The 288,358-nt window shown below is 44.7% G+C and overlaps 1 long non-coding RNA gene and 2 other non-coding genes across 4 annotated transcripts; 1 reads left to right on the top strand and 2 right to left on the bottom strand.

The window, feature by feature from the left end:
- Positions 1 to 34,198: 34,198 nt before the first annotated feature.
- LOC129640469 (U6 spliceosomal RNA) lies at positions 34,199 to 34,305 on the bottom strand. The gene has a single exon (XR_008708838.1). It is a non-coding gene; the product is annotated as a U6 spliceosomal RNA (small nuclear RNA).
- Positions 34,306 to 75,288: 40,983 nt separating this feature from the next.
- LOC129639382 (uncharacterized) lies at positions 75,289 to 277,648 on the top strand. Of its 2 annotated transcripts, none has more exons than XR_008708372.1 (4): positions 75,289 to 75,426; positions 85,035 to 85,153; positions 242,733 to 242,827; positions 277,590 to 277,648. It is a non-coding gene; the product is annotated as an uncharacterized LOC129639382 (long non-coding RNA). The 2 variants fall into 2 exon arrangements; XR_008708371.1 differs by lacking the exons at positions 242,733 to 242,827; positions 277,590 to 277,648 and adding exons at positions 168,756 to 168,934; positions 169,404 to 169,688.
- Positions 88,437 to 88,513, bottom strand: TRNAG-CCC (transfer RNA glycine (anticodon CCC)). Its single transcript has one exon. It is a non-coding gene; the product is annotated as a tRNA-Gly (tRNA).
- Positions 277,649 to 288,358: the final 10,710 nt, after the last annotated feature.

Genomic DNA, 288,358 nt, shown 5'->3' with positions numbered 1-288,358 from the left:
GCAGATATTTCACAGCTAGGTCATCCACTTGTTTTTCATAGCAGTTAAAACACTGATTTCAGATCATACATGAGGTTGAAAACTCAAACTAAGCCCTTTTCTACTGCCTTTTGAGTGCCTTCCTCTTTATAGTATTAAACCACACAGCTTCTGGGAGAAGAAAACTGTATTTGCAAAATTACAGAGTTTGGGTGTAGCACATTAAATCCGCGACAAAGAAAAAAAAATTAATCGTGTATTCGGAAGTTTGACGAAAAGCACTCTTGATGAAATAATGACCGCCTTCCCCATTTAGCTGAGCTTGTGCTCTGTTGACAAGTGTGTCAGAGGAGATGAAACACAGAGGAAGTGAATCGTTGTCGACTGATGTCTGGCAGCTTTGCCATAACTGAAAACGAGGCTGGGGACCCTCTTGCTGGCTTGCGTTGGATGCCTTCTTGCTGTGTCCTCACACGGTGAAGAGAGATGGCGAGAGAGAGAAAGCTCTCTGTTATCTCTTCTTATAAGGACACTAATCCCATGGAGGGGGGCCCATCCTCATGACCTGCTGTAACCCTGACCACCTCCCAAAGTCCTCCTTCTTTAAATACCAGTGCATGGGGGAGTTATGGCTTTCCCCTATGCATTTAGGACGCGTACAATTCAGTCCACGGCAATCCCTCTGCGTCTCAGTTTCTCAGACAGTAAAGAATAAGCCTGCAATGCAGGAGACCCGGGTTCAACTCCTGGGCTGTGAAGATCTGCTGGAGAAGGGGGTGGCAACCCACTCCAGTCTTCTTGCCTGAAAAATCCCGTGGACAGAGCAGGAGCCTGGCAGGCTATATACAGTCCACGGGGTCACAAAGAGTCAGACACGACTGAGCGACTAACACATACTCTATAGTAGGTAATTTCCGAAAACATCTAATCTGTGATTATTTTGTTTTATATGTATATATTTTAACAACACTTAAAAATTTTTATTTTATTTATTTGGCTGCACTGGGTCTTGGTTGAGGTACGTGGGATCTTTGATCTTCACTGCACCATGTCAGATGTTTAGTTGCACCAAGTGGGATCTTTTTTAGTTGAAGAACACAATCTTCATTGTCACATTCAGGGTCCAGTTCCTCAGCCAAGGATGCAACCCAGGCCCCCTGATTGGGACCTTGAAATCTTGGCTGTTGGACGATCAGGCAGGGCCCCTTGTGTTATATATTTAGATGGGTCTGACTTACCTTTCAGGGTGTCTTCATTCACGCACTCGCCAACCATGTGATACATCTCATCCCACATTCCCCTTCTACCTCCTGTGTAATTCCATTTATAAGCACCACACATTTAAAATTTAAATGGTACAACATTTTGAAAGGTAGGAATGTGACTCCTGACACGTTTCTGCTCATTAGTATAATACAGGAACCAGTTTTAGAGAAGAAACCACACAAGGATGTTGGTAACAGTGTTCAACATGCTGACATTTTGAAAAAAAAGAAAGGTTTGCAAGTTTCCGCTTAGTAGCTAATAACACTATCTTAATTGAATGTTACTTTTTTTCTGATGATTTCAGACTTTATATGTCAAGGTAAGAATAAGAAAATGGCAATTGCCATATCTTTCCTGTCTCACAACTGATAAACAGCTGGTTTAGCAAAAGAAAGAAAGTCGCTCAGTCGTGTCAGACTCTTTGTGACCCCATGGACTATACAGTCCATGGAATTCTCCAGGCCAGAATACTGGAGTGGGTAGCCGTTCCCTTCTCCAGGGGATCTTCCCAACCCAGAGGTCTAACCCAGGTCTCCCGCATTGCAGGTGGGTTCTTTACCAGCTGAGCCACCAGGGAAGCTCAAGAATACTGGAGTGGGTAGCCTATCCCTTCTCCAGCGGATCTGCCTGACCAAGGAATCGAACTGGGGTCTCCCCTATTGCAGGTGGGTTCTTTACCAACTGAGCTATCAGTGAAGCCCAAGGGAAAACAATAATACTTTCCCATAGTCTATAATAATGTGGAAAGGATGCAGCTGCAGTCAGTGGTGAGGTCTTCTTGGATGGTCAGAAAATACAACTTAGCTGTTGGCATTAGCATTCGGGAAGACAGATTTTATTTGGATAAGAAAAAAGACTAATATAAACCATTGGAATCTGTCACAAAAACATGCCATGTACAAGAGTGGTAAGCCATATTTTTGGATCTGAGATAAGACTGTTTGAATAGAACCCTCCATTTCTGACCACTCCTTGCCCCACCCCCCACCACCACCCCTGTCATGTGACTTGGGGAAATTCTCATCATAATGGTCATCATTGTTCATACATTAAATTCTATTTATTTACTTATTTATTGTTGGCTGTGCTGGGACTTTGTGCGGGCTTTTTCTCTAGTTGCGGTGAGCGGGGGGTACTCTCTAGTTGGGGTGCAGGGGCTTCTCATTGTGGGGGCTTCTCTTGTCTGGAGCGCAGGCTCTAGGAATCACTGACTTCGGTAGTTGTGACGTGTGAACTCAGTAGTCGTGGCCCCCCGCGCTCTAGAGCACAGGCTCAATAGTCGTGATGCACGGGCTTCGTGGGTCTGAGGCGTGTAGGATCTTCCCAGATGAGTGATGGAACCCCCGTCTTCTTCATTGGCAGGCGGATTCCTTAACACTGAGCCGCCAGGAAAGCCCCATTATTTATTACTGATCGCATTATTGATAACATTACTGGTTATCAGTTGCATTACTGATAAGATCCACCAGCTACCAGAAAGTGTTGGTAGGGTAGCAAATGAAAAAGGGAAAAACACATGTCTTTGAGTAATAAAAGCAATGCCAAGGAGCAAACATCGGCAGTAAACAGTTATAAAGTAACCATCAAGCCAACTTCAGTTTTTACACTGCATTGTGTCATCTAAAAGGAAACATGATTGCAAATTACTTTGTTAGGTTCTCACTGAATGACTTGGAGTCCTGAATATTCACCGGAAGGATTGATACTGAAGGTGCAACTCCAGTCCTTTGGCCACCTGATGTGAAGAACCGATTCATATGAAAAGACCCAGATGCTGGGAGATTGAAGGCGGGAGGAGAAGGGAACGACAGAGGATGAGATGGTTGGATGGCACCACCGACTCAATGGACATGAGTTTGAGCAAGCTCCGGGATTTAGTGATGGACAGGGAAGGCTGGCATGCTGTGCTCCATGGGGTCGCAAAGAGTCGGACACAACTGAGCGACTGGACGAACTGAACGGGCGTGTCATGCAGTTAGCCTTCTGAATGATGACCACTGGATGGTATGTGAAGGGCTCATTCACTTACAGCCCTTGCAGCCTGAAGACGATGTCATTATTTGCTACAAACGAAAAGGAAAGTTCATTCTTTCCCCCATCCTGAAGGCATACCTGTACCTTGTGAAGTAGAACGACTTCATCAAAATTACGTTGCGGTTCCAATCTGTGTGTTACCCGTAATAAATCCTGAGAAATGTGGTGTGTTATCCAGGATGCTGGTGGATTGTATGATGCGATCTTGACTTTGATGGATAGGTCCTTCTCGGAGATCATAATGTAATTTCCACTTTCATTTCCAGGACTTTAAAGATCTCTTGGGACTGCGGGTGATGAAGACCTAGAAGGTTGCTATAAATACTCTGGGTTTGGCTATGTACATTTTCATGGGTGAAAAAAACTTAGGGGCTTGAAGCAGAACACATCTTTTTAAAATATATATCTATTTCTTTGTTTGTCCATGGCAGATGTTAGTTGTGCCACGCAGGATCTGTAGTGGCTTGTGAACTTTTAGTTGTCATGTGTGAGACCAAGTTTCCTGACCAGGAATCAAACCCGGGTCCCTTGCATTGGGAGGTCAGAGCCTTAACCTCTAGACCACCAAGGGGTGTCCCAAAACAGCACCCACTTATCATGTCATAGTTTCTGTGGGTCAGGAGTCCTGCCACAGCTTCCCTGTGCCCTGAAACCCAGCATCTCTCACAAGGCGCTGTTTGCACGTGTGCCCTAAACTCAAGGTTTGACTGGGGAAGGATCTGCCGTCAAGCTCCTCCATGCATCCCGGGAGCTGTGGGACAGAGTTCTTCATCACTCAGCATTAGCTGGAGGCCACCATGGGCTTCCCTAATAGCTCAGTCTTTAAAGAATCTGCCTGCAATGCAGGAAACCTGGGTTTGATCCCCTAGTTGGGAAGATCCCCTGGAAGAGGAAATGGCAACCCAGTCCAGTATTCTTGCCAGGAGAATTTTATGGACAGAGGAGCCTGGCGGGCTATAGTCCATGGGGCAGCAAGAGTCAGACACAACTTGGCCACTTAACCACCAAGCACCACCCCCACCAAGGACCGGTTGGCATGGAGTTGAGTGTCTCCAGCATGGTGCCTTGCGCCATCAAAGCCAGAAAGAGAGTCTGCTAGTAAGACAGAAAGTGAAAGTGTTAGTCACTCAGTTTCGTGTTCGACTCCTTATGACCCCATGGACTGTAGCCCGCCAGGCTCTTCTGTCCATGGGATTCTCCAGGCAAGAATCCTGGAGTGGATAGCCATTCTCTTCTGCAAGGGATCTTCTCGACCCAGGGATCAAACCCGGGTCTCCTGCATTGGCAAGGTGGATTCTTCACCATCTGAGTCGCCAGGGAAGCCCAGTAAGATGGAAGTCAGAGTCATTTAAAAAGCTAGTTAGAGAGGAAACACTCATTGCCTTTGCAATATTCTGTTTGATGGATGTGTTTAGGTCCCAGCCCAGACCCCAGGAAAGGGTGCCCCCCAGAGACTTGAGTAGGAAGACACAGGATCATTCTGTGGGCGGTGGGGAGCACCTAAGAAGCCTGCCCTCCATAGACATCTACTCTCACTCACAAAATCCCCAAGTGACTGTAAAGACCAGCAAGATGAGGGAGCTGGCCAGGTTTCACGGCAGATAAGCAAGACTGCGTGGACTGGAACCCTTCTCCTTAGCAACCTGTATGAGATGTGCCTACAGGCCCCTGCCTTTTGCTCTCTGCGGGTCCAGCCAACACAGTCAGGCTAACTGCTGAGCGGAGATTCAGCCCTGCAAGTGACTCTGTCTGGTTTCCAGCACCAAGCTTACACCACGTAGAATAAATCAAGCAGGTCGCCCACGTTCCGTTTCAAGATCCCATGTCGTTTGCTGTGGGTGGTGGACCCCACCCGCCTTTGTGACCTTCAAAAAGCACCGTGGCGGCCCAAGGAGATGAGACTTTCCTTTAAAAATGGGCTTCTGTGTCCATTTTACAAACGCCCCGTCACGGCCTCACGCGACCACTTTGATATCTGACCCTCAGATCTCGCAAACCTGTTCAGCTGAGTGGTTTCGAGTGGTCTGAAATGACAGTGCTTTTAGCCTTTTATTGCTTTTATTTTTTTTTTCTTCTCCTAAAGCTGGAAAACCCTTTTATGATTGCTCTCCAGTCAAATAGTCACACTGGCCTGTGTTCTGAGGATGTGCTCTGCTTGCGTTGATTTGGAGTAAGATAATCCCGTGGCCTTAAACACGATTGCTTTTGGGAAAGTGACAAGTCCCCAGGAGCCACGAAGACTAAGCTTGCAGGTGGCCATGTCCACGATCCTGCCTGAATGTTGGTTGAAAGTTTCTATTTTCTTGGGTGAGAATTTCATACCCAGGAGGATTTAGCTCCATTTGGTGGGAAGCTGGCCAGTTAAGCTTTGTGTCCACTGGTTATTGGTGCTTTTTCTATCTGAACACAGTGGTGGAAAAGGCCACGTCGGAATGCACCTTTGTCTCAGTCGGGGATGATCCCTAGTTTTCCTTTCTGCTGTATTTCCCTGGAAGGGAAGCTGTACAAAATGATGGCTGTAAGGAATTTCTTAAATGAATTAACAGTGTGTGTATGTGCGTGCTTGGTCGCTCAGTCGTGTCCGACAAGTTGCATCCCGATGGACGGTAGCCCGCCAGGCTCCTCTGTCCGTGGGGTTCTCCAGGCAAGAACACTGGAGTGGGCACTGGAGTGGGTTGGCATGCCCTCCTCCAGGGGATCTTCTCTGCCTAGGGATCGAACCTGGGTCTCCTGCATTAGCAGGTGGGCTCTTTACCACTGAGCCACCTACGAATCCTCTAAGGATGAAGCCCTGCTGCACTCACAAGAATTCATTCTCCCGTGACCCGCTTTCAACCTCATTTTCCAAGTAATCAGATCCTTCCTGACAAACTGCAGTTTTTACTTCCCTTCTTTTTTGATTCAGGGAGTCCACTGAAATTTTTCATTTCATGTTGAAATGCAAGCAGATGCAATAAAAGTTGAGTCCATAAGGAAGGGTTTTCAGAATGACGCTAGTAACTTAAACCAGCGTTTTGCATTCTGGGCTACAGCCCACTTGGTTATGATAATTACCGTTATTTTAATACACCAGTGCAGGTGTTTGCTAAAATTTTCTTTAGGCTTTGTTTTGTTCTGTGTTGGATCTGCTGAGGGAGACTGACCTGGTAATATTCTTCCTCACGCTGCCTTGTCAGATATTAGAATGAAGATTATCTCAGCATTATAAAATGATTTATTGAGTGTTCTCTTCTCTGTTATCCATAAGAGTTTGAATAAAATTAATTACTTGTTCCTTGAATGCCTTAGAACACTCACTGATGAACCCATGTGAACCAGCGATTTCTTTCTGGAAATATTTGACTGGGAATTCGACTGACTCAGACAGTACAGAATCTGCCTGTCAATGCAGGAGACATGGATTTAATCTCCCTGGGTCAGGAAGATCCCCTAGAGGAGGGCATGGCAACCCGCTCCTGTATTCTTGCCTGGGAAATCTCATGGACAGTGGAGCCTGGTGGGCTACAGTCCATGGGGTTGCAAAGAGTCGGACACGACTGAGCGACTTCACTTTCACTTTTCACTTTCATGCATTGGAGAAGGAAATGGCAACCCACTCCAGTGTTCTTGCCTGGAGAATCCCAGGGACGGGGGAGCCTGGTGGGCTGCCGTCTATGGGGTCACACAGAGTCGGACACGACTGAAGTGACTTAGCATAGCATAGCATATGTCTACAATCAAATGCAGACGAATTCAATGATTCAAATGAATCATTGAATCATGTTATCCTCTAAGTAAAATTTTTATCTGCTGAGGCTTATCCTTTACTGGAAAAGATATATTAAAATCCTGCGTGGTAGTTACAGATTTGTCTATAACTCCATTTAGTTCTTTCAATGCTTTGTGTCTTTTAAGCCTTTGCTGTGTTTTTCTCACCGCTTGTTTATCTAGCAATGAGTCATTCTTAAAATGTGTTTTGCCCGAAATAAAACTGCACTAGGTCTGAGTGAACTCCGGGAGCTGGTGATGGACAGGGAGGCCTGGCGTGCTGCGATTCATGGGGTCGCAAAGAGTCTGACACGACTGAGGGACTGAACTGAACTGAGGTTTTGTGCGTTTGGAATTTGCAACAAGGTTTCTTTTCTTCCCCAGATTCCCCTCCCTCCCTTTGTGTATGTTTATTTTAGGCAGGAAACTCCTGTGAGTCATTCACCTGCTGCTGGACTTTTGGGCTGTTGTCTATGTTCGCCTCTCGTTAATCAAGCTGATCTGAGCATTCAGGTCTAAGTCTGGTGTGGACATACACTTGTATTTCTCTTGGATGAGTATTCTGGTTTAGGACGGCTGGTTGTATATTTGACTGTATAATCAATGGCTACCATTCTCTGCAGGAGGATTATCTCATGTCGGTCTGTGTATTCTGCTTATACAAGAGAAATATTTTGATTCCAACAACCTCTGACTCATGTCAGAATAAGGAAAATAAAGGAGCCAAGTCTTTGAAAGACAGACATGCCATTCCTGAGGGCAATGCTTTGGGGGCAGGGTACCCACAGGAGGTTTGCCTGCCGTGATGACCATGAGCTGAGAGTTGGGAAAGACCAGAGAAATCAGCCTGAATCTCATTCACGCTGCCCTATACAACTTGTCTCACTCACTTGATGACGCTCTGAGGCTCAGCTAACTCCCAGAGATGTATCAGAAGATGCTCAGCATCTCCGATAGTGGTCCAGCAGGCGTCAGCTCCTGAGGATTCATGACATCCCTTCCACGTGTGTGCGTGATAAGTCGCTTCAATGGTGTCGGACTCTCTCCGACCCCGTGGACTGTAGCCTACCAGGCTCCTCTGCCCTTCTCCAGGCAAGAACACTGGAGTGGGTTGCCCTTTCGTCCCCCAGGGCATCTTCCCGACCCAAGGATGGAACCCATGTCTCTTACATCTGCTTGTTGTGGCTTCTCTCACTGTGGAGCATGGCCACGTGCCAATCTGGTACACGTTCCCAGGATTTGTGGCACACGGGCTTTGTTCCTCCAAGGTGTGTGGAATCTTCATGCCCACGGGGATCAGACCCATGTTCCTGGCATTGACACGCGGAGTCTTAACCAACTGGATGGCCAATGAGGTCCTAGGGTCTGTTACCATTTTAAGAGCTGGTTTTCAAGAGGGTTTCAGTAAGTCAGAATGTTATTAACACATGTTTTCAGTTAATAGATTTTATCTTTTAGAACTGTTTTAATTTTGCGGAAAACTTGGGCCAACCATATAGAGGTTTTCCTTCCCTGTTTTTAGGAGTTTTTTGTGGCTATGAACATCCTCAGTCCATGGGGCACATCTGTGCAGTTGGTAAACTAGTATTGATACATTTTGATTAGCGAACCCTCCTAGTTTAATTTCTGTTCTTTTTGGGGAGGGGGATTGTACAGTTCTGTGGGGTTGGGAGAAGGAAATGGCAACCCAGTCCAGTGTTCTTGCCTGGAGAATCCCAGGGACGGAGGAGACTGGTGGGCTGCCGTCTATGGGGTTGCACAGAGGCGGACACGACTGAAGCGACTTAGCAGCAGCAGCAGCAGCAGGTTTGGGAGAATGCATAGGATCATATCGGAGAAGGCAATGGCACCCCACTCCAGTACTCTTGCCTGGCAAAGCCCATGGACGCAGGAGCCTGGTAGGCTGCAGTCCATGAGGTCGCCGAGAGTCAGACATGAGTGACTTCACTTTCACTTTTCACTTTCATGCGTTGGAGAAGGAAATGGCAACCCACTCCAGTGTTCTTGCCTGGAGAATCCCAGGGATGGGGTAGCCTGGTAGAAGGCCGTCTATGGGGTTGCACAGAGTCGGACACAACCGAAGCGACCTAGCAGCAGCAGCAGCATAGGATCATGTATTCAACATTTGTCATCCCTGTATTTAGTCACCCAGTCACGTCCAGCTCTTTGCCACACCATGAACTGGAACCCCCCAGGCTCCTCTGTCCATGGGATTTCCCGGACAAGAATACTGGGGTGGGTAGCCATTCCCTTCTCCAGGGGATCGTCCCAACTCAGGAATGGAACCCACGTGTGCTGTATTGTCAGACGGGTTCTTTACTACTGCGCCACCAGGGCACCCCATCTCCACCACTGCAGAATACAAATATCCGTTAACGAAGGAGACTTGTGAGAAGCTGACTATATAAACTAAGACACGTCGAGGGATCACCCTGTACACAGATGGATAAAAAAGATGGATTAAAAAGAAATCCCATTATCACAAGCCCCTAGCTTTGTTTTCAGTGACTGTGTCAGATTCAAAGGGAAAGGTGTCCTTTTTGTAACACGCAGCAACATTTTAGGTAGAAAATATGCTTATCTGTGTGAAAGTTCCAGGAGAAAGAGAAATTTATGTTCGGAGGACAGGGCTGGCAATGTTTGTGAAGCTGACTTCACAGGAGAAGACGATTCGATTTCTTACGCCTTTAATTTTAGGGGCATAAGCTCCATTAACTTTGAAGGTTATCCTCTACTAAGTGATGGCAAGATTGTTGAGAACCGAAAGAAAAGGGAAGAGTGTTTATAGTTGCCTTGGACGCAAAGGAAAACGCTTTGTGTTTAAATCAGCACCTTCTTTTTCCTACCTTTTTTTAAAAGAGCATATTACCAGGTGTTTCTTCTCTTGTTCTTCTGGACGTTTCTGCTAATACCAACATCTGTTCTGATGTTTGGTATTTTCTGAAAGATGTAATATAGTCTGAATTTTTTCTACGTCAAGATGTTATGGTCTTAGGCAATTGAAATATTCTTTCAATGTTTCTCTGTTTCCTTTTTTTTTAATAACATAGCTGCATTTATGTAAGAATGTGTTGCGATATTGGATGGCAAAGTTCAGCAATGCAGAACTGAAAGTTTTGCAACAACCTGATAATTTGACAGCCGGTACTGCATATGTTGATGCTAAGGCTGAACCTCCAGTACTTTGGCCTCCTCATGCAAAGTGTTGACTCATTGGAAAAGACTCTGATGCTGGGAGGGATAGGGGGCAGGAGGAGAAGGGGACGACAGAGGATGAGATGCCTGGATGGCATCACTGACTCGATGAACGTGAGTCTGAGTGAACTCCGGGAGCTGGTGAGGGACAGGGAGGCCTGGCGTGCTGCGATTCATGGGGTCGCAAAGAGTCGGACACGACTGAGAGACTGATCTGATCTGATCTTATCTGAGTGCATATGTTTGGAGAAGGCAATGGCACCCCACTCCAGTACAATTGTCAAGAAAATCCCATGGATGGAGGAGCCTGGTAGGCTGCAGTCCATGAGGTCGCTAAGAGTCTGACACGACTGAGCGACTTCACTTTCACTTTCCACTTTCATGCATTGGAGAAGGAAATGGCAACCCACTCCAGTGTTCTTGCCTGGAGAATCCCAGGGACGGGGGAGCCTGGTGGGCTGCCGTCTATGGGGTCGCACAGAGTTGAACACGACTGACGCGACTTAGCAGCAGCCGTGCATGTTTCAGTGGTGCCCTCTCAGCTCCTCCTGCCCTCTTGTTCCCATCCTGTGTCAATAAATCCAGGCTCTACACCTGCACCTCCACGGCTGCCCTGCCAGTACCATCTTTCTAAATTCCATTTATATATATGCATTAATGTGTTTGTCTTTCTCCTTATCTTACTTCACTCTGTATAAATAGGCCCTAGGTTCACCCCGCCTCATTAGAACTGACTCATACGTGTTCCTTCACGCTTCAGTCGTGTCTGACTCTTCAACACCATGGACTGTACCCTGGCCAGACTCCCCTGTCCCTGGGATTCTCCAGGCAGGAATACTGGAGTGGGTGGCCATTTCCTTCTCCTTCCCGACCCGGGGATGGAACCTTCATCTCCTGTGTCTTCTATTTTGGCAGGTGGGTTCTTTACCACTAGCCCCACCTGGGAAGCCCTGTTCTTTTTCCTGGGTGAGTAATATTCCCTTGTGTATATGTACCACTACTTCCTTATCCACTCATCTGTCGATGGAACATCTAGGTTGCTTCCATGTCCTAGCTATTGTCAATAGTTCTGCAGTGAACACTGGGGTACCTGTGTCTTTACATTTTCTACAAGAAGAGAAACACTTTGTGTTTAATTAGCATCTTTGTTCCATATCATTTTAGGAGAACATGTTATCAATATTTTCATCCCTTGTTCTTCTATATGTTTCTCCTAATACTAATATCTCTTCTGATGTTTAGTATTTTCTGGAAACTGTAATATACTCTGATTTTTACACTTTAAGATTTTATGATCTTACACAATTCAAATATCCTTTAAAAGATTATTTTATTGTTGATGGACTATAGTTGATTTACAGTGCCACGATACTCTCTGCTGTACAGCCAAGTGTCTCATTTATACATATGCTGCTGCTAAGTTGCTTCAGTTGTGTCTGATTCTGCGGCCCCATAGACGGCAGCCCACCAGGCTCCCCTGTCCCTGGGATTCTCCAGGCAAGAACACTGGAGTGGGTTGCCATTGCCTTCTCCAATGCATGAAAGTGAAGAGTGAAAGTGAAGTCGCTCAGTCGTGTCTGACTCTCAGCGACCCCATGGATTGCAGACTCCTCCATCCATGGGATTTGCCAGGCAAGAGTACTGGAGTGGGCTGCCATTTCCCTCTCCATATATACATATACCTGCTCTTTTTTTAGATTCTTTTCTGATATAGGTCATTAGACAGTTTTGAGTAGAGTTCCCTGTGCTGTATAGTAGGTCCTAGATTTTTATTTATTAATATTTTTGGCCACACCATTTGACTTACAGAATACATGTTCTCTAACCAGGGATTGAACCCATGCATCCTGCAGTGGAAGCTTGGAGTCTTAACTGCTGGACTGCCAGGGAACTTTCCAAGTATCCCTTTATGTCCAAAAATTATTTTAGTGATTCCTTGAATTTTTTTCCCTTGGAGTGATATGTGTGTGTGTGTGTGTGTGTGTGTGTGTTTCTGTGTGTGTATACATGGGCTTCCCCAGTGGTGTTTATGGTAAAGAACCCACCTGCCAATGCAGGAGACCTCAGAGTTGCAGGTTCGATCCTTGGCTGGGGAAGATCCCCTGGAGGAGGAAGTAACAACTCACTCCAGTATTCTTGCCTGGAGAATCCCATGGACAGAGGAGCCTGGTGGGCTACAGTCCATGGGAATGAAAAGAATTGGGCACAAGTGAAGCGACTTAGCATGTGCGCACATACACACGTATATATTAATAAACATTTATTTATTTATAATAACAGGGTTCCCTTGTGGCTCAGTTAGTAAACAATCCACCTGGAATGTGGGTACTAGGTTCTATCCCTGGTTTGGGAAGACTCCCCTGGAGGAGGGCATGGCAACCCACTCCAGTATTCTTGCCTGGAGAATCCCCATGGACAGAGGAGCCTGGCAGGCTGTAGTCCATGGGGTCGCTAAGAGTCGGACAGGACTGAGTGACTTCACTTTCACTTTTCACTTTCATGCACTGGAGAAGGAAATGGCAACCCACTCCAATATTCTTGCCTGGAGAATCCCCTTGGACAGAGGAGCCCGGCGGGCTACAGTCCATGGAGTCGCAAAGAGTTGGACGTGACTGAGCCACTAAGCAAACCTTTATAATAATGGGTCTCAATACTCTGTGTCCCCCATCACCTGGCAGCTTCTGGAAGCAAGTTTCATTGTCATGTCTGGGAGGAGCTTGTTACTGACATTTAGTGGGTAGAGACCCAGCTAGCTCTCAGCATCCCAAAATGCCAGGACAACCCCACGAGAAAGCATCATGTAACATCAGCATCAATCATGTTGATGAGACACCCTGCTTTAGAAACTTCTCTTTCTACAATAACCCTTCTGTTGGCCCATTTGACTTGTATGAGAAGTCAGCAGATATTGTCAGGTTGGGCAATCTATATCAACAGGTCTCCTATCTACTATTCTGATGAGATGGAAAAGTGAAGTCGCTCAGTCATGTCTTAACTCTTTGTGACCCCATGGACTGTAGCCCACCAGGCTTGTCCATCCATGGAATTTTCCAGGCAAGAGTCCTGGAGTGGATTGCCATTTCTTCTCCAGGGGATCTTCCTGACCCAGGGATCGAACCCATCCATGTCTCCCGCATTGCAGGCAGACACTTTACCATCTGAGCCACCTGGGAAGCCCAATGAGATGGATGAAAACAGATGATGGCATGAAAGAGGAAGAATAGGATTTATCAAGAACTGAATTATACACCCAGACAACATGTACCAACGTAAGAGTAGGAGAAGCCAGTGTGAACAGCAGGAAATGTACTGGAAAATGTTCACTGCACCAAGAATATATGTTCCAGGGACTTCCCTGGTGGAGCAGTAGCTAGGACTCAATGCTCTTACTGCAGTAACCCTGGGTTTCATCCCTGGTTGGGGAACTAAGATCCCACAAGCCGAGTGTTGCAGCCCCACCCCCAAAAAATGTGTTTCAAGGACGTTTTAAAAATGAAGAATGTGGCAACACACTCCAGTATCCTTGCCTGGAGAATCCCACGGACAGAGGAACCTAGTAGGCTGCAGTCCATGGAGTCGCAAAGAGTTGAACACAATTGAAGCGACTTTGCACGCACACGATTTGAAAAAGCAGACTGTGTCATTGGCAGTTCTCTTTAAAACCCACAAAAGGCTCCACTTTCAATAACTGACCATTTTCCAGAGTTGTTTTTTCATGCTCAAGTCTCCACAAACCCCCTTTCATCATTCTTATAAAACACCTTGACTTTTCTTTCCGGTGTTCACCATTTGAAATTCCGCTTGTGTTTGTAAGTCTTGGCTGTCCTCCTCCTCCAGGAAGCGTCCTGAGGACACGAGTATTTTTGCATGTGTGTGCTTGGTTTTTTTTTTGGTTTATTTGTTTTTGTTTTTTTGCTAACTCATGCTGGGAACCTGGTACCCAGAAAGTTCATCCTCCTTTTTTGTCCAGTGACCTTCGGTATCACTTGTCACGGTCCTTAGAAAGTGGGGAGATTGGGAAGGACATCAAATCAGTTGGTCCTAAAGGAAATCAACCCTGAATTGGAACGACTGATGCTGAAACTCCAATCCTTTGGCCACCTGACTGAAAGAACTGACTCTCTGGAAAAGATCCTGATGCTGGGAGGGATTGGGGGCAGGAGGAGAAGGGGACAACAGAGGATGAGATGGCTGGATGGCATCACAGACTCGATGGACGTGAGTTTGAGTGAACTCCGGGAGTTGGTGATGGACAGGGAGGCCTGGCATGCTGTGATTCATGGGGTCGCAAAGAGTCGGACACGACTGAGTGACTGAACTGAACTGAACAGATATCTTCTGTATTCTTTTGCTTGAGTTTGGGCAGACTCCAAGAGATAGTGATGGACAGGGAAGCCTGGCGCGATGCAATCCATGGCGTCACAGACATTCGGAGATGACTTAGCAACTGAGCAAGGAGGAGTCAGTGATAGAAGCAAATGGATGCGAGTGAGAGCAAGAAAAGATGGGCAGAAATAAGATCAACTTCATGGTAGAAAATGCTTGATGGGATCCCATGATTATAATGTCTTGACTGAAGGAATTTACACCTCACTGGACAGGTGACAGGAGTTGAAACTCTTAGGCAGGAATAAGAAACTGTAAATGCAGAAAGTAGAAAAATTCACCCAGAAATGAGCACCCTTCTTCTTTTGGTACATTTTTTTCCAACGTGTTATCAATATGTTTGTGTAGTTGGGCTTGTACTGTTGATCCAGTTTTGTAGCCTGCATTTTCCATTTAACTTTATAATGTTAAGCTTCCCCTCTGTGGACTTTTAGTGGCCAAAATTTGTCCAGAAAGGAAGTCTTGTGTCCTTCAGGAAGCGCATTCTCAAAAAGGAAAAAAAAAATTCTATTCTTCACAAGATTATGGGGGAAAAATGCCTCTGATGGTTCATTCTGTCTCTGAGTAACTCTTTATTAAACATGCAAATAAATTTTGGAGTGTGTTGGGAGTCTGGTTTCTATAAGGGATAATGGCTAGTGTAAATAAGAGATGTAAAATGTAAAAAGGGAGAAGGCAATGGCACCCCACTCCAGTACTCTTGCCTGGAAAATCCCATGGACGGAAGAGCCTGGTGGGCTGCAGTCCATGGGGTCGCTAGAGTCGGACACGACTGAGCGACTTCACTTTCACTGTTCACTTTCATGCACTGGAGAAGGCAATGGAAACCCACTCTAGTGTTCTTGCCTGGAGAATCCCGGGGACGGGGGAGCCTGGTGGGTTGCCGTCTATGGGGTTGCACAGAGTCGGACACGACTGAAGCGACTTAGCAGCAAAATATGAAAAAGAGAGAGAGAGAATAAAAACAATGTTTGTGAAACAGGGAATACTCTTCCATGGAGATAGATTTTGTTGCTGTGACCTAAACTCAGGGTGTGTATTATTCCTTGCTTTAGTCTATTGTCGTACATATTAGATGCCTCTTTGAGAAAATCTCTTCCCTTGCATGCCTGCTGGAAGATGCATGATGTGTATCAAGAATGAAGTTCAGGGACTCCCCTTGGTGTTCCAGTGGTTAAGACACCACACGAATTCCAGTGCATCAAGAATGGGTTCAGTCCCTGGTCAGGGAACTAAGATCTCACGTGTCTCAGTTGCAAAGTTGTGTCTGACTGTTTGGCAACAACATGGACTGTAGCCCGCCAGACTCCTCTGTCCATGGGATTCTCCAGGCAAGAGTACTGGACCGGGTTGCTATTTCCTAGTCTGGGGGAACTTCTCGACCCAGAGGTCAAACTCACGTCTCCTGCATTGGTAGGAGAATTCTTTACCGCTGACCACCTGGGAATCTGTGGCAGGAAAAAAAAAAAAGAAGTTCAATCCCTAGAAGCACCTACTGGCTTGTTTTGCCTTTTTTTTTTTCCTTTGAATTTCAGTGTGCTTTGATTTTGAAGGGTCTCTCACTAAAACCCTGACTGTCCCTACATCATAATTTGTTACTGTTGTCCAGTTGCTTAGCCATGTCTGACTCTTTTCAACCCCATGGACCGCAACAGACCAGGCTTCCCTGTCCATCACCAACTCCTGGAGTTTACCCAAACTCATGTCCATCGAGTCAGTGATGCCATCCAACCATCTCATCCTCTGTCGTCCCCTTCTCCTCCTGCCCTGTCTTTCCCAGCATCAGGGTCTTTTCCAAGGAGTCGGCTCTTCGAATCAGGTGGCCAAAGGATTGGATATGGGCTTCCCTGGTAGCTCAGCTGGTAGAGAATCCACCTGCAATGCGGGAGACCTGGGTTCGATCCCTGGGTTGGGAAGATCCCCTAGAGTAGGGAGTCACAAAGAGTCGGACAGAACTGAGCGACTTTCACGTTCACTTTCAATACTTTGGCATCATAACTCTTAGTAGGTGTTTTGATAACTGTATTGGACCATGAAGCATTCTGTTCACTCCATTAGTTTATAATATTTTAGCAGCATTTTATTTGGAAAAAAAGAATCTCCCGGTTTTGGGGTTTTTTTTTTGAAGTTTTGAATGAGGATTCTTTATTTCTTTCTTTGTCTTAAAAAGTGACAGAGCAACTCACTCCAGTATTCTTGCCTGGAGAACCCCATGGACAGAGGAGCCTGGCAGGCTACAGTCCATGGGATTGCAAAGAGTCGGACACGACAGAGTGACTAACACTTTCACTTTCACTGATTCCTGAGTCTCGCTTCTTCACATCTGAAGCTCTTTCGATCTAGTTTTCTTTCTCAAGTGCATTTCTAAATCTCTCCCACCTTTTGGGACTATACTCATCTTAAAGTCGTATGATTGTTTTCTCTTAATTTCCCAAGTTAGACATTCTTCACAGCTGTTTTAACCGGCCTTGGATTATTATTATTTTTTGAGGGGAGGGGGCTCTGCGGGGTCTTCGTTGTGTCTCCGGGGCTTCCTCTAGCTGCACGCTGGCTTTTCTAGTTGTGGCCCACGGCATGTGGGAACTTTAGTTCCTTGGCCAGGGATTGAACCTGGGCAGTCATTAACCAGCTGGTTTCATTTTCCACATCAACGTCTGCTACTGCCTGCAAGAGAAGTGTCCATCGGGGTGACTGCCTTTTCCCGTCTCTGAGATCCTCTCGTAGTCCCGTCAGGAGGGTCCAGCGATGGACGTGCCTGTGTGACGTGCCTCGAGCTCTTTAATCTCCAAGGGGTTCAGGACTGGGTTCCCTGAGCGTGTGACCTGCACTTAGAAAGACAGATGTCTATAAGGACTTTGTGCTTGGCTTAACGTTTTCCTGCCACTGTCTTGAAATTCTTTTAGAGGGATGGGATGGGGAGGGAGGTGGGAGTGAGGTCAGGATAGGGAATACATGTATACCTGTGACAGATTCATGTTGATGTATGGCAAAACCAATACAATATTGTAAAGTAATTAGCCTCCAATTAAAATAAATAAATTTATATTAAAATAAAATTATTTAAAATTTTTAAATTTTATTTATTTTTTAATTTTTAAAAAAAATTATTTTTAAATTTTTTTAAAAACAATTATTTATTTTTAAATTTTTTGGCCACACCTTGCACCAGCTGTGATCTTAGTTCTCCGACCAGGGGTCAAACCCATTCCCCCTGTAGTGGAAGAAGTACAGTGTCCTTTAACCACTGGACAGCCAGGGAAGTGCCTGTCTTAAAATTCTTATAATTTTAGACAAGGGCCCCCATGTTTTTATTTTTCATGTGGTTTCTCATTCAGTCTGCTGACGGCCCACCCGTGTTACCAACAGTCCAAAGTATATAAACCACAGTGCATCACATATGGCATGTGACGTCTATAGTCTTCCCTCTTTTCTTAATATGTCTTCAAGTCTTCCTCCAAATTTCCTACTTCCTCTACCATTCAGTATTCTTCCCCAAATTATTGTTAATCATTTGAACCATGAAATGTATAGATTTATAATACACAATATAATTAAGAGAGTATTTTTTAAATGGATTATCAATAGGTAATGATTTATATTGTTGTTCAGTCACTCAGTCGTGTCCAACTCTTTGCAATCCCATGGACTGCAGCATACCAGTCATATATATGGGTATATGTATAATTTATAAATAACTGTATAAATTTATATGTAATTTATAAATTAAATATAAATAAATTTATATGTAATTTATATATAATTTATGTGTAATTTATAAATAATTCTATATATCATATTAACATATAACATGTGACTTAATTATACAGTCAATTGTATATTAATTATTAATTTACAGTAACATATAGTATATTATGCATATTGCTAAGTTAATATGAAATATGTTATAATTAATATACTGCTGTTGCTGCTGCTAAGTCGCTTCAGTCATGTGCGACTCTGTGTGACCCCATAGACATCAGCCCACCAGGCTCCGCTGTCCCTGGGATTCTCCAGGCAAGAACACTGGAGTGGGTTGCCATTTCCTTCTCCAGTGCATGAAAGTGAAAAGTGAAAGCAAAGTCGCTCAGTCGTGTCCGACTCTTCGCAACCCCATGGACTGCAGCCCACCAGGCTCCTCCGTCCATGAGATTTTCCAGGCAAGAGTACTGGAGTGGGGTGCCATTGCCTTCTCTGAATTAATATACTAATATTATATAATCGATGTGTGTCAATAGTAATGTGTAAATATATCATATTACTATTAATATATTATATAATTATAGGATTATAGATAGAACCCCATGGACAGAGGAGCCTGGCAGGCTACAGCCTATGGGATGGCAAGAGTTGGACACAACTTAGAGAATAAACCACCACCATAACTGTGTATATAACTTTATATAATTTTAATGTTCTTGATATTTATCTGGCATTGCAACATGCTTTAATAGACTAATTTGCTCCTTCCTTGGAACTTCATGTCTTTCCTCTGCTTGAAATCCAGGAGGAATCATTCCTCATTTCCTTGGATATAAAGCTGCAAACTCCTTCATATGGTAGTCAAGCCCTGGTTGACCTTTCCTCCTGCCGATAGGGTGTGTTAGTCGCTCAGTCGTGTCAGACTCTCTGTGACCCCGTGGACTGTAGCCCACCAGGCTCCTCCGTCCATGGGATTATCCAGGCAAGAATACTGGAGTGGGTTGCCATCTCCTCCTTCAGGGCATCTTCCCGACTCAGGGATCAAACCCTTGTCACTTTCGTCTCCTGCATTGGAAGACAGATTCTTAACCACTGCACCAACCTGGAAGCCAATGGGTTGCTATCAAATTTCTATACAGTTATCCACCTCTGACCATTTTCACTTGCTGTGCTGCCTGGGAAAGACATTTCCCCCTGACTTTTTTTTTTTTTTTTTTAATCCTGTGTAATTCCTCCCCATCCTCAGAGTCTCTCTCTAGCCTTCTGGGAAGCCTTCACTCTTGCTATCTTCTGGGTTGATTACCTGCCTCCTCACGGAGCCCTTTGGAGAAGGCAATGGCAACCCATTCCCGTAATCTTGCCTGGAAAAACCCCACGGACAGAGGAGCCTGGCGGGCTACAGTTCGTGGGGTCGCAAGAGTCAGACATGACTTAGCGACTAAACCATCATAGAGCCCTGTGCAGTGCTGGGCTTACCCCTCCCTCTGTACCACGTTTATAGCAGCTCTGCCCTTGTATCTATGAGACCACATGTTCAATCCTGCAGAAACGATTTCTTGTCGAATTCTTGAGTCTTTGCCGCTCAGCACAGGAACTGAGAGAGGTGGAGAGTGGATATGTGTTTATGAGAAACTCTCTTGGATCCTATTTTTTTTTTTTAATGTTTTGGCCATGCAGCATGGCTTGTGGAATGTCAGTTCCTCAACCAGGCATTGAACCTTTGCCCTCTGCAGTGGAAGCCCAGAGTCTCAACCGGTGGAGCACGAAGGAAGTTGCATCCCTTGGGCGCAATTGAACGTCTTTCTAGACTGCTACTATCATTGCTGTGAATTCAGGTCATTCAGACCTCAACACTGTCTACTTCCAAACCCATAAAAAAAATTCCTCTTTGTCTGCATCGACACTTATATTCTGGAATCTGGAAAAACTGGAGTAGACGATTTCATTTGCAAAGCAGAAATAGAGACCCAGACGCAGAGAACAAATGCATGCCAATGGAGAAGGGATGTGGAATGGATTGGGACGTTGGGATTGAGGCAGAGACACTACTCATACTGTATATAAAAGAAGTAGCTACTGAGAACCGGCTGTCTAGCACATGAAACTGTGCTGAATGCTCTGTGGTAACCTGAATGGGAAAGAGATGTAGAAAAGGGGATATATGCATAGGTATAGCTGATGCGTGTGAGACCTGGGGCTTCCCTGGTGGCTCAGCTGGTAAAGAATCCGCCTGCAATGCAAGAGTTTGCCTGCAGTATAGGAGACCTGAGTTCAATCCCCGAGTCACAAAGATCCCCTGGAGAAGGGAATGGCAACCCACTCCAGTATTCTTGCCTGGAGAGTCAGGGGAGCCTGGTGGGCTACAGTCCGTGGGGTTGCAGAGTCAGACACCAGTGAGGGACTAGCATAGCATGACTGATTCACTCTTCCGTGCAGTAGAAATTACCACAACATTGTGAATCACCTGTATTATACTCTACTTTTAAAAAAAATGTTTTAAATCCTCTTTGTCTAGATAAACACTGACAGAAATTCTGTATAACAATTAAGGACCTACCTCCCACGAAATAATACCAAAAAAATCATCTATTCAGCTTCTGAAATACCAATAAAGCATCCCCTACTCTCAAAGACCCTTTACAAAATGCTCTTCTGTACCCATTAATATATTAAACGGAACAGAACCTGAAGGAGCCACAGTCCTCATAAGTCATATGTTTTCGCGATTTACATCCAAATCCTTGAGTTCCGAATGAACAACCCTTGAAGGAGGCCTGTTCACACGAATAAAATCTGCACTGTAGCTCCAGCCACGCTCTGGAAGGGCTACGTCACATTGGCGCTTTTCAACACTGCTGGGATTTAATTTCTGTAGTATCATCGTAGAGAGAGCGCGCTAATGGCTTTTTAATTATTCTCAGCTTCCGAGAATAAACGGGAGGGAGACCAGTTCCCAGACAAAGGAAGAAAACACTGGGAGCTGAGCAGAGATGATTATGCAGCAGTGCCCTAGAGACAGTATTTCAGAACGGTCCTCTGCCGCCCATCCACCAGACGGTAGAACTCAGCCATGGTCCTTTCCCCAGCCTTCAGACCTCATCCTCGAAGGCTGGCGATCCTGGGAAGTCATGGAGAATTTAGGAAGCTTTCGTCACATTTTCAGCAAAGCTGCTTGCGGCTGGGGATGACAGAATCGTAGTAGCAGCCATTTGTCATGTCTCTTTGTAGAAGTCAGAGACAGCATAGCTCTGACACAATGGCTTAAAAAAAAAAATCCGCAAATAAACATTGTTGGGAATAAAATGTTATAAACCTTGTGTGATAATTTGGAGCATTTTTTATCTAGTTTGCTTTTCTTCATCGAAAAATCATTGCATTGCCTCGTTGGTTTAATTTCTGCTGTATTGCAAAGTGATTCTGTTTATTTATCTATATCTATCTATATTGGAGAAGGAAATGGCAACCCACTCCACTATGCCTGGAGAATCCCCATGGACAGAGGATCCTGGCAGGGCTACAGTCCATGTGGTCACAGAGTTGGACATGACTAAGCAACTAACACACGTATATCCATCTGTCTGCACTTTCTTCTTAATGTTCTTTTCCATCGTGGTGTATCCCAGGAGATTGAATACAGTTCCCTGCGCTCTCCAGTAGGGCCTTGTTGTTTATCCATTCCACATATAATAGTTTGCAGCTGCTAACCTTGAACTCCGAGTCCATCCCTTCTCCCCCTCCTCTTCCCGTTGGCAACCACAAGTCTGATCTTTATGGCCGTGAGCCTGTTTGTGCTTCACAGATAAGTTCCTTTGGGTCATATTTCAGATTCCACATATGAGTAAAATCGTACAGTATTTGTCTTTCTCTGTCTGCCTCATTTCACTTTGTACGATAATCTCTAGGTCCATCCATGTGGCTGCCAGTGGCGTGATTGCATTCTTTTTTTTTTTTTTTTTTTATGGCTGAGTAGAAGGTTTTAAGCTTATCTTTTACGGAGAGAAGGCTGGCCATACTTCTGTCTGGTAGCACCGATTACCCTGTACCTGCGCCCTTCAACTCTAAAAGTGGAGGTTGAGTAAAACATGCATTTCAAAGGTAGCTGTACTTAATGTGTGATCCATTTTAGTTATAGAGTTCAAAGCTTGTTTGAGCACCCATTCCCCTGGAGAACATGTAACTTGGACGTTCACAAAGCAAAGGCGTGCAACATCTCACTTCCCCAGTGGCTCAGATGGTAAAGAATCTGCCTGCAGCGCAGGAGACGTGGGTTTGATCCCTGGGTTGGTAAGATCCCCTGCAGGAGGCAATGGCAACCCACTCCAGTATTCTTGCTTGAAGAATCCCATGGACAGAGGAGCTTGGCGGGCTGCATACAGTCCATGGGGTCTCAAAAGAGTTGGATATGAATGAAGTGACTAACACCCTCACTGTCTCACCATTTACTGAATCTTTGTAGCAGGCTAGGCTGAGCGACTTCACTTTCACTCTTCACTTTCATGCATTGAAGGAGGAAATGGCAACCCACTCCAGAATTCTTGCCTGGAGAATCCCAGGGACGGGGGAGCCTGGTGGGCTGCCGTCTATGGGGTCGCACAGAGTCCGACCCGACTGAAGCGACTTACCAGCAGCAGGGACTAGAAATATGCTTCCGAAAGGGCTGGTCTGAGGGGCCTTAGAGACAAGGAGAGATCCAATTTTGTTTCGATAAAAGTCAAGACAAAGAACAGACGGAGGGAGAACTCCCCCGTGTTCCAGCAATGGAGTCTCTGTACCTCTGCTGCAGGGGACCCGGATTCAATACCTGGTCCAGGAACCAAGATCCCAGAAGCTGCCAAGTGCAGTAAAAATAAATGAATAAATGTCAGTTTAAAAAACAAAAAAGGAACAAGGGAGGACCAAAGAGATACATTTTAGAAACAAGGAAGGATGATGTAAAGTCAAACTGTTGCTCTCATTCTGATGGATACAGCACATGAAGAAAATAATTAGCCTCTCTTCCAGCCATCCTCACTTCCCAGTAAAAAAACTTTGTAAAGAGAACCATCGGCGGATTCAGGCATGTGCTGCTTTTTTGTTAAATAAAGCAGTAGAGGCCAAGACCCAAAGTGTTAGTTTAATAAGAGAGGAAACGAACGGTTGCCTTGGCCAAGAAGTTCATTTGGGTTCTTTCCACGCGATGTTGCCTCAAAGCTTCTTGGCCAACCCGATGGTTCAGCCGGCTGCAGTGTGATGAAGCTTCTGTTTTTGAATGCAGTTTCTCTTAAATCCTGTGTTGCTACCCAAGGCTGAAAGTTGTCTTCAGGACCAGCTTAGCCTGCAGTTACACATATTTGCAGGACCTTCCTAAAAATTGTCCGAAAGTGTCAGTTTTCTGACTAAAAGTACTAAGACTTTTATTCCCTGCAAATGTCAATTCAATATCAGCAACGCAGGGAAAGGCTTAGAGTTATGTCGCTTCATACCCTTGAATTACAGCCTCGAGGAAACAGTTGGTCCACAAGTGAAAATAACTATTTCCAGGGAAAGGAAAAGAAAATGGAACACAGACAGTTAGAAGCTTCTTTCAACACACAGTGATTGTTTTATTCAACCCCCTTGTAAAGCAGACACATGACTTTGCCAACAAAGGTTTGTCTGGTCAAAGCTTCAGTTTTTCCAGTGGTCATGTATGGATGTGAGAGTTGGACTATGAAGAAAGCTGAGCACAGAAGAATTGATGCTTTTGAACTGTGGTGTTGGAGAAGACTCTTGAGAGTCCCTTGGACTGCAAGGAGATCCAACCAGTCCATTCTAAAGGAGATCCGTCCTGGGTCTTCTTTGGAAGGACTGATGCTGAGGCTGAAACTCCAACAGTTTGGCCACCTGATGTGAAGAGCTGACTCATTTGAAAAGCCCTGATGCTGGGAAGGATTGAAGGCAGGAGGAGAAGGGGGTGACAGAGGATGAGATGGTTGGATGGCATCCTTGACTCAATGGACATGGGTTTGAGTAAACTCCGGGAGTTGGTGATGGACAGGGAGGCCTGGCGTGCGGTCTATGGGGTCACAAAGAGTCGGACATGACTGAGCAACTGAACTGAACTGAACTGAATATTTAAAAGGTGCATGTATGTTTATCTGTTCATACTGTCTGTCCCAGACTGTGAACAAAAATTTCTCCTAGTTTTATCTCTTGTCAAAAGCTCAATGCTTCATTTTTTTTTTTAAGCCATTAAGCAGGTCTCCTTGGCTTCAGATATGGTGAATAGAATTACTGATACTACAATGCTATATTTAAAATAGATAATCGACAAGGACATAGCGTATAGCACAGGGAACTCTGCTCACTATTCTATAATAACCTAAATAGGAGAAGAATTTGAAAAATAGCAGATGCAATCATTGTGTATGTATAACTGAGTGTCTTTGCTGTTACCTGAAACTAACACAATATTGTTAATCAACTACAGTCTAGTATAAAATAATTTTTTAAAAAAACTGCTGGTACTGGAAGATATTCACATAAATGTGGTCTCAGACATGATCTTGAGGGGACTTCCCTGGCAGTCCAGTGGTTAGAACTCAGCGCGTTCTCTGCCATGGCCCAGGTTCAATTCCTGATTCTGACCTTGAAGGGACTTCCCTGGCAGTCTGATGGTTAGAACTGAGTGCTTTCTCTGCTGTAGCCCAGGTTCAGTTCCTGGTCGGGGAACTAAGACCACACAAGCCCTGTGTTTCGATGGGGGGAAATGCTATTTTTGTTCCCTGTTCAATGCTTCCTAACACATTCCATCACTTGGGAGTGATGACGGTATGGATACAGTGAACATAGAATGAGGTTGGAAATACTTGTTTGCTCTGCAGAGCGTCTTCCTTCCGTTGCGTTTGGTCTGTTTCCACCTGGACACCTTGGGCGTCGCCTCTTCTCTGGGGCCAGCCCTGTCGTTTTCTGTCGCAGTCTGTCTCTCGCCTCCTTTCCAGTGCGCGCCTGTGCAAGAAGCTGTTGGAGGACGGCTTCAGTAGGGCGACCCTGTGCTGGAAAATGGCATAAACGTGCAAGGCAGGCCGCCCAGCCATCGCTGGGCCGACAGCAAGAGAGGCCCTAGAAAGAGGCTGAAAGACCAGAAGCATCGGCAACTCTTGCTATAAAAACGTCTCAAGAGGCCGTGAAATTAATCCTCTCTGAGCCCAATGGGAAGAGAGGAAGACTGAAATCAGTTGCTATCGTTTCATGGGGACTCCGAGGACCTCCGGCAGCAGGGTCCTTTATGTCAGCAGAGAAAAGAATTCAGTGACGGCAAAACGGTACATGAGACGTGGTTTATTAGAAAAGGATGCTTCTGAGGCTTACAAGCAGGCAGGCAAGAAATGCTGCACCCTGAGAACTTACCTGGCTACAAGTTTTATAATCAAAGAAAAGCGGGGAGGGGGAGAAGACCACCTTTTCCCTCATTCCTGAGTAGATGTCATGCCTCCCTCATCAGCTCCTCCTCCAGCTTGAGCAGGAGAGTTTTCTTGTCCCTGCATGGTCCAGCTAGGTCTGCAAATTTTTGCTTTTTAGATGTTCAGAGAGCATGTTCTAGGGACCATTGACTTTACTGAGTGCCCTGGACAAGATGTGGGTCTCATGCCACCACGGTTTTATTGTTTGGGGGCAGGTCTCATGCTCTGTCATGGGCTTTTGTTGCTAAGCAAGCCTGCTTGGTTTTGTGGTGAAGCAAACCTGTTTTGTCGAGTTATCAGTAATTCACAGTTCAGTTCAGTCGCTCAGTCGTGTTCCACTCTTTACGACCCCATGGACTGCTGCATGCCAGGCCTCCCTGTCCATCACCATCTCCTGGAGTTTGCTCAAACTCATGTCCATCGAGTTGGTGATGCCATCCAGCCATTTTGTCCTCTGTCGTCCCCTTCTCCTCCTGCCTTCAATCTTTTTCAGCATTGGGGTCTTTTCCAATGAGTCAGTTCTTTGCATCAGGTGGCCAGAGTATTGGAGTTTCAGCTTCAACATCTGTCCTTCCAGTGAATATTTAGGACTGATTTCCTTTAGGATGGACTGATTGGATCTCCTTGCTGTCCAAGGGACTCTCAAGAGTCTTCTCCAACACCACAATTCAAAGGCATCAATTATTCAGCGCTCAGCTTTGTTTATGTCACAGGGCCTCCTGTTTTTTGCTTTTTTAAGTTAATAGTCCACTAGTGGGATTAACTATTGAATCACCTATTTTGTCCGTTTATTCTGTCCCTCTCAAGATGGTTCACTCCTTCAGGTTACCACACTCCAATCCTTCCCCACTACACTCTAAATCACACAGCATCCTAGCCACTGTGGGATTTGAAAATGGTCCCATGGCATTGGTTTGTGTGGAGGCGCAAAGTGCAAGACATTAAGGGTGTGATGCCCTTAAAGGGTGGTGTGAGTTTTAAGGGAATTGCTCAGGAATCTAAGGGAATATTTGCCTCTTCCAGCAATGCTTAAAAATGAAGTTATGGGACTTCCCTGGCAGTCCTGTGGTTAAGACTTCGCCTTCCACTACAGGGGGTGTGGGTTTAATCCCTGGTCTCATGTGGGACCTCATGTCCCACATGCTTTGAGGCCAAAAAATCAAAACATAAAATAGAAGCAGTATTGTAACAAATTGAATACAAACTTTTAAAATGGTCTACATTAACACAAATCTAAAAAGAGAAAGATTTTACAAACAGGGAGCTCATATTCTTTGCTCACTACACAACTTCTGCTATTTTAAAAATTCAGATTATGAATCTTCCATGGTTTATTTATTTATTTATTTATTTATTTTCAGAAATCCAAGATAGTCAATAATGCAGGAAAGGGGCCGAGATCCATGGGAGTTAATGGCTATATTTTCACTAAACTTTATAATTAAATGTACTGGTTTTATGTCAGTGGATTCTATATTATGCACCGTTTACTTGCCATTGACTTATAAGCATTTTATAGTTTAACGATAAAATTAAACGGCTGTTCTCATGTAAATGGATTCAAGGCAGGTCTTTCCCTTACCCACATCCCATGATTTTGGTTGTCTAGAATTCAACTTCGATTTTTGGCCGCCAGTCGCATAATTAGAATTTCAGAATATGCAAGCTTCCTCTGCAAAGTCATGCCTTTCCAGGTTTCTTCTCTAGTCCCCTCTGCTCTTCTTCATTTATTGAAATTCCAGTTATATGCATACACACACACACAGGAGTTTAGTTGCTTTACAATGTTGATACTATCTACTGTACAACAAAATGAACCAGCCATACGTATATACATATCCCCTCTGTTTTGGATTTCCTTCTCACTTAGATCACCCCACAGCCTTGAGTAGACTTCCCGGTCCTATCCAGGAGGTTCTCATTAGTCATCTATTTTATACATAATGGTGTATACACCGGATGTCCCTGGAGGCTCAGCTAGTAAAGAATCCACCTGCCCGTGGAGGAGATGTGTGTTTGATCTGTGGGTAGCATTACCGCTAAATCAGATGGTAAAGAATCTGCATGGAATACAGGAGACCCAGGTTCGATCCCTGGGCTGGGAAGAGCCCCTGGAGAAGGGAATGGCAAGTATTCTTGCCTGGGAAATCCCTTGGGCAGAGGAGCCTGGTGGGCTACAGTCCATGGGATCAGAAAGAGTCAGACAAGACTTAGCGACTAAACAACAACAGCCATGTGTATATATGTCGAGTCCAGTCTCCCAGTGCCTCCTACCCCTCAAATTCCAGCTGCATTTTAAGTCACAGAGCCATTCATTACTGGGCCATTCTTGGTTACTGCGATTCCTCTCCTGTGTGCTAACAGAGTTCCTACTCTTTGGAACTTATTCTGCTTTCTGACTTTTCATAAAGTCTGTTTTGCATTTATACTGTAAGGCCTTAAGATCTTAGAGTGGGCTCCATATCTTAACTATTAATTTTTTAATCCTCCTAGTACCCAGTAAAATGTATCCTGTTGATTTAATTAAATAGTAGCCAACCACATGGAACATGGCTGCTTGGGAGGCATAGAATAAAAATGAAATCTAGATAAATGAATACAATGAACTAATAAATAAATTAACACATTTATTTATTCATCCATTTTTTGCCCTTTTACACTTGCCTCTATATTTGCAAATGATAATGTGATTATGCATTTTTAGCAGTGGGATTACAGTACACATTTTTTTCCATTGAAAAATGGCATTTAATTAACAGTTAAAAGAAGATATATCCTTCATGGAGTCTAAGAATTGAAATAATGCTCATTGCTGAGACCAGAAAAAGCATTCCTATAAAAGTTAAATATTAATCACTGGAGGACATTGGTAGAAAACAATCTGTATCATAATTCCAGACACTTGTAATTAAATCCCATTTTTTAAATGCACAAGGAAAATGGAATACAGAGAGAATGGCAGCTGTTGAGTCATACACTATTCATCACCATAAACTACTTAAGTCTAAGATTCATGTCCCCCTACAGATATAACTCACCGGAAGATACATGACTGAGATTAAAATTCCGTCTTTTCCTTGCTTCCCCAAAATGAAGAAGAAATCAAACTCAATTGCACCTTGGACATTTAATAACAAATAGCAATAGCAAATATTTATTTTATCCAGACACTCATTCGTCTGGGAAAATGAGTATGAACACCGATAAAGAACGATGTGAATTATGGAAACAAAGGAAAACGAGACCGCAGAGAGACAGATCGTTTGACGTGATTTATGCCTGCTTGCTATTCCAATAAGGTAGACAGCTACTTGGGCTTCCCTAGTGGCTCAGACAGTAAAGAATCTCCCTGTAATGAAGGAGACCCAGGTTCCTTCCCTGGGTCGGGAAGACCCCCTGGAGAAGGGATAGGCTACCCACTCCAGTATTCTTGGGCTTCCTCTGTGGCTCAGCTGGTAAAGAATCCGCCCGCAATTTGGGAGACCTGGGTTCGATCCCTGAGTCGGGAAGATCCTCTGGAAAAGGGGAAAGGCTACCCACTCCAGTATTCTGGCCTGGAGAATTCCATGGACTGTATAGTCTATGGGGTTGCAAAGAGTCGGACACGACTGAGGGAGTTGCACTTCACTTCATGACCTTGCAGCCTTGGTATCGCTCCCACGGTTATGTTATGTTACAAAGCAAAAGGGGCTCTGTGGATGCAACTACGGTTACTCATCACCTGGCCTTTGTATTTCAGTTTGGCTGTGCTAGAGCTTTGTGTCCTGTGGGATGGTTAGCTGCAGCATGTGAACTCTTGTTCCGGCTTACAGGATCTAGTTGCCCTGACCAGGGATTGAACCCGGGACCCCCTTGCATCGGGACCATGGAGTCTTAACCACTGGGTCACCAGGGAATCTGTCATCTGACCTTAAGTAGGGCGATTGTCCTGATTTATCAAGGTGGGCCCAGTGGAATCTCCGGAGCAGTTAGAAGTGGACAAGAGTGGGAGATGTGATGGAAACAGATGCCATGGGGAGCTGAAGCATGAGAAGGACATGTGGTGCTGTTGCTGGTGTGATGATGGAGCAGGCAACGTGGTGAAGATACGAGTCAGTCTCTAGAAACTCAGAGCAACTCCACAGTACAGCCAGCAGGGAAACCAGGAGCTCAGTCCTACAACCACAAGGAACTGAATTCTGCCAACCACCACAATGGAGCCAGAAGCCGTTCTTTCTCAGAGTCTCTGCATAAAAGCCCGGGTCGGCCAATACCTTTGTAGCCCCGTGATGAAGTGCACAGGTGAGTAAAATATTGAGTGAGAAGCAGGGGACATGTGATTTCCATGAAGCAAGTAGAAGATGAAAAGAAATTTAAAGAACTCTTCGGAGGGAAGAAGCAGGCCAAGACTCCAAAGAGGCTGAGTCTGAATCCACAGGAGGAAAGAAAAGAATACAGAAGGCAGAGGTGAACAGAATCAAGGGGGAATGCTGGAGAGGGCCAACTGGATTGGAGGATTAGCAAGTTCAGGGTGACTTTTTTATTTTGTTATGTATCTGTCTGCACTGGGTCTTTGTTGAGGCAGGCAGGATCTTCCATCAAGTCATACGAACTCTTGGTTGTAGTATGAAGGATCTCCCTTGGGCCTCCTGCATTGGGAGCTTGGAGTCATAGCCACTGGACCACCAGGGAAGTCCCTATGGTGAGCTTTGAGATGCATTTTGTCAGAGCTTTAGAGAGAGGCTCTAAAGGACCAGGGATTAAGTAGGGACGAGGTGGTGATGATAGGTAGGCATTGAAAGCATGTTCTTCTTCCCATTGGGATGATGTAAGAAGCGGGGTTCAGCAGGACAAACACATGATAAAGAAACTTTTTCAATTCTTTCTGAATAAGGGAGAAGCTTCTGTTTGAATGTCGACAACAGGAATTGATGGGAAGAGGCAGGGCAGGAAGCGCGGGTGGAATCTGGCCACTTTCCCATCGTTCAGTATGGTCTCGTGTGTTCTTTCACTGAGGCATCCAGATGCTCTCTAGGCTGACTTCAAGTCCGTTCTTGAAGTCTTGAATAACTGTCCTCACGCAGTTAAGTACTGTCTGTGTCTCCTTTGCTTTCTGAGTCTTCAGATCAAGACTTGGCTCTTCCCAGTGGGTGGCCAAAGTATTGGAGCTTCAGCTTCAGCATCAGTCCCTACAATGAATATGCAGGGTTGATGTCCTTTAGGGCCACTTGAGTACTGACTGTTAATAGTTGTCAGACAGTTAATACACTTTGTTAATATTGGGGAATGTGTATTATGGAACTAACATATCTTTTGTATTCTTTTGCCATCAAGAAATAAGACAGCATTAGGAATACAGACTTTTATCGATTCCACCAAGTATGCTAAGTAATTTCAAGAAATGGGTTTGCCTCTTGAAAGCGAGTACGTTGCCAACAGAGGCAGGAAGTTATCCTTTGGCCGTAGCCCTAGCTGTGAGACAAAATGGAAAGCTTCTGAAATAGGGCAGTAAAATTGACTAAGATCATGGCATCTGGTCCCATCACTTCATGGGAAATAGATGGGGAAACAGTGGAAACAGTGTCAGACTTTATGTTTCTGGGCTCCAAAATCACTGCAGATGGTGACTGCAGCCATGAAATTAAAAGACGCTTACTCCTTGGAAGGAAAGTTATGACCAACCTAGATAGCATATTCAAAAGCAGAGACATTACTTTGCCAACAAAGGTCCATCTGGTCAAGGCTATGGGTTTTCCAGTATTCGTGTATGGATGTGAGAGTTGGACTGTGAAGAAAGCTGAGCGCCAAAGAATTGATGCTTTTGAACTGTGGTGTTGGAGATGACTCTTGAGAGTCCCTTGGACTGCAAGGAGATCCAACCAGTCCATCCCAAAGGAGATCAGTCTTGGGTGTTCTTTGGAAGGAATGGTGCTAAAGCTGAAACTCCAGTACTCTGGCCACCTCATGCGAAGAGTTGACTCATTGGGAAAGACTCTGATGCTGGGAGGGGTTGGGGGCAGGAGGAAAAGGGGACGACAGAGGATGAGATGGCTGGATGGCATCACAGACTCGATGGACGTGAGTTTGAGTGAACTCCGGGAGTTGGTGATGGACAGGGAGGCCTGGCATGCTGTGATTCATGGGGTCGCAAAGAGTCGGACACGACTGAGTGACTGAACTGAACTGAACAGATATCTTCTGTATTCTTTTGCCATCAAGAAAGAAGACAGCATTAGGAACACAGACTTTTATAGATTCCACCAAGTATACTAAGTAATTTCAAGAAATGGGTTTACCTCTTGAAAGTGAGTACGTTGCCAATAGAGGCAGGAAGTTATCCTTTGGTGGTAGCCCTTGAAAAGCTGTGAGACGAAATGGAAAGCTTCTGAAATAGGGCAATAAAATTGATAAGAACTAAGGAAAGTTGACAAGTCACTTCAGGTTTGCATAGCCTATCACAAAGATCATTTTTAATCTTATGAGAGGTATTTTACAGCAGGGTTGATCACTGACTGCATATACTCCAAAATACACACAAAATAACTTTTTTTTTGTGGGAAGGTCAATCAGTAAACATAGATACTAAGGAATGCATACAATTAAGAACAAAAAGTGAATGAAAGACATCACCATATTGACTGAAAAGAGACTGGGAATTGGAGATATAGTTCAAAAGTTGCCCAGTCTTTGAAACAATAATGCTTCAAGAAAGCTGCAGTGAAAAATACTTGTAAGCATTTCTCTCCTGGCCTGATCGTACACGTGGTTTCAGCTTTTGCAAAACCAGAGATCCCAGAAACCATAATATAGGAATTCACGTAACTTTAGGAGTTTTCACTGGGCCGAGTCATTAGGGGACGTTGGTCTGGTCACACAAACGTGCTGTGGACTCAGTCGTTACTGAGAGATTCAGTACCTAAAGTACGTTGGAAAACATGCCACGTTGATGAGAGCGCATATCATCAATCCTTTCAAGTTAGCTATGTCATTTCTGTTTGCAGAACAGAATGACTCCTCGTTATTTCTCTCTTATTGTTAATTTTTATTGAAGTGTAGTTGTGTTATTTTCTGCTGTACAGCCGAGTGAGTCAGCCGTCCGTATCCATGTATCCCCTGTTTTTGTTTTTGTTTTGGATTTCCTTCCCGTTTAAGCCAGCACAGAGCGTGTATCTGTTCAGCGAGAGTTCCCTGTGCCACACAGTGGGTCCTCAGCAGTTATCCAGAGTGTGTGTGTGTCAACCCCAATCTCCCAATTCCTCCCACCCGCTCTTCCCCCTCGTGGTGTCCACGTGTGTGTTCCCCACCTCCCTGTCTCTATTTCTGCATAGCACATAGGATCATCAGAACAATTTTTCTAGTTTCCATGTATATGCATTAATATACGATAATTGTTTTTCTTTCTGACCGACTTCACTCTGTATGACAGTCTCTAGGGTCCATCTTGAGTCAAATGATGCTCTATATTTAAAAAAAAAATTAGAAATTAACATGAAATCCACCCACGTACCAGTATGTCCTTTAGTCTGCAAGCTCAGGAAGGTATGTTTCCTTCAACCATTCCTTAATAGCAACAACTAAAGCAGGTAGAGCAACTTTTCCTCTCCTTCCACATATTTTAATTTTTGTTTTTGGTTAATGTCTCCATAAGCATCTACTGCATAACCCTAGGCATATGACCTTTGACACATTGAAAAACCTGTTTGTGAAAGAGAAGTGAAAAAGTAAAAGTCTCTCAGTCGTGTCCACCTCTTTGCAACTCCATGGACTATACAGTCCATGGAATTCTCCAGGCCAGAATACTGGAGTGGGTAGCCTTTCCCTTCTCCAGGAGATCTTCCCAACCCAGGGATCGAATCCGGGTCTCCCTCATTACAGGCAGATTCTTTACCAGCTGAGCCACAAGGAAAGCCCAAGAATACTGGAGTGTGTAACCTATCCCTTCGCTAGTGGATCTTCCTGACCCAGGGATCGAACCCAGGTCTCTCGCATTGTGGGCAGATTCTTTACCAGCTGAGCCACAAGGGAAGCCCTTGATATATGGAAAAAACCTGGCTAATAAAGCTATAAACTGATACCTCTTTAGGGATTTGCACTACAAAGTGTCAACTTGTAATACATGAACCCTGCACACCACCTTGGACCCTCAACATCAAAAAACCACAGCAGAAGATGATGACCTTTTGCACCAAAGGATTATAAATACCAGCAGGATTAACCAGGCGATCTTCATTTGCATCATCTGCTCACCATGTCACGATCCATACACAGCGAGTGCGTTTTGCATGTGAACACGTTCATCTCAAAATGCTAGTGTTTCGGGTATGGTAAAAGCAAACCTTGCCTGACATCTTTTGCTACTCAGCTTCTTTTGAGATATATATTTGTTTTCAGTAACAATGCTGAGATCCGATGGTGTAAAAAAAAATTATGCGGTTGCTATTATAATTTGAAAACCTTTTGGGGGGAAATGTTTCAGGCTGTAACTTTTTTTTTTTTTAGTATAACGTTTCAGGAATTTCCATACCATGCTTGCCCAGGGGCCATGCTAATCTGCTTTGTATTGTTCCAATTTTAGTATATGTGCTGCTGAACCAACCACCATGCTGTACTTTTGAGAGAGTATTACATGACGTTTAAACGAGATGGTCAAAGCACGGTTTATCCTCTGACAACAGATCCTATAATCTGTGTCCAACTGAGTTCCATCTTCTCCTGAAGACATCTTGTCCACGTCTATAATCCCGCAAGCGTTATATTGGTTCAGTCACCACAGTACCCAATCTCAACACAACTGGGCAGGAAAAAACATCCCCGTTGGGATGGAACTTTCTGCATGAAACAAATCACGCTGTGTCCACTAAGAAAAGGAGATGGAGATGGGAAATTGAAAGAAACTGACACGGCAACGCACTCCTAGATTTTTGTCTCTCTCTCATCTCACCTTCCTGGCAGTGATCACAAAACGTGATGTTCTTAAATACAAGTCAGCGCAGTTTCTCAAGGAGATAGAAAGTGGGATTCATTATTGACGACTTTCTCCCTTTGTCTCCCTTATAAAGTCTCCACTGTCACTCCAGAGCTTTCCTGAAATGCAGGATCTGAGGCATTTAATTAATGAAGATGATTCATTTCCACCCTTCCCTAAATATTGCTAATACCGGATGGTAGAGGGCATTGCCAAGATTGAGCCGTGGCCATTTTGCACAGTTCAGCATCTCTTTGTATAAGTGAATTATATTAATTCAGAGGTGAATGATCCTTTGTTGTTGTTGCTATTGTTTTAAATAATTCATTTATTTTAATTGGAGAATAATTACAATATTGTGATGATTTTTTTTTGTCATGCATCAACATGCATCGGCCACAGGGATACCTGTGTTCCCTCCATCCTGAACCCCCCTCCCACCTCCCTCCCTACGCCATCCCTCTAGGTTGTCCCAGAGCACCAGCTTTGGGTACCCCACTTTGTGCATCAAACTTGCCCTGGTCATCTATTTTGCATATGGTAATATACGTGTTCAAAGATAGTCTCTCAAATCATCCCAACCCTTGCCCTGAAGTAAGGGACCTCAGGATCAGTTCAGTTCAGTTCAGTCGCTCAGTCGCGTCTGACTCTTTGTGACCCCATGAATCACAGCACGCCAGGCCTCCCTGTCCATCACCATCTCCTGGAGTTAACTCAAACTCACGTCCATCGAGTCGGTGATGCCATCCAGCCATCTCATCCTCTGTTGTCCCCTTCTCCTCCTGCCTCCAATCCCTCCCAGCATCAGGGGTCCTCATGTTTTATTTTTGCCATTGTGGTACAGGCATGCTGAATTTTCCTTCCCCCCAAGTGTTGGTGTTCAGTTGCTCAGTCATGTCCGAGTCTTGGGAACCCCGGGGACTGCCGCCCACCAGGCTTCCCTGTCCTTCACTACCCCTCTGAGTCTGCTCAAACTCATGTCCGTTGATGATGATATCCAACCATCTCATCCTCTGTCGCCCTCTTTTCCTTTTGCCTTCTGTCTTTCCCAGCATCAGGGTAGGTGTTATAAATATTCCTGCATGTGGCTTCTCTTCTACTTCTGGAGAGAGAAGTCCGTGCCTTTGGAGGTAGATTTGCCCAGGTGACTAGTTCAGACTTCTCGTGATGGAACACAAGGGAGAGGTGATAGACAGGCACCCCTTCTGGGCTGAGCTCATCACCTCTGCCTGCTGCTACTGAGCCTCATTTGGGGACAGATGCATCGTAAGATCGCAGAGCCTCCATCAGTCAGGTCTGCGAGTCGCAAGGATGAGCTGAACCTGTCTGCAGCCACACTGGGGAGAGAGAATGAGGAAGAAGTAAGCGTTTGGCACCAGTGAGATTTTAAGATTTTTTTTTTAAATATGACCCATTTTAGAAGTCTTTATTAATTTTGTTACAATATTTCTTCTGTGGGTTGTTTTTCTTTTAATTCTTTGGCTGCAAGGTAAGTGAGATCTTAGTGCCGTGACCAGGGATCAAACTCATACTCCTTGAACTGGAAAGCAAAGTCTTAACCACTGGATCACCAGGGACGTCCCTACATGTGTGAGATGTTAGAGTGGTTAGACGCTGCCCTGTGACCTAGCTGACTGGGACTGCAGTATCTTTGGGGGGAATTGTGAAGGAAGGGAACAGTCTCTAATGCTTTCTGTGGACGATAAGTTTAAGGTCAGCATTTAGTTGCATTGAACTTGCAGGGTGTAAGTGGACATTCCAAAATCTCTGGCTGGTCTCAGAGGTTACCACCCATTAGAAATCCGATTTGGGGAACTTCCCTCGCGGTCCAGTGGTTGGGACTTCGTCTTCCAGTGGAGGAGGTGCCAGTTCGATCCCTGGTCAGAGAACTAAGGTCACACATGCCTCACAGACCAGAAACATAAAAAGAGTTGCAATGTTGTAACACATTCAATAAAAACTTTAAAAACAGTCTGTATATTTTTTAAAGATTAAAAAAAATTTTAATCTTTAAAATTTTAATCTTTAAAAAAAATAAATTCTGTTTTAAAGCATCTTTTCTTGGGAGGTTATCAAAGCTCTTGACATTAAATGAAGTAGCTGAGTCCTGTCTTGTTTAATATATGACCACAATGGGTTTCATCATATCACAAACCCTGAGATCTCTGGGAATGGTACACAGTTCCTGGTTATGTCTGAGCAAGAAGGAACTATAGTTAAAAGCATCTTGAGGAAACTTCCCTGGTGCTCCAATAGTTAAGTCTTCACCTTCCAATGTATGGGCGCATGTTTGATCCCCGGTCAGGGAGCTAAGATCCAATAGGCTTGCATGGTGAAGCCAAAAAAAAGAAAAGAAAAAAATCTTGAGCATTTATAAACACTCCCAATATCACTAGATTAAAAAATAAATGGCAGTCAGAGCTGACGCTCCAAAATCAATACACAGAAATGTCATCTTTTTTGGAGTGAAGCTATTTTGACATGTTGAATTCCGTTATTAAACACAGCTCTCATTTCAGTACACACGGTTGAGGACTCAGGTAAAATTAGCATCGTGACCAAAAGGGGAAAATGAAGACAGGCTTGATGGAAAGATGAAAGAGTTGATCTCAGTAGAAAAATAGAAGAAAATATGAATTTATGCAGAGAATATCCTCCAAGTGGTGTCTTTTATCTCCCAAGAGAGGAAAAAAAAAAAAAAGCTTTCAGCTAGTATATTTATAGGTACAATTATAAATGTAGTCTGATCCTCTTTTGAATTTTAAGGAGTCCAGTAGACAAAAATCTGACAACAAACACAATAGAAATAAGCCCAAGCTGCATAGTTTGGGGCAGATAAAACGTTTTCCCACAAAACATCCAGTAACAAACAGCATACGCTTTGAACTAATTTTTGCTACTATTTTAAAGCGAGCTGTAGATCTCACTGTCAACTGTTTTTCTTACATTCCTGTTTTGTGATAACAATGTCTACTGACGGCATTTGTTTCACAGCGTGGCGTTGTACCCATCTCATTTTAAAATAATAGTCATTTTAAAAAGATAAAGGAAAAAAAAGTATAAAATCAGCTAGCATTGTGTCATCTGGACAAAGAAACTGGCTTTCTTTTTCAAGAAATCTCATTTGACATGAAGAGAACTATTTCTTTGAACAGAAATGCAGGTTGAGAAAGTGTGAATTATTTGTGTCAAACTCAGGAAAAAAGTTTAGCTGACTCAAAGCTTTTGTTGATGTAAATTAAATGATTGCATCACCTTGGAGAGAGAGACAGTTTAATGATCCCTTAAAGAATGCTAGTTCTGCATAGTTCTGCAAAGAATGGGCTTCCCTGGTGGCTCACAGGGTAAAGCATCTGCCTGCAATGTGGGAGACCCGGGTTCGATCCCTGAGTTGGGAAGATCCCCCTGGAGAAGGAAATGGCAACCCACTCAAGTATTCTTGCCTGGAGAATCCCATGGACAGAGCAGCCTGGGAGGCTGCAGTCCACAGAGTCGAAAAGAGTCGGACACGACTGAGCAACTTCACTTCACAAGAATGCTAAGATGATGACATAAGATACAATTTGTGTTTCCTGTCATTCCACTTCACCTCATGACCCAGTGTCTGTGCCTTGACTGCTGGTTTAATCACTCAGTCGTGTCTGACTCTTTGTGACCCCATGGACTGTAGCCCGCGAGGCTCCTCTCTGTCCAAGGGATTCTCCAGGCAAGAAGACTGGAATGGATTGCCATTCCATCCTCCAGGGGATCTTCCCGACCCAGGGATCAAACCCAGGTCTCCTGCATTTCAGGCCTATTCTTTACCAGTTGAGGCACCTGGAAAGTCCATAAACAGCTCAGAGGCCCTCGAAAGCCATGTCTTCATGTCATGGAATCTGCTTTTCTGGTCTTTATTCTTTCCTACGTTCCCTCAGAGTCCTGTTTCAACGAGGATGATGAGAGGGTGGGGTTAGAAACAGCTTTCGTGATGAATGTTCTGCCGATTCCACGACACAATAGGACTTCTCCCGGATGGGATTTGCCAGTCTTTGGAACTCTTTGAATGTTTAACGGGGGCGCTGCAACTGACAAGCAACTTGGTTCCAACTTGACATCTGGCGAGTGATGCCCTGGTTCCCCATTGCTGGGAAGTAGACCTTGGGGATGGAGGAGGCAGCAAAAATGATCCAAAGAGATTTCTCCCTTGAATTTTTAAAAAATATTGATTTATTTGGCCGTGCCAGGTCTTATATGCAGCACATAGGGTCTTTGAGCATGGCAGCGTGTAAACTCTTGAGTTGTGGCATATGGAGTCTAGTTCCCTTTGCGTGCATGCTAAGTCGCTTGAGTTGTGTCTGACTCTTTGTGACCCTGTGGACTCTAGCCCGAGAGGCTCCTCTGTCCAGTGGGACTTCCCAGGCAAGAATACTGGAGTGGGTTGCCGCTTCCTTCTCCAGGGGATCTTCCCGACCCAGGGATCGAACCCTTAGGTCTTACCATCTCCTGCCTTGGCAGGCAGGTTCTTTACCACTAGCGTCAGCCAGCTGGGGATCAAACCGGGCCCCCTGGTCATTTGTAGCTCTGCGTCTTAGCCACTGGACCAGTAGGGAAGTCCTCTCTTTCTTGTTTTTACTTAAAGGAACGTCTCTGTGGGTTAGACACTGCTCTCTGTAACCCGAAGGCAGAGAGGTGAACAAGTCAATGGGGAAATAGAAAAGAAAACAATGGCTGTGCGGACAAGGGCCTTGACGAAGAATGAAGGACGTGTTGGTTGACATCATTCATTGACACCCCTATTGAATACGGGTGGGTGGTACATGGGAACAGACAAAAAAGAGGAGTCAAATGCCCTGCAAACAGGTATGCGGAACACCTGGGAATATGCACCTTCAGTGTCCAGAAGCTGTCCGTGTCTCTTTCATGTAACATCGCTTGGGCTTCAAAGTTTTTCTAAAGGGCTTGATTTAACCAGTAAAAACATAACATTTAAATCTAACTCCTTTCAACACTGAGTGAATTCCAATTGCCTAACTCCTCCATCTAACTTGTGTTCAGTCGCCAAGTCATGTCCTTCTCTTTGCAACCCCGTGGGCTGTAGCCCAACAGGCTCCTCTATCTGTGGAATTCTCCAGGCAAGAATACTGGAGTGGGTTGTCCTTCCCTCCTCCAAGAGATCTTCCCAACACAGGGATCGAACCTGCATCTCCTGCTTGGCAGCTGGATTCTTTACCACGGCAGCCCCCTGAGAAGACCTGTCTTACTTAGGTTCCTCAAAACAGCACTTTCTTTCATAGGAATGTTGGTCTTTTTCCATCTCTTTTCAAACGTCCTAACCATCAGTATGCTAAACATCTCATCTTCCTCTCCTGCTTGGTCTCTTCGAAGGAGAATGCTGCGACTTTACCGAATTGATTTCACTGAGCATTTGATAAAGATCTGACATTTGATAAAGATCTATTCTACACAAAAAGCTGATAAAAGTCTTAAGACTTGGCTAGTTGTTGCCCTGCCTCCACCCCGCCCCAGATTTACGTTAATCATCTTCAACAGTCTTCATTTACCCTAGTAAAGATTAAGGGATAAAATCAATATCATGAGGTAGGCTTGAAAGTCAAGTGGATTTTGAATGTGTTCAAAGCATGAATGGGCTTCCCTGGTGGCTCAGATGCTAAAGCGTCTGCCTCCAATGCGGGAGACCCAGGTTCAGTCCCCGGCTCGGGAAGATCCCCTGGAGAAGGAAATGGCAACCCACTCCGGTATTCTTGCCTAGAAAATTCCATGGGCGGAGGAGCCTGCTGGGCTACAGTCCATGGGGTTGCAAAGAGTCGGACATGACTGAGCGACTTCACTTTCTCTCTTTTCTCTTTTAAAGCATGAATATGATGGTTATCAGAAATAACTTAAGTGGCTGCTGGTTTGAATAGCTCCACTAAAAGTCCCAAAGTATGCGTATATGTGAAATAATGACAATTTGCTCTCTTGAAAATTTATTTTATTTATTTATTTGGCTGCTCCAAGTCTTAGTTGGGGCATGCAGGACCTTTTTAGTTGCAGCATGTGAGATCTGTCCTTTATCGAGCCCATCTTTGCATGAAATGTTCCCTTGGTATCTCTAATTTTCTTGAAGAGATCTCTGGTCTTTCCCATTCTATTGTTTTCCTCTATTTCTTTGCACTGTTCACTTAAAAAGGCTTTCTCATCTCTCCTTGCTATTCTCTGGAAGTCTGCATTCAATGGGGTTTATCTTTCCCTTGCGCCTTTGCCTCTTGCTTCTCCTCATTTCTCAGCTATTTGTAAGGCCTCCTCAGACAACCATTTCAACATTTTGCATTTCTTTTTCTTGGGGATGATTTTGGCTACCGCCTCCTGTACAATGTTACGAATCTTTGTCCATAGTTCTTCAGGCACTTTGTCTACCAGATCTAATCCCTTGAATCTATTTGTCGCCTGCACTATGTAATCACCCATAAGGGATTTGATTTACGTCATACCTGAATGGTGTAGTGGTTTTCCATACCGTCTTCAATTTGAGCCTGAATTTTGCAAAAAGGAGCTCATGATCTGAGCCACAGTCAGCAACCTCAGATATGCAGATGTACCCCTCTAATGGCAGAAAGCAAAGAGGAACTAAAGAGCCTCTTGGTGAAAGTGAGAGGAGAGTGAAGGAGCTGGCTTAAAACTCAACTTGCAGAAAGCTAAGATCATGGCATCTGGTCCCATCACTTCATGGCAAACAGAAGGGGAGAAAGTGAGAAGAGTGACGGGTTTTATTTTCTTGGACTTCAAAATCACTGCAGATGGTGACTGCAGCCATGAAATTAAAAGACGCTTGCTCCTTGGAAGAAAAGCAATGACAAACCTAGACAGTGTATGAAAAAGCAGAGACATCACTTTGCCAACAAAGGTCCATCTAGTCCAAGATATGTTTTTTTCCAGCAGTCATGTATGGATATGATGAGAGCTGGACCATAAACAAGGTTGAGTGCCAAAGAATTGATGCCTTCAAACTGTGATGCTGGAGAAAATTCTTGAGAGTCCATTGGACAGCAAGTAGATCAAGCCAGTCAATCATAAAGGAAATCAACACTGACTATAGCAAGGACTGACGCTGAAGCTGAAGCTCCAATGCTTTGGCCACCTGATGCGAAGAACTGACTTCGTTAGAAAAGACCCTGATGCTGGGAAAGATTGAAGGCAGGAGGAGAAGGGAACGACAGAGGATGAGATGGTTGGATGGCATCACCGACTCAATGGACATGAGTTTGGGTGAACTCCAGGAGTTGGTGGTGGACAGGGAGGCCTGGCGTGCTGCAGTCCATGGGGTCGCAAAGAGTCGGAAGTAACTGAGCAACTGAAAAACGATGTGGGATCTAATTCCCCGCCCAGGGATTGAACCCTGGCCCTTTGAGTTGGGAGCCCAAAGTCTTAGCCACTGAAGCACCAGGGAAGTCCCCAAAATAATGCCAGATCTGTGGGGAAAACAGCTCATAGCTCTTGGATTGTCCATGGCTGGGGGGTGGGGTGGGGTTGGGGGTTTCGTCAGCAGCTTCATTCCTAGGAAGCACAGAACTCAACCACAGGGCTCACCCGGGAACCTAAGATTTGAGGCTACAATTATGCAAATCCATCTATTGTTGACCCAAGCACAGGCTATTGATTGTTGCCCTTGGACTTTGCCTGTGAATCCTGAAGACGGCCTTCCTGTCTCTGGATATCTACCTCTATTCCACGCTTGTCCTCCTAAGCCCTTTCAATCTAATTGCTTTGCTTGTACTATAATCTGACATCAGAGAATAATAGCTCGCGTACAAATTGCCCCACTTCTCGGGAAACCTGCGCTACTATATAATTGAAAACATTTCAAGTCTCTTGCAAAGCTGTTATGAAGCACTTGGGTTTGAACTATTTTTGTCTATTACTTGGGCTGGCACTTCTCTTTAAGAGCTTCCTATATCCCCAACAGAAAGAGGGGTCGTTTTGCAGGAACCAAGAGGGCAGCTACCTGCAGTGTTGAGTGGGCACGCCAAAGGGGCTTCTTCCCTGGTGAAAATGGAAGATGAGCTTTAGAAGCAGCTTCCCTGGTGCCTGGTGCTGGTGTTTTGTTGCTCAGTTGTGTGCGACACTTGAGACCACCTGGGCTGTAGCCCGCCAGGCTTCTCTGTCCATGGGATTCTCCAGGCAAGAATACTGCAGTGGTTTGCCATTCCCTTGTCCAGGGGATCTTTCCCCAACCCAGGGATCGAACCTGGGTCTCCTGCAATACAGGACAATTCTTTACATACGGAGCCACCAAGGAAGGCCTTCACTGATGCCTGCTGCTGCTGCTGCTAAGTCCCTTCAGTCGTGTCCGACTCCGTGTGACCCCACAGACGGCAGCCCACCAGGCCCCCCCCGTCCCTGGGATTCTCCAGGCAAGAACACTGGAGTGGGTTGCCATTTCCTTCTCCAATGCATGAAAGTGAAAACTGAAAGTGAAGTTGCTCAGTCGTGTCCAACTCTTCGCGACCCCATGAACTGCAGCCTACCAGGCTCCTCTGCCCATGGGATTTTCCAGGCAAGAGTACTGGAGTGGGGTGCCATTGCCTTCTCACTGATGCCTAGAATTGGTCAAAAGCGGTCAGAAATGGATGCCGAAAGCTCAGCTTTTCTGTACACCAGTGCCAAATCAAACGTCAGAGACAGAGTTTTGGTTGAAGGAGAGAAAAGAGTGGCTTTTATTGTTTGGGCAGGCAACGGGGGATACAGTGGATTCCTGCCTTGAAAAAGCTATGTGTGCCTACTTGGAGAGGACAGTGACAAGTTTTATCATAATGAAGGAGGAAACAGACAGAACAGGCTGTCTTGAAAGCAGGAACCCATCTTGGGCCAGACTGTGGATTTGAGCTCTATGCCCAGTGTCTGTGGAAGCAACATACCAACTGGAAAACCAAGCCCCTGAATGAAACAGCCCCAGGGCTCATATCTAGACTCTCAGTCGCCTAAAAGAATACCCTAATTGTGTAACCAAATAGAATCATACATTCTATTCTGCTTATTGGGGTATGACCACAGGCCTATTGATAACTGTCCACTGTTATCTACCTAGGCTTAAGGCATATGAATCACGGGTTAACTTTGAGTGTATCTTTCTTTTCCTTTGTTCAGACTAGTTTCAGGGAGTTTGGGGAGATGGATTTGGGCACGTACACTTACGGTGTATCAGGTTTCCACAAAAAAAGCGCGCGGTCCTTGGCTAAGAGGAGACTCTGCCTTGGGCCCGCTGGTGTAATCAACTGCACTCCACGATCTGCGTTGTCCTTCTGAGTGAGGTTGTTTCCCGGAACGCGTGGCTGCAGCAGAAATGGTTCATAGACGGCGTGATCAGCTGCTGGACCTTCCTTTGATGGGTTGCTGGTGAGCTAACTAGGAGTCAGCATCATCAACCTTCAGTTCCAGCTGGTCTGGGGTCTACACGCGTGTGGACAGAATACCACCAGTAGTCGTCAACCTGTCCCACCTTGAAGGGTTTCAGTATCTGCAAAAGAGCTCAAAGGTATTGTCATGTGTATCCCTTGATGGGGAACCAGGATGATGCGTCAAGGCTGCTCTTGGCTTTTTGTTCCTTCTTGGTCTCCCATCCCTTCCCTTCCCTAATTAGCCATGGCTTCCATCTGCCCTTTGCAACTCAGAGAAACTCAGGTAGGTTCAATCTTGGGCGATGAGCAGTGGCCCGAAGCCAGATCTTGATTCCCCTGCCCAGGGAATCAAACCTGGGCAGCCTGGATGAAAACGAGGAATCCTAGCCACCAGACCAGCAAGGGCTTAGAGGCTCGAAGCTGTTTCTCCCTGGATCTCTGCTCCCCCGTGAAAAATGCGTTTATTACCGAGGCTGAAACTGTCAGTGCAGGTGAAATGTTGCTTCTTCGAGACGTAGCACAGCAACAAGTGGGAGACCACACAGAGAAGCAGTGGGTTTAGTTGAGAGCAAGGCAGAGCGGCACACGCCTAGAGAGAAAGGGTGTGGGCATCCACCCTCGTGAACGAGAGTGCAAAGAGGTGGTTACATCGTTTATTTATATAGGTCAGTTCTTCCGGGTCTTTGTCTTCCTTCCAGCCAAGTATCTGGTTTCTCTGTCCACACCCGACCCACCCTGGGACCCTCCCCTGGGTGCCCACACACCCCCCAGCTGAGATGGATCTTGCAGTGAAGACTTCTGGGAAGGGCATGACTCATCATGGGCTGGCCTTGGCCCCTAACTTTTGACTCACAAGGAGCCTTTCCTCATGTGTGTAGTGTCTCCTTTGTCCCCAAAGGGGAGGGGAACGGAGACCCCTTAATCCTTTATTTAATCACACAACATTTTGCCCCTTTGTCTTTGCCATGACTCTTATGTTGAGGTGTTTGCAAGAGACAAAGGCTGGCTATTTACCCTGCTTGTGTTGTTACTTCCACTTCCGAGGGGCCATTAGGAGCCTAACTGTATATGCCCCAACAGGAGCCCAGGTATCTCTTGTCTCAGTAAATGCAAACAGCAGGCTGTCTGTAAATGCCTAACCTGGAGCCCGTCTGTCTCCTACATGAATGAAAGCTGTTTGCTATAATCAAAGAAATTTGGGGGGGACCCAGAAAGGCCTGGTGCCCAGGAACCCCTCAGGGTGCTTCTCGGACTCAAAACGTGCCTTGGGACCCAGACCAAGGACTACGCCCTTGTGAGGCAGGAGATAGGTGGACCCCAGTATGAGCATCTGGAATCTCCCCCCGTGGACAGATACTCCAGAAGAGGAAGGAGGAGAAGCCAAACCATGCCCACAAAGGAGATGTTGTTCAGTTGCTCAGTCATGTCTGGCTCTTTGCGACCCCATGGACTGCAGCACGCCAGGCTTCCCTGTCCGTCACCAACTCCTGGAGCTTGCTCAAACTCATGTCCATCGAGTCGGTGATGCCATCCAACCATCTCATCCTCTGTTGCCCCCTTCTCCTCCTGCCCTCAATATTTTCTTTTCCACTTCTTTGCTTTGGGTGGCCAGAGTATTGGAGTTTCAGCATCAGTCCTTCCGATGAATCTTCAGGGTTAATTTCCTTTAGGATGGACTGGTTGGATCTCCTTACAGTCCAGGGGACTCTCACAGGTCTTCTCCACTACCACAATTTGAAAGCATCAATTCTTCTGTGCTCAGCCTTCTTTATGGTCCAGCTCTCATGTCTCTGCATGCCTGTTTTCTTGTTGAAGGCTAATCCAGGCAGAGCCGGCCACAGCTGTTCTCCAGGGGATATGCCAAGATCAAAAGTTGGAAAGTAAGAGATGTTTGTAAAACGTCTTAACATCGTTCCTTTCATCTCGTAACCCTCACCTTCTCCTGAAATTTCTCTCTCTCCTGTCAGTCACCAGAGTTTATCATCCTCTGATGCAAGCCAGCCCTTCTTTTCTGTATTTGCCAACTCCATAAACCCTGAGCGATCACCCCTCTTCTGTAAGCCCTGAGTGATCACCCCCTCTTGGACACCTGCTCTGGGGAAGTGATGACTGCTAGTAATCAACAGTTGTTCTTTTCTCTTGTCAGTTGCTTTGTCTTTATCAGACTTCCCTGGTGGTCCAGTGGTTAAGGCTCTGAGCCTCTGTTGTGGGGGGTGTTTGGTTTAATCCCCAGTTTTTATATAAAAACTGCCCGTCATGTTTTCCCACCCAGATCCTCGCCCTCTGCAGCATCGGTACCATCCTCAGTCCTTATTTTTACCCTACCCAAGATGATATCATCCTTCATTTTTTATTTTCTCTCTTCACCACTGCACATCTGGGTACTTTCCCTGTAGCTGAGCTCTCGAGCATCCCGATGGTGAAAAGCTAAGCTGAAGGTCTTCCTTGATCTAGCATTTCAAGAGCTTGCTGTTGTTTGTGCGTTTGCTTGGTCATGTCTGACTCTTTGCAACCTTGTGGACTATAGCCACCCCTCCCTCCACCCCGCCCCCTGCCACAGGCGCCTCTGTCCTTGGGATTTCCCAGGCAAGAATACCAGAGTGGGTTGCCCTTTCCTTCTCCAGGGGATCTTCCCCAAGCCAGGTTTTGAGCTTGCATCTCCCACACTGGCAGGTGTATTCTTTACCACAGAGCCACCTGAGAAACCATTTTAAGAGCCACTGTCTTTCTAATTATACTTTCCTAGGGGCAAACCTGGATAGATGTGTGAATAAAGGCAAATTGACTGCAACTTGCTGCACAAGTCTGATGAGTAATCCAGGTAAATTTGGGATTTATCTATTGAACAAAAACTACCTTTAGTTAATGGAGAAGATATTCACTTGGCATGTAATTGTCCTCTGATTTCCAATATTGTAAACTTCCTGCTGATCTGCTTTTTATGGTAACAGCGAGTGTTGTTTAAGTCTTCACATGTATTAAAAGCGAAACACAGGAGTTATTATGCTCCTACTGTGATAAAGAAGACAGACAGTCCTTTGGGGTGGAGATCAGGTTCCCTGTGTGATGATGTAAGCAAACCAGTACACAAGGTCTAATTTGTTGGAAACGCCAGTGGATGGGTTCATTCAAGACTGGGGCTGAGATGAGTGTTTTTGAGTACTCAGGGGCGGGGAGGCTCAAATTACACCACAGTCAAAGCTAAAAATATTTACAGTTTCTGTTCCTCAGAAGGCAACACTGAAGGAGTGAAGTGAAAGTCGCTCAGTAGTGTCTGACTCTTTGCAGCCCCGTGGACTATACAGTCCATGGGATTCTCCAGGCCAGAATACTGGAGTGGGTAGCCTTTCCTTTCTCCAGGGCATCTTACCAACCCAGGGATCAAACCCAGGTCTCCTGCATTGCAGGTGGATTCTTTACCAGCTGAGCCACCAGGGAAGCCCCTTACAGGAAGCTGACTTAAAAGAGTGAGAAATATATAAATTAATATATATATAATATGTGTATGTATATACATATATATATATGTGCTGGATGTATAAACAATATATGTCAGTATCAAAAATGTAGAACACTCTATTGAAATATGGGCCTGAATAGATACTTTTCTTTTTTTTTTTTTTTGACTATACCACCTGGAATCTTAAGTTCTGTAACCAGAGATTGACCTGTGTCCCATGCAGTGGAAGCACAGAGTCTTAACCACTGGACTCCCAGGGAAGTTCTTGAATAGACAGTTTCCAAACAGACTGTTTAGGGAATCCCTTCAGCTGTCCAGTACTTAGGACTCAGCACTTCCACTGACTGCCATGGACCTGGGGTTCAATCCCTGGTCAGGAAAGTAAGATCCCCAAAGCTGCACAGTACACCCCAAAATAAAAGCAATAATAATAAAATTAAGAAGAGTGTCTAAGAAACTCACTCAGTCATGTCTGACTCTTTGCAATCCCATGGACTATACAGTCCATGGCATTCTCTAGGCCAAAATCCTGGAGTGGGTAGCCATTCCCTTCTCCAGGGGAATCTTCCCAACCCAGGAATCAAACCCAGGACTCCCTGATTGCAGGCAGATTCTTTACCAGCTGGGCCACAAGGGAAGCTCAAAGAGTATCTAAATAACCAATAAACATTAAAAACTTCTGAAGTTTGTTAGTCATCAGGAGAAGGCAGATTGAAAACATGGTGTGATGGCACTGTATTACCACCAGAATCTAAAACAAAGAAAAAATAGACAACATCAACTGCTGGCGAAGGTGTGGAGCAACAAGAACTCTCTCACGGTGTACCAATTGGTCAGGAAGGAAAACTGCTCAGCCGTCCCCTCTAAAGGAAAATGTATACCCTAAACTGAGCAATTGCATGCATAGCAATCCACGTTTCATCCTCACTGACGTGGAAAAGAATTTTTCTAACAGCACTATTTATAATCCCCTCAAGAGCCCCTGGAGAAGAGATAGGCTACCCTCTCCAGTACTCTTGGGCTTACCTGGTGGCTCAGCTGGTAAAGAATCCACCTACAATGCAGGAGACCTGGGTTCGATCTCTGCATTGGGAAGATCCCCTGGAGGAGGGAAAGGGTACCCACTCTAATATTCTGGCCTGGAGAATTCTATGCAGTGTATAGTCCACGGGGTCGCAAAGAGTGGGACAAGACTGAGCGACTTGCACTTTTAAAGAAGAAACCCACTCAAATGCCCATCCATAGTAAATGAAATAAGCAAAGCTTCAGGAGATATCAATGAAGGAAGAGTCTTAAGGGCTAAGTGATGATGAGTTGAATTTCATCCCTGGAGTGGTCTGAGTGGGCAGCGGCTCCTGTTAGCATCATGCACGTTCCTTTAGTATAAAATAAGTATATCTTTTTGAGCTTGCATGTTTATCTTCCTGCTTATTCATCGGTATACATATATATTTATTTTCCCTAGGCTTCCCTGGTGGCTCAGATGGTAAAGAGTCCACCTGCAATGCAGGAGACCTGGGTTTAATCCCTGGGTTGGGAAGATCCCCTGCAGAAGGAATAGGCTACCCACTCCAGTATTCTTGGGCTTCCCTGGTGGCTCAGCTGGTAAAGAATCCTCTTGCAAATGCGGAAGACCTGGCTTTGATCCCTGCGTAGGGAAGATCCCCTGGAGGAGGAAATGACAACCCACTCCAGTGTTCTTGCCTGGACAATCCCATGGACAGAGGAGCCTGGCAGGCTACATACATACAGTCCACGAGGTCACAAAGAGTCGGACCCCACTGAGCGACTGAAAGTACAATGCATATTCTATGTACCAAACCCAGTGCCTGAACTGTCTTGAGTGCGTGTCTGCTGGGATGAAAGTGTTGTAAAGCAATTTCTCAGATGGTGGAAGCATAGCCTGCTGCTTTTTTCCCTTGGTGCTATATTCAAAGTGTCCTTTAAACACTTTAGAAGGAGATTTAATGACAAGAGAGAGGATCTGCCAGTGAAGTCGCTCACACTTATGTTGCCTAATTGGCTTTCGCAACGGCACAAGATGAATGAGTTGTGGGGAATGACAACTGAAGGTCTCTCGTCCCCGTATTAAGAGACGCTGTAAGCTGGTGGTAAGAGGCGTCTCAGATAGTGAAGCCCTTGGCTGGTGTCCTTGACCTCTATTTACTGCTTCCACGAGGCGAACTCTTCAGTGAAGGACCCTTGTCTCTGGAAGCGTCCCACTGTCTGGAGGCAAGCCAGCTGTCTTTGAGAGGAGGAGCTGATAAGGATCATTGTTTATTAAATAATAATAATAGTATACTAATTCGGAGCTTTGAAACTGTCTCTCCTGGAGTTGTGGAAGCCCGCAGTCCTGGTACACAAAAGCTACTTATCAAGGCATCCTTGCAGAGAATACATGTGCTTAATTTGAGGCGTAAAAATTCCTCTTTTTAAAAAATGTGTTTTTTCATTTTCTGGCCGTACTGCAAGGCATGTGGGATCTTAGTTCTGTGACCAGGGCTCAAATTCACACCCTTGTGTTGGAAGTATGGACTGTTAACCCCTGGACCACCAGGGAAATTCTGTTTAAAAAAAAAAAAAAGCCTTTTTTTTTTTTTTAAGACAGATTTATATATTCAACAGTACGTGAACTGAAAAATTCCAGATGTGCAAGCTGGATTTAGAAAAGACAGAGGAAACAGAGATCAGATTGCCAACATCCATTGGATCATAGAAATATGTATGTGTGTGTGTGTGTGTGTGTGGTTTTATTTATTTATTGGCTGTGCCGGGTCTTCATGCTGCCCGCGCTTTCTCTCGTTGCAGTGAACAGGGGCTGCTAATTGTGGTGGGTGGGCTGCTCAGTGAGTGGATTGCTCAGAGCAAGGCCTTTCGAGTACACTGGCTTCAGTAGTTGTGGGTCCCGGGCCCTGGAGCAGAGGCTCAGGTAATATTTGTGGTGCTCAGGCTTAGTTGCTCCACAGCATGTAGGATCTTCCCAAGCCAGGGATTGAACCCATGTCTTCTGCATTGGCAGGCAGATTTTTTACCACCGGGGATGTCCTTAAAAATGCCTTAAAAAAAAAAATAAAAGAGAGAGAGAGAAAAGAAATCCTTAAATAGAAAGCTTGTGTATAATGTGAGATATAACCGCAGAAGCTGGAGATGATGGCCTATTTCTTATAATAGGTTGATTCCTCTTTCTGGGATTTCCAGTCTCTCCACCTCCTCTGATGTGGTCAGCGTTGTGTGATGTCTCTTTCAAACATCTCCCTTGAATGTGCATTTCAAGGTCTCACCTGCAGGGGAGATCAACAGCAACACTTTGTTATTCTCCTGATCTTCCCTGAATGGAAAGTTGGCACAAGCTTAAGCTGGGGCCCAGGTTGTAAATTGTTGTTCAGTCGCTCAGTCGTGTCCAACTCTTTGTGACCCCATGAACTGCAGCACACCAGGCCTCCCTGTCCTTCACCAACTCCCAGAGTTTGCTCAAACTCATGTCCATTGAGTCGGTGATGCCATCCAACCATCTCATCCTCTGTCCTCCCCTTCTCCTCCTGCCCTCAGTCTTTCCCAGCATCAGGGTCTTCTCCAGTGAGTTGACTCTTCGCATCAGGTGGCCAAAGCACTGGAGCTTCAGCCTCAGCCCCTGTCCTTCCAAATGAAACATCAGGTAGTCAAGTCTGATGCCGGCTTGTTTCTGGAGAGGTTGGTTTGACTTTTGGTCCCAGGCAACGAGGTGAATCCATGTAACTCGGTTACTTAACTTGCATGAAGGAGGTGCTCTGCAGGACTTTCCTGGTGGCCCAGTGGTTAAGGCTCCACACCTCCTCTGCAGAGGGTGTGGGTTTGACTCCTGGTCAGGGAACTCAGATCCCACATGCCGCACAGTACAGCCAAGATGAAACAGAGGAAGCACTTTGATGAAGAGTTGACTCGACCATTGACATCAGGCCACTGACCATTTTCAAGTCCTCCTCTCCCCGTCCCCTTCTGTCCACCGCACCTGGGCAGGCTGATGACGGGGTGTACACTCTGCAGGCAACAACCCGTGTTCAGGACCCCTCACCGCAGGCTCACCCCCTAACCTCCTAAAAGCTGTCCTGCCTTTTCCCTGCTCCCCCTTCAAGCCTTCCTGTATCTCCTCTTGGGAGCTTGCCCTGTCCTCCCTAGCAAAGCCTCGCCATGTGAGCAATTAACCTTTTCATGCATTCCTTTTTTTTTTTTAATTTATTTTCTTTTTCGACTGTGGTGGGCCTTTGTTGGCATGCACAGGCTTTCTCTAGCTGCGAGCAGGTGCCACTCTCCAGTTGCTGTAGGCGGGCTTCTCACTGCGGAGGCGTCTCTTGGTGTCGAGCACAGGTGCCAGTCTCTTGGGCTTCAGTAGTCCTGGTGCACAGTCTTAGTTACCCCATGGCATGTGGCATCTTCCCGGACCAGGAATCAAACCAATGTCCCCCTTGCATCAGCAGATGGATTCTTAACCACCGAGCCATCAAGGAAGTCCTTCGTGCGTTCTCAATGCACGTAGCGTCATCCGTCATTACCACTAAACCAGCATGTAGGGGAAAGGGTATCCAACCACCCCGTGGAATGATTCTAGCAGTCACTTTCAGACCCAAAGAAGACCATGGAGGAGCCCAGTATCATTTTGCAGAACAAGCAGAATGTTACTACTCTGAGCCAAATAAGGGACTCGCCCATCGATATCTTGAATAACTTGCTTTTTATCGACTTTCCAGTGGCGATGCGTTTTATTTACCGCCCTTTCCTTAGTCAGATGACCTCAACGTGGAATGTTTCAGCCTGAAGTGACCCTCTTTGCTTACGAGCTCCTTGGTGTCTTATTTGTCAGTCTCTTAAACAGTTAATCGGGCTTCCGAGGTGGCAGTGGTGGTAAAGAAGCCTCCTGCCCATGCACGAGGCGAAAGAGATGTGGCTTCGATCCCTGGGTCGGGAAGATCCCCTGGAGGAGGGCATGTCAATGACAGGGTAACAGGCAGGAAGGCCAGGGGTCTCCAAACAGAGGAAATAGGCTGAAAGCGTCAGACATTTTTGTCTCTCTCTCTTAAGTGGCAGGAGGAAACAAACGTGTTGTATTTTTTCCCCTTCTCTGTACAAATTTAAAGAGAGGGTTCTCTTAAAATTGTGTTGCCAGGACGACAGCTGGTTCCACCTCAACTTAACTTGTCTCAAACCTTGAGCTCAGCGATGCGATTTTCTTCTGGAAATGTGTGTCTGAAGCTATGTTAAAGAACTACGTATTTACCCTAGACTCTTGTCTTAAGTCAGTTCTGCCTAAGACTCAGAACCGACTTGACAAACCAGTATGTTTTACTTCTACATGGTTCTCCTAATCTATGTTCACGAAACGATATATTTGCTTGGAAATCTGCCTTTCTTCAAGATTCATGTCAATCGTTTTATGGCCCGGAATGACTCACCTGCTGCCAATGTTATCCCCAAATGCATGTTGTGGGTGAGGGGCCTGGTGCCATTCTCTGAGTTTTGAGACATTTCCTTGCTTTAATTAGCAGACTTCTAGTAGCTAAAGACTAGCAAGGAGGCACTCTCTCTGCCGCCTTCTGATGTCTACGTCAGAAGCTTTCTCTCTTTTTTATACTTTAATAAAACTTTATGACACAAAAGCTCTGAGCGATCAAGCCTCATCTCTGACCCTGGACTGAATTCTTCTTGTCTGGAGGCCAAGAATCCCGGCGTCTTTCATGGTTCAGCAACAACCTTTTAGCAACCCACTCCAGTATTCTTGCCTGGAGAATCCCATGGGCAGAGGAGCCTGGTGGGCTGCAGTCCATGGGGTTGCAAAGAGTCGGACACGACTGAAGTGACTTAGCACACATGCACGCAAAGAGTTAATTACAGTTAAGGTAACGCATTGCAGTGTTTTGGGCATGGCGGTTATCTCCCCCTTGTGTGGTGATGCCTGGCACAATGCCTGCTCTCCAGTCTGAAAACAGCTCTCTTTTGAGCTCCCACAGCAATCATGTGAAGGGACTCATACAGCTCTTCATTTCACACCAAGCATTTTTTTTTTAATTAAAAAAATTTTTTGCACCAATTATTTTTAAGGTTGTATTTTAAAAAGTACCTTGCTCTTCCACTGTCTCCTACAGATGTTTCTTTGGGTTGGATCCCTGGGTTGGGAAGATCCCCTGGAGAAGGGAAAGGCTGCCCACTCCAGTATTCTGCCTAGAGAATTCCATGGACTGTATAGCCCATGGGGTTGCAAAGAGTCGGACATGACTGAGCAACTTCCATTTTCATTGTACTCATATATTAAAATGGAATACATATTTCTTTGTTTACTAATACTGGCTAAAAGAGAGAATGGGCCTTGATTATAGCATAGCCAAGTGTGTTATGGACTTAAGGGCAATGCTAACCTCTTATTTATAGAACTATTGATGTGTCCCGGCCATTTGGCCAAACTGGTGGCATGTAGTCATTCAAATGACTATCATAGCAACATTATAAAGTATATATACCATTAACAAAATATTTTTATCAGAGTATAGTTGATTTAGAATGTTGTATGGTTTCAGGTGTACAGCAAAGTGAATCTCTTATACATATATTGACTCTGTTTTACATTTTTTTCTCCTATAGGTCATTACAGAGTACTGAGTAGAGTTTCCTGTGCTGTTCAGGAGATCCTTATCAGTTTTCTCTTTTGTATGTGGTAATGTGTATATGTCTATCCTGGGACTTTCCAGCTGGTGTTAGTGGTAAAGAATTCACGTGTAAATGCAGGAGACACAAGAGATGTGTGTTCAATCCCTGCGTTGGGAAGATCCCCTGGAGGAGGAAATGGCAACCCACTCCAGTATTCTTGCCTGGACAAGTCCATGAGCAGAGGAGCCTGGCAGGCTACAGTCCATGAGGCTGCAAAGAGTTGGATATACAATCTCCCAATTTATCCCTGCCCACTCTTTACCCTCCGGTAACCATAAGTCTCTCTTCTATATGTGTGACTCTGTTTCTATCTTGTAGAGGGGTTCACTTGTACCTTTTTTTTTAGATTCCATATATATGTGATATCATGTATTTGTCTTTCTCTGTCTGACTTATTTCACTCAGTATGGCAATCTCTAGGTCCACCCATGTTGCTGCAAATGGCATTATTTCATTCTTTTTCATGGCTGAGTAATATTCCATCGTCTGTATGGACCACATCTGCATGCCCATTCTTTTTTTTTTTTCTTTTTAATTTATTTTTTTATTGAAGGATAATTGCTTTGCAGAATTTTGCTGTTTTCTGTCAAACCTCAACATGAACCAGCCATAGGTATACACATATCCCCTCCCTTTTGAACCTCCTTCCCATCTCCCTCCCCACACCCCAGGTTGACACAGAGCCCCTGTTTGAGTTTTCGGAGCCAAACATCAAATTCCCGTTGGCTATCTATTTTACATATGGTGATGTAAGTTTCCATGTTACTGTCTCCATACATCTCACCCTCTCCTCCCCTCTCCCCATGTCCATAAGTCTGTTCTCTATGTCTGTTTCTCCACTGCTGCCCTGCAAATAAATTCTTCAGTACCATTTTTCTAGATTCTGTATATGTGCATTAGAATACGGTATTTATCTTTCTCTTTCTGACTCCCTTCATTCTGTATAATAGGTTCTAGGTTCATCCACGTCATCAGAACTGACTCAAATGTGTTCCTTTTTATGGCTGAGTAATATTCCATGGTGTATATGTACCACAACTTCTTTATCCATTCATCTGTCGATGGACATCTAGGTTGCTTCCATGTTCTAGCTATTGTAAATAGCGCTGAAATGAACAATGGGGTACATGTGTCTTTTTCAATTTTGGCTTCCTCAGGGTCTATGCCAAGGAGTGGGATTGTTGGGTCATATGGTGGTTTTATTCCTAGTTTTTTAAGGAATCTCCATACCATCTTCTCTAGTGGCTGTATCAATTTACATTCCTCCCAACAGTTCAAGAGCATTCCCTTTTCACACCAGTCTGACGTATTATTAAGACTCTAAGCTGGCTTCCAAAACCCTCCTCCTAGAATCTATACCGTTTTCTCTTCTGTGTACACACGCTCTGTGACTTTCTTCCAATCAACAGAATACAACGCAGGACACGTACGCTTGCTGCCTCTTCTGTGATTATGCTAGATCGGGCTGAGACTCTTTGCGACCCCAAGGACCGTAGCCCGGCAGGCTCCTCTGTCCATGGGATTCTCCAGGCAGGAATACTGGAGTGGGTTGCCATTTCCTCCTCTAGGGGATCTTCCCGACCCAGGGATCAAAGCAGCATCTCTTATGTCTCCTGCATTGGCGGGCAGGTTCTTTACCACTAGCGCCACCTGGGAAGACCTAAAAACAGATTGTAGGTCCCCTGTTGCTCACCGCCTCTCTCCTTTGCTGCTTCTATAAGTAAGCTGCCATGTTCCAGGGAGAAGGCGATGGCACCCCACTCCAGTACTCTTGCCTGGAAAATCCCGTGGATGGAGGAGCCTGGTAGGCTGCAGTCCATGGGGTTGCAAAGAGTCGGACACGAGTGAGCAACTTCCCTTTAACTTTTCACTTTCATACATTGGAGAAGGAAATGGCAACCCACTCCAGTGTTCTTGCCTGGAGAATCCCAGGGACGGGGGAGCCTGGTGGGCTGCTGTCTATGGGGTCACACAGAGTCGGACACGACTGAAGTGACTTAGCAGCAGCCATGTTCCAGGGACCCACTGGAAAGAAACAGGGCCTCAGTGCTCAGCCTCACAAGGAACTGAATTCTTTCAGCCGCCATGGGAGCTTAGAAGTCGGTTCTTCCCTGAGTTGATCCTCAGATGAAAGCTCAGCTGTGGCCGACCCCTTGGGAGCAGCCTTGAGGGGAAGACCCACCCAAGCAGTGCCCGGATTCCTGATCCACAGGAACCGGGACATAATAATAAATGTGCCCAGGGTTAAGTCGCTAAGCTTGTGTTAATTTGCTGAACAGATATAGATAGCTAATGCCGGAGGGTTGGCATATTTAGAAAACTACATGATTCCTAAAGAGTCTTTTATCATTTCTATCAACTTCATGGCTGATCCTTTTTTTTTCTTTCTTCCCTCTCCATTCATCTTGGGCTTCCCAGGTGGCACAGTGGTCAAGAATCAACCTGCCAATGCAGGAGACGTGGGTTTGATCCCAGGGGTTGGGAAGATCCCCTGGAGAAGGAAATGGCAACCCACTCCAGTATTCTTGCCTGGGAAATCCTACAGACAGAGGAGCCTGGAGGGCTATAGTCCATGGGGTCGCAAAGACTTGGACGTGACTGAAAGAGTCAGATGCGACTGAGCAACTGAGCACGCATACACACACACACACACACACACTTCACCTTAAAACATTGGTTCTTCAGTGCACTTGATTCTAAGAATAAACTGGGGGGTGCTTGTGACGTGTACCGAATTCTAATCTTTTAGAACTCAATGAATTTGGCTCGGAGTCTGGAATTGCAGTGTGATTTCTGGGGTTTTCTTTTGTTCAGACAATGTTGCAAAGCACTGTCGTAGATTCGGGCAGTTGGTCTTGATCTTGGTTGAAGGCAGGATTTCTATAGCACTTGGAGTGCTTTGTCTCTGGTAAAGTGTGGGACCCGGGATCACTTTTATCTTAGAGGCGAGCTTGGTGATTTTTTTTTATAATATGTCTGCACCAGATCTTAGTTAGGGCACGTGGAATATTTTAGTTGCGACATGTGGGATATAGTTCCCTGATCGGGTATTGAACCCCGACCCTTTGTGTTGGGATTGTAGCATCTTAGCCACTGGATCCCCAGAGAAGACACTGCCCAGGTTATTTGTGCAGCCAAATTTGAGAACTGTTGACAAACTTGTTGTCAACAACAGGCAAAAACTCTATCAAAGATGCTTGCTAGTTAACCTGATGGGGATGGGGACTGGAGAAAATTACTGTTGTAGCAAATACATACTTTCCTACAAGACTGACTTCCTCAAAACAAGACCAATCCCTCCTTTTTCAAGTCCATCTTGTTAAAGGGACTCCTTTGGCAGGTAAAACATAATTGCACAATGTTTGCTTGCAAGATTTTGAGTATCCAAGTGAAAAAAAACTGAAGCTGTCAATACAGAAAGTGGAATACTTTTTCTTATAGTGTCTAGATTCTTCTAGAAACTTGAAGGGGATATGTGAAGAATACATATCCAGAGTTGGCTACATAATTTATAGTGTGTGTGTGTGTGTGTGTGTGTTCAGTTGTATTTGACTCTTTGCAACCCCATGGACTGTAGCCTGGCGGGCTACAGTCCAGAGGGTTGCACAGACAAGAATACTAGAGTGGGTTTCCATTCCCTTCTCCAGGGCATCTTCCCAACCCAGGGATTGAACCTGGGTCTCCTGCATTGTAGGGAGATTCTTTACTGTCTGAGCCACCAGAGTCTTGCTATACATCATTTGTGGAACCCTTTTCAAGAAGCAGGGAAAATAATGCTTTTAGAGGCTTGAGATAGAAAGCTTTTTCTTTTGTTCCACAGTCTCTGTCTTTTTGACTTGTCATGGTGTTTTGTATTTGCTATTTAATGTTGCTCTAAGTACAGGAAAATTATTAGCACGAATATTACCATTCATTTTCATGTTGTACAGTGCCAGTTTTTACACAAATGTTAATAGCATTTAACTTACATACAGAAGCACTGAAATTGCTCAGTGTATATTTCATAGCTGGGGCATGCATATGTATTTTTTTCTTATGAGAATGGTAGAAAAACTGCATGTCCCTATAGCAGCTGTTTTTATATTGTTTCTTTCTCTTTATGTATTTGTTTGGCTGGTGTCAGTTGCGGCACGTGGGATCTCTGTTGCGTCGCGTGGGGTGTTTCATTGTGGAGCGGGGATTCTCCGGTCCTGCTGCTCAGGATTAGGAGTTCCAGGCTTAGTTGCTACATGGCATGGGGGATCTTAGTTCCCCAACCCAGGATCAAACCCTCATCCCCTCTATTGCATGGTGGATTCTTAACCCCTGGACCACCAGAGAAGTCCCTGTTTTGCTTCTTTCTTTGTGCACATCCAACCAACACTCTACCACTATTTCACTGATAAGTAGAAAGGATACAGGGCTTCCCTGGTGGCTTAGCAGCAAAGAATCCGACTGCAATGCAGGAGACCCAGCTTCGGTCCCGGGGTCGGGAAGATCCCCTGGAGAAGGGAACGGCAACCCACTCCAGTCTTCTGGCCTGGGACATCCCATGGACAGAGGAGCCTGGTGGGCTATACAGGCCATGGGGTCGTAAAGAGTCAGACACGACTTAGCGACCAAACCACCACCACCACCACCAGCAGCAGGAAGGACACAGAGACAGGAATTCTGGGCCAGCCTCTCTGTATCTTTCCTTCTGGGTCATCGTTTTCAGCCTGAGCGACTGGCCAGTACAAGACAGGATGGCATAGATGGGTTCCTTCATTGCCTCTTAGAATCTTTTCTTAGAATCTTGTTTCTTAGAATTTCTTAGAATTGTTTCTTAGAATCTCACTGCTTGCTTTGTTATTTGAAGCAAGTTGTAGATGGATAGCATGGCAGGGTTGTTAGTCTCCCCTAACTCATGGAAACCATGGCCTGAAGGGCTGTTAGCCTCCGTCTGCCTCCCCTTACTCAATTGCAAACATCCCCTGCCCACCTTGCCATCACTGTGCTTCTCACCTGTCTCACATGGTCAATCCGGTGGAAATCTCTACTCACCATATATCACGTGAACAAAGCCATGATGAACATGGACCACACGGTGTGTGTTTCATCTCCTCCCATTGCATTTTACTTACAAGACGCAAGTGCGCAGATGACAGTAAGAATTTCAGCGTGGGTGGGACAAATTGAGACAAATCAAGTAGCATTGATGTGCACACACTACCGTGTGTAGAATAGACAGCTAGTGGGAAGCTGCAGGGAAGTCAGCTCAGTACTCTGTGATGACCTGGGGTGGGGTGAGGTGTGACTCAAGAGGGAGGCATATATGTATACTTATAGCTGATTCCCTGGGTTTCAGTTGGTAAAGATTTGGCCTGCAAGCAGGAGACCCCGCTTCAATTCCTGGGTCAGGAAGAGCCGCTGGAGAAGGGATAGGCTACCCTCTCCAGTACTCTTGGGCTTACCTGGTGGCTCAGCTGGTAAAGAATCCGTCATCAATGCGGAAGACCTGGGTTTGATCCCTGGATTGGGAAGGTCCCCTGGAGAAGGGGAAGGCTGCCCACTCCAGTATTCTGGCCTGGAGAATTCCATGGACTGTACAGTCCATGGGGTCACAAAGAGTCAGACATGACTGAGCGCCTTTCACTTTCACTATAGCTGATTTACTTCATGGTACAGCAGAAATGGATACAACATTGTAAAGCAATTATACTCCAATTCACACAGCCAGGGAGTCGGCCCCAAGGCTGATGTCGCTGTCATGAGAACCGGAAAACAAAGAACTGGAGATGGAAGCAAAGATGGACATGGCCATTAACAGGGAAGACTGGCTTCTGGACTTTAAGACTGCAGAGTCGAGTGGATGGTGGCTACATGGGTCCTGTCAGCACTTTCGCTGTTACGGTTACAGAGCGCAGGTTGAATCAGTGGATATTTGGGACAAAATGCAAAGCGTTTTGCGTGACAGCGAAGATGGAGACTAAGGGAAAGAAGCCGTGTAAACACAGCTAGAGAAGGCGTTTAGTTCTGGTTTTCTCTAGGTCTACCTGGAAGGAGGGCAGGTGTCTGGTTCTCCAGCAACAGCTTTGTAATAATACCTGGGAGCTTGACGACTTCTATTGTTGTTCAGTTGCTCAGTCGTGTCCGACTCCTTGCGACCGCATGGAGTGCAGCACCAACCCCCAGAGCTTGCTCAAACTCATGTCCATCGAATTGGTGATGCCATCCGACTGTCTCATCCTATGTCATCCCCTTCTCCTCCTGCCCTCAACCTTCCCCAGCATCAGGGTCTTTTCCAATGAGTCAGCTCTTTGCATCAGGTGGCCCAAGTATTGGAGCTTCAGCTTCAGTCCTTCCAATCAATATTGACCACGTCTGGCACTGCATAATCAAGCAACCCCCTTCCCTTTCTTTCTATGCTTCAGAGCCCTGCCAATCCTGAGACTTTTTTTTTTTTTTTAATGCATCATTGCCCAGAACAGTGTATCCATTTGGGCACCCTACCTGATCTTGGCCCATGCACCCAGCGGAACAGACTGTGGACCTTTTCTTGATGCATCTGTGGTCAGCACATACATGCTTCCCACAGGAGTCTTTGAGCCAAGGATGGTGGAGGACAGCTGACAGTCACCCCAGGCCCCTGATCTATGAAAGCGGCACCCTCCTTTGATGCCATTTGGAAATACCGCAAAGTGAAGAAGGAATTACCTTAGGATGTGTCTGGTTTACAGGGGCACAGAATAACTCAGGACCCAGCAGAGATGCTCTGACGGCTGGATGCTCAGATGCTGAGGGTGGTCCCTGGGGAGGGGCTGCTCTGTCTGCTGGGACTCTGCACTTTGCCTGCCGCCAAACACACACTAAACAAGATCCTCACTTTTTGCTCCTTGAAGATTGAAAAGCTTGTTTGGATTTCTTTGGGCTGGCAGAAACAGATACTAGAGTCGGCCCTTTGTAAAAGCACGGTGGCATGAAGCATCCTTTGGAGGACTCACCTGGTGGTCCCATGGCTAAGACTCTGAGCTTCCCTTGAAGGGGGCCCAGGTTTGATCCTTGGTCAGGGAACTAGGATCCTCCATGCCACATGGCATGGGCAAAAATAAAAATAAAAATTTGATAAAGAAAGAAAGCAAAAATAAAAGAAGAAAGAGCGAACTTTAGAAAAAGCCAGGAAAAGGGGAGATATTGGTGTCTAATTAACTCACATCATTTTGTTCAAATAATGTCAACCATTTAGATACTGACCCTAAGCTATTAAGGGGATGAGATGCTTGAACGGCATCACCGACTCAATGGATGTGAGTTTGAATAAGCTCTGGGAGTTGGTGATGGACAGGGAGGCCTGGCGTGCTGCAGTCCATGGGGTCGCAAAGAGTCAGACATGACTGAGCCACTGAACTAAACTGAAGCTATTAAGAGCTTTTCCTCTCTCTTGTATCTTGATGCTTATGTAAATTTGGTTAAGAGTAAACTCGCTCTGAGGCTATTATATGAGAGAACATTTGATAATCCTGCAAACTCCCTTCGCACGTCTGACCTTCTTTTATTGCCTGGTCTTTAAAAAACCCAGGTCATTGTATTCCATTAGCGATTGCTTTTGTTATTTTGAACTCCTAGTAATTAGATTTTCTTCATTAACCTGGATGTCTTAGACCTTCTGTTTGTTTTTTCCTTCAACTATGAATTCTGCCTTTACTCCTGCCCAGAAAAGAAAATGCAAACTACTCGGAAGCAAGCACCTCGGTTTAATTTTCTTTCCTGATTTCATTTTTGGGGAAGAAAAACTTTTCGGCTCCCCTCTTAAATTCGTTGCCTGGAAGTGTGTGAATTAAACTATCTGAAGAAAGAGGAACAGGAAAAAAGGTGCACAATTTTTACACATGATTGTGTGCATAGAAAAAGTAGTGACATGAAAAGAAACAGTTCAACTCAGGGGCTTACATACCCTTTTAAAGATGGCTTGGGCTTCAAGGGATGACAAAACATGGAGACTAGGAATGGGTCAAGCTGTGGTGTTGGATAAGACTCTTGAGAGTCCCTTGGACTGCAAGGAGATCCAACCAGTCCATCCTAAAGGAGATCAGTCCTGGGTGTTCATTGGAAGGACTCATGATGAAGCTGAAGCTCCAATCCTTTGGCCACCTCATGCGAAGAGCCGACTCACTGGAAAAGACCCTGATGCTGGGAAAGATTGAGGGCAGGAGGAGAAGGGGACGACAGAGGATGAGATGGTTGGATGGCATCATCAACTCAATGGACATGAGTTTGAGCAAACTCCAGGAGATAGTGTAGGACAGGGAGGCCTGGCGTGCTGCAGTCCATGGGGTCTCAAAGAGTCAGACACAGCTTAGCAATTAAACAGCAAAGGATATAGGTGGGGAAAGAATGCAAGATACAGGCTGTTTTAGGAAGGTCTGCTGAGACAGACTCATCTTGTGGTCCACTCTCCTCTTGGGTGAGACGAGTTGGCCCTCTCTTTCTAGGGGGAAGGGGTGATGAATTTCCTAAAAAGAAGATGTATGCCCACTCCTCTGCAGATAAGGAGGGGGAAGATAAATGTTTCTGTACCTCTATGAGCCAACATGCAAATGTGTTGGCTCCCAATTGCTTTAGCTCAAAGTGATCCTTAGGCTTTATCTGGGTGCTGCCATATTCTGAATCCCTTAACTTAAAAACAAAAACAAAAACAAACTATTCATTATTTATTAATTTGGCTGTGCCAGATCTTAGTTGCAGCATGTTTGATCTCTTAGTTGTGGCCTGTGGGATCTAGCTCCTCAACCAGGGATGGAACTCGTGCCCCCCGCTCTGGGAGCACCGAGTCTTAACCCACAGGACCACAAGGGAAGCCCCCACATTATTGTAAAAATTCACCAGCATCATTCTCTGTGGACAAAGGTCTCTTTATAGCCCACTGACTCACTGCCCCAGTGATGTGCTGTACTTAGTCACTCAGTCATGTCCAACTCTTTTGACCCCATGGACTGCAGCCCTCCAGGTTCCTCTGTCCTTGGGGATTCTCCAGGCCAGAATCCTGGAGCGGGTAGCCCTTCCCTTCTCCAGGGGATCTTCCCAACCCAGGGATTGAACTGAGGTCTCCCACACTGCAGGCGGAGTCTTTACTTCCTGGGGAAGCCTGTGTCCCAGAGATAGTGTTGATTAATCCGGAACCTCAGAAACCTTAGCTTTTCAGTGAGTAACAACATCACTGTTATAAATCGTATTTTCATGTTTTTATCTCCCATTCATTAACTCTTCAAATATTTCTGGCTTACAATATGTGCTTTCCCTGTGAGTGTTTTGGCTTCTCTGTTAAATGTTCGCCACGGTTTATCAACCTGCTGGCTCAGACGGTAATGAATGCAATGCAGGAGACCCGGGTTCTGTTCCTGGGTTGGGCAGATCCCCTGGAGGAGGGCATGGCAACCCACTCCAGTGTTCTCACCTGGAGGATCCCATGGACAAAGGAGCCTGACAGGCTACCGTCCATGGGGTCTCAAAGAGTCAGACATGATTAGCAATCAACACTTTCATGGTTTATAAAACTTGAAAAATGATAGAAGGGTTGGTTTTGTCTGTGTAGGCATACAAGCCTTCATGGTATTCTCCTTTCTACGCTTTCTCCCTTCCTTCCTTCTGTCTCCTTCCTCCTCCCTCCATCTCTGTCTTCCTTCTATGATCACAGCATGAGGCCCATAAACCAGATATCTCTACGTCCATTGTGGTTTGGGTACCATATTGAGAAGCCTAAGGTCCCCTAGCCAGGGCATTCTGCTCTCTTCCATGGTTAAAACTTCCATCTAAATCTTCCATCTAAATAAAGAAAGCTGAACGCCGAAGAATTGATGCTTTTGAACTGTGGTGCTGGAGAAGACTTTTGAGAGTCCTTTGGACAGCAAGGAGATCCAGCCAGTTCATCCTAAAGGAGATCAATCCTGAATATTCATTGGAAGGACTGATGTTGAAACTGAAGCTTCAATACTTTGGCCACCTGATGCGAACTGACTCACTGGAAAAGACCCTGAATGCTGGGAAAGATTGAAGGCAGGAGGAGAAGGGGACGACAGAGGATGAGATGGTTGGATGGCATCACCGACTCAATGGACTTGAGTTTCAACAAACTCCAAGAGCTGGTGATAGACAGGGAGGCATGGCGTGCTGCAGTCCATGGGGTCGCAAAGAGTCAGACACGACCGAGCGACCGAACTGAACTGAAATCTTGGTGTACTACCAAGCTCTCTGCTTCAAGAGTGTCAACTTCTTTTGCTGTCTGAGTATACAGTGGGTGCAAATACGTCTTTCGTATGTCCTGTGCCAGTCTGACTTACGTATGCCATGACTAAGAATGAAGGAATGCACGCTTTCTGCAGTTGTGTGCATAGCACATAGTAGGTACTGAAATGTTTCTGCACTGGATACGTGTGGTATTGAATGGCTCAGGATTTCAGGTCTTCACGTAAATAGTGCATTTCTTCCTAATTGCAGAAGGGAGGGGACACTGCTCCATACCTGGTGCCTTCTTCGGTGGTGGGTGTACCACCTCCTATTTCTCTTGCGTCCCACTTACTGCCTGCCTCCCTCCCTCTTCCCTGAGAAGCAGACTGACTTGTCTGAGTCTTTAGGAACATGCTTTAACCAGCTTCCATCTTTACCGCTTTGTCGTGGGAGTCAGCCGCCAAGAGGAAGGAGACATTCTTCTCTGTTTTGATGTGTTGCATGTCTCAAGGGGATAGTCATAGAGGGAAGCCTAGTTCAGACCAATGTTGGCTGGAACCCAGTGGCTGAGTTTATACTAAGGGCTCAATACTTAATTGTCACCAGACAAAAGCAGTCCATCCGAAAGGAAATCAACCCTGAAAGGACTCCTGCTGAAGCTGAAACTCCAATCCTTTGGCCACCTGATGCAAAGAGCCGACTCATCGGAAAAGACCCTGATGCTGGGAAAGACTGAGGGCAGGAGGAGAAGGGGACGACAGAGGAGGAGATGGTTGGATGGTATCACCGACGCTATGGACGTGAGTCTGAGTAAACTCCAGGAGACAGTGGAGGACAGGGAAGCCTGACATGTTGTAGTTCACGGGGTCGCAAACAGTCGGACGTGACTTAGCAAGTGAACCTGAAAAGCCCTGTGATCTACCCTAGCAGTGACAATAAAGGTAACATTTTGGTTTCAGTTGCCCCTTTTTTTTTTGTCTGGTATGGCTGTGTCAGGTCCTTAGCTGCAGAAGCACTCGGGAGCTCTCTTGCGTCATGCAGCATCGTTCAGATTCTCTGGTTGTGGCCCTCGGGCTCAGTAGCAATCTGCGGGCTTAGTTGCTCTGAAGCATGTGAGATCTTAGTTCCCGGACCAGGGATCAAACCCATCACACCCCCTGCATTCCAAGGCGGATCCTTCACCACTATACCACCAGGGAATCCGACTGTTTTTTTTTTCTTAATGACTTCAGAACTTGGATGGGAAAGTATGTGTGGTGTTGACTACTGCCCTTTGACACTCAAAGAAGAAGTGTGGTTTCATTTCATTTTCCTAGAGAATCTTCTAGTAGGTACCCTGTAGGCATAGCAAAGCATACTTTTCATCCACAGAACGATACATGTGTATGTAACGACACAAAGTTACGTTTTGTGTGTTGGTACCCACAAGGAGGCCTGGGAAACCGTGTATTTCGTTCCTAATAGTCTAATGCTCATATTAGAAAGCTTATCCAGTGGAACAATTATCCACACCAGTGCCGGACGTGAAACTCTCACCTGTGTCTTACTTAGAATGGAAGTTCTCGGTTTCATTTTTCTTCCATCATAAGAGAGTCAAACAAACTGCAATCTGACGGTAGCTCTCTACTCTTTTCACCTTGCTACATTTATTATGCATGCGTCACGTCCTGAAGATTCAGTAAGCCTCAGACTTAAGAGTAAATTATATAAACCTTCATGAGTGACAGAAAGCTTTGTGTGTATAGGTCAAAACGTCAGGTATCTAAATAAAACATGACACTCAAATTGCATTTACATCGAGGGCCATAGGCCAGTCGCTCGGGATGGAAACATGATTTGCTTAATAGAATCAGCTGTGACGATGAATACGCTTTATAATCTGCAGCTCCTGCTGTTTTGTGGGGAGCGACTGTTGGAAAATGTTTAAAATTAGGCAAGTATAGGTTCGAAGAATCGATGCTTTTGAACTGTGGTGTTGGAGGAGACTCTTGAGAGTCCCTTGGACTGCAAGGAGATACAATCAGTCCATCCTAAAGGAAATCAGTCCTGAATATTCATTGGAAGGACTGATGCTGAAGCTGAAACTCCAACTGTGGCCACCTGATGTGAAGAACTGACTCCTTGGAAAAGACCCTGATGCTGGGAAAGGTTGAGGGCAGGAGGAGAAGGGGATGACAGAGGATGAGATGGTTGGATGGCATCACCGACTCGATGGACATGAGTTTGAGCAAAGTCCCAGAGATGGTGATGGACAGGGAGGCCTGGTGTGCTGCAGTCCATGGGGTCGCAGAGTCAGACACGCCTGAGCAGCTGAACTGAACTGATGGGTTTGAAAATTTCCAAATGTTGCAACTCTGGAGGATTTACTACCAGGTTAATAATTCTGAGTGTTGATGAGATTATAGAGGTTGAGGATTATAGGATTTGATTTCTCTTAATACCCGAGAAGTGATTGGCCTTCTTATTAAGATTCTGGAAAATAATTTGCAAATACGATCTTACAGGGCAGAAAGTTAATTGCTTCCTCTCTTTTAAAGAATCTCTCTTGTATACACATTTCTCTGTACAAATATACTTCAGGTTTGTATTTCCTTTAATAGAGACACTGTAGAGACTTCCCTGGTGGTCTAGTGGTTAAGACTCCATGCTTCCAATGGGGCAGGGGGCCATGGGTTCAGCCCCTAGTCAGGCAAGTAATATCTCACATGCTGAGCAGTGCAGTCAAAGAAAAAAAAAAAGGGAGACGCTATAGGACTTTAATTGTTGGAAATGGTCTTGTAAAGCAAAGGAGAAAACAAAATACGGGCGTAGCTTGCACTGGCGAACTACATACCCCAAATCATATGTATGAAGATAAATTCCCAAAGCTGAATTCTAAGTAAATCAGCTCTCTCTGATCTTTGCTAACAGAGATTAAATGCTAAGGAGGAGTGAGAAGAAAATGGTGATCGAGGTTTCACAGGAGTTTTATTTTTAATTTTGGTATTAAAATGAAGTTCCCAGGGCTTTCTTTCCCAGTGGTTCAGTAGTTGAGGCTATGCACTTCCGATGTAGGGATCAAGCATTTGATTCCTGGTTAGGGAACTGAGATTCCACATGCCACAAGGTACGGGTCAAAAAATAAAAATAAAAATGGCAGTAAGAATGATAGTAATTAAAAAAAAAAAGATCCTAAAATATATTTAAAAAAAACTTAAGTTCCCAGTTATTCTCATGCTAAAGTAACACAAAATTTGTTTCTATTTTTTCCTACCAAGAACACATTTAATTGGGCAGAAGTGGATAAAATTGTCAGAGGCTGGTGTGCAGTTTATTGGCACTCATACAGGGCCAAGGTTAGTCTTCCATACCTTAAGAAAATGAAGTGGCTTGATCATTTTCACTAAACAAGTATTATCCGGCAGATAGTTTATACATAGTGACTTTCTGACAAATAATGACTAGCTGTTCTCAGAGAATTATAAGTAAACTAATGTCAATTATTCACCTATCAACCTGTCTATTCATCATCCATCCATCCATCCATATATCAAATGAGTATCTAGCGTCTGAAATAATGGAAACTTACAGACATGGTTGCCATGTTCTTTATTATTTCCCCACTCATTTCCATCCTGCCTCTACACTGCCCCCCCCAAAAATCTGGATCCTCAATTTGGTTTTTATGTTTTGTCTATTTGTCTTTAAAGTGATGCTGTGAATTGGGTATCCAGAAACAACACATAGACTTCTTTTGCATGATTTACAATTTGAAATAAATGTTATTATATTGTGCATATTCTTCTGGTTTTTACCATCCCCTGCTATTTTTGTTAGAGACTGTTGTCTGTTCATCTATCTGTGGTTGGCTCATTTGATCTCCTACACAAGTCTTTCATTGCATGAATATCCAACCTATGATTTTGTTTTTATCCCCTGAATGGAAAATTGAGTTGCTTCCACTCTTCTCCTTTGATAGGAAATGCCATAAGGAACCTTCCTGAACATGTCATTTTTAAGACAGATATGAGTGTTTCTTTAACTTGTATAATTAGGAATGAATTTTTTAGCTCAGAGGGCAGGTATATACCTATAATGGTCTCCACTGTAGAGTTTGCACAAACTCCGGGCATTAGAGATCGGCACACTTTTTAATACTTGACAATCTTATGGTTATAGAATGGGTTTCCCTGGTGGCTCAGTGGTAATGAATCCGCCTGCCATGAAGCAGCTGCCGGAGACTTGGGTTCGATCCCTGGGTGGGGAAGATCCCCTGGAGGAGAGCGTGGCAACCCACTCCTGTATTCTTGCCTGGAGAATCCCATGGACAGAGGAACCTGGTGGGGTATAGTACACGGGGTGACAAAGAGTTAGACACAACTGAGTGACTTAGCATATGAAAGCACATGGTTATGTACAACTTTACTGTTGTTTTAATTTTCATTTCTCTGACTACCGGTGCAGTTGAATACCTTTTCATATGTTTTTAACCATTTATCTCTCCTTTTCTAAGAATTTACTGTTCCTATTCTTTGCTCATCTCTCTTCTTTGGTTTTTGTTTTTATCAAAATTTGCACACACATGGACAAAGATATATATATATATGTATAGTTGATACAAAACATTTTATGTAACATGTATTTTACAGTGTGTGCCCATAATATAGATTTGTATGTTTCCTAATTACATATTACTGCTACAAAACAGTCATCAGTTTTGTTCACAAAAATCCAGTAGATGGTATATATTTGTGTGTTTGGATTATTATTGGTTGTCCAGTTATGACAGGTATTTCCCCAGTGGCTCAGAGGTAAAGAATCCACCTGCCAATGCAGGAGACACAGTACATTTGGGTTCAATCTCTGGATGGGGAAGATCCCCTGGAGGAGGAAATGGCAACTCACTCCAGTATTCTTGCCTGGAGAATCCCCTGGACAGAGGAGCCTGGCAGGCTACAGTCCGTGGGGTTGCAGAGTCAGACACGACTGAACGACTGAACAACAAAGCTATTGCTAAAGAATTTTGTTGTAGTTTTGACGTTATCAACGTGTTAATCATTTTCTTCTTGATTTGCATCCTTTCTTCAGGTGATGAAAACTCTTGCTATTCAAAGTCATAACATTTTAATATACGTACTTCTAGAAGTTTTCGAGTGTTGCTTTTCACATTGGGGTACAACGGATTGCATTTTCTTTCAGAGTAACGCTCCTTCAAAACGTCCGGCTTCTGAAGTCTTTAATAATCCTACACTCAGATAGTTAAGATGCGAGAAACATTGGAGGAGCTGAGGAATGGAAAATCAAATGGACTTGGCATGCTCAGGCTTCATCACTGACCCACATAAAGATGATCACTGTGACTCTGAATTATCACCGGCAGCCTGAACAGGAGCAGATGTACACGTGAGGCAGAGTTGACCACAAGGAGAGCATTTTGATATCAGCAGCCTGCCATTTTGCCAGCAGTTAGCACTCCACAGGGCTTCCCAGGTGATTCTAGCGGTAAAGAACTCACCAGCCAATGCAGTAGATCCGGTTTTGGTCCCCAGGTCGGGAAGATCCCCTGGAGGAGGAAATGGCAACCCACTCCAGTATTAGCTAGTTCAGTCCCTCAGTCGTGTCCAACTCTTTATGACCCCATGGACCGCAGCACACCAGGCCTCCCTTTTTATCACCAACTCCTGGAGTCCACCCAAACCCATGTCCATTGAGTCGGTGATGCCATCCAACCATCTCATCCTCTGTCATCCCCTTCTCCTCCTGCCTTCAATCTTTCCCAGCATCAGGGTCTTTGCAAATGAGTCAGCTCTCTGCATCAGGTGGCCAAAGGATTGGAGTTTCAGCTTCAACATCAGTCTCTCCAGTGAACACCCAGGACTGGTCTCCTTTACGATGGACTGGTTGGATCTCCTTGCAGTCTAAGGGACTCTCAAGAGTCTTCTCCAACACCACAGTTCAAAAGCATCAATTCTTCAGCGCTTAGCTTTCTTTATAGTCTAACTCTCACATCCATACATGACCACTGGAAAAACCATAGCCTTGACTAGATGGACCTTTGTTGGCAAAGTAATGTCTCTGCTTTTTAATATGCTGTCTAGGTTGACCGTAACCTTCCTTCCAAGGAGCAAGCATCTTTTAATTATATTTCCAGCCTTTTCCACATGCATATCCCTCCTGCTTAAGGGTCTAGGATGTTTATGCTTCAGCCTCCCTGGGATCTTTCTTAAGTCACTTTCCTTTCATTCCAGCAGGAGATACCATCACATACGATATCTCACTCCCCAAGCTCATCAGCTCCTGCAGAGCTGGGCTGAGCTGAGCACAGGCCCCCGTGAAATAAGCGCGGTTTCTTTCTCTTGGCTATTCTGCACACTGACATTTTTGTTTCATAAATTATTCCGTATCATCATTCTGAATCAATTTAGTAGGGCCTGATCGATGCTGCCTAAATAGATAAAAATTGTATTTTTCAGCCAGTTCAGACAGTATTGATCCGAGAGCAGAGGTGATCGTATTGATCAAAGGAGGCGCTACCCTTTTCCCCCATCTCAGTCGCCGGTCAGAACCAGATGGAAGTATCTTGTGATTCAGAATGATCGTTGCAGATAATTCTTACAATGACTCGTAAGAAACCCAGGTCACCTTACCCATGAGATGGCTTGAAGCCAGTCTGGAAAGTCAGAGCAAGTGCAAACGATCGCAGTTATCATTGTTCCAGACCTAGCCTTGGTTCTGTTTTGCAGTTGCGGGGTGCATTAGCTGCAGGTGTTTGTGTAAGGTTACAATGGTGGAGGGTGTCGAAATATGCCAGTGTAGGTTCCTGGATATGGAGGTGCAAGCAAGCTCCTGAGAACTAGCACACTGCTGCCAGCTTTAAAAAGACAACAACAACAACAACAAAAAAACAAAGGCCAACGTGAGTTATGAGTCAGGTTTTATTTGGGGGCAAAATGAGGACTATAGCCCGGGATAGAGCACCCTAGATAGCTCTGAGAGACTGCTCCAAAGAGGCAAAGGGGAAGGTCAGTAGATATGCAATTTTAGTGAAGGGATAGTACATGCAATCAAGCACATATTTTCTTTTTGCCCAGAAGGTTTCTGCTAGTCTTCTGAGGGTAATTGCTCGTCCTGAGGAGCAGACATCACCATGAAGGATTTTAGTGCATTTCTAGATAGGAGGAGATGCAAGAATTGCATGCATAAAATCAGCTTCTGAAAATGTCTAACTCTCTGAAGACCTGTCTTGCTACTTTTTCCCAGAACACAGATGCCTCCTGTCTCCTTTCCACCCGGAGCTGCTTGCAGGGGGTGTTGAAAAGTCAGCAGCCGCAGCACCTGATGTAATCCTTGTAGAGGCAGATGGCAGGGGCCTTGTTGTTCAGTTGCTCCCTTGTGTCAGACTCTTTGCGACCCCGTGGACTGCAGCACACCAGGCCTCCCTGTCCATTGCCAACTCCCGGAGCTTGCTCAAACTCATGCCCATAGAGTCGGTGATGCCATCCAACCATCTCATCCTCAGTCGTCCCCTTCTCCTCCTGCCTTCAATCTTTCCCAGTGTCAGGGTCTTTTCCAATGAGTTGGTTCTCCGCATCAGGTGGCCAAAGGCATTTGTGATTGACAGAGCCTGATACAGCACAGAGACTCAGGTCAGGTTCCCCACAGGCTGACCCGGGATGAGGAATCTCAGGATCCCAAGGAAGGGAAGCCAGCCACAGGAGGAGAAGGCAGGGCAGGAAGGAGGGGAGACAAAAGCGCGTGATTTCTGCCAAGTCCCAGCTTCAACCTGATCTCTGTAGCATGCTTGGATGTAAACAGCATCTTAGGGGATTTTTTTGTATGTGTTTGCCTAAAGGCCAGGGAGCTGGGCATGTGGATTTACCCCTCTTCAGTCATCGCCTACATAGTTTGGGGCTTGAGGATATATTGGGGGTGGAGGTGCCACGTGGGAAGGGCATTTGGACCCCTAACACGTCTCTCGGTTCCAGTAGCCCAAAGACAGGAGACCTCCTGATGGAGACACTCCAGGAAAAGAGCCAAGAGGTGTGAGGTGTGCACACAGAGGTAGCATGAAGGATCCGCTGGGAACAGGGCAGAGCATCAATCACATTGGCTAGAATGGTCACTCGGGGATTGTCCAACTGAAAATGCAATAACCTACAGCCTCTGCGCTGATGTGGTCCGTAGCAAATCAAAGCCTTCAAACAGAAAGGGAGAACGGGATGGAGGGAAGGCGGAAGGAAAGAGAAAGAGGAAGACTGAAAAAAAGAAAAAGAGAAAGAAAGGGACAGAGGGAGGGAAAGAGGATTGAGGGGGAAAATAAAAAAGAAAGAAGCAAAGAAATAGACCAGAAATCCATCTTCATCTCAAATCTGTGTCGCAAGGAAAATAATATTATTATTGTTGATGGTTTTCTCAGCAATCATCCTTGAAGGAAATTGCCTAGTCAAAGAAAGTCCTTTTAAAAACAGATTCTAGCAGACATGTGTGCTTGATGATGTCTGGAATTTGAAGGAGGAAAGTGAGTTGATTAGAAAAGACAGATAGGACTTAATTTCGGGGGGAATTATTGCAGAGATTTATGTCATGGATGAAATGGTTGTAACTTGGAAGGGCTAGTTGCTCAGTTGGGTCCAACTCTTTGTGACCCTAGGCTTCCCTTGTGGCTCAGCTGGTAAAGAATCCATGTGCAATGCAAGAGACCTGGGTTCGATCCCTGGGTTGGGACGATCCCCTGGAGAAGGGAAAGGCTACCCACTCCAGTATTCTGGCCTGTAGAGTCCATGGGGTCACAAAGAGTTGGACACGACTGAGTGACTTTCACTTTCACCTTGTAACACCATGCACTGTAGCCCTTCAGGATCCTCTGTCCATGGGGTTCTCCAGGTGAGAATACTGGAGTGGGTTGCCATTTCCTCCTCCAGGGGATTCTCCCGACCCAGGGATCGAACCCAGGTCTACTGTATTGCCAGAAAAATGCTGAATAAGAACATTTTGCTGATTATAATGTAATCAGTATTCCACTAGACAGGTTGACCCAGAAGATAATAATATTCTGTGGAATGTGCTCCAAAAGCAATGATAATGTTTCACTTTGAAAAGAATTCAGAAGCCCTGTACTTTCCCCGATAAAAACTTTTAACAGTTGATTATTCAGTCATTTCCCCAGATGGATTTTTACCTTGGTGCTCTTTTATAATCAATTATTAGTATTATTGCAAAACTGAAATGGATCTAGCAATTAGATATAAGTGCTATTGCATTTCTGCAGATTTATTACCTATTCATTCATTGCTTATCAGCATTTGGCACTGCAGGGCAGTAAAGTGGAAAATAACAGGTCAGGGACTGAATCCTGTCCACCGCGGGCTTTTGTAAATAAATTTTATTGGCATACTCTTTCCTTGATGATCATCTCTGCTCACTTTTGTACACCACATCAGAGATATGTAGTCGTAACAAAGACCTTATGACCCACTAAGACTAAATTATTGCCATCTCCCCCTTTATAGGTAAAGTTTGCTGACTCCTGCCTGAGGGTATGGGCAAGTTTCAAGACCTTCAGCAGCCCCTTCCTTCCTCAACTGCTTTTTTCAATATCCTGGGAAAGTATAAAAGATCAGAATTGATTCTGAGAAAGACAGCATGTTCTATTGCCTAATCTTTTCTTTGCATGCATGTGTCAGTTCAGTCATGTCTGACTCTTTGCGACCCTGAGGACTGTAGCCACTGGGCTCCTCTGACCTTGGGATTCTCCAGGCAAGAATACTGGAGTGGGTTGTCATTTCCTTCTCCAGGGGATCTTCCCGACCCAGGAATCGAACCCAGGTCTCCTGCATTGCAGGCAGATTCTTTACCGACTGAGCTACAAGGGAAGCCCCAAAACTTGGAAGAATACATTTTCTAATAAAAATCTGTGTTTTTATTTTAATAATTTTTCTTAGCGTATGGTTGCTTTAGGATATTGTGTGAGTTCCTACTGTACAGCAAAGGGAATCAGCCCCATGTATACAAATATCCACTGTTTTTTTAAGATTTCCTTCCCATTTAGGTCCTCACAGAGTGTTGAATAGAGGGCATGTATGCATGCTAAGTTGCTTCAGTCATGTCTGACTCTTTACAATCCCATGAACTGTAGCCCACCAGGCTCCTCTGTCCATGGAATCCTCCAAGCAAGAATACTAGAGCGGGTTGCCATGCTCTCCTCCAGCGGATCTTTCCAACCCAGGGAGGAACCTGTGTCTCTTCCATCTCCTGCATTGGCAGGCAGGTTCTCTGCCACTAGGGCCACCTGGAGGCCCCCTGGAAGGAATAGAGACTCTTGTGCTATGCAGTAGGCTCTCATTAGTTATCTGATTTACACACAGCCGTGTATATATGTCAATCCCAATGTCCCGATTCATCTCATGCCCCCCAACCCCCCAAAAGTGTCTGCTTTTAAAATCGACAAACTTGTAAAAAAAAAAATTAAATCTCAGGATAGAATGCACTCTCCCCAGTCAGTAGGTGGTCAGATTGAGTCTTGAACAGAAATCAACACTTATTGACCATCTTCATGGTGAAAGAGAAATTTACACATCACCCCAGAAGCGTGTTTTAATATTGGGATTTATAAGATGATATATATGCCTGGTCTTTGGCGGTCGTTTCCTGCCACAGAGCTCCTAAGACCCTTGGAATTTCCTGAGGAGAGCCCTCAAGGTGTTTTCATGTTAATAGGGTAACTTTTGCAATGCACCAGAGGCTGGGGGCTGGTTGCCATGGGAACCAACCCGGATGAGCCAAGGGTCTGAACTTTCAGTCCCATCCCCCTCCTGACCTCCGAGGAGGGGCGAGGGGGCGGGAGGTTGACTTAATCCCCAGTGGTCAATGGTCTTGTCAATCATGCCTACATAATGGAGCCTCCAGGAAAGAAAAAAAAGAAAACAAAAAAATCAGGGGATGGGTGCATTTCCGGGTAGGTGACCATGTGGACAATTGGGGACAATGGCAGCCTGCAAAGAGTCCTATCCTCTCAGACCCTGCCCTGTGTGCCTCTCCCAGGTGGCTGTTCCAGAGTTGTATCTTTCGTAATGCGCCAGTGATCTAGTAAGTAAAAGTTTTCTCTTGAATTCTGTGAGCTGCTCCAGGAAATTAATCACACCCGGGGTGTGGTTTGTGGGAAATTCTGATACAGAGCGGGTTGGTCAGAATCTCCAGTGAAACTCTGGACTTGTGATTGGCTTCTGAAGTTTACGGAGCTTGGGGCAATCTTGTAGATGTGTGTGTGTGTGTGTGTGTGTGTGTGTGTGTGTGTGTGTGTCTGTGTGTCTGTGTGTCTGTGTGTGTTAAATTGCTTCAGTCTTGTAGGACTGAGCCTTTAACCTGTGGATCTGACTGTATCTCCAGGTAGTGTCAGAATTGAGTTGAGTTGTAGGACATCCAGCCTGTGTCCGAGAATTACTTGATAAATGTGGGAACAGCCCACACACATTGGAATTGGTGTCCATAATCGCACAAAAATTCTTTCCAACCCAGGGATCGAACCCAGGTCTCCAGCATTGCAGGTGGATTCTTTACCAGCTGAGCCACAAGGGGAAGCCCCAAAACAATTCTCTGGGTTATTAAATAGTAACATTGTTATTTCAAAAGGCTTGCTTAATTTTTCTAACACAGCTGTGTTTGTGAGGGATATTTTATGCGTTGGATACAAAGCTAGCTTTAAAGCTCATGCTCTTTTCAATATTTCACCTATAAAAATTATCAAGTAGTAACCCTGATGCTGGGAAAGACTGAAGTCAAGAGGAGAAGGGGACGACAGAGGATGAGATGGTTGGATGGCATCACCGACTCGATGGACATGAGTTTGAGTCTCCGGGAGTTGGTGATGGATAGGGAGGCCTGGTGTGCTGCCGTCCATGGGGTTGCAAAGAGTCAGACGCAACTGAGTGACTGAACTGAACTGAAATGAATTTGGTAAATAACTGAACAAATAGTACATCATCGACACACAGGACCTCCATTTGGAACACTGTATATTACCAGAACATTTTATTTCCAGACAAATATACCGGCAAATAATAAGTTCTAGGTTAATTGAAGTAATTTTAGAGTGCCAGTCTCCATTACACCTGTGTCTATTAGGTGGCCATTCATATTCATAAGCAAATAATTGAAGGGTTTTAAATAGACATTTGATTATGGGGTATATTTTCACAAGTGCCTCAATTAGGTCAGGAGCTTGCCTCATGTCCTTAAAGTAGGGTTAATAAGAAGATTTCATAGAACAGCGGTTCTCTAATGTTCTGTTCAAGGTTACCTTTGTGAGGTTTGTTGGTGTTCAGTTGCTAAGTCATGTCCGACTCTTTGCAAGCCCATGGACTGCAGCAGCCAGGCTCTTCTGTCCTCCACTGTCTCCTGGAGTTTGCTCTAATTCATATCCATTGAGGCAGTGGTGCTGTCTAACCATCTCATCCTCTGCCGCCCTCGTCTCCTTTTGCCTTCAGTCTTTCCCAGCAACAGGGTCTTTTCCAATGAATCGGGTCTTCACATCTGGTGGCCAAAGCAGCGGAGCTTCAGCTTCAGCATCAGTCCTTCCAATGAATAGTCAGAGTTGATTTCGTTTAGGATTGACTGTTTTGATCTTGCAGTCCGAGGGACTCTCAAGAGTCTTCTCCGGCAGCACAGTGTGTGAGATAGGCAGACGTCTAAATCCACAGGAGAATATGGTTGATCTGACTTCTTTCTTCATCATAGGATTTTTCAGAGCCTTTGTCCACTTATTGTTGTCTGTGAATGTTCAGAAGACATGAAATGCACAGGTCTTCTAGGGCTGCTCTTTGGCAAGGTCTGAAGACATGTTTGGTTATGACAGTTGGACAGAGGTGGTCGTATGGTCATCCCGTGGGTAGAGGTCAGGGGTGTTGCTAAATATCCTACGGTGCCCACGACCAGCCCCCATGTCAAAGAATTGTCCAGCCCCAGATATCAAGGGGTTGGAAAGTGCCAATGGTTGGGAAATCCTGGATTGGACTGTTGTTAATTTATTTGGCTGCACTGAGTCTGGCTGCAGTATGTGGGGTCTTTTATTTGTGGCATGCAAACTCTTAGCTGCAGAAGGTTGCTTCTAGTTCCCGGACTAGGGATCGAACCCTGGCCCCCTATATTGGGAGCACAGAGTCTTAGCCACTGGACCACCAGGAAAGTTCCCAGGATTGGGATTTGAAGAAGCTATAGCTTTGGTCCTTCCCTGGTGGTGCAGTGGTAGAGAATCTGCCTGCAAGGCAGGAGACGTGGGTTCAATCCCTGGGTTGGGAAGATCCCCTGGAGAAGGAAATGGCAACCCACTCCAGTATTCTTGCTTGAGAAATCCCATGTAAAAAGAAGCCTGGCGGGCTACAGTCCATGGGGTTGCAAAGAGTCAAGGTTGTCTTAGCAACTAAAAAACAAGTAGCTCTGTCTTACCCTCCTAGTTTATGACGTTGGCCTCGAGGCATTTTGCTGAACTCTGGGGCTGTAAAAAGTGCTGCCTGAAGGCTTAAACCAATGGGGTGGGACTGTGAGCCTGGAGTTTGAGGAATATCTCGGTGATGAATCTGTAATTTGATGAAGCAAAGATGCATGGGAGTTGACGATTCCCCTGTGAAATAACATACAATCACTGCCTGCCAGGAGGCATTATTTCCAAGGACATTTGGTCAACCAGAGTAGATTGGGTCCAACAGTAATCTGTTGGGTTGGTAGGAGTATTCTATTCAGAGAGAATAGAGAATGCCAATCGCAAAGTTATAACGGTCTGATGCATATTTCAGTTGGGGCTTCCCTGGTGGCTCAGACTGTAAAGAATCGACCTGCAATGCAGGAGACCAGGGTTCGATCCCTGGGTCAGGAAGATCCCCCGGAGAAGGAAATGGCTACCCACTGCAGTATTCTTGCCTGGAGAATCCCATGGACAGAAGAGCCTGGAGGGTAATATTTTAGTTACCTGTCTGTTTACTGGCCAGAGTGGTTTAGCAGGAGTAGCAGAGGGAAGTGGTAGGTGGTGCTCAAAGTGGAAGAAGGAGACGTTTTTATGCACTGATTTATTTTTGATTGCACTGGGTCTTGCTGCTTGAGAGCTTTTGCTAGTTGTGGTTAATGGGGGCCGCTCTTTGTTGCAGTTCCTGGGCTCGAGAGCACACAGGCTTCAGTAGTTGTGGTACATGGGCTTAGTTGCTCCGCGGCATGTGAAATCTTCCCGAACCAGGGACCAAGGATCGGACTCGTGTCCTCTGCATTGGCAGGTGGATTCTTAACCGCTGGGCCACCAGGGAAGTCCAAAGATGGGGCCATTTTATCACAGATCCCCAAAGCCATGCGTGGGAGCGTGCATATGTTCGAGAAACACAACTGACACGTTGTCTTTTAAATCATCTTTTAAACTCGTTTCGTGAAAGTCGCTCAGTCGTGCCTGACTCTTTGGCCGGAACACTGGAGTGGGTAGCCATTCCCTTCTCTGGGGCCTCTTCCCGTCCCAGGGATTGAACCCAGGTCTGCCACATTGCAGGCGGATTCTTTACCAGCTGAGCCACCAGGGAAGCCCTAAACCATTTTGGTTAACATAAAAGACATTTTTATAAATATATTTACAAATTATTTCTCAAAATATATTAAAAATATTATTTATGGTCAGCATATGGTCAGATTATTTTTGTTTAAATGCTTCCCAGGTGGTACTAATGGTAAAGAGCCTGCCGGCCAATGCAGGAGACACAGGAGATGCAAGTTCCATCTCTGGGTCGGGAAGATCCCCTGGAGGAGGAAATGGCAACCCACTCCAGTATTCTTGCCTGGAGAAGCCCATGGACGGAGGAGCCTGGTGGGCTACAGTCCACGGGGTCACAAAGAGTCGGACACGACTGAGTGACTGAGTACCCACACACATGAAATATTTAAATATATATATATATATAATTTAGTTTTCAATTCAGGTGAAAAAAACATTTCTTCTTTCCTTGCCAATTTCTTCTTTGTGTGCATGCTCAGTCGTGTCTGACTCTTTGCGACTCCATGGACTGTAGCCCTCCAGGCTCCTGTGTCCATGGGATTCTCCAGGCAAGAATCCTGGAGTGGGTTACCATGCCCTCCTCCAGGGGATCTTCCCGACCCAGGGATCAAACCCGTGTCTCCTGCGTCTCCCGCATCGGCAGGTGCATACGTTCCTGTTAACGAACAGATAAGCCCATTGCCCGGCAAGATAAAACTACACACACACAAATAGCTGAAACCCCATTCTCTGTGTTGTAATTTGCTCTGGGGAACAATGGAATCTTAGGAGCAAGGCTGCTGGTAGCAGTTGTAACCTTGGGTCGTCTAATCAGAGTGCAAATGCACTTTCCCACAAGGATCCCACAAAGGGGATAGGTTTCCTGACCCCTTGACAGTCACAGAACACACAGATACATTGCTTTGGTCAGTTATTTCCACTTCTGAGTGGGGCGTGCTTTCGTATTCATCACCCCCACCCCAGCAAAGAGGGAGAAATAGACAAGCTGAAATGGCTTTTCCAAATCAAGCAGTGCGTGCCATCTACAGGTAAAGAGCTTAACTGAATCTTAAGATTCCAGGCTTCTGTCTGGAGTTACTGAGGTGGATTATTTTGCCCCACTCCACACAGCCCTGTGTGTAGCCAACTTATTGATCTCATGCTAAATAGAAAAAAAGAGAAGCTGTATTTAATACAAACATGATAGTTTTAGAAACTCCTAAATCTGTTGTGTTGCATTGATAGGAAAGTGATTGAATTTGTCTATCCGATGTGCTAGGGGGAATGGAATTTATTGATGGGTCTAAGGTTCGGTTAGGGGGCTTCCCAGGCACTCAGTGGTAAATATTCATCTGTGGTGGGTTCAATTCCTGGTTTGGGACAATGCCCTGGAACACGAAATGGCAACCCACCCCAGTATTCTTGCCTGGGAAATCCCATGGGCAGAGGAGCCTGACAGGTTCTGACAAAGAGTTGGACAGGACTGAGTATTAAACAACGACAAAGGTTACATCCATGTGGACAAGGGTGAAAAAGAATGAGTTTTCTGTCCCTTTTCAGTTCAGTTCAACTTAGTCGCTCAGTCGTGTCTGACTCTGCGACCCCATGGACCGCAGCACGCCAGGCCTCCCTGTCCATCACCAACTCCTGGAGTTTACTCAAACTCATGTCCATTGAGTCGGTGATGCCATCCAACCATCTCACCCTCTGTCATCCCTTCCTCCCTCTGGCCTTCACTTTTCCACCCCCTCAAGATAATAGATCATGGACGTATCAGGAATATTTTTCTGGGTAGATCGGGGAGAGTAATCCATTCTGGAATGGTGCCTGTAGTGTGGCAAAGAGAGCTTGTGTTCGTTGAATTAATCCATTGAATAGTTTGAACAGCAGCATCATCAGATTGACTCAGAAATAATATGACAAAGACACTTCTCAATGTATTCATCAATACTTTCAAGTTTAAGGGCGCATACAGCCTGATTGAAATACTACACTTTCTTTTTTTTTGCTGCACTATGCAACATGGAGGATCTTACTTTACCAACCTGGGGTCAAACCCGTGCCCCCTACATAGGAAGTGGGGAGTGTTTATTTAGGGTGAGCTGGGTCTTGGTTACTGTGGGTGGGTTTTCTCCACTTGTGGTTGAAGGGCTTCTCATTGTGGCATCTTGCTCCAGATGACCTAAAGCCCGTGCTTTGCAACAAGAGCTGCTGCTGCTGCTAAGTCGTGGACACGACTGAGGCGACTTAGCAGCAGCAGCAGCAACCCCAGCCTCCTCGTTTCTCTCTCCCTCTCTCTTCTCTGGTAACCATACATGTGTTCTCTATGTCTGTGAGTCTCTTTCTATTTCCTAAATAGGTGCATTTGTGCCATATTTTAGATTCCACATGGAAGTGGTGTCATATGGAATTTTCTCTCTCTGACTTCGCTTAGCATGATTATCTCCAGGCGTATCCATGTGGCTATCTCAATAGTGTTTCCTACCATACCTAAAACACTCAGGGTTCAGCCACTGAGTAAGGTGTAGAAATGTGACCGTCTGCCCATCCCCATTGCGTGTTGCCCAGTCTTTCAGTTGTGTCTGACGCTCTGTGACCCTGTGGACTGTAGCCCACCAGGCTCCCCTGTCCAGGGCATCCTCCAGGCACGAACTGGAGTGGATGGCCATTTGCCTTCTCCAGGGGACCTTCCCGACTCAGAGATTGAACGTGCGTCTCCTGTGTCTCCTACATTGCAAGTGAGCTGAGCCATCGGGGAAGCCCTGTCTCCATTGAGGAGCAGACATTTCTGTGTCCCCCTGCCACACCGCATTCCCCTGCACCTGCCTTATTTCCTAATGCTTCCCATGGGGGAGCTGCCTGCCTCTGGGGCAGGGTCACAGTGTGTTCGAGTTTGGGAACCTGCACCACCGTATTCACACCCTCTCCTTGTGGGGCACACACAGGCTGCGTATTCTTTGTACTTTAGGTTTGGTGGGAGGACCCAGCCATATGAAACTCAAGCAGGGATTGGTAGGACACCCACTGGTCTTTAATCGCACCTTTACTAGAAAGGTACCCCGGGTTGATTCCTGGGTCAGGAAGATCTGCTGGAGAAGGGATAGGCTACCCCCTCCAGTATTCTTGGGCTTCCCTTGTGGCTCAGCTGGTAAAGAATCCGCCTGCAGTATGGCAGATCTGGGTTCGATCCCTGGGTTGGGAAGATGACCTGGAGAAGGGATAGACTACCCACTCCAGTATACTTGAGCCTCTCTTGTGGCTCAGCTGGTAAAGAATCCACTTGCAGTGTGGGACACCTGGGTTGGGAAGATCCCCTGGAGAAGGGAATGGCTACCCACTCCAGGATTGTGGCTTGGAGAATTCCATAGACTGTATAGTCCATGGAGTCGCAAAGAGTCAGACAAGACTGAGCAACTTTCACTTTCACTTCTACTAGAAATCTGGAATTTTTGTTATAGTTAATGGACCAGCAGGAGTGTGTAAAGAAAGTTAAAGTAGTTCTTACCACATTTTCTGAAGGGTTCTCATGCATTTGCTCATTTCTTATTTAAAGAGATCAAGACTTGTAACCATTCAGTTAATCAATAGTCAGTTAAAATGGGGAATCGTATAACAAATGTGTGCATACTTCAAACAGTATATTTAACTTTATAGAGATACATAATATATTGATTTCATGCTAAAAAGGAAAGGAAGTTTAATATAAACACATTTCCAGGAAATCTGTAATTTCTCATGTTGTCTCTATAAGGAAGTGATCCAGTTTCTCTTACCAGTGTGCTAAGGGGGATGGGATTGATCACTAGGTGTTAGGTTAGGTCAGTGTGGACGAGGTGGGGAAAAATGAGTTTCTACCACTCTTCTGTACCAATAGGGAGTGCACTAGGCCATGGAGGATAGGAATATTGCTATCCCAGATTGCTGGGAATAATCCATCTGCAATGGTATCTAGAATCTGAAAAAGGAAGCTTGGGTTCATCAAACTTGTATATATATAATTGTTCATAACTGTTTATGTATTTATATAGAACATGTAAGAGAAGGGCATGGCAACCCACTCCAGTATTCTTGACTGGAGAATCCCATGGACAGAGGAGCCTGGTGGGCTACAGTCCATGGGGTCACAAAGAGTTGGACACGACTAGGCGACTAATACTACACACTAGATAACATGTAAAGCAACGTGTGTGTGTGTGCCTGTGTGCTCAGACACTCAGTCACGTCCGACTCTTTGCACACCCAAGAACTGTAGCCCGTCAGGCTCCTCTGTCCATGGAATTTCCCAGGCAAATGGAATGGGTTGCCATTTCCTTCTCTAGGGGATCTTCCCGATCCAGGGATCGATCCTCCGTCTTTTATGTCTCCTACACTGGCCTGTTGGCTTCTTGACCACCAGGGCCACCTGGGAAGCCCATAAAACAATATATACGTGTAAAAGTGAATAGATAAATAACAAATATGTGTATATGTCTGTGTGTTTATACTCAAATATATATTTATATATTTACATAGCCTAGAGTCTAGGCTGTTGGCTACCATAAGAGTTTAGTGTGTTAAGAAGTTAGTCAGAATGTTTTACAGAAGGAATGGGCTCTGTTGATTAGTCTGAGAAGTTTATTAACTCAGGGTCATCTTAGAGAACTTTTACTGTGATAACAGAGCTAATAATTTATGATTTGGATGTTTTTATTGCTTGTACTTTCTCTAAATTAGGAATCCTGGAAGAGAGCAGAGGATTTTATAGATGAGACATCTCCACTTTTTTTTTTTTGAATTTGATCCTGGGCAGTTTTAGTTTAATGCATAATAACTTGTTTATACGTGTGAATTGCAGAATGAGAGATGCCCATTTTGTTCTGTTGTCACATGTCTGGTTTTACTCCAAAATTTTCTGGTCAAGTTTCCCAGGCAGCAAGTTTCACAAATGTTGGGCAAACACAATTTGACATTATAGGATAAAATTCATGTTTCTATCCATCTGTTCAGTGAAAGAAAAGAGAGGGGGGAGAAATCACTCTGGAGAGAATTTGAAATAAGATATTTCCAAGACCGTCAGGCAGGCAAATGGCCCCTGTTTATAACTTGCACATCTTGTGTGGGATCGCTTATGAAATGGAAACACAAACCAACATTCACAGGTCCTTGTTCCAGGAGATGAGAGTGTTTCCTCTGATGCTCTTCTCTTTAGGCTTGTCGCTTGGGTTACGTGGAATGCAAATTTGCTGAGCTGGACCCAAGCCAGGTGTGAGAGACCAAAGGGCACAGTGTGTCTTGATGCACCTTCTTCTGCATCAAGAGCCTATCCACCTGTTAGTTAGGTGAAAAACCTGTGTCATTATCAGATGATGAATCAGATACAGATGACCCCAAGGACCTACAGTAATCTTCCTTTACCTTGAGTTTCTCAGGGATGATAGATACGTCATAACTCCAAGTCCTGATGACAGTTATTAGTGTAGAAATGAGCTGATCCTGGCATTAAAAAACGTAGCTCGTGATTTGTGCCATGATCAAGGCCAGTGCTAATAAATATAAAACTTGAATTTGCATTTGTTTGCCTATGAGAAGAGATCAAGGATGATAAGATCAATGATGATAAGATCAATGATAATTTATTCCTTCCTTCTTCCCTCCCTCCTTTCTTTTTATCTATCCATCTATCTATCTGTTCATCCTGTCTCTTAGCATTTTAAGTAGATTAGTAGTACTGTATAAACTGTATTATCATTTGTTTAGCCAGACCTATTGATGATGCGAAGTGCTGACTTATTGGAAAGACCCTGATGCTGGGAAAGATTGAAGGCAGGAGGAGAAGGGGAGAGCTGAGGAGAAGATGGTTGGATGGCATCACTGACTCGATGGACTGGAGTTTGAGCAACTCCAGGAGAAAGTGAAGGACAGGGAAGCCTAGTGTGCTGCAGTCCATGGTGTCGCAAAGAGTCGGACACGACTTAGCGACCGAAGGAGAAATTGATGAATATTTAGAATGTTTCTAAACTTGGTGTTTTCTGTTTTAATCAAAACTGTGATGAGGATGTTTGCACATCTGTTTGAACCTTTGTCTACCTACCTCCCTAGGATGGATTTGTTGCATAGCTGGGCATGCACACTTAACATTGTTGATACTGTTGACTAAAAAAAATATGTGCCACCTAAAAGTTGACACTTGTTTTATTTGCTGGGAACTTTTTAGGACTTCAAGCCTGGGAGGCAGCATCTCAAGTCACCCTGAGAGAACTGCTCCAAGGAAGCAAAGGAGCAGCTGGATTATATAGAAGCTTTGCAACAAAGGGCAGAACCAGATACCCCAAGGTAAAGAATTTTGCTCTTTTCTGAGTATGAGAAGATTCAAAAATCTGGGGTCACTGAAATCATTCCTTTGATATGCACTTCAGCTACTGTGACTGAGTCCTAGCTCACTCAGCTCCCTGCATGACGGGGCAGTGAATAGAGAGAGACGAAGTGTTGAGGCAAGGAATAGGACTTTATTCAGGGAGCCAGCAAATTGAGAAGATGGCAGACTAATGTCTCAAAATAACCATCTTCCTGGAGTCTGGATACCAGGTTCTTTTATAGGACAGAGGAAACGAAAAGGCCATCAGTCTTGCAAATATCTCCTAGAATGGCCAGCCTCAGGCAGGAGGTGGGTTAATTTCTTCCTTCCTGTAGCCATCCACAGGTGGACAGGGTCCTGAACAAAAGTACTCTAGCTTAACAGTCAGGCAGAGGGGCAGGATTCTCCGAGGCTGGCTGTAATGTACGATTATAATAACAAAAGCAAAAAAAAAAAAGGAAGTCACAGAAATAGTTCCAGCTTGGAGTCAGAATTGACTTTTTCCTGCAACCTGACGTGGGGCCAATATCCTGTGTTTCCACTTTCTGAGCTTCCTCCGAGTTTTCACTTCCCGAGTTCTCTTTCGTGGCACCAGCTCACCATCTTTGATGGCTGCAATTGCTGGTGACCGAGACTAAGTTTGTTTACTGATACGGGAGGAAAGGTTGACGTTGCCTCAGGCGGCAAAGAATCCGCCTGCAATGCAGGAGACCCAGGTTTGATTTCCTGGAAGAAGGCATGGCAACCCAACCCACTCCACTGTTCTTGTCTGGAGCATTCCATGGACAGAGGTGCCTGGTGGGCTACAGTCCATGGGGTTGCAAAGAGTCAGACACTTTTTCATTCCATTTCTCAATACATATTTCCAACGATTCTAATATACATCTATCGATACCATGTACTGATAGTAGGTAGTATCATTTTTTTTTTCATCATTGTCAGTCTAGTTATGAAAACAAACATGTTTTGATCCAGATTCACAAGGGAACTTTTAAAATTCAACTCTTTCCTTGTAAGTAAAAATTTGACTTTTTTTCTTTGCCATAAATGAACTTTTTTCTTTCCCATAGTATTATAATGATTCCTAGGGAGCCTGTAGTTTGTCTTCATCTTCCTGAAACTAATATTTTATTTGAAAAGAAATGGCTCATAACCAGGGAAAAGAAAGAATTTCCAGGACTGTACATCTATGTATTTATCTGGAATCTGGTGATGGTCTGTGTGCAGGTTGGAACAGAATTTCCAGACATGAGGCAGAATGAGAGGAGAGTAAAATTTATTAACGTGGGATATGTTGTTAGAACAGGAGGCTGGCTCATGGGGGAGCCGACCCCTTTCATGGGCTAATCGCCAATTCTTACAGCCTCATGACAGAAATTTCGTACTGGAAGGGTGGGTGGCATTAGGTGATTGGTTAGGATGCTGTAGGGTGGGTAATAGGGTGGGTATTTTACCTAATATGGGGTCAGGGAACGGGTTGATTTAGATCTGGAGGCTCATGGCAACTGTTGCTATGGGGCTTGGTCAGTTCCCGAGATTTTTGGTCCTGTGACTTTGATGCAGAGCTCCACAGAAGCTTTCGGCTCTGAGCCTAGGAAACTGAACAAATATTTTCCAAATTTCTTGTTTAGTTAATTTATTTTGGGCTGTGCTGGGTCTTCTTTGCTGCATGGGCTTCTCGTTGCTCTGGATTCTCTTGTTGCGGAGCAGGGCTCTAGGGCGTCTGGGCTCAGTATTTGCAGCTCATGGGCTCTGGAGCACAGGCTTAGTTGTGATGACACCCGGGCTTAGTTGCCTGCGTTTTCCTAAATCAGGGATTGAACCTGTGTCTCCTGCATCGGCAAGCGGAGTCTTTACCCCTGAGACACCAGGGAAGTCCCAGAATTTTTACCATAGCTCAGAAGTGGAGACTTTTGTGTTGAACGTTCTCTACTGAGCTCCTTATTATTATGGAAATATTTAAAAATTCAGGTGACTTAAACATTTATAATTTTCTTAACAAGAGACCATTTCATCTATTTTAGTCATTAATTTTCATGTACTCTGTGTACGAGAAAAGAAGAAAGGTAGCTAAATCACTCTTTGAAAGATTATAAATTATTAGTAAGAAGAAATTAAGAGCTCTAGAAAGCAAAGTGGAATTCACAGATGTTTAAAATTTGAAACATAATGTGAGAAAGAAAGTGTTTTCGAGGCAGTAGGGTGAGAAACAGCGTTTTACCTGGGACTTGTGTAGAAATCTGTTTGCATAGTGCGGTCAACATGTATTTAAATAATATTTTTTTTTTTCATACAACGCTGATAAGTTTGTTAGGAAGGTTGAGTCTGAATGACAGTTTGTGAATTATCTCAGGGGAGTTTGCTGGGGCTCGTACAAACACAAAGCAAGGTAATTTGGGGGGAACTGGGGAACTGTGGCAGAACTACTGTGTGGACACAGAGTCATTTCCAGATGACATAAAGACTAAAGAGGAACAGTTGTGCCTGAAGGGGACTATCCCAGGGCAGCCTGAGTCCTTGGAGGTGATCATGAAGGGATTGAGGGTCTTCCTGCAGGTCAGACCCTGTGACTGGGGACCAGATCTAGGCAAGACCGGACAGAACCTCTAAAGGTTTGAGGCCAGATAGAGTTTGAAGCCCTTAGGGGCTTCCCTGGTGGCTCAGATGGTAACGTATCTGCCTGCAGTGCAGGAGACCCAGGTTCAATCCATGGGTCAGGAAGATCCCCTGGAGAAGGGCATGGCAACCCACTCCAATATTCTTGGCTGGAGAATCCCATGGTCTGAGGAGCCTGGCGGGCTACAGTCCATGGGGTCTCAAAAGAATCAGACATGACTAAGCGACCAACACTTTCACTTTCAGAGAACCCATAAGGGATGCTGTTAAGAGGATGGGAACTCCAGGTGGGGTGGAACAGACATATACTTACTCAGCTTCAATCTGTGGTTGCTCAGTAGAGATGCTGGTCGCGTGTTAACAGACCCTCTGCATTTCAAGAAAGGATTCCTGGGTAACAATGATGATGTCATGACCCCCAACCACTTGTTCCAATCACGATCATCTAAGACCATTGCCTTCTTTTCCCTGTTCATCTTTTTGTGTGCATTTCTGGACCACACACCAGCATCAACGTCCTCGGGAAGTATGTAGACCTTGCTGACTGTCTATCCAGAGTACCCTAGGTCTTTTTTTTTTAAAAAACAATATTTGTTTATTTACTTGGCTGTGCTTTGTCTTAATTGCAAGTGTGTGGGATCTGAGTTCCCTGGCCAGGGATCTAACCTGGGCCCCCCCGCTGCATTGGGAGTGCAGAGTCTTAGCCACTGGACTACCAGGGAAGTCCCTGCCTGACATCTTTGAACAAAACGATTTTGGAAAAGGAAGGGCAGACAAAGGGTTAGAGGCGCATCAGCAAACTTTTACGCTGTTTTTTGTTTTTTTTCTTTCTCCTGATAATTTGAGTGTTATCAAAGGCACGTTTGTTTTGCAAACAATAGAAATCCTCTTACACGTGCTTGACAAAGTGAACAGAATGTATTACAAGGATGCCACAGCTTTCTTCGGAGAACAGGAAGGGGGGTCGCGGAGCAGGGTCTCTTGAGGAATGAGACGAGTTTGGGCAAAGATATCAGAAAACAGGCATGGGCTCGTCCTCCTGCTTCCCACCTGATCTTGAGAGGAAATAAAAAAATGCACTTTTATGAAAAAGTATGCATCAGCTCTCCTGCCCACCTCCATGCCCCCCTCTCTGACATTAAAGACTGCGGGCTCTTAGTCTATTTATTTATCTTTGAGCTGTTTTGTATCTCTTTGTAACTTGCAGGTAACTGATAGATCTCTCAACTCTCCCGCTCAGTATATTTTTTTTGCTTTCCATTAAATAATTCTTTATTTTTATCATTTATTTATTCTTGGCTGTGCTGGGTCTTCGTTGCAGTGCGGACTTTTCTCTAGTTGTGGCGAGCAGGGGTTTCTCTCTAGTGGGTGGGTCTCGGGCTTTTCACTGCCGTGGTTTCTCTTGTCCAGCTTCCAATGCAAGGGGTGCCAGTTCAATCCCTGGTTGGGGAGGAAAGATCCCACATGCCTCTTAGCAAAAAAAAGCTTCCCAGGTGGCACTAGTGGTAAAGAATTTGCCTGTCAATGCAGGAGATGCAAGAGATGCAGGTTGGATCTCTGGGTCCCCTGGAGAAGGAGATGGCAACCCACTCCAGTATTCTTGCCTGGAGAATCCCATGGACAGAGAAGCCTGGTAGGCTACAGTCCACGGGGTCGCAAAGAGTTGGATACGACAGCAATGGAGCGCACAAAACATAAAACAGAATAAGTATTGCAATCAATACAATAAAGAGTTTATAAAGAAAAGAGTGAAAAAGCTGGCTTAAAACTCAACATTCAGAAAATGAACATCATGGCATCCGGTCCCATCACTTCATGGCAAATAGATGGGGGAACAGTGGAAACACTGGCAGACTTTATTTTGGGTGGGGCTCCAAAATCACTGCAGATGGTGATCGCAGCCATGAAATTAAAAGACGCTTGCTTCTTGGAAGAAAAGCTATGATCAGCCTAGACAGCATATTAAAAAGCAGAGACATCACTTTGCCGACAAAGATCCATCTAGTCAAAGCTATGGCTTTTCCATTAGTAATGTATGGATGTGAGAGTTGAACTCTAAAGAAACCTGAGTGCTGAAGAATTGATGGTTTTGAAATGTGGTGTTGGAGAAGACTCTTGAGAGTCCCTTGGACTGCAAGGAGATCCAAGCAGTCCATCCTAAAGGAGATCAGTCCTATGTGTTCATTGGAAGGACTGATGCTGAAGCTGAAAGTCCAATCCTTTGGCCACCTGATGCAAAGAGCCGACTCACTGGAAAAGACCCTGATGCTGAGAAAGATTGAAGGCAGGAGGAGAAGGGGATGACAGAGGATGAGATGGTTGGATGGCATCACCGACTTGATGGACGTGAGTTTGAGCAAGCTCCGTGTGTTGGTGATGGACAGGGATGCCTGGCGTGCTGCAGTCCATGGGGTTGCAAAGAGTTGGACACGACTGAGTGACTGGACTGAACTAAGCTTATAAATGGTCTGCATAAAAAAAAAAATCTTAAAAAAGAAAAGGAATGCCCAGTGAGTGAAACCTTCCAGTGCCAGCATGTTTAATGGACCCATCTTAATATGCTGGGATATGAGGGGAGAACGTCTCAAGACAGTGTGTTTGCTGTGTGTGTATGTGTGTTGTGTGTTCACATACGAGTGCTCTTGGTGGCTGGGAGTAGGTCTTGGCCACAGAGGGAACATCCCCTGGAGTAAGAAATGGCAACCAACTCCAACATTCTTGCCTGTGAAATCCCACAGAGGAGCTTGGTGGGCTACAGTCCATGGGGTCGCAAAGAGTCAGACAGGACTGAGGCACTGAACGACAAAAAACAACAGAGCGGATATGCCAACAGGCGTTGATGTAACAACTGTAAAAATATGCCCCAGAACTCCAGTACCCCTGGGAGAGCCAGAGGACTTCAATCAGGCATGAGCAGTGTCCATTCATTCATCACACAGAGCTTCATTAAATTCTGTCTATGCAAACCCATTGCTAGAGACTCTGGTGTAGATCAAGGGAAGGCAAATAGAGACACATAAGACCCCATAATTCAAATTAGAGTGTAACAAGTACTACAGAAAATGGTGGATGTCTGTCTGTGGGAGTGTGCAGGGAGTCAAAATGATGACCTCCTAGCTGAGCGAATTAAATCAGGCTTTATGGTATAAATAGCATATGGTATATAAATTCAGTGTAGACCCTGAATAAGCGATCAGATTAAAACATGTAGCATTAGGGGTGTCGGGGAGGAAGGCAGTTGCGTCTGCTCTTCTGGGTTCTTCTGGCTGGTTCAGTTCAGTTCAGTTCACTTGCTCAGTTGTGTCCGATTCATTGCAACCCCCATGGACTGCAGCACGCCAGGCCTCCCTGTCCATCACCAACTCCTGGAGTTTACTCAAACTCATGTGCATCAAGCCGGTGATGCCATCCAACCATCTCATCCTCTGTCGTCCCCTTCTCCTCCTACCTTCAATCTTTCTCAGCATCAGGGTGTTTTCCAGTGAGTCGGCTCTTTGCATCAGGTGGCCAAAGGAGTGGAGTTTCGCTTCTGCATCAGCCCTTCCAATGAATATTCAGGGCTGATTTCCTTTAGGATGGACTGCTTGGATCTTCTTGTGGTCCAAGGGATTCTCAAGAGTCTTCTCCAAGACCACAGTTCAAAAGCATCAGTTCTTCGGCGCTCAGCTTTCTTTATAGTCCAACCCTCACATCCACACATGACTACTGCAAAAACCATAGCCTTGACTAGACGGACCTTTGTTGGCAAAGTCATATCTCTGCTTTTTAATATGCTGTCTAAGTTGGTGTAAGAATTCAATTGACTGAAGACAGATGAACAGAAAGAAAAGCACATAAAATTTTAATCCCATGTATACCTGGGGGAGACCTGGGAAAACTGAGTTGGTTTCCAAAATAACTGAAGCCTTCTCCTGGAATACCATCTTCAGCTAAAGACGAAAGAGCATGCTGGCGGGAGTGGGCTGGCAGTTCAAAAGGGAGGAAAGCAGTTGACATGGAGATGGAAAAGCAGATGGATTGTAAATGAGTGTGTGCTGGGCCAGTAAAGACTGTAGGCCCCATGGTGGACTCTAATCTTTACATCCTGCTGAGTTCCCCGCACCACACCTGGTCTATGGTCTTTGCAGACATCTCTGGTGATGTTGTGTGTTCCAGAAAGAAGCCCTATGTGTAAATTCTTTAGGCAGCCAAGAGGAGGTGAAAAGAAAAACTTCCCAAGTCTTCTGTTTCTTGAAATTACTAAGCATTAATTAATTGTCCGACTTTATAAACCCCATGGACTGTAGCCCGCCAGGCTCCTCTGTCCATGGAATTCTCCAGGCAAGAATACTGGAGTGGATTGCCATGCCCTTCTCCAGGGGAATCTTCTGGACCCAGGGATCGAACCCAGGTCTCCTGTATTGGCAGGCAGATTCTTTACCACCTGAGCCACCAGGAAAGCCCTACAATTAATCCTGATTTCCAAAGAGACACATGTTTTGAAGAGAGAGGACTTTGCACCCCTACAGAGATAGGGGAGATGTGTGTTGAAGGCAGGAGAATACCAGATGTACTTCCATAAACATCTCTGCATTTCCTCTAACACACCCTGGAGGCTGTCTCATTTCTAGAGCCGCTGATTGTCTTATAGATATTTTGTATCTTTTTTTGAATTGTGGCTAGCTGACTGTAGTTAGACAGAGTTTCCTTCTTCCAGTGGGGGGAGCCGGGGAGGCTCTGCTTCATTTGGAATGCAGTCCCTTTACTCCACGCACATTGTTGATGTTTTTCTTTTCCACAGATGGTCACATCTGCCTGCATCTCTCCTATCCTAGGAGTAAAAGGAAGTCTTTAATACATATTCATTTTGTATCTGTATGAGAGTCACGGTTTTGTCTTTTCCTGAAAGCCTTATCTTTTAACAAATGGCCATTTGTTACAATCTTTTTTTGTGTGGTGGTTTGTCTCTTTCCACGTAGCTGCCAGGTACCTGTCGCCTGTTTCCAAAAACCGTTTCATATTTGCTGCGATCCTTTTAGGGTCCAAACTCCAGCCGCCAGGAGGTGGATTCTAATTGGTCCCATTTTGGTCCAAATGTTCACCCCCGAAGAGCCCACTTTGTTGTGTGAGGGAGGAAGTTTTAAGACATAGGCGATCATCTCTCTTTTTTGCTGTCAGAGCTGGAAGTTGTGGTCTTAGACTGGAGTCACTTCAGCCTCCGAAGTTGTGAATTAATCACTGGGCTGCTGAAAAGTCTGATTTTCAGTGGTACAATTTATTGGTCTGCTGTAGAAGTGACGGCACCCTACATAACACAAGCAGAAGATAAAAGCAAGATAAGACTCAATTTACAAAAATCTAGGAATTGTAATTTACGACATCATATTTTTCACCCCCCAAGGACACTTCCAACCTGTGAATCTGCTGTCTTAAGATATTACAAAGTAGCCCGAGATAAATTTTAGGAGAAACGTATTTGGAACTTGCTATGTCTCCAGAGCCACATCCTTTGCACTGCAGGAGTTCTTTTGCTTCAAGTTCTGTGTGATAAGAATTATTTCCCGTGTCTGCTGGCTGTGGGTCCTCTTGGCACTACAAAACCATTTATTGTTTATTTATTCTTTTGCAATTCTTGAACCGAGGTAGCAGTGTAAGAACCTTTTCTATTCCAACCTGGGAGACAGTTTGATTGCCCTGTTCCTACAGAAGCATCTTCACATTAAATCTGGATCCTGAGAGCATGGCAGATTGAAACGCACCCTGTCAGAGGAAAATCTTCTAGCCGCATTTCAGTTATTCATTGGGAAGTCGGGACAAAGCAAATGTAACACTCAGCTCATTGCAGCCTCATAACTAAATGTCCACAAGCTAAACTAGCAAAGCAAAAAAAAAAAAAAAAGCAGTGGATTTGAATTTAAATAATTCTCTAATCTACAGTGTAAGGGTAAGGGGTGAATAAGATGTCTTTGTTGTCATTCAGTCACTAAGTAACCTCCGACTCTTTGTAGCCCCATGGACTGCAGCACGCCAGGCTTCCCTGTCCACCACCATCTCCCAGAATTAGCCCAAGTTCACGTCCATTGAGTTGGTGATGCCATCCAACCATCTCATCCTCTGTTGTCCCCTTCTCCTCCTGTCTTCAATCTTTCCCAGCATCAGGGTCTTTTCCAGTGAGTCAGTTCTTTACATCAGGTGGCCAAAGGATTGGAGTTTCAGCTTCAGCCTCAGTCCTTCCAGTGAATATTCAGGACTGATCTCCTTTAGGGTGGACTGCTTGGATCTCCTTGTAGTCCAAGGGACTCTCAAGAGTCTTCTCCAACGCCACAGTTCAGAAGTGTGGCTAAGGAGGAAGAAAGAAAAGACAGGGGTCAAAGATAACCTCCAAAACATGATTTATGACTGCTGAATCACTGGGCAGAGAGTTGAAAGGAAAATTTTGACAGCATCAGTTTCTGACTTCAGAATGTTTTTATTTCAAGTGGGTATCAGTAAGCGACCGACTGACTGAGCACACATATGTATGTATATATTCCTATTATATATATGATACAAAGCATGCTAAGTCCCTCAGTCATGTCTAAGTCTTTGCAACCTCATGGACCATAGCCCACCAGGCTCCTCTGTCCATGGGATTCTCCAGGCAAGAATACTGGAGTGGGTTGCCATGCCCTCCTTCAGGGGATCTTCTGATGCAAGAATTGAACTGACATCCTCTGCAGCTCCCACACTGCAGGCAGCTTCTTTACCTCTGAGCCACCAGGGAAGCCCCATATAATGATGACTATATATATTATTTTTCATATTGTTTTTCTTTATGGTTTATTATATTAGATTGAATATAGTCTCCTTTGCTATACAGTGGGGCTTCCCTGGTAGCTCAGCTGGTAAAGAATCTGCCTGCAATGTGGGAGACCTGGGTTCGATCCTTGGGTGGGGAAGATCCCTTGGAGAAAGGAAAGGCTACCACGCCAGTATCCTGGCCTGGAGAATCCCATGAGGCCGCAAAGAGTCAGACACGACTGAGCCACTTTCACTTTCTGTAGCGTAGGACCTTGTTGCTTATCTACTTTATATATCGTAGCATGTAAGTAGTGTATACCTGTAAGATTCTGTAAGTAAACTGACATAACCCAATAAATAGCCTTTAGTAAAACTCTCCTGGTACCCAAGTATGCTCTGCTGGGTGGCAAGGGCTTCTAGAGTTGGTGGCACGTAGAGTGTCCATTTCTTCTTTGACCAAGTTATGATAGGAGAAGAATCTCTTAAGAGCAGTTCCTGGGAGCAGTGAGAATTTCCAGTGTATCCCCTAGTAGGTAAGCAGACCAATTCGACAGACAATTATTGCTTCTGCTGTAGTTGTTTGCTTTGCTGGAAGGGCAGTCCCCTCTCCAGGATGCAACGGCTGAAGGGAAGATGGCCAGGATGATCACGTGGGTTATCCCCAGTGATGGAGTGGGTACCACTTTATGAGGGTCCGTGGGCATCTTGGTAAGGAGCTTGAATTATATTCTAAGTCAGGGGACAGGTCTGCTGGGGAAATGAGACGCATGCCTTTATCCATAGCCCCGTTGATCCTGTAGATTTATCTCAGATATCTCTGCTGTGTTCACAAACGTTGTGGAGGAAACAGAATGAATAAAGAACAGAAGGAATAAAGAGAGAGCTGTTCAGACCAGGGAATTACGGCATTGTGATTCACTTGGAAGACCAGCATAAAAACGCGCAGCGGAATCTATCAGTTGCAGTACCATCAAGGACAGCGGCGAAGGAGAGAAGGTGATGGATGGAGTGTGAGGTTTTCATCTTAACCCTGATGAAGGAAACTAAGATGGGGACTGAAGTGAGACATCTTTTTCTCTGCAAACATTTAAGCAGAGGGATTGAACTTAGGGTAGGGAGAATGTTGGTAAAGGGAGGTGTTTGGGAAAGAAGGGGCAAATATGGGGGCTGGGCTTGCTCAGGGAAGATGGAAAGATAAAGAGTGTGATATCAGGCCAGTAGAATGCTTGTCTCCGTATCAAGGTGTGTGTCAGAGAAGCACCAGTGTTGACGTGACCGTTCTCCTTCTGACTGATGTAGGTAGGTTTTGCGTTCGTTTCCGTTGCTGTGGTAACATAACATGTGAGATGTGGAAAGTTGCCTGCCCGTATCAGTAAACAAAGGATGTCTCAGTCTTCAGCAATTTGCAGCCACTCCAGACGGTGAGCTGGGGATCCCTGAGGGAACTCAGGAAGGAAAGAACACCTGTCTGGAGACAAAGCCTGGAACCTCAGCTGTCATCTTGCGTGTGTGTTAAGTCGCTTCAGTCGTGTGCAGACCCTTTGCAAACCCACGGACTGTAGCCTGCCAGGCTCCTCTGTCCATGGAATTCTCCAGGCCAGAATAAAGTGTGTTGCCATTGCCTTCTCCAGGGGATCTTCCCGACCCCAGGATTCGAACCCAGGTCTCCTGAATTGCAGGTGGATTCTTTACCATCTGAGCCACCACTCAGCCAGGTCTGATTGAGGGGTGTTGGTTGTGGTGATGGAAACTTAGTTGTTTCCTCATCTCTTCTTACTTAAGGATTGTATGCAGATTTTACCTGGAGTGAGTTGAGACTGTGAGAAAACTGTCTTACGCCCATATCTTAGCTCTGGGCTTTCCATAACTTTTCAGTCTGTAGGTATCTCTCAGTGTGCAAAGGACCATCCATAAAGCCCACCAGCGAAGAGTTTCAGACCTCGGCTGTGAACACAGGAAGACAGAAGGGGAAAAACTTCTCTCCCTCCTTGCTAAAGCCACCTTGGAAATGTGTACACAAATTCAGCCTTTTCATTCACCCTGCCTGAATTGTAACGTATATGTGCATAATTTTCCTAATTGTATGACTTTGGTGGCTTTTATTTTCTCTTTTCATACTGTTCATGCAAAGATGAGCTCGATAAAGGACAGAAATGGTATGGACCTAACAGAAGCAGAAGATATTAAGAAGAGATGGCAAGAATACACAGAACTGTACAAAAAAGATCTTCATGACCCAGATAATCACAATGGTGTGATCACTGACCTAGAGCCAGACATCCTGGAATGTGAAGTCAAGTGGGCCTTAGAAAGCATCACTACGAACAAAGCTAGTGGAGGTGATGGAATTCCAGTTGAACTATTTCAACTCCTGAAAGATGATGCTGTGAAAGTGCTGCACTCAATATGCCAGCAAATTTGGAAAACTCAGCAGTGGCCACAGGACTGGAAAAGGTCAGTTTTCATTCCAATCCCAAAGAAAGGCAATGCCAAAGAATGCTCAAACTATCACACAATTGCACTCATCTCACACACTAGTAAAGTAATGCTCAAAATTCTCCAAGCCAGGCTTCAGCAATATGTGAACCGTGAACTTCCTGATGTTCAAGCTGGTTTTAGAAAAGGCAGAGGAACCAGAGATCAAATTGCCAGCATCCGCTGGATCATAGAAAAAGCAAGAGAGTTCCAGAAAAACATCTATTTCTGCTTTATTGACTATGCCAAAGCCTTTGACTGTGTGGATCACAATAAACTGTGGAAACTTCTGAAAGAGATGGGAATACCAGACCATCTGATCTGCCTCTTGAGAAATTTGTATGCAGGTCAGGAAGCAACAGTTAGAACTGGACATGGAACAACAGACTGGTTCCAAATAGGAAAAGGAGTTCGTCAAGGCTGTATATTGTCACCCTGTTTATTTAACTTCTATGCAGAGGACATCATGAGAAACGCTGGACTGGAAGAAACACAAGCTGGAATCAAGATTGCCGGGAGAAATATCAATAACCTCAGATATGCAGATGACACCACCCTTATGGCAGAAAGTGAAGAGGAACTCAAAAGCCTCTTGATGAAGGTGAAAGTGGAGAATGAAAAAGTTGGCTTAAAGCTCAACATTCAGAAAACGAAGATCATGGCATCCGGTCCTACCACTTCATGGGAAATAGATGGGGAAACAGTGGAAACAGTGTCAGACTTTATTTTTCTGGGCTCCAAAATCACTGCAGATGGTGACTGCAGCCATGAAATTAAAAGACGCTTACTCCTTGGAAGGAAAGTTATGACCAACCTAGATAGCATATTCAAAAGCAAAGACATTACTTTGCCAAGAAAGGTTCATCTAGTCAAGGCTATGGTTTTTCCTGTGGTCATGTATGGATGTGAGAGTTGGACTGTGAAGGAGGCTGAGCGCCGAAGAATTGATGCTTTTGAACTGTGGTGTTGGAGAAGACTCTTGAGAGTCCCTTGGACTGCAAGGAGATCCAACCAGTCCATTCTGAAGGAGATCAGCCCTGGGATTTCTTTGGAAGGAATGATGCTAAAGCTGAAACTCCAGTACTTTGGCCACCTCATGCGAAGAGTTGACTTATTGGAAAAGACTCTGATGCTGGGAGGGATTGGGGGCAGGAGGAGAAGGGGACGACAGAGGATGAGATGCCTGGATGGTATCACCGACTCGATGGACGTGAGTCTGAGTGAACTCCGGGAGTTGGTGATGGACAGGGAGGCCTGGCGTGCTGCAATTCATGGGGTCGCAAAGAGTCGGACACGACTGAGCGACTGATCTGATCTGATTTTCTCCTCACTTAAAAAAGAAACACATCGCCTTCATTTTTGCCGTGGAAGCTCTGCCTCAAGGATACATAAATATTCTAAACTTGTCTGGAGATGCATGGAATGTCCTTAGAACAAAGAGGGCGAATAAATTGGGTATTTTGGGTTTTGTTTTGATGTAAAGTATCAAGTCTGCTTGTTCAAAACCCAGAAGGAAAATGTGGTGGGGAAATGAGGTCAGTGGAGGCCAAACCTTTCTTAAGCCTCGGAGAGGATTGGAAGTTTTTCTCCACTACGGAACTACTAAGAATAGAATTAAAAGAAGACATTTTTATTAGATTTTTCTCTTTATCTCTGGGACTTTCATTAGCTAACTAGCGGAGGAAGAGATATTGGTTCTACATACAGAGAAAAATGCAGGATAATTCGGCCACATGCGGAAACTGTCAATCTTAAGAACTTCTTGGGGAAGGTATTGAGATATACATAGATATTAAATATATATAATATATAATATATGTAGATATTAAAATATAATAAATTGAAAGAGATTATATACTAATATGTTATAGTAAGTTGACATGTTAGATGATATATTAGTATAATGTTTTATATAATATATATTTATAATGTAAATTATTGAAATGCTAGGTGCAATATATATTATTGTATAACAATGCATATGTAACATTATCATGGTTTTGGGTATGCTGTGATGTCACACATTCTGTATATGCTTTGTATGTACACGTGCATGTATTATATCTGATTTAGGTTTATATAGTATGGTGAACAGCAATGTCTTTTGCAATTTTTGTAAACTATCACAGAAAATTCAGGCTCTAAGGGGATCATCTTTAAAACCATTTGCATGCCATTTATGTCAATGCTTTAAGTAACTTTCCAAGAAATGGGCCATTGAGGAAATTTTTCTTCATTTGGAGGCTCTCTCTTTAAATCTGTTGTTGTTCAGTCGCTCAGTCGTGTCCCACTCTTTGTGACCCCATGAACGCCAGGGCCTTCCTGTCCATCACCAACTCCTGGAGCTTGTTCAAACTCATGTCCATCGAGTCGGTGATGCCATCCATCCGTCTCATCCTCTGTCACCCCCTTTTCCTGCCCTCAGTCTTTCCCAGCATCAGGGTCTTTTCCAGTGAGTTGACAGTAAGGAAAAGAATTCCTGGAACACTCCCTGTAGATAAGCTAAGTTTTAGTCCTTATATGCCTACATACAGTAGCTTTTTACATTTTCCACGTAGAACGCACTTGTGCCTAGAAAAGAACCTCAAAGTGGCCAACCTCCTTCTCCCTCCAAACTGCATCCTTGCAGTTATATTCTGAGGATGCGTTTTTCGGGTCCAGCTCCCAGGCAAAGAGCCCAGGGTCTCCGCGGGCAGCCAGGGGTGTTCAGACAGAGTGAGATGGGAGTGGCCTGGGGTCTTGGCTCTCCATGTCTTGGGGAGATATGTGCTTGGACTGGTGGCAGGTATGTTGTGTGTTGTGTTCTGGGCCATAATATTTGCTATTAGTTCCTTTAAAAATATTGGTCATTCATGGCAGTAATTACCGCCCCCCCGCCCCCCACCAGGTTACCTGCAGAAGGGGTGAAAGCCTGACTTGGCTTTCCCAAGCATCCTAATAACACACACTGTCGGGACCCGCGTTAGGCATTACTGACAAAATGGAGGCATGGTCCCCAGCCCCCTCTCCTCATTCCGCAGGCGCAGATCCCGGGATGAAGGAGTTAGGCCTTGTAATTCTGACTTGTCTTTTCCTCTCCTCGGCTGAGTTGACTGAAAAGGAATATTAAAGTGCTTATTGGTCTTGAGAGGAGCATGAGGAGGCCCAAAGCCTTCCGCAGCATTGCTCAGAAAATAATTCATAAAGTTAATCATTGACATTTGTTCAAGGACTTTTACAAAAGAGTGTTCCAGGATGAGCACATAGGCCGTAGCTTGAGACCATGGGAGGGATTGATATCTGAAGCCTATTTGTGAGGAGAAAGTTTATGGCAAAGGAGTTTACTGAATTTAGGGCTTAGAAATAATTAAAATAGTTAGAAGTTAAAGATTTTAGGAATGTTGTAAAGTTAGCATATTTTACTATCGCTTATAGAAGTTAGGAATTTTTAGAGACACTATAGCTAGAAGCCTTTTTAAGAGATAGTGAGCTCAGGATGTTAGGGGCAAACAGGATTTAGGAAGATAAGTAGGAAACTGAGGAACATAGCATGAGCTACAATGTAATCACCAGTTAACTATAGGACACATTAGAGGAGGTAGATAACAGATGATAAGGCTGATTCCCAGAGAATCACTGAAGCAGGAACTCTGTTTGAAGAGCAACACTGATTTATGGAGATAATAAATCTCGGAGAGGGGAAACTAAAAATGTCAAACCTCTGGCCTAATGTTTTTGTAAAAGTATAAAAGAGAATCTTAGACTTGGGATAAACAGGCAGTCCATAGAAAACTGAGAGGCTGTCTCATTTCTCTCGCTGACACTGTCCATCTTTTCAGGTTGAATCCCTGATTGCTGGAGTTGGACTCCAGCAACACATTGACCCAAAAGAGTTCTACTCATCTTATTAATGTTGAAACTCAATATATGTGTGTTCCTAAAGAGAGTAATCTTGATGTAAGAAATACATCTTGCAAGGTTTCATGAAATAACTTCATGGGTGCAAAGGAGAAAATGAATGATAAATACGGGTTCTCTTGGGACTTCTCTGGAGGTCCAGTGGTTAAGACTTTGCCTTCCAATGGAGGCGGTGTAGGTTCAATCCCTGGTTGGGGAACTCAGGTCCTACATGCCACAAAACCAACAAAGCAAAGGGTGATAAAACAGAGGCAATATTGTAACAAAGTCAATTAAGACTTTAAAAATGGTCTACATTAAAAAAATCTTAAAAAATATTAGTAAGCATTCTCCCCATGGGTGGGTGATAAGAATTGTCTCAGGGAGTACCTCTCATGAGCGGCTTCTCTGCAAATGGGACGTTCCTTTACAAATACACATTTCCTTTACAAAAGGGGAAACTCATACACTGTATTGAAGCAGTTAGAGATTGGTAAAGTGTTTTTCTTTTTCTTAATGCTAAGTCTGCTGATTCTCCATTGCCGGCAGTTGAAAAAAGAATTCTTAATTCTTTTAGCTCAAAAGAAGTTGTAAGAAAAAGGGGCTGTTTTTGGATATCATGTTCTGGAACTCTTCATCTCAAGCTCTCGGGGCTTGTAGAACTTTAGGAACTGCCTGGTAAAAATGCAGAAACAGGTGAGAATAGGATTCGCTGCATTCTATGAACGTGTGCTTACTGCACCTACCAGGTGAATGAGGGCTTCCCTGGTGGCTCGGATGGTAAAGCATCTGCCTGCCATGCAGGAGACCTGGGTTTGATCCCTGCATCGGGAAGATCCTCTGGAGAAGGCAATGGCAACCCACTCCAGTATACTTCCTGGAGAATCCCGTGGACAGAGAAGCCTGGTGGGCTACAGTCCATGGGGTTGCAAGGAGTCGGACACGACTGAACGACTTTCTGGTGGAGGGGGGAGTAGTACAGCCTTGCACAGAGTGACGTAAATTCCTGCTTCCTCAGAGCTAAATTCTCTGTATGTATATGAGGGGATGAACTTATTCATAAAGGTATAGCTCTGAATTTAAAATATGGCTATTTAAAAAAATATTTATTTATTTCACTGTGTTGAGTCTTAGTTACAGCACTCGGGATCTTCGTTGCATCGTGCGAGAGCTTTACTTGCGGTGCCTGGACTCCCTAATTGTGCCTGGAAGTCTCAGTAGTTATAGCAGCCTGGCCTAGTTGCTCTAAGGTGTGTGGGATCTTAGTTCCCCGACCAGGGATCAAACCCAAGCCCCCTGCATTGCAAGGTGGATTCTTAACCACTGGACCGCTGGAGAAAGTGAAAGTGAAAGTTGCTCAGTCATTTCCGACTCTCTGCAACCCCATGGACTAGACCGTCCATGGGATTCTCCAGGCCAGAATACTGGAGTGGGTAGCCTCTCCCTTCTCCAATGCATCTTCCCAACCTAGGGATCAAATCCAGGTCTCCTGCATTGCATGCGGATTCTTTCCCAGCTGAGCTGCCAGGAAAGCCCAAGAATATTGGCGTGGGTAGCCTATCCCTTCTCCAGGTGATCTTCCCAACCCAGGAATTGAACCAAGGTCTCCTGAATTGCAGGCAGATTCTTTACCAGCTGAGGTGCTAGGGAAGCCCCTGAGATGGCCGGAGAAGTGACTCTTTTTGTGAGTGTAGCTTGCTTCTATGTCCTGGCGTGAGGCTGGCTGTACAACAGCGTCGCTTTTGTGTTCTCATTTCTTTTCTTGGGAGCTCGCTCCCGCTTTGAGAATCTATTCTCAATCTCCATATCCACTCATCTGTCTTTATCCTGTATGGTTTTCTTAGTTCTGAATTTCTATATCTCCCTGGGATGAGTAAATACCTTGTATGCTGTGTGTATATATATACATATACATATATGTATACTTTTTATGTTGTGTATAAAAAAGAAATGCAGCTTCATTGTTTCAAAATGGGATTAAAAAGCATCTGCTCACAATGACCTCAGGTCTAGCTATCAAGGTGCATTCGTAGGGTAATGTATTTTATTTACATTAGAGGAGACTTTGAGGTTGGTGAGGGACGGGCCCCTAGCGCAAGCCTGCTCAATCAGAAAAGGAAATATAATTTTCCTTCTACCCTTCTGAGCTCCTGGCTGAGCTCCATTGTAATAAAAAACAGATCCACAGAAGAAACACAGTTTATTAATGTGTCTACCTCATTTCTATGTGGGAGATACCCAGGGAACATGGGTAACTCCCTGATAGAGACTGTATCACCAGCTTAGATAGCATCTCAGCTGAAGATGGAGACAGAGAAGTGTGTGAGTGTGTGTGTGCGTGTGCGTGCAGGTGTGTGTTTGTGTGTATGGCAGGGCAGTCATGGTGGGGTGACCATGGAAATTGTAGTAAACAGGGATAACATTTGTTACGAAGGTTTAACTTACTGTCTGTTTCTCTGATAAGATTCTGTTCTGATGTCTGATCATTCTCTTTCCCGGTTCAGGGTTGGGGGAGCGTCCTTACAGATAATTTACTTTATAAAGGTAAACTTCCCTTTCAAAAGAGTCATTTCTGTGCTGTTTTCAGAGCTTCTCCCCTTTGTGCTGTTTCACACAGTACTCGGCTCAAAAATATCCCTATGCCAAGGAAGCATACCTGGGGTACTCTTTTCTGTTCCTCATTCATCACTCTCGGCTTCTGTACATGAAACTTCTCTGAAGGGCACTTGTTAGACCTGCCATCGTGATGTTCCCTAGACAGCATATTAAAAAGCAGAGACATCGCTTTGCCAACAAAGGTCCGTATAATTAAAGCTACGGCTTTTCTAATTAGTCATGTATGGATTTGAGATTTTGAACCATAAAGAAGGCTGAGCGTGGAAGAACTGATACTTTCGAACTGTGGTGTTGGAGAAGATTCATGAGAGTCCCTTGGACAGCAAGATGGTCAAACCAGTCCATCCTAAAGAAAATCAACCCCGAAAATTCACTGGAAGGACTGATGCTGAAGATGGAGCTCCAATACTTTGGCCACCTGATACGAAGAGAGGACTTATTGGAAAAGACCCTGATGCTGGGAAAGATTGAGGGCAGGAGGAGAAGGGGATGACAGAGGATGAGATGGTTAGATGGCATCACCGACTCAATGGACATGAGTTTGAGCAAGCTCCTGGAGACAGTGATGGACAGGGAGGCCTGGCATGCTGCAGTCCATGGGGTTGAAAAGAGATGACTGAGTGACTGATACTTTTTATATATAACTTGTTAAAGAAGGGTTTCTAATGACTCTTCAGAAGACAGAGGTCAGGAAAGTTACTTGTCCTGTGGTCCAATGGGCTCACCTCCAACCCCCTTTCTTGTTCAATAGTCTTGGTTGACCGTCTCCTCCCATGCTGGTGAGTGGTCTAAAAAAAAAAAGGATTTGGTCCTGTCAATCCAAAAAGCTTATCTCTTTTTTTTTTTTTTTTCCTGAACATGCTTATTTCAGGTTGTAGGGAAGTGTCCCATGGCCCTAATAGACCAGGGGTGAGATCCACACGACTTTACCATCTTACACGCTTAGCTAAACTGTTGGCATGTTTCCAACTCACCTTCATTATCAAAAAGTGAGCTTTAAACCTATGGACTGGTGATGAGAAACGCCCGACATGAATTTGCCATCTCCTTCATGCCAGCTTGGTTCATTTTCTCACTGCAAAATATGCACCATGAACCCTGACAACCACATGAGATTTTATGAAACCCAAGAGGCAATTTCTTTAAATTGGAGTTGATATTTAGTGTTGTGTTAATTTCTGCTGTACAGCAAGGTGATTCAGGTATACATATATATATACACATTCTTGTTCATATTTTCTCCCACGGTGCTTTGCATGCCTGCTGTGCGCTCAGTCATATCTGAGTCTTTGTGATGCTGTGGACTGTAGTCCATGGGATTCTCCAGGCAAGAACACTGGAGTAGGTTGCCATGCCCTTCTCCAGGGGATCTTCCCAACCCAGGGATCGAACTCGAGTCTTCTGCATCGGCAGGTGAGCTCTTTAACACTGAGCCACCAGAGAAGTCCATTATTGTCCCTCCCAGGATCTTCAGTATAGTTCCGTGTTTCTCCATCCTGTATATAATCGTTTGCATCTGCTAGTCCCAAACTCCCAGTCCCTTTCTGCCCCACCCCGCCCCCCAGCAGTCAATTTCTTTACTTGTATTTGAGCAGAGTTTTCCCTGTAGCCAAACACACAGAACAACGCACACTTAAGTGTCCGGCTTGATGAGTTTCTGCAAAATGAACAGACTTGGGTCAGCACCACCACGATAAGAAGGTAGAAAGTGACTGTTCCCAAATCTTTGTTCATGGCCATTCTGAACAGGTCAAGACAGCTCATGGCGTCTCCCCCCAGCTCTGCTGACTGGTGTCTCAGTGAATTCCTTCTGCCTGAGGCCTTACAAATAGCTGTGAAAAGAAGAGAAGTGAAAAGCAAAGTAGAAAAGGAAAGATACAAGCATCTGAATGCAGAGTTCCAAAGAATAGCAAGAAGAGATAAGAAAGCCTTCCTCAGCGATCAATGCAAAGAAATAGAGGAAAACAACAGAATGGGAAAGACTAGAGATCTCTTCAAGAAAATTAGAGATACCAAGGGAACATCTCATGCAACGATGGGCTCGATAAAGGACAGAAATGGTATGGACCTAACAGAAGCAGAAGATATTAAGAAGAGGTGGCAAGAATACACAGAAGAACTGTACACAAAAGATTTTCACGACAAAGATAATCACGATGGTGTGATCACTCACCTAGAGCCAAATATCCTGGAATGTGAAGTCAAGTGGGCCTTAGAAAGCATCACTACGAACAAAGCTAGTGGAGGTGATGGAATTCCAGTTGAGGTATTTCAACTCCTGAAAGATGATGCTGTGAAAGTGCTGCACTCAATATGCCAGCAAATTTGGAAAACTCAGCAGTGGCCACAAGACTGGAAAAGGACAGTTTTCATTTCAATCCCAAAGAAAGGCAATGCCAAAGAATGCTCAAGCTACCGCACAATTATACTCATCTCACACGCTAGTAAAGTAATGCTCAAAATTCTCCAAGCCAGGCTTCAGCAATACATGAACCGTGAACTTCCTGATGTTCAAGCTGGTTTTAGAAAAAGCAGAGGAACCAGAGATCAAATTGCCAGCATCCTCTGGATCATGGAAAAAGCAAGAGAGTTCCAGAAAAACATCTATTTCTGCTTTGTCGACTATGCCAAAGCCTTTGACTGTGTGGATCACAATAAACTGTGGAAAATTCTGAAAGAGATGGGAATACCAGACCATCTGACCTGCCTCTTGAGAAATTTGTATGCAGGTCAGGAAGCAACAGTTAGAACTGGACATGGAACAACAGACTGGTTCCAAATAGGAAAAGGAGTTCGTCAAGGCTGTATATTGTCACCCTGTTTATTTAACTTCTATGCAGAGGACATCATGAGAAACGCTGGACTGGAAGAAACACAAGCTGGAATCAAGATTGCCGGGAGAAATATCAATAACCTCAGATATGCAGATGACACCGCCCTTATGGCAGAAAGTGAAGAGGAACTCAAAAGCCTCTTGATGAAGGTGAAAGAGGAGAGTGAAAAAGTTGGCTTAAAGGTCAACATTCAGAAAACGAAGATCATGGCATCCGGTCCCATCACTTCATGGGAAATAGATGGGGAAACAGTGGAAACAGTGTCAGACTTTATTTTTCTGGGCTCCAAAATCACTGCAGATGGTGACTGCAGCCATGAAATTAAAAGACGCTTACTCCTTGGAAGGAAAGTTACGACCAACCTAGATAGCATATTGAAAAGCAGAGACATTACTTTGCCAACAAAGGTTCGTCTAGTCAAGGCTATGGTTTTCCCAGTGGTCATGTATGGATGTGAGAGTTGGACTGTGAAGAAGGCTGAGCGCCGAAGAATTGATGCTTTTGAACTGTGGTGTTGGAGAAGACTCTTGAGAGTCCCTTGGACTGCAAGGAGATCCAACCAGTCCATTCTGAAGGAGATCAGTCCTGGGTGTTCTTTGGAAGGAATGATGCTAAAGCTGAAACTCCAGTACTTTGGCCACCCCATGCGAAGAGTTGACTCATTGGAAAAGACTCTGATGCTGGGAGGGATTGGGGGCAGGAGGAGAAGGGGACGACAGGATGAGATGGCTGGATGGCATCACCGACTCGATGGACGTGAGTCTGAGTGAACTCCAGGAGTTGGTGATGGACAGGGAGGCCTGGCGTGCTGCGATTCATGGGGTCGCAAAGAGTCGGACATGACTGAACGTCTGAACTGAACTGAACTGTTGTGTAACTTGATATTATAGAGCAGAAACTCCTTGTGTGTCCCTGTGTGTGCGTGTGCCTGGCCGCTTCCAAGCAACTTGGTGTTGATAAGATCCGTCCATGGTGTATCCAGGTACCAGTCGTCCATTTCTGCTGCTAAAAACTAGTACTTCACCGAACATCCCTGCTACTGTCCTTTGAATGTCTTGTCTCTCCCTGTACTTATTAAGTTTTGTTTTTTGCTAAGACGTATCCCAAGGATGTGTTTTTATAACAAAAAGTGCCATGTGTACTAAACATTACGAACGCTTGCATTTTGGGGGAAAGTTCTGAGAACTGTTTAACAGTTTGGTTGTAAAACTCTGGTGCAGACATTTTCCTTCAGAACTTTGCAGTCAGAGCTTCATGTTTTCGAGCCCCCAGGGAAGTGATGAGACGTGTTTTTAAGAAATACTGTCTTCTCCTTCTCCCTCTTTCTAAGCTTTCCGCCTTTTAATCTCCATCCTTGCGGTTGTGGGTGTTGGTTCATCAGAATGTGTTGTGGTGGTCGCTGTTGATTCATTTACCCGCCTTCTTCTCTTTCAGTCCAAAAGTCACAATCATTTCTTCTCCAAATGATTAAATTATTCTAAGATTTGATTTATGGCCTCTCTCTCCTCCTCTGGTTTCTTGATTCCCTCATCTGGAAATCCTGCGAGCTTGCTATGTCACTTCCTTCATCTCTCCTCCGCCTCTCCAATTTACTTTCTATGTCTTTGTCATGTTTGCGTTATGTTCTGAAATATATTTTTATAAATTTGTTTTATTGAAGGAAAGTTTATTTACAGTGTTCTGAAATATATTTTTTATAACTTTGTTTTATTGAAGTAAAGTTTATTTACAGTGTGGTGTTAAATTCTACCGTACAGCAGAAGTGATTCAGTTATACATATATTTATGTTCTTTTTCATGTCTTGGGGAGATTTATTCGGTTTTATCCTATGCATTGTACATCTGTCTTCCTTCTGTTATGAGGCTTTCTGTGAAGGATCTAGTAACTACCATTCACTCTTCCAGTTTTTTAAATAACATTGTGTGTCTTTCTTGTGAGTCTCCCTGAAGATACTAATTGGGTTTTTTGAAAGTGAAAGTCACTCAGTCGTGTCCGACTCTTTGTGACCACATGGACTATACAGTCCACGGAATTCTCCAGGCCAGAATACTGGAGTGGGTAGCCTTTCCCTTCTCCAGGGCACCTTCCCAACCCACGGATTGAACCGAGGTCTCCCACATTGCAGGTGGATTCTTTACAAGCTGAGGCACCAGGGAAGCCCAAGAATACTGGAGTGGGTAGCCTATCCCTTCTCCAGGGGATCTTCCAGACCCAGGAATCAAACCCAGGTCTCCTGCATTGCAGGTGGATTCTTTACCAACTGAGCTACTGGGGAAGCCCTTTTAGCTTTTTAGAGGATTTTCTTTATTTTGTATTTTGTATATTTTTTTAAGCTTTATTTATTTACTTCTGGCTATGCTGGGTCTTGTTTAACCACTGGACCAGCAGGGAAGCCCTCCCCGTTTTTTACGTTTTCAGTTCTTGGGCATCTTGAGAATGCCTTGGGCGTATTTTCAGTCTGCTTGTTGGTTTTCCTCCCAAGCTCCATTTCCCTGTTTCTATTCCTGGATAATAATTCGGTTCATTGCAGGTGGCTGCAGGGATTGCTATTTTGCAGAGTGTGACTCCGTTTCTGAGGGACTTCTGTCAAAATGTGGGAGTGACCGGTCCTGTCCACAGACACAGATTTTCCTCTGGGGGCCCATGGAGGTCACAGCGGCACCCTTAGGATCAAAGCAGAGGCAGAAGGCAAGTGAGGAACCTGTGTGCGTCACTCCATGGTAAACCTTCCCTCAATTTTTCTGTGTCCATAGAGGGACCCCGTATCACCTTGGTTTTTGTTCTCCTTCTCTTCTTGTATCCCTCAGCTGCATGAAGAGCTTCTCCATGGAAATCTATCACTATTTAGGAGGCAGGTCAGGGGACTTTGCCCAGAACAAATACTGCAGCTGATTTATAACCACATTGGGGTGAGCGGCTATCTGGTAAACCTCCATGTCCTGCCCACTCCGGCCTTGATTTCCGCTGCACACACATCACATTCGAAGGTTCATTTGTCAATTTTCCACCTGGAGAGTCTCATTTCCATTAAACAATGTTAAGTGTTCTGGGAAGCTGGTTGTATCCTTTCATCTTTTGACACTACCATGGTGTGGGCATTTGTCTTATCTTTTAAAACATGACTGTTACTTCAGTAACACATGAGGATGTAAATAGTCAAAGCTGTGGCTGCAGTCCCCACGACCTCCCTGGTGGCCCAGGGGTGCTCACACTGCAGGAGCTGTGGGTTCGAGCCCTGGTCGGGGAAAGCAGAATCCAGCATGCCAAGACCTGGCCAAAAAAAGATTTTTGCAGCTTCCTTGGTGGCTCAGATGGTGAAGAGTCTGCCTGCAATGCGGGAGACCTGGGTTTGATCCTTGGGTCAAGGAGATCCCCTGGAGAAGGGAAGGGCAACCCACTCCACTATTTTTGCCTGGAGAATTGCATGGACAGAGGAGCCTGGTGGGCTACAGTCCACAGGTCGACAAAATGTCGGAGTGGACTGATCAACCAACACTCTCAGTCACCGTGTTGAGCCAGAAATTCCATCTGCAAGTTATAAGACAACTTCCAGACAGGTCAGATAGATGGCATATAGCTTCCTAAAATTCCCCTTACAAAATATGTATCCTTAAACTAGATGATTGGAGATTTTTATTTTATTTTTAAATACACACACACACACACACACACACACACATATATATATTTGCTTCCCTGATAGCTCAGCTGGTAAAGAATCTGCCTGCAATGTGGGAGACCTGGGTTTGATCCCTGGGTTTGGTAGATCCCCTGGAGAAGGGAAAGGCAACCCACTCCAGTATTCAGACTGGACTGATCGACCAACACTTTCAGTCACCACGTTGGACCAGAAATTCCATCTGCAAGTTATAAAGCAACTTCAAATAGATGGTATATAGCTTCTTAAAATTCCCCTTACAAAATATGTATCCTTAAGCTAGATGATTGGAGAATATTATTTTATTTTGTTAATATTTTTAAAGATTTATTTTTTTTTATTTGGCTCTGCTAGTTCTTAGCTACAGCATGCAGGCTCTTTAGCTCTGGCATGTGGGATGTATTTCTCCAAACAGGAGTCGAATCTGACCCTCCTGCATGGGGAGCGCAAGCCTTAACCACTGGGTTACCAGAAAGTGTTAAGGGAAAGTGTTAGTCACTCAGTCGTGTATGACTCTTTGTGACCCCATCTCGCCAGGCTCCTCTGTCCATGGGGATTCTCCAGGCAAGAATGGTGGAGTGGGTTGCCATTCCCTGCTCCAGGGGATCTTCCTGACCCAGAGTTTATTTATATGACTGAGCTGGGTCTTTGTCAAGGCATAGTTCCAGCCTTCGAACTCATAGCTGTGGTGTGTGGGATCTAGTTCCGTGACCAGATTGAAACTTATTTTATATCCCAGGTCAACAGTGATTTAAAAATATTTAGTCAGAAGTACTTGTATTTGTTGGTTCCCAAACAAAAATTGAGCAGACTAAAAAATGACCTTCTTTCTCAAAGCTCCTTCAGTGTCTTTAGAAGTCCGATCTTCATCCTTTTATATTGACTTATATTTTAGAGTCAGTAATCTGACCCACCCATTGACACTGAGATTCTATGTATTTCGCTATTGTTTCTTTCATTTGCTTAGTCTGTTTTTTATTGTGGTTGTTGTTCAACCCAGGGATCAAAATCTTTCCAACTGTGCACACAGGGTATGGGTGATTATTATTTAGAGGTAGAAGATTGACCTTGTCTTTATTGGGAAGCTTAAGTGTTATGTGTAGTCTGATTCTGTTTCCATTAATGAGGAGACAGGTAAACATCACTTGCAAGTTCTTACCCTTCCTCAACACTTAATGAATAATATGACTTTGACACGTGGAGCTATTTCCCACTGTTGAATTCCTTAGTTTTGTTCAGAAACTTTGAGCTAGACAAAAGGGCAGACATTTTCTCTCTAAGGTCCTTTTCTTGTTGTGTTTATGAGGTTGTGTAATTCCTGAAGCAAATTACTCTTTATAAAAGTGCTTTAAAATTGCATCTTATTTTACTTTTATTATTATTTTTAAATTTATTTATTTGTGGCTGTGCTGTGGAAACAGTGAGAGACTTTATTTTTTGGGGCTCTGAAATCACTGCAGATGGTGGCTGCAGCCTTGAAATTAAAAGACGCTTGCCCCTTTGAAGAAAAGCTATGACCAACCTAGACGGCATCTTAAAAAGCAGAGACATTACTTTGCCAACAAAGGTCTGTCTAGTCAAAGCTATGGTTTTTCCAGTAGTCATGTATGGATGTGAGAGTTGGACTTTAAAGAAAGCTGAGTGCCAAGGAATTGATGCTTTTGAACTGTGGTGTTGGAGAAAACTCTTGAGAGTTCCTTGGACTGCAAGGAGATCCAACCAGTCCATCCTAAAGGAGATCAGTTCTGAATATTCATTGGAAGGGCTGATGCTGAAGCTGACACTCCAGTACTCTGGCCGCCTGATGTGAAGAACTGACTCATTGGGAAAGACCCTGATGCTGGGAAAGATTGAAGGTAGGAGGAGAAGGGGATGACAGAGGATGAGATGGTTGGATGGCATCACCGAGTCGATGGACATGAGTTTGAGTCAACTCCGGGAGTTGGTGATGGACAGGGAGGCCTGGCGTGCTGCAGTCCATGGGATCGCAGAGTTGGACACGACTGAGCGACTGAACTGAACTGAACTGTGCTGGGTCTCTATTGCGGCACATGGGCTTTCTCTAGTTCTGGGTAGCAGGCCTCTCGTTGCAGTGACTTCTCTTGTTGCAGAGGAGAGGCTGTAGGCTGTTTGGGCTTCAGTTGTTGCAGTTCCCAGGCTCTAAAGCACACACTCAAAAACATGGCTTTTGCACACAGGCTTAGTTGCTTCTTGGCTTGTGGGATCTTCCAGGACCAGGTATCGAACCTGTGTCTCCTGCCTTGGCAGGCAAGATCCTTTACTATTGAGCCACCAAGAAAGCCCACATTTCATTTTTATAACACTGCCCCTTAGAATATTTCACCAAAAAAATAAAGACAAATTCTGGATGCTGCTCAAATGACAGTTTCTTAGAAGCTGGAATATTTCAGTAAGGAAAACACTCTCAAGTATTCCATCACTGAGACATATTCTGAATCCGTTTGACCCGGAATCTCAACGGTTGAAGTTTTACTTACCAGTGGGTTTTCAGCATTTAAATGTAGCTTTTGCCAACCAACAGTGCTGGCAGAAAAAAAAAAACAATTCACTCAAATTATGAATTTCTTGAATTAGCTCATCTAGCAAAGAAGAGAACAAATCTATTTTGAACTGAAGTGAGAGCATCATTTGGATTAGAAACTAATGAGTTAGAAGCCTACCTGTTTCTACATTCAGCTGCGAGGAGAACAGAGTTGGTGGTCAAACCCACTGAACAGGAATTAAACGTTTTGTGCTGTAGAGTGGGGCTTCCCTGATGGCTCAATGGGAAAAGAACCTTCCTGCCAATGCAGGAAATGCAGGAGACACGGGTTGATCCCTGGATAGGAAAGATCCCCTGGAAAAGGGAACGACAACTCATTCCAGTATTCTTGCCTGGAAAACCCCATGGACAGAGGAGCCTGGCGGGCTGTAGTCCATGGGGTCACTAGGAGTTGGACACAACGGAGTGCACGCACACACACATAGGGTGAGGGGTGAAGAAACCCATCCAAGTACGGATAAAGATGATTCCAGCTTGATTCTCAAGCGTGGTGGGATTAACGATGGAATCGCCTGCTCAATCCTAGAAAGTTAAAGTGTTGTTGGCTCTGTCATGCCCGACTCCTTGCAACCCCGTGCTTTGTACATGGGACTCTCCAGGCAAGAATACTGGAGTGGGTTGCCACTTCCTTCTCCAAGGGAATCTTCCTCACCCAGGGATGGAACTCGGGTCTCCTGCATGGCGGGTAAATTCTTGACCATCTGAGCTCAATCCTAAGAGCTCATTCAAAGCATATACAAGTCATGAGAGTTCCCTGGAGGTCCAGTGGCTAAGACTCTGAGCTCCCAGTGCAGGGGGCTCCCGGTTTGATCCCTGGTCGTGGAACTGGATCTTGCTTGTGGCAGCAAAGATCCCAAACTAAGATTTTTTAAAAGAGAGTCACAAGTCATATGCGTTTCTGGATTCTCTTATCACTAAAATTCTCACTTACAGCATTTCATTCCTCATTAGAGCCTCAATCAAAACAATCTCCTGAGCCTAGTTCTGTATCTTTGCATTGAAAATTTCAAGTGATTTTTTAAAAAAATCCCCCTTAAAGTCTGAATTGTGGAAAATTACAGTAATATAAACACATTTTCAGGGCAAGATGCTCCCTGCAGTAGACTCATCTGTCACATTTAAGACCCGCTCGACAGACAATCTGACGATGGATAAATGGAATTGCTGTCTCCGTTTTGAGCAGGGCCATCAATACTTAGTTAAAAATCATGCTTTATCATTTTTGGAATCGATAATTTCATATTATTCCAGTATACAGGCCAGTTGTTGATCAATGATTCTATTGAACCTCTGAAATTTCACACAAAATAATATATATATTTTTTAAATCTTCATGTTTAAAGGAGATGTCCGAAAGCCTACTGTTATAAATCAAGTTGCTGGGTGATCTGGGATATCTTATTCTTCAACTGATATTTTGTGTCTTAATACATCCTTCCGTGGAAACAAATCTTGAGAATACTAAGGAGCGTTCAAGTTTTCCGAAACTGCAGTTGCATGGAAAAAATGGAAACACACCATGCCCTGAATTCTCCTCTTAAGAAACAATGTGAGTTGTCAATATCACAAGGTAACAAATAGCCTAGTCTATTCAATGAAGAAAATATATGTTTCCTGTATTAGGAAACTGGTTCAGGCACAGTCTCAGGAGTACGCTTTGCATTTGGATAAGGGGAAAAACACAAAGACTTCAAAGAGAAGCGCACTCTGAGTAAACCAGGCCCTCCCAGGAGCTGCTAGCCGTAAAGAATCCGCCTTGCCAATGAAGGAGACGCAAGATACGAGGGTTCGATCCCTGGGTTGGGAAGATCCCCTGGAGAAAGAGATGGCAACCCACTCTGGTATTCTCGCCTGGAGAATCCCCATGGACAGAGGAGCCTGGTGGGCTCTTGTCCATGGGGTCGCAAACTCAGTTGTACACGACTGAATACCCACGCTAGCTTACTTATTCAAGCAAAGAAGATAGAATATGTTCTTAGAGGACGTGTCAAGATTCATAAAATCGCCTGGGTCAGTTGAAGGGGAAATTTATTCAGATGGGTTGAATGGGGATAGCCAGTTTTAGTCGGCAAGCCTACTGTGTGTTAAGGGGCTTGATTGAAATTGTCCTTCCTGATGGCCGCCCTGCAGGTGGATCTTGCTGTGTGAATTCTGCAAAGGAGAAAATGGATGTTGTGATGTCAAAGTTACTTGTTGAAAGTCTAGTAAGTGGCAGCTTCTCATCCAAGACTCCTCCACCGTCCGTGGAGTTTGTGTGAAACGCCCTCTGTCAGGAAGAACACAATTAACTGTTGCTGTTCAGTTGCTCAGTTGTGTCCGACTTTTGCAACCCTGTGGACTCTAGCCCACCAGGCTCCTCTGTCCATGGGATTCTCCAGGCAAGAATACTGGAGTGGGTTGCTATTTCCTTCTCCAGGGGATCTTCTCGATCCTGGAGTTGAACACATGTCTCCTGCTTGGCAGGTGGCTTCTTTACCACTGAGCCACCTGGGAAGCCCCCAAAATGATCAAGGGAATATAAATTGTGAATATGTACCACACAGGACCCTGAAAGCTTATGGAAGGATTTTAATTTTTTAAAATGTTTATTTGTCTGCTCCAAGTCTTAGTTGCAGCATGTCAAATCTTTGACCTTCCTCGTGGCACGTGGGGTCTTTCAGTTGCAGCGCGCGAACACTTAGTTAATGGCCATGTGCGATGTAGTTCCCTGAGCAGGGATCAAACCCAGGTCCCCTGCATTGGGAGCCTGGAGTGTTAAGCCACTGGACCACCAGGGACATCCCTGGAAGGACTTTTAAATTATGCTAAAAGAAGTGAACAAGTGTAACCCATGTCCATTCCCCTTCCTTCTTACCTCCAAAGGATTCTGGAAAGAAACTCATTCAGCTGCCTTTATTCATCTTTTTCCCTTTTTTTCCCTTTTCAGTTCTCATTGTAGCTATTCATGCAGGCATGCATGCTTTTATTCATTTTTCATTCATCGGGTAAATGTCGTTGAGTGTTTACAAGGTGTTAGGGTCCCAACCTTCCTCTTTCTGCCTTGTAGCTGAATCAAGGATTTCTTTTAATATGGGAGATTTTTGTTTGCTTGTTTTTAAGGGCAAAGAACCCACTTCTTGCTATACCAGTGTCAATCGGATCCCATTCAGTTGATACTGGTGTCTCAGTTCTTAAATCACACGCTGCATTGTTTAGGCTATTATATTGAGGATGTCTGTTCCTCCCGAGTGTGAAATAACATCTCTCATCTTTTCTACACCTCACGCAGCAATACGCTGCCCCTTCCATCTCCTCTTGTAATTACTTTGAGATTATTGTCTGGAGACCCTGTGTTCCGTGTTTTGAGCCTTCCGATTTCAGACAGCAAGCATGAATTTCGAAAGCGAACATGTGGGACAGTGCTTTGGAGCAGGTGTATCTGGTCGGGGGTGGAAATCAAGGGAGGTCTTTCTCAGCACGTCACAGACCTTATTTGCCAGTTTCAGGCCTCCTCCTGTCTTGTATCCCTTGAGAGAGTCTGGCTTGGGATTTCATCAAGGAAAGAGTTGATGGAGATTTATGTAAATGAGATGGTGGTTTAGTCTTTTAAGTTGTGTCCCAGTCTTTGTGACCCTATGGACTATAGCCAATTTTTTAAGTTTCATCTGACTCTTTGTGACCCCAGGGACTTATAGCCTGCCAGGCTCCTCTGTCCATGGGATTCCCCAGGCAAGAATACTGGAGCAGGTTGCCCTTTCCTTCTCCAAAATGAGGTGGGGTCGATGCGAATTTGGGCTATACTATGTGGCTTAATTCCAGAGGAGTGGACCAGAGGTGAAAGGTGGTACAGTCTCCGAGCTGGAGGCCATAGCTCGTAATCATTGTGATCGTAGATGAAATAATAATTTGGGATCCCTTGCTAATCAGCGAAACCTTGGCAGTGGCTGCTGACAAGCACGAACAGGCAGGTGATTAAAGTGAATTTGCATGCATTTACACTTTGATCATTGTCTGCAAGATTCCTTCTCTAAAAATAGACTTTACGTCTTTTAAGATGCTCAGGAAATCAAAGGAAGGGGAAGAAGTAGGTGCAGTGCATCAATAACGCTTAATTTAAAAAAATGACCTCTCCCTTACACAAGACAATTATCCAATGATGCTCTTACCTTTAATTACATGACGGGCTCATCGGATGTCGTTAGGTCATTAACGATAACTAATTCATAGTTCCATTTTGCCATCTTCACTAAATATTGAAGCTGGGAGCTTTGCAAACAGATTCGATACGCCTGTCAAGACTGTGTTCAGTTCAGTTCAGTCACTCAGTTGCATCCGAATCTTTGCGACCCCATGGACTATACCAGTCAATTCTCTAGGCCAGAATACTGGAGTGGGGAGCCTTTCCCTTGTCCCGGGGGATCTTCCCAACCCAGGGATCGAACCTGCGTCTCTTGCATCTCCTGCGTTGACAGCCGGATTCTTTACCACACTGTCCCACCTAGGAAGCTTCTGCTAACCCTAAACTACCAGTCCATTGCCCTCCCCTGCACCCCCATTCCTTAGCAGCCACAAGTCTTTTTTCTATGTTTTGTTTTAAGTCTCTTTCTGTTTCATACATCAGTAATCTTAACAAGTCATCGTTTTTAAGTGATGTGTCTTTGCGAATGAACTTGAGGCACTGAATTACGCAGACAGACAAGGGACAGACCATATATGGCAATAGAGCTCAGACCAGTCATATATTCATCAAGCAACTCTACATACCTTCTTCCACGTCATCCCAGTACAGTTCTCTCTATTTATTTATTTATTTTTTTTGCCTCTCTGCTTGTAGAGGACCCACCAGAGAAGGGGAAATGTACTCCCCAAACTGACACGTGAGGTCCCTCACTTCTAGTTATCTGTCTCCAGCTCCTCAAGCTAACAACCTCCAAGCAGGGGACATCTGAATCCATCGCTTTTCTCTCCAGTATTCTGGCCTGGAGAATTCCCTGGACTGAATAGTCCATGAGGTCGCAGAGTTGGACATGACTGAGCAACTTTTGCTCTCACTCTCACGGTGTCTACTGGGGGCAAATGGGAATAATCCATTTAACGCCCTCTCCAAGAATGAAAAAAAAATTAATGTTTTTTGTTTTGTTTTTTCCATTAATAATTGAGAATCACTTCTGCAGTAACCCCAGTGCCGTTAGTTTTTATTCTTCTTAAAAAATGCTTGCACATAACATACATCTGCTTTAAATGCTTTGTTTTATTTATATTTTTGGCCACTCAGGCATGTGAGATCTTACTTCCCTGACCAGGGATCGAACCTGCACGCCCTGCATTTAAAGCCCAGAGTTGTAACCGCTGGGCTGCCAGGAAAATCCTCCAGTTTTTCTTCTGTTTTATTCCTTCCCCTCATCTGATATATTTGAAAAGCTGAGCAGACACGGCAGTCAGTGAGAACAGAGACATGGGTGGAGGATTCCGGGAGCTGGGAAAGAGGGGTCTGTGACCAGCCGATTCCAGCTGACTGTGTGCAGACATGAGCTCTGAGGGGGATCTCTGATACCACCCCAGAGGAGGCTGCAGCAGTGGGAAGGCAGTTGATCAGATGTTTTTGGAGAAAGGACAGGATTCAGGGCAAGCCTCTACAGCTGAGCCGCTTTTCTCTGCAATTGGCTCCATCAAAGGGGTGCCAAATGAACATCAGTGTAGGTCACTGCAGGGGTTCTTTGTGTGGGGTGATTTTTGTCTGGCTTTTTATCCAGCCGCCTCACATGACTGTAGGCATCGACCTCTGAAGGCTCTCTTTCTTGTAATAATGGTTTTCTTACCTGTGGGCCTCCCTAACAAAAGGAATAGAAGATGAAGCGGTCTGGGTAGACACGTGTGATGTCACTGCATCGAGTGTCCTCCAAGTGTCTCGGAGACACTGTGAAGTCCCTTTGGTGTTGTCTGTTCTAAAACACGCCCCTTGGTCTCTCCAGGAATTTCACCGGAGTGGGAGGTGGGTGCTTTGAAGCAGCAAGGAACGGTTCGAGTTTAATTCTAAGGCCGTGTCACCAAAGAGAGACTCCAGCGCAAGCTGGGAATTTGATTCCCTCGGAGAGGAACAGGCAAGACAGTGTTTCTCAAAATAAACGGTTTTGAACATAAAACAGAGAAATTGCACGAAAGCAATCTTCTGTGTTTGATGGCAATTTCTGTTTTCTGTTTAACTCGCTTGTTCAGGTAAAATTACAGTGGAGCTGGCTTTCCTACTTAACTGATCTCGGAATACAGCCCCCCAGATCTTCAGCTGTTGACTTTTGAAACACCGCTTACAGAAAAGGCACTTATCAAGCATACTTCTCTTGTATTTCTTGATAAAAAGAAAGGCCAGTAGGACATTAAAGTCTATCTATCTAGCCGATCATACTGCCATTTACCTTTGAAAATGGAATCAGAGAGAAAGAGGTCATGGTTGACAGCCTCTTACAAAAAGACTGTTTCTGGCAAAATCTTCTGTTAAGCAAGGATATGAACTTGGGGGCGCTTATCCACAGATTCCCATATCCTGTTAGTTTCGAGGGTTGTCCCCATGGTGTTGACCTGAGGGCCTGAAACTCCTGTGGTGTTAAGGGGGCGTGGGAGGAACCTTGGAGATGGCTCGAGATGATGAAAGGTGGGTCACGGAGCTGTCCACTCACACAGTGCTGAAATCAGAGGGGAAGACCAGAATTCAGTGTTGGGTCCTTGTACTCACAGGCTCATTAGATGACATTCTGTTGATGAAATACATGTATTCTGTGTCTGAGAAAGTCCCGAAGGAGGGCATTAAGTAAGGCACAGTACACTCAGAAGGGAATTCGTTATCTGGTTTGCACTTGGGATCCCTGAAAGTAAAAACGGGGACCTAATGCTGGTCTTCCCTGGTGGCTTGGGTGGTAAAGAAACTGCCTGCAATTCAGGATACCTGGGTTTGATCCCTGGGTCGGGAATATCCCCTGGAGAAGAAAATGGCCACCCACTCCAGCATTCTTGCCTGGGGACTCCCGTGGACAAAGAAGCCTGGCGGGCTACAGTCCACGGGGTCGCAGAGTCAGACATGACTGAGCAACGAAACACACATGTGCAAGGTTGGAAAAGTGAGCCTGCGGTGGGCCTGGATTTCAAAGTCATAAAGTCTGGACATTGTAGGTGAGCGAGGCTTAAAGTAAGGAAATTCTGAATTGTAAGAGAATGAGCATTATATTCTAATCATCAAAATAGGGAAGTGTTTTTATCTATGCCAGTCTGGTAGAATTCCAAGCCGGAGAAAAAGTAAAGACAGACAGTGGCTAGAGAAAGGGGGAGGCTAGGATGATGGAGATTTTTCTTACAGCGGAATCCGATGAAGGAGAGTCAGAACAGCCTTAATGAGAAACTTGAACCAGTTTTAAAGCTCGAAGGTGAAGTGAATCCATTTTGACTGAGTTAGATGATTCCGTAAGTGACTTTGTGAAGAGAGAGTGCGAGCTTTTAGTTACTCACGAATAAAAAAATGCATGAAGCCTGCTCACTTCTTGGATCAAAAGCATTTTCTATGAAGTCAGCCCTTTGGTCTTTTGAGGAATGACAGTGTAGATAAGCACGAGCCGGCACACTTGTCCATCTCTTTCGGTACCTGAACGTTTCGATGTTCTCTTGATCGAAGTGACGGTGCCATTAAAATTGCCATTAACAAGTGTATCGGATAAGACTTACAAGTCAGCTGTATGCTAGCTACAAAATCATTTGTCATGGCTGATCCTGTGAGATTAGGCACTGACCAAGGTATATAATCCTGAACGCATCTCCACCAAAAGGAAGAGAGGCACACTGAAACTCAGTGTTTGAAGAGCTCGGAAGGTAAACCAACTTCTGACATGATAACCATGGCCGTGGTGGGCTCCATGGTAAAAGAATCTGCCTGCAGTGCAGGAGATGCAGGAGACGTGGGTTTGATCCCTGGGTCGGGAAGGTTCCCTGGAGGAGGGAATGGCAACCCACTCCAGCATTCCTGCCTGGAGAATCCCATGAACAGAGGAGCCTGGTGGGCTACAGTCCATGGGGTCACAAAGAGTCAGATGCAGCTGAGGTGACTGAGCATGCAATATGCACATTACCATGCAATATAATGCTTGTATCCTTAGTGGTGTGTTGAAAGACTAGGCGATCCATTTCCTGTTGCTTAATTTGCCTTTTAAATGAAATGACCGTGTTAGTTACGTCATAACAATGTTAGGTTCTGTCTTTGTGGCTCTCCAGTGAAAGCTTTATGTGTTTTGTACGCATTTTGTTAACATTTCGCCTATTTTTATTATTTACTGGCATATCCTGTCCCTGAAACTGCAGACAGCATTGAGCAAGGAAAGTGTTCGTCGCTCAGTAATGCCTGACTCTTTGTGACCCCACGGACTGCAGCCCACCAGGCTCTTGCGTCCTTGGGAATCTCCAGGCAAGAATACTGGAGTGGGTTGCTGTTCCTTTCTCCAGGGGATCTTCCCAACCCTGGGTCTCCTGCACTGGAGACAGATTCTTTACCAGCTGAGCTACCAGAGAAGCCGGTATCCAGTAAGGAAGTCCACCTTTGTTCTCCTGGAACGTGCCCACATTGATTAGTCTTTGCTGCTCTCTGAGGGTCAGTTGAGTGTTATATCCCAATCAACCGTCAATACCGTCTTCTGTATTGATTCCCACTTGATGTATACTTGACTCATTGCCGGGAGTTGTTCTGGTTCTTCATCTCCACGCCTTTCTCATCCAGTTCTTATTTACAGACTGTCAGTAGGATGCCTGGCGCTTCAGCACAGCTAACCTGAGCTCCGTTGGCATTTTCAAGATTCCTGTCTTGTGGCATACTGGCATGGTTTTATGGTAACCCGTGTCTGTTGTCCTGTCTGACTCTTTGCTACCTCATGGACTGTATGTAGCCCACCAGGCTCCTCTGTCCATGGGATTCTCCAGCCAAGAATACTGGAGTGGGTTACCATGTCCTTCTCCAGGGGATCTTCCTGACCCAGGGATGGAACCTGGGTCTTCTGCGTTGCAGGCAGACTCTTTACCCTCTGAACCACCGGTCTACAGGATGTTAGCTTGACGGATGAAGGATGTGAACACAGGATATGAACATACTGGATATGCCCCGTCCCCCGGCTGTTTATAATCTTTTACAAGTGTGGTGGACAATAACAGGTCCAGTTAGGTACATAAAGATGTTCTTGCTCTCTGTCCATATGGACAGGCTATGGAAAAGCTGTTAAGAGAAAAGACTGCTTATGAGAGAATTCCTTAGCTAGAAGATACAGTCCCTGCCATTCTGTTTATAGGGCTTATCTTTCGTGGTTTTCATGTTGAGCTTCCTGTAACCCTCATCAGAATGCTTCTTTTTTAAAGAAAAGCTTTTTATTTTGTATTGGGGTATAGCTCACTAACAAGGTTGTGACGGTTTTAGGGAGACAGCAAAGGGACTCAGCTATACATATACATGTATATTTTCTCCCCCAAACTGCCCACCACCCTCTACGTACCCGATCTCATCTGATCATAAGCTTCAGGGTCAGACCTGGTTAATACTTGGATGGGAGAATGCTTCTTGCTATGGAAAAAAAAATAAGTCAAACATCCTTCATCCTTCAAGCTAACACTGTAGACGGTAAAGAACCCACCTGCAATGCAGGAGACCCAGGTTTGATCCTGGGTGGGAAAGATACTCTGGAGAAGGGAATGGCGGTGGACTCCAGTATTTTTGTGTGAAGATTCCCATGGACTGAGGAGCCTAGTGAGCTACAGTCCATGGGGTCACAGAGAGTCGGACACAAATGAGCCACTGACCCTTTCACTTTCTTTTCACTGTAGACCTTAGATCGTGTGTTTCTGGAGACCTCAAGCACTGGAACTCAACTTCCCCTAGAAGAAGCAGACCTAGAAATTAGCCATAACCTTAAGGCTTCCCTTGTAGCTCAGTCGGTAAAGAATCTGCCTGCAATGCAGGAGACCTGGTTTCGATCCCTGGGTTGGGAAGATCCCCTGGAGAAGGAAATGGCAACCCACTCCAGTATCCTTGCCTGGAAAATCTCATGGACAGAGGAGCCTGGTGGACTGCAGTCCATGGGGTCACAAAGAGTCAGGCACGAGTAAGCGACTAATACTAACAAGGCTGCCTTGGGCCATTCAGGCTAGACCCAATTTGTGCAAGGGAGTGATGTACCTTATTCAAAAGCCTCCTGTCCTCAAACTGTGTAGAACTTCTGACTGATAATTCCACAACTGAAGACTTGGTTTGATGTTGTTGTTCTTGTTCATTCGCTATGCTGTGTCTGACTCTTTGTGTCCCCATGGACTGCAGCGCTCCAGGACTTGGTTACAGCTAGTCTTTTCACTCGCACCCTGCTATGATGAGGCTTGGATCATCATCCTTCTTGTGTTTTTCTTGCTAGAGCATCCCACATTGTGGGTTGGGAGGGCCTGCCGGAGCCCTGCCTCCGTGGCAAGCGTTTCACTAAACACTTGTCAACCGAGAGCCTTTAGGGCATGACGGATGAGATTTCACTTGCATGTTTAGAAGCTGATGAACAGTGAGGGGGCTGAGCTAGTTAGCTCAGCTTTGCTTTGGCTGCTACCTTTTCGTGCTTCAAGAATCACCCACGGGAGCTAAGTTTGTGCCCCAACGTTGACATGTTCAGAGCATAACTCATAGGTATCCTTGTATTGGGAGTTAATAGTAACATTTAATGCACCCAGGAAGGGCTGGGACCTCCCAACATGTTCAATGACAGATGCTATGAGAGACACTCTCCTAGCAGTGCAGTGGTTAAGTCTCTGCACTTCCACTCCAGGGGGTCACAGTTTCAATCCTTGGTTGGGGAACTGAGATCCTGCATGTTGTGCAGGGTGGCCAAAAAGAGGGGAAAAAAAACGATGCTAGGAGAATGTTCTAGGGACTTCCAACTTTAGAATAAATGTCAGCTTCATACCCTTCATCTAAGGCTTCTTAACCCTTTGAAGTTTTTTAAACCGTCTAAGAATTTCCTGATAGTGATATAAAATTATGCGTGCATACGTGTACGTCGAAAAGAGCATTTGTCGTTGTTTAGTTGTTGAGTTGTATCTGACTCTTCGCAACCCCATGGACTGCAGCACTCCAGGCTTCCTTGTCCTACACCATCTCCCAGAGTTTGCTCAGACTCAGTCCACTGAGTCAGTGATGCCATGTAACCTTCTTATCTTCTGCTTCCCCTTTCTCCTCTCGCCTTCAATCTTTCCCAGCATCAGGGTCTTTTCCAGTCAGTCAGCTCTTCACATCAGGTGGCCAAAGGATTGGAGCTTCAGCTTCAGCATTAATGCTTCCGATGAATATTCAGGGTTGATTTCCTTTAGGACTGAATGGTTTGATCTCCTTCTTATCCAAGGGACTCTCAAGTGTCTTCTCCAGCACCACAGTTCAAAAGCATCAGTTCTTCAACACTCAGCCTTCTTTATGGTCCAACTCTCACTTCTTGAAATTCTCAAAAGCATAAGTGTACGTATAAGAAAGTATCCACGGTGGTTCCAGAGAGAAACTGACTCTTCTCTGGGCTGATTCTAGAGGTAGAGACCGTGCCACTCTTGGATCAGAACAAAGGGACCACCTAGAAAAGGTTTGCTCTCCAGGGTTGTTTAGAATCCAGCTTCTCCCTTCCGTGGTTCTGCTAAGCTTTACCATGTCTTACTACGCTGCAGGTTGGGAGGGTTCCTTGGGGGTCTGTCTGCCATAAGGTCAAGAGAGGGGGAAATTGATGAGTATGTAGGCTGCTGACACTCATGCTGGGGCAAAAAGGTAGAAAATAAACGGTCTTTTCAGCGTTGATTGCCACTAGGAAAAATCTCTGTATGATCCAAGTTGTTAGGTGATGCTCGTCAAAACACAAAAGGGAAATCAAAGAGGCTAGCAGAGGTTTTCAGTTTCTCTTTTTCTGAACCTCTTCTGCCTTCCCCCTGGGATTCATCCTTAGAACTTGGTTCTTTTTTTTTTTTTTCTTTTACGGACTCAGTTCTAAGTGTTCTCCTGGCACCACTCGTCTCCCTGAAGACATCCAGTGATGGATTAACACACATGCTGCTTCCTCATTCTGGTCTTCCCTGAGCCGAACTTCATTCATTTTCTCCAGGCAAGTGATCTTTCTAGGTAGCACGGCTCCCTGATCAATCACTGGGCGATCAGTCTGGAGATGCTGCAGGTCCTAAGAGTGTGACTGTGTTCGTTCCAGAGACGGGAAGATGACAACGCAGGACAATGGCCGAGCTCATTTTTCAAGACGCTCTCGTGGCTTGAAGGGACCGTAGCAGATTTTGCAAATGCAAGCCCTTCATATGTGGTAGGAGACCAGGCATTCATCAAGAGATCTTTCCAAACATCAGACATGGGCCTTTAAAAAAATCTGTCCAATTGTAAGAGCACTTAGGAGGAAATATTTTGCAAGGGAAAAGAAAAAGCATACCTCATGCAGTCAAAAATATTAGTGGGAACTGGGCTGTCCCAAGATATTAGCTTGGAGGTCCTTATTGTCCGTCACGGATCCCTAGAAGTCTTTGTGGTGCTAGTGGTAAAGAATCTGCCTGCCAAGGCAGGAGATGTAAGAGGCCTGGGTTCGATTCTTGGGTTGGGAAGATCCCGTGGAGAAGGGCATGGCAACCCGCTCCAGTTGCCTGGAGCATCCCATGGACAGAGGAGCCTGGTGGCTATAGTCCATGGGGTCGCAGAGAGTCAGACAAGACTGAAGTGACTTAGAACACATTGTCCTTCACAGACCCCTAGTAGTAATGTTAGTTGCTCATTCGTGTCTGACACTTTGTGACCCCACGAACAGACAATTTTCCCCACCCAGGGATCGAACCCAGCTCTCCTGCATTGCAGGCAGATTCTTTACCATCTGAGCACACCTCGGAGTCTTCAAAACTTCCTAGTGGTTAAGTCAGAACTCTTGCTAAGAACACGAAGATAATATTTACCTGTTTTCACTGGGTTGATTTTATTTTTTTAATGAGAGTGCCAAAAGTTGTGGGTACCTTAGCATAAATCAGTTGAGTGATATTAAGACCGTGTTAGTTACTGCTTTATTCTTTCTGCTTCTGTAGGTAGCTTTCAACACTGTTTCCCTTAAGAATGTCCTCAGTGGAGTAAGAAACGAATTTAATCCTCTGTCCTGGGGTATATGTTTTCTCCACCTTCTGTATGACAGAAGGGGAAATGTGTCAGGTCCTGATAGCAGGAAATCATGTTTAATTATTTACTTATTTTTTGCGAAAGGAGGCACTTGTGCTGTTATTTGAGTCGTGTGCTAAACTAGACAAAAGCTGGACACCTTTTTTTTCTCCACGAAATACCATTTTCTCTTAACTGCTAGAGAGACTTCAGGATTTAGAAGACATATCTTTTGTTTGTTTGCTTGCTTGTCTTTGGCTCTGCTGGGTCTTTGTTGCTATGCATGGCCTTTCTCAAGTTTTGGGGGCTTGAGAAGCAGGGCTACTCAAGTCGTGGTGTGCAGACTTCTCATCGCAGTGGCTTCTCTTGTTGAGGAACAGGGGCTCTAGGACCCTTGGGCTTCAGTAGGTGTGGCTTATGGGCTTAGTCTCCTGTGGGATCTTGCCAGACCAGGGATCAAACCCGTGACCCTTTGCTGTGCAAGGGTGACTCTTAACCACTGGACCACCACGGAAGCGTGGAAGACATTTTTGGAAGTGACCAACGTGAGCTGGTCACCCCAAGGATAACAGCTATGCTGCTGCTGTGTCGCTTCAGTCGTGTCCGACTCTGTGCGACCCCATAGACGGCAGCCCACCAGCCTCCCCTGTCCCTGGGATTCTCCAGGCAAGAACACTGGACTGGGTTGCCATTTCCTTCTCCAACGCATGAAAGTGAAAAGTGAAAGTGAGGTCGCTCAGTCCTGTCTGACTCTTAGCGACCCCATGGACTACAGCCTACCAGGCTCCTCCATCCATGGGATTTTCCAGGCAAGAGTACTGGAGTGGGGTGCCATTGCCTGCTCTGAGGATAACAGCAGACATCAATTATTCTCAGTGATAATGTTTGACAGCTTCTCAATCCTTACAGACTCTTTGGAGGAGATTCCTGGTGATTTTAATAAATGCGATCTTTAACGCTCCATGATGCAATGTGTGAATATATTTAGATTTACTGCATGGCATTCTGAAGCACTATTTTGTAAATGAATCATGCATTCTGTTAAAAAAAATCCATTTTTGCTGAAAGATCCATTCAAAATGCAAGACAGAGCCATGGTTTAGAATGAAACAGGATATGAAAAGATCGTTAATCCTACAGATTCCAGATTTCAAGCCGTCTTTAAGAAACGACCCATTTTTGGAATTTGGGTGTATGAGAATTTAGACTTTTAATTGCATCAGAGAGGGGAATGTCCACAGTACTCTGAGGAGAAAAAGCTTTTCCAACTACACATCCGTGCAAGATTGGATTTTATTCTGAGCCTCCAAACAGAGCAGCGTATGACAACAGATTGAATTCAGGGACGCACATTAGAATCCAAGTGTCTGCTAGGAAGCCAGGTGTTAACAAGGTCAGCAACAGCCAGAAGATGCTTGTCAAGTCTTCATTTTGTGTGGTAAAATCTGTTTATTTTCCACAAGTATGTTATTTGTGTTTTGACAGAGCATTACTTGGTAAATACTACGTAGGGATGTCTCCGTTTCAATTTGCACCATACTAAACCACATGGGGAGCTTACCCGGCATCTCAGCGGTAAAGAATAAGGCTGCCAGTGCAGGGGACACAGGAGACATGAGTTCAATCCCTGGGTTGGAAGGATTCCCCTGGAGGAGGGCATCGCACTCCAGTATTCTTGCCTGGGAGATCCCATGGACAGAGGAGCCTGGGAGCAGGGCTCCAGTCCAGAAAGTGGCAAAGTTCCTCGGACATGACTGAAGCGACTTAGCACGCATGCACGCAGACCACACGAGCTGTTCATTTCTGAAGCCACTGCCAACGACGTCAAGGGGTCCCAAAACTATCGCGTTTGAGAACTGCTGCTGAAATCGTGTTGCTGAAACCGAGATGGCCTTGAACCTCAGCTGGGGAGCTTGACACGGATGGCATCTTTAGGTTCTTCTGAAAATTTTAATTCTGTGTCACGGTTTGGGCCAGATGCCCGCACCCTGGCTATAATTTGGTGAAGTCACTGTGGGGTTGAGAGGAGTGACTTTGCAAATAAAAATTCAGACTACAGACAGCACCGTGAATTTTTTTTTTTAATCCCAAAATAAATGCCACTTTTTGCTTTTCTGCACCTCTTGGTTTTTAGATGTACTCATGTAAGTGGCTGTGGTGGTTATTTTGGAAAGTTGTGAGTGACCTATTCATTGTTGCTTGTTGGGCCTTGGTTGCTAAGGTAACCTTCCAAGTGGGGAAATTGATCTCTTGTGGTATGGCCATGTGTTCTGTGGGCTTGGAAACATGTGACTTGGATCTAATGCTCTGAATATAAAATACTTTTTTTTTTTTTTTAAATCTTCACTCATTTTATTCAGCTGGGCTTAAAACACAAATGTTCGTATTTACCAAAGTAGTTATGAGTAAACAAGAACAGCTTGTTAAAAACCATCATTTCAATGAAAGAAAACACTGAGTGATATTTAAAGGGCATAATTTCTTTACAGTTCCTATGTTGTTCATCTTTAACGTAAAACTATAGAAACTGAGAAATGGACGTGTCCAACTTGTTTCATCATCCAGATAAAGGCTAAAGTAACTGAACAGTGGTAGGGACAGGGCTTGCTAACGTGACTCCGGGAGAATTTCAAGAGGAAAAGATTTATAACGAGGATCTTGGAGAAACAAATACATCCTGAAAAAAAAAAAATCACTAACATTCCATTTTTTCCCCAAGACTTGTTGACACTGTGTTAAACCCCAATACCATGACGGAGAGACGCGTAGAAGAGGGTTGCTTTCTTGGGTTTTGAAACTTTTCAAGACTTGTGCAAGGATTGGAAATCTGGAGAGAGTCACACACAATGGGAAATATGCTAGAAGAAGAAATGTTTGTAAAACTTGACTGTGAAGTGGCATATTGTTGTTGTTTAGTCACTAAACCATGTCCGACTCTTTGTAACTCCGTGGACTGTAGCCCGTCAGGCTCCTCTGTCCGTGAGATTTCTCAGGCAAGAATACTGGAGTGGGTTGCCATTCCCTCCTCCAGCGAATCTTCCCCACCTAGGGATCGAACCTGCATCTCCTGACCACTAGCCGCCAGGGAAGCCCCTAAACTGGTGTGATACCATGGACATAAAGATAAACAATGGTAAAGAGGAAACAGTTAATAACAGCGACAAATGAAGACGTACAAATCTGGGAGTGAAAAAACTCTGTAGGGGCAGGACTTCCCTGGTGGTCCGGTGGTTAAGAAAGTGCCTTGTCATGCAGGGAACGCTGGTTCGATCCCTGGTCAGAGAACTTTGATCCCCCATGTACCACAACTAATGAAGTCCACGCACCCTATAGCACCCATGGCCTGCAGCAAGACAAGTGAGCCCAGTGAGAAGCCCCCGGCTGTAACTGGAGAGTACCTGCCCCGCCCCCGCCCCGCCCACGATGGCCTCAAAAGCTATCTCTGGGATTAATCTTTGTCGTCCTGGATAGCGCTGGAAATCTGTGTCCTGCTTTTAAGCAAACAGTGGAGCACCCAGGGGTTTTCTCTTCTTCTCAGTTGTGTTCATCTCAAATGAATTCTGCCCGAGTGGCGTGTCTGGGGGAGGAGGCATCATGTGGTTCCCTTCAGTAGTCAGCGCGCAAGTTGTCTGATTTCATCTTACTCATGATTATGGCATTCATTGATGAACTGGATGGTATAGTTTAAAACAGCAAGATAGAATCATATCCTTTATGAACACAGGTGAAAAATTCTAAAACAAAACATTGGCAGACCTCGCGTAGGTCTAGACCCAAGGAATAATATATGATAATAAAGAACCATGTATTTCATGAATGAAGTTAATGTGGAACTTCAGAAACTGTATCAAGGGACTTCCCTGGTGGTTCAGTGGCTAAGACTCTGCACTCCCATTGCAGCGGCCCAGGTTCAATCTCTAGTCAGGGAACTACATCCCACAAGCAGCAACTAAGATCTGGTACAGAAATTACATCAATATAATTAATGATAATAAAAAGTGTAAGACAAAAACCCATGTAACTACATAGGTATTTGATTAAATACATAGTCCTTACAAATTAAAAAAAAAAAAACAAACACGAAGTAAAACAGATATGGAAAACAAACTGCTTAAATATGATAAATGGTATTAAAATAACAATCATCAATACAATAGTGAGATTTTGGAAAATTGCTGTTCGAGTTAGGTACAGAACTGTGACATCAGTTTTCATTACTGTCATTAAACTCTCTTGGTTAATTTACAACAATAAGACACAGAAGAAGATAACAAAATTTATTTTAATATTAGATTAAGAGACAATTATTTATTTTTGCAGACTGTTTGGAGACTAATAAAAGCAAACTAGAATTAAGCCAATCTTATCAGCTTAATTAACATCAATGCAAGTTACATACACAAATCAATAGTTGTTTTTTTTTTTGCAGTTGGTAATAATGTCTTAGGAAAGCAATGAAAAATTGCCAACTGTTAATGATGTTGAAAATGACTAGTTCATAGACATAAATTTAATAAGAAGGACTTGGAATTTATTTGTATGAAGTACGAAAGAAAGCCTGAATATATGAGAGCTAGTCCATTGTCCTGGATTTGAGTACTTAATTATATAAAAACACAAATATGTAAATTGAATGCATCCCAGTAAAATCCCAGTGCATGGGGAGGGAAGGAGGAAAAGGATTAAATATTCTTCACATTCCATTGACAGCCAATGATATTGTGAAAAAAAATAATGTTTGTGCAATGATGCCTGTGTGTTTCTGTGTGGGGGCTGGTGTAATTTACAGAAATTCCAATTTACCATTGTTTTGTCAATTAAAATAGCTAATACTAGTGAAGAAATGGATAAACACACAAACAGTAATTAAACAAAAGCGATTGCTGATATATGTGTATATACGCATACTTATAATTTTGATACATAACAATTAAATACGTATGTAATTAAGGCTGCAGTTTAGTAGAAGCAAACTGATTAATTTCTTTGATAAGTAGTTCTGTCATCATTGACTATCTGTTTAGAAAAAAAAGAAAGAAAAACTACATTCTTATCTACAGTCATTTATAAGCAAATTTAAATGAGTTTAAGGATGAAAAATATATGCTATTAGAAGAAAATTGAACCAACTAACCTGTTAATGCTGGAGTCATTTTATCACAAGTTTGTCATGTAGCTAATACATTTTTCCAATTTGGGGCTTTGTTTTGTTTTTTCTGGCCACACCATGCAGCTTGTGGGATCTTAGTTCCCCTACCAGGGATTGAACCAAGGCCCTCAGCAGTGAAAGCACAGACTTCTACCCTCTGGGTCATCAGGGAATTTCCCATTTTTTCCAATTTTTATGTCACTTTGTTTTGGAAACAAAGTGTTAAGAGAAAGGGTTAAGAGAAAGCATCTTTATTGCTCAACTGGAGAAGAAGAAACACTTTCTGAGCTTAAGTTTTGTACTCAACAGGTTGTAAAATTATATTTTAAGAAGCTTGTATTAATCATGGGAACTTCCCAAGGGGCGCTAATGGTAAAGAACTCTCCTGCCAATGCAGGAGATGCAGAAGACATGGGTTCCATCCCTGGGTCGGAAAGATGCCCTGGAGGAGGGCATGACAGCCTACTCCAGTATTCTTGCCTGGAGAATCCCATGGACAGAGGAGCCTTACGGGCTATCGACCATAGGGTCGCAAAGAGTCAGACACGACTGAAATGACTGAGCACACATGTCCACGTGTATAAATTATATTTTATAAACTGTTAAATTATATTTTAAGAAACTTGTATACATGCAGGTTATTCACAGACAGTTGAATTCATATTCATTTAAGGACAAAGCCCGAGACAATGCTTCCAAGTGATTTGATACCCAAAAACCTCAGCAAAAAAGAAAGACTATTTAATTTTCTCACCCTCTGAAGAGGTCTTCTCCACGTGATTTGTGCCTTAGGCATGAGAGTGATACAAAACAGAGAAGTGATAGGGGAGGGATGCTAATAAAAGGATTTGTGAGTCAGTGCAAAGAGGAGAAGAAAAACAGCAGGAAACAATTTATGACTTTCCCTAATGCCGAAAATGAAGCAGGCAATAGATTTTGTTGGCAGGGGTAGGGAACGTGGGGTAAAATGACTTTTCTTTTGGATTATGTTTTGTTTTGTTAAAACTATGATGGATTCCTGACAAGTAAATTAATGGCCTTGAGATTGGTCTTAGTAGATGAACACTCTTTGCAGAATATCCACGGAGTGCCAGGCTGTGTGTTGAGTTCTGTGGAGATACAGAAGAAAACTGATCAGCTATAACATAAACCTGCTGGGCAAGAGGAATTACTGCATTCTTGAAGAACGTTGCACCGGAATGGTTGTATTAATTTGATGCTCATAGGTTTCAGCACAGATGGTTCCTATTTGTTATAGACTCCTTATCCTATGGCAGGGATCAGTTCAGTTCACTTCAGTCTCTCAGTTGTGTCCTACTCTTTGCGACCCCATGGACTGCAGCACGCCAGGCTTCCCTGTCCATCACCCTCTCCCAGAGTTTGCTCAAACTCATGTCCATCGAGTTGGTGATGCCATCCAACCATCTCATCCTCTGTCGTCCCCTTCTCCTCCTGCCTTCAATCTTTCCCAGCATCAGGGTCTTTTCCAATGCATCCGTTCTTTGCATCAGGTGGCCAAAGGATTGGAGTTTCAGCTTCAACATCAGTCCTTCCAATAAACACTCAAGACTGATTTCCTTTGGGATAGAGTGGTTGGATCTCCTTGCAGTCCAAGGGACTCTCAAGAGTCTTCTCCAACACCACAGTTCAAAAGCATCAATTCTTCAGATAAATCTATGTAAAATCTTTGGTGGGAAGAAAGGCGCCTTGGTCCGGTGTCCACTGTGGATCCCACCCTGTGTGAGGTTCTGGAACAGGCAAGGCAAATGTCTGTTGGAGAAAGTGTGAGTTCAGCGTGGCCTTGGTCATGGTGAGTGTAGAGCTGGACCACAACTTGACAAGAGGGGACCATCTGGAAGCCTTGGGCTCTGGACCCTGATGGTGTTTGGTCCACACACCTGTGAGCTCTTTTGTCCTCATCAATGGCATCCTTAATACTTATCTCAAGCCTAGCTGGTTTTCCTGGACCAACGCACTCACTGCCTGCCATGTGGTCAACTGTTTTCCCTGCAGTCACTTGACCATTGACTGTTTTTTCCTGGGATGACGGATCACCCTGTCATGATAGGGGCCCCTGGGCCAACTCTGTAGTGAATGCCCCTTTCCTCAACTGACTCCTGTCATCAGTTATTTATTCTTGGACCGACTTGGTTATTGACTCCTTTTCCTGGACTGACTCAGTCTTGGATTGTGTTCCTGCAGTCATTCTGTTGCCACTGGTCTTCCCTGGACTGAGAGAAACATTGTCATGTTCTCAATTGTGGTTTTGTCTTGTTTTTGTTTGGTGTTTTGGACTGATGCTATTATTGTTATCCTATATTGGGGGGGGATAATTTTTAATTTTGTCATCCAGACTGTCTGTGAATTTATTTCATAATTTATTGCATTTCATAGACTGATTTGCCCCTGAGCCGATTTGGTTATCAGCTATTTACCCCTGGACTTCCTCGGTCATGGACTCTTTATCCCTTGGCTGACTCTGTTATCTATCCTTTTCCCTACACTGACTCAGTTCAGTTCAGTTCATTCTCTCAGTTGTGTCCAACTCAACCCCATGAACTGCAGCACGCCAGGCCTCACTGTCCATCAAACTCCTGGAGTTTATCCAAACTCATGTCCATTGAGTCAGTGATGCCATCTAACCATCTCATCCTCTGTCATCCCCTTCTCCTCTTGCCCTCAATCTTTCCCAGCATCAGGCTCTTTTCACATGAGTCAACTCTTCGCATCAGGTGGCCAAAGTACTGGAGTTTCAGCTTCAGCATCAGTCCTTCCACTGAACACCCAGGACTGATTTCCTTTAGGATGGACTGGTTGGATCTCTTTGCAGTCCAAGGGACTCTCAAGAATCTCCTCCAACACCACAGTTCAAAGGCATCCATTCTTCTGCGCTCAGCTTTCTTTATAGTCCAACTCTCACATCCATACATGACCACAGGAAAAGCCATAGCCTTGACTACATGGACTTTAGTCATCACTTATGTTCCCTCTGAGTTGACTTGACCATCTACTACCCCAGGCCTGATGGGTTATTGACTCTTTTCCCTGCACTGACGTCATCATTAACTGTTTTCTTTCTAGTGAGTGGGTCATCACTTGTTTCCCACAGACCTGGGGGAACCCTCCTTGACTTGGATTCACCATCAGCTCTTGCCCTTGCACTGATTTGTTCACGGGCTTTTTGTTTCCCTCTGCTGAGATTTCAGACAGTCATCTCCATCATCAACTGGACTGACTTGATCAGTGACTGTTTTCCCTGGACTGACTCGGTCATTGATTATTTATGCCTGGACTAATCGGTCATCAACTGTTTACCCCAATCCATTATTGACTATTTTCCCTTGGATTCCCTTGGTCATAGGCTATTTATGTCTCGACTGACTTGGTCATTGACTATTTATGCTTGGACTAAGTTAATCAATAAAAAGTTATGACCAACCTAGACAGCATATTAAAAAGCAGAGACATTATTTTACCAACAAAGGTCTGTCTAGTCAAGACTATGGTTTTTCCAGTGGTCATGTATAGATGTGAGAGTTGGACCATAAAGAAAGTTGAGCGCCGAAGAATGGATGCTTTTGAAATGTGGTGTTGGAGATGATTCTTGAGAGTCCCTTGGACTGCAAGGAGATCCAACCAGCCCATCCTAAAGGAGATCAGTCTTGAATATTCCTTGGGAAGACTGATGTTGAAGCTGAAACTCCAATCCTTTGGCCACCTGATGCAAAGAACTGACTCATTTGAAAACATCCGATGCTGGGAAAGATTGAAGGCAGGAGGAGAAGGGGACGACAGAGGATGAGATGGTTGGATGGCATTACTGACTCAGTGGACATGGAGTAAGCTCCGGGCGTTGGTGATGGACAGGGAGGCCTGGTGTCCTGCAGTCTGTGGGGTTGCAAAGAGTCAGACACTGCTGAGCAACTGAACTGAACTGAACTGAATACGGCTTAGATCCTCATACCAAAAGAACTGACCACAGGGAAGAAGGGGAAGTGGGAAAGTTTATACATCCAAATAAAGCAACAGAGGGGCTTGGCAAGGAGAAAGTGTGACCAATGAGTTCCCCCTGAGAAGCTTAACAGATGACTTCTCTAGGACCGAGTACCAAGTCTGTACACAGAATATCTGTCAATGAAAGGAATCGTAGGCTTTATTCCAAAGTGCTCTACTGCTCAGACATAAACTCTAGCCTGGAGATAACCTTCCAGTTCAGGTCAGAATATTCATCCTATTTAACCAACCAAAGCACAGGGAGATGCTTTATTAAAACACACGGAAGCTATGAATTATTCTACATGGTACTTTGACCACTTGGTGGGAAGAGCCAACTCACTGGAAAAGACCCTGATGCTGGGAACATTTGAAGGCAGGAGGAGAAGGGGACGACAGAGGATGAGATGGTTGGATGGCATCACCGGCTCAATGGACATGAGTTTGAGCAAGCTCCAGGAGTTGGTGGTGGACAGGGAAGGCTGGCGTGCTGTAGTCCATGGGGTCACAGAGTCAGACACAACTGAGTGCCTGCACAACAATTCCACATGAAGTGTTTACTGAGCTACAAGAAAAAAGATTGAACATCAAATGTACAACTTTCACTTTCTCTAAATTTTCCAGTGATGAAGTCTCAGTAGTTCAGCATTTGAATATTTCGCATGATTCATGCGATTTTTTTTTCCCTCTTCTCATCTACAATATGTGCCTCTGTTTTTCTCATCCAGAGAGTCGTGCCCAGAAAGGCAGACTGTTGTTTTATATTCCTTTCAACTGCCAGGAAGCAAAAAAAAAAAAAAAAAGCGCTTTTACCTTCTGTTAAAAATCTGTGAAATTCTCACACAGAGTGGAGTTTTAAAAAATTCAATTCAGTCCAATTCCTAAGAGAATGATTTGTGCATGATGTAGGCTGAGAGAGAACAGAAATATTGTAATTCACGGTTTTTAATTTTGCATTCTGGATTTCTCCATTTTTAAAACAAATAGCAGCATTTAATGATCATATACCAATATTACAGTAAACGGTTTTAATGCTTCATTTTATAACTGGTGTAAGTTGGGCTATATAACGCACTTAAACCTTTTAATTCACAAAGTGCTTGAAAATTGCAATGTCAGAGCCCACACATGTGAAATGGTAATTATGCCCTAAAGAGGATAAACACGGTAGGAATTCGAGAAGCAGTTAATATGAACCGAGGGCATGACTGTAATTAGAGGAGCTGGTTTTTAGTAACAGCAGGAGAGATGCTGTTTATACGTTGTTACTGTCGTTTAGTTGCTCAGTGGTGTCCAACTCTCTGTGACCCCATGGACTGCAGCCCACCAGGCTCGTCTGTCCATGGCAAGGTTACTGGAGTGGGTTGCCATTTCTTTCTCCAAGGGATCTTCCCGACCCAGGGATCGAATCCACGTCTCTTGCATCTCCTGCATTGGTAGGTGGATTCTTTACCACTGAGCCACCAAGGAAGCCCACTTATACATATGTAGAAGCAAAGAAAACATGAAATTAAGAACGCATTAGAAACTGTTGGGCAGTGTTTATCTTGGTCAGCTTGAGGTCGACAGTTTGCAAAATTTCGGCGTTTTCAATGTTGACAAAAACCGGTGCAACCTGAGATTTTTGTTAAACTTTGGTCGTCCTAAATTTGAAAGATATTAAGTATTACAATTGGTAACCAAAAGACTGATTTCTGCTTTTTCACAGTGTTATTCTCAGATGAGAATTTCTCCCATGTGGGTGTGTAATAGACTCCCTCAGCAGACCTCAGGCAGAAAACCCTCTCCTGAATTCTACTTTAGTTGGTTATGCAAGGCAGCTCCTTGTAAAAATACTTACTCAGATTTTAATGTACTTAATTTTGATTTAAACTCCAATATTCTTTGGGAGGAAAATATATCATTGGGGTACACTGTGATGTATGTTTCACATTTCCAGTATTTTCTTTTTTTAAAAAAAAACGACTGTTTTCTTGGAGTGGTGGATTTCTTTGCCATTGTGTTAGAATCTTTTGAAGGCATTGCTAAGCTTGTGAGGATATTTTTGTGTGGGGTGGGTGAGGGAGGGTTGGAACATCAGTCTTAAAGGAGATCAGTCCTGAATATGCACTGGAAGGACTGATGCTGAAGCTGAAACTCCAATCCTTTGGCTACCTGATGCGAAGAATGGACTCCTTGGAAAAGACCCTGATGCTGGGAAAGATTGAAGGCGGGAGAAGGGGACGACAGAGGATGAGATGGTTGGATGGCATCACCAACTCGATGGACATGAGTTTGAGCAAGCTCTGGGAGTTGGTGATGGACAGGAAAGCCTGGCGTCCTGCAGTCCATGGGGTCACAAAGAGTCGGACACGACTGAGCCACTGAACTGAACTGATGTCCGTCGAGTTGGTCTTGCCATCCAACCATCTCCTCCTCGGTCTTCCTCTTCTCGTTTCGCCTCCATGTCTCCCAGCGTCAGAAGGGCGGTGTCCTCGGGTACCAACTGGCTGCATGAGGCTTGTGCATAAGGTGTCAGTGTTTCTACTGCTGCTTTTTCCACTCGCTGACATTAGTATGTCCAGCAAGTGTTTTTAGCTCTCGGTGCCTCAGTTTCTTAGTTTCCATCTTTGGAAGAGTTCAGGTTCCTTTCGCACATGGATGTTGTGAGCTCTTTGCTCGAGTTACCCACGTGAGTTGCCAAAATGATGCCTGATGTGCACTAAGCACTGCTGAGCATTGGATGATTGATGCTCAGCACACCGTATCTGGGGTGAGTGAGGTGTTGTATGGAACGTGGAACACAGGGAAAGCCCCAGGGGGCCGTTTCCACGTGCCCATCAGTGTAGAAGGTCAGAAAGCGTGACGGCGAGGTCGGCGAGACCTGTGAAAGGGATGTCAATGAAAATCTACCATATGTGGCTAACGGAGCTGCGATGCTCCAGCCATCATCGATTGTCCCATCCTTGTCACTCCAGATAACAATGATGCTACCAGTACCTTCCCCAAGATAGAAAGCCCAAGGGAAATCACTCAGCTTCACCCTTGGAAGATGCTAGGTGTGTGGTTTTTTTGTGTTTCTTAAATCTTAGTTGTAGAATAAATACCGGAAATACAAACAATAAAACTGCAAGCCTTATTGTAATAGTTTGGGACCAGATGCAGGAACCCTGGGTGATTCACGTCCCTCTTCGTACGTCTTGTGAGCCCCAGATTTTGATGTGAATAGCATCATGCTCGTGGGGTAGAGGCAGTCGGCCTTAGGAGAAAATACCTCAAGGGTGGCTGAGAAATTCGGGAAGGTCTTATGGTCCAGACTTGAGAAAAGTCTAGTTTTGGCATAGTCATCCTTGATTCAGTGTGTAGTCCGTAATTTGTGCCATGAAAGGCTATTGCAAGTGCTTCATTTTTAAACATTCATGTGGTTGCACCACATCTTTAGCTGTGGCACATGAACTCTTAGTTGCTGTGTGTGGGATTTAGTTCCCCGACCAGGGATCAAACCCTGGCCCCTCAAGTTGGGAGCCTGGAGTCTTTAGCCATTGGACCACCAGGGAAGCTCCTACAAGTTTTCATTCAGAGGTCTTCTGGCCCTTCTCAGTCATATTGATCGTTGTGGGGGCTGCTAGATTATTCTACTGAGGCAATGGAAGGAAATCCTTCCAACCTTACAAAAACTCTGAAATTTAGTAAGAATTTCAAAACGCACTTCCGTCTGGCTTTGATGATCATCTTCGCCATGGATGGGCTTTCCTGGCGGCTCAGCTGGTAAAGAATGTGTCTGCAATGCAGGAGATGTGGGTTCGATCCGTGGGTTGGGAAGATCTGCTGGAGAAGGGAAAGGCTACCCATTCCAGTGTTCAGGCCTGGAGAATTCCATGGACTGTATAGTCCATGGGGTCACAAAGAGTCGGACACGAGTGAGCGACTTTCACTTCACTCACTTCGCCATGGCATCCAAGGTATATTATAGCCCATTTCTTGAGCAAAGGCAGGCTATGGACAATAGGGCAAAGCTATACTCAGTTTTGACCAGGCGGAGAAGCAAACCGTTCCTGTGTAGACAGAGACAGCTGGTCAGAGACATCAGGAGGCTCAGAGCCAAGAATCACCAGGGTTCCTCGGAGTGTGGGCTTTGAGCGGACCCCAGCAAGGCTTAGAAAGGATCGAGGAAGGGATAGCCCTCTCGCCAATGGGCTGTGCTCATTTCTCATCAACGATGCATGAAATTGATCGGCACCGCCACCCACTGGCAGGACCTCAGATGAAATAGGTGTCTCCCAAGGTGCGCCTCGCTGTGACTGGCAGCTGCAAGCCACTCCTTCAGAAATGATTTCAGAAGACACACATTTGGCTTCCAAACAGCTTGCAAATGGTCTCCTAACACAGGGAAAGAAATTAATTCCTTGCCCATAGATTGCCCCAGGGTGTCCTGCATTGTGTGGAGTAAGTCTTTCAGTAGAGCTGTGAATGACGTCTTCAAAAAAAAAAAAGAAAATAGAAGATTCCCTGATAAATTCTGCACGATCCCAGTTTCCCTCCAGATGCCACGCACAGACAAAACACTGTATCATTTTCAGTGGCAGTTTTGCTCATGTCCACCTCAATCTGTTTGTGTCTTCCTACGATCTTTTAATTCCAGCCGGGACCCGGAAATGAAGACATACCTCTCCAACATCCGAGGCACCTTGCATTGGGTCCACTGTTTATTTTATTTAAAATGTGAACATCTTGGTGATTTTAGGTGTCATAATACCCAGTATGGTGTGATACTCTTGTAGACTATGTGCTTCTTAAGGATATATGTGATTTGGTTCCCTGACAAAAAATGTGACTGTCTTTGGGGGAAAAAAAAAAAGGAAGGAAATAGTATGTACTCTTGTACTGTGGCTGTGGCTTCTGATTTTTTTTTTAAGAGTCAAATCTTTCTTTAAAAAAATGAAAGCAGGCATGTGTTGAATGTAGGAGTGGATGTTGACAGAAGGCATGTGTTGAATGTAGGAGCAGATGTTGACAGAAGGCAGTTGTGTGACTTAGAGGCAGGCACGTGGTCAGATCCCGTGGCTACTTGCCTGCCCTGTGGTTGGGAAGAAATCGTGACCCAGTGAGCAGGGCAGAGAAACAGCGATCTCCCCAGCCTCCTTCAGGCAGAGAAGCCAATTGATTCATCTGACTCTTGTTTCATCGGTTTTAAGGAATAGTCTCGGAGGATGCCTTCATATTTTGCAGTGATTTGAACCCAAAGAAGAGAGAAAAAATGAACCTAATCGTTCTTGTCTGTTTTCAGATATAACTGAGTCATGTTAAGATGAAAGAGTTTTCCTTTGTTGTAGTTGTTCAGTCCCTCGGTCGTGTCCAACTCTTTGTGACCCCGTGGACGGCAGCACGCAGGCTTCCCTGTCCATCACCAACTCCTGGAGTTTACCCAAACTCATGTCCATTGAGTCAGTGATGCCATCCAACCATCTCATCCTCTGTCGTCCCCTTCTTCTCCGCCTTCAGTCTTTCCCAGCATCAGGGTCTTTTCCCATGAGTCCGTTCTTCTCATCAGATGGTCAAAGGCTTGGAGCTTTAGCTTCAGCATCAGTCCTTCCAATGAATATTCAGGGTTGATCTCCTTTAGGATGCACTGGTTGGGTCTCCTTGCAGTCCAAGGGACTCTCAAGAGTCTTCTCCAACACCACAGTTCAAAAGCATCAGTTCTTCAACACTCTTTGACTTTACACCTAGAGAAAACATTCTTTAATGCAGGAAGGAAAGTTTGCCCCCTGGGGACACCTGGCAGTAGCTGGAGATTTTTTTGGGGGGGGCGGATGGAGGGGGAAGGGCTGGGTGCTGCTGAGGTCTATTGGACGGCGGCGAGATACTGCTCACCATGGTACCCAGAATAAGATGATCCCCATCCTCCAAGCACTGAAAAGAAACAGCCAGCCCAAAGATACTCTGCTTTGGGGAAAAAAAGAGAGAGAGAGCGTGAAAGAAGTCTTGTGCTGGAACATTGAAGGGCCACAAACTCTGCTGCCTCCAGGTTTAGGTGTGTGATATTCAAGAACGCAGAGAGGGCTGCAGAGTGCTGGAGACTAGTCAGTATTGCCAAGGCTGAGAAATCCGCTGCTGCTGCTGCTAAGTCGCCTCAGTTGTGTCCAACTCTGTGCGACCCCAGAGATGGCAGCCCACCAGGCTCCCCTGTCCCTGGGATTCTCCAGGCAAGAACACTGGAGTGGGTTGCCATTTCCTTCTCCAATGCATGAAAGTGAAAAGTGAAAGTGAAGTTGCTCAGTCGTGTCTGACTCTTAGGGACCCCATGGACTGCAGCCCACCTGGATCAGAGCAAAACTTTCATCCACTATGTAGTCATGGGCTTCCCTGGTGAGTTAGCTGGTAAAGAATCCGCCTGCAACGCAAGAGATTGCCCACGATGCCGGAGACTTCGGTTCAATCCCTGGGTTGGGCAGATCCTCTGCAGAAGAGAATGACAATGCAGTCCAGGATCCTTTTCCTGGAGAATCCCATGGACAGAGGAGCCTGGTGGGCTACAGTCCATGGGGTTGTAGAGAGTCAGACATGACTACTGCTAAACCACCAACCATCCACCACCATATACTCAGTACTATATGACAGTAAGGACGATTTCAAGGTCTCCTAAGATTTACCCATGGGGAGACTTGTTTGACTTATACTAAATGCATCATTAGTATGTATTTGAAAGTAAAAAAAATTTGCTTCCATGGTTTTGAGAAAACATAAAGTATCTTACATAACCATTTTAAACATTCACCTCTGTGTTTTCCCTGAAAGCAAAACCTGCTTCTTTCTCTTTCTCTCCTTCTTTTCTCATTTCTTGTCTGCCTTTGTAATACAGAAGCTTTGATCACCCCCATCAAGTTTATTTATGCTTGCCGTGCAAACATCGTAAATCCCACTCCATCTTGGAAAGTCTTTTGAGTTTCAGAGGATAGGTTAATTGCCTGAGCAGCAATTAAGATTTTAACCATCAATCTAGCAGCTTTTTCTCTCAAGGACGTATACCAAAAGCCAAGTCTACAGAGTTCCCCTGGATAATGTAATTTGTTTAAGAAAGATACAAATAAGAATCACCAGTCATGACCACCCGGGGCAACCATTTCTCTTAGAAAGTTCCCAGAAGAAAAACACATCTTTAATTCATCAACCTTAAAATTAATGGCCATAGGTGGTGAATTGTTAGCCATATTAAGATCTAGGTACCTGAAAATCTTTGAAGCATCATCTTTTCATTTCAGACATCCCCTCGTTGTAAATTCTGACTTTGCACCACCAATTGTAACAAGCAAGCAAGACAGAGAACACCCATGTCTATTGTCTTCGGTCTTGACTCCACGGGCGGCATGATTCATGAGGTTGCTTTTGGTAGTCGCTTACTGATGAAGCCACGTAGCTGCTCCTCCATCAAGCCAGTTCTTCACTGTGCTTCTAGGAGATTCTCTCGGAAACGTATCTTTGGCTGTACTTTTGCATCCATTCCAAAGACGGTGAGCTGTCTATTTGCCCCATAGATCCTTTCCTGCTTAAGTTCTCTGTGTTGTCTGCAACTGATTGTGGAGAACAACTAAAGCTGCCGTGACGAACAGTAGCAATGGTAGCGAAACCAAGGTTGTTGAATGCTTGGTGCAGAAGGGAATACCCAAGCCGTCCCTCTTGTATGTTAAACTTGCTATCTGGGCACATATAATGTAGGCGACGCGAGTGATAAAGAACGTGCCTGCCAATGCAGGAGACCTGAGACGTGGGTTCGATCCTTGGGTTGGGATGATCCCCTGGAGGAGGGCATGGCGATCCACTCCAGTAACCTTGCCTGGAGAATCCCATGGACAGAGGAGCCTGGCGGCTACAGTCCACGGGGTCAGAAAGAGTCAGACACAACTGAAGCGACTTAGCATGCACGCCCTCAAGGTTCATTCTGTGAATCAAAGAGGTCTTGTTAGGAGATGCCTTGCAGATTTGACAATGGCAGGAATTTTCCAGTGCAGCCCAAGCTCTCTGACCTCCTATTCTATTGCTCTTGGCACATCCACTTATACCACCTCCTTGAACATAGTAGGCAGCCTTAAGAATCTGCAACTCTTAACTGTCCCAGGGGAAGAACTCTTTATTTTCCAATGAGGAAGAAAATCCCAAAGAGGGCAAACAGGTCTTTTAAGGCCTTGCAGTTAGTCAGTGGCACCAATGAATACACTTTCTACTCCATTCTTCTGTCTGTATTATCTTATGGCAGAATATTGCATTGTCTAAAGACAGTTACATGTCACATGTGTACGTGTAGGAAAGATGATTTTTTTTTTTTTGCCCCAGATGTATTCATAATGGATCAGTGTACTGAAGCAGTTGAATATTTTCTGTTTTCTTTTTAAACATTGAGAAATTGGAGGGTGGGGAAGGGAAGGGTTGGAAATTTGGGATTAGCAGATGTAAACTATAATGTTATATTTAGGATAGGTTAAAAATCAAGGACCTACTGGATAGCACAGGGAATTGTTTTCAGTATCCTGTGATAAATCATTATGGAAAAGAATATGAAAAATTATATATATATATATATATATAAAACTGTATTGCTTCTTTATAAAGCAGACATTACCACAGCGTTGTAAATCAACTGTATTTTAATGAAAAGGAAAAGTGATTTTAAGGCAAACGTTAATAGAGACAAGGAAAGATGATGCATAACACACAAAAAAGGACAGTTTATTCACCAGGAAAATATTAAAAATTCTGAACTTCCGACTATGCAACCCGCGGTATTGCTCAAAAGGAGAAAAAAAAAAAAAAAAACTGCAAGGAGATAGCCAGAGAAACGAAGGAAATAACCAAAAGAAACGTGGACACCAGAAATGGAAAAGAATATGAAAAGGAATATGGTTAGAAGGGTAATATAGATGGATAAGTGAGTGACTTTGCTGTACAGCTGAAATGAACACAGCCTTGTTTTAGAAATCAACTCCATTTCAATAAAAATAAAAAAAAAAAAAAACCCTACAACATAACCTCCAGATTTCTAAGAAGATCGTTTCCAAAACCTGCATATCTGAAAGGTCATTTTTCTCTGATGGTGTGTATGCCGTATTATTCCCTCTATTCAGTCTTTGCCTCTCTGACCCACACGGGAAGTTTTTAGTCAATATATCTTTTCTGTTCCACATCCCATGTGACAGAATTATATAAAACCACCAACCGAGCGGCCTGGATTCGGTTTCCTAAGATGCAGAGGACATATTTCCTTTCGTGGAAATAAGAATACCACAGAGCAAGCCAGGAGGCCAATGAGGAGGATCAAGGTACTGAGGGTTTACAAGTCAGATTTTAATCAATCTTATGTATGTCTGAAGCTTTTTCATCTTGGTACTACACCCACGCCATCTGCTTCTCTCAGCTTGGAAAGACTTCTGTTTTGTCTTAATTGGGATGTGAAGGTGGCTTCTGTGAGCAGTGCTTCCAGTTGGTAAATTCCTTTGAGCTTGGACGCTTTCTTTTCTCCATCCTAAGCTCACAGAACAAGGCCAGGTAACCTCTCTACAAGTCCAGATATCTTCTTTTTATCCTGCAGTGGGACCTCTTTCCCCCAGTGTGCTGCTGATGCTGCTAAGTCACTTCAGTCGTGTCCGACTCTGTGTGATCCCATAGACGGCAGCCCACCAGGCTCCCCCGTCCCTGGGATTCTCCAGGCAAGAACACTGGAGTGGGTTGCCATTTCCTTCTCCACTGCAGGAAAGTGAAAAGCGAAAGTGAAGTCGCTTAGTCGTGTCCGACTTTTAGTGACCGCATGGACTGCAGCCTACCAGGCTCCTCCATCCATGGGATTTTCTAGTGTAGAGGAAGTCTATTGCCCTGGAATCCACAGCAAAGGAAGAAGACTCATTCACCTTCCGAAATGCTTTTGGCCCGGTACAAATTCACACCTGAGCTAAAATAGACCATCTGCCTAAATTGTCACCTAAGCCTACTTATTCTATCAATGAGAGTCACACTTTTTTTCTTTATATTTTCTGCATGAACGGTTTTGTGCCAAGTCTATTCAGTCATGTCCAACTCTTTGTGACCCCATGGACTGCAGCCCACCAGGCTCCTCTGTCCATGGGGTTTTCCAGGCAAGAGTACTGGAGGAGGTTGCCATTTCCTTCTCCAGGGCATCTTTCCCATCCAGGGATCAAACCTGCATCTCTTATGTCTTGTGCATTGGCCGGCAGGTTCCTTACCACTATTTCCACCTGGACGATTTAGTAGTAGGTTATTCAAGAACATGTAAGCTAGTAAATAAAATGAGAACAGGGATGAACTAGCAACCAAAAAACTTGAGTATGTGATTCCTTACTAATGAAACTTCCCTGGTGGCTCAGTCGGTAGAGAATCCGCCTGCAAAGCAGGAGACCTGGGTTCGATCCCTGGCTGGGTAAGATCCCCTGGAGAAGGAAATGGCAACCCACTCCAGTATCCCTGCCTGGGCAATCCCATGGACAGAGGAGCCTGTTGGGCTATGGTCCAGGGGTTCACAAGAGTCTAACAGGACTAAACCGCCACCACCACACCAATGAAACAACTTTTATGCTTTCTTTTTTCAAAAATGTTTTATTTGTTTATTTATTGTCTGCACTGTACAACGAGTGGAATCTGGAACCCTGACCAGGGAGGGAACCTGTGTCCCTTGCATTGCAAGGCAGAGTCTGAACCACTGGACCACCAGGAAAGTCTCAAGACAGCTGCTCTGCGCTCTTCCTTCACTTGCTTCCGTAATCCCTCTGCAACAAAGTGGTTGGAGTTTTAGAATCCAGTGTCAAATTGCACGTGCCTTTCACCAGCGGTTTTCGACTGTGGTCCCATCCAGTGGAAGAAAGATGGAATAGTCAACCTGAGGACTTGTCTTGTCTTCTGAAATGTTGAATTTTCTCAACCAAACACAGAGGTTGAAGCTGACATACTTCTGGGGTACTGGATTCATAGAGGACAGAAGAGAATCATTCTTTTAAGAATTTTTTTTTTTAAATTGAAGTAGCGTTGATTAACTATGTTGTGTTAGTTTCAGAGGGACAGCACAGTGATTTTTTGTTTCCGATTTTTCCCCTTAGAGATTATTATACAATGTTGAGTATCATTCCCTGTGCTATACAGTAGGTCCTTATTGCTCACCTATTTTATATATAGTCATGTGTATCTGTTAATCCTAGATCCCTCATTTAGCCCCTCCCCACCTTTCTCCTTTTGTAACCGTAAGTTTGTTTTCTGTGTTGGTGAGTCTACTTCTGTTTGTAGGTAAGTTCACTTGTACCCTTTTTTAGATTCCAGGTATAAGCGATGTCAGAGACATTTTTCTTTCTCTGTCTGACTTACTTCACTCAGTATGAGTGAAGGTCCATCCATGTTGCTATAAGTGGCATTGCTGCTGCTGCTAAGTCGCTTCAGTCGTGTCCAACTCTGTGCGACCCCATAGACGGCAGCCCACCAGGCTCCCCCGTCCCTGGGATTCTCCAGGCAAGAACACTGGAGCGGGTTGCAATTTCCTCCTCCAGTGCACGAAAGTGAAAAGTGAAAGTGAAGTTGCTCAGTCGTGGCATGATTTCATTCTTTTTCATGACTGAGTAATATTCCAGTGTACACATGTAAGGTGGCTTCTTTATCCATTCCTCTATCGACAGACATTTAGGTTACTTGTACCTTTCAGAATTTTAAAGCCGGTGAATGCATGTAGCAGCAGCCACAGACACCACTATGAGTAGCTAAATATGAGCTTATCTCACTAGTAGGCATTTCTACATTTACTTTTAAAGTTTACTTCCCCACTGACACTTGAAATAAAGACAGTAAACTCAGACATTTTGGTCATACAGGTCAATGAATTTTGTTGTACGAAAACCCTGTGTAGCATCCGCCCACATGAAGAAATAAATATGAGATTTCCCCCATCCTGGGGGTATCGTCCGTGGCCAAAATCCCCACGTAGCCCCTCCTCCAACTTCTCTCCTTTGGTTTAAGCTCGAGGTGTGTGTTCTTTCACTTTGGGTATTGATGTGACTATTGCCTTCTGTAGTTTGAAAGCTTCCAGAATGGATGTGTATCTTGTAGGAACTCTATTGTTGCACTGTTTTTAGAATGAGAAAAGGAAATGAGAGTGTGAGGGAGGGAAGGGAGGAAGTGAAGGCAAGAAAGAAGGACTTTTAAATTAAGCACTCTGTTCAAATCTGGGCTTCCCGGTGGCAGTAAAGAATCTGCCTGCAATACAGGAGACGCAGGTTCAATCCCTTGGTTGGGAAGACCCCTTGGAGGAGGAGACCCGGTCCAGTATTCTTTTCTGGAAAATCCCATGGGCAGAGGAGCCTGGTGGGCTATAGTCCATGGGGTCGCAGAGAGTCAGACACGACTGAGTGACTAACGCTCTGTGACTTTTAAGTCATGCATTCCATTCAGATCTATGTCTTACCCATCTCCTTTGAGGGATCTTTGGAAGGTTAAGCTATTTTGATTCCCTTGAAAGGATTACATGGTATAAACCTACAAGTCACGATGGGATCATGACTTAAAAAAGAATTCTTGTACACCTATTTCTGCTCTAAAAGCAGGTCCTTGTCATGCCTGATAATCACATGTCTTTCTGGGCTCTGCCCACAGGCGGCAAGAACCTTAAATGTTTTCCTCCTTTGTTGCACTATTTTTAGAGAAAAATCTCAATGCCTGGCTCCCTGTTGTATCCCTTTAAATTCTTCAGAAACACCCAAATGCTGGTAAATATAGTTTGTGATGTCACGAGTACACACGTGGTCATCCTTCTCTGACATGGCTGGAGGTACGTTCTGAAATGGAAGCAGTTTGGGGAAGAGATTGTCTTTTCTGTTTCTTTGAAGTGCAAATGTGCTGTTGTGTTTGGGGAGGAACTTCCCTGCTGGTCCAGTGGTTGAAACTCCAGGCTTCCACTGCAAGGGGCCTCGGGTTCCCATCCATAGTCTGAGAACTAAGATCCCACTTGCCAAGCAGCACAGCCAAAAGCAAAAAATAAATTAAAAAATAGAAGAAAAAGAAGGGGATGCTGAAGCTTCAGTGTTTGCCTGGTGTATTGGAGTGAATTTGAATTGCCTTAGTTTAAGCGAATATCCGACGTTTGGTCATGTCCATTAAATGAAAATGTGGTCATGTTAAATTAAATTATGCATGGTCTTATACACATACATACCCAGCTGGGTCCCTTTAATGCAATACTGTGGATGACCCTCTCTGTCTGGAGTGTCTGGGTGGATTTCCATTTCCTGAGACTGGGTTTAGCACGCTCAGCATTGTCCGGTGGCCACGCTAAGCCCTCTTCCCTTGGTTCTTGGTCTTCAGTGCAAGGGCCCTGGCTTTGTGTTTGGTTTCCTGAGTCTGGTTTAACAGGCACAGTGAGTAAACGAAGGCATGGATCTAGAGCTCCGTCAAGTGCCACTTAACACCCACATGGAAACTTGGCTTTTTTTTTAGATTCCTGGAAATAAAAAGCCAAATGGTCACTTGAGGTCAAACCAGTCCATCCTAAAGGATGTCAACCCTGAATATTCATTGGAAGGACTGATGCTGAAGCTGAAACTCCAGTGCTTTGGCCACGTGATGTGAAGAACTGAGTCACTGGAAAAGACCCTGATACTGGGAAAGATGGAAAGCGGGAGGAGAAGGGGACGACAGAAGATGAGATGGTTGGATGGCATCACCAACTTGATGGATATGAGTCTGAGTAAGCTCTGGGAGTTGGTGAAGGACAGGGAGGCCTGGTGTGCTGCAGTCCATGGGGTCTCGAAAAGTCGAACACGACTGAGTGACTGAACAGTAACAACAAATCCCGCTGGTCTGTCCTGGTTGCTCTTTGGTTCATACATTCTGATTTTCTTGGCTCATGTCCTTTTCCCTCTACCATTGTGCCCTCCTCTTAGTTCACAGGGTGCAGCTTATTATGTGGTCTCAGGCCTCGGGCCACAGCTAGTCAGTAGGAGGGCGGGACTTCCCTGGTGGTGCAGTGCTTAAGACTTTGAGCGTCCACTGCAGGCGGGATGGGTCCAATCCTTGGACAGGGAACTAAGAACCCACAGGTTGCATGGTGTGGAACAAAAAAAATATGAAGAGGGAGAAGAATGGTGTGTGTGTGTGTGTGTGTGTGGTGAGGTGCAGAGATGGACAGAACCATTGTGTCCAGAATTTGGAGTATAAGGGTGGGATCCTATGGATTTATGAGTTTTAAAGAATAGCTCAGTTGGTAAAGATTCCGCCTGCAATGAAGGAGACCCCGGTTCAATTCCTAGGTCGGGAGGATCCCATGGAGAAGGGAAAGGCTACCCACTCCAGTCTTCTTGGGCTTCCCTTGTGGCTCAGCTGGTAAAGAATCTGCCTGCAATGAGGAAGACCTGGGTTTGATCCCTGGGTTGGGAAGATCCCCTGGAGAAGGAAAAGGCTACCCACTCCAGTATTCTGGCCTTAAGAATTCCATGGACTATATGGTCCTTGGGGTCACAAAGAGTCGGACACGACTGAGCAACTTTCCCTTTTCATTCAGTAAAGTGATATTTAGGCTGAAAGATCTTTATTTTCCCATAATGCGGAAGAAGGAATAAAGCTGGCCAAAGTCTAACCCGAGTGAGAGTCATAGAAGCCAGGGTAGGTCTCCTACAGAAGGTGCCTCTAAGTATCTTATTATAGATTGATATGCCCGGTAAGCACTTTCCGTGAGGATCACACGGAGATGAAAAAGGTGTTCACGCTGAGGACACTCGACATGGGTCCTGAGAGTGATTCCTTGCTTTATTTTAGCTATTAAGAGATTGAAATTCACAGTGGTCTTTGCAGGACATTGTGGGATGCAGGTATTTTAATGACATGAAAATAGTTGAGAGAAATTCTGTCATCAGAAAATGTGCCCTTGATTTCTGTGCTGTGTCAGACTCAGCCAGCAGGCACGCTTATCTACAAGAGACTGGTTCTGAGTTTTTCCCCAAGGCTGTTTATTTGCTTCTGTTAACATGGTTTGTCTTTTATGAGCCGACTTGCAGTCGCAGATTCCTGTGACTTGAGAAAAGGTTTCGGGAGAAACTCTTAGAATAGACAGTTTAAAAATAAATTTTAAGTGTAATTGATATATGTTACTGTGTTTCAAGTGTATAACAGAGGGATTTGTTTATATATATATATATATATATAGTTCTATGTATATACTATATATGTGTATATAGATATGTATGTATATGGCTGTATTTTGTTCCTTAGATGTGTCTGACTCTTTGATATTCCATGGACTGCAACACACCAGGCTTCCTTCCTTGGTGACTCAGATGGTAAAGGAGCCACCTGCAATGAAGGTGTTTGATCCCCGGGGCAGGAAGATCCCCTGGAGAAGGGCACGGCAACCCACTTCAGTATTCTTGCCTGGAGAATCCCATGGACAGAGGAGCCTGGCAGGCTACAGTCCATGGGGTCGCAAAGAGTCAGACACGACTGAGTTAGTAACACACACACAGACACACACACAGACACACACACACACACAGACACACACACACAGACACACACACACACACACACACACACACAGACGCATGGCTTCCCAGGTGGAGCTAGTGTTAAAGAACCTGCCTGCCAATGCAGGAAACATAAGAGACATGGGTTTGATCCTTGGGTTGGAAAGATCCCCTGGAGAAGGGAATGGCAACCCAGTCCAGGACTCTTCCCTGGAGAATCCCATGGACAGAGGAACCTGGCAGGCTACAGTCTATAGGGTTGCACAGAGTCAGATATGACTGAAAGAGACTTAACACGCGTGCACGCACACACACACACACACACACATATATATTTGTTTAAATTATTTTCTATGATAGGATTTTATAAGACACTGAATATGGTTCCCTGTGCTATACAGTAGGTCTTGGTTGTTTATTTTATGTAAAATACTTTGTAACTATTTATCTCATACTGCTAATTTATCCCTTCCTTCTCCTGTGGTAAACAGGAAAGTGAAGTCGCTCAGTTGTGTCCGACTCTTTGCCACCCATGGACTGTAGCCTGCCAGGCTCCTCCTTCCACGGAATTCTCCAGGCAGGAATACTGGAGTGGGTTACCATTTCCTTCTCCAGGGCATCTTCTCGAACCTGGGTCTCCCGCACTGCAGGCAGACTCTACCGTCTGAGCCACCAGGGAAGCCCTATGGTAAACGTAAGTTGGTTTCCTATGCTTGTGAGTCTGTGTTTTGTTTATACTTTTGTTTGTATTATTTTTAGATTCCACGTATAACCGATGTTATATAATTGTCTTTCTGTATCTGAATTTGTCCACTTTGTATGATAATCACTAGGTCCATCCACGTTGCTGCAAATATCATGATTGTATTCTTTTTTATGGCAGCGTAATAGCTGACTGTGTGCATGGACCACATCTTCCTAAGCAAGTCGTCCATTGATGGTTGTTTTAGAATGGAGAAACCTTAACCCTGGTCTTGCGTGTCGCTTCCTCCTGTGAGCTGGTTTAGGACGTGGTTTTCCTTGGTAGCTGCACATTCCGGACCCTCAGTCTATAGACTGGCTTCTGTAGCAGCCGATCGGCATGCCGTGGAGATACAATTAGAACAGAACGCCAGCTGTTAAATAGCAGCTGTGTCTGTGTCTGATGGTCCCGCTTGCGTATTTCTGAATTCATGCCCAAATTCAGGACCTGTTTTTTTGAACTTTACTTGGTGTGCAAGCGCTTTGCTCAAAAGTACAAAGGGGTACGGGAAAGAGAAGGCATAGCACGCTTAGAGCCTAGTAGGAAAGAATAAACCGTGAAAGAATAAATTGGACATATAGATAGTGGACGGATAGTGGATAGAGAGCTGATAGGGTAGATGACAAGTGACAGATAGATAGTCAAAGAATAAATTAGAGCCTCATCAGTTCAGTTTAGTCGCTTAGTCGTGTCTATTTGTGACCCCATGGACCGCAGCACGCCAGGCTTCACTGTCCACCACCAACTCCTGGAGTCTACCCAAACTCATGTCCATTGAGTCGGTGATGCCATCCAATCATTTCATCCTCTGTCATCCCCTTCTCCTCCTGCCTTCAATCTTTCCCAGCATCAGGGTCTTTTCAAATGAGTCAGCTCTTCGCATCAGGTGGCCAGAGTATTGGACTTGTATCTTCAAAATTGGTCCTACCAATGAACACCCAGGACTGATCTTTAGGATGGACTGGTTGGATCTCCCTGCAGTCCAAGGGACTCTCAAGAGTCTTTTCCAACACCACAGTTCAAAAGCATCAGTTATTTGGTACTCAGCTTTCTTTGGAGCCTAATAGGAAAGAATAAATGGGATACCTGGATGATATATAGATAATGGATAGAATGGATGATGAATGATAGTGAAAAAATAGAGTCTAATAGGAAAGAATAAATAATGAAAGAATAAATTAGATAGTTGATAGATATGTAGACACATTATAGATATATAGATTGATGAATGCTATAAATAAATAGATCACAAAAGAGAGTGAAAGAGTAAATCAGATAAATAGAGAAGAAATAGTGAAAGAATATATTAGATGGATGACGGATAAATTGGAGTCTAGTATTAAGAGGAAACAATAAATGATGAGCCAGCAAATCAATCAAACACCTTGGTGGGCTCCTCCCTCTGCCCCTCCCCGCGTCCCAGGCGTGGTCTCCTTGGAGACGGTCTCAGTTAAGAATGGCGGGGTGGAGGTTTACCATCACACCGACTAGCGCCAATGAGAAAGGTCTCAGCAACCTGCAGCGGTGCTGGACTAGCGGGCCGAGCGTGCTCCCCTTGAGATCCCTCCCCGCCGTCTCCCTCCGCTCTCGGTGCCTCGGCCGCCTGGCCGCATCAACAGACCCGTTTGTCCTCCACTTACTATCAGCCGGACTGGTGGGGAAATCCTGGCGTATCACCTCCTTCTCCCCTCCTAAGCCAGCTTTCTGCACAATTGCTAGGAGGCGCTTACTAAATCTTACCGACTTGTATCTGAGGATGTTGTCTTTGGCTGGATCCTATTAATATCGTTTTTTTTTTTTTAGGTTTGAAAGCCAAGCGAAATTTTTTTTTTAATATTTAATTGGAGGATCGTTGCTTTCCCATGCTGTGTTGATTTCTGCTGTACGACATTGACAGTCAGTCATAACTGTATATATCATGTATGTATATATGTATATACATGTATATCTTTATATAGGTGTGTGTGTGTGTGCATGCTAAGTCACATCATTTTGTGTCTGCCTCTGCGATGCCTGGAGAATTCCATGGACTATACAGTCTCTGGGGTCACAAAGAGTCAGACACGACTGAGTGACTTTCACTTCACTTCACTGCGATGCTATGGAGCCCGCCAGGCTCCTCTGCCCATGGGATTCTCCAGGCAAGTATACTGGAGTGGGTTGCCATTCCCTTCTCTGGGGGATCTTCGCAACCTAGGGATCAAACCCACGTCTCTTAAGTCTGGTGCATTGGCAGGCAGGTTCTTTACCACTGGTGCCACCTGGGAAATACACACACACACACACACACACATACATACACGCACACAGACACACACAGACACACACACATACATACATATCCCCTCCTCGTGCGCCTCCCCTCACCCACAGCAGGAAGATACTGTATCTTGACTTTATTAACACCATACGCAAGAGTGGAAAATTCTCACAGGGTACCCAGTGCAGTCTCCCCCCTCTCTTTGGACAAGCCCTTCCTCTTTTTCTTATTCCTCCCTTCATACCCAGCCCCCTCACCTCCTTCCTTCCTTCACTGGCTCTTATCTTTAGAACAAAGTAACTAAAAGCTGACAATGTAGAGTGTTTCACTTCCTTTACTCTGCGAATGCCACATCCACATGCAAGGGACTTATCGGAGACACTGTGTTCTCCAAGGAAACCACTTGTATTCCAGCCTGCCCGGGACAAAATTGTTCCACTCATTTGCACATTGAAACAAACAAACAAAAAATAAGATACAGGTTTAATCTATCGAGACTGAAAAATGTTTCCCTTTGTTTCAACTCAAATAGTTACTGGGGGGTGGGGATGAAGATGACTAAATAAATGGAAAAACGGTAGGAATGCCACGGGCTCCCCGACCTCTATGCGAAATAATGTATTTGAAGCCTTACTTCCCACCAACTCGTGAATTGTGTATCATGCCCATGCTTCAAACTCACTACAGCAAGCTTAAATTAAAAATGGTTCCGGTTCTCCGGCTCTCGATGGCATCTGAACCTCCAAGTTGGCGGCCCCTCACTTTTAGCAACAACAACTTTTCTGTGCCCCTGTAGGGATTTCATTCCATCGTGTTGGTCGTACAGAAAATGCCGTCTGTAGCATCTGAGAGTTGTGTGAATATCTGCTTTAATAACATACCCAGTCCAGGCATGACAGAGATAGACCCAAGAGGAGGGTTAGCAGCGGAGGGGTGTATGTCCAGAGGCTCACGTGAGAGGACAGGCTCTCCTTTGTCTGATGCTATGAATTCAGTGACGACGCTTCCCCGGTGGCTCAGTGGTCAAGAACGTGCCTGGCAATGCAGGAGACGCCAGAGACATGGGTTCGATCCCTGGGTCCGGAAGATCCCCTGGAGGAGAGCATGGCGACCTTCAATTGGTGGCTCTTTAGTATCTGAGCCGCCAGGGAAGTTGCCTGGGAAATCCCATGGACAGAGGAGCCTGGCGGGCTACAGTCCATGGGGTCAAAGAGTTGGACAGGACTGAGCACACGGCGTACACACACACACACACACAAACACACACACACGTGCCACTTACTGTATACCCCACCCTGGCTCTGTCCGCCTCGTCTCATGCCCCAGATGTGTGCACTGCCCTGAACTATTGTTTACCAGCCTCATTCACACCTTCATACTTTTGTAACAGAGACGTTTATTCCGAAAGGACTCTTGGTTTTACACATTTTCACTGTTCATAAACACTGAGTGATACTATGTATTTTCCTGCAGCTCAGGCTTGGAGTTTTATCCTTAAGGCAGCAGGGACTCCCTGTAGTGATTTCAGCAGGAAAAATGGATGTGATGAGGTTCACGTTTCCTGGGAGCTCCGTGAAATATTTTAGCCTCATGGCTCGGTGGTATAGAATCTGACTGCAATGCTGGAGACCCAGGTTTGATCCCTGGGGTTGGGAAGACCCCCTGGAGGAGGAAATGGCAACCCACTCCAGTATTCTTGCCTGGGACATCCCATGCACAGAGGAGCCTGGCCTCCGTGGGTTTTGCAAGGAGTCGGACACCACTGAGTGACTAACACTGACTCTAAAGATGAGGGGCTCCCCTGGCAGTCCAGTGGTTGAGCCTCTGTGATACCAAAGCCCTAGCAGAGGTTCAGTCCCGGGTTGGAAAACTGGGATCCCGTGTGCCTCGTGGTACAGCCTACAACAAAAACGCTGAGCTGATGGAGATGAAGAGAGGTTGAGGAACTTCCTGGAAGCCGTGGGTCAGCAGAATCAGGAGAGGAGATGAACCAGGTTCCAAAGCTTTGGCAGGGTCTCGGGGTTTGGGGCCAGCTTGAGAAGACAAAGCAGATGGCTGGGGCTGTCTGAGATGGGGTGTCTTCAGGGGCCCTTCTGGCTCAGTTCTGGCTGCCAGACAAGGAATGGCCTTGCTCTGTGTGTGGTTCTGAGTTACCTGGTGAGATATGATGTGGAGGAGTCAGAGGTAGTGGGGAGACATTGTCCATCCTTGGAAGCACTTACATCAGCAACAGGTCCCAGAAGTAGGAGGGATGGTCCTTGTCTTTCTAGAATGTTCTGAAATCAGAGCCAGTCTGGACTGGATCCTCTATCAGATGGGCTGGGGTCATCCTTGGGCCATTCCGTTTCCTGTAGATTTCCAAAGAGCCCCGAAACTCATTGACTGTGAGTTTCATCTTCTCTGTCTTCGGGCCGTCTGCTGGGAGGGAGCTTATGACTTTGGAGAGTTCCTACTTGAGAGTTCCCAGATAGCTTTCTCAGATGGCACTGGGGGTTAAGAACCCACCCGCCAATGCAGGAGACATAAGATACCTGGGTTCGATCCCTGGGTTGGGAAGATTCCCCTGGAGGAGGGCATGGCAACCCACTCCAGTATTCTTGCCTGGAGAATCCCATGGACAGTGGAGCCTGGCAGGCTACAGTCCATGGGGTTGCAAAGAGTTGGACACGACTGAGTGATTTCATTTTCTTTCTTTCTATAGTTCCTTTTGGAGAAGGAAATGGCAACCCACTCCTGTGTTCTTGACTGGAGAATCCCATGGACAGAAGGGCCTGGTGGGCTACAGTCTATGGGGTTGCAAAGAGTTGGACACGACTTAGCAACTAACAAACACACACATGATGGACAGCACCCAATAAGGTCAGCCTGACTGTACTTGCCTCTTCAGAACGTCCTCAGTTATGTTCCCTGGCTCGGAAATTCTGAAAGGAACCGGGCGGTGTTGAGATTCTTGCAACGCCATCCAAAAAGATCACTCTGACAAATATGACGATGGAAGAATCTTTAAAATAGACACGTAGTTCCGTCAACCAGAGTACAGCCTCACCATGAAATGTGGTTGGAAAAAGGATTGCAAAGTGCTTTATGCGCTGGTATATAAAATCTCCAGAAAGCTGTTAAGTAAAGAAAATAAAACAGTGAGGAACAGGAAGGTTTATATAGTATGCTACTTTCTGCTTAATATTTTTTGTTGAATACAGAAACATTAAAAGGAGACAGAAGGAGTGGTCAGAAGTGAAGATGAAGGCTGAGGAGGCAGAAGGCTATGATATAATTTTAATATAATTAATTTTACTATAATTTTTGCTTTGAACCAGACAGGTTTTTCACCTATCAAAATACATCTCAACAAATAAGATTTAATTTTGTTGACATTTAATTGATGTTAATTCCCCATAGTTGATAATTGGGCTTATGTAAATGTCAACATTGGGCTTCCCAGGTGGCTCAGTGGTAAAGAATCCACCTGCAAGGCAGGAGACCTGGATTCTATCCTGGCTCGGGAAGATCCCCTGGAGGAGGGCATGGCCACCCACTCCAGTATTCTTGCCTGGACAATCCTGTGGACAGAGGAGCCTGGGGGGTTACAGTCCTTGGAGTTGCAAAGAGTCCGACACAACTGAGTGACTAAACAATAAATTGTTAACATTAGAGAGTGCAGGGTGAGGGCAAAATGGTAATTATTATTTTTACAACTTCTCAGAAACTCTAACATTAGTTCAAAACTAAGTTGTTTTTTTTTAAATGATGATACACAAACAGCTGGTAGGCACATGAAAATGTGTTCAGCATCACTGGTTATGCGAGAAATGCAAATGAAATGCTCAGCAAGACACTATTTATGCAACAAATAGAATGGCTAAAATTTTTTTTTTTTGAAGACAACAACGATTTTATGGGAGAAACTGACTCTCTGATGTCCAGCAACATCAGAGTGAGGTTGAACAAGTTCTTCTAAAATGACTTACGAAAAAAAATAAAAAAATAAATAAAATGACTTACATATCTGTCTTTTGATCCAGAAGTTCTATTTTCAGCTGTTTGTCCATGAAAAGTGATTACGCAAGAACCGTCTTAAGAGCCTTAGTTCCAGGTGCCTCAAAGTGGAAACCAGCCAAATGCCCAGCAGGGGAACGGGGTAACTTTTTATCATATTCATCCGATATGTATGTATGCGATTCATGGGGTCGCAAGGAGTCGGACACGACTGAGCGACTGAACTGAACTGAACTGATGTATGTTTACTGATAATCATACGGTACAGTAGTGCTCAGCAGTCCCGAGGAACAAACCGCTGATAACATCCTGCAACTGGGATGAAGCACAGAGCTAACGATAAAACAAATAATAAGTCAAAGCTATGGTTTTTCCACTAGTCATGTATGGATGCGAGAGTCGGACCATAAAGAAAGCTGAGCACTGAAGAATGGATGCTTTTGAACTGTGGTGCTGGAGAAGACTCTTGAGAGTCCCTTGGACTGCAAGGAGATCCAGCCAGTCCATTCTGAAGGAGATCACTCCTGAATGTTCATTGGAAGGACTGATGCTGAAGCTGAGACTCCAATCCTTTGGCCACCTGATGCGAAGAACTGACTCACTTCAAAAGACCCTGATGCTCCAAAAGATTAAAGGCAGAATGAGAAGGGGGTGACAGGATGACATGGTTGGCTGGCATCAGCGACTCAATGGACATGAGTTTGAGCACACTCCGGGAGTTGGTGATGGACAGGGAAGCCTGGTGTGCTGTAGTTCATGGGGTTGCAAAGAGTCGGACACTACTGAGCGACTGAGCCGAACTGAACGATAAATACTGATGCTGAAACCTACTACTGAAGAATTGATGCCATACTTATATGAGATGCTAGAGCATGCAAAACTAACCTCAGGGGTTAAGAAATTCAACAGGCGTTGCCTCTTTGTTGAAGGACTGACTGGGGAGTGGAAGAGCTTTCTGAAGAGATGAAAACATTCTCCATGGAATTAGAATTCCGGATCATGGTGCTGCATGCATTTATCAAACTGTGCTGTTAATTTTTGTGTATTTCAAGATATGCATAGTTTACCTCAGAAAAAGGATGGCAAAAATGATAACTGTAGGGATTTCCCCTGCTGGTCCATTGGTTAAGAATCTGCCTTCTGATGCAGGGGTCATGAGTTCACTCCCTGATTGGGACACTAAGATCCTGAAACCTTCACGTCCAGCAAAGTAATGCTGCTGCTGCTGCTGCTGCTGCTGCTAAGTCGCTTCAGTCGTATCTGACTCTGTGCGACCCCATAGACGGCAGCCCACCGGGCTCCCCTGTCCCTGGGATTTTCCAGGCAAGACCACTGGAGTGGGTTGCCATTTCCTTCTCCAATGCATGAAAGTGAAAGTGAAGTCGCTCAGTTGTGTCCGACTCCTTGCGACCCCATGGACTGCAGCCCACCAGGCTCCTCTGTCCATGGGATTTCCCAGGCAAGAATACTGGAGTGGGGTGCCATTGCCTTCTCCAAAAGCAAATAGAGTTGCATGGAAGTTGATAAGTGATAACTTTATAAAATAATTTCAAACTCCGGGACCAAGGCTAGTAGCTACTTGAGTCGTTGAATGATCATGGTTCATAAGAAAATATGAGAGTTAAAAATGAGTGAATGTTGACCCAGTTTCTTTTTCGCTGTTTTTTTTTTGTTTGTTTTAAGCCGACGATAACATTCTGGAAATTACAGTCTGGTCAGTTAGATGATAAATCTTAATGTTCTGGAAAAGACCTTCTAAAAGATGATGATAAATCAAATTGTGATTTCCAGAAGCTCCATGAGTTTGTTCGATAAGAGCATGTCTGTGCCCGACTAGTTTTATGAAAATCAGTGGATATAACTGGTCGGGTCGTTAGCATGCGACTTGAGAGTTTTCAATTTGTTCTTCTGGAGAGACCGAGATGCCTGTGTAAACGGATGAGGGTAAAGCCTGAGGCTCCTGTATGTTTGCAAGAGTTTGAACATTCCTGGTGAGAAATTTAACTCACCGCAGGGAAGCTTGGCTGAATCTCACACGCCGAAAGGGCCCTGAGCCTTGTGTGTGCAGATGACGTGTTAGCGTCTGCATCTATGCCTAAAAACTACATAACCATGCACGTCTCTAAGGCTCCATCTACCTACCTGCTGCTGCTGCTGCTGCTAAGTCGCTTCACTCATGTCCGGCTCTGTGCGACCCCATAGATGGCAGCCCACCAGGCTCCACCGTCCCTGGGATTCTCCAGGCAACAACACTGGAGTGGGTTGCCATTTCCTTCTCCACCTACCTACACATCATAAAATCAAGCCACCTTCTTATTTACGTGTTACAAATGTAGCCACTTGCTCTACTCGGGGGCTGGAATGACTCGTTTATTCAAATATTCTATTTAAAGTATGGAAATATTTTCTTTCTACTCTTGGTCTTTGCAAATAATTCAAGATTGTATCCGCAGCGCCTTCCAGTCCTACTTCTTTTTTTAATTTTAAATTAACTTTTTTACTGAAGGATAATTGTTTTACAGAATTGTATTGGTTTCTGCCAAACCACAACCTGAATCAGCCATAGGTATACATATATCCGTCCCCTCCCTCTTGAACCTCCCTCCCACCTCCCGCCCCATCCCACCCCTCTAGGGTGTCACAGAGCCCCAGTTTGAGTTCCCTGAGTCATACAACAAATTCCCATTGGCTCTCTATTTCACACATGGCGATGTGGGGGCTTCGGTGGTACGATTCTCACCTGCCTTCCTGCCTTGTTAAACAGACCGCATATAGCAAAAGTTATGACATGCTTAGAGATTCCGTGTCTTGCAAAGCATCAAGGTTGTTTGAACTTGGGTTATGGGTGGGGAAGGGGCAGAGGAAGAAAGGGCTAAACACACGGTAGAATAAATAGTGGCAACTTGGAGTTGTTACTAGAGTTAGATTCTCACTAACATCTTGTGCTTTTCATTCCTTTCTGTCTGAAAAGTGAAACGCTAAAGTCATTCTTAGAGGCTTCGAGATCTCTATCTTAAGAACCACCTGTATTTTAGTAAAAGTATTTGTGATGGCTTAAAAAAACTCACTCAAGGAAGAGGACAACCCTACGATGTGGAGAAAAGGGATACAATGAAGTGCTGATACTCTGTTTCACATCCTGTCATATTTGAAGTTTGTATTACCGTGCACACGAAGCCCATTATTGGCTAATAATCCCCGACGAATTAGAAAACCAGGGAGTTGATGCTGGCAGATCCAGCTCCCACCAGTGTTTAGAGTGTCTCCAATGATCCTGCAAAGATAACGTGGAGGCAGATTTCTGAGGAAATAAATGGCACACTCCTAGGCTTCTCCTATTTTTTCCATTAACATGGTGCTACAGTTTTGCCCGTTACTTCACGGGAAATAGATGGGGAAACAGTGGAAACAGTGTCAGACTTTATTTTTTTGGGCTCCAAAATCACTGCAGATGGTGACTGCAGCCATGAAATTAAAAGATGCTTACTCCTTGGAAGGAAAGTTACGACCAACCTAGATAGCGTATTGAAAAGCAGAGACATTACTTTGCCAACAAAGGTCCGTCTAGTCAAGGCTATGGTTTTTCCTGTGGTCATGTATGGATGTGAGAGTTGGACTGTGAAGAAAGCTGAGCGCCAAAGAATTGATGCCTTTGAACTGTGGTGCTGGAGAAGACTCTTGAGAGTCCCTTGGACTGCAAGGAGATCCAACCAGTCCATTCTGAAGGAGATCAGCCCTGGGATTTCTTTGGAAGGAATGATACTAAAACTAAAACTCCAGTACTTTGGCCACCTCATGCGAAGAGTTGACTCATTGGAAAAGATTCTGATGTGGGGGGGATTGGGGCAGGAGGAGAAGGGGACGACAGAGGATGAGATGGCTGGATGGCATCACGGACTTGATGGACGTGAGTCTGAGTGAACTCCAGGAGTTGGTGATGGACAGGGAGGCCTGGCGTGCTGCGATTCATGGGGGCACAAAGAGTCGGACATGACTGAGTGACTGAACTGAACTGAATGATCCTGCAAAGATAAGGTGGAGGCAGATTGCTGAGGAAATAAAGGGCATACTCCTAGCCTTCTCATATTTTTCCCCTTAACATGGTGCTACAGTTTTAAGAGCTGCCTCTCTTTCCTTACCAACCATTTGGTGACGAAAATCAATTCTGGTTTTGAGACCTCTTCCCACTACCTGCTCCACTGTCTTCTGACCTTCAGTGATTATTTTTCGGTGTGGGATACTGTTGGCCGCTTTTAAAAAGACAGTGATTTCGTGACGCTAGGAGTTACTTCTCTAAAGTTTACCTCAGTTGTACAAACTGTAATCTGATGGAGAAAAGACACGATATTCTGATCGTTTTTGATAGTTTCAGTCTGAAATTTCATTATGACGGAAGTGACTCTAATAGAGAGTTTATGATAACAATCTCAATCGTTGTTATGATGATGAGGAAGATATGAGATTTAGGGTCAGAAGATCTGGGCATTCACCAGCTCTGTGACTCTAGGCAAGTCACCCCCTTCTTCCAGCTTCAGGTTTTTTCCCTTTGCACAGGTTGGAGAAGGGTAATGATTTTGCACAATAGTGCAAGAATAGTCCAAGATAATGCATAGGACAGCTCCTTGTACAGAGTACATACATAGGAACTTCTTGGCCTACCTTCATGTTTCATCACCTCTGTTTCATCTCATTTTCTTCATTTCTAAAATTCCTTGCAAGACATGTGGTCCTGTCTAAAACGTCCTTGGAGTCAGTTGATCCACGCCAAAAGTTGTGGGATATTTGGTCATGTTTGCTTCTGTCCAAAACGTTCATGCAGCTGTTTCATCCATGGCAAAAGTTGCTTGATTTCTGGTCATGTTTGGTCCTGTCCAAAAAGTCCAGGGAGATAGCCAAGCCTCATCCAAATGTTCTTGATACTTGGTCATGTTTGGTTCTGTCCAAAAAGTCTATGGAGTCATTTGGTCCATGGAAAAGGTCCTTGATATTTGGTCATATTTGGTCTTGTCCAAAAGGTCCTTAAGACCTTTGGTCCACACCAAAATGACCTTGATATTTTGTGCTTGATATCTGTGACAAATCCAGAAGCATTTATCATGGACCAGATACACTATTGGATGTTTTGCTCAGGATCAAATATCAAAGATGTTTTGGCCTGGACCAAAAGTCTTCTGGATGTTCTGGACATGACCAAGGGTCTACTGCCATAAATAAGGTTCTCTTCTCTTGCTACACTGAAAACAAAAAATTTCCCTAGTTTGCTTTGTAGACAGTCGTCTTTCAGGATTCAAATCTTTTTATTGTATTTGGCTACATCCAGTTTCAGTTGGCACATATGCTATCTTCAACACATCATGTAAGGTCTTTTGTTGAGACGCACAGACTCTAGTTGTGGTGTGAGGGCTTAGTTTCTCCATGACATGTGGGATCTTACTTCCCCAACTAGGGACTGAACCTCTGTCCCCTGCACTGCAAGGCAGATTCTTAGCCAGCGGGCCACCAGCGAGGTCCCAGGATTCAAACCTTCACTGCATAATTTCTAAACCTATGCTCCAATTTGGCTTCCCTGGTAGCTCAGCTGGTAAAGAATCCTCTTGTAATGCAAGAGATTCCAGTTCGATTTCTGAGTCAGGAAGATCCCCTGGAGAAGGGATAGGCTACCCACTCCAATGTTCTTGGTCTTCCTTGGTGGCTCAGATGGTAAAGAATCTCCCTGCAGTGAGGGAGATCTGGGTTTGATCCCTGGGTTGGGAAGATCCCCTGGAGGAGGGCATGGCAACCCACTCCAGTATTCTGCCTGGACAATCCCCATGGACAGAGGAGCCTGGCGGGCTGCAGTCCATGGGGTTGCAAAGAGTCAGACATAACTGAGCCACGAAGCACTGCATAACAAGCTGCTGCTGATGCTAAGTCACTTCAGTCATGTTCGACTCTGTGCGACCCCATAGACGGCAGCCCACCAGGCTCCCCCGTCCCTGGGATTCTCCAGGCAAGAACACTGGAGTGGGTTGCCATTTCCTTCTCCAATGCATGAAAGTCAAAAGTGAAAGTGAAGTCGCTCAGTCGTGTCCGACTCTTCACAACCCCATGCAGCCTACTAGGCTCCTCAGTCCATGGGATTTTCCAGGCAAGAGTACTGGAATGGGGTGCTATTGCCTTCTCATGTCCCTATTTACCCATCCTGTGTTCAAAAGTATCAGAAAAGTAAGTTAAAGCCAAGGACTTCAGAGAAGACTCTTGAGAGTCCCTAGGACAGCAAGGAGATCCAACCAGTCCATCCTAAAGGAAATCAGTCCTGAATATTCATTGGAAGGACTGATGCTGAAGCTGAAGCTCCACTACTTTGGCCACCTGATGTGAAGAACTGACTCACTGGAAAAGACCCTGACGCCGGGGAAGATTGAAGGCAGGAGGAGAAGGGGATGACAGAGGATGAGATGGTTGGATGGCATCATCGACTTGATGGACATAGGTTTGATCAAACTCATGAAGATAGTAGAGGACAGGGAGAGTGTCACAGATTGAGTGATTGAATGACAATAGTACACTTCAGAGACGTGAAACGTATGAGTTTGACTTTGATTTTCCGAGTCCAGTGCAGGTGGAAAGTCTCAGGAAGCGGAAGCAATAAGGAGCATTAGGATCAGTTCACCTCAGTCTCTCAGTCGGTCTGACTCTTAGCAACCCCATGAACCGCAGCATGCCAGGCCTCCCTGTCCATCACCAACTCCTGGAGCTTACCCAAACTCATGTCCATTGAGTCAGTGATGCCATCCAACCATCTCATCCTCTGTCATCTGCTGCTCCTCCTGCCTTCAATCTTTCCCAGCCTCAGGGTCTTTCCCCAAGAGTCACTGATTCGCATCAGGTGGCCAAAGTATTGGAATCTCAGCTTCAGCATCAGTCGTTCCAGTAAATATTCAGAACTGGTCTCCCTTAGGATGGACTGGTTGGATCTCCTTGCAGTCCAAGGGACTCTCAAGGGTCTTCTCCAACACCACAGTTCAAAAGCATCAATTCTTCAGCACTCAGCTTTCTTTATAGTCCAACTCTCACATCCATACATGACTACTGGAAAAACCATAGCTTTGACCAGATGGACCTTTGTTGACAAAGTAATGTCTCTGCTTTTGAATATGCTATCTAGGTTGGTCATAACTTTTCTTCCAAGGAGCAAGTGTCTTTCAATTTCATGGCTGCAGTCACCATCTGCAGTGATTTTGGAGCCCAGAAAACTAAAGTCTGTCACTGTTTCCACCATTTCCCCATTTATTTGCATGAAGTGATGGGACCAGGTGCCATGATCTTAGTTTTCTGAATGTTGAGTTTTAAGCCAACTTTTTCACTCTCCTCTTTCACTTTCATCAAGAGGCTCTTTAGTTCTTCTCTTTCTGCCATAAGGGTGGTGTCATCTGCATATCTGAGGTTATTGATATTTCTCCCGGCAATCTTGATTCCAGCTTGAGTTACGATAGTAGAATAATAATAATAATTAATATCAAAATGTAGATGTAGGAATGTTAACAGAGAAAACATTTATTAAAATGGAAAAATTAGTATTAGAAGTACCAGTGCCACAGGCTTTTTGTAGAAGATCTCTCAGCATCTTGAAATCCATTTCTCTGGAAATTTCACTTTCACACCTTTATTAGCAGGTTTATGACCTGAATGCAATATAAATTGAAATTTTTCTTCACCTTAGGCAGAGGATGAAATACTTTCAACAAGTGGGATAGGCTTATTTGTTTCGTGGGTTTAACCAATAACAAAAATAATGATTTCTGTGCCTTGGTGTTTACTTCTGACACACTTCAGCAGGCTTGAGACTTTGAATGACTTTATATATATTCATCTAAGGCACTGCCTCGGCTCTGGTCAAGTCTGTTGGAGTTGCCGATTAGAAATGCTGAATGCCTAAGTTTAGAAATGACCTACTGCATGACTTCTGCAACCTTGGATAATGAAAGAATGGATGATGAGTCGGTCAGCGTTCCTGTGATGGTCGAAAGTATGTGACAGCTTGTGTGGACCCCGAGGTGACTGCATCCTTGGTCAAACGCTATTCTGGGTGTTTCTGTGAGGTTGTCCTGAGTGAGATGAATGTTAGATCAATAGACTGAGTAAAGCAGATTGCCCTCCTTATCCTGGTGAGCCTCATGCAATCAGCTGAAGGCCTGGCCAGCACGAAAGGCTGACGTTCCCTGAAATAAGAGAAAGTTTTGTATCCGATGGTGTTGTCACTGCCAGCTCTTCCTGGTTCTCCAGTTGCTTCTGGCCTTTGCATTTGAACTGGAAATGACGTCTGCAGATTTTTGATTTGCCTCTCTCTGGAATCATGTCAATCCATTCTCTATAATAATAATAATAATATAGTATATATATACATATCGCTGGACATGAGTTTGAGTAAACTCCGGGACTTGTTGATGGATAGGGAAGCCTGGCGTGCTGCAGCCCATGGAGTTGCAAAGAGTCGGACACGACTGATCGACTTTCACTTTCACTTTCTAAGGACTCCCTCCCATACAAAGGGCTTTCCACATGGCTCAGGTGGTAAAGGATCCACCTGCCAATGCAGGAGATGCGGGTTTGATCTCTGGGTAGAGACGATCCCCTGAAGGAGGAAATGGCAAGCCACTGCGGTGTTCTTTTCTAGAGAATTCCATGGATGGAGGAGCCTGGTGGGCTACACTCCATGGGGTCACAAACAGCTGGACATGACTGAGTGACTGAGCACACACGCTCCCACACAAGACAGTCTGTGTAGGAAGGCTTGGGGCCTCTGTGAACAGAATATGTGGTTTTGTGTAAACGTTTTGTTCAGTGGAATAGTGTCTTGAGTGACGTCCACGGGTCGTGTCTTCCCAGGATAATGCAGTGTGAAGGGTGATGCGGTTATAAGGAAAACACAGAAGCAGCAAAATGACTTGCAGAAGCTGCTGAATTCATAAAAATTAAAACTCCAGTACTTTGGCCACTGGATGCAAAGAGCTGACTCATTGGAAAAGACCCTGATGCTGGGAAAGATTGAGGGCAGGAGGAGAAGGGGACGACAGAGGATGAGATGGTTGGATGGCATCACTGACTCGATGGATATGAGTTGGAGTAAACTCAGGGACTTGGTGATGGACAGGGATGCCTGGCGTGCTACGGTTCATAGGGTCACAGAGAGTCACACACGACTGTGTGACTGAACTGAACTGAACTGAAGAAGAAAACCTTTTCTGTAATGAGACCCAGTGGCTGATGATGCAGTCCTCTGTTAGCTCTGTACAGCGTGATGAGGAAAGTTTCATGGACATGTATGTCACATACAAGAACTCAGTGAGATTGTCTTCAGGTGTCTCAGCAGGTGGTATGTGGAACTCTTTCCTTGAATTGCCTCCTTAACAAAGTGACGCTTACCAGAATTGCAGCAAGTCAGTCTGCAGTTTTAGGTTGGCTGTGAGTTTTGTCCCATCGTGGTTCGTCGGAGACTGAATGCTGATATTTGAAACACCCACCTTGGGATGAATTTTTTCCTAACGATCCACTGAAATACTTAATGTAAAAATCTTAAAATCAATGAGTGGCTTGAGTTATGCTTTAACGATCTCAGATTTTTGGCGTATCAGCAAAGCCTGAAGGTGTAATTAACTGATGTTGTTAAATATTTATTCGGTTACTTGATTTCAGGTTCCACCACTGGATCCACATTAATTTGTTATCTCAGCATCGAGTATTGCTATGTGGTAGGGACTAAATAAATACTTCAGCAATGAATTTGAGAACAATGAATGAATGTTGTATTGGAATGTTACATTAAGCTGTTCCTTATTGGCGTAAAATAACCAGTAAATTTTTTTTTTAGGGATTTATTCTTTTAATTGGAGGATACTTGCTTTACAATGTTGTGTTAGTAATAATTTCTGCCATACATCCACATCAATCAGCCATAGGTAGATGTCTGTCTCCTCTCTCTTGAACCCTCCTCCCACCTCACACCCCATCCCCCACTACTAGGTTGTCAACAGGGCACCAGTTTGAGCTTCTTGAATCAAACAGCCAATTCCCCCTGGCTATCTATTCTACACATGGCAGTGTGCATGTTCGGAGAAGGCAATGGCACCCCACTCCAGTACTCCTGCCTGGAAAATCCCATGGATGGAGGAGCCTGGTAGGCTGCAGTCCATGGGGTCTCGAAGAGTCAGACACAACTGAGCAACTTCCCTTTCACTTGTCACTTTCATGCATTGGAGAAAGAAATGGCAACCCACTCCAGTGTTCTTGCCTGGAGAATCCCAGGGACGGGGGAGCCTGGTGGGCTGCCATCTATGGGAATCCACAGAGTCGGACAGGACTGAAGCAACTCAGCAATGTGTATGTTTCCAGGCTACTCTCTCCATTTTCCCCATCCTCTCCTCCCCAGCCCCGCTGTGTCCACGACTCTGTTCTCTGTGCATCCATGGCTGCCCTGCAAACAGGTTCATCAGTACCATCTTTCTAGATTCCACACATCTGCCTTCATATGAAACATTTGCTTTTCTCTTTCTGACTTATTTCACTCTGTATAGCAGGCTGTTGGTTCATCCACCTCATTAGAGCTGACTCAAATGCCTTCCTTTTTATGGCTGAGTAATATTCCATTGTGTATGCGTACCACAACTTCTTTAAAAGTTCATCTGTTGATGTATTTCTAGCTCATCGATGTCCTGGCTGTTGTGAATAGTGCTGCGATGAGCATTGGGATACATGTGTCTTTTTTTTAGTTATGGTTTTCTCAGAGTATATGCCTAGTAGTGGGATTGTTGGGTCATATGCTTTAGGGATTGAAATGGAAAGTCCTTGGATTCATATTCTTGTGTTTCAAAAGTAGTACCCAGAGGAATCACTTGAAAAATGTCTAAGGTCCTTTCAGATATACTAACATTTGCATATAGAAGTCCAATTTTTCTGTGCTCAGTTTCCTGTTTGGTTCAGGGTCTGCAAACATGCCAAAGGCATTTGAAGCACCTCTGTTCTTTCATGGGGACTGTTTTTAAAAAAACAGAATTGGTGAGTTTATTCAAGGAGAGCAGTTAGAACCGAAAAAGAAAATAACTAAGTGCAGAAAGTGGGTGTATACCTTAACATTTTAAACATGAAAATAAATAAGTATTTGTCACGTTTCCAAAGTTCAGGGAATAAAGTGAAATAAAAAGCAAAGCAGATTTGGTCAGTCTCAAGTGATAACGGTGTGGACCATTGGATAGAAATTGCAGCCAGGTCATACTAAATCCAATGAAAGCAACGTAAATCTTCAATATTCTATTTTTTGTCATTTGTTAATGTTTAACATAACAGATGAGATGGTTTTTCCAGTAGTCATGTATGGATGTGAGAGTTGGACTATATAGAAAGCTGAGCACTGAAGAACTGATGCTTTGGAACTGTGGTGTAGGAGAAGACTCTGGAGACTCCCTTGGACTGCAAAGAGATCCAACCAGTCTATCCTAAAGGAGATCAGTCCTCGGTGTTCATTGGAAGGACTGATGCTGAAGCTGAAATTCCAGTCCTTTGGCTACCTGATGCAAAGAGCTGACTCATTGGAAAAGACCCTGATGCTGGAAAAGATTGAAGGTGAGAGGAGAAGGGGACAACAAAGGATGAGAGGGTTGGATGGCATCACCGACTTGATAGACATGAGTTTGAGTAAACTCCGGGAGTTGGTGATGGACAGGGAGGCCTGGTGCTTTGCAGCCCATGGGGTCACAAAGAGTCGGACACGACTGAGCGACTGCCCTGAACTGATGTAAGAGATAATCTCTCTCATCTGTAATGTCAGCCTCAGAGATTTAATCCATATTTTACAATATGTCTACAATAAGAAAGAATATGGAAATAGGTCAGATGTGTAACATGCCTTCATTGAAATATGCATCAAAATTATATTCTAACCTACCAGATTACAGTTAAAAAGAAAGGAAATGCCAAATATTGGTGAAAATAGGAGCAGCTTTCATACAAAATTGATAAATTATTATAAAAACTCATTGTATGCTGTGCTGTGTATATGGTCAGTTGTGTCTGATTCTTTGTGATCCCACAGACTGTAGCCCACCAGTCTCCTCCATCCATGGGATTCTCCAGGCAAGAACACTGGAGTGGGTTGCCATGCCCTCCTCCAGAGGATCTTCCAGACGCAGAGATCGAATCCGTGGCTCTTGTGATCCCTGCGTTGGCAGGTGGATTCTTTATCCCTGCACCACCTAAGCTGAAAAGTACGCCTACTTCAAAGGACAGGAATTCTACTTCTAGACATGTATCCATGAGAAATGAATGCACATTCCTGTCGAAAACACAGAGAAACTTTGTTTTGCATAGCCCCAGACCGTATAGACACCCATTTGTTCCTCATTAAGATAATGGAATTGTTTCATATTCTTTTTTTTTAATTAATTTTTATTGGAAGAAGTGAAATGAAGTTGCCCAGTCGTGTCCGACTCTTTGCAACCCCATGGACTGTAGCCCACCAGGCACCTCCGCCGGTCCATGGGATTTTCCAGGTAAGACTACTAGAGTGGGTTGCCGTTTCCTTCTTCAGGGAGATCTTCCCGACCCAGGGATTGAACCCGGGTCTCCTGCATTGTAGGCAGACACTTTTACTGTCTGAGCCATCAGGGAAGTCCTTTACAAGGCTGTGTGAGTTTCCACTGTACAGAAAAGTATCAACTATGTTTTTATAATAGTATATATTATCTTATGTATATTATATATTAATACGGGAATAACTGCTTCATCTGATATTCATGAATGCATATCACACATGTAATGTTAAGCAAAGGAAGCAAAGCACGCAAGAGGGCTTGAATGTTTTCACGGCTAGGGATTTCCAAAACACACAGAATGTACTATACTCGGAGTCAAGACAGTGGTTAACTCAGGATTGTCGGTTGATAAGGGAGAGAAGGGAGTTTCTAGGTGGTGAAGGAAAAGTTGTATATGTTACCTTGGACTTGTTTGCGTGGACATATTTGTGTAGAAACAATGATCAAGCTATGCTCATTTATGTTTTCACATAAGATACCATGTAAGTAATATGCACTATATTTTATGTATTTTAGAATCAATTAATGATAGTTGAGTGTTTTTCCTACAAATATAGTCTTTCCTTCTTAACTTCCGAATTGGAAATTTCACTGTGCCAACTTGATGCATTTAAGCAGTATCTCATGACAAGGAGTTAGAATTAAAATATTGGGTTGAGGGACTCCCCTGGTGGTTCAGTGGTTACGACTTCACCTTCCAGCTCAGGGGTGTGGGTTTGAGCTTAAGATCCTATGTGCCTCGTGGCCAAGATAACAAAACATTAAACCGAAACAATATTCCGTAAAGCCTTTAACTGCCTCATTAGAAAAGACCCTGATGCCGGGAAAGATTGACGACAGGACGAGAAGGGGACGACAGAGGAGGAGATGGTTGCATGGCATCACTGGCTCTATGGACATGTGTTTGAGCAAACTCTGGGAGTTGGTGATGGACAGGGAGGCCTGGCGTGCTGCAGTCCATGGGGTCAAAAAGAGTCGGACACAACTGAGTGACTGAACTGAAAACCTTTAAAAAAATAAATGAAGGGAAAATAGAGGAAAACATTGGGTTGGCCAAAAAGTTCATTTGGATTTTTTCCCTTACAATGGAATGAGTTTTTTGGCCACCTCAATACGAACGGAAAAAATAAATTAATAATCTCCCAGGTAGCCCCCCAGCCCCTTTGAGCTGCCTTGACAAGAAGTCAGTATTTCTGTACGATTGCAAGTGGGGCCCGGTGTTCGCTTTCCCTGAGCTCAACTTATGTTTGCAGTTCAAGAGTTGAGGGGTAATACAGCAAGTAACTTCTCAGGGTTTGTCACGGGCATTTCATATCCTTTACTATTGGACTGTGGTGTCTTTCCTTGTGTAGGGTTTTTGCCAGCGGAAAGGCTAATATAGCCGTGCAGGATAAGAGGCAGTTATAGGATTTCCTGGGAGCATTCGTTTTCCTAATGAATGCACTCTTTCATTGTAATGGACTGACCTTTGAACACTAATGTAAATCTCATGGCTGTTTGTTTTATTAATTGCTAGGACCTTGCTCGGTGGGGTTGTCAATTCATCCTCAGCAAGGACCACCTGCAATTAATCTTTTTCTGATTCTTGACACCATAGTTTACAATTATCGATTTCCTTTTTTTTTTTTTAAACCAATTAGATATTTTAGTCTTTTTACAAACTGTTGCAAAACGGCCGGTCCTTAAAATGATTCACGTGTTTTCAACAGAGAGCCCTTAGCAACCCACGCAAGTTTGGTCTCTAAAGCGTAGATTCATTGACATGCGAAGGTAGCTTTAAGTCTACACTGAGGGCAACCTTTGCAAGGATCCAGGTCTTCCGCTCACAGAGCTGTATTTGATTTGATGTCTTTGGATCCACAGGCTGGTGACTGACAAGGACAATCCAGCCCGGCCTTGTACCTTATAAATTACTGTGTGTCTCATGGTTGCTGGGCGCATTCATTTCATGTTTTCCTTTGCTCACTTTGCTTTGCTGGTGTGAAATGGACCCTTGGGGGGAAAAAAAAGAAAAAAGTAACCTCAAGTAAGGCAGTCAATGACAATCCTGAGTGAAGGAAGACGGAGAGAAAGCTAGTGTTTTCAAGACTGATACCCTACTGGCTCTTGAACGATCAGCCTCTTGTTCTGTCTCTGCTCCGGTGACCCTTCACTTCATCTCTCCGGCTTCCCGAGCGGTCCACCTGCCTGATTTACGGCTGTAGTTTTCTGCCCTTTGCCTTGGTATCTGGCTGAATTTTTCCCCTTCTTTCGCCTGCATTGGCATTTCTGGGGACATTGAACTTTTTGTAAGTAAAGTCTTCTGTTAGGCTGCCAAAGCCACTCCCGCTGAGATATCCTAATAGATAATCTATCGGTTCTTTCCTCGTGTGGGTCGTAGTGAGAATGAGCTTGCGTCTCCTTGCCTCCAGATAAATACTTTGCTGTTGATTATGTCTTCTCTGTTACCTGGAGATTTAGGGGAAATGTATCCTATGGAAAAATACCTTTGGCCTTACGCTTTTTCCTCCAAGATTAAAAGTACGTTCCAGTTAGCTTTATATAGCAGTTATTATTTCTTTATCTTTATTAGAAAACATGGCATTCATATATACTTGATCTTTGAACACAGGCGTTAGGAATGCTGACACCCAGCAAAATCAGAAATCCGTGTATAACTTTTGGCTCCATAAAAATGTAACTGTGAATAGCCAAGTATTGACCAGAAGCCATAGTTGATAGCATAAAGTTGCTAAAGTCTTATTTTGTATGTTATATTTCTGACTATGGGCTTCCCAGGTGGCGCTAGTGGTAAAGAACTCGGCTGCCGTTGTAGGAGATGTAAGAGATGAGGGTTCGATCCCTAGGTTGGGAAGATCCCCTGGAGGAGAGCATGGCAACCCACTCCAGTATTCTTGCCTGGAGAATCCCATGGACAGAGGAGCCTGGTGGGCTACAGTCTTTAAAGTGTTGCAAAGAGCTGGACACAACTGAAGCGACTTAGCACACATACATGTCTAACTGTGTATATTTTATGCATTCATGATATACCGAAATTATTCTTAGGTTTTTCAATATTTCTAGGCTATGTGATTCATCTGAGGCTTTTTTCAAGTCCCAAATCTCTAAAAAATTTTTCCAGTGTATTTATTGAAAACATTTGCATACAGGTAGACCCACCCAGTTCAAACTCGAGTTGTTCAAGGGTCGGTTATAGTTGAAATATAAAACATCTGCATTTATAGGATGTGTTTATTTTTTAAATTTATGTTGTTGAAGTATAGTTGATTTACAATGTTGCGTTAATTTCTGCTGCTCAGTAAGTGGCTCAGTTATACACATACACACACACACACACACACACACATTTATTTGTATTCTTTTCCATTATGATCTGTTACGGGGTATTGAATATAGTTCCCTGTGCTATACAGTAAAAGCCTTCTTCCTTATCCATTCTCTGTATAATAATTTGCCACTGCTAATCCCAAACTTCCATTCATATTTCCCACACCCCACTTCCCCTTGCAGCTACAAATCTGTTCTCTTTGCTTTGTTGTCTGTGTTTGATAGATAAGTTCGTTTGTATCGTTTTGGGTTCCGCATATAGGTGACACGTGTGATTTATTTTTAAATGCCTATTTACTCTCTTCATCCATTCTACTAAACCTTCTTCCACTGTCAGCAAAACTTACCTTGTCAGGATCGCCTGTGATCTTCCTGTTATTAAACGCAATGATCAATTCTCAATCCTGATCTACTAACACTATTTGACATGTGACGGGTTCCATGCATGCAGCTGATTTAATCTCCTAAGGCCAAAATGAATTTCAGGATGTTTGCGGAAGCATTGTTGACTGTCCTACTTCTGTGTACTTGGGCAGATCTAGACGTTTATTATTTAATAAATGACCAACGATAGCAAATAATAATTCAAGATACATTTTCTGTTGCTAGAGAGATAGAAATAAGCATCTGATCCATGCCATAAGTGGTTTGTCGCTCATAAGTCAGGGAAAGCTAGAAAATTGGCTTTTTCTGATGAAAGCCAGATGAGTTGGTTACAGACTGGGGAGAAAACTAGTCCTTCAAGGATTCTCACTGTTTCATCCTGCCAAGGTGTCTACAGTCTCCACTCAGAATGCTGTGAGCTTGAAGAGAACTTTGTTGTTTTTCTAATTCTTTGGGTTATGATTCATTTTCTATCTTTCCTGGCCAACAAGCAAGCTAAAGCACTCCAGTTAAAGAAAAAAAAAAATGATCCCAAGGTAAATGCGAATAATAGAAAGCTTCTGACCCTTCGAGATAAATTATCATTGTTTCACATTTCCCAGGGAAATACCACTGTTTCATGGCAAAATGAGTGTGATACACATAACAAGAGTTACAGCTTGTTTTCAATGCAGACACAACTCTGTTATTTATGCAGATCATGAACAGAAGTAAGGGCCAATGAAATCTCTAGATGATTAGAAACAATGTTATTCAGCAGTGACTCCCTGCCATCTCAGCAGGTGCCTGAGCATTGTTACCAGGGAACCAAGTTTACTAGATTCAGTGTTGGCTGAGTTCATTTCCATGGGAGGTTCATGGACACACTGCTGTATTTACCATGGAGAACCAGCAAGGACCTGCCGTCCAGCACAGGGAACTCTGCTCAATACTCTGTAATAACCTTATGGTTCCCAAGGCGAAGAATGGGGGAAGGGATAGTCAGGGAGTTTGGGATGGACATGGACACACTGCTGTATTTCACATGGAGAACCAACAAAGACCTGCTGTCCAGCACAGGGAACTCTGCTCCATGTCATGTGGCAGCCTGGATGGGAGGGGAGTTTGGGGGAGAATGGATCCATGTGTATGTGTGACTGTTCACCTGAAATCACAATATTGTTCATCAGCTCTAGGCCAATAGGAAAAAAAAAGAGAGAAAGTTTAAAGTTTGAAAAAAAAAATGACCTCAGGTATTTATGATATAGGTCGTTAAAATACCCATTTCTAGAATCGTGGAAATGAAAACAGGCTACGTTTGAATTGGCCCAACAATAGAAGGATGATTATGGAAATGATGCCATATATTAAATGCAGTGCTGAACAGTCACACATATATGTGAGTATTAATACTACAGAAACTGTGAACATGCTCGCAGAAATGAAAAACACAACATGACTTGTTTACTTGCCTTATCACCAAGGGTCAGTAGCAACACACTTAGAAGGGACAAGTGCTGGTTTCATTGCCATTTTGTATTTTAAGCGCATTTTTACCCTTGAGCCAATCCAAGTGTCTAAGAGTAGCTCTCATAGTGGGCTGAGACCTTCCACAGCTCCCCGCCACTTGCCTGTTGCAGCGGAAGCAGGGTGTTCCTGAGAAGAGGTCTCCAGAGCTAGGAGCGCATGTGTGTGGTCTTTGCACGAAACACCGGTGAGTGGGTTGTTGAGATCTCCATGCTCCATTAGACCTTCTCTCTCAACTCAAGGACAGTAAGAAAATGAAAATGATCAAGAAAATATCGGACTGTGCAAGTGCTGGTTTAGTTGCTAAGTCGTGTGTCTGTGGACTCTTGCAACCCCATGCACCGTAGCTCACCAGGCATGGGAGTCTCCAGGCAAGACTACTGGAGTGGGTTGCCATGCCCTCCTCCAGGGAAATCTTCCCGACCCAGGGATCGAACCCACATCGCTTATGTTTCCTGCATTGATAAGCAGGTTCTTTACCACTAGTGCCACGTGGGATGCCAAGGGTACATGCCTGCCAATGTTGGAGACATAAGAGACGTGGACTCGATATATATATATATATATACATGATAAGTATATATATGTATATAATTATAAGCAATTTACATTGATGTTTGGCATAAAGCAGCATAACATTGTAAAGAAAATTTCCTCCGTTTCCTCCAATTAAATTATAAATAAATAATAAAAGATGCTCTTACATTATCCTACCTTGTATTGGGTTGGCCAAAAATTCATTTGGCTTTTTCTGTAACATCAACTGGAAAAAAACCCCAAAGAACTTTTTGGCCAACCCAACACTTTTCCTTTCTCTTCTTACATTAAAAAAAAAAAAAAAAGACTTTGCAGGATAAAATTCTATGTTTATTAAGGTTATTTGCTATAGAACATGCCAATAGGTATGTTTAAAAGATACCCTATGATTTGAACCTATCTCTAAAGGATAATTTTCTCTAAACATAGAGACAGCCATGGAAATGACTGTCTTCAAGCAAAGTGGAATATTTCCATAAAAACTGACATTACTGTGTATTGACAGAAAGAAATTTTGGTACTCCAGTGGCTTCCCTTTACTCCCCCAGCTCTGTAACACAGCAGTGCAAATCTCACCATGCAAAAATATTTGCAGTGAGCCAGGACCCATTCTTTCACAAAGCTTGCCTCTCTTCTTCTCAGAAGCGAGCTGTGTGTACAAACTGTTTCATCTTCCTTGGGCCAGGACACACTCTGAATGATCTGAAGTGCGTTTGCCCACAAGGTATGTAGAGAGATGAACTTCCCTGGTGGCTTAGATGTTAAAAAAAAAAATCTGCCTGCAATGCAGGAGATGTGGGTTTGATCCCTGGGAAGAGACGATTCCCTGGAGAAGGAAATGGTGCGTTATTGCAGTAGCCTTATCTGGAGCATCCCATGGACAGAGGAGCCTGGTGGGCTACAATCCGTGGGGTTGCAAAGAGTCTGACTCGACTGAGTGAGTAACACTCATGTCAAGAGATGGGTGCCTGCCTCATCTTGATCCTTCCTGGTGTCCATGTTCATCATCTATGTACCAACAACAAAGCCGGTACGTGTGTGCAGTGGAATATTACTCAGCCGTAGAAAAGAGCACATCTGTGTCAGTGCTAATGATGTCGATGCACCTAGAGGCTGTTTATACAGAGCAAGCTCAGTCAGAGAGGGAAAAGCAAATACCGTATATTAACGCATATAAATGGAATCTAGACAAGTGGAATGGATGAGCCTATTTGCAGGGCAGCATTGAAGATACCAACTCAATGGACATGAGTGTGAGTAAACTCTGGGAGTTGGTGGTGGACAGGGAGGCCTGGCGTGCTGCAGTCCATGGGATTTCGAAGACTCGGACACGACTGAGTGACTAGACTGAACTGATAGAAGACACAGACGTAGAGAAGCGAACTATAGACCCCCAACATGGGGGGAGCAGAGGGTTGGATGAACAGGGAGATGAACAGTGCGGAAGCGTATAGATTACCACATGTGAAATATAGCCAGTGGGAATTTGCTCTATGACTGAGGGAACTCATCCCTGCGATCTGTGAAAACCTGGAGGGATGCGAGGTGGGAGGGAAGTTCAAGACAGAGGGGACATGTGTATCTCTACGGCTGATTCATGTGGATGCATGGTAGAAACCAACACAAAATTGTAAAGCAACATCCTTCAATTAAAAACAAATCAAAAACTTTAAAAAGTACCGCAAAGCACACAGCAGGACTCTTGAAGCCCAGTGAGGAATTTCCAGGGTCTAGGCATGACCATTCCCATGAAAATGACAGAGAATTCAGGCAGTTACAAAGTAACAAATAATGGTCTTTGTGAACAACCTTGAAACTCGCCACTTCTGTTAATAGAAACGTCGTTGAGGAATTGAAACCGAAAGGTTATGCTCCGAGTTATAGATTCTGTTTTTAAACCTCCAAGTAGAATGTGGCAACTCTTTTATAGGCAATGTTTTTAAGTATTATGCACTCAGGGAATGAAAAGCAATTTTCCTAAGTAAGAAAAGCCATAGCATTGTTTTAAGGAAGGCTATATCATCTGTCTTGAGCGGAAGGGTAGATGAGGGAAATTAATTAGTCCCCCCTTCCAATTACTCCGTGTTTTATTAGGTTTACTGAAGGCGTCCTGCGAGTGTGGTCTGGTACCCTCCACGATAAAGCTATTATGCTGTGGCATTGCCCTGATGTCTGATTGCATTTTGGTGACTGCTCATGTTTATTTATGAGTCTTGCTTAGGAAAAGATGTGTGAGGTCTGGCAGGAAGTCTACTGATGGAGCTGACTCTTCTTCTGGGTGGGGTGTAACCAGGAGTGGCCACAGTTGTATCGAGCCTCCAGAGTGGATTAATGGCAGCATGTGCCATAGATAACCAGGCAGAAGGTGCCCTCAATATTTAATATTCATGGCAGTGATGGGAAGAGCCATACTGGGAACATTCCTGTTCTGCCGAATCCACCGCATTCAAGTAATGTGGAAAAGCAAGTCTTGGCACAGTCCTTGCAAAGTAGGAGTGCCTATGGGGGACAAAAACACCTTGAGCTCTCTATTGCAAAGTAGGAGTGCCTATGGGGGACAAAAACACCTTGAGCTCTCTATTGCAAAGTAGGAGTGCCTATGGGGGACAAAAACACCTTGAGCTCTCTACTGGAGAGGAAATACGACACAAGGAAATGCAAGTGTTCTCTCTGCAGCTGAAGCTTGTTCTTTTTTTTCTTTCTTTTTTACTGTTTTTATTTTTTTAATTATTTATTTTAATTGGACGCTAATTACTTTAAAATATTGTAATGGTTTTTGCCATTCACTGAGATGAATCAGCCATGGGTGTACATGTGCTTCCCATCCTGAACCCCCTCTCCCACCTCCTCCCCATCTTCCTGAGCCTTGCTTTCTTGATTTGGCAAAGAGCTGTGTCAACGCATGTAGGTTCAGTCGTGTCCAACTCTTTGCCACCCCGTGGACTGCAGCCCGCCAGGCTCCTCTGTCCATGGGATTCTCCAGGCAAGAATACTGGAGCGGGTTGCCATGCCCTCTTCAAGTTGTATCGGTGAGGGTTCTTTGAAACAGTAGGAGATAATAGATAGGTGGATAGATAGATTGATAAATAGACAGACACACACATATGCATTACTTTATATATTTATACTATATATACATTGTATATAAAGATACTATATAGATACTCTATATATACTATATATACACAGATATACACATATATACACAGATATAAATATATATGGGCTTGTCTGGTGGCTCACACAGTAAAGAACCCATCTGCAACGCAGGAGACCCGACTTTCATCTCTTTGTTGGGAAGATCCCCTGGAGAAGGGAATGGCAACCCCCTCCAGTCTCCTTGCCTGGAGAATGCCAAGGACAGAGGAGCCTGGCGGGCTACAGTCCATGGTGTCGCAAAGAGTCAGAAACGACTAATGACTAACACTTCCTCTTTTTTTCTATAAATATATATGAGACAGAAATTTAGTTGAAGGAATTGGTTCATGCAGTTGCAGGGTCTGGCAGGTCCAGATTCCATAGAGTAGAGGAGGGTGGGTTGGAAACTCAGGCACGAATGACTGTTGCCATCTTGAGACCCCTGGAGTCTGCGTTGTATCTTCAGGGGAGGCACTCAGGCTGGAAAATTCTGGGGACTGATCTTGTGGTCTTGAGTCTGAAATCCAGGGCAGGCTGGATTTGTCTGTTACAGTCTTGAGGCAGAATTCCTCCCTCTGCAGGCATCCTGCAGTGCGTGAATGTGCTGTAGCCGTTAACCAGCTGGGTAAGGGTCACACTCATGCTTAGTCACTCAGTCGTGTCCGGCTCTTTGTGAGCCCATGGACTGTAGCCCGCCAGGCTCCTCTGTCCAGGGGATGCTCCAGGCAAGAACACTGGAGTGGGTTGCCATTTTCTCTTCCAGGGGATCTTCCCCACCCAGGGATCGAGCCTGCGTCTCCTGTATTGGCAGGGCGGGTTCTTTACCACTGGTGCCGCCTGGGAAGCCCCAGTTCCTGGCAACCACCACTCTACTTCATATTCCTCTGAGTTTGACTGCTCCAAATAGCTCATATAAGTGGAATTACACAGCAATTTTTAACTGTCCTCTAGGTTTATGCATGTTTAGCATAAGGCAATGGCACCCCACTCCAGTACTCTTTGTCTGGAAAATCCCATGGACGGAGGAGCCTGGTGGGCTGCAGTCCATGGGGTCACCAGGAATCAGACACGACTGAGCGACTTCACTTTCACTTTTCCCTTTCATGCATTGGAGAAGGAAATGGCAACCCACTCCAGTGTTCTTGCCTGGAGAATCCCAGGGATGGCGGAGCCTGGTGGGCTGCCGTCTATGGGGCTGCACAGAGTCAGACACCACTGAAGCGACTTAGCAGCAGCAGCATCATGTTCCTCATAGCGCACGCACTGTTTCACATGATCCTGCCAACAGTACGTAAGCCTTCCGATTTCTCCACCTCCTTGCCAACACTTTCTATTTCTTGATAGTAGCTGTTCTAATGGGTGTGAAGTGCTATGTCACTGTGATTTTAATTAGCATTTACCTGATGACTAGGGATGCTGAAAATCATTTCATATGCTTATTGTCAATCTGTCGATCATTGGAGAAATGTGTATTCAGTCCTTTGTGCATATTTTAATAGAGTTATTTGCGGTGCCTTCCTTGTTGAGTTGTAGGAGTTCTTTATGTATACTGGATTTTAACCCCTTATCAGAGGTATGAGCTGTCATTCTTTTCTCCCATTACATAGGTTGTCTGGCACTCTGTTGATTATGCCCTAAGACGATCAGAAATGTTTAATTTGATGTAATCCAATGTGTCTATGATTTGATTGCTTTGCCTGTGAGAAACTGTTTTCAGGAAATCTGAAAACGTTTCTAAATGCAGCCATTAGTCCAGGTTGAAGGATAAGAAGCAACATCACTGAATCGAGTGCATGACATGTTAGTCTCCGTCCTAGGTGTGGGCATGGTCACCGCTGAAGGTCCACTGTCCTCAAGCTCTGATGGAGAAGCGGTCCTGCAGATTCATTCCTCACGATCTCTCCCGTCAAGCAGACGCTGCGTTGTGTCTGGTTCAGCCCCGGCAAAGTCACGTTGTTAAATTTGATTTAACACCTGTGTGTACGAAACGAAGCTGCTAGCCTCTGTGCTCTAAGCTTTTGTGTCTGTGATCCACACTTTCAGTTTAAAAATAAAACGCATCTGACCCCGAGCAAAGTTCTCGACAATAAGCAAGGAAACGAAATCAGCCATCCCTCACACTAAATCAAAGCAGCATAGATGATTAAGGTAATTACTTTAAAAGCGAATATCCCTCTATCACAGGAGACAACCATGCCAGAAGCTGCATTTGGAAGTGGCCCAGTGGAAATAGGCAGCGGAGCCAGAAATTATCATTCAAAAGATCTGAACGCAAACCCTCGAGTATCATTAAGGCAAGTGGCTTTGGACGAGCAGTTGGAATACAAATGGCCGTCTGTGCTGCTCAGCCTTGCAGCCTAGGCTTTGTCTCTTTACAGCTACATTGTCACCTCTGAAACAGTCTGTTTGTACATAAGCTCCAGTGCAGTCCTTTGGGCTTGCTTATAAAAGGATGCTGGCTGATATGTTACATTCTCCTCTCTGGGTCCCAGGGATGGTGAGCTGGCAGGATGATAAGGTCCTAGACGCCGCTTAAGTTTCCACAGTTGCCCCATCCCTTCTGCCTCTATGGGAGGCCTCTGAGTTACACCTTGTTGAGGCAGGAGCCTGTGAACTTGGTGGGGCCTGCCTCAGCCTCTCACTCCCATCCTGCACTAATTTTTAAAATTTGTTTTCATTTTTTTTTTTTTTTAGCCACCCAAGTAGCATGTGGGATCTTAGTTCCCTGACCAGAGTTTGAACCCCTGCTCCCTGCACAGTCTTAACCACTGGACCTCCAGGGAAGGCCTGTGAAAGGGGGTACTGTATTTTGAATTGTTTTCTCTGTCTAGAATCTACATAGAAATCTAATTTTTAGGCCCTAGATGCAATTATTTAGTGACTCTTCTGAATTAGCCCTTTGTAATTTTCCTTATGGAGTTAGAGATCAGTTGCCCCATTCTTGCATAGAGCAGGAGCATGAACTTTGCGTAGTAGCCTCTTCATGTATCGCTTGCTCAGGATATTTCCCCTTTCTTCTGTCTTTGGGATCTGCATCTGTTCTGCCCCTTTGTGGTCCTGGTTGGACTCTCAGTCCAGTAGGTAAATGAATCTGTGTGATTGTGCTTCAGTAATGCTTTATTTACTAAAGAAGGTGGTGTCAGAACTTGGCTCCTGAGTCTAACATATGCATTTCTCATCTGAAATCATCAATGCATCACGCTATGTCTATTGATAGTGATACATTTTAAAAGAATGCAAATCCAAGTTTCATGACCTATCTCTGATGGGGAGATTCAGTGAGCCCTACTCAGAGATGCAGCTGTGTCTCATTTCTCTAATGGAATTTTAAGCTGCTTAAAAGTACAGATGTGAGCTGGACCATAAAGAAGGTTGAGTGCTGAAGAATTGATGCTTTTGAACTGTGGTGCAGGGCAAGACTCTTGAGAGTCCCCTGAATAGCAAAGAGATCAAGCCGGTCAATCCTAAATGAGATCAGCCCTGAATATTCATTGGAAGGACTGATGCTAAAGCTGAAACTCCAGTCCTTTGGCCACCTGATGCAGAGAGCTGACTCATTGGAAAAGAACCTGATGCTGGGAAAGATTGAAGACAGGAGGAGAAGGGGATGACAGAGGATGAGATGGTTGGATGGCATCACTAATTCAATGGCCATGAGTTTGAGCAAGCTCTGGGTAATAATGAAGGCTAGGGAAACCTGGCCTGCTGCTGTTGATGGGGTCTCAAAGAGTCAGACACGACTTGTGACTGAGGGAAGTTTGCTTTAGGGATAAGGAAATGACAGTGGGTACTGAAATGAAATGTTACTGTTATAGTGATTACAAAGCACGTTACTGGAAATGTATTTAATACCTCCAGAGTTAAAAAAAATACATTTGGCCATGAGAGTTAATGTCCCTTGATCATAATTATTATAAGGTACAAGTGAAGCCAGCAGGGATCTGGAAAAATTCTAATAATAAATCATTCAGTTCAGTTCAGTCACTCAGTCGTGTCCCACTCTTTGTGACCCCATGAATCGCAGCACGCCAGGCCTCCCTGTCCATCACCAGCTCCCAGAGTTCACTCAGACTCACGTCCATCGAGTCAGTGATGCCATCCAGCCATCTCATCCTCTGTCGTCCCCTTCTCCTCCTTCCCCCAATCCCTCCCAGCATCAGAGTCTTTTCCAATGAGTCAACTCTTGGCATGAGGAGAAGTACTTAATTAATTACATCCTTGTATAAAAAGTGCCCGTTGGTGTAATAAGGTACCAAATAGCAGCTATAGAACCGTGCTCATTCCTGATATGTATGCCATCAATTTGGAATACCACAGAGAAATTCATGAGAAACTAACTTTGGAGGCATTGAATTCCCAACTGGGCACCATTTGCCTTCTTGTTTTAAAAATTTTGCAGTGAAAAATAAACATATGAGACCTAATCAAATTTATAGGCTTTTGCACAACAAAGGAAATCAAAACCAAAATGAAACAACATCCTGTGGACTGGGAGAACGTATTTGCAACTGATGTGACCACCTAGGGCTTAATTTCCAGGACATACAAATAGTTCCTACAGCTCAACATCAAAAGAATAAAGAACCCAATTAAAAAAAATGGGCAGAAGACCTAATAAAAAGCTTTCTCCACAGAAGACATGCAGATGGTCAACAGGCAACGACAAGATGTTCAACATCATGAATTATCGGAGAAATGCAAATCAAAACTATAGTGAGGTCTCACTTCAGAGCAGTGAGAATGGCCATCCTCAAAAAGTGTACAAACAATCAGTGCTTGAGAGGGTGTGCAAAAAGGGACCCCTCTCATCCTGTAGATGGAAATATCAACTGGCGCACCCACTAGTAAGGATAGTATGGAGGTTCGTTTAAAAACTAAAAATCGAGTTACCTCTTCACCCAGCAATCCCATTCTTGGGTATATATCCAGAGAAAACTGTAATTTGAAAAGATACAACCACCTCATTGTTCAGAGCATCAGTATTCATAATAACCAAGACCGGGAAGCAACCTAAGAGCCCACCACCAGAGGAACGGATAAAGAAGATGAGGTGCATACGTAACAGTGGAACATTATTCAGCCAAAAGTTAAAAAAAAAAATGAAATAATGCCATTTGCAGCAACATGAGTGGCCTTCAGAGATTATCATTCTAGTTGAAGTAAGTCAGACAAAGACAAATATGACATGCTATCATATACGTGGAACCTAAAAAATAAGTGAGCTTACGTACGAAGCATAAGCAGACTCACAGGCATAGAAAACAACTTGCAGTTAGCAAAGGAGAAATGTGAGTGTGGGAGACATTGGGAGTGTGGGATTCACTTATACACACTCGTATATTTAAGAGAGATAACTAAATGCGGGAGAACTAGGTTCGATCCCTGGGTAGGGAAGATCCCCTGGAGGAAGGCATGGCAACCCACTCCAGTGTTCTTGTCTGGAGAATCCCGTGGACAGAGGAGCCTGGTGGGCTACAGTCCATGGGGTCGCAGAGAGTCGGACATGACTGAGCGACTAAGCCCAAGGACCTGCTACTATATAGCACAGGGAACTATTTTCCATATTTTGTAATAACCCGTAGTAGAAAAGAATCTGAAAAAGAATAGATATACATGTATGCTTGTATACCTGTATCTCTTTGCGGTGCAACACAAACTGTCAAAACGTTGTAAATCAACTGTATTTCAATTAAAAAAAAAAAAGCTGAGTTTGTTGGTGTTATAATAACCAGAAGCCTTGGTACATGCTTTAGTCGGCAGTCACGTAGAAAGCAACACTTTTGTGGAACTTGTTCTTTTTTTTTAACTGACTGTATTTAATCTGCAAGCATTGAATAGACGGCTCTTCTGATCTTACTGCTCTTGTAGCAACATGCGCCTTTATCGGTCAAAACTGCCCACACGACAGTTTTACATGGGTGGCTCTGTTTCCTGCCTGCAGTGAAGTCAGTGAAGAATTTCTGTGTAGTGCTCAATCTTACCTAAATTTAGTAGTTTATCACGGCTTCTTCGGGTCACTCAGAATCTGTAACAGGTTCCTGTCTGTGAGCGATTCCATAAAAGCAGCACTCTGGCAGGTATGAAATAAATCTAACAGCAGAAATAGTTTGCAGAAGAAGGAAGACAGGGGCAGTCGGCAAAGCAATCTGCTGCAGAGGGTGTGGAGCAATGCCATTGTTACAGAGATTCACAATCTAGAGAGATTTCTAATTGCATGAATTTCATTTTTGGATGGTCACTTTGAAGCCTCTTTAATTTTTTAGGCATCATTTTAGCTCCTTTAATGGAACTGTCCTCTGTAAATTTTTCTAGTACCTATGTGAAGTTTTTTATATTTGCGGTCAACCTCTGGTCTTCAGTCTTCCCTGGTGATTCCAACAGTAAAGAATCTGCATTGCAAAAGACAGAGGTTCGAACCCTAAGTCCAGAAGATCCCCTGGAGGAGGGCATGGCAACCCACTCCAGTATTCTTGCTGGAGACTCCCTCGGACAGAGGAGCCTGGCGGGCTGCAGTCTCTGAGTGGCAACGTGTAGGAGACAGCTGTCCGAAGATCATACTTGTCACTTTTCTGGTTTTCTAGCTTCCAATTTTTGTACATCAGACCCTTTGTACCTGCCGTTGTGTTAACGTATCCTTCTATGTTTGTCCTAAATTTCCTCCTTTTTAGATGGGAGGGTGGACGTGGCAAACTGGGATTTCCTGGGCACGTCTGTATTCATCCCAATTCTACCTTTTATGAGTTTGTAGTCTTCAGTCATATCCCTTGGCAGCTCGGATCTTTGCAGACAGAGCCCATTCATGACCCAGGGATCGAACTCACGTCTCTTATGTCTCCTGCCTTGGCAGCTGGGTTCTATACCACTAGCACCACCTGTGAAGCCCTTATGAAGGCCCACTGATCCTTAAATGCCCTCTGTATAGAGCAGTGGCTTTGCACACTTAATTATTCTGTCTTCCCTTCTCTAGACCTTTTCCTGCTCTGGAATGACTTCATTGAAAAGCTGAACTCTTCAGATCAGTCGCTCAGTCATGTCCGACTCTTTACAACCTCAAAGACTGAAGCACACCAGGCTTCCCTGTCCATCATCAACTCCTGGAGCTTGCTCAAACTCATGTCCATCATGTTGTTGATGCCATCCAACCATCTCATCCTCTGTCGTCCCCTTCTCCTCCTGTCTTCAATCTTTCCCAGCATCAGGGTCTTTTCCAATGAGTCAGCTCTTCGCATCAGGTGGCCAAAGGATTGGGGTTTCAGCTTCAACATCAGTCCTTCCAATCAATATTCAGGACGGATCTCCTTTAGGATAGACTGGCTGGATCTCCTTGCAGTCCAGGGTACTCTCAAGAGTCTTCTCCAACATCACAGTTCAAAAGCATCAATTCTTTGGTGCTCAGCTTTCTTTATAGTCCAACTCCCACATCCATACATGACCACTGGAAAAACCATAGCTTTGACTAGATGGACTTACACAGGTACAATAGTCTTACTACAGAGCTTTTTTTTTTTAATAACACAAAAAAGAAATATATGGTATCCAGGGATTTCCTGACAGAGGGTTGGGAGCAACTCCATCTCAGATAGCAGACAGGGAGAGAAACATAAAGGAAATTCATGGAAGAGCTGTATGAGCCAGGCTCAGAGTGGCAAGCATCACTTCTGCTTGTAAATAATTGGCAAAAACATGGTCAGTCATTACAGCCTAAACATCAATGTATGTTTCCCGTCAACCTCATGGGGATGTTTCCCAGGATTTTTAATGTTTCACCAGTGTTTCATGGTGTTCAAATATGTGTAAAAATCCCATGGACAGAGGAGCCCCCATGGCGGGCTAGACATGACTGAGCAGCTGAATAACAGCAAGAATATGGGTAAATGCTCAAAAGGTGGGAGGGATGACTCCTTCACACACAGTCCGTGTCCTAACATGAATTTGTTTGGAAGGCAGGGAAGAATCTGAGGGTCTATACGAGTGCAGACCATGTGCTCGCAAACAGTGGATTTGAAATTCCACCCTCGTGTGCAGAGGCTGCTGGCCTTAAATAAAATATATTCAATCGAAGCGAGGAAAGCTTGAGTATGTTGGTAGACCTCCCAGGTAGCAGCTATTTCTGGGTTCTTCCCATTGGGCCAGGACTCTTCTAACGGCTAGAACTGGTGAATTAGTTTAGTATGACACTCTGATTTACTGGGGTTATTGGTGCTGCTGGTGGTGGTGAGAACAATTAACATGATATCTACCCTCTCGGCCACACTTAAGGGCATAGCCTGTATTGTGAACCTCGGGCACTCTGTTGTACAGCGTATCTCCAGAGTCTGTACATCTTGCTTCAGTGAGATTTATCCTCATGGAACTACACCTCCCTACTTCCCTGTTCCCCTCAGTTCCTGCCAGCCATCACACTCTTTGAATCTGTGGGTTTCAGTATCGTAGAAATTGCATGTGAGTGAAATCATGCAGTATTTGTCCTTCAGAGTCTAGCTTATTTCAGTTAGCACCATGTCCTCCAGGTTCATCCATGGTGTTGAGAAGGGGAAGGTTTCCTGTTTTGAAAAGAGTGAGTAATGTGCATTGGATGGATCATGTAAGCCCTGACTTGCAACTGGCAGCAGTATTGATCTCTGTTACCACTGAGGGTCTATGGTCTTTCGGCAGGTTCGTCTGGTGAGAATGATCACGAACCATAGGTCAAAATTATGTGTACAATTAGTTCTATGGCACCCCACTCCAGTATTCTTGCCTGGAAAATCCCATGGATGGAGGAGCCTGGTAGGCTGCAGTCCATGGGGTCGCTAAGAGTCGGACACGACTGAGCGACTTCACTTTCACTTTTCCCTTTCATGCATTGGAGAAGGAAATGGCAACCCACTCCAGTGTTCTTGCCTGGAGAATCCCAGGGACGGGGGAGCCTGGTGGGCTGCCGTCTATGGGGTTGCACAGAGTTGGACACGACTGAAGCGACTTAGTAGTAGTAGTAGTAAGTATTGGTAAAGAATCCTCCTGCTTTGTGGGAGAGCCTGGATTGATTCCTAGGTCAGGAAGATCCCCTGGAGAAGGGGTAGGCTACCCACTCCAGTATTCTTGGGCTCCCTGGTGGTTCAGCTGGTAAAGAATCTGCCTGCAATGTGGGACACCTGGGTTTGATCCCTGGGTTGGAAAGATCCCTGGAGAAGGGTAAGTTTACCCCACTCCAATATTCTTGCCTGAGAATTCCATGGACTGTGTAGTCCATGGGTTGCAAAGAGTTGGACACGACTGAGCAACTTTCACTTAAGTAAAGTGAACAGAAGTAAAATTTCATTTCTTCATGATATTCGCTTGTCTGCTATTTTTAAAATTCTGAGCTTTCGTTCTTTCTTGTCATTTTCTTACTTTTACTTATTTGCTCAAGTTTTCCTCTGTTTTCCCTGCTCTGGGTATTTGAGAATTCTACCCAAGAAAAAATATTTGGATACTTAGTTCTAAAATCACATCACTCCTTAGTAATGATTCAGAACCATTTTTAGCACTGTTATCTTTCCTCTGCATAGATTTTGGTTAAAATGAATTGCTTTTTTTTTTCAGATCAAGATTATTGCATCTGTATTAGTTATCATATAGTTCGTTATGTAGACATAATGATTTATATATTATAACATGGACTAGCTATGTTGCATTATTGTTTACAAGATTTAGTTCTGAGTGTTGAATTAAGCCTCATCACGATGACAGCTTTATAAACCAGCCAAGAGTTTCAGTGTTTCATGGCTTGTTGACGTTTTAATTATACAAAGCACTTCTCTTCATGGGTATATTAATTTGATTCATTTATCCGTTTATCAGCATTCTTGAAGAATTTATTTTTTTATAAAGCACATGCATTTGATAGACTTTTGAAGTCCTTTTGTGACTGAACATTTTTTTCCTTGGCTGGTTGTAGAACTTGTGTTTACAGTCTTAGATGCCCAAATCTCTATTTTCTTCCCACAGTGTGTACGTTGGAAGAGAATTCTGGAGTTAAACTGATATTTTCTTCAGGATAGTCTGACTTCTTAGAAGAGGTGGGGAACTGAAGTCGTGACCGCTTTTTCTGATGTTGAATGTCCACATATCCCAAGGCTGTATTTAGGCATGGGTTTCTTTTTCGTATTTCTGAGTACCCTCTGGCATGGGTGAACTTTTTAATATGATACTGGAGTGCTGGTGACTTAAACGCTATACCCAGCCTCCTTTTTCCTTCATCTGCCTCTATACCAAAAGCTGGGAAAGGAATTGGATTTACCAAAGTTCTCTGCAGCCAACAAGGTTCTTGTGACATGAGGGTGCTCAGTGAAAGTTGATATCATCTATTGCTGGCACTTTCTTCTTTCTCTTTTCCTTCTACCTGGATATTTGGCATCATGTCAGTAGTTTGAAATGCCATTTGCTGAGCATACCCAGAAAGGATACATTGAATCAAAGATGGAAGGATCCTGCGTCCTGGGTCCACTTCCTAAGTACTGTTCAGCGGGATGTTCTGGGGGTTGCTCCTACAGCCCCTGCAGCACCAGTCCGTCAGTTCAGTCACTCAGTCGTGTCCGACTCTTTGCAACCCCATGAATCACAGCACGCCAGGCCTCCCTGTCCATCACCAACTCCCGGAGTTCACCCAAACTCACATCCATCAAGTCGGTGATGCCATCCAGCCATCTCATCCTCTGTCGTCCCCTTCTCCTCCCGCCCCCAATGCCTCCCAGCATCAGAGTCTTTTCCAATGAGTCAACTCTTTGCATGAGGTGGCCAAAGGACTGGAGTTTCAGCTTCAGCGTCATTCCTTCCAAAGAAATCCCAGGACTGATCCCCTTTAAGATGGACTGGTTGGATCTCCTTGCAGTCCAAGGGACTCTCAAGAGTCTTCTCCAACACCACAGTTCAAAAGCATCAATTCTTCCGCACTCAGCCTTCTTCACAGTCCAACTCTCACATCCATACATGATCACTGGAAAAACCATAGCCCTGCAGTGTACCCAGAGATAAATCCACCCTGAACTGTATAAGTTACCCTAGCTGAATTTGTGCAGCCAGAGGAAATCCTGACAGACACACAATTTGATATCCAGCTATGTTTGGGAGTCAGGATAAAAGGCTAGTTTTGATCACCTGTTATATTTTGGAGCATAGCTATGGTGGAATTTAGCTCTTCGCATTTACAGACACAGTTCAAAGATCCCGGTATTTGAAAAAGGATCAGTAGCACTTTTCCAAAACCTATCCATAAAGATGATACTTTGTAATATACCCGATGAACTCTAGACCACTCAGCTTTTAGAGCTGTGTAGTTGACAATGCTGAAAACTTTTTCAGAGACATAAATTGCTTCACTTTATAAAAGTATCAGTGAGTTTTTAGGGGGCTGCATGGGCACTCACTTTCTCCTTTCTGTAAAGGCTTCTTTGAATGTTTGCAGTAAATGGCATGGTGTCCATTTCGAGCCATTTAGAAAGAATTTAGAAAGAAAGTCCATTTCATTTAGAAGGAAAATGCAACTTCTCGAGAAGGCATGACTCAGTACAAAAATACACTATGAATACCATATTTAAATAGCTTGGTGTTGGCCTAATAGGGCTTCCCTGACAGCTCAGATGGTAAACTATCCACCTGCAATACAGGAGACTCCGGTTTGATTCCTGTGTTGGGAAGATCCGCTGGAGAAGGGATAGGCTACCCATTCCAGTATTCTTGGGCTTTCCTTGTGCCTCAGCTGGTAAAGAATCTGCCTGCAGTGTGGGAGACCTGGGTTTGAGCCTTAGGTTGGGAAGATCCCCTGGAGAAGGGAAAGGCTACCCACTCCGGTATTCTGGCCTGGAGAATTCCATGGACTGTATAGTCCATGGGGTTGCAGAGAGTCGGACATGACCGAGTGACTTTCACTTTCATATATGTAACTTGCCTACTAGGTACAAGTGAATGTATTTAAACGGCTTGGTGTTGGCCTAATAACTGAGAGATCAACGAAGTTAGTAGAATGTCAGAAAAATGCCCTGTCAGACGTCGGAATGTAGTCTATGATAATATGATATTTCAGAAAGATAGATAATTGTATTGTTAATGGTGATGGGGCAACTTGAAAAGCCAGACAGTAAAACAGCAGATTCTTTCCTTACAATTTGCACAAAAATAAGGTATATATAATTTAAACAACTATTTAAAGAACATGAAAATATGAAACAGAAAGCTGGAAATGCTGAGTGTTGATGAAGGGGCTGGGAAAGCGTGGGTTTGGCCAGGATGTCTCTGCTTTTTGGGCATGTTTTGGAGCCCATCCTCTGCTCGGTCTCCAGACATTCAGGGGCTTACGAAAGATCTGGCTTCCCTAGAAAACCTGTGTGTCCGTGCTCAGTCACTCGGTCATGTCTGACTCTTTGCGACCCTGTGGACTGTAGCCCGCCAGGCTCCTCTGTCCATGGGATTCTCCAGGCAAGAATCCTGGAGTGGGTAGCCATTTCCTCCTCCAGGGAAATCTACCCGACCCAGGGATCCAACCCGGGTGTCCTGTATTCGCAGGTGGGTTCTTTACCACCGAGCCACCTGCGAAGCTCAAGAACCTCATAATCCATTAAAGAGTCAAGTAGGAGTCACTGGAGTTTTTTTTTTGCTCATTATCAATAAAACGGCTTATGGTCTAGCACAATCCATACTTACGTGAGAATTACTGAGTAACGGAAACCGTGATTTGTTTTGCAGGTTGTTGAAAATAATAGCTTGTAGCAAGGTGTTAAAATGAGTGCAGGGCGCAACAGCTGTTCGACGCGTCTTTGAAAAGGATTCTTGTAAACGGCTTCCAAAGCACCTCCGTTTGGCAGTGAAAGAGAATCCTGCGTGTAGGAAGATTTTAGAAACTGGGTGACAGATGGCTACCACTCGTTTCCCAACACGTTCGGTGATGGAAATTTCACCAAGAAAACACTAATAATAATGCTGTTGATATAGTGCCTTTTCCCTGGGAGCGTCAAACACGACAAACATTACATAATTAATGCTTAAATATTATACAAACACCCACAGGAAGTGGGAAAAGCAGACAGGATTGGCAGCCTCCTCGCTGGTTGCAAACCGCATCCACGTCTGCCTGCCGCTTTTGCTCAGAAAAGAAAGGGACTGGTCAGGAAACCGTGTTGCCTGGTTCCCGAACGTCGGCACCGCGTGGGGAGAAGGAGGGGCAAGGAGATTAGTTAGCAGCAAGATAAGATAGAGGAAGCAAATCCAGAAAGAGGCTGGAGGAGAAAAAAAGGGGCGGAGAGTGGGCCGGAAGGACTGGATGGAGAGCAAGGAACAGGGAGGAGAGAGACGTGGATCCATCAGAATTTGTGTGTGTGTGTGTGTGTGTGTGTGTTAGTCACTCAGTTGTGTCCAACTCTTTGTGACCCCCCCCCCTGGACTGTCGCCCCCCAGGCTCCTCTGTCCTTGGGATTATCCAGGCAAGAATATTGGAGTGGGTTGTCATTCCCTTCTCCAGGGGATCTTCCCAACCCAGGGATCAAACCCACTGTATTGATCAACACAGGAATCAATTTCCTGATCAATTGCAGGCGGATTCTTTATGCCTGAGCCACCAGGAAGCCCATGCTTTTAGAAGAATCTCTGTGTCCCAATAACCTTCACATAAAAATTGTTTAAATCTCTAAATTTTTTTTTGTTATAGATAGCTAGATGTGTGTATTCAGTCACTCAGTCACGTCGAACTCTTTGCCCCTCCATGGACTGTAGCCTACCAGGCTCCTCTGTCCAAGGGATTCTCTAGGCAAGAATAATGGAGCGGGTTGGTCTTTTCCTCCTCCAGGGAATCGTCCCAACACAGGGATCAGACCCTAGTCTCCTGCCTTGGCAGGTGGATTATTTTACTGTTGAGCCACCAGGGAAGCGCGCCTTTGATGACTAATGTAGAGTGAATTACCTCCTTGGCCGAAGGCAGGAGTGAGGATTTTGTGGAATCAGGAAAAATCTGGACCGTAGGAGACAGTGGCTACCTTTCAATGAGAACTCTGAATTGAGCCTTCAGGATACTGAATGATGGTTTTATGAATGTCTCTTTGTGTAAGGTATAAACAGATAAATAAAAAGTTTATTAACCGGAAAAGTACTTTTTTTGTGTGGTAAACCATAAACGGCTCTCATGAGTGTTTGAGCCTGGAATGAAGATCCAGGAAGCTGAAATTTCTCCAATAAATCAATATCTAATTGATGCCTCCGTGAAGAGGGGAAATTAATGGCTGGAACAGCTTTATTTCTAAAGTCCTTCTGTGGGAAATCACAATCGATCTGCTTCATTCAGTCAATGATCAGAGCCAGGAAAATTTAGCCCCAACGCCCAGACACCCATAGCCGAGCAGTTTCTAAACCAGAGTCCCTAAAAAGACTTTAATTACCATGTCATAGCGGAAAGGAAAGTTGCAAATGAAGCGTCCTGATCAGATCCATCTTTACAGCAACAGTCTTAAAACTCTAAGGCTTATTTCCCATCATGCGGATGTTTTTCTGGATGTTGGTTTGAACGGCTCCATGCGCAGTGGTGTATCATTTGGGACCAGAAACGGTGAAGAATAATTTTTTATTTTTAAGTGAAGTATGGTTGGTTTACAGTGCTGTGTTCCTTTCTTCTGTACAGCAAAGGGATTCTGTGTACTGAGTCTTTCCAATGTTCTTTTCCGTGATGATTTATCACAGGGTATTGAAGATAGTTTTGTGTGCTCTACAGTACGACATTTTTTTCCACTCTAAATATACTAGGCTGCTTCTGCTAATCCCAAACCCCCAATCCATCCTTCTCCCTCCCCCTCCACCCTTGGCAACCACCACTCTGTTCTCTGTGTCCGTGATTCTGTTTCTGTTTCATAGAAAGGTTCATTTGTGTCATTTTTTAAAAGAAATCACAGGGACTTCCCTGGTGATCCAGTGGCTAAGACTCCATGCTCCCAGCTCAGGGGACCTGGGTTCAATCCCTGGTCAGGGAAATGGGTCCCACATCTCGAAACAAAGACCCACTGGGAGCCAGATAAATACATTAATTAATTAAAAAAAAAAAAGAATCACAGTATCATGTCAAATTCATATGTCAATCTCCCATTCCTGCTATAGTGTTGCACTTAAGTAGCTCATTTATAGAAAAACGAGTCTTTTCCTTAAACAGAAGTTGAAATGATGCTTGTGTTTGCTGATGGGGGAGTCTGTAGATTTCTAGTAATTCCTAGTATCAAGTGGTACTAAGAAAATATTGAGTCCAGATGATTATTGGTTATGGAAAAGTCCTATTCCTGGGTCAGGAAGATCCCCTGGAGAAGGGATAGGCTACCCACTAAACTATTCTCGGGCTTCCCTTGTGGCTCAGCTGGTAAAGAACCTGCCTGCAATGTGAGAGACCTGGGTTTGATCCCTGGGTTGGGAAAATCCCCTGGAGAAGGGAGGGCCTACGCACTCCAGTATTCTGGCCTGGAGAATTCCATGGACTGCATCGTCCATGGGGTCAGAAAGAGTCAGACACGACTGGGCAACTTTCACTTTCAGAAGTTCATTTTGTGGTCTCAATCTCTGGTGGCTGAGAAAGTAAAGAATCTGTCTGCCATGAAGGAGACCTGGGTTCGATCCCTGAGTCAGGAAGATTCCCTGGAGAAAGGGAATGGCAACCCACTCCAGTATTCTGGCCTGGAAAATCGCATGGACAGAGGAGCCTGGCAGGCTACAATCCATGGAGTTGCAGAGTCAGACACAAATGAGTGACTAACACTTTCACTTTGAGTGTAAGCCCTGTTCTCTCGGTCTGGGCACAGTTGACGTTTGGGGCTGAACAGTTAGTTCTGTGCAGTAGAGGGCTGGTTACCTTATGCTCTGTGCATGTTTAGAAGAGTCCCTGCCTCTGCCCACGACTTGTGAGTAGCACCCTCCTCCCCAGGTAGTGGAAACAAAAAAAATCTTATTATATTGCCAATTGTTCCCCCAAACAGTGTGTGGAGACAATTACCCCCTTTGAGAAAGAAGAAAATAACAGTTTCCGTGTTGCTTTCAATGGAAACACATTTGCTGAGCCACTATTGATATCCTTGAAATTAAATACGGTGTTATGAGTTCTCAAAAATATAGCCCCATGGTCACTGACCTCTGCTAAATTTCTATAAAGCACACTCTAGCATTGTGTAAGGTGTTAACAAAAATTCATTACTCTGTGTTGATGATTCTTCCTGCTTGTCTCATATGCCCTTAAGCAATAGAAAGGGTTTTTTTATTATTATTAAAAAAAGGTTTAAGTGGAATTTTGGAAAAAGGAATTTACGGCAATTGAAGTGTTTGACACTGATTCATTGGTCTGATAAAAGTGAACTTGGCAATAGGTTGTGTTAAAACATCATTTCATGTTACCGTTCTTCAGGAGTATTGCATGACTTAGTTACAATATGATTGGAGATCCAGCCGTGTACACTTTGCAGACATACTCATTTCCCTTGGTCCAACCACAGACATTTCAAAGTGCAGCTGGTACCTTTAAGAAGCTCAGTGGTGAAAGGGAATAATTACTTAGATTGAGGGTGTGCCTGCGTGCTACGTCACTTTAGTTGTGTCCAGCTGTTTGCGACCCCATGGACTGTAGCCCCCCAGGCTCCTCTGTCCATGGGATTCTCCAGGCAAGGATACTGGAGTGGGCTGCGATGCCCTCCTCCAGGGGATCTTCGAGGTCCAAGGATCAGGTTATTTCACCTCTCTAAGCATCAGTTTCTACATTTTAAAAGCAAGATAAGGCGCACTCTCCAAGGTTTTATGAGAAAAATAATAAAAGATGTTAGTGAAGTGTTTGTGTTTGGCACACAGTAAGGGCGTGATGGATGCTGTTTTTTTGTATACACCAATGCGCTGCTTTCCCAGTGGCTCAAGCAGAAAAGAATCAGCCTGTCAATTAGCAGATGCAGGAGACTTGGGTTCGATCCCTGGATGGGAAAGGTGCCCTGGAGGAGGAAATGGCAACCTACTCCAGTATTCTTGCCTGGAGAATCCCAGGGACAGAGGAGCCTGGTGGGCTACCGTCCATGGGGTCCCAGAGAGCTGGACAGGACTAGTCACTAAAACACCATATTGGTTGTGTGTGTAATGATTTTTTTCATCCTTTATAGAGTTGTTCCACCGTCACCACAATGCACCTGGAGAATATTTCCATCTTCCCTGAAAGAATCACCTGTCCTTGACTGTGGTCAGTCCCCACCCGAACCCCATTGCCCAGGGAGCACTAGTCTACTCCCTGCATCTCTAGACTTGCCTGTGCTCAACTTTAAATGGACTACAATCATAACCTATGTAGTGCTTTTCCTCTGATCTTAAAAAAGTATTAATAGCATAATGTTTTTTTGAAGGTTAATCCAACTTATGTTTTTTTTAACTGATCTTTTTTATTGACGTGGTATGTTTGATGAGTTATCTGAGACACCTTACTTGTTTATGGAGGAGGTGTTAATACGATCAGTGGCGGTTTAGGTGGTAAAGAATCTGCCTGCCATGCAGGAGACCCAGGTTCGATCCCTGGATGGGGAAGATCCCCTGGAGAAATGGCAACCCACTCCAGTATTCTTGCCTGGAGAATTCCACGGATAGAGGAGCCTGGTGGGCTACAGTCCATGGGGTCCCAAATAGTCAGGTATAACTGAGCAGCTAACACTTTAACACGTTCAGGTCATTTTGATGATCATAAAAAATAACACGTAAAGACTCATGGTGTGGCATCAAGCTCAAATGAGGAGCTCACTTTGCATTAGTTTTGTTGTTACGAGAGTGTGTGTGTTAGTCGCTCAGTCATGTCTGACTCTTTGCAACCCTGTGGACTGTAGCCCAGCAGTCTCCTCTGTGCGTGGGATTCTCCAGGCAAGAATACTGGAATGGGCTGCCATTTCCTCCTCCAGGGGATCTTCCCAACCCAGGGATGGAACCTGGGTCTTCCGCATTGCAGGCAGATGATTTACCATCTGAGCTACTAGGGAAGCTCCGTTGTTAAGATTATTATAGCTGTGATTAATTATCTTTGAAAATAGCATTACCACCACAGTCTTTAACCATTTAATACAAACAGCATGGGACCATCTCTTGCTAGCATTTTTTCAAAAATAGAAACTTTCTAGAAATCCATTAGGGAAATGTATATAAAATGTGCTGTGTTCTCTTGATGAGCCTACAACTGGTTGCTGAAGCTAGGAGCTCTTCAATAAACACTTGCTGAATAAAGGAAGAGAGGTATGCATGGCGGACCCCCAGTACCTAGTATGGAGTTTCATGCATTGCACGATGGTTTCCAGCGAATGTTTAATGCATGAGTTCACAAAGACTTCGAAATAGTACCCACCTATAAACAGAGGCTGAATGACATGCATAAAATCCTTTTATTCTTGATGCTATGACCTATGTTTCCAGTAGATTGTTCTCTAAGTGTGTCCTCACTTGCTCAGTCATGTCTGACTCTTTGCAACCCCACGGACTGTAGCCCACCAGGCTTCCCTGTCCATGGGATTCTCCAGGCAGGAATACTGGAGTGGGTTGCCATTTCCTCCTCTAGGGAATCTTCCTGACCAGGAATCCCGAGTTGCACCCTGCTTGGTGTGCAGTGACCATAAACCAAGACAGAGACCTCACTTGGAAAAAAAAATCACACCCTGGGTTTTCCTTGGGAAGGGAGTTGGGTTTCACTGTGAACAAGGCTTCCCAGGTGGCATCGTGGTAAAGCACCCGCCTGCCAGTGTACGAGATGCGGGAGACTTGGGTTCGATCCCTAGGTCGGGAAGATCCCCTAGAGGAGGGCACGGCAACCCACTCCAGTATTCTTGCCTGGAGAATTCCATGGACAGAGGAGCCTGGTGGGCTCCTTCAGAGCCTACAGTCCATGGGGTCACAGAGGAGTCGGACACGACTGAGCATACACATTTACACACACGGTGAACAAGACACATAGAAAGAATTCTCAGTCTGGATGTGTTTATCCTCCCAAAGACTCTGATCCTGGTCACCTGAATTGGGTGGATTAAAGCAGGGGTCCCCAGCCTCTGGGCCATGGGCTGGTACCTCCTGACAGATCAGTGGAGGTATTAGATTAGATAAGAGCGCAAGAAACATAACGTGCTTGAATCATCCTGAAACCACCTGCACTCCAGTCCCAGGAAAAATCGTCTTTCATGAAAGCCGTTCCTGGTGCTAGGAATGCTGGGGACCGCTGGTTTAAAGGACAGGCGAACCTATACAGTTGGTTAAAGGCAACCACGAACTCTCCTTTGTGTATGGTTCTGGTATTTGTTGTCGTTCAGTTGCTAAATTGTGTCCGACTTTGCAACCCCATGGACTGCAGCACGCCAGGCCTCCCTATTCATCACCAACTCCTGGAGCCTGCTCAGACTCACGTCCATTGAGTCAGTGGTACCATCCAACCATCTCATCCTCTGTCGTCCCCTTCTCCTCCTGCCTTCAGTCTTTCCCACCATCAGGGTCTTTGACAATGAGTCAGCTCTTCGCATCAGGTGGCCCAAGGATTGGAGCTTCAGCTTTCAGTCTTGCCATCTCCTGCTTGACCACATCCAATTTATCTTGATTCACGGACCTAACATTCCAGATTCCTCTGCAATATTGTATTTTACAGCATCAGGCTTTATTTTCACTACCAGACACATCCTACCCGGCCCCTAATTACATCAGTGCTAGATGGTATCTCTGTTCAAAATCTTGCTGATGATAATCTTTCTGAAGAGTACCTTCCCAGACCCCGGCTACCAGTCCTTCTCCCATCTGTCTGCAGTTTGCGACCACCTTTCAGATCTATGTGTGCAGTTAAGCCTTATGTGTTGTCTCTCCTAAACCACTGTAAGAACCGTGAATATAAAAACAACGTGTTATTCTTCCTTGAACACTTGATTCCTGGTGAAAGTGAAAGAAATTGAAAGTCGCTCAGTCGGGTCCGACTCTCTGCGACCCCATGGACGATTCTCCAGGCTGGAATACTGGAGTGCGTAGCCTTTCCCTTCTCCAGGGGATCTTCCCAACCCAGGTCTCCCGCATTGCAGGCGGATTCTTTACCAGCTGAGCCACAAGGAGCCTAAAATAAGAGACATCAAGTCAATGTCCATCGCACTGAGTCGTTCTTAACTCATGTTGTTGACTATAGGACTTTTTGGCAATCTGATTACTTATACATTTAAATTTCTTTGATGCGAAATGGCTGTTGACTTTATATTTCAAACTCTTTGAGCAGACATTTACACTGTGCAGACGTCGTACGTAGCTGCTTTGCTTGAACTGGCTGTTTTTTGCTGCGTCTCCAAAGAGGGCAATTATATAATTAAAGGTGGCACCTCAGCTTCATTTTTTGGAGCAAATTGAAAATGTTAACTTCTCATTAAAATTGAACATATGTCAAGTTATCAAGTTTAACATGCTCTAAATTAGCAAGGGAAGTGGAGTTAGGAAAGAGTTTTGTGATTTTCATTGCAGATTTTGCAACGTTCATTGCAGATTTGCGTGTTTTCTGTGTCACCTACAATGAAGAATTGTTTCGTAAGGATGAAAACTTCAGTACCGCCAATGCACGTATCTGAACTCTGGGGAGGTCAAAGCACTCTCAATTTTTTTTTCAGTGTCATGAGATCTGAAATAAGTCATAGAATTTCCTCAAAGAATGAGAGTGCTCGTGGAAATGAGGTGTTACTATTCAAATGGGTGATAGGCTGTTTCCATTTTTCTATAAGTATGCAATTATTGGAGGTTATAGGAAGATCCTCCTTCCTTTGGTGGGTTGAAACCTGCCTGGTGGTTTTGTGAAAATCTCCTTGTTGCAGCATCTTGCTTCTGCTGCATCTGGGGAGTTTGGTCAGGAAAGAACAGTTATGGTGTAAAGGAGTTAGGACCCTATGGGCCGTTCCTGGGACAGACCCTTCCCATCCATGCCTTCATCTGTTGCTTGTTCAGAAGAAAATCTTTAGCTGCCTAGGTCTTCTTTGTTCCAAAGAATAAATTTAATCAGAGAACTGAGACAATGTAGAAACAAAGGAAAACAATCAAACAAGACAAAGTAATAATAATAGGTTAGGCATTAAACAAAGTCAGGGATGATCAGTTCCTCCTCAAGGTCTGAAGATGATAAGCAAGCAAGTGTTAGTCGCTCAGTCGTCCCGACTCTTTGCGACTCCATGGACTGCAGCCCACCAGGCTTTTCTGTCCATGAGATTTTCCAGGCAAGGATACTGGAGTGTGTTGCCATTTCCTTCTCCAGGGGATCTTCCCAACCCAGGAATGGAACCCGGGTCTCCTGCACTGCAGGCAGATTCTTTACTAACTGAACCAAATCCTTTGAGCTCCTTTGCAGATACTGAATCCCCAACCAGGCTGAAAAAGTTAACTGTATGCTGCCCACAAGCATGTAGACCCCAGACTGGTTGGAAGCTGAAGGCTTTTGATTGTGACTCCAGATTACCTCACCATCAACCAATCAGGAGAAACCTTTCCCTGAAAGCCATTGAGTGACTCAGTGGTAAAGAATCCACCTGCCAAAGCAGGAGACTTGGGTTCAATCTCTGGGTTGGGAAGATTCCCTGGAGAAGAGAATGGCAACTCACTCCAGTATTCTTGCCTGGAGAATCTCCATGGACAGAGAAGCCTGGCAGGCTGCAGTCCATGGGGTCGCAAAGAGTCGGACACGACTGAGTGACTGAGGACACACTCAAAAGCCATCAACTTGCCTGGGTCTTGTAAGCTGCCTGGGTTCCCTGCTTGGCAGCTGCAGTAAGCATTTCCTTTTTCTCCAGCACAGTCCAGTGTCAGTAGATTGGCTTTATTGTGTTCGGGTAAGCAGACTCTAGTTTGGTTTGTTATCAAGGGTTATAGCTTCATTTGCCTTACAAGAGATATCCTGGCAGGACCTGAACCCCTGGGTCTGTAAAACTTTATGTCGAGCAGGCTGGAAAGTCTTTGTTCAATTAACTTCCTAATGTCTGCATGCCTGTACCTTTGATGTTCTTGTTTAGCTGCTAAGTCATGTCTGACTCTTGCAACACCATGGACTGTAGCTTTCCAGGCTCCTCTGTCCATGGGACTCTCCAGGCAAGAATATTGAAATGAGTTGCTGTGTCCTTCTCCAGGGGATCTTCCTGACCCAGGAATCAATTGGCATCTCTTACATCTCCTATATTAGCAGGCAGGTTATTCACAATGGAGCCACATGGAGAGTCCCTGCCTTTATCTTACTAGGGCAGGAAATGAACTATTCACCTCCTACTCATGATGTGATGTGATGTGATAGATAGTGTGGGTGTGAGATCATAGACATAGTGCATGTGATATCATAGATATAGTGGATGTGATGTCATATGTAATGGGTGAGATGTCATAGACAGTAGGTGTGATGTCATATATAATGGATGTGATGTCATAAATACAGTGGGATTTCATGCCATAGATACAGTGAGTGTGATGTCATAGAAAGAGTGGGTTTGATGTCATAAATACAGTGGGTGTGATGTCATTGATATAGTAGATGTGATGGCAGATATAGTTGGTGTGATGTCATACATTCAGAGGGTGTGATGTCATATTAATGGCTGTTTTGTCATAAATACAGTGGGTGTCATGTCATAAATCTAGTGGGCATTGTATCATATACTTGGTGTGATGTCTTATAGAGTGGGTGTGATGTCATATATGGTGAATATTTTGTTATAAATACAGTGGGTGTGATGTCATAGATACAATGGGTGTGATCATAGCTATGGTGGGTGTGATGTCACAAATATACTGGGTGTGATGTCGTAAACACAGTGGATGTGATACCATAGATATAGTGGGTGTGATGTAATAGATCCAGTGGGTGTGATCATAGATATGGTGGTTGTGAAGTCACAGAAAGAGTGGATGTGATGTCAGATATAGTGGGTGTGTTGTCATAAAAATGTGGGATATCATATACAGTCGGTGTGTTGTCATAAAAAAAGTGTGTGATATCATATACAGTGGGTGTGATGTCATATATACTGGATGTGAAGTCATATGTAGTTGATATGACGTCATGAATGCGGTGGCTGTGATGTCAATGATGCAGTGGTGTGACGTCATAAAAACAGTGGGTGTGATGACATAGATACAGTGCGTGTGATCATAGATACGGTTGTTGTGAAGTCACAGATATAGTGGATGTGGTGTCAGGTATACTGGGTGTGTTGTCATAAAAGTGGGTGTGATGTCATATACAGTGGGTGTGGCATCAAATACTGGATGTGATGTCATGTATAGTTGATATGATGCCATAAATATGGTGGTTGTGATGTCTATGATGCAGTGGGTGTGATGTCATAGATACAGTGGGTATGGGATCATAGATATGGTGCGTGTGATATGATACACAGTGGCATGATGTCATAGAAAGAGTGGGTTTGATGTCATAGATAAAGTGGATATGATGTCATTAGAGTGGATGTGAGATAATATAGTGGATATGATGTCATAAATGCAGTATGCACAGTATCATGGGTACAGTGGAAATGATGTCATATATAGTGGGTGTGATGCTATAAATACAGTGCGTGTGAGATCATAGGTACAGTGGACGTGATGTCAGATACAGTGGGTGTGTTTTCATTTAAAAAAGTGTGTGTGATGTCATATATGGTGGGTGTGATGTCATATATACTGGATATGACGTCATAAATATAGTGCATGAGATGTCATCGATACAGTGGGTGTGATCACAGATATGTTGGTTGTGCTGTTCCAGATACAGTGGATGTAATGTGAGATACAGTGGGTGTGATGTCATAATAATAGTGGGTGTGATCACAGATACGGTGGGTGTGATGTCACGTACATAGTGGATGTGAAGCCATACACTGTGACTCTCACGTCATACACAGAAGAACACCGCTTTTCCATTCATTTTCTTCTGTTCTCTGCTCGTATTAGTTATTTTGCTTTGATTACAGAATCATATGAAAACGTCTTTGATGTCTTTAATAAACAAGGCAGTTAAGAACCACTGGGTTTGCTTCCCCACCCCCCCACTCATAAGGAATATTTTCTTTTCTTCTGTAGTCTAAGAACTTTTTTACAAATCCTTCACTGAGTGCCTCAAGTTCACTTCACTTTGTACCTTCACCGCACTTTGGGGTTGGTCTGGGATTCTCACACTGTATTTATTCTGTAACCTTTTCTCCAAATATGACTTTCTCTTCACAGATGGGTATTGAAATAAACTGCCCAGTAATCATCTCATTGTCATCTTTATTTCATTTTCCTAAGATTCAGGGCCAGTTTTATCTTCTTGTTCTGGCTCATGACCAGAAATAAAACAACATTTTTATTTTCTTTTGAATCTTATTAGAAAAAAAATAAAAGTCACTATGAGGCACTTATGAGTCTAACCAGTCATAGGCAAAAGTGTAATCACAGGGAATTTCTGAGGAAATTAAGTAAGACAACTAATTTTGTATATAAATTTGAAATATTATGGAGAAAATATTGGCTGAATTCATTCCCCTTTCTAAAATGGCCTCTGAGGTATTCTCCTCTTATAGTCAAAATATCATCCTCTTTGAAATAATTTTTCACCCAGATTAAAGGTATTTTTAATGATACACATATCTGTGTACACCCGCCCTCCATCCACACAGATAGATATACAAAACCATTAGTTATGGGTATATATGTTTGGAAACATATAGCTCTGAAAAAATGAATGTTTATACTAATCTGGCTGTCAAAGCCTTCTAAGGTAGAGACTTTTCCTGGATTAACTTAAAGATAATGGCATGAACGTATTCCATTGAGGCAGTAAACTCAGACCGTTTCTTGCCCTGTCTTGTTGGCCTTTTCTGCTAGTGAGGTCTATGTTTTAAAAATAACTTCAGGGCTCTACACGGCTTACCCAGCCCTTAGGAAGTGCTTTATTCTTGAATGTGAATTGCAGTATGTGAAGGTGAATCACCAGTTAAATATTTGGTGTATATACACGACACACACACACACACACACACACACACACACACATATGCAGTCTATATAATCAAATCAGTCAGTCCTAAAGGAAACCAACCCTGAACATTCCTTGGAAGGACTGATGCTGAAGCTGAAGCTCCAATCCTTTGGCCACCTGATGCAAAGAACTAACTCGTTGGAAAAGACCCTGATGCTGGGAAAGATTGAAGGCGGGAGGAGAAGGGGACATCAGAGGATGAGATGGTTGGATGCCATCACCCACTCCATGGACATGAGTTTGAGCAAATCCTGGAAGATGGTGAAGGACAGGGAAGCCTGGCGTGCTGCAGTCCATGGGGGTCACAAAGAATCAGACACGACTGAGAGACTGAACAAGAATAACAATAATATAGATAATAACCAACGCCTATCAATATGTAATATGCATTATAGCTATATCTGTATAGATTATGTAGACTGCACATATTTTGTATAATCGTATGTCATGCATTGGAGAAGAAAATGGCAACCCACTCCAGTGTTCTTGCCTGGAGAATCCCAGGGACGGGGGAGCCTGGTGGGCTGCCGTCTATGGGGTCGCACAGAGTCGGACACGACTGAAGCGACATAGCAGCAGCAGCAGCAGACACGATCACTCATATATATCAGTGCATGTATGCGTGCTAAGTCGCTTCAGTCTTGTGCAACTTTTTGTGAAACTATGAGCTATTGCCGTCAGCCTTGTCTGTCCTTGAGATTCTCCACGCAAGAATACTGGAGTGGGTTACTGTTCCCTCCTCCACGGGATATTCCCGGCGCAGGGAGCAGACCCACATCTCCTATTACATCTTCTGCATTGGCAGACGAATTCTTGATCCACTAGCGCCACCTGGGAAGCCCACTAATGTATATAATAATTCATGTCGTCCGTATTTCTATGTAACTATCTCTCTATAAAATCTTCCAATCTTACCTTTTCTTGGGCTTCCCTGGTGGCTCAGAGGGTAAAGCATCTGCCTGCAATGCAGGAGACCTGGGTTCGATCCCTGGGTCAGGAAGATTCCATGGAGAAGGAAATGGCAACCCACTCCAGTACTCTTGCCTGGAGGATCCCATGGACAGAGAAGCCTGGTAGACTACAGTCCATGGGATCACAAAGAGTCAGACACGACTGAGCGACTTCACTTTCAGTTTCAAGGTACAGCGTGAGTGGTGAGTGAGAGCCTCTGTTAATCAGAAGTCAGACAAAATAGATATTCTTCAACAAGGTGGGGAAAAAAAAAAGACTAGCCTCCAGACCCCGTATCCAGCACAGATTTGCATAATCAGAGCACAAAGCCCTTGAAAAAAAGCCAAACGACGGTTCAACTTTCAGCGCCTGACGGATTATAAAAGCAAGCACATTCTGGCTCGCAGAGTTATTAGAAGATCTAAGAAATCACGCTGGCAGAATTTGAGCAGAACTCTTAATCAACTCCCCTTAGGAGAGGAGACAGGGCCTGTGGTTAAAAGGATCTTATCCAAGGAGGTCCTGGCTTCTGAAGTGCGTCGTTTAATTAAAAGGTGAAACTCCTGTAGGTTCAAATGTACAGAAGTTAACACGTGGGGCAGAAGCTCTGTTTGAGTTCATGGTGCAGAGCATGACAGCCTTCTTCTTTTAAAAATCTTGCCAAGGAAGGAGATTTTTCAAATTTTGAGCTGTGCAGCGGAACTGGTGGTGATGAATGTTGACTAGACAGTCTAGCGATGATCCTTTCGTAATACATATATAAACAGCACATCATTCAGTTGTTCACCTGAAACCAATAACATGTTGCAGGTCAATCATATGTCAGCTTTTTAAAAAAATATATTTTTAATTGGAGGATACTTAGTTTACAATGTTATGTTCATTTCTGCCATACTTCAGCATGGATCACCTGTAGGGATACTTATGTCCCCTCCCTCTTGAACCTCCCTCTAGGTTGTCACAGAGCTCCCTGCATCATATAACAAACTCCCCCTGGCTGTCTATTTTATATATGGCAGTGTGCATGTTGGGCTTCCCTGGTGGCTCAGCTGGTAAAGAATCCGCCTGCAGTGCAGGAGACCTGGGTTTGATCCCTGGGTTGGGAAGAGCCCCCGGAGAAGGGAAGGGCTACCCACTCCAGTATTCTGGCCTGGAGAATCCCATGGACAGTATAGTCCTTGGGGTTGAAAAGAGTCAGACACGACTGAGCGATTTCCCTTTCACTCCACAGTTCTCATTCTGTTCTCTACATTCATCCCACGCTCTCCTTCCCCCACTGTGTCCACAAGTCTGCTCTCTACATCTGAATCTCCATTGCTGTCTCTTTCTAGATTCCATGTATCTGTTCAGTTCAGTCACTCAGTCGTGTCGGACTCTCTGCTACCCCATGAACCGCAGCACGCCAGGCCTCCCTGTCCATCACCATCTCCCAGAGTTGACTCAAACTCACGTCCATCGAGTTGGTGATGCCATCCAGCCATTTCATCCTCTGTCGTCCCCTTGTCCTCCTGCCCCCAATCCCTCCCAGCATCAGAGTCTTTTCAAGTGAGTCAACTCTTTGCATGAGGTGACCAAAGTACTGGAGTTTCAGCTTCAGCATCAGTCCTTCCAATGAACACAAGGACTGATCTCCTTTAGGATGGACTGTTTGGATCTCCTTGCAGTCCAAGGGACTCTCAAGAGTCTTCTCCAGCACCATAGTTCAAAAGCATCAATTCTTCTGTGCTCAGCTTTCTTCGCAGTCCAACTCTCACACCTATACATGACCACAGGAAAAACCATAGCCATGACTAGAAGGACCTTTGTTGGCAAAGTAATGTCTCTGCTTTTTAAGATTCCATGTATAGGCATTGGTATACGATATTTGACTGTCTTTTTATGATTTACTTCACTCTGTATAATAGGCTCTACGTTTGTCCACTGTATTTCACCTTTAAAAAAAAATCAAGTGGAATTCATTTTGAAAGTCATTGATAAAAAATATTGACCAAAGAATTCACTTTCCACATGCATTTCAGGACACTTAATGAAATACAGTGACTTACAATATTGTTTAGTAAAATATTCTTGCAGACATATGACCTTTACTTTTCTGTGATGATCATAGTCAAAACTACACTGGTTTTCCCAGTGGTCATGTATGGAAGTGAGAGTTGGACTATAAACAAAGCTGAGTGCTGAAGAATTGATGCTTTTCAACTGTCGTGTTGGAGAGAGTCCCTTGGGCTGCAAGGAGATCCAACCAGTCCATCCTAAAGGAGATCAGTCCTGAATATTCATTGGAAGGACTGATGCTGAAGCTGAAACTCCAATCCTTTGGCCACCTGATGCAAAGAGCTGACTCACTTGAAAAGACCCTGATGCTGGGAAAGATTGAAGGCAGAAGGAGAAGGGGGCAACAGAGGATGAGATGGTTGGATGGCATCACTGACTCAATGGACGAGTGTTTGGGTAAACTCTGGGAGTTGGTGATGGACAGGGAGGCCTCGCATGCTGCAGTCCATGGGGTGGCAAAGAGTCAGACATGACTGAGCGACTGAACTGAGCTGAACTGAAAATTTGTTACAAATTAATGGCTATAATACGCTGTAGCATACAGTATCTCCTTGTTGCTTATGTATTTGACATATGGTCGTTTGTATCTCTTATTCGCCCCCTACCCTATTTTGCCTCTCTCCTCTTCCCACTGGTCAATACTAGCTTGTTTTCTGTGTCTGTGAGTCTATTTCTGTTTTCTCACAGACATTTATTTTATTTTTTGCATTCCATGTGTAACTGATACTGTATAGTCTTTTTCTGACTTATTTCACTAACCATGATATCATCTTCTTTATCCATCCAACTCTTGATGGGTACTTCCGTTGCTTCCGTGTCTCAGCCACTGTGACTCGAGGTGCTGTGAACACAAGGTTGCATGTGTCTTTGTGATTTAATGTTTTCATTTTTTCCTGGCTGTGTACCTGGAAGTGGAGTTGTTAGATCATATGGTAGTTTGATTGACAGTGTCGTGTTTTAATTAAACGTGGTTTTACTCCAGTGAACACAAAACGTCTTCAGTTTTGCAGATTCCAGTTTGCTGTCCTGTCCAAGTGGAGATTTGACCCAGTCTGTACACCAAACCCATCACGGATGTGCTTCCATTTGTTCAAAAGATACCAGCCAGCTCTGTTAAAACTGTAACCAAAGTTGAGGTCCAGTTGCTCCCTGCTCACAAGCAATGAAGAAGCCAGGTTGGCGGAAAGGAAGATTTGCTTTATTTTGCATGGTGGCAACCAGTGGGGAGGGTGGACTTCTGTCCAGAGGCCAACACCCACCCCCCGCTCTACTAACAATCAAGGGGAAGAGTTTTTATATTTTATTGGGTGAGGGAGGGGACTTCATGCAGAAAACGCACAGTCAGCTCGAAATTGGTCATTGGTGGTCTGAGCAGCATCATGTTGGTTGTTTTAAGTACAGTTAACCTTCAGTTCCATTTTGTACCCATTTCCTTAAGGGCGCTTCTGTGATAGCTCAGTTGGTAAAGAATCCGCCTGCAATGCAGGAGACCCCAGTTTGATTCCTGGGTTGGGAAGATTTGGCTGGAAAAGGATAGGCTACCCACTTCAGTAATCTTGGGCTTCTTCCCTTGTGGCTCAGCTGGTAAAGAATCTGCCTTCAATCTGGGAGCCCTGGGTTTGATCCCTGGGTCAGGAAGATCCCCTGGAGAAGGGAAAGGCTACCCACTCCAGTATTCTGGCCTGGAGAATTCCATGGACTATAGAGTCCATGGGTTCGCAAAGAGTTGGACATGAATAGCCAACTTTTACTTTCCTTTGAGGTCAGTTTTGGAAATTGTGGCAGCTTATGTCATGGCTACAGTCTGGTCATCATGTAGTTGACTTCTCCCCCATGGTGGGTGTTTCAATATCTATCAAGGCATAAGGATATGCCTGTAAATATTATTATCTGTAGCTCTTATGCCTGTTGTTCAGTCCTCAGTCACGTCCAATTCTTTTCGACCCCATCAATGCAGCACACCCAGCTTCCCTCTCCTTCACCATCTCCTGGAGCTTGCTCAAACTCATGTCCATTGAGTCGGTGATTCCACCCAACCATCTCATCATCTGTTGTCCCCTTCTCCTACTGCCCTCAATCTTTCCCAGCATCAGGGTCTTTTCCAGCGAGTCAGCTCTTCACATCAGGTGGCCAAAGGATTGGAGTTTCAGCTTCTGCATCAGTTTTTCCAATGAATATTCAGGACTGATTTCCTTTAAAATGGACTGGTTGGATCTCCTTGCAGTCCAAGGGACTCTCAAGAGTCTTCTCCAACACCACAGTTCAAAAGCATCAATTCTTCAGCCCTCAACCTTCTTTCTGGTTCAACTCTCGCTTCTGTACATGATAAGAAGAACTAAAGGATCTTTATTGGCTCAGTGGAAAAGAGTCCACCTGCCAATGCAGAAGATGTGTGTTCAATCCCTAGGTCGGGAAGATCCCCTGCAGGAGGAAATGGCAACCCACTCCAGTATTCTTACCTGGGAAATCCCAAGGACTGAGAAGTCTGGCAGGTTATAGTCCATGGGGTTGCAAACTGTTGGCATCACGTAGCAACTGAGTACTCACACACATACAACCATCCTTGACGATGAAACTATTATTATTTAGTCTTCTTGGAATGTTTTCCTTTTTTCCTGCCTTTTCTCCCTTCTGATTAAACTTATTCCTGGCTAAAATTTTTCTGCAAGCAAAAGGCAGGCTGAGGACATGGGTTCCAAGGACTATAGGGCTCTGCTCTGTTTTAAAACTATGTTTGTCAGGTGGCTCCTGGCAACACAGAGTTCTCACAAGTAGAAAGAACACCATTCTTGGCAGGACCATGGAGACTGAAATCCAGCATTGTTTCTGCTTCTCGCTGAATTTTAAAGTAGAGTAGATGACATCACCATCTTCACACCCTCCTAGCACACATGATATAGCACTCACTATATGGCTGGCACTCTTGTAGTCTGACCCTCACTGTGACCCCATAATATTTAGCAGAAAACCCATGACAGAGGTTGACATTTCTCAGGCTCCCAGAGTTACCATGCGACAAATCCATGTTCGAACCTGAGATCCCATGATTCCACTCTCCTTGGTCCTAACTGCTAGACTAATTTTATTTTCATCATCCCTCACTTGGTAGTAGATAATGCCCTTGTCATTAAATAAATGAATGTTGAGAACAGAGCGTCAATGAGATTGCAAATAGCAATGCTCTAACCACCAGAGCCTTGTAGGACAGGAATCGCTGCATTGAATTGAGACCAAACATGATCACTCATTAGGGAGATAATAAGCAGAAATGCAGAGGAAAAAAAATGACTCACTAAAAGGGAAACAAAAGCCTTCAGCTCCTAATCTCAGTAAGGAAGCCGGGATTTAAATTGGTTTAAAGTGCTCAGCAGCACATGAGTCATACGTTGCTTGAAGCAGTCATCCTTCTGTCTGATGCATTTCAAGCAAAAAGGTGCAGCTCACTTAGATATGGAGGGAAGTTGATACTCTTTTATTTTATTATATTACAACAGGTAGACTTTACATCATGCACGGGTGCTGCGTCGCTTCAGTCATGTCTGATTCTTTGCGACCCTTGGACTGTAGCCCGCCAAGCTCCTCGGTCCGTGGGATTTTCCAGACAAGAATACTGGAGTGGGTTGCCATTCCCTTCTCCAGCAGATCTTCCTGACCCAGGGATCAAACCCATGTCTCCTGTGGCTCCTGCATGGCAGGCAGATTCTTTAGCACTGAGTTTCCTGGGAAGCCCACGTTATGATTGCCACAATCATTCAATATAGGGAAATGAATCATCCTTCAATGATTGGATGAGGAGTGCCCTTGGCAAAGAACTAAGGGGCATGGAGAACAGACCCGACATTTACCAGCCACCTTGAATATGGAAACGAGAGCCCTGCTTCCAGCCAGACACCAGCCAGACATGTGTGTTCCAGGACAGCGGTTATGTGTGGGGCTGGGGTAATGCATGCAAAGACTTTTAGAGTTCTTTTGTACTTGGTTACATTTCCAGAGTTGATCAAAAGCATAAAACTACAAGAAGCTATTTTGGTCCCTAACTCTTAACTCAAGGGACTAAACCCAAGGATGAAACCCAAGATTGCTGGAATGGAAACAATAAAAAGGACAACCTTTCTCTCTACCATTACCTAAAAGCTGGGCTCATCTCTTGCTGGGTGTCGAGCCAGAGACAACCAAGCCAAATGTCAAGAGAAGGAAGGATGGAATATTGCTTGTAGCAAGTAAAGAGACCGCTGGGGATTTTCCCAAAGTGGTGTCTCCCCAAATGGCAAAATTAGTTAAATTTGAAGCTATGGGTACATGTATATTCAGGAAGAGGTTTAGGTGATAAATGGATTGTCACGAAGAGGCTTGAGCAGAGGCGAACTGAACATAGAATCGGGGCAAAGGTTGACAGAGTCCAAGCTTTGTTTGAAAGCAGTGTTACTAGATAGGGAGTGGTAAGGAGGACCCTTTGTCCTTGGCCTTGGTTCTTGGTAAGGACACAGAGAAGCCAGTTGAGGTCTTCAATTCAGTTCAGTTCAGTCGCTCAGTCATGTCCGACTCTTTGCGACCCTATGAATCGCAGAACACCAGGCATCCCTGTCTATCACCAACTCACGGAGTTCATTCACACTCACATCCATCCAGTCGGTGATGCCATCCAGCCATCTCATCCTCTGTCGTCCCCTTCTCCTCCTGCCCCCAATCCCTCCCAGCATCAGGGTCTTTTCCAATGAGTCAACTCTTCGCATGAGGTGGCCAAAGTACTGGAGTTTCAGCTTTAGCATCATTCCTTCCAGAGAACACCCAGGGCTGATCTCCTTCAGAATGGACTGGTTGGATCTCCTTGCAGGCCAAGGGACTCTCAAGAGTCTTCTCCAACACCACAGTTCAAAAGCATCAATTCTTCAGCGCTCAGCCTTCTTCACAGTCTAACTCTCACATCCATACATGACCACTGGAAAAACCATAACCTTGACTAGATGGACCTTTGTTGGCAAAGTAATGTCTCTGCTTTTTAATATACTGTTTAGGTTGGTCATAACTTTTCTTCCAAGGAGTAAGCGTCTTTTAATTTCATGGCTTCAGTCACCATCTGCAGTGATTTTGGAGCCCAAAAAAGATAAAGTCTGACACTGTTTCCAGCGTTTCCTCATCTATTTCCCATGAAGTGATGGGACCAGATGCCATGATCTTCGTTTTCTGAATTTTGAGCTTCAAGCCAACTTTTTCACTTTCCTCTTTCACTTTCATCAAGAGGCTTTTCAGTTCCTCTTCACTTTCTACCATAAGGGTGGTGTCATCTGCATATCTGAGGTTATTGATATTTCTCCCGGCAATATTGCTTCCAGCTTGTGCTTCTTCCAGCCCAGCGTTTCTCATGATGTACTCTGCATAGAAGTTAAATAAGCAGGGTGACAATATACACCTTGACGTACTCCTTTTCCTATTTGGAACCAGTCTGTTGTTCCATGTCCAGTTCTAACTGTAGCTTCCTGACCTGCATACAGGTTTCTCAAGAGGCAGGTCAGGTGGTCTGGTATTCCCATCGCTTTCAGAATGTTCCACAGTTTATTGTGATCCACACAGTCAAAGGCTTTGGCATAGTCAATAAAGCAGAAATAGATGTTTTTCTGGAACTCTCTTGCTGGTATTATCCATGGCCAAAGCCAATTTTATTAAAGAGAGAAGAGAAATGGAGAAGGAAATGGCAACCCACTCCAGTGTTCTTGCCTAGAGAATCCCAGGGACGAGGGAGCCTGGTAGGCTGCCGTCTATGGGGTCGCACAGAATCGGAAAAAAGGAAAAAAAAAAAAAAGAGAAAGAGAAGAAAAAGACTACCGCAAGGGAGAGGTGGGCCAAGCCAAGAGAGGCACTGGTGCAAGAACGTTCATGTTAGGGTGCGTTTTCAAGACAGAGATTTTATGTGATCATCTAAGCGGGCTCCCTTGTGGCTCAGCGGGTAAAGAATCCACCTGCAATGTGGGAGACCTAGGTTTGATCCCTGGATCGGGAAGATCCCCTGGAGAAGGAAACAGCTACCCACTCCAGTATTCTGGCCTGGAGAAATTCCATGCACCTTATCGTCCATGGGGTCGCAAGGAGCCGGACACGACCGAGCGACTTGCACTTTCACTAGGCAGGCGGGGACTGACAGTTTTGATTGGCAGTTGCAAGTTGCATAGCCACAGTTTCTACTGCGCATGCGCATGTCTTGCCCGTAATTCATTCTGTTATAATCAGGTGTCATGTGTGTGGTCAGTCGCTCAGTCGTGTCTGACTCTTAGCGACTCCATGGACCGTGTAGCCCACCAGGCCCCTCTGTCCATGGGATTCTCCAGGCAAGAATACTGCAGGGGGTAGCCGTTTCCTCCTTCAGGGGAGCTTCCTGACCCAGAAATAGAATCTATGTCTCCTGCGTTGGCAGGGCAATTCTTTACCACTGGGCCACCTGGGGAGCTCATCATGAAAATACACGGAAGAAAGACAAAAGCATGCTGTGTGGATTTCATTTTTTTTTTCTTTTTTCCTGGAATATGTCCATAGATTTAGCAGACGCGGTGGGAAAGGAGCATTGCACTGAGGCTTCAGTTCAGTTCAGTTCAGCAGCTCAGTCGTGTCTGACTCTTTGGGACCCCATGGACTGCAGCACGCCAGGCTTCCCTGTCCATCATCAACTCCCAGAGCTTGCTCAAATTCATGCCTATTGAGTCAGTGATGCCATCCAACCATCTCATCCTCTGTCACCCCCTTCTCCTCCTGCCTTCAATCTTTCCCAACATCAGGGTCTTCTCCAATGAGTCAGTTCTTCACATGAGGTGGCCAAAGGATTGGAGCTTCAGCTTCAACATCAGTCGTTCCAATGAACACTCAGGATTGATCTCCTTTAGGATGGACCCGAATCGGCAAATGTTAGCCACAAAACAACCCTGGTGCTTCCTTCATGGTTTCCATGACTTTCTGACTGCTTTTGATTACTGAGGTTTGATTTTTGTTTTTAGGCAAACTTTACTTTTTAAAAAAAATTGAGCAAAAACTACAGAGAGCTCCCATGGAGCCCCCTAGGTTTGATTTTAACAATGAAAGAATCTTTCATTGTCCTGTAGGAGAAAAAAATAGGAAAGAAAGACTAATCTTGTTTTCCACCAGAATGGAAGAGGCAGTTGGCATTGTTAGCAGATGATTGTTGATACTTGGCAGCTTGGAGGGGTTTTATGTCCTTCAGGCAGGAACTTTGTCCCTCTCCAGGGGGGTCTTTTTTGGTCCCAATTTAGTGCCAGGTTGGACGTTTTTATTATTATGGTTTCCCGAAGGTATCTTTTCCTCCCTTTTAGCTGCCATTCTGTTAGGTTTTAGGTTCCCCGACCTTTTATCACCCAATGGCAGCTTCTTAGTAATTGATGGAACCACCTGTAAAATCAAGTTCCTGTCGTTAAAAATCAGTCCGTTTCCGTGGCAGGAGTTATTACAGTTTGCAAAGCGGAGCTTCCCAGACACAGAAGTCACTGAAGGCCAAAGAAAAGAGCAAATAAACCACTAGACACGGAGGGTGAGAGGTGATGAAAAGACAGAGACGCTGCCATTAAACACAGGGACTCTTTCACACTGAGGCCACGCGCTTCCAAGACTGGGAGCATCCTTATGCCCCAACTGGTCCCAGCCTGCTTGCTTTTATTTTTATTTTTTAAGTAAATTTTTTTATTATTTATTTTTGGCTGGGCTGAGTCTTTCTTGCTGTGCAGACTTTTCTCCAGTTGTGGCGAGCAGGGGCTACTTTTCGTTCCAGAGCACACAGGCTTCAGGTGTTGGGTCTCCCAGTCTCTGGAGCACAGACTCAGTAGTTACGGCACACGGGCTTTTTCCTCCACAGCATGTGGGATCTTCCTGGACCAGAGATCAAACCCATGGCCCCCTGCATTTGCAGGTGGATTCGTGACCACTGAGCCACCAGGGAACCCCTGCCACTGGCTTTTAGAATTCAGTTTTATTTTCCACCGTTCAGAGCCTGCAAGTCCATTTCAGGGAGGAATCCATCCACTGCATCTCATCTTTAAGCCCTCTCTCCTTTGGAGTGGCCCTATCAGTCTCGAAGCCTTGGCAAGCGTGGGATGATTAGCAGGACATAAAGTGTTAGTCGCTCAGTCATGCCTAACTCTTTGCCAGTCCATGGACTGTACCCCCATGGACTGTAGCCCACCAGGCTCCTCTGTCCAAGGGATTCTCCGAGGCAGTAATACTGGAGTGGGTTGCCATTCCCTTCTCCGGTGGGGGGGGGGGGAACCTTCCCAACCCAGTGAATGACCCTGGGTCTCCTGCATTGGCAGGTGGATGCTTTACCACCATGAACCCCTCCGAGTTACCTCCTGGGGTTAAATTTCAATGTTTCATGCCGATGTCAGTACCTCACGCTCTACATCTGTTTGTTCAGCTGCAGACTACTGTTTGTATCTTCAGTCATCTGCGTCTGGAGACCACCTCCTCTGAGGGCTGCCTGCCTCTTTTTGGAATAGGTAACCCCAGGTAATTCTTTAGCTGCAGGTAATCCCCATGCTGAAACCACTGTAGTTTCAAAACAAAGAATGGGCATCTGACTGAGGCTCTGGCTTTTAAATGAGTTCTTCATTACCATGACTATTTCCCCTTATTTAATTAAAAAAAAAAAATGTTACTGGAGCATAGTTAATTTACAATGGTGTGTTAGTTTCAGGTGTACAGGAAAGTGAATGAGTTATCCACAAATATATATGTGCTAAGTCACTGCAGTGGTGTCTGACTCTGCGACCCTGGGGACTGTAGCCCGCCAGGCTCCTCTGTCCATGGGATTCTCCAGGCAAGAATACTGGAGTGGGTTGCCATTTCCTCCTCCACGGGATCTTCCCAACCCAGGGATCAAACCTGGATCTTCAGAATTCCAGGCAGATTCTTCACAGTCTGAGGCACCAGGAAAGCTCTAGCAGGACATGAAGATCTTACAAAGGAAGCTTCAGACCAGCATGACAATGGTACAGATTTGCAGCTTTAAGGCAGCCCCAGGGGAACCGTCTCCCCGTAAAGCCAGGCCTGTGCGCTGAGGGTTATCAACCACACAGTTAGAAAAGTACCCGTGCTGGTCTTCATTTGGGGAAAAAAAAATTACACCATCTGCAGAATTAGTTTACCATGCTCATCACCATCATCCAGGGTCAGGCAAATCAAGGATGCTTTTCTTTCTGACTGGCACCCTAAACAGCCCTGTCATTCAAATCTGTACATTTTATGTGATGCATTAGATTTTTTTTTCCTCTAAAGCCAGGGCCGAGCCTCAATGGAAGAAGGAATGATACAGAGACATTGTCCTGGCAGAAATCCCAATCCTGGGGAATTCCACCAGTGCTGGTCTTAGTCACACACTCGTGTCTGACTCACTGTGACCCTGTGGACTGTAGCCCGTCAGGCTCCTCTGTCCATGGGGTTCTCTAGGCAAGAATACTGGAGCGGGTTGCCATTTCCTTCTCCAGGGAATCTTCTGGATGCAGGAATCGAACCTGGTTGTCCTACATTGCAGGCAGACTCTTCACTGTCTGTGCCAGCAGGAAAGCCACCAGGAATTCTATCCAGTCATAAAATGAAAATTCCATGGTGAAAATAAAATGATATCATGAGAACTTAGAATCACGTAGCCAATGAAACAGGAGATGATTCTAGGGGAAATGAACATGTTCCCATTTTGGTCTTTTTTTTTTCCCCTCCCCTTTAAACATGACATTATTGACTGAGCTGGGGAACGTGTTATGAAGCCAGGATTCCATGAGTACTGTTCTCACTCACATCTTTCAGAATGACATGTCTTTGTGGTTATTTCAGCCCATGATTCCTAAATCATTATTTACAGTTAAGCTGCTCTTCATCACAGAACACTTCCAGTAGGTACAGACACTGTGTTGATTGTCATGCATAAGCCACTGTCCTTTATCAGCATATATATATATATATATTCATGTATTTTCATTGGAATTCATATATTTTCATTGGAAAAGACCCTGATGCTGGGAACGATTGAAAGCGGGAGGAGAAGGGGATGACAGAGGAGGAGATGGTTGGGTGGCATCACCCACTTGATGGACATGAGTTTGAGCAAGCTCTAGGAGTTGGTGATGGACAGGGAGGCCTGACATGCTGCAGTCCATGGGGTCGCAAAGAGTCGGACATGACTGAGCAACTGACCTGAACGGATATATACATATATATATGTATATATGATGAAAACCTTGAACGTGGAGTCAAATTTCTGCCTCCAGGCCTCACGAAGATTCAATTCCAGGGTTCAGCAGGCTTCTTCTGCAAAGCACCAGATGGTAAATTTCTATCCCAGAAGCCTCATGCTCTGTGTCTGTAGGTGAAACCAGCCCAGGGAGTGCAGAGGGGCAGGGGGTGTCTCTGTGTCCCGGGGAGGTCAGAACAGGTGCCAGTCGGGTACGGCCCACCGGGCTGTGGTTTGCTAGCCCCATCCCTCTTCTCACCCTAGTGTTTGTTGCTCAGTCATGCCCGACTCTGTGACCCCGTGGACTGTAGCCCGCCAAGCTCCTCTGTCCATGGGATTCTCCAGGCAGTAACACTGGAGAGGGTTGCCATGCTCTTCTCCAGGGGATCTTCCTGACCCGGGGATCCAACCGGGCTCTCCTGCATTGCAAGCAGGTTCTTTACCACTGAGCCACCACCCTAGGTCAGTTCAGTTCGGTCGCTCAGTCGTGTCCGGTTCTTTGCGACCCCATGGACTGCAGCACGCCAGGCTTCCCTGTCCATCACCGACTCCCGCCTGGAGTAGAAACTAGTTCTGACCTTTGCCCGTGGCTGGCTTAGAGAGGACCAGGGAGGTTGAACTGTTTGGGGTCCTGTACTGGGACCGAGTCACAGCCCTTCCACTTTATGGTTACTAATTGCTTCCTAAGCAGCAGCCTGAGTCCGGAGACTTAGGGCTCCTTACCAAAAACATAGAGCAGACAAGTTCCCCTGTGGTCCAGTGGCTCAGACTCCATGCTCCCAATTTGGTGGGGGTGTGAGTTTGATATCTGGTTGGTGAACTAGATACCGCGTGCCACAATGGAGGCCTGGTGGCGGCAAATAAATTTTAAAAATAAAAGTCATAGAGCGGATTTTAAAATGATTGAACCCATGTAACAGACTGAGAAGCTGAGGCAAAGTGAACCTGAGTAGCTTTTTTTTTTTTTTTTCAAAATCTCATGAGTGAGAGGTGCCTGTCTGTGTATGGAGATAAGGGAGGAGGGAAGTGGGCAGGATTTCAACCAAGATACTCAGTGCCCAGTGAACACAATGGACAAAGACGCCACGGGACACTGGCTTGCTCCTACCCCCCAGCCTCTCCTCTGGGATTGTTTTTCCAGCTCACTTGGTAATGCTTTTCATTATGATCATATACATGTACATATACCCGGGTGTATGCATGTACTGGGTGGACCAAAATGTTCGCTCAGGGTTTTTCATAAGGTGGATGATGGTAGAGTGGCTAAGTCGTGTCTGGCTCTTTGCAACCCCATGGAGTGTAGCCCTCCAGGCTCCTCTGTCCATGGGACTCTCCAGGCAAGAATACAGGAGTGGGTTGCCATTTCCTTCTCCTGGGGATCTTCCTGACCCAGGAATCGAACCCAGGTCTCCTGCATTGCAGGAACATTCTTTGCTGACTGAGCTATGCAGGAAGACCAAATGAACATTTTTATCCAACTCAGTATATATATGCACACACACATGTGTATCTGTCTCTTGGTGTGTGCATATATGTATATATAATGTGTGTGTGTGTGTTGTATTTATATGTAATATTCTTGTCCCATGTGGTGTAAACCTCTAAATTTTATTTATCAAGTATTACTGTAGTCTTGAGTGGTATACCGCGTGTGACTTATATACCTAAGCAGATACCTGTGGGCAGGTATATGTGTATATATGTCTCTGAGTATTTATGTGTGGGCATGTGTGTATACGAAATTCTTTTCCAACTGCTATTCTAAGTACTGTTACTCCCAGGGGACCTCAATTTTATTTACTCATCAATGTGACTAAGAGCCTTGCATATTTACACAACGTGTGACTCTGGAAGTAGGAAAAAAAGTATCAAATGTTTGTTTTACAGTTCCCTTCATATTGTTGGCCTGAAGCAGTGTGAGGAGAGAATCCTGGTGGGCAGGCCCAGATTCACAGATGGGCGTGTAAGGTCACCCACGTTCCCTGTTGATGGCAAGTCATGTATTACAACTCATGTGATAAAGATGTATTGATGCTGCTTGGTCCACTGTACTGTCTCTCTCTTTTAACATTCTGGTTTCTTTCTCTTGTTTAAATATTTATCTGTTTATTTATTGGGCTGTACTGGGTCTTAGTTCCAGCACGTGGAATCTTCAGTCTTCATTGCGGCATGTGAAATCTTTAGATGAGGCACATGGGATGTAGGATGTAGATATGGCAACCCACTCCAGTATTCTTGCCTGGACAATCCCATGGACAGAGGAGCCCGGCGGGCTACAGTCTGTGGGGTTGCAAAGAGTCAGACACAACTGAAGCGACTTAGCACCCACATGGAATCTAGTTTGCTGACCAGGGGTCAGACCCAGGCCCCCTGCATTGTGAGCTTGGAGTGTTAGCCCCTGGACCACAAGGGAAGTTCTCTGTGATCTGTTTACTAAAATGATTCTTAGGAAAATTCCTCCATGCGTAACTGAATCAGTATAATTTATGTATCTCTCCTACAGCTTTTTGTTTTTAAAAATATATATATTTATGTATCTGCTGTTCAGTCACTCAGTTGTGTCCATCTCTTCTGTGACTCCGTAGACTCTAGCCCACCAGGCTCCTCTGTCCATGGGATTTTCCAGGCAAGCGTATTGGAGTGAGTTGCCATTTCCTTCCACAGGGCATCTTCCCAACCCAGGGATCAAACCTGCGTCTCCTGTGTTGGCTGGCAGATTCTTTACCACTGAGCCACCTGGGAAGCTTGTATATCTTGGTGTCTTAATATTTATCCGCATCTTTAGATTTTGTGTCTGCCCATTGTCTATTTATAACACAATGATATAAACCCAATGTATAATAGTATAATGTTTTCACCATGAATATTTCATCACAAACATTGTCCCATGTGACTGAAAATTCCTTATAAATCGTAAATTTTTTTTAACCTTGCTGAACAGATAAGGTCTCAGTTTCCTGACCAGAGATCAAACCCCTGCCCCCTGCAGTGGAAGCTCAGAATCTTGACCACTGGACAGCCAGAGAAGTCCTCATAAATCCTGATTTTCAGTTTTCACAATTTTGTCCATAACTTGTTGGCCATGCATGATTTGGTCATTCAGAAAAATTATGTGGTATCAAGCATAACTTATTTTTGCTATCATCCTCAAAGCCACACTATTTTATTTAATAATAGGCTCAAAAAGCATTGGTTATCATACTGTTTGTATTATACTGAAGGAGGAAAAAAAAGACTGGTATGATTTGGACGTGATGCAGTTGGTTGAAGACATTTCTCCACATTTCTAAGTAAGAGTGTTTTGCTTCTGTGCCGTGTTTTAAAAGGTTGTACAAGTGTTTATTTGCTTTAACTCTTCAGCTGTGTTTTGCCATCTTGGGGATCATCCTTTGTTTGTGCACTGCGATTAAAACCGAAGTGTATTTGTTCAGAACAGAATGGCATTCGTTTGTCAACTGCCGAGTACACTGTGGCTTGAAAAGGGAGCAGAGTAAACAGAACAGGGGAGAAGAGTTGTGTGTTCCCGGAGTGGATCAGCACATGATGGCATTGGAGAGCAGTGTGTATTCGAAAGATTGAAAAGACCCCTGATCAATGAAGACAAAGTGGTTTTTTTTTTTTTTGGTTGTCAGTGGCTTAGCCAAATGACTCAGTCTGCCCTGGCCCAAATGCTAATTTGAGTGTGAAAATAAAACCAAATTACAAAACGCACCAGGTCAGGAGATTCCCTGAGAGTTTAAGTCCAGAGAAAGTACACATGGACATTGTATATTTATTTCTGTTACCCGCCCGTGACATATGTGTATACATCTTGGCCTGGCACTGTCTCATGTTTATATAAATGCACGCATGCTCAGTCATGTCCGACTCTTTGCGACCCCCATGGACTGTAGCCCCTAAGCTCCTCTGTTCATGGAATTCTTCCAAGAATCCTGAAGTGCGTTGCCGTTTCCTCCTCCAGGGGATCTTCCTGACCCCAAGGATCAAACTTGCGTCTCTTGTATTGGCAGGCAGATTCTGAGCCATCTATGAAGTGCCTACAGATAAATAGATAGGATTTGCAAAAAAAAATTCTTTCAGGTTTTTCTGTAATGTCTTGTGGAAAAGCCCAAATGAACCTTCCAGCCAACTCATACATTTCTGCGTGCAAAATGCATGGCAAGCACCATTTGATCATGCATGAAGAGAGGTTCTATACCCAAGCTCACCTCAGCTATTTACAACGATCGTATTGAGACCGCTCTATTGAAGCTTGGCCTTGGGGTTGTCAGGAAGGAAGAAATCTTCCTCTACCCTTCTGGCTGGCCTAAGAATTAGATGGATGCGCGACCGATTGGCCGGAAAGAAGATGAAACAAAAGTTGAATAACACGTATACGTGGAAAGAAGCTGGGAAACCAAAGTGCCCCCGACCCTCCTCTTGAATACCGTCTTCAGCTCCAAATGACAGAGGATGCCGGGGACAGTGATTTGTGATTTCATTGGGGAGGAAGGTAATAGACATGGAGACGGAAAGGCAAACGTTTGTAAACAAGTTTCTGCTGGGCCGGCAGAGACAGTGGGATCCAGAGTGGAATCCGATCTGTAGAACTTGCCTGGTGCACACCTCGTCCATGTTCTTTGCGGGCATCTGGGGTGCATATATGAGTATTCGGGATGCTCTGTTCAGGAAACTGGAGTAGGAAATGGCAACCCACTCCTGTATTCTTGCCTGGAGAGTCCCATGGACAGAGGAGCCTGGCGGGCTACAGCCCATGGGGTCTCCAAGAGTCCACAGGACTGAGCGACTCTCACGCGCTGACACGTGAAACGGAACATGTGAGAGAATTGTGGATAGTGCATTGTTTCAGCTTGATTTTCTCCTCAGCTCCACCCTTCAATTTAGGTGGCCTGAGGGGATAGCTGACCGCCTGGGTCTGAATCCCGCCTGCTTGGGTACTATGACTTCCTGCACTCTAAAAGGCAGATGGTAACAGTCCTCACTGCACTTAGTTAGGGCTTGGGAGGATTAAAGAAATTAACACAGATCAAGCGCCTAGAAGGCTACGTGGGCGCAGTAAGCATCGGACAGATGTCATCCGTAACTGTATTACGTAACCCACAGACGTGTGTCCTGTGTCGTGGAGCCTGCTGGTGGAAGACGTACGTCTTCAGGCTTCCAGAGTCAATGTGCGTGAATGTGTGCCAAGTCGCTTCTGTTATGTCCAACTCCTTGGTAACCCATGGACAGTAGCCCACTAGTCTCCTCTGTTCATAGGATTTCCCAGGCAAGAATACTGAAGGGGGTTGCGTGCCCTTCTCCAGGGGATCTTCCCCACCCAGGGATTGAACCCATGTCTCTTATGTCTCCTGTAGTGGCAAGCAGCTTAAGCCACCCAGGATTCTGCAGTCTGGAGTAAAAGACAGCCTCTGATTAAATGAGTGCATATATAGCTACTTTGAAATTGAAACTGCTTCTGGGTGATGGCCATGTGTGTACTTGGGGAATCTTTCTAGCTGACCTGGGGTGCTTGAAACTTTCAAGAGATGAAAGAGGTCCTCAGTTACATCCACAAAATGCCCCAGGAAGATATTTTGGGTTGATGGAAGAGTTTGTTTCTTAGCAGAGAATGCTAAGAAAGAAAGGGTTTATAAGACTCAGTTTGTGACTTTGCAAATGAAGAGGATGATAGTATGCCACCCCAAAGGGAAACAGTGGAGAAGGGAAAGGCTACCCACTGCAGGATTCTGGCCTGGAGAATCCCCATGGACAGAGGAGCCTGGCAGGCTACAGTCTATGGGGTCACAAAGAGTCGGACACAACTGAGCGACCGACCACAAAGTGATATAGATGGGTGGTGTTTCTGGGGCTCTGGGGGCTGTGAAAAAAAAAAAAACAAACTCTTGTCCTTTATGTCTCAGCATGGAAAAGAATTCAGCGAGAGGCAAAGTGGTAAGAAGTGATTTGTTAGAATAAACCTCTTGTGAGGCTTACAAGTCAGGGGGTGTTGTGCCTGGAGTACTCAATAGGTAACATTTTTATAATCAAAGGGAGAGAGGGGAGGCTCCAGTGTTCTTGCCTGGAGAATCCCATGGACGGAGGAGCCTGGTGGGCTGCAGTCCATGAGGTCGCTAGGAGTCGGACACCACTGAGCGACTTCACTTTCACTTTTCACGTTCATGCACTGGAGAAGGAAATGGCAACCCCCTCCAGTGTTCTTGCCTGGAGAATCCCAGGGACGGGGGAGCCTGGTAGGAGCCCGTCTATGGGGTCGCACAGAGTCAGACACGACTGAAGAGACTTAGCAGCAGCAGCGGCAGAGAGGGGAGGAGGAGAAAGCCTTCTTTGACTTTCTTGAGTAGATGTCAACACTTTCGTCATCGGCTCCTTCACCATGTAGGGCAGGGGAAGTTTCTTATCCCTCCATGCTCAAGTTAGGACCACAGATTACCCCTTTTTTATGTGCGTAGAGAGCTTATCCTAACTTACTGAACTCACTGGGCAGGATGTGGGTCTCATGCCACCATTATTTTATTATTTTGGGGCATGTCACCTGCCTCTGTTTCATCGTTTAGTTGCTAAGGAAGCCGGCTTGGTTTTGTGGTTAAGCAAACCTGTTTTCCTGTGCTCACCCATGTCCATGTTTGTGTTCAGTCATTCAGTCTTGTGTGACTCTTTGCAACCCCACAAACTGTAGCCCACCAGGCTCCTCTGTCCATGGGATTCTCCAGGCAAGAGTACTGGAGTGGGTTGCCATTTCCTTCTCCAGGGCATCTTCCCTACCCGAGGATAGAACCCATGTCTCCTACATTGGCAGGCAGGGTTTTTTTTTGTTTTTTTTTTTTTTAACCACCGGGGAAGCCCAACGTAAACGCATCTCCCACATTTCTTTCTCCTACTTACAATGCCCTAGTGGAATTAGCTATTCGATTATCTACTTTGTGCCTTTACTCTGTCTTTGTCAAAAGTGTGTGACATTATTTGGAGCTAAAAGCAATTTTCAAGAGTGGACACAGGGGAACTTTCTGCCCTACCCCTTTCTGCCTAATCGCAAGCCATGGATTATCTTTATAAACAGAATGCATTTTCTTTTGTAAAGCTGTATTCTGTCATATCGAGAAGGGAACAACTCTCAAAACTGGGCCATGACTCCTTTCTGCAGAGGGTACCAGCTTGCATCTTGTAACAAAACTTGCTGAACAACCCTTAGGCTTCCCTCAGATATTTTCCTTCCCATGTATTGCCTCTCCTAGAAGCTAAAACTCTTCCTTCTTTCATTATCTAGTCATTTCTCCTCAGTGTATCACCCTTGGTTAACATGCCATAAGCTCCTGGATCTAACTTCCTCTTTCGAGTCCTCGTTTATTTCCTGTGAAACCCTGCATACATGTAAAATTAATACAATAAAATCTGTGCATTTGTTGTTCAGTAGCTCACTCATGACCGACTCTTTGTCACTACATGAACTGTAGCACGCTAGGCTTCCCTGTCCTTCACTTTCTCCCAGAGTTTTCATGTTCATTGAGTCAATGATGCCATCCAACCATCTCATCCTCTGTCATCCCCTTCTACTCAATCTTTCCCAGCATCAGGGTCTTTTCTAATGAGTCAGCTCTTCCCATCAGGTGGCCAAAGTATTGGAGTTTCAGCTTCAGCATCAGTCCTTCCAATGAATACTCAGGACTGATTTCCTTTAGGATTGACTGCTTTGATCTTGTTGTGGTCCAAAGGACTCTCAACAGCCTTCTCCAAAACTACAGTTCAAAAGCATCAATTCTTCAGCACCCAGTCTTCTTTATGGTTCAACTCTCACATCCATACATGAAAAACCATAGCTTTGACTATACAGATCTTTGTCAGCAAAGTGATATCTCTGGTTTCTAATACATTATCTGCGTTTGCCGTAGCTTTTCTTTCAAGAAGCAATTGTCTTTCAGTTTCATGGCTGCAGTCACCATCCGCAGTGATTTTGGAGCCCAAGAAAATAAAGTCTGTCACTGTTTCCATTGTTTCCCCATCTATTTGCCCTGAAGTGATGGGACCGGATGCCATGATCTTAGTTTTCTGAATGTTGAGCTTTAAGCCAACTTTTTCACTCTCCTCTTTCACCTTCATCAAGAGGCTTTTTAGTTCCTCCTCACTTGCTGCCATAAGGGTGGTGTCATCTGCATATCTGAGGTTACTGATATTTCTCCCATAATTCTTGATTCCAGCTTGTGCTTCTTCCAGCCCAGAGTTTCTCATGATGTACTCTGCACATAAGCTAAATAAGCAGGGTGACAACATACAGCCTTGACGTACTCCTTTCCTAATTTTGAGCCAGTCTGTTATTCCATGTCTGCTTCAAACTGTAGCTTCTTGACCGGCTCAGGAGGCTGGTAGGCTGGTCTGGTATTCCGAACATATTTGTTCTATTAACCTGGGTTTTGTTCATTTCATTTGCATCTGCCAGATCCTGAACCTAAGAGTCAGGAAGCCCCCATAACACATTCCAAACTAGATAGAATTAAAGAATAATGTTCCACTTCATACACATGGGTATGTGTGCTTGCATTTGTTATGGTATAGCATAATATAATACACTACGAGTGATAAAAATGATTTTTTTTTTTGCTGAGTGTCTTAGTCACTTAGAGAGTGAAAGACGTTTTGAGCAAAACCACATTGATTTTTTTTTTCCCCTAGTAGAGGCCGTCCTTGAACCAGAAGTACTCTGACCTCTTCTGCTTAGTGTATCAGGTACCTGGGTCGGGGTTGGGGATGGCTTTTCCTCAGGCTAGTATTATTCACGTCACCCGCGAGTCTGTTGGAAGTACAGAATGTCATACACCTGGCCCAGACCTCCTGAGTCAGACTTGCATTCTGATGAATTCCTTGAGTGATTCGTATGCCCGTCAAAATGGAAGAAGTGCTGCTCTGACTGGTGATCATTGATTGTCTGTACCAAGAGTGAATAAATGAATATATGCGTGAATAAATAATTGAATAGGTGGAGCAATTAAGAAGTAGCGAATGGTATGTCTTTCTTTACACTCGTCTAGAATGCTGAAAGGTATTGGCTGTGTTGCTCGATTTTGCATCCAGCATCTCTTTTTATTTATCTATGTATTAATTTGTTTTGGGCCACACTGGGTCTTTATTGCTGCAAGCAGGCTTTCTCTAGTTGTACAACTATCCAGTTGGAGATCAGAGTCTTAGTTGTTTTGGGGATGTGGGATTTTCCCAGACTGGAGATTGAACCCGAACCCATGTCTCCTGCATCGGCAGGCAGACTCTTACCCACTGTCCCACCAGGGAAGTCCAGGCTCCTCTGAAAGAAAGGGCTTCTTTATTCACCAACCAGATTTCTTTCCAGACTGGACCACTCACTCAGGTGGTGATAACTCACCTGGGTTCCTTCTCTCAGTCTCGTCGTCCAATATGTAGATGAAGGCTCACTCAGCTCACCCTATGAGTTTCACCTGCTGGTTCTTGCAGAAGATAGTCCTTAGAATTTGCTCATGGATGCCCATGCGACATGCTTTAGTTTTCCTTTCCATAGCCGCTTCGGCTTGCAATTGCCTCCTTGGACTCCTTGGCGTAATAGCATAGGTCTTCCATTTTATTTGATAATTGCGTAGTGAGATGGCTTATATCCTTATTGGCTGACACCTAGCAGGGTTTGTTTCACGTTGTGTATTAATTTGATTTACAGCTTCTGAGCATTAATTGCTTTAATCTTGTGAGCCTCCAATGATTGCTGTTCTATTTTTTTTTCTTGTGAGATATTTTATTAGTTATACAGATGGGAAAAAAACCCCAAAGTCTCAAACTTAAAAAAAAAAGCTGCGGCTTTATTATTGATATATCCTTGACCTTCAATATTATATTATTTTCAGGTGTAGATATTTGTACATGTTGTGAAATGTTTGCCACAATAATTGTAGCTAACATCTGTCACTTTGCATTGTTATTTTTTCTGATGAAAAGTTTAGCAGCTTTCAAATTAACTGTCCTCACTATATTGTACATTATATCTCCATGACTTAAATAAATAAGTTTTATTTTATAAATACTTATAAATGTAACTGGCAGTTGATACATTTTGGCTTCACACTCTTTGCCACCCTCCCCCTCTGCAGCCCCTGGGTTGTTCTCTGAATCTCTGAGTTTGATGTTAAATTTTTTAAATCCCACATAGAAGTGAGGTCTTGCAGTAAAGATCTTTGACTTCTTCCACTTAACGTAATGCCCTCCACATCCATCCATGTTGTTGCAAATGGCAACATTTTGTCCTTTGTTTTTTGACAGGTGAATAGTATTCCAGTGTGTGTGTGTGTATCACATTTTCTTTATCCATTCACCCATCAGCGGACCCTTAGATTATTTCCTTCCACAGCCATGATTCTTGAACTATTATGGAGATGCCTTTAGCAACAGACTCTAGGACATGCTGAGTTTATGCTTTGACTCCAGTGCTTCCTAGTTGGGTGGTCCCTGTTGGGGTCCTTTAATGAACCGGAACCTGGTGGTCCAGAGTCAACCGGTAAGAAAGTAAAGGAGAGAAAGAGGCTGATATTCCTTGGTTTATGCAGAAAGCCAACAAAGCCCCTGGCACAGGGTTTGCTCTGTTCACGAAGGCCTCAGGTGCCCTCTCGATGGGATGAAGGCACAGAGCACCTTCTCGAGAGGGTCTTAGAAACCTGGGCAGGAAAGTGAACTCAGAGAGCCTCTGTGCTCAAGGAAATCAGCCTGAAAAAGAGAGATGGAGAGAGAGGGAGAGAGAGAGAGAAAGCAAGACACAGGGATCAAAGCTCTGATGGAGCAGAGGTGTTTTATTCAACATTGTGTGAGTATTTATACTGTCTTACAAGATAGCTATTTTCAGCAGAGATATTACCATATGGTTCATAAAAAGGAAGAGGATACTTATCACCATATTGAAAAACTAATGAAGGAAATGCCTGGATCCCTCAGCCCCGGGAATTAACAAGGAACAGAGGATTCCTGACAGATCCAAAACAGCACACAGGACGCCTCCTGTTAAATGCTTCCTGACAGTCCCCACGTGTTGGTTGCAGGGCTTAGGACTCTAAGTTAGTGTCAGTGAGAGCTGTGCCCTGGTTCACATCTTCGTTCATTCTCGGTTGAATGAGGTTTGTTGAGCAAGTAATACGGGCTGGGTGTAAAAGATGTAGAACCGAGGGAGGTCCAGCCTCTGTGTTTCTGAGTCTCACGTTGGTGGGGAAGGTGCTCTTGTGAATGTCATAGCAGACGGCAGTGGGCATGGTGTGCCCTGGGGGTGTAAGACAGAGGGCTCTGAACGCCACCGCCCCCCGACCCCCAGACATGAGACGGGCCATCGTTGCAGAGAAGGGCTCGTTTAGGATGGACTTGAAACAATCAGGGTACACTCACCTTCGTCTTCTGGCTGGATTTGGCCTGCATGCTCCATCCCGCTTCCATCAGCCCGACAGCTCAAGTGGGTCTTAACATCCACGGAGCCGTCTGAAGTGGGACTCGGGCTTAGTTTATTTCACTGTCCTTGAACTCAAGTGAGGACAGCCTTTTATTTTTTTTAAAGACAAAGACTGCCTGGGTCTTAGCCATTATATCGTCAATTCCTTTATCAATAAATGCGTTCTGTGTGACTGCGTCTGTGTGCTCAGGCATGTTAGTACAGCCCATGGGCTGTAGCCCACCAGGCTCCTCTGTCCATGGAACTGTACAGGCAAGAATACTGGATATGCATTCTGTATATATATTTATCGGAGAAGGCAATGGCACCCCACTCCAGTACTCTTGCCTGGAAAATCCCATGGACAGAGGAGCTGGTAGGCTGCAGTCCATGGGGTCGTGAAGAGTCGGACATGACTGAGCGACTTCACTTTCACTTTTCACTTTCATGCATTGGAGAAGGAATATATATAAATAAATATATATATATTATGTTACTCATTCAATTTTCTTGTATAGCAGAAACTGGTACAGAAGCACAAAGCAACTGTGAAAGTGATGTGAAACTGTTAGTCACTCAGCTGTGTCTGACTCTTTGCGACCCCATGGACTGTAGCCCACCAGGTTCCTCTGTCCATGAGATCCTCCAGGCAAGAACACTGGAGTGGGTTGCCATTTTCTTCTCCAAGTGATCTTCCCGACCCAGAGATCGAACCTGGGTCTCCTGCACATCAGGCAGATTCTTTACCATCTGAGCCAGCAGGGAAGCCCAAAACAGCTATACAAATATTTATATATTAAAAAAAATGTATATGCAATTTATATGTATGTATATGTATACATATATTTAAAGTGACAGTCTTCCAAAACAAAAGGTACATTCTGTACCCTGTACATACCTATCAGTTCTTCCTGAAGACTCTGTCCCCCTCAATCCTTACCTTTTCTATGTCACTTGAGCTGTTATATTCTTGGCTCTTCCCAGACAAGAGAGATTGCACTTTCCAGAAGGAAGGGGCCTTGTTTGGTCAGTTCTTCTGAACCTCCTCCCTGCTCCCTTTTCTGTAGGACCACACAGTGAAGCTAAACCTTTTGTTTGTTTGTTTGTTTGTTTGTTTTTGGGCAGCAGAAATGAAAATGTAAACACAAGAAAACATGTGCAGTGCTTAGTCACTCAGTCGTGTCTGACTCTTTGCGACCCCATGGACTGTAGCCCACCAGGCTCCTCTGTCCTTGGAATTCTCCAGGCAAGAGTACCAGAGTGGGGTGTCATTCCCTTCTCCAGGGGATCTTCCCAGCCCAGGGATTGAACATGAGTCTCTTGCATCGCAGGCAAATTCTTTACCATCTGAACCACCACGGAAGTCCCCACAAAGCACGACATGGCACAAAAAAACAATGTCACTCAATTGTATAGCAGTGAATGCAGATATCTTGACATTGATGTAAAGAATGTATTTTTTTAATTTATTTTTTTATTGAAGGATAATTGCTTTACAGAACTTCATTGTTTTCTGGCAAACATCATTAAAAAAAAAATGCCTGTAGGTTGCCAAACAGCTGAGTGTGTTCTGAGTGGTCTGTGGTCCATGTGGAAACTGCCCTAATATCAAATCGCTTATCTTTCCTGTTGCTGGACATCTACTTTGTAAATGTTTGGTTTCCCCACTGAAGAAAGAAATTGAGAGTTGAGATAGTGGCCTGCAGTGTAGACAAATGAGTCAGCTAAATACAGCTGATTGGAAGGACTTCCATAGTGGTCCAGTGGTTAAGATTTTGCCTTCAATGCAGGGTGTGCGGGTTTGATCCCTGGATGGGGAAGTAAGATGCCACGTGCCTCGTGGCGAAAACATAAAACAGAAGCAGCACTGTGACAAATTTAAGAAAGACTTTAAAGAAGTCTTAACAAAGCATCAATAAGATCTTAAAAAAATCTAGTTGATTGGAGACAGAGTAGGGAGGTGGTAAGTGTTGGCGGGTTAACACCTCCATCAATGTGACGTCTGAATGAATCAGGCTCTTGACCCTTCTCATGACAGCCAGCTCATCAGTCAAACAAACCAACATACAAACTCCAAACTGGCATCCTCCCATCTTGTGTACAGAGGAGACTGTTAAGCCTGTTGACGTTCACCAACTGCAAGAGCTTTTGTTTCCTCTCAGCTGCATTCAGTCGCTCAGTCTTGTCCGACTCCTTATGGCAGAAACCAACACAATAATGTAATTATTCTCCAGTTAAAAATACATGTGTGTGTTTTTTTTTTAATGTTCAGAGATTGACAGATGTCCCTGACAAGGGGACATGACCAACCTAATTGAGTCATTGCCAAGTGAGTCTGCCACCAGCCAGCCCTTCTTTATCTTGCTGGAGAAATGATCTAAGAAAGGAAACAGCAACAAAAACTTGTAAAAGTTTGGAGATCTTTTTTTTTTTTTAATTATTTATTTTGGTTGCACAAAGGTTTAGTGTGACATGCAGAATCTTAGTTGCAGCCTGGGGAGTCTAGTTCCCTGACCAGGGATTGCACCTGGGGCCGTCTGCCTTGAGAGCATGGAGTCTTAGCCTCTGGACCACCAGGGAAGTCCCTGGAGATGTTTTTCTAACCAAGTGGTACACTGTGCTTGTTCTGCAGAATGTAGGCTCTGCATATACTCTGTGTGTGGATTGGGTACATGTGCAAACTGCCTTCTGTCTTTTTTTAGGGGGCGGGGTGCTCTGCCTGGCATACAGGATCTTAGTTCCCTGACCAGAGATGGAACCCAAGGCCCCTGCCGTGGACGTGCGGCATCTTAACCACTGGATCGCCAGGGAGTTCCCTAGTCTCTTTTCTTATCGATAATACGTGGAGCGATCGGGGTATAATGTGTGAATGCCTCCAGCCGTTTACATCCAAAAAACAAGGAGCAGTTGACAGGAGGTGTGCGATGAAGCTAGACAGACGTGACTTGGGGTGTCCCAAGGCCGTGCTTGCGAGCTCAGCACGAGGGTGCGGTCATTCCTCTGGCAGACACGGCAGCAGCATCAGATGGTCTCACTCGAGAGGGACAAGTCCGTATTCCTACAGCCAGCCTCATGTGCCAGATCAGTCAATAGTACCATCAGGAGAAGTCATGCTGGAGGCTTGTGTGCGGGCTGTGAGTCAAGTCTTTCTGCTAGTATGGGCTTGCCTGTTTGCTGTGAGTCATGCGTTTTCTGCATTCAACGTTCTTGACTATTTGCTTATTTCTCTTTGGCTGTGCTGGGTCTCTGTTGGTGCGCTAGGGCTTTCTCTTGTTGCATTGCAGGGGCTGGGGGGCTCCTCTCTAACTGTGGGGCGGACGCTTCTCTTGCAGTGGTGTCTCTTGTTGCTGGGCACTGGCTAAAGGCATCTGGCCTCGGTAGTTGCGGCTCACAGGCTTGGTTGCTCTGAAAGTGAAAGTCGCTCACTTGTGTCCGACTCTTTGCGACCTCATGGACTATACAGCCCATGGAATTCTCCAGGCCAGAATCCTGGAGTGGGTAGTCTATCCCTTCTCCAAGAAATCTTCCCAACCCAGGATTCGAACTGGGGTCTCCCGTGTTGCAGGTGGATTCTTTACCAGCTGAGCCACAAGGGAAGCCCTGGTTGGTCTTAGGCATGCAGAATTTTCCAAAACTAGGGATTGAACCTGTGTTCATTAAGGTGGACTCTTAACTACTGGAAGTCCCTCAGCTTTCTGTAAATTAGCACCTTTTCCCTGTTTCTCCCTCCTTCTCCCTTCTCTCTAACACACAAACATACACACACATACACCAGATGCCCAGGGTTTTTTTCCTTTCAAGGGAAGAATAATCATTGGATCATGTCATCAGCAGCGAGCTCTCGTAATAAAGCCTGACTTCTTCCAGGACAGAGTTTGGAATCGGTAGTTTCAAGCCGATTTTAGCAAAGGTGAGATGAATTTAAGCAGATACGTACTGAGTCCCGTTGGGGAGAAAGGAAACTTCCCCTTTCTGGGTTCTTCTGGCCAGTCTAAGAGATAAACGGGCGTGGGACAGAGGAACAGAAGAAAATCTCACTTACCTGTGTCCATACTCTTGCCTCGCATGAGACTCAGAGACCTCACGTTCACAGGAGGCTCGGAGACAGACGGGTCGAAGCAGGTCTGAGCAGCTCCCTGGGTGAAGGAATGGAATGGAGCCTGGACTTCCAAGGACAGGAGGGTCAGTCCCAGGATGCTAAGAAGAAGAGCAGACGTTGGGTGGTTCTGTTTGCCCTGACATGTAGATGGGGTTGCTTAACTAACATTTATCTCTGGGAATATCTCTTTTGTGGGGGGAAAAACCTACAAAAACCACACATTTCGAGAGGCAGGTTCAGGATGGGGAACGCATATACACCCATGGCTGATTCATGTCAATGTATGGCAAAAAACACTACAATATTGTAAAGTAATTAGCCTCCAATTAAAATTAATTAATTAAAAAAAACCCACACATTTCAATTAATCTAAGTCATTGGGGGGGCTTCCGTGGTAGTTCAGGCAGTAAAGAATGCAATGCTTGAGACCTGGGTTCCATCCCTAGGTCAGGAAGATCCCCTGGAGGAGGGCATGGGAACCCACTCCAGTATTCTTGCCTGGAGAATCCCATGGACAGAGGAGCCTGGCGGGCTACGGTCCATGGGTTGAAAAGCGTAAGAACTTGCAAGGCCTCAGTAGCATCTGGGCCAAAACACTCCCCATGTGAAATGGGCACATTTGGGGTGGCTTTGTTCTGAATCCCAGCAGCCTCATTCTGAGGACCTGAAGAGTCGAGATAAGTGCAGTCTGAGGACTGGTGCAGTAGGTTCCATGATGTGGGAGTGGGGTGGGCAGCTTGGGAGCTGGAAGCATCTCGGCTTTGGGCTTCATCCCCCTGCACCCCAGGTTGGACCTGGCAGAGAAGTGTGGGGTGGGGCTCAGGGAGGGGCCCGGAAGCAGTTACTTGACCTCAGTCAAGAGTCCCTGTTTTAAAGCGGTAAACTGCTTTCTCTGCTGTTGCCCACTAAGCCCACATCTTGCGATGGTTTCTGTTCTCATTACTCTCTGAATAACTGTTGCGTATCTCGTACAGATTCCTCGGGAATCGTCTGCCCTTCTTTTGCAGTGTAACAATGCCTGCTGTTTCCCAGCTGAAGGGAGCTAGCTGTCCTTGAGATGTGCCTGGCAGTCCCTAGCTATGCACTGAATGCGTATCAGCCTGCTGCTTTCATAAATGCATGCAGACGGGGCAGAAAGCCTGCTCACTTGGCCATAATGCGCTTCTATATAGCAGCAGGTCACTCACCCATCCCTAAGTATGTTCTCACTGTGTGAGGAGGCATGTTGTGCTTGGCCGTGTTTGTGATGAGCTTTTTTTTCCAGCAAGATCTCTCTTTCTGAGAAGCGGAGACGGAAGGTGGGAGCTACACGGTTAATACAGAAAGTGCTGGCTCAGCCAAGGGGACCGCAATAGGCCCTTGGAACAGGTAGTTGATTCCCGATCAAGACATTTGTTATCGCAGACAGGATCTGAGCACAGACCTGGAGAGCTTCTGAGTAATGAAAGGAGTTTGGGGACACCTGTGAAGGGTGCACACATAAATACATACACACACAGGTACATGCACACATGCAAACACATACGTGTATGCATGCACTCATACAGACACGTGGAGAAGGACATGGCAACCATTTCCAGTGTCCTTGCTTGAGAAATCCCATGGACAGAGGAGCCTGGTGGGCTACAGTCCATGGGGCCGCGAAGAGTCAGACACGACTAAGCAAATAACCCTTTCACCCACGTTCACGTCACCTGACTTTGTCTAATGGCTAAAGTATTATCGTTTTATCTTGCTTGACTTTTCCTGTGCTTTTTTGCTTTTTCTCACTTCTGTGGTTAAATGTATTCTTTGGAGCTCAGGGAAGGCCTGGAAGGTGAAATTTTTTCTACAGTCTAGAAGTGGGAGTTTTTCTGCAGTCTAGAAGCAGAAAGGTTTTCTACAATGGGGGGCAGTCTGTCCTGGGGAAGCCCCACAGGGTCCTGCTCGGTTAGACACAGTCCCTCCTGAAGTGTCTGCAGTGATTTTCCTCCGCCTGTTCTCAACTCAAGAAACTGGATTCAGGGACTTCCCTGGTGGTTCAGTGGTTGGGAGTCCATCTTCCAATCCAGGGCGTGGGGGTCCTATCCCTGGTTGGGGAGCTGAGATTCCACCTGCCTCATGACCAAAAAAATCAAAATGTAGGACAGAAGCAATATTGTAACAAAATCAGTAAAGACTTTAAAGATGTCCCACGTGAAAAAATGTTTTTGTTGTTGTTCAGTCGCTCAGTCATGTCCTCTTCTTTGTGACCCCATGGACTGCAGCATGCCAGGCTTCCATGTCCTTCACCATCTCCTGGAGTTTGTTCAAACTCATGTCCATTGAGTTGGTGATGCCTTCCAACCATCTCATCCTCTGTCATCCCCTTCTCTTCCTGCCTTCAGTCTTTCCCAGCATCAGGGTCTTTTCTGTTGAGTCAGCTCTTCGCATCAGGGGGCCAAAGTATTGGGGCTTCAGCTTCAGCGTTAGTCCTTCCAATGAATATTCAGGGGTGATTTCCCTTAGGATGGACTGTTTTGATCTCCTTGCTGTCCAAGGGACTCTCAAGTGTCTTCTGCATATCTTGGATGGGTGGGGGATTGGATTCAGTTGTCCAAGGTCATTCCATGCTTGGTATGAGATTCTCTGCAAGCTGAAGCCACAGAATTATCTTCTGGCCTCTGGTCTGTTGTATATTACGTGTCAAAAGGTAATTTAAATAGTACTTGGTGTAAGATACAGCATTCTTACTTCTTTTTGCTCTCTCTCTTATGGGGGAAAAAAAAAACAACAACAGACGGTACTTATTTAACTTTCTCAGATATATGGTGCTGCATATTTCCTCTGGTTTAACGGAATTAAAAAAAAAAAAAAGATTATTAGGATACAGTTTGTGAGTTTTTGACAAACAACCTCATACAGCGCATACTTTGCCAAGTCTGTCAAAGTGAAATACTTTTGGAAATAGAAGTGGCTATATTTTATGCACGCTTAGTTTAAAAATGGAGTGAGTCCTTGAAATATGATTTCCAAGCTTTGGAGTCATTATGCGTGAGTTCTCTCCATTCTAAGTCAGGAGGTCTCCATCCAAGGGACAGATTGATGGGCCAAAGATTTGGAACCCTTGTGTGCCTGTCCTGTTCTCACTATATTCAGTAAGCACCACAGAGATGTCTTTTTTTGAAAATTTTTTAAGATTGCCCTTTACAGAACTGTTTCTCCCTTCACATACCCCTTTGGTCTGTGATTTTAAGAAACTTTTACTCTTTGTCTTTTTTTGCAATTAGAAGATTCTTAGCATTAAATATGAAAATTGCATTTTCTTTTTTCATTTTGACCAGTTTTTGAAGGTATTAGCCATGATTACCAATAAACTGTGGAGAATCAGACTGCCTGTTCACTAAGGTGAGTTCTGCCCTTACTAAACGTATGATCGGAGGCAAGTGACTGAAATATTTGGATTACTCAGTTTCTTTTGCTATAAAGTTTGAAGATAATGGTGGAGCTTCCCAGGTGGCGCTAGTGGTAAAGAACCTGCCTGCTGATGTAGGAGACATACGAGAGGCGGGTTCCATCCCTGGGTCGGGAAGATCCCCTGGAGGAGGAAATGGCAACCAACTCCAGTACTCTTGCCTGGAGAATCCCACGGACAGAGGATCCTGGTGGGCTACAGCCCAAGGGGTCACAGAGAGTCGGACATGGCTTTTTTGTGAGGGATGTAGGAGCATCTTTTTGAAAGGTTGTTGTTGAATCACGCGAAGACACCAGGATTCTTGGCCCCCGGAGGAGAAGAATTCAATCTGAGACCAGAGACGAGGCTTGATTGCTCAGAGCTTTTGTGTAATAAAGTTTTATTAAAGTATAAAGGAGATAGAGAAAGCTTCTGACACAGGCATCAGAACCCCTTGCTAGTGTTAGCAATGAAGTTATATACTCTCCAATGAATCCAAAGAATGTCTGGAGGTTGTAAAGACCTCACCAGACCTTCTTCCATAATTTACATTTTAAGATAACAGAATTAGCCAGAAGGGTTAATCCAGAGACTGTCCTCAGGCAGGATACATTATTGTTAGATAATCTTAAGGAATGTAGAGAAAGAAAAAAAAGTTTGTCCTTTCTTCCTCCTTGAGAATTCCAGACCCCTCTCTCCTTGGGGACCCCTAGACGTCTTATCAACCTGCCTAGGAAATGATTCTCTCACTTTCTTAAGATACACGTGTCTCATATCATTACACTCTGATTTTTAAGAAGTGTCTTCCAGTTTTATTTGTCAATTACACCTTGATAGTGCTGAGAGAAATGGAATGCATGAGTCCATCTGGGTTAGTGTTGACCAGATGTATTAGTACTTCTTGAAAATTTGATTTGTGTTGATTTCTTACTATAAACAGTGATTTCCTTCTATTTTTTTGAGTTAGCACAGAGGAGCGACTTAAATTCAGCATCGATTTTTCAACCTGAAAAAAAGCAAAATTACAGCCTTCCTTGGGGGAAAAAATCAACAAAAGAGATAAGCAAACCACTTCCTGATGAGACACACTCTCTTTATCAACCCATTTATTTCCAACTTTGCCAGTGTAGGAAAGGGTGCCTTTGAGGCCTGGTGGTCGGGGGTGAAGAACCCTTTTATTGAGTGTATTCACGTCCCTGTTTCCTTGAGGACAGCCCAGTATATGATTCATCTTTGTAGATTCCGTCTCTAGCACTTAATAGACAGTAAATGATTCTCTCTTTTTTTTTTTTAACTCAATGTATTTTAAGGGCTGTCTCCTTGAACATCTTCTGGTTGAAGTACTTGCTAGGAGTTCAGCCTCTGTTGACTGGATTGGGAGGCCCTGGAAACCAAGCGTCAAGGGCTGAGACAGCCAAGGGACCCTGTGTTTGTTAATCCAAACAATAAGAGGCTGCTTGGAAAGGGCACGGTCGCAGGCAGGGAGAGGAGGGATGGAAATTAGCACAGGGATTCCAGAGATAAGGATGGGGGTGAAGTGAGGCAAGGGAACTACACAGAGAGGCGTGAGCAGGTGCGAAGGCTGGTCCCAGGAGTAGAAAGTGGGGTCGATCCTGGCTGACCATTTATCCAGAAGTGTGGAGGATGCCATGGAGATGGAGAAGGGAGGAGTCAGGGAAGGAAGTCTGAGCTCCTCTCCATTCTGGGTGAAATTGGGATGCTTTCTGCCAATCCAGGGGGCTTCCCTAGTGGCTCCAATGGCAAAGAATCTGCCTGCAATGCAGGAGACATGGATTCTATCCCTGTGTTGGGAAGATTTCCTGGAAAAAGGCATGGCAACCCACTCCACTGTTCTTGCCTGGAGAATCCTGTGGACAGAGGAGCCTGGTGGGCTACCGTCCATGGGGTCAGACATGACTGAGCATGCAAGCAATCAGAGGATGGGGCAAGGAGGATGTTTCCAGCTCACAGGACAGCTGTGGGTGAGATGTCCAAATGATAGTGTTATTTGCTCAGTCCTATGCAACTCTTTGCTGCCCTGTGGAATTTAACCCACCAGGCTCCTCTGTCCATGCGATTCTCCAGGCAGGAATACTGGAGTGGGTTGCCATGCCCTTCTCCTGGGCATCTTCCAAACCCAAGGATCGAACCCAGGTCTCCTGCATTGCGGACAGATTCTTTACCGTCTAAGCCACCAGGGAAGCCTGGGATGTCCAAAGATGAGTTCATAGGTGGGTTTCTAGGACAGATGACATGTCTGGGAAAACTGGCGAGTCATCAACTCGTAGGTGGAATCAACTGGTGAATAGGAAGTGGAATCTGAAGATGGTCAGAACATAATGGTGTGGAAACTGGGGCATTTTGGAGCATTTGGACGGCTGGATGCCGGTGGGGGGCGGTGGCGGGGGAGTGTATGGAAGAGACATCCGGGAGAGACCAGATTGGAACCATCAGGACAGAAGGGAGAAATAGAGGAGACACAAACCAGAGCGGAAGGAAAACCTGCGTCCTGTGCAGTAACTGCGTCAAATCCACCGAGGACCAAAACATATCCGGTTTACTCATTGGTTTTTTTAATGGTGCAATTTGCATACAGTAAAAGACCTTTTGCAGGTTCAGATTTATGTTACTGGCAAACATACGCAAGTGTACAGATCTCGGCTTCAGGATATATGACGATTCCTTTACCTCTCCTGCCTCGCCCGTTCAAAATGCCCCTTTGAGCAGCCCCTCAACTCTCCCAGGGCTGCTTCTATAGTTTTGTCTTGGCTGGAATGTCCTGTAAAACACAATTGCACAGGATTGAGCCTTTTCTTTAATATTTAGTTTTATTTGTATGGCTCATGCAGAGCATGGGATGGTTGGATGGCATCCCTGACTCAATGGGCATGAGTTTGAGCAAGCTCCGGGAGTTGGTGATGGACAGGGAAGCCTGGCGTGCTGCAGTCCACGGGGTCACAAAGAGACAGACACGACTGAGCGACTGAGCAACGGCAACAACACTGAGTCTTAGTTGTGGCCCTGGGGACCTTCGACCTGTCACTCAGGAGTCTTTCCTCATAGTTGCTTGTAAGATCTTAGTTCTGTGACGAGGGGTGGAACCCCTGCTCCCTGCATTGCAAGGTCATTTCTGAACCGCCAGACCACCAGGGGAGTCCCTGGATTTAGTCTTTGAAGGTGGCTTTCCCACTGAGCATCATTAATTTGAGACTGGTCCACACTCTCACATATATCATTTTCACCTTCTGATTTAATTCTGTTGTATTATGAAGGCACCACAATCTATCCATCCATCCCTCCTGGTCCAGGGGCCTGTGGACTGTGCCTGTTTTTTTGTGTGTCTGTTATATTTAGTTGCAAAGACCTTACTGGTAAACAGTGTGGGAGATGTTTTAGGGCAGTGGAGGAGATGAAAACCAGCCTTGGGAATTGTGAAGGGGAGATGGCAATTAGAGATGAATATTTCATGAGATTTCCCTGTGAAGTGATGGATAGCCAGAGATTTGTAGTTCCAGGGAGAGATGGGGTGAAATGAAGATTTTGTTCTTTTTATTACAGGAAGATATATCTGAGCTTATGGATCCTCCAAGGGTGAATGCAGGGTTTTTATATTTGAGTTTTGCTTTTGTTTGTTTTGCTATTCCGTGATAGAGACACGCCTGACAAATAAATTTAGCAATCAGCAAAACAGTTAAAAATAACAGGGCTCAGGGAAAATAGTCGAGAGCATGTTGCTCAAAACCTTTAGAACTTTGCAACTTGCATAATAACAAATACAGTCATATCAAAGTCACTAGCAAATCAAAAACACTCACAGTGCTAATTTTAAACAGAGGCTGGCGTGTGTGTGGAATGTTCTGTTGGAGAATGGTAGCTTGCTGGCAGGGGGATGTACCCCAGGTTTCAGAAGACAAAGAAAAATGTACAGAAGTCAGGGAGAAACAAGGTCAGCAGCACACCCCAGATGACTGAATGGCTGGCTACATGGGCCAGAAAGAGAAGGTGGGGTGATAGAAATAGAGTACACTTCTCTTTTCTCCTGTGCGGTTGATGATTGCAGCTACGTTCGTGTCCTTTGTATTCCACGGCTGTGACTCTCTGATATGAAACATTAAAATCCGGAATACAATTTATATGAACCAATGCACCTTCTGCATTCCACCAACATCATTCCTCTGGTGATCAATGGCAAAGAAGCTAACTCATGATACAGAAGTCAGTGTGTGTCCGTAGAAAGAATGATCTAAAAGTTACAGGAGAGAAAAGTTTGATGTTGTTACTGTTTACTCACTGAGTCAGATCCTACTGTTTGTGACCCCATGGACTGTAAGCCGCCAGGCTCCTCTGTTGGTGGGATTCTCCAAATGCGAACACTGGAGTGGGTTGCCATTTCCTTCTCCAGGGGATCTTCCCAACCCAGGGATCAAACCTGGGTCTCCTGTATCTGCAGGCAGCTGAGCTACGGGGGAAGCCCTAGACGATGAATTAGGATCATTCAAATAATTTGGCAAAATTACTTGAGAAATGAATCAGAAACTTTCTCAAGTAATTTTGTCCCCATCTCTGAGATGTTGTATTAGTTGTCTCTAAAATAAGTTGGTAGAATTCTTGTCTGCAAGGGGATTATAGGAGAAATTGGGGATTGAATATGTAGGTCTTTGATGAAGCTGATGCTGTGTGTGATAATGTGACCTGCCACAGATGAAAAGCAAACAGTGAATTAATGTTTCAGAGAAGGGCTTATCACCTTTAGGGGCTGAATCCTGTTATTCAGGATTCCTGATGTTATTTCTCAACTTTTTTGGTGTGCAGTGGGTCAATATCAACTGGAGAATCATTTCATCTACAGCAGAAAGTTACAGTTCTGGAACGTAAAACACAGTCAGGGTCATAAAAACACACATCAAAAGAAAAACGTGGCTTAATTTATTACCTCAATTTTGTGCTCCAGTTTTCCTTGCTATTGTTCTTTTTATTAATTGTATGATTTTTTTTTATGGTTTATTCATAAATAGAATGCTGTCCCCAAATGGATGAACCTGTTGACTAGCTGATCAGTAAACTGTAAACGCTGCTGTAAAATAAAGAGTGTTTGGGCGATAAATCAGACAGGAAGAATTCTCAGTTTCCCCGGGGAGCATTTTTGGTAGGTTACCTCAACTAACTCGAAGCCCGTACATATGAATCAGTAATGTCTGGTGGTTTATGAGCCTTGCAAATCACAAATATTATTTTTCCTCCTCAGCACATCTCTCCTGTAATAAATAGGTAATTGGTTTTGTCTTATTGTACTTTTTATATCACTCACTGCAATAATCACGTATAAATCCATAGGTTTATGGTCTCTTTTATTATAAATTTTTCATTAGTTTAATTGCTCATCTTTTCTTTCTTAGTCATAGAGCATTGCCAAAATAATCATAACAAACTCAGCACAGATACTTTTGCTTTGGTAGTGTAACTGCTTTGGTATATTTATTACTGTTAATTATTTATTTTATCCTACAACTATATTTATCACCTAAAGATGCATTATTTTATAAATGCTGTAGACTGTGGAGAAAAAGGAACCCTCTAGTATTGTTGGTAGGCATGTGAATTACTGCAGCTACGAAAGAGAAAAGTACACAGGTTACTCAAAAAAAAAACTAGAAACAGAGTTAGCATGCTGCTGCTGCTAAGTCGCTTCAGTCGTGTCCGACTCTGTGCCACTCCATAGACAGCAGCCCACCAGGCTCCCCCGTCCCTGGGATTCTCCAGGCAAGAACGCTGGAGTGGCTTGCCATTTCCTTCTCCAGTGCATGAAAGTGAAAAGTGCAAGTGAAGTTGCTCATATGGTCATACAATCCCACTTCTGGACATGTGTCAGGGAAATACTCTAACTCAAAAAGATGCATGTACTCCCGTGTTCACTGCTGCACTGTTTACAATAGCCAGGACATGGAAGCAAGCTAAATGTCCATCTATAGATGAACTGATAAACAAGATGTCGTAAGGGACGTCCCTGGTTACAACCCTTCCAGGTACAACAAGGCTTGCTCCCTAAAAGGAGACAACACAGCCTCGCCACGTGGCCAACCGTCCCAGGATGCCCCTGTGGTCTCTGGCTTTATCTAGACTCCACAGTGATGTTCGACAACGTAGACAGTGAGACATTAACCAGCAGAGCCTACGCGCCCGAGTCTAACCCTTCCAGTGGTTAAGACTCTGTGCTTCCACTGCAGCGGGCACAGGTTAAGTCTTGAATGATTCATAGCAAGGCCAGAAAAAAGAAAAAATAGACGGTTCCCATAAACACAACGGAATATTACTTAGCTACGAAAAAACATGAAATAATGCCATTTGCAGCAATGTAGGTGGACCTAGAGATTGTCATGCTGTGTGAAGTACGTCACACCGAGAACCACAGATATCCTACGATACCGTTTATGTGTGCATAAAAGGAAGGATACAAATGAACTTATTTACAAAGCAGAAATAGACTCACAGACATAGGAAACAAACTTATGGTTACCAAAGGGCAAGGTAAGAGGTATTAAATTTAGGATTTGGGTTTAACATATACACATTAATATATAAAGTCAGTAAACAACAAGGAAAAATACTCTATAGATCAGGGAAATGTATTCAGTATCTTATAATAGCCTATAGTGGAATAGATTCTGAAAAAGAATACACACACACACGTAAGTGAATCACTTTGCTATACACTGGAAACTAACACCACATTTCAATTTAACTATGCTTCAATTTAAAAACTGATTAATAAAATAAAAAATATGTTTTTTTCTTCCATAGAAGACTTTCTAGGAAAGTCCCAATACAAAGGAACAACTCCGCTTCAAAGTGTCCCGTGAAAAGCTACATCCCCGGAGAATCTGCCTTCAAAAAAGGTGAGAAAGCGTCTTAGACAAAGAAGTCGCAGACATTTTTGTACAGAGTAAAGTTTCTACCACATAGTACACACAAAGCTAGATGAAATGTAAACTGAAATGACAGATACACAAAAATTAAGATAAGAAGGAACTGCAAAGTTTTAGATGAGAACACAGAACATTTTGCATATGCTTCAGATATTTGTAACCAAGTATTTTCCCCACCTTGATCAACATCGGACTAGTATATGCTTTTATTTATCAGCGTTTCTGTCTCTCTCTTTTTCTCTTTACTCTTGAGCATCTCTCAAGACCTATTCAGAAAATGTCTGTTTCTCCCCTAGTTGGCTCTGAGCTTGTCTGACTGGCACATTGAACTAGCCAGGGATGAAATGTCTCCCCGGGCTAAACACACTTTAAACAGCAATATTGTGAAGATGAAGCTTCTGTGCTTACCTATAGGGGGCCGACTGTCTCTGTTTTGGGTGTTTAGAATGCTGTATGGGGGCACTGAGTTGGATGCTTCTGGGGACGTGGGATTCTCATATAACGCCGCTGGGAAGAGCCCAGTGGGATCTCTGGGACCTCTCCCTTGGACATCATGCAGGCTGGTCAGGATGAATGAATACAATGTCCCCCTGCCTAGGTAGCCCTGCAGGGCTCAAGAGGCTTTCGGTGGCTCCATTCCACGAAGCAAGGAGCCCTCGTGAATCCAAGTGCTGCCGAGAACCGTCATGAGGACTTGAACAGGTAAGAAAAGATACAGGTGGAAAATACGATACGCCCCCTGTAGGTTCCATGTCTCGTACACGACTTGCTGTGCATGTTTTAATTAAGTACCTCACTTCCTTGTCCTCAGGTGGTCGGCCGCGTTGGCTCTGGTGGTTAATGTCTCACTGTCTACGTTGTTAAACATCACTGTGGAGTCTAGATAAAGCCAGAGACCACAGGGGCATCCCAGGACGGTTGTCCAGGTGGCGAGGCTGTGTTGTCTCCTGTTAGGGAGCAAGTCTTGTTGTACCTGGAATGACTACTACATGTTAGGTGGTGGACAGTTTTGTAAATGAGTCTGTGAAGAGCTGGGTTTTCTGGATACCAGAGAGGCAAGAAGTTTCATGGCCTGTTTCTATTTTGATCACCTGTCATCCATTCATATGTTGTTGTCTTAAAAGTAGCATCCTGGCCTTTTTCTTTTTGGGAAGGATGGGTTTTAGACAAGCCCTCTTAACCTTCATGGCATCGTGAAGGAGTAAATATGTAACTGAAGTTACTGAAGCTGGAGTCTGTCTTTAGTGAGTGTGGATATTAAACAGAGCACAAAAAGGGCTGGAGTGAATTCATCCCAGGAGTGGTGAAAGTGAAGTTGCTCAGTGGTGTCCGTCTCTTTGCGACCCCATGGACTGTAGCCTACCAGGCTCCTCTGTCCATGGAATTTTCCAGGCAAGAGTACTGGAGTGGGTTGCCATTGCCTTCTCCAGGGTATCTTCCTGACCCAGGGATGGAACCTGGGTCTCCCGCATTGCAGGCAGACTCTTTACCATCTGAACCACCAGGGAGCCCAGGAGTGGTACCCAAATGAAAAAGTCAGCCAATCACTGGTGCTGACATCTTTCAGAGGCCTTCATTCCTTTTGGGGCATTGTCTCTAATCCTGTCTGACCTGATTTTATTTTACTCTTCGTTCACATTGATTTTCAGTCTGGTTGAAAATAGTGGAGTGTCCCTTTCCTGTTTGTATTTTTTTTTTTAATCATTGAGGGGGTTCCTATGCAGAATACTGTTACTATTATAGAACTTGTATTTATTGTAGGAATTTGATTCATACCTGTGAAGGTTGGAAGTGGAAATCGGTACACTTAGTCATACCAGTTCTTCCAACCAAGGACTTGGTAGAAGCCCTGATGATTTCCATCACACTGTAGGTTGCGTTTCATGTGGGAAAGAGGCTGCGGTGATGGGCAGTGTGATTGTCTCCAGGTCACCCCCAGTGAAATGAGGTAGGGCTCGGCGTTAAGTCAGAAGTGGAATGACGGACATGCTCCTAACAGGACGGGTGGGATGGTTAAAGGGGAAACTCACTGTGACGTAACATTGTGAATGAGGCCGTATCATCTAGACCCAAGCTGATGGGCCATCAGGACTGATAAAAGGAATCCGAAATCCTCATGTGGGTGTGGATCACACTGTCAGAAGTGAAGAAAAGGTGTGGATGACTGATCAAGTTTGTCAATAGCCTGTGACAACCGATTTCTATGCAAATCAATTTCATGAGTGCTGAGTGAATGGCCTTGATGGGTGAATATGCCTGCTTTATCACCAAATGTCATCCTTTTTAAGGAAATTATATTGGAGTATAATGGCACCCCACTCCAGTACTCTTGTCATTTTTTCCAAAGGTTTTTCCTCTCCAGTGTTTTAAAGTTAGGCCTCTTGGAGTTGCTCACCTAAGGTAGAAACTGAAAACATACATATGGGTGTGAGTCTGGCAATGGATCATCTTTGGCAGTCACCCTTGACAACCTGGGCTGAATACCAGCCTTGTTTAGGGACTGCGTTCACAATTATTGCAGGAGAAGTTACAGTCCTGTTCTTGTCAATTCTTCCTCTGCGATTAATGACCAGAGGAGAAAATCTTAAGAATAACCTGGGTCCCCGTCAAAAGAAACAAGGGTTTCAATGTAAGAAAAGCAGTCTGTTAAGCATCTACGCTGCTCTCCTCCTGAGGGTAGAGTCCCAGGGGGATCTGTAAGAGGTCCTTGTCCCGTGGTCGTGAAATAACCGGCTGAAGTGTCAAGGGGAAAGGCTCGACAGTTTATTTGGGTAAATGGCTATTGACTGATGGGTTAGAATGATCTCATGGGTTATAATGCTTTGTGAGCTATGAAAGTCCTTTTTGTTGGCTCATAACCTTAGAGCATATATTCACCTATAAATCATTCCTATTGCACAGGTGAAATTGTTTACATGGCTCTGATGGTTAATTAGTCACATCTTTACTGCAAGGAACAGTTTAGATCAATTTAAAAAGAAAAAAAAAACTATGAGTAAGCAAGTGTCCTTTTTTAGAAAACTAGGCTTACATTTGTTCTCTCCATTTTAGAGTTGTTCAGAGTTAAATCTAAAATTTCCTCAGATGTTTTTTCCCCCATAAAAGTTAATGTCTCATCATTTAGTATTTATTTTCAACTAAACTACCCTTGACTCTTGTGAGTTATGAATCAATTTGTTTGCATTGCTTCAAATTGACGTCCTTTTCTTGACTGCAAGGAGATTCAACCAGTCCATCCTCAAAGAAAATCAGTGCTGAATATTCATTGGAAGGACTAATGCTGAAGCTGAAACTCCAATACTTTGGCCACCTGTTGCGAAGAGCTGACTCACTTCAAAAGACCCTGATGCTGGGAAAGATTGAGGGCGAGAGACAAAGGGACAACAGAGGATGAGATGGTTGGATGGCATCACTGACTCCATGGACATGAGTTTGGATAAACTCTGGGAGTTGGTGATAGACAGGGAAGCCTGGCGTGCTTCGGTCCATGGGGTCACAAAGAGTCAGATGCAACTGAGCAACTGAACTGAGCTCTTGAAAAATGTCTATGATATCCATTCTCTTTAGGGTGGACTTGTCAAATTTTCACGTCTGCATGAGTCACCTGAGGATTTCCTTAAATCAGACATTCTAAATCATTTCTGGGATCTGGCCCAGGATTCAGTATTTCACACATCTCCCACGGGATGTTGCTTCTGTTTCTTAGGGGGAGCAAGCCTTGGATCTTTTCTTCTGCCAAACATCAGATAGTAAACATCTTTAGCTTTCTTGTCCAGAAGGAGCCAGAGACAGTGCAGAAATGCCGATGGCTATATTTCAGTCTGGTTGCATTTATGGACACTGAAATTGGAATTTCACAGAATCCTCATGTGTTACAAAATATTATTCTTTTTGATTGTTCCCAAACACTTGGAAATGCAAAAACAGCAACAACAACAACAAAACTTAAAACAAACAAACAAACATTCACAGCTCTTGTACTGTATACAAGCAAGCAGCAGGCAAGATTTGGCCTGGGGCCATAGACACATGATGTCTGTTTTAAGTCAGCATGGCGGGTTAGATTGAGATGTCAACAAGACGTGCAGTAAGCCTGGGGAGGGAGCACTGCTTTCTCTGCCATCGGCAGATGGAATCAGCTTATTGGGGCTCTCTGGAGGAGCAATACATTTCCTGTGCACTTAAAAATAAAATTAGTAATGCTCATTATCTCTCCTGGGAATGTAGCTAATCAAGCCACGTTGGTATTTCCACATTTATCTTAACTCCTAGAGATAGTGTTTAGAAGAGATTCAACCATCAGTTAGAATGTTGTGTATTTAGTATTATGCTACGATCAATGGGACATATACTATACACACAGCACGAGGTATAGAAATTTTTGTTGTTCTTGAGTCACTCAGTCACGTCAAACTCTTTGCGACCCCACGGACTACAGCCCGCAGGCTTCACTAACTCCCAGAGTTTTCTCAAACTCACGTCCATCGAGTCGGTGATGCCATCCAACCATCTCATCCTCTGTCGTCCCCTTCTCCTCCCGCCTTCAATCTTTCCCAGCATCAGGGTCTTTTCCAGTGAGTCAGCTGTTCACATCAGGTGGCCAAAGGATTGGAGCTTCAGCTTCAGCATCAGTGCTTCCAATGAACAATCAGGACTGATTTCCTTTAGGATGGACTGGCTGGATCTCCTTGCAGTCCAAGGGACTCTCAAGAGTCTTCTCCAACACCACAGTTTGAAAGCATCAATTAGTCATCTTCTAATTATGGTGTGTGATCGGAACTTTGGGCCTCCCTGGTGGCTCAGATGGTAAAGAATCTGTCTACAATGCAGGAGAACTGGGTTCAATCCCTGGGTTGGGATGATCCCCTGGAGAAGGAAATGGCAACCCACCCCAGGATCCTTGCCTGGAGAATCCCATGGACAGGGCAGCCTGGTGGGCTACGGCTTGCGGGGTCACAGAGAAGTCGGACATGGCTTAGTACACCAGCAGCAGTCAGTATATAACATGGGAACTGTAGTTGACTCCACTGTGCTGTGCAAATGAAACTTGAAACGATGAGTAGAACTTGAATGTTGTTCACAAAAAAATTAAAAAGGTTAGCGTGTTTTGTGATGGATGCGGGAGCATCCTTTCTTAAGATATACGTGTGGCATATCATTACACTGTGCTTTTTAAGAAGTATCTTCCAGTTTTATTTGTCAATTATACCTTGATAGTGTTGAGAGAAATGGAATGCATGAGTTCATCTGGGTTAGTGTTGACCAGATGTATTAGTACTTTTTGAAAATTTGATTTGTGTTGATTTCTTACTATAAACAGTGATTTTTTTTTTTTTTTTTGAGTTAGCACAGAGGAGTGACTTAAATTCAGCATCGATTTTTCAACCTGAAAAAAAAAAAAAGCAAAATTACAACCTTCCTTTGGGGAAAAATCAACAATAGGCCAGGAGATGGGCTATCCTGAATTCCATTTACTGTGAGTTGATAGGATAGCTCTCTATAAATTATTCAGGATAATATTTCTTCCCACGCTGGGAACATTATCTTTGTTTTCATCTCCTAGCCCCTTGTATCAGGCAGGGGGACTTGTAATATCTTAGCCCCTGGGAATTTGAAAGTCAAGGTTCCGAGGCGCCCATTTAAACATTCATGAGGGGGCGGAGCCTGCTCTGGGGAGCTCTGCAGGCCTGTTCAGGCATTCCATTCCATCCGTGCTTCTGGTTAAAACACTCATGACTGCCAGAGAGGAAGAAGCCAGGCTGTGAGTAGCCAGACCTGGAAGAAAATTGGCTCATTTTACCAAGGGACTTGGTGAACAGATGAGCCTGCCAAGGGTGCTGGAGTGTTTTTTGCCTTCTCCTTGCCCTGTGGCGCTCTCTGAGTACGCTCTCTGTTTCTGATCCTGTAACGTGAATAAAAAGCCCATCACTGCCAGCTGGTGGGGAATCAGCCCGCCTGCCAGGCAAGAGCACTTCTCCCAGCTCTGAATCACTATTTGAGCATCCTAGCCAAGGGCTTGGAGGTCTCAGCCATCCAATCCTTCAGGGTTGTGTTCATCTCCTTCAGCCCGTTGCTGGGATTTCTTTATTTTAAATAATGAATCAATCAGGCAGATGTCTTTGTAGGGGAAGGTGCAATAAGACAAAGATGCGGGATTAAAAAGGGCAAAGGTTGCCCTGGCAAGTCAAAAACCTTCCAGGTTCTGCACAGAAACGGGGACAACAATCCATGAGCTCAGCGCAGCTGCAGGATGTAGAGTCAACGTGGGAAAATCAGATATTTCCTGCTCATTAACAGTGAACATTCTGAAATGGAAGTTTTTGCTCATTCAAGGATTGTAGCAAAAAACTGACAGTTACATGCCTTCTGAGGTTTTAGAATTTTTCTTTTGGAATGTGCTAAAAAGCACTCTCGACTCTCTTGGAAATTCCTCTTCCTTAAGGCAATGGTAAGGGTATAAATGTTCCAGTCAAAGCTTTTGTGCTGATGAAAACGGTTTTTTCAATTTAACTCAAGTCTATCAGAATATATCCCACCCCTCCCTCTTTCGTAGATAAAAAGATAGCTAAAATTTGGAAGAATTTAAAATCATCTGACACTGATTGTTCTTGTTGTCCAGTCACTAAGTCATGTCAGACTATTTGCGATTCTCCGTGAACTGCAGCTCACCAGGCCTCCCTGTCCATCACCAACTCCTGAAGCTTGCTCAAACTCATGTCCAGCCAGTTGGTGATGCCATCCAACCATCTCATCCTCTGTCGTCCCCTTCTCCTCCTGCCTTCAATCTTTCCTAGCATCAGGGTCTTTTCTAATGAGTCAGCTCTTCTCATCAGGTGCCCAAATTATTGGAGCTTCAGCATCAGTCCTTCCAATGAATATTTAGAGTTTATTTCCTTTAGGATTGACTGGTTTGATCTCCTTGGAGTCCAGGAGACTCTCAAGAGTCTTCTCCAATACCATAGTTTGAAAGCATCAAGTCTTCGCTGCTCAGCCTTGTTTATGGTCCAGTTCTCATATCTGTGCATGGCTATTGGAAAAACCATAGCTTTGAATAGACAGACCTTTGTTGGCAAAGTAATGTCTCTGGAGGGTGAGCTGCATCTGTTAATGTGCATGCATGTCACCTGAGGATCTTGTTAAAATGCGGATTCTTACTCAGTTGGTCTGGAGTGCTTCTGATATTCTGTATTTCTAGCAAACTCCCCATGATGCTTACGCTCCTGGTTCAGGCTTCACATTTTGCAGAACAAGGGGATGGGAGATAAAGTCGTAGGCTCAGGGATGAAGACTCTCAGGGCGAGATGGATTCTAGGCTGACAGGATGGGAGTCAGAACTGATTGACTGTCAGCAGGATAAGTAGGGTAACACAGGGACCTGGGTAAAGACTTTGAAGGCAACCAAGCATGGACTGAGTAGGTATTCCAACTACATCCTAAGAGATGTGCTTCCTGTATACACTACGAAAGCAATCAAGACCACTTCTGTATTTTCCTCGAGTTATGCAGAGCACTCTGCCTTGTTTGGGCCAATAGAACGTTGACCAGATATCTCTCTTTCTATATAGAATCATTTTCTTGCCAGGGTATCTCGTACCACTTGGAATGTGGTCACCAGACACCAGCATCACTATGGAGTGATGGAAATTCAGATCTAAGACCCCACTCCCAAAATTCTTGTATCTGGAGCTTCACTTGAATAAGATCCTAGGTGATCTGTACATGTGCTGGAGTGAGAAAGTACTTGTCTAGACTTCTGTTATTATAGGGAACACAAGAGAATGTGTCAGTTCAGACCTGATAGACGTTGCAAGCAGACCAGAGTGGATAGCTACACGGCGGGCAATTGACCTGGAGAAGTGACTGGACTCTCCTTAAGGAAGAAACAGATTCTTGTTGGTTTGCAGTCCTGAGGTTTGAGGGTTGCTTATCACTGCAGCATAACCCAACCCATCCTGACTAAAACTGCTCTAACTACCAAATCCAAATGTCTGTTTGGACATTTTGGAGATACTGACCAGATTAGGCCCCTAAGCTCCCTTCTTGGTTTGTAAAATAGAGATACCTATCTTAATTGTGTTGTGATGGATATTACTACCTCTGTAGAATATATACATATATATGTATATACATACCAGAATATTGGAGTGGGTCGCCATTCCGTCCTCCAGGGGATCTTCCCAGCCCAGGGATCAAACCCAGGTCTCCTGCATTGCAAGCAGATTCTTTACCAGCTGAACCACCACGGAAACCTCCTATATATATGTAGTAAATAGATACATAATATTAAGATTGAATAAATGATTAAAAAGATAGCAAGTATTTTCGCTGTCATTGTTGGGTTGATCAGAACTCAATGTACTGGTGTGGCAGGCAGAATTTGAGGCCATAGGTGTGTAAGCTATCACCCCTGGGCCAACTCTGGTCTGTTACCTGTTTATGTAAATAATTGTTGTTGTTCAATCACTCAGTCATGTCCGACTCTTTGCAGATGTTATTCATAAATAACATTGTAATGAAATGCAATCTCACTCATTCCTTCATCTATCTTTATGGCTAATTTCATAGAGATTCTGTGGTCCACTAAGCCCCAAATACCTACTTTCTACTGTTTTACAGACAATCTCAGGTGATCCCTATTTTGTTTTCTAGTCTAATATGAGTGGAAAAGGGGGTGTCTATGAATTACTTGCTGTTTGGACATTTGGACTCATTTATGGTCCCTTGGACTGCAAGGAGATCCTACTAGTCCATCCTAAAGGAAATCAGTCCTGAGTGTTCATTGGAAGGACTGATGCTGAAACTGAAACTCCAGTACTTTGGCCAGCTGATGCAAAGAACCGACTCATAGGAAAACACCCTGCTACTGGGAAAGATAGAAGGCTGGAGGAGAAAGGGACGACAGAGGATGAGATGGTTGGATGGCATCACCAACTGGATGGACATGAGTTTGAGCAAGCTTCAGGAGATGGTGATGAACAGGGAGGCCTGGCATGCTGCAGTCCATGGGGTTGCAAAGAACTGGACTGAACTGGACTAAACTGACTGACGGTTGTAGGGAAGTGGACCATGTGACGTTTACCAAAAGGATAATCAGATGCAACATTGAGAGTCCAAGACACTGGCATTTCATAACGCCCATGTCACATGTTGGGTCAGCTTGCAGGATCTATACACAATTCTTCATGTATCTGAGATACCATATATGGATTTATTACAGGAGGCCTAACATGCCTCTTTAGCTAGCTAGCCCTACCTATAGAAGCAGAAATCAATAAATGACAACCGTATTCCTCCAGATGGCAGATTTCTTCGTTAACAGTTATTTAAAACTCTGGTATTGTCTTGTTTTTGTTCTCTATAACACATGGGCTCTTTAAAAGAGCCACTGGCGGGCTGCAACAACGAAAAGAACAGCTAAGATTTCTTCAAAGAGCTGTAACTAAAATACGGCACCATTTCCGCATCGTGGAAGCAAAGAGCAGTCATCAGAAACCAGAAATTAATGGCCAGGGATTTGCTTCAGAGCACCTCTCCCACCTGAACCGCCTGCTGACTCAGCTGGGTCCTTGCTGCTCACAGAGCCTGTGGCCAAAGAAGTAATAATATGTGATGCCCAGCCTAATGGAGGATAAAATACAGAGGCAGGACCAGGGAACGGGGCAGAGGGAAAACTCTTCCAGTTCTGAAGATGGAATCTGCATCCACCGTAGGAATCCTGGCTATCGGCCAGCAGATGGACGAAGATGAGCTGACTGAGAAACAGGAGCTGCTCTTTTCTTTCACTTTCTGCCACCAACTATCCATGTCTGTTTCTTGGGGAAGTGCATTGTAACTTTCTCAGGGAGGATCCTCACCTACTAGACTGTGTGTAGGGTTGGTGGGGCTGTCCCTTGCTACTGCTGTTTCATCACTCAAGTGTGTCCGACTCTTGGCGACCCCTTGGAGTGTAGTCCGCCAGGCTCCTCTGTCCGTGGGATTCTCCAGGCAAGAATACTGGAGTGGGGTGGCCATGTCCTCCTCCAGGGGATCTTCACATCACAGGGATTGAACCTGAGTCTCCTGCTTGGCAGGCGGATTCTTTACCCTCTGAGCCAGCAGGGAAGCCCAGGCTCTGAGTACCAAATGGCCTTTCTGCCCCTTGTTAAGGACTGAGCAGTGACCAGGACTCCCGGACTCTGAGTACCAAATGGCCTTTCTGCCCCTTGGTAAGGACTGAGCAGTGACCAGGACTAGACCAGGTGAATTCTTCCCTGGGACTCCAAATACTGTCCGGACAAAGGACCGAGCATTGAATCTAGTTTTTCCCAGCGGCGATATGGACGTGTTAATTGCCTCTTCATCTCCGGCTACATCCAGTCCCAGGAGCTGCCCTATGCCTTTTCATTTCTGCTCTGAGTTTTTGGAGATGCCTTGAATTTCGTGGACTATATCCAGTTGTTTGCGTGTGAGTGTGTTTTGTGTTTCTTGTTTGTTTGTTTCTCTGGGTCTTCGCTGGCCTTCCCTCATTATACACGCTGAGTGGAGTTATGTAAATATGAAAGAATGTTACGCAGAATGCAACTGCATGTCCATCCAACTGTCACAAGGACTTTATTTCACAACCTGTATCCCTGGTGGCTCAGCCCGTAAAGCATCTGCTTGCCCTGCCGGAGACCCGGATTCAATCCCTGGATCGGGAAGATCCCCTGGAGAAGGAAATAGCAACCCACTCCGGTACTCTTGCCTGGAAAATCCCATGGACGGAGGAGCCTGGTGGGCTACAGTCCACGGGGTCGCAAAGAGTCGGACACGACTGAGCGACTTCACTTCAGTATTATATACAGTGGGCTTCCCTGGTGGCTCAGCTGGTAAAGAATCTGGCTGCAATGTGGGAGACCTCGGTTTGATCGCTGGGTTGGGAAGATCCCCTGGAGAAGGGAAAGGCTACCCACTCCAGTATTCTTGCCTGGAGAATCCCATGGACAGAGGGGGGCCTGGCGGGCTACAGTCCATGGGGTCTCATAAAAAAGTTGTACGTTTTGATGTGACCTAGTCACTTAGTGGCTGAACAATGAAGGACAACAAACGTGGAGGACATAGCAGCTGTCCTTCTGCAAGACCCAAGTCACACTGACAATAGCAAAGCTTTGAACCTCTGCTCCATACTGTACATATGTGCTGTGTGCTTGGTCACCCGGTCATGTCCGACTCTTTGCAACCCAATGGACTGCAGCTAACCAGGCTCCTCTGTCCATAGAATTCTCCAGGCCAGAATACTGGAGTGGGTTGCCATGCGCTCCTCCAGGGGATCAAACCCAGGTCTCCAGCATTGCAGCCAGATTCTTCACCATCTGAGCCTCCAGGGAAGCCCAAGAATTCTGCGGTAGGTAGCCTCTCCCTTCCCCAGGGGATCTTCCTGACCCAGGAGTCGAACCGGGGGTCTACTGCATTGCAGGCAGATTCTTTACCAGTGAACCACCAGGGAAACCCACTGTAAGTAAGACAGGTTGTGAGATAAAGACTTTGTGATTGTTGGATGGATGTACAGTTGCATTCTGGGTGATATTTCATATTTACCGAACTCCATCCATTGTGTATGACTTTATTTAAAAGAGCATTAATGACATTAGACATGGCTTAGTGGAGACTTTTAAAGAAGATGAAAGGGATAAATGACGTGCAGGTAGATTAAAGGAATGAGAGTTGATTAGCCCAGATTAAACAATGACTGGACAAGAGAGATTTTCAGCTCAAGATAACGTGAGCACTTCAATTTAACTTCTTCTATTCCAAATCCAATGAAAATGACCAAGGCATATGTGATGAAAGAATGGTTGCAGTTGGTGCTTCCCAGATACAAAATACAGATTGTGGTTGTTCAGTCACTCAGTCATGTCCATCTCTTTGGGACCCCATGGACTGCAGCACACCAGGTTTCTCTGTCCTTCGAAATACAGATAAGGTCAGGTAGTTCCATCCAAGGGCAGTTCAGAGGTAGAAGAGTGCTTCACACTGGAAGCACCCTTTGTAATTCAAGAGTAGACAGCTAGAATCCAGATGAGGATGAGGGGAACAATACAGGGGAGAATCATTGCCCATCTGTGGGCTCTTTGAGAGGAGAGGAAAGAAACAGACTGGAGAACGTAGTCCTTGTCTCGAAGTGTGTGTCCAGTCTGTATCTGTTAGGAGGCTGGCAAAGTCCTTGCAATAGCTAAGTTGTGTCTGACTCTGTGCGACCCCATGGACTGTAGCCCACCAGATTCCTCTGTGCATGGGATTCTCCAGGGAAAAACACTGGCGTGGGTTGCCATGCCTTCCTCCCAGGGATCTTCCCAACCCAGGGATCGAACCCGTGTCTCTTTCGTCTCCTCTATTGGCAGGTGAGTTCTTTATACCACTAGGGCCACCTGGGAAGGCTCCTTGGAAACGTGCTGTGTCACTTAGAGATGGTGGTCTCAGATTCACCCTGATCCCAACAGCCACACCAAATGAGCAAGCAAGCAAACAGTCCTCCCCAGAGAGGCTTCCTTCGTCAACAGCTGACCCCAAGTTCGTATTCCTGCATGCCCCCAGGGCTTCGTCTGTAGAGAAAAGTGAAGCTGCAGAAAGTCTGATCTGCCCTTTTCTCTCCATTTCCTATAAAAACTGAATTACTTAAATTGGGAACCAGCTGACGTGGTTTGTTGTTCATTCGCTCAGCTCTGTCCAACTCTTTGTGACCCCATGGACTGCAGCACACCAGGCTTCCCCCTGTCCTTCACTATCTCCCAAGTTTTACTCAAACTCATGTCCATTGAGTCGGTGATGCCATCCAACCATCTCATCCTCTGTCGTCCCCTTCTCCTCCCACCCTCAATCTTTCCCAGCATCAGGGTCTTTTCAGATTAGTGACTTATTTTCACCAAAGGGATGTTGCCTTGTTCTCTCCTGCTCTCAGTCTTTCCAGCATCAGGGTCTTTTCCAGTGACTCACCTCTTCATACCAGGGGATCAAAGGATTGGAGCTTCAGCTTCAGCATCAGTCCTTCTAATGAATATTCAGCATCGATTTCCTTTAGGATGGACTTTTTTGATCTCCTTGCTGTCCAAGGGAGTCTCAACTGAGGTGTGTCAACACTCAACTCCCAAAACAGAGGGAAGATAAGACGGAACATAAACCACCATCCTTCGTGATAAGCTAACAAAACAGGGACCGTGCCAACATTTAAGCGTCCATGAGAAATCTACTCAAGAGTATTGTTATTAGGATTTGAAGGATTAGGGATCAAGAGCAGTCATGGAAGAGAGAGATCATACATCAAGATTAAATGGAGATTATGGACAGAGGAATCTGGTGAGCTACAGTCCACAGGGTCGCAAAGAGTTGGACAGAATAGAAGAGATTTAGCACGCACACACACACACACACACACAAAATTAAGAAATGATTAAATGGAGATGGTGTCTGAATATTAAAATTACAATTAGAGCAGGAAAGTGGATGCTGGCTACTTAAAAAGGTGAATTGGAAGGTGAAATATGGAAATGATCCTATAATTCACATTTTTGAAAAGCGAAGAGATGAAATGGATGAGCAAGACGGAATTGGAGAAGTGTTATAGAGCTGTGGTCCCCGACCTTTTTGGCATCAGGGACCAGTTTCACGGAAGACAATTTTTCCATGGACCCGGGTGGGAGGGGTAGCTTGGGGATGATTGAATAGCATTGCGTGTATTATTCACTTCATTTCTATTATTACATCAGCTCCACCTCAGGTTATCAGGCCTTAGATCCCAGACGATGGGGACCCCTGTTCTCCAGGGGATTTGGAAACTCAACGTGATAATAACAGAAAGAAGGACAGTGACCTTTAGGAATAATAGAGCCAACTGTGCCAGAGAAAGGGGCTTTTAGATTTTACAGTGAGCCTGGGAAATGAAAGGCATCCATCTATCCCAGTGATTTTTCTTCTTAATAACAACTTTAAAGGAAAAGACACTATAAGCTTTCTGACAGGGTAAACGTATTTCAAGGAAGAATGGTCCATAGATGGGAAAATAATCAAAGAACTTCTCCCTTTGGGTATCAATTCCAGAACACAATATTAGCAATAGATAGAATTAGGAGCGGCTCTCAGTGAACTCCGGGAGTTGGTGATGGACAGGGAGGCCTGGCGTGCTGCGATTCATGGGGTCGCAAGGAGTCAGACATGACTTAGCGACTGACCTGATCTGATCTGATCTGATCCCTGGTGGTGCTAGTGGTGAAGAACTAACCTGATATTGCAGGAGGCGTAAGAGACTCTGATTGGATCCCTGTGTCAGGAAGATCCCCTGGAGGAGGGCCTGGCAACCCACTCCAGTATTCTTGCCTGGAGAATCCCATGGACGGAGGAGCCTGTCGGGCTGCAGTCCATGGGGTCGCAAAGAGTCGGACACGACTGAGAGACTGTGCACCCAGTCTGGATAAGAAAATCACTGATTAGGACCTGATATTTCTGTATTTATTTAAGGTGCTCATTTATAATGCTAATAAAAGCCTGTTCTTTAAAACAGATGTTACTTATAAAATGTAGCAGCTATATATTTTTGTTTAGAAAGCTACTTCAGGAAAGTCTGCAACTTCTGGATATTCATCATAGATGAAACTGCTTATTTATCAACAGACTTTCTTGACTCCAGTAATAAGATTGTGGAGATAAGGAAAGCATAGATCCATAGGGATCAAAATAGATAAAGAGTAACTCATTAGTGGAGGGGTAAATGCTTGTGGAATTTAAAGCTTATGGATAAGTCATAACTCAAGAAGCAGCCCAGAGGTGAAACTTTTATCCTAAAGTAGGGAAACTGATCTTGCAAAAGATAGCCTGCCCAGAGGTCCAAAATTTAGACACAACACCACCTCCCAAGGCAAGGATAGAGTTGCACTATCTCTATCCTTACTAGTAGTAAGATGGGTGAAAAGTGTGTACACAAAGTAGCTAGATTTTAGCATCACCTGGTTCCCACAACTCACCTCTGTGATTCTGATATAAATCTAGTTCTCTCTAGAGGCTCTCAACTAGAGGTTTCGGGATTTTAGACAGTAATGCTATGCGTTTGCTCAGTTGCTCAGTCATGTCTCTTTGCGACCCCATTTACTGATGACCCTGTTGGGCTATAGCCCACCAGGCTCCTCCGTCCTTGGGATTCTCCAGGCAAGAATCCTGGAGTGGGTTGCCATTCTCTCCTCCAGGGGATCTTCCCGACCGAGGAATCAAAACTTGCATCTCCTGCGTGGCAGGCGGATTTTTTCTTTTTTAAGCACTGAGCCCCAAGGAAGCCCCTTCAGATAGTAATATAATGAGGCTTAATTGGAAGTCTATATAAAAATTGGTGAGTCCAGTGCTACACATATTAGAGTGCTCACGGAGGTTCTTTTTTTCCTTTTACGATGTATTTTCTTCTATCTGTGTTTCATTCTGTGCCGTGTTCATTGGTACACCATCAAGGTCTCTCAGCTTGTCTTCTGCATTGTCTGATCTCCTGTTTGCCTAAGCTCCTCTATTCTCATCTTGAACCTTGTCCACGCCCATAAATACGACTGGAGCTATTAATATATCTTCAGCATGAGTACTTCCCTTGTCACACATGCAGAATACAGTTACCAGAACGGCTTTAACAGCTTTAACGTGTTGTTAGTTGTGGGTTCATTTAGTTGTGTGTTACTTTAGTGGTGGGTTAGTTTCTATTGATGGATTTCTCGATCATTTTGTTCCTCTGCTTCTATCTGGAAGTTTTCTTTTGATCTATGTGATACATAAACGTGGACAAGAGAGAAGGCTGAGTTTAAAGCTGTTACCATCATTATCAGTTCAGTTTTGTTTCGCTCATCAGTACTGAAATAATTGTGTGTTCAGTCACTAAGTCATGTCCGACTCTCTGCGACCCCATGGACCGCAGCACGCCAGGCCTCCCTGTCCTTCACCAACTCCCGGAGGTTGCTCAAACTCATATCCATTGAGTCGGTGATGCCATCCAACTATCTCATCTTCTGTTATCCCCTTCTCCTGCCCTCAGTCTTTCCCAGCATCAGGGTCTTTTCCAGTTAGTTGGCTCTTTCGCAGCAGATGGCCAAAGTATTGGAGCTTCAGCATCAGCATCAGTCCTTCCAATGAACACTCGGGACTGAATGCCTTTAGGATGGACTGGTTTGATCTCCTTGCAGTCCAAGGGACTCTCAAGAGTCTTCTCCAGCCCTTTTCACAGTCTAAAAAGTCAAAAACATCTTCATAAGCATCAGCTACAAAACGTATAATACTGAAACATACATCTGATCTGTCAGAAAATGTCAATCCTTGTCTCCACCACCCGTATAACCTCCCACAAGGCACTTAAAATTGAATTATCTGAATGATTGTTTATTTGAGAGGAAACGATTTTACTTATATAGGAAATCATTATCCCCTTTCATTCACAACTACACCTCTGCTCTCAGTGAATATCTTTGTCGTTCGTCACGTCCTAAGCTTTATTCTGTTCACAGAGCAGTGTCCCTAAAAGGAAGAACCATATAGGAAGCTTGGTTCATCTCCACTCAGGACAGTGATCTCAGAAAATGTATTTCTTTTGATCTTGAAGTTAAAGAACATCTGAGCTTTGTAGCTGGGCATGAGTAACATTTATGAAGCTGGATGATGTCTATTTAAATAACCAGGAGATTATCAAACATGTTGTATATCTTTTTTTATTCTTGAAAGAGAAAGTTCATTGAGAGACATTGTCTGTCTTCCTCTCTCTCTCTGTTATTACTATTATTATTTTTTTGCAGTCTGACAATGACCAGTTGGGCTTCCCTTGTGGCTCAGATGGTAAAGCATCTGCCCACAATGCGAGAGACCTGGGTTTGATCCCTGGGTCAGAAAGATCCCCCGGAGAAGGGAATGGCAACCAACTCCCATTTTCTTCCCTAGGAAATCCCACAGACAGAGGAGACTGGTGGGCTACAGTCCATGGGGTGAAAAGGAATGAGACATAACTAAATGGTGCACACACACACACACACACACACAATGACCAATTAAATGTATGTGGATAAACTCACGGAATGTATTCTAACTCATCAATGTTTGGACGTAGGAGTCACATGGTTATACTGCTGTTTCATTCATTCAGGCCTCCGAGGTGGTGGTCTATATTCATTTCTGCAATCCTTGGTGATTGTGTGGGGGGTTTATATGGGACAGAGTGTATGAAGGCTTGCCTTTTCATGTCCCCGAACTACGTGCCCAGTCTTTTCTTTATTTGCCACCCTCGGAGAGACACGCCGTCCCCTGACCTCTTATGCTCTGAGTCCCATTCTTCCTGTTGAAGCTGTTTATTAAGCCTTCCAGTCTCCTGCCACGAGTTCCTTTTCAGCCTGCGCTTCCTTGATCATTTTCTCCCAAGCTCATCCTTTACTCCCCCAGCCCCTCTCTTGTAACGCTGACAACCCTGATTTATAACATAGCATGCCTGCCCTTCTCTTTGCCTTGGGCCGACACTGCATTTTCTTTTTCCCTCGCATTACCCCATTCTCTGCTCTGACTTGTTTTGTTCTCCCTTGTGGACACGGTGGCCTTCAAGTCCCTTGTAATTTAGGCTCACGTGCGTCTCGCTCCCACACTTGACCCCGCTTTTTTTTCCCCTGTTTCTTATTTTGTTCTTACTAAACTAAAGGATGCCCTGACTCCCCTGATCACTCCCCACTCCACATCCCTTCCTCCCATCCTCCTGACACATCTGACACTCTGGTCTGATGTTATTCATTCATCCACCGGACGCATTCTTCCACGGTCTTCTTTCCAACCCTCATGAAGATGAATGCCTCTTTCCTCCTGTTCAGTCTTCTCTCCAGAGACCAGCTCAGTTCCCAGTGTTCCATATGGAGTCCTACCCCTGCACTTTGGGGGGAGAAATGTATATTATAAAGTAATTAGCCTCCAATTAAAATAAATAATTTTTAAAAATATATACTTCAAAACATACACACACCCAAAAGAATGTATGGAGCCTTGCAAATCTGATGTCAAAGTCCAAGGCATGTTCCTGTATAACATAAAGCAGGCTTTCCTTTGCTGCAGCCCTTTCTTTGCTTGGAAATATTCCAAGTTTTGGAATAGAGACTCTATTTCTTTCCCTTACTACCTCTTTGAAATGATGATAAAAATAGGTCTCATTATGCACAGAATAGTAAGCTGTTAATCTTCCTGGATTACTTCCCACAATTTGCTCGCAATTGCCTCTAATTTTATTCTAATTCGTGCTCACCCTCAAACCTCCATGGTCGTCTCTTTCTATGCCATCTCCAGTCAGTACGTGAGCTCCATAAAGGCTCACATGTTAAATGTGAATGGTGAACAAAAAACGCTTCTTTAAAACTTTTCCTCTAGCGCCCGCTATGTTAAAATGGTTTGGGAAAAAAAAAACAAAACAAAACACTTTCCCACCTATTTTAAACTTGGCATCTAAAATTTTTCATATGCTGGAGCTCTAGCAAAAAATTTAATCATCAGCATATTATAACTGTATACTTGTGATTTATTGAATATATTCCTGTAGAAATAGTGGACCAGCTGTTTCAAATCTGTTGATGGGAAAATGTGCGGTATGTAATCAACTTGTAAAACTGATCGCCAGTCCTCATGGTTTGATCCAGAAGCCAAATTGGACCTGCTGCTGCTGCTGTTGCTAAGTCGATTCAGTCGTGTCCGACTCTGTGCGACCCCATAGATGGCAGCCCACCAGGCTCCCCCGTCCCTGGGATTCTCCAGGCAAGAACATTGGAGTGGATTGCCATTTCCTTCTCCAATGCATGAAAGGGAAAAGTGAAAGTGAAGTTGCTCAGTTGTGTCCGACTCCTAGCGATCCCATGGACTGCAGCCCACCAGGCTCCCATGTCCATGGGATTTTCCAGGCAAGAGCACTGGAGTGGGTTGCTATCATCCAGAAGCCAAATTGGACTTCTGTCTACCAAAAATGGGATTCCATTATAATAGTTCAAACACATGTATTGAAATTCTGAGGGAGCACTGTCATTCTGCATTTTGAAAGTTGATTGATCGATGAGATGGTTTGTCTTTGGGTGACTTTAAACACTGCCATGTGGAGGGTGGGGTGAAACAGAGAGGGCGAGATGCTTGGCAATTGATCACCAGGTTGCTGATACCCTTTCTGGATTCGGCATGGCACTTTGGGAGGTGGCTGGAGTGGCTATCCATCTCAGAAATTTCCCCGGAAAGACCTCAGTTCCCGCTGATTGCATCTGGGCGTCCCATCGGCCATCCAACCTGCATTATTCCCTGGGTAAGACGTTCCTGCCATCCTTCGGGTGACCCAGACATCAACAGGAACAGGTGTTAACTTGGCTACTACTTGGTCAAGGTCAAGATAAAGGTCATTTACATGCACTAAGTCAGGTTGCTATACTGTTCCTCGTGGCATGAAGTGAGCAGAAAGGCCCTTCACCTCTGTGGTCTTCAACCTCAGATCCTTGGTGGTGGTGCTTTAGTCGATAAGTCATGTCCGACTCTTGCTACCCCATGGACAGTAGCCTGCCAGGCTCCCCCGTCCCTGGGATTCTCCAGGCAAGAATCCTGGAGTGGGTGGCCATTTCCTTCTCCAGGGGATCTTCCCGATCCAGGAATCAAACCCGTGTCTCCTGCATTGCTTGTTCTCAAACTTTGGCGCTAGTCCAGAGCTCCATGAGTGCAGGGATCAGTGGGATTTTGCTTTTAAATTTTGTTGAGTGCAGCCAAGGATGTGCTTTAAAAAAAAAAAAAAAATTGTCACTCAAGGTCCATCGGATCTGTTGAGTTTGGTTTTGCTCTTGTACCTTCTGTGGGTTTGGATGAATGTGTGATGGCGTGTGTCCACCATTACAGCGTTATCCAGAATAATGTCAGAGCCTTAAAAATCCTCTGTGCTACACCTTTTTTTTTTTTTTTTTTTTTTTTACCCTTCTTTGCCCCCAAAGCCCTGGCAACCATTGATCTTTTCGGTGTCTCCTTGGTTTTGCCATTTCCAGAATGTCATCTAATTGGAATCATGCATCATGTAGCCTTTACATACGGGCTTCTCCACTTTGGAATACGCATGGAAGTTTCCTGCATGTCTCTTCATAGCTTGTTTCTTTTCTTTCTTTCTTTTTTATTTAGCGGCATCAGGTCCTTTAGTTGTGGGACACGGGATCTTCATTGTCTCGTGACACAGCGTTTGTTGGGGTGCGTGGACAGTCTAGTTGTGGGTGGGCTTCATTGCTCTGCACCATGTGAGATCTTAGTTCCCTGATCAGGGATAAAAACCCACATCCCCAGCATTGCGAGGTGGATTCTTAACCACTGGACTTGCAGGGAAGTCCCAGCCCATTTGTTTTTAGTTCAGTCGCTCAGTTGTGTCCACCTCTTTGCGACCCCATGGACCGCAGCACGCCAGGCCTCCCTGTCCATCACCAACTCCTGGAGCTTGCTCAAACTCGTGTCCATCGAGGCAGTGATGCCATCCAACCATCTCATCCTCTGTCGTCCCCTTCTCCTCCTGCCCTCAATCTTTCCCAGCATCAGGGTCTTTTCCTGCGAGGCAGCTATTTGCATCAGGTGGCCAGAGTATTGGAGCTTAGTTTTGTAAGAAACGTGTAAACTGTCTTTCAGGGAGTCTGTACCATGTTGGGTGCTGGTTGCTTTTTCATACACTTTTATCTTCAGAACCTTGAGTGGCATCTTGCACACAGAGGACACTAATAAATATTTGCTCAGTACGGAACGATAAGCTGCACCTGGGCTGTGTGTTTAAAGCGTGCACTTCCCAGCCAAATCCCAGAGCCTCTGATTCAGTGGCTCTGGAGTGGGTCCCAGGAGTCTGCCTGTGTGTTCTTGCCAGGGAATGCTAGGGTGGCTGGTCTGAAAATGATGCTTTTAAGTAACACTGCTTTCCGAGCTGATTCTGGTGAACTTCCTTCTGTTGTCTGGTCAGAGAGGAAGGTTTTGCGCACTTCTACAAAAGGGTAGTTCCTGCTGTATGCTTTTCATATATCACTGTGTTCTCCAAATTGCTACTCGGTTGTCTTGAAAATAAACCAGGCTGCCCCCACCCCCCGCCGAAGAAAAAATCTAGTTGAATGAAAATCGTTGCAGATAAATGTGAGCTCAGAATGGAGAACTTTGGAAAGCAGGGGAGACCACAGGTAGAAGGAATACGTGTTTTCAGACATAATGTAGACACTTGAATTCTACAGAAGTAGTCAATGATACTTTCCTGAAGTGCGTCCAGAACTGTAGGAATACTATGTTACATGTGGGTTTATCTTAGATAACCTCAGTGCAATGATCAAAATCAGGAGCTTAACAAGGACCCAATGCTTTGTGTCTCTAGAGACCTATTGAGATTCTGCCAGTCATAAGAATAATGTCCAATTTTTCCTTTACCTGCCCTGTTTAGTTTAAAGTGAAAGTATTAGGCGTTCAGTTGTGTCTGACTCTTTGTGACCCCATGGACTGTAGCCCACCAGGCTCCACTGTCCATGGGATTCTCCAGGCAAGAATACTGGAGTGGGTTGCCCTTCTGTTCTCCAGGGGATCTTCCCAACCCAGGGATTGAACCCAAGTCCCCTGCATGGCAGGCAGACTCTTTACCCTCTGAGCCACCTCTTAAATAACTCCTTAGTCTTTCTTGGCATAGCGAGACTTTGACACTTTTGAATAGAGCAGGTTAATTTTTATCGAATGTCTTCAATTTAGTCTTTCTTGATCTCCCTTTATGATTTGGTTCAGGTTAGGCTTATTTTTTTAAATAAAAATTTTAAGTTTAAAGGAATACTCTTAATCTCCTTAGCCCAAGGTCCCTATCATAATGGAAGATGGATGGCTGGAAAGTGTTGGAAAGCTTTTGAGATGAAATTCTGATTTTCTGTAAGATGAAAGATTTCCATGAGGAATAAAAGAACTATGTACAGTAAGAATCTTTCTTTCTTTTATGTATATTCCATACTGGGAGCTTAGAGACAAACACACTGCTGACATGCATCTTTTTGTTTTTCTAACTCTTTAAGACTTTTTGTTTGTTTTTCTTTGGTGTGTACCATTTTCAAGCTCTTCATTGAATTTGTTACAGTATTGTTTTTGCTTTGTGTTTGGTTTTTTGGCCTTAAGGCATGTGGGATCTTAGCCCCACAAACTAGGGTTTGAACACACATCCCCTGCTTTGGAAGGCAAGGTCTTAACCACTGGACTCCCAGGGAGGACCCCGTTTTGTTTTGTTTTTTTTTAAACTTTGATTCCCTCCCCTTCTGGCTTCTTCTCTGCTGCCGATTTGTTGGGGAAGCCAAGCCATTTGTTGTAGAATATCTGTTTTCCAGATTTCTGAGAATGCTTTTCTGGTGTCTGTATAAGTGAAATTCCCCTCAGTAGACTAAATAGTACACGAGTGACAGAAGTATCAAAATCTAGATTCTGGAATATTTACTAAAACATTGTAAGCATTTAGCAACAATTAAGAGATCCTTAGACTGGTAGGCCACAGTCCATGGGGTCGCAAAGAGTCCGACACGACTGAGCGACTTCACTTTGACTTTCAAGACATCCTTGCTGAAAGTGAGCCTAGAGTCCCTAAGGATACTTTTTATAAGGGTCTGTCCATTTCTTTTTCTGGATGCAAGATTGATGGTCCTGGAAAATCCTTCAGCTACGTTGTTTCTGGATTTCAGGAAGGTGATTGGCATAACCTCCCTGCTTGTTGGTCATGGTTACATCCACGTCTCTCCAGCATAACCTCCCTGCTTGTTGGTCATGGTAACATCCACGTGTCTCCAGCATAACCTCCCTGCTTGTTGGTCATGGTAACATCCACGTGTCTCCAGCACCTCTCCTGCGTCAAGAACTTTATAAGTACTATCTGGATCTCCTGGTCCCGAAAATCAGAATTCAGGAACCACGCGAATTTATATTCACATCTCAACTCTGCCTCTTTCTACTGTGAGAGCATGAGCATGTAAATTAACCTCCTTTCGTCTCAGCTCTCCTATCTGTAAGAAAGCGATAAGAATGAGACCTTCTTTAAATAGTATTTGTGAAGATGAACTACTGAGTTGGTCCCAAAATTCGGGTTTTACAGGGAAACCTAAATAAACGTTTTGGCCAACCCAATAGTTTGAAAACTGAATGCAGGTCAAAATCTTAATATGGTGCCTTGCATGTTAATACGTTCTCACTAACCGCTTGCTGTTAGCGGTCACTCTCCCTGTTGTTCTGATGAAGAGACTGAGGGTCAGAGAGGCTCCATGTACGAAGCAAGGTCTAGGTCCAAGTTCTAGCACCAAAGTCATTCCTGGAATACTTCTCCTGCTTTCTTTCAGACAAGCCAAAAGAGAACAAGACAGATTTTATTTTTCAACTTGCATAACCCCCAGCTGTTCTAAAACAAAAGGAATTGGTGCCTAAAAGAGTGTGATGTCTGTATTGTTGCTACTGGATCCTTACCACCATTTCAGCCCTGTGAAAACATGGCTTCCTGAAAGATTGTTTTAGCAGTGGCAGATGAAAATAAACTACTCCAAATAATGCTATGAATGAATTAGGATTTTTAAAAAATACCTAGACATTAAAAACCTACACCTGAATTTTGAGATTTAATTAAGAAAACATACACACTTCCGACTTGTTCTCCAGAGAGAAACACTTGACAAATGTCAAGTAAGTTATTTTTAGGTTTTGAAGTTGCTGTGAAAAGTAACAAGGGGATTTTTGTTCACCTATCTGAGCCCCTGTCTGCCCTTCTTTGAGATGCCAGATTCTGCATGCGCTCAAGTCCCAAGTTCAAGGATTTAACAAGAGTGGGTGAAACCGGGGCCCTCCATTTTTATGCTCATCGTATTACATTAAAAAAAAAAATACAAAGTGCAACCTCAAAATGTGTGCTGTGATGCCACCAGCTGGTCATCAACCAGAAAATGTGGTCCAGCTTGCAGAGAGCCCCTTATTTGGGGGCGTCTTGGTACCACGTCCTTTATGGTAAAGTAGAATGTGATACACAGCCAATCAGGAGAGGGCAAAGGGTCTGCAACTCCACCATGGCCATCGATTGAAGGTCCATCTTAGTATCTCTCTCCTGCCTTTCTGTCTGGACATCAAAAGAATTAGTATTGGACCTGAAAGGCTACCTTGACTATCATGGTGGTGTTGTGGGTGGGGAGGTATGATTATTCCAACAATGGAAGTCGTGAAAAATACAGAATTATACCAAGATGTTGTTACAGGAGAAAATTCTATGATAGGCTGAATGGTTTCCTCCAAAATCCACCTGTTACAGCCCTGATCCCCGCTACAGCCATCTCTGAGTATCCACGTTGCGTTTGGCTCCAGGATGCCCTCAGATTCCAGAATTCTTGGATGGTTAAGTCTCTGTGTAAAAGAGCACAGTGGTGGGGCTTCCCTGGTGGCTCAGATGGTAAAGAATCCGCCTGCAATGCAGGCGACCTGGGTTTGATCCCCCAGATGGGGAAGATCCTTGGAGAAGTGAATAGCTACCCACTCCAGTGTTCCTGCCTGCAGAATCCCATGGACGGAGGAGCCTGGCGGGCTACAGTCCATGAGGTTGCAAACAATCAGACACAACTGAGCGACTTCACTTTCTTTCTTTCTTTCTGGAGAAGGAAATGGCAACCCACTCTAAGATTCTTGCCTGGACATCCCTTGGGCAAAATAGTCTGTCAGGCTATATAGGTCATAGGCTCGCAAAGAGTCGGACACAACTGAGTGATTAGCACTTTTGCTGGTGGGTCAGTGTTAAAAAAAAAATCCACCCACCAATGCAAGAGACATGGGTTTGATCCCTGTTCTGGGAGGATCCCATGTGCTGTGGACCACCTAAGTCCTTTGCCCACAACTACTGAGCCCACAGTCTAGAGTCTGGGGACCTCAGCTGCCAAAGTCCACGCTCCATGACAAGAGAAGTCACCGCAATGAAAAACCAATGCACCAGCCCTAGAGAGTAGCCCCTGCTTGCTGCAATGAGAGAAAGGCTGGGTGCATCATTGAAGACCCAGCAAAGTCCTAACTAACTAACTAACTAAAATTATTTTTTTAAAAAGTAAGAAACAGCAAAGTACAGGACCTCAGAGTGTGACTGTCTTGGGAGATAAAGCCTTCAGAGAGGTGATTCAGGCAGCATGAAGTTGTGGGCTGGACCCTAATCCAATCTGACTGATGTGTCCTTATTAGAAGTTGGAGGGGGGAGGTTTAGACACACAAAGGGATGGCAAAGACCAAAGACAGGGAGGAGACAGTCATCTGCAAGGCCAGGAGAGAGGTCTCAGGAGAACAACCTTGAATCTTGGAATTCCGGCCTCCCAAAGTGTTAACATGATAGATGTCTTTTGTGTCAGGGCCCCCAGTCTGTGGTATTTTGTTACAGCAGCCCGTGTTGACTGACACCCTCCCGGTTGTGTAAACGTGAAATGATCACATGTTGAAACCTTGTGATGCTTAACCTGATGTCCACCAGGGTGGGCTAACTGATGCTTAAGTCGCTGGTACCACATGGCTTCTGAGTGTGTCTGCCAGGGGGTCTCTGATAGAGGCGCCATGAAGTGAAGGCATTTCAGAGAAAGTGGAGACTGCCCTTCTCATCTCCCCTGCCCCCTTCCACACACATGTGGCCTTCCCGGGAGCAGGTTGCCGCAAAGTCCAGTCTGCAGGCTTATCTGGCCCCTTGTCTTTATGATAAGAAGGCTGGCTGCAGTCTGTTTCGGGGAATCCACTTTGATTTCCGGATCTGCTGAGGTTGTCGATCCCCAGAGGAAAAGCACTTCTCTGAATTAGCGTAGGAAGAGAAGCATGCACAGCCCAGGTGCATGACTGAGAAATTCCCCGTTACTATCGGTGGCAGACGGCGTTGTGCCTTTCGACCAACCAGCGTTTCCGCAGGGTGGGCGCTCTGCAGTGGGTGATACCCCGTGTCAACGAGGGTCTGGACAGATCCAAGGTTCTGAGTGTCCCGCCACGAGCTGTCTCCCATTCAGGAAGTAGGAACTTTCTTCCTGCCGGCAAATCCCGATGCAGACACTGGGGATCACCTCTTTGAAGCCAGAAGCATCTCCTCTAGTGTTAAGAACTATCATGGAACAAGGAGATCCAACCAGTCCATCCTAAAGGAAATCATTCCTGGATATTCAGTGGAAGGACTGATGCTGAAGCTGAAGCTCCAATACTTTGGCCACTTGATGCAAAGAACTGACTTGTTGGAAAAGACCCTGAATCTGGAAAAGATTGAAGGCAGGAGGAGAAGCGAATGACAGAGGATTAGATGGTTGGATGGCATCACCGATTCAATGGACATGAGTTTGGGCAAGCTCTGGGAGTTGGTGATGGACAGGGAAGACTGGCGTGCTGTAGTCCATGGGGTCACAGAGTCAGACATGACTGAGTGACTGAACAATACAAATGAAAATGCGGTATGATTATTGCTGCCAAAATCTGGCCCCTGTTGACAGGTGCTTGGTTAAATCTTGGAGACAGTTTTGGGTGAAGTAGAAAGAAACAACGTTATTGCTTTTCCAGGCAGAAGGGGACACAGTGAGGCTAATGCCCTCAAGATCAAGACTATGCATCTCCCCTGGAGAGGATACTCCGGAGTCTTAGAATGTTCAAGGAACAGGGTGTGGTCAGCTTGTAGACATACATCTGATCAGTTGGTGACGAAGGAATCAGAAGTCAGCATCGTCAACCTTCAGCTTCCTACTGGTCTGCAGTCTCCGTGCTTGTGGACAGCATTTAGGTAACTTCTCCCACCTGGTGGGGGTTTCTTTATCTGCAAAACAGTTCAAAGGACATGGCTCAGAATATAAGGTATAGTCCTTGTTGTTGCTGTTTGGTCACTAAGTCGTGTCCGACTCTTTGCGACCCCATGGACTGCAGCACGCCAGGCCTCCCTGTCCGTCACTATCTCCCAGAGTTTTCCTCAGACTCATATCCGTTGAGTCGGTGATGCCATCCAACCATCTCATCCTCTGTCGTGCCCTTCTCCTCCTGCGCCCCCCTGCCAATCCCTCCCATCATCAGGGTCTTTTCCAGTGAGTCAGCTCTTCTCATTAGGAGGCCAAAGTATTGGAGTTTCAGCTTCAGCATCAGTCCTTCCAATGAACACCCAGGACTGATCTCCTTTAGGATGAATTGGTTGGATCTCCTTGCAGTCCAAGGGACTCTCAAGAGTCTTCTCCAACACCACAGTTCAGAAGCATCAACTCTTTGATGCTGAGTCTTCTTTATGATGCCACTCTCACGTCTGTACATGACTACTGGAAAAACCATAGCTTTGACCAGACTCCTTGAGGAGGATCTAAAGGTCTTTGACGTTGTTGAAAGGCTAAATTATTATTATTTTGTCTCACTTGACTGTTTTCCTTTCTTTCTGCATTTTCTCACTGTCTGATTCAAAGGATCCTTTGACTAAAGTTCTTCTACAGACAAAAGGCAGGGGGAGGAACTCAGCGGTCCTCATGGGGTCCTGCGTGGTTTCAGTATCAGCAGTAGGACGTTCTGTAGGCTAACTTGGAACTTTGTCAATAGACTGGATGCTTAGGACGGTCTCTAGCACACTGAATACCTTTGTGTCTCAGTCCCAAGGAAGGAAAAGCACCCCGTGCGTCAGTCCCCAGGAAAGCCCTGCATTTCATCATGAAACCTCTCCAGGAATCAAAATCTGACTCTCAGCTGTCACGGAGATGAGCTGGTTTTCTGACAGTAATGGCAGCCCTGAGTTCATGGGGAAATAACGCCCCAGCTGGTGGAGGACGGAAGAGGTGAATTCTGTAATAGCCGTTCTTCTGTGTGGCCGGCCCGTGAACGGACGCAGGAAATCATACAGAGATTCCGGAGATGCCTCTCTGGCTGTGTCCCTATCATTAGCCTCGCAGAACAATCCCTTCTGCCTCTTGAGTCTGAGCGAAATATCCATCTCGCTGAGCGGAACACTCATGGCTGAACTCCGTCTCCCATCAAAGCCATCAGAGAGGGTTTTGCTCCCTTTTTGCAAAAAAAAAAAGTCCTTGCTGTCAAGACGGCTCTCATGTCTTTGTACTTCTCCTGCTAAGAAGGGTATTGCTTCAGATGAAAAGATACCAATTTTATCCATCCTGGGGTAGAATAGGGCTGAGAGGCACAGAGAGAAATTTCTGCTTTCAGAGTTGCCTTTGTGACGCCTCTTACCTGTCTTTGAGATGATTGTGAAGAACTAAGATATACGGAAGGAGACGTTAGTTTTTATCCTTCAGTGAAAAATTTAAGAGATTCTGGAAATGCACACTTAATAAGAAGTAAGCCCGTAGAATGATATTGTCCTTTTCTCTAAGTTCCAGTGGCTGAATTTGTTTGTTTTAATTTTTTGACTCTTTATTTGGAGACCTGACTGTGTTTCCCTTGGTCGGAGCTCCTGGGGGTCAGTGACTTGGAGCTGCTGCTGCTGCTAAGTCGATTCAGTCGTGTCCGACTCTGTGCGACCCCATAGACGGCAGCCCACCAGGCTCCTCTGTCCATGGGATTCTCCAGGCCAGAACACTGGAGTGGGTGCCATTTCCTTCTCCAACGCATGAAAGTGAAAAGTGAAAGTGAAGTCATCCAGTCGTGTCCGACTCTTTGCGACCCCATGGACTGCAACCTACCAGGCTGCTCTGTCCATGGGATTTTCCAGGCAAGAGTACTGGAGTAGGGTGCCATTTCCTTTTCCATTATTTATTTATTTTTTAATGTTTTCTTAGGCAAGCCCATGCTGCATTTTGTAGACAACTTGGAACTAGACACACAGGAACCTCATATTTATTTTAACATCTGTGTAGTATTAATGGAAAGATTAAGTATTAGGGGAAACGAGATCAAAACCTTGTTTTAAAATCCTAGGAAAGCTATAATTCAGTTCACTCTTTTACGTATTTTGAGAAGATGTCATACGTTGTGTCAATACATTGCAATTAAATTCTGTTTCATCGACTCTGTAATTCATTTATACTGTGAAATCTCCAATGTTGCCTTAATTGATGAATCTTGTATTCACTTGAAATATACATGAGTTACTCTTATTTCTATTTGATCTGCCAAAGACGAGATTTGGGTTTTCATTTGCCTTAAGTGGATACAAGCATTTTATTGCAACAGAAGTCTGTGGGTTTGTGCCAGTCACTGCCTGTAGGGGTGAATCACCTGCGTTTTAAGATTGAAGATGGTCACACATTTTTTGAAGTTCCCAAGAGATGGAGGCTCTTTCCCTCTCTCTCTTCTGCAGGGACTGGCCTCCTGGTTTGCTTTTCAGCCAGAGAATTGCAACAAAGTGGTGTTGGAGAAGACTCTTGAGAGTCCCTTGGACTGCAAGGAGATCCAACCAGTCCATTCTGAAGATCAGCCCTGGGTGTTCTCTGGAAGGAATGATGCTAAAGCTGAAACTCCAGTACTTTGGCCACCTCATGCAAAGAGTTGACTCATTGGAAAAGACTCTGATGCTGGGAGGGACTGGGTGCAGGAGGAGAAGGGGATGACAGAGGATGAGATGGCTGGATGGCATCACTGACTCGATGGATGTGAGTCTGAGTGAACTCCGGGAGTTGGTGATGGACAGGGAGGCCTGGCGTGCTGCAATTCACAGGGTCGCAGAGAGTCGGACACAACTGAGCGACTGAACTGAACTGAACTGAAGGGTGTTAAAAATCTAAGACTGGACTTCTTGGAGCTGTGTAACTTCTGCTTCTGCTGTCTTTGACCCTGCTGTGATGTGTACAGCCCTAGGTTAGCCTCCTTGATGAAGTGAGACCGTAAGCACAGCACACAGGGCAGAGCTATCTTACCCGGCTCAGCTGTGAGTCCAGAGATACCGCAAACCACAGAGGTGAGCCGTCTCCACCAAGGCCTGCCTGGATGATCAACACCGCAGCATCACGAGAAATCAATTGCTGTTTTGAGCCATTACATTTTCTAAAAGTAATGTATTTTTAAGGCTTTTCATTGCATATTGGGAAACAGCCGGTTAACGGTGTTTTGATGGTTTCAAGTGGACAGTGAAGGGACTCGGGCATATGTATGAAGCGAAGTGAAGTGAAGTCACTCAGTCGTGTCCAACTCTTTTCGAGCTTTACCAGGCTCCTCCATCCCTGGGATTCTCCGGGCAGGAATACTGGAGTGGGTTGCCATTTCCTTCTCCCTGAGATCTTCCCAACCCAGGGATTGAACCCGGGTCTCCCGTATTGCAGGCAGACGCTTTACCATCTGAGCCACCAGGGAAGCTCTTTCTCCCCCAAACTCCCCTCCCATCCAGGCTGCCACATGACAATGAGCAGAGTTCCCTGTGCTGTCCAGCAGGTCCTTGCTGGTTCTCCATGTTAAATACAGCAGTGTGTCCATGTCCATCCCAGACTCCCTAAGTGCCCTTTCCCAGCAGCAACTGTACGTTCATTCTCTAAGTCTGTGATTCTGTCTCTTTTGTAAATAAGTTCATTTGTATCATTTCTTGTTAGACTCTGCATCCATGGTCTCATTAAGCTATTTCTCCTTCTCTCTCTGACTTACTTAACTTAGTATGACAATCTCATTTGTGTCCATCCATGTTGCTACAAATGACATGATTTCCTTCTTTTTGATGGCTGAGGAGTATTCCATTCTGTATATGTACCACATCGTCTTTATCCATTCATGTGTTGATGGACATTTAGGTTGCTTCCGTGTCTTGGGTATGGTGAACAGTGCTGAAGTGAACGCTGGGGTGCCTGGATCCTTTCGGCCCATGTTTTTCTCCAGATGTGTGCCCAGGGATAGAACTGCTGTGTCATACTGTAACCCTACTTATCCTTTTTAAAGGAACTTCCATTCCGTTCTCCATAGTTAGTCATTACATTTTAAATGTATGCCTCTGTAGCTCTAGGTAACTGAGACTATTTATATCCCTCTCCCCACACGCCCAAAGAGTTCATTACAAAATTAATGTAGGCAATGTCTGATTAAAGATAACAACACTGATTCAAACCTCAGTTAACGTAGAAACTGCAATTATGTGCTTATACTTGCTCTGTGCTTTTTGCAGTCAGATAAGGCTCAAAATTATCTCTCTCTCTCTCTTTTTTTAATTGGATAAATGAAGCAAACAAGTTGATCAGGTAAAGTTTTCTCCTGGTGTCAGATTTTAAGAGGGATTTGTCTCATGAGCAGTTTATATAGAAGCTACGTGAAAGAAAGTAAGAAAAAATTTATATGTCTGATTCCAAAAGCAGATATTTAATGAATAATCAAAGGGAGTTAGAGTAATGTGAATGGAGTAATTTTCTGGGGACATATTTGGTAAAGGCGTGACTTGGAAAATATAAAGATTATACGGGATACCATGCCACTTAAAGACGCTTAATTCCAGTTGTGTTTGCGTAGGAAGCTGCATACTACATTCACCATTGCCCAGTTTATCCTAGAATTCCTGCCTTTAATAGAATTAACCTGAGAGCCACGGAGTTGATGTTCTGCTGTTGATTGAAAGAAAGATCTTCTGTAGCATGATTCTCAAAAAGGAGAGTCCATCCCAGTTTTGTTCCCACACCCAATTTTGATCATGAGTCTTGATCTCAGGAAATGGGAGCCATTCAACAGGGTGTGCAGTTATTTGCTTGAGACCTCTCAGTCCTGTGACTTACAGCCAGGGGATACCGTTTGGGCTGAGAACTGACTGTGCTTGGGTTCGCGTGCATTGTTACAGATGAAAAAGCTCAAGTGTGTTGTTCTTCAGTGCTTCCAGTTTTGAGCCTCACAGTGTCCGCTGGTGACCGCTGGGATGAATTAGATATGAGATCCGCCCCGCGTAGCATGCCCTCTTGTGCAATTAAACCGTGAGAAGCGTTTGCCCCGAACAGCCTTTTGTAGGGTGTCCATAGCTGTCACTGAGCTCTTTCTAACAATTACTTTGCACCGTATCCAGCTGTTCCTTGAAGAATAGTGATTGCATGCGCGCCCTGAGCCCTCGGTCCTTGTACCAACCACAGCCTTCACCACGTCTCCTCTGAGCACTGCATTGGGCAGAGTTCTGTACTGAGCTCGCCCCGCTTCACTTACTTGAGCCAGTGAATGTGTAAACATTTGTAACACAAGTAGACCTTTTGAAGGGGCTTCCCATGTGGCCCTGGTGGTAAAGAACCCACCCGTCAATGCAGAAGACACGGGAGATTGCAGGTTCGATTCCTGGGTCGGGCAGATCCCCTGGAGGAGGGCACGGCAACCCATTCCGGTATCCTTGCCTGGAGAAATCCCAAGGACAGAGGAGCCTGGTGGGCTATAGTCCATGGGGTCACAAAGAGCCGGATACGACTGAAGTAGCTTAGCACGCATGTAGAGGTTTTGAAAGAACTTGAACTGTTCTGTTTCTTCCCACTGATGCCAGCGAGTGTGTGCCTGAGCCAGCTTGCTGGAAATAAGACATCTGTGGCGATGTTCGTTGGTTCACACCACACCATTGCAGACCCTATAAGTAAAGTCAGCAGACAGCAAAGAGCCGCCCAGTTGAACACACTTTAAATAAATGTCCACCCCTCTGCCTCCTGAGCTAAATCACTGCAGTTCATTTATGTATCCGTTTATTCATTTGACGTGGACCATTTTCAAAGTCTGTATTGAATTTGCTACAATGTTGCTTCCGTTTTGTGATTTGGTTTTTGGGCCACAAGGCATGTTGGACCTTACCTCCCTGACCAGGAATCAAACTTACATCCCCTGCATTGGAAGGGAACATCTTTGCCTCTGGACCGCCAGGAAAGTTTCCAGTATACTTTCTTTGAAGCCATTGAGCTTAGGGATATTTGTCATGTGACCTTATCAATAGATAACTCATCTTTTTTCCAGCGTGCTCTTGTTTGATCAGCAAGACTTTGAAGTCAGCCCACTTAGAATATAGTACGTTGGTGTTAATTTTTGCCGTGCGTGTGGGCATGTGGTCAGTCCATCTCTAGGTTAAATTCATAAATTTAAGTCATTATAAGTTAGTATAACATCCTCGGTCCCTCATTTATTAACATAACATGCTAATAATGATAGCAATCATGTTAATACCAAAAGGGCCAAGTTTTATCTCTTTGTCATACCATTGTGAGGTTAACTGCTGTGTCACCGAGATGAAAAGTGGGTTGAAAGGTTATCACTTGTGACGTGTGTTGTTACTGCTTCATCCTGGTGCCTTACGGATGAAATCAACTCATAAAGGAGGAGGACTTCCCTGGTGTTTTACGACTCCACCTTCGACTACAGGTGGCTCAGCTGGTAAAGAATCCACCTGCGTTTCTGGAGACCCAGATCCTATCCCTGGCTGGGGAAGATCCCCTGGAGAAGGAAACAGCAGCCCGCTCCAGTATTCTTACCTGGAAAATTCCATGCACGGAGGATCCTGGTAGGTTACAGTCCATGGGATCACAAAGAGTCGGACACGACGGAGCAACTTCCCTGGTTCACTTGTTCCACTACAGAGCAAGCAGGTTTATTCCCTGGTTGGGGAGTTAAGATCTCACATGCCTCATGGTCAAAAAAGGAAAACATAAAACGAAAGTAATATTATAACAAATGCAATAAAGACTTTTAAAACAATGGCCCACATCAGAAAAATAAAAAATTCTAAAAATAAAAAAAGGGAAAGTCTTCCAGGTATCATCAAATGTCCTTAAGAACACCAAGAAATTGCCTGCATAATCAAAACTGCAGGGAAACCTGGGTTTACATTCTTGCCTGAAAGATAAAGCAATAAAGTGGACATTGGCTGTCGAATCACATGGCACTGTGGCTTGTCTCTGCAGCAAAGGAGTCCCGTGTTTAATTCGGGGCACGATCGTTTATTGGTTTGGGGAAGGTAGATACGATTCTCAAATTCTCTAAGCATCAGCTTTCTCATAAAAAAAACGAGGCTATTAATATTACTTCCATAAGAAGGTTGTTTCGAGAATTAAATCCAGTGGTATATTCAGGATGCTTTGCAGAGCACCTGGCATATATTTAACTACCCAATAAATTATAGTTATTATTATTAAGACGGCTTGCTGCTCATATAAGCCTGAAAATCCGGGAGCAGCAGTTTATTGGGAACAAAATTAGTGTAGCATTCTGATGAGCTATGCAGAAAAGTAATGAATCACAGTGTCTGTGATGTAGAGGGTGCCTCTCTTTGAAAATGGGGCCCATTTAAAAAAAAGGAAAAAAATTCACCCTGAGGGTACGAGGCTCAAGTGGTGAGAAGAAGCATGGCCGGTATTGGGGTGTCTCACTGGAAATCAAATGTGGACATTTCTGGAGTAAAGAGACCATGCAGAGCCTTGCTCAGGTAGGTTATCAATCACACGAATTAGATCGGACGCTTGCCGGTGCTCCTAAATCACTGATACTTTTGGAGTCACACACGGGCTTCCCTGGTGGCTCAGATGGCAAAGAATCTGCCCGCAAGGTGGGAGGTTCCGGTTTGATCCCTGGGTTGGGAAGATTCCCTGAAGGAGGGCATGGCAACCCACTCCAGTCTTCTTGCCTGGAGAAATCCCATGGACAGAGGAGCCTGGGGGGCTATAGTCCCTGGGATTGCAAAGAGTCAGACACAACTGAGTAACACTTTCATTTTAAAAAATTCTAGGAACTATGGCATGACCACCTTAGAAACATGGTAAATGATCACAATGATAAAAAGTAGTTTATCCATTAGGGGAAATGCAGAAAATATAGACAAGTGAAAAGAAGAAAAAAAAATTTTTTAAAACAGAAGTCTTTTTTTTTTTTTTTTCAGAGCTTACATGTTGTAGTATATGGTCTCCCAGTCTTTCTTCTTCTTGACATTTAAAGGAAAACCACCAATAATTGGAAATTACTTCACAGAAAAGCAACATTTTTTCTTCTTTTGCAAGGTAGGTGTTATTTCATTGTCTCTGACAGAGAATGCTGAACAATGGATCTAAGATTCCAAAGAAAACATTTCAGAAAAGTATCAGAGTTAGCATCTGCACCCTTAACATCGCTCTAATAGACCTCAGCATTTCTGAATCTTTGTTCTGCTAAAAGGCGAGAGGAGGATGTATGCAGGTGTCTGACATAAGCAAGATGGTATGAAACAGCCCTGTGTTAGTGGGTTGGAAAAATGCTGATGAAATAGAACCAACACGATATTTTGAGCAAAAAAAGAAAAGCACTTACATTGTTCTTTCTTTTCGAAACAGATCAGGACTCTGAAATGTGCTTCGGTTTTGAGTTTCTGGGCAGTCTGGCGCGTCTCTTTTTTCTTCCTTAGGGTGTTTGAAAATGACTCTAGAATTCTTCCTTTGTGTATAACCCATGGATCATAGTGGTAGAAATCGATCGATTCCCTAGTAGGCATCCTAATTAGGCATGGGAGCCAGGTTTTGGGTGCCTCACAGTTCTGTCCAGAGTCCTCTAAAGTTATGTGTCCAAAAGGAAGTGGGATACAGAACAGACCACTGCAGATGGTGACTGCAGCCATGAAATTAAAAGACGCTTACTCCTTTGAAGGAAAGTTATGACCAACCTAGACAGCATATTAAAAAGCAGAGACATTACTTTGCCAACAAAGGCCTGTCTAGTCAAGGCTATGGTTTTTCCAGTGGTCATGTATGGATGTGAGAGATGGACTGTGAAGAAAGCTGAGCGCTGAAGAATGGATGCTTTTGAACTGCGGTGTTGGAGAAGACTCTTGAGAGTTCCTTGGACTGCAAGGAGATCCAACCAGTCCATCCTAAAGGAGATCAGTCCTGGGTGTTCATTGAAAGGACTGATGTTGAAGCTGAAACTTTAATACTTAGTCCATCTGGTGCGAAGAGCTGACTCATTTGAAAAGACCCTGATGCTGGGAAAGATTGAAGGCAGGAGGAGAAAGGGACCACAGAGGATGAGATGATTGGATGGCATCACTGATTCTATGGGCATGAGTTTGAGTAAAGTCTGGGAGTTGGTGATGGACAGGGAGGCCTGGCATGCTGCAGTCCATGGGGTCACAGGGAGTCGGACACGACTGGGTGACTGAACTGAACTGAACAGACCGACCCTCACTAAGAAAGCTGTTGGAAAACTTAACGGGCCAGTTGACCTTTATGTTTTAAGACTGACTCCGTGGATCTTTTGTGTTTTTTTATATTTGTTGTTGCTGTTCAGTCGCCAAGTCATGTCCAACCCTTTCCCACCCGTTCGACTGCAGCATGCCAGGCTTCCCTGTTCTCCACTGTCTCCCAGCATTTGCCTAAGTTCCTGTTCATTGAGTTCTAGATTCTTTGGGGTACACTTATATATCCAGATACAGAGCTCAGAGGCGATGATTTCTCCAGGGAGCCAGCCTACTCTCCATTACCTTTCAAAAGTGTGAAATCCCTTCAAATACAGAGGCCTGGTTTTGAAGAGAGCGGCCCCATTTCAAATTTCAGCATTATTTCAGGATGAACTGTGAGAGTGGTGTTTAAGAGGTTTGCATCTGCAAGTGAGTTCATAGCTTATAGTTGTTCAGTCGCTCAGTCGTGTCCAACTCTGCAACTCCATGGACTATGGCTTGCAAGGCTTCCCTGTCTTTCACTGTCTCCTGGAGCTTGCTCAAACTCATGTCCATCGAGTCGGTGATGCCGTCCCACCATCTCATCCTCTGTCGTCCCCTTCTCCTCTTGCCTTCAGTTTTTCCCAGCATTAGGGTTTTTCCCAAGGAGTCAGTTCTTTACATCAGGTGGCCAAAGGATTGGGGCTTCAGCTTCAGCATCAGTCCTTTCAGTGAATATTCAGAACTGATTTCCTTTAGGATGGACTGGTTGGATCTCCTTGCAGTCCGAGGGCCTTTCAGGAGTCTTCTGCAGCACCACCGTTCAAGGTGCTTGCTTTCGTTGTGGACTGTGAACTCTTAGTTGCGGTATGTGGGATATACTTCCCTGACCAGGGATCGAATCCCAGGCCCCTGCACTGGGAGCTTGGAGTCTTAACCCCTGAACCACCAACTGAGTTGATTTTTTTTTTTTAATTTAAAGATAATTTTGAGCGTGCTGGCTCTTCACGGCTGCACGCGGGGTCTGTCTAGTTGTGGGCACGGCCTTCTCACTGTGGTGTCATCTCTTTTTGTGAAGCACGACCCAGTAGTTGTGAAGCATGGCCTCAGCCGCCGCATGGCCTGTGAGATCTTCCCGGACCACGAATGGATCCACTGGACCACAAGGGAAGACCCCCTCCACCCCGCCCCCCCAACTCAGTGGATCTTGATGGAAGCAGATGTCCTGAATTGCAGAGACCTATAAAAGGCAGCATCTTGCCCTGAGCGATGTAACTTGCATGCCACCACACATGCCTAGGTCTCCAGGGATGGATCAGCACCCAGGCTCTCAACTAGCCCACTCTGAACTTGCACGTGTGTTTCCTGAATGCACAGCCCGGAACGCTGAGGGCCAGTGTGTACAGGAAAATTGCTAGTGAACCCCTTCACTCACTGAAGAGCGAAGGCAAGGGATGAAGAGGCAAGAGCGAAGAGTAAGTGAAGGGATGCCTGTTCATCTTCCCCACCCCTGCGTCCTGCAGAGGCAATGAAACAACTGAAGAGGAACTTTGGACGCGTGTGCCAACGCCACGAATCTCCCTTTTGATTCTCTGCAGAGTTAATTTCCAGAGATGCGGCAGAATTTCACGGAGTGATGAATCTGGGCCTCGCAGATTCATCAGTCTTAACAGAGCAGAGACGCATGACTGGTGGTCTGCCAGATGACACAGGAATTCCTTCTCTGATCATTGTATTAACTCAGATTTACAAACAGATAATACAAGTGCTGAAGGGAGGTCCCAAATCACCACCAGCCTTCAGAGGGAACATCCAGAGAACTCAAAATCATATTTCTTTTTCTAGCGATTAGCTTTTTTTTAGCCATACATATACATACATACATCTGTCTATCAACCATCTATCTATCTATAGATATGAGCTTCCCTGATGGCTCAGACAGTAAAGAATCCAACCCCAGTGCAGGAGACTTGGGTTCCATCCTTGGGTCGGGAAGATCCCCAGGAAAAGGGAATGGTTACCCACTTCAGTATTCTTGCCTGGATAACTCCATGGACAGAGGAACCTGGCGGGCTACTGTCCGTGAGGTTGCAAAGAGTCGAACATGACTGAGCGACTAACACACTTTCATAGATATAGATATACATTATAGATATAGATGTGTTTAAAATATTTATTAGGGTGTTTCGAGTCTTAGTTGCTATGCCTGGGCTTAGTTGCCTTGGGGCATGTGGGATTTTTATTTTCACAACCAGGGACTGAATCTGTATCTCCTGCACTGGAAGGCGACCTCTTAACCACTGGATCACCAGGGAAGTGCCTTTAGCATATGTTAATTAAGCCCGTACTTGAGTCTTTCTGTGTCTGTCAACAAACAGTGGTTATGGTACTTCCTAATCTGTGTCCATTCAGTAAATTTTACTTTACTTTTGTAGGCTTCAAGCAGCTAGATGACTGATGTGCTATACAGCTAGCAAATTATACGTGCAAAACATCAGAATTATGAATGGCCTCGTGGAATTTCTCCCACCATAGTTTAGTCTTTCATTGGAAAAGTCCCTGATGCTGGGAAAAATTGAAGGCAGGAGGAGGGGACGACAGAGGATGAGAGAGTTGGATGGCATCACCAACTCAACGGACATGATTTTGAGCAAACTCCGGGAGTTGGCGATGGACAGGGAGGCCTGGCGTGCTACAGTCCTGGGGTCGCAAGGGGTTGGACACGACTGAGTGACTGAACTGAACTGAAAGAACTCTTTTATTTTAACAGTATGCTAATTGCTAGGTGCAGTAGTGACTGAAAAGGAAATTTGGCCATTTCCCTGCCCCCTAATTGCCTCAGTAGCTGTCTTCTTGGCTTCTCTGCTGGGCTGACCCTAAAGTATTGGTCCCCAAACTTTTTGGTACCAGGGGCAGTTTAGAAGATGATAGTTTTTCCACAGACCAGGGTGAGGATGGTTTCAGGGTGATTCAATCATATTACTCTTCCTGTGCCCTTCATTGCTCTTATTACTGCATCAGCTCTATCTCAAATCATCACGCATTGGATCCCCTTGGTTAGGAGCCCCTACCCTGAAGGAATGGTTCCCAGGTGACTTAGGTAAAAAATCTGCCTGCCAATGCAGGAGATGCTAGTTCGATCCCTGGGTCGGGAAGATCCCTTGGAGAAGGGAGTGGCACCCCACTCCAGTATCCTTGCCTGGAGAATCCCATGGACAGAGGAGCCTGGTGGGCTACAGTCCGTGGGGTCTCAAAAAGTCAGACAGCACTGAAGCGACTGAACATGCAAGCTGCTCTATAGACTGTACTGTGTGTGAGTAAGCTAGCCTGTGGCCTCTCTTGGGTTCAGGAAAGCTAGTCTATAGTCTTCACTGGATATGCATAAGCTAATGTATAGTCTCCATTGGGTATGCGTAAGCTAACCTGGGCTTCCCAGGAGTTGCCAGTGGCAAAGAACCTGCCTGCCAATACTGGAGACATAAGAGACTTGGGTTCTATTCTTGGGTCAGGAAGATCCCCTGAAGGAGGAAATGTCAACCTACTCCAGGATTCTTGCCTGGAGAATCCCATGGACAGAGGAGCCTGGCGGGCTACAGTCCATGGGATCACAAAGAGTCAGACACGACTGAGCAACGGAACAAATTATATTTATATGTGTTTATATGACATGGTTACACATACATATATATGTGTGTTTATGTCTGTGTATATCCAATATGTGTGTGTGTGTGTGTTTGTTTTTTACTATACTGTACTGTGCTCAGTTGTGTCTGACTCTGTGACCCCATGGACTGTAGCCCGCCAGGCTCCTCCGTCCATGGGATTCTCCAGGCAAGAATACTGGAGTGGGTTGCCATTTCCTCCTCCAGGGGATCTTCCCTACCCAGGGATTGAACCTGTGTGTGTTACGTCTCCTGTGTCTCCTGCGTTGGCAAATGGATTCTCTACACTGAGGCACCTGGGAAGCCTGTATACGTGAATACAGTTCTGCTGCTGCTGCTGCTAAGTCGCTTCAGTCGTGTCCGACTCTGCGACCGCAGAGACGGCAGCCCACCAGGCTCCCCCGTCCCTGGGATTCTCCAGGCAAGAACGCTGGACTGGCTTGCCATTTCCTTCTCCAATGCATGAAAGTGAAAAGTGAAAGTGAAGTCGCTCAGTCGTGTCCGACTCCTAGCAACCCCATGGACTGCAGCCTACCAGGCTTCTCCTTCCATGGGATTTTCCAGGCAAGAGTACTGGAGTGGGGTGCCATTGCCTTCTCCGAAATTTTCAAGTTCCTTTAGTATAATATTTGTTATGCATAGTTCAGTGGACTTATTTTTCATTTTCTTATCTTTCTGTACTCTCTCTCTCTTTTTCCAGCGAATTATGTTAAGATTCCATAGGCTCAGAGTCCTAAAATAGCATGATATTTAAATCCAACCATTTAAAATGATTCAAAGAGAGCCTGTCGAACTTATTTTTAAAATATAATGTTTAGGAGCAATGATGGATTTGATCATTTGATAGCAAGAGTTAAGTTAAATCAGGCCTTTCTGTCATTGTAATGAAAATATGTTTACAGATTAATTTCAGTCTTTGGACTTGGGGGTGAAACTCTGAATTTTCCCAGTCAAGTTCTACCTGGTCACCTAATATAATATATCTGCCATAACTCGATGGTATGAAAAGTTCACAGTATACCTTTCTAAACTGCCAGCTATGTGTATTCATAGCAGTTCACCTAAATATGTATGTGTGTGTGTGCGTGTATACCTACATGCCCTAGAAACAGAGTTTTCAGTGACTTTCTTTAGTTTCATCTTTTTTAAACCTGGGCAGTTTATCTTCAGTTACGGAACAAAAGTTTTCATTCCATAGCAGCTTCGTGTTTGACGGGATTTGCAGTAACCATTATCTTAATGCCAGGCATCTGACTTCTTGCAGACAAAGTGCTGTGAAAACTCTCAGCAATTCTTAGGGTCAGATCAGATCAGATCAGTGGCTCAGTCGTGTCCGACTCTCTGCTACCCCGTGAATCACAGCACGCCAGGCCTCCCTGTCCATCACCAACTCCCAGAGTTCACTGAGACTCATGTCCATCGAGTCAGTGATGCCATCCAGCCATCTCATCCTCTGTCGTCCCCTTCTCCTCTTGCCCCCAATCCCTCCCAGCATCAGAGTCTTTTCCAATGAGTCAACTCTTTGCATGAGGTGGCCAAAGTACTGGAGTTTCAGCTTTAGCATCATTCCTTCCAAAGAAATCCCAGGGCTGATCTCCTTTGGAATGGACTGGTTGGATCTCTTTGCAGTCCAAGGGACTCTCAAGAGTCTTCTCCAACACCACAGTTCAAAAGCATCAATTCTTCAGCGCTCAGCCTTCTTCACAGTCCAACTCTCACATCCATACATGACCGCAGGAAAAACCATAGCCTTGACTAGACGGACCTTTGTTGGCAAAGTAACGTCTCTGCTTTTGAACATGCTATCTAGGTTGGTCATAACTTTCCTTCCAAGGAGTAAGCGTCTTTGAATTTCATGGCTGCAGTCACCATCTACAGTGATTTTGGAGCCCAGAAAAATAAAGTCTGACACTGTTTCCACTGTTTCCCCATCTATTTCCCATGAAGTGATGGGACCGGATGCCATGATCTTCGTTTTCTGAATGTTGAGCTTTAAGCCAACTTTTTCACTCTCCACTTTCACCTTCATCAAGAGGCTTTTGAGTTCCTCTTCACTTTCTGCCATAAGGGTGGTGTCATCTGCATATCTGAGGTTATTGATATTTCTCCCGGCAATCTTGATTCCAGCTTGTGTTTCTTCCAGTCTAGCGTTTCTCATGATGTACTCTGCATATAAGTTAAATAAGCAGGGTGACAATATACAGCCTTGACGTACTCCTTTTCCTATTTGGATCCAGTCTGTTGTTCCATGTCCAGTTCTAACTGTTGCTAGGGTAGATCCCTGAAATATTCCTTTCTTGTCTTCTACATGATCATAACATCCTAGGCTGAATTTTCAGAACGAAGGATTCATATAAAGCAGCACCACTCATCTGAAAGATTTATAGAAAGACTTCCCGGGCAATCCAGTGGTTCAGACTTTGCCTCCATTGCAGATGGTGTGGGTTCGATCCCTGGTTGGGGAGCTATGACCACATGTGCCTCGAGGCCAAAAGAAAACATAAACAACAGAAGCAAAGTTGTAACACATTCAATAAAGACTTTAAAAAGGGTCTACATCAAAAACAAATTTTTTTAAGAAAAATAGAGATTTATACAGATAAGCAAAAAATGAAAAAAATCCTCTAACTCATATATCTTGCCATTTAGCTAAAATTTGTACTCAGTTCAGTTGAGTCGCTCAGTCGTGTCCAACTAATTTGTTCTGTGGGGTAAACCATGTACGTGTCACTCTACACTCTATCGTATTTACACCCAGTGGGGTTAAACGAGTTTAGAAAGAAAGGGAAGTCGGTCAGTCGTGTCTGACTCTTTGCAACCCCGTGGACTGTAACCTACCAGGCTCCTCTGTCCATGGAATTTTCCAGGCAAGAGTACTGGAGTGGGTTGCCATTTCCTCCTCCATGGGATCTTCCCGACCCGGGGATTGACCCTGGGTCTCCCGCATTGCAGGCAGACGCTTTATCATCTGAACCACCAGGAAAGCTCAGAATGAATTTACTCAGATTAAATAGATAACTGTGCAGTGGAGAAATTGACATCCTTCGTTTTCCACTTTTACTTCCCCAAGTGCTAATAAAAGTTTAGGATAATTTTGAGAATGTAGATTTTTTTCCCCCCTGTCGTTACTGTTACCACCTTTTATAGCAATGGTATTTCAAACTATTTTTGAAGTTTTTATTGTACACGTGTGGGAAATGAAGGGAAATGTATCTTAATGCTATTTTTTCTATTCCTTTCCTGAAAAATGCAACCGGCTGCTCGTGAAGGGGAATTTAGTTGTAAGAAAATTTTGCTCTGGCACGTTATTGCACGATGATGGCATGGGCTGTTCATTTCTGTCACAGAGAGGGAGTGTGTACTTCCGTTCCCTCGATTTAACTTCAAGCTCGTGATTTCTTTTTTCAACAAATACCTATTTACTTTCTGGTTCTACCCCCAGCTCACCCCTGCTCCCGCAGTGGTACCCACTTCCAGGCAGCCAGGACTGTTAATACATGCAGTGATGGGCACATCCTGAATATTCCTGAAGATTCATCGGAAGGACTGATGCTGAAGCTCCAATACTCTGGCCACCTGATGCCAAGAGCTGACTCATTGGAAGAGACCCTGATGCTGAGAAAGATTGCGAGCAGGAGGAGAAGGGGATGACAGAGGATGAGATGGTTGGATGGCACCACTGACTTGATGGACACGAATTTAAGCAAACTCCAGAAGATAATGAAGAACAGGGAAGCCTGGCGTGCTGCAGTCCATGGGGTCACAAAACAGTCAGATACAGCTGAGCAGCTGAACAACAAAATGATGATCAGAGGGAGTTATTAAGTGAAATCTTGACTTGAAGATGGTTTAAATGACTCAGGGTGAAGCTGAATTTCCCCATCAGTTTAGAAATATTTATTGAAATAAATAAACCATATCACTGGGCCAGATACTTGCTTTTTTTAAAAAAAAAAAATCACAGCCACCCAAGTTGTTTTTATTGCATTCAGCGCAGACACGAGAATCAATCTTTGGGGGAAAGACTTATTGTGACTTATTACTCAACTCACTAATGAGAGAGAGGTTGAGGTGCACAGATACCTAAAAACCAGTGCCTGAAAACACTCCTGGATCCCAGGAGGGCCTTGGGATTCTCTTCCCTTGCTGATGGGAAGGAAGGGCCAGATGAGACGACACATGTGGGTGGGTTGGTGGCAAACTCCCACTGTGCATACATATTCTTTGGAACATGTGATGTTATTAGATGCCCATTCTGCGAGAGCACAGAACAGAAGCGTCTTCTTTTCTTCACATTTCTTTTTTTTCTTTATTCGTCTGTGCCGGGTCTTAGATGTGGCATGTGCGATCTAGTTCCCTGATCGGGCATCAAACCCCAGTTCTCTGCATTGCAAGGGTGGAATCTTAGCAAACAGGGAAGGCCCTGAAAGTGAAAGTGAAAGTCGCTCAGTCGTGTCCGACTCTCTGCGACCCCATGGAATTCTCCAGGCCAGAATACTGGAGTGGGTAGCCTTTCTCTTCTCCAGGGGATCTTTCCAACCCAGGAATCGAACCCAGGTCTTGCGTTGCAGGCAGATTCTTTACCAGCTGAGCCACCAGGGAAGCCCAAGAAGACTGGAGTGGGTAGCCTATCCCTTCTCCAGCAGATCTTCCCAACCTAGGAATTGAACCAGGGTCTCCTGTATTGCAGGCGGATTCTTTACCAACTGAGCTACCAGGGAAGTGCTAGCTGAACCCTTCTTAACCCTGCATACTGAAGATCCCAACACAAATGTGGCACTGAATGTATACAGCGGAAGTCACCATGAGCCATTTGTTTGATGTGAATATAGGAATCCCATTGGCTGCAGTGACCTTACATCACTAGGATCCCCTAGGAGCATCTTCTGTTAGCGTGTCCACACATGGTGGTCGTGTAAGGCTGATATATCCAGTGTGATGCTTCTCTTTGCATCAAACAAATGGCTTCTGGCGACTTCCCTGGTATACATTCATTGTCACATTTGTGTTGGGATCAGCTGTATGTAGGGTTCAGCAGGGCTCAGCCTTGCAGCTCCATATGAAATAACAGTTGGCATCTGTTTCATGGCCATGCAGAACAAGAACTATTTCATGCCCAGGCAGAGCTTATGTCTACACTGGGGCTGTGGACTGGGTCCCTGGTTGGAATCCTGTGAACAAACTTTTCTTCCTGCCCCTCCTTCTTCCTCCGGGGCTTTGCAAGTGGCTGCTGAGGCTCTTGCCCACCATCTCTAATACGGAAGGTTGAGGAGACTTGGCCTCTGGAGTCCCTCACCCTTGATCTCATGTCTCCCTTTTCTCCCTTGTGCATATCATTTCCCCACTCCAACAGCAAGACCACAATCTTCTGATTTGGTGTCCAGTGTATCTGAGAACTTCCCTTCTTGTTTTTTTTAATAGAACAGAAAAGTGGCATACAGCATATAATTTACTTTGTAAGCAGAAAAGACTTCAAAAATTGTTGTTCAATTGCTAAGCCCTGTCTGACTCTTTGCAACCCCATGGACTGCAGCATGCCAGGCTTCCCTGTCCTTCACTATCTCCTGGAGTTTGCTCAAACTCATGTCCACTGAATCAGTGATGCCATCCAACCATCTCATCCTCTGTTGCCCTCTTCTCCTCTTGTCCTCAGTCTTTCCCAGCCTCAGGGTCTTTTCCAATGAGTCCGCTCTTTGCATCAGGTGGCCAGAGTATTGGAGCTTCAGCTTCAGATCTGTCCTTCCAATGAATGTTCAGGGTCAATTTCCTTTAGGATTGACTGCTTTGATCTGCTTGCTGCCCAAGGGACTCTCAAGAGTCTTCTCCAACACCATAGTTCAAAAGCATCAATTCTTTGGTGCT

This window comes from Bubalus kerabau, chromosome X (assembly GCF_029407905.1).
Source record: "Bubalus kerabau isolate K-KA32 ecotype Philippines breed swamp buffalo chromosome X, PCC_UOA_SB_1v2, whole genome shotgun sequence".
In the NCBI taxonomy this organism is placed as follows: Eukaryota; Metazoa; Chordata; class Mammalia; order Artiodactyla; family Bovidae; genus Bubalus; species Bubalus kerabau.
Note: the sequence above shows the minus strand (reverse complement) of the source record. Positions and strands in the feature narration are given on the sequence as shown.